General features: G+C 44.8%; 2 protein-coding genes across 7 annotated transcripts; one reads left to right on the forward strand and one right to left on the reverse strand.

The window, feature by feature from the left end:
• Nucleotides 1-1,525: 1,525 nt before the first annotated feature.
• Nucleotides 1,526-172,600, reverse strand: usp22 (ubiquitin specific peptidase 22). Of its 6 annotated transcripts, XM_038819880.1 has the most exons (16): nt 147,410-147,493; nt 143,342-143,430; nt 131,059-131,187; nt 80,743-80,875; nt 53,480-53,593; nt 48,738-48,839; nt 31,682-31,851; nt 24,800-24,947; nt 20,582-20,687; nt 19,270-19,431; nt 17,918-18,044; nt 16,961-17,052; nt 6,319-6,381; nt 5,476-5,565; nt 3,326-3,475; nt 1,526-1,755 (listed from the first exon to the last, which is right to left on the reverse strand). In XM_038819880.1, the coding sequence occupies exons 3-16, from the start codon at nt 131,161-131,163 to the stop codon at nt 1,713-1,715; spliced, it is 1,605 nt and encodes a 534-aa protein (XP_038675808.1). In that variant the 5' UTR covers nt 131,164-131,187; nt 143,342-143,430; nt 147,410-147,493; the 3' UTR covers nt 1,526-1,712. The 6 variants fall into 6 exon arrangements, with proteins under 6 accessions (XP_038675808.1, XP_038675809.1, XP_038675805.1 ...); XM_038819881.1 differs by lacking the exons at nt 131,059-131,187; nt 143,342-143,430; nt 147,410-147,493 and adding exons at nt 171,990-172,087; nt 172,428-172,600; XM_038819877.1 differs by lacking the exon at nt 143,342-143,430 and having other exon boundaries at nt 147,410-147,736.
• Nucleotides 172,601-179,399: 6,799 nt separating this feature from the next.
• Nucleotides 179,400-213,758, forward strand: atpaf2 (ATP synthase mitochondrial F1 complex assembly factor 2). The gene is made up of 8 exons (XM_038820377.1): nt 179,400-179,638; nt 181,765-181,809; nt 184,126-184,274; nt 186,640-186,737; nt 199,176-199,256; nt 199,589-199,701; nt 204,003-204,118; nt 213,535-213,758. The coding sequence occupies exons 1-8, from the start codon at nt 179,536-179,538 to the stop codon at nt 213,670-213,672; spliced, it is 843 nt and encodes a 280-aa protein (XP_038676305.1). The 5' UTR covers nt 179,400-179,535; the 3' UTR covers nt 213,673-213,758.
• The last annotated feature ends 959 nt before the right edge of the window (nt 213,759-214,717 follow it).

The following is a 214,717-nucleotide window of genomic DNA, read 5'->3' on the forward strand; positions in this document are numbered from 1 at the left end:
TAAATAACAGTTCTCTTGTTTAACATGACTGGATAGAATGGCTAGAGATTGGAATTTGAGTTCCACAGAGCCTTGCATTTCTCTACACTGCAATTTCCCGATAGCTAATAACTAGAGAGAACCCCATCACAATGCACAGAACTACAGCTTCCACAATATGGATGCAATGTGCCCCTGAAGATTTGTGTCACTGGTCATTCTTCCAATTATGGTGTTTTATGAAGATTGTAGATCATAAATAACTGCAAAAATCAATACGCAACAAGCAGCTTTCATGCACAGAGGAGGGGAAGGCAGCATTAGCTCATGTAGGCAGTGAATTAAAGCATCTCAGTGAGGGATAAGCCTCATTTCGTTTTTAAATCAACCGGGCATTAAATGTTTGGTACAATACAGGTGACAACACTATAAGGTACATTAATAGGCCAGATTTCAGGATTTCTCACTGAGAATCAACACGGCATCCAGGAAGCTCTTACAGAACTGTTCATTAAAATTCTGCTCGTTTTATGAATTCTTTAAATAAAATCTCAAATCATTTACTAATTTTTGTGTCTTCAATTGAGATCATGTGGCATTCTGAAATGAGCAGCATGAGCTGTATTAGCTAACTGTGGAATAAACTATCTAGCAGAAACTGCTCACAAACATTATCTTGCTCAAGAAAACTACACAGAATATTCAATTACTTGTAAATCATAATTTCAAAAGCAACCAATACTGCATAGAAAATCGCAGAAGTGAACAGAGTAGGCTGTGTTTCACTGGCATTCCCTCAGTTCAAGCCCCTCTGGTCTGATCACATTGTTTCATTCAACAAAGGCCACTAGGACTGCCACATGGATCCTGCTTTCTGACAAAACAGCAAAAGCTCCCAAACATTGATCTACTGATATACCCAGACTGCATAATTTAAAAATAAACCAAGGGGAAGAATCAAGAGCAGTCATTGTGGCCGCTATTCAACCTGCAAATGTGAGAGCGTGCGTGCATGTGTGTTTTTTTTAAGACATGAACACAGACTTCTCCACCGCTCAGTGATGTAAGGCCATCTCGAAACACAAGAGTTTGGACAATAAACAAATACCAAGTTCAGTTCAGTTTCATTACGGCACAGCTGCTCTGAATCTTGCTCTGACCGGGAAAAAAAAATTAGAACACAGCTAGAACGCAAACAAACCTGGGCCCGATATAGAGATCTGTTGGGTTGCATCAATTGCAGTCCTCCGGCAATGCGTACATACTGAAAACCTGTCTCAGTACTGCATTCAGTTTTAATGGCCATTTTCTGAAAATAGATGCCCACTAGTTTCATACAGTACTCAATATCTAAATCCACAGAAATGTATCTGCAAGTCAATAATACCATCCATTTGCTCTCAGACCCATCGCATAGTAATGGGTTGGTTTGTTATTGTTGTTATACACTTGGTCGGCTGGAGCTCAAGCACCATGGAAACAGAAGCTGAGATGTGCACCCTCCCTCCCCCCTCCCTCCCTCCCCCTCCCCCCCCCCCCCCCCCCCTCCCTGCGAACATGCGGGCTGTGGCTGCGAGGACGATCCATGCCTCCTCCCATCTCATTCCATCAGGTGTTCAGTCTCACTGCTTCAGACCAAAATCAGTGTCAAGTAGGTTCACTCAGTGCTGACAGTACTTAGAGTTTCAGGTAGGTTGTGTATCGTTCTGAAGGCTTCCCCCAGTCTGATAAGGCTACTCGTATTCAAGGAACTGTTTGTGATAAAACAAGAGATACCTGCAGACAAAAAAAAATCAAGTTAAAATTAGGTATCGGTCCACACTGAAATCAGTGACCAACTTGTACATTGCGATTACAGCACACCAAGACCAACAACAAAACTACTGTAGCATTTCTTGAGGGCACAGACATGAACTAGTGCATGCAGACACCATACCAGATGTGCAAATACAGTGACCATTGGCATAGCAAATACAGTTTTTAGATTTTGCACACAATCCATAAAAGGAACCAGAACTGGCAAGGAAATCAAGATGTGAATTAAAAACAAAGTGCTTTGCCAGTACTGTTTTATTTCCAATTTTCAGCATCCACAGTATTTTTGGTGTCCAATTGTGAAAGTTGGTAGAGTGTGAAACAATAATGAATAGACAAAACCAGTGGGAGGAGAGATCAGGAGAGATTGGGTTGACAAATGATTATATTTGCCCTACAGATGGGAATATCAATTAAACGACTACAGGACACTGATCAGAATATTGGATAGCTCATTGAAGCTGGATTTTGGAATGAGACCAATCACAAATGGTGGCTATGAATTTAACCGTACTATAGCAAGGCCACACCGAGAACACGGGGCTGGATTCTCTGAGTTTCTGTGCCGAAATCACGTTTGGCGCGGGGGCGGAGAATGGTCGTCAAACCTGAAATTCAGACATGCGCTGCTCCTGCGATCGCTTGGGAGTCTCTCACGCACGAACGAGGGCCATTGACGGAGACCCCCCCCCCCCCCCCACCCCACGATTCTCTGTGCGAAACTGGCCGAGTTCCCAACGCTGTGGTTCTAACCACCTATCAGCCGTCGGGAACGTAGGGTGGCGATTGCAGACTCAGTCCGTGGCCGCCTTGGTGGAGGGACTGGGGGGGGGGGGGGGGGGGGGGGGGGGGGGAAATCGCCATGGAAGGCCACGAGAGTGATCGGGTGTCACGGACCTGCGGGCGCGTACGATCGCGGGAGGCCTACATTTTTTGTGCCGCTCTGTGGTGTGAGTCTGCCATGTCCCACAGGATGCCCACTGCAGGCCGCGCCATGCGCACGTGCGACTCCCAACCAGAAATGGAGGTCCTGTATCCGCAGCCGCAAGATGCACTCCGGGGCCTTTCACTTCAGAGTGAAATGCCAGCGTTTTGAATCCAGCCCCCGATTTACAATTTTAGTTGTTGCATTAAAGCAAGAATACTTGGGCATTGGAGACAGTACAGAAAAGGTAAACCAAAAATTGATTCCAGAGGAGAGCTGAAGATCCTGCAGACTTAGGGGTGAGATTGATCAAATGTTCAATATTGTTAAAAAGAAGATGAACTGAACCCCAATTATTTCAAGATTACTACAAACTCTGAAAACAAGATAGGCTCAAGCTTGTAAAAAGGGAGGTACTTATCCATTTTAGATTTACCTCTTTTACACAGAACGGGGAAGTGTACAACGTGCTTGGGAAGGGAGTTAAAGGTAGAAAGTGTAAAAGAGTACAAGGTGAACTGGAAAGGTATCCGAGATGAAAACCATGACCAACTTGCTATAACTTTCACATCAAATCTATTACAGACATTATCCATTGGTACACACCCTTCACTGTCTAGCACATCTTTTATGCTAGCCTTGGTGATAATTGCATCATCACACTTAAACCACTGGTCCTTGTGTTGTCGAATGAAGCTGGTATAGTGCCCACTCTCCAGTGTTCCCTGATGATTGACGACTGCAAACAGCGAATACCTGTAGAGACACAACAGGGCAACATTACTGAGGCCAGTAGAACTGTGCAAGGTTCAGCAGCTTGTAGATGGGATGAGTGGCCCACTTCAATTCCACACATTTTCCTCCTGTCATAAATGGATCCTTCGCAATCTTCTTTAAACGTCTGAACAATTCTCCGTTAGTAATTTTCCACTAATCAATACTATGAATTAAGAGCTTTACCAGAGGACTGGTTTACCAGATTCACATAAAAGGTAACAAGATATTCATCTGGACATTAAAAAGATTGGTTGACCCCTTGCTGGCATCAGACTATTTAACATTTTACAGTAAATCACTGAACATGCATGAAGATGTAAACCACAGTTTGGAAGCATTCTGACAAATCGTTAGGAAGCAATCAAAGCAAAGGCTAAAGGCTACCCAATAGTTTCCCCAGACTTTCAGAAAGGACTTGTGAAGATTATTGGCTTTCAGGCAAGAGCTCACGTCATATTTGCTCCCTGGGTTGAAAACTGGCTTAACAATTTTAAAAAATGGTGAAGGCTCTGTTAAGACATTGACTAGGAGCCAATGCTGGACCCATGTGCCTATTTTTATAAATTATATGCTGGAGGATTACTTTTGGTAGTTATTCAAAATTTGTCAATTCATAGAATTGTGGGGACACCAAAGTGAGGGCCGAAGAACATTCGAAATGCAAGACATTGTACATTTACACATGAAACATGTACACACTGAATAGGCAGCCATGATAACAAGGTGTTAAATCAAGGGCAAAGTGGTCAACAAGTATTGGAAGCACTTTCTAGAAATAATTTTAGTCTACATCAAGTCATTGGTGATGTCACACGTGGAATGTTGTATGCAATTGCGGCAGTCTGACCAGCAAAGCAATCCCTGGTAGGGTTCAAGAGAAAGTAACAAAGATTCCTTTAGAGGGAGATACAATCCATATATTTAAATTAGGACATGCATAAAAGGAGGTAGAAGTAGTAAACAAGCTATTGAATTTGTACAAGTAGATGGCTGGACGGCACTCGTACAATATTCAGCAGCTTCAAGCAAGGTTACAGATTGCACGCTGCTCCTTATTCACCATCTTGAGGGAAAGAGACTCTGACTTAATTTGGGTTCAACTGACACCTTTACAAAAAGAGTTGAGCCAGAATTTAAAGCTGAAATTGCAATATTCACGACACTGCTCAATCTTTCTTCGACAGAGGGATCAAAAACTGGCATGGGTGGAATACTCATGATGGACTCTGGATGGAGCAGGACTGGAGAGCAGCGTGGATTTTGCTCCCTTTGAATTTTATGGATACAAAACCTTCAATTGAAATGCTCTTCCCGACTTGAAAACCTGAAGGAGTGGAATTCATGTGCTCACAATGCACGAATGTAGTAGATGCAAGCAGGCTGCATTTTAAACATAGGCACACAAAAAAAAAATGATCGTAGACAAGTAATATAGGACCGACTCTGTTACATTGGTTTGTGTGCATCGATACAAGAACTAAATGAATACCTGGCTAAGAATGTAATTTATGAATAAGGATAAAAGACCAATGTTCCATCTTCTGAAGATTCATAGTTCATACACTGGGACAACAAAATGTCCTTCCTGGGGTGCAACGGGTAGAAGGGAACTGTATATTGATACTGAAGATATTTTGTCTATATTTTTTCTGTGAAGTTTAACAGATTATTTATTTGAAGAAATTAATAATCTGTTAAACTTCATAGCATCATTAATTTCTTCAAATAAATAATTTAGGCAGTCAAAAAACAGGTTTGTTATGGTTAACCAATGGTCGTCTTGTTCCACGTTTTGTTCTTTCTCTCCCAACTCAATGGAATTCTATCTTGGGTACTCTGAAAAAACATCCTCACCTGCAGTTATTCAGAAATATATTACAATTTTAATGATCGTCCGGAGTGAGATGATCCTATGTGAGAACTGCTAACCAGTGAGACACTATTCTTATTGAATACGTTCGGATAACAAAAAGACTCACTTGTGATTGGGTTGCTTGCCAGTTATGAAGTCATGCCCACACATACATACAAGATGCATCTCTCTCAGCCTGTGCTGTTCACATAGGACTCTGGAATGAACAAGTGCACTCACTAAGAACAGGCCTCTCCTTCCCACAACTACACAGATTATCTCAAAGTAAGCAGCAAGGCTCATACATCAAGCCTCAGCTCCACAACTACATACGGTTATTTGTGGCAAATGTTTGTACAAAAGGACGATGTGTTTGGTGTGTAAAGCATTTATAATGGGCAGTGAACTCTTTAACTATAATTTAGAAATTAAACCAGACATCAAAAAACTGGGGGAAATCGTGAACACCAAACAACTTGAGACTGAAAATTTTAAAATTGCTTTCGCTCTCAAGTAGTTAATTTTATGGTCAGCTTAAATCAAAGGAGACTATTTTCTTACTAAAGGTACAGTCCTTAAAGCAACATTGCAGTTGATAGTTAAAAGCTCTCCGCCAAATAGAAAACCAGTTCTCAATATTGTCAAACAGCAAGTTACATATTTTGCAGCATTACCCACTTGGGTGTGATGCAAACATTTTGCCGAAATGCTGTCAATCCTATTCGTCAAGAGATATTAAACTAGGAAGAAGCCAGCTTACAGGTGGTTTCCATCATCGTGCTACCAACACAATGGAAGTTCCGAAGGATCTAAAAGCCACTGGTCAGCATTCAAAAATGCAGTTAGCTCTAAAACCATTGCCTTGTGATTGACCTCCACCACATACACTGTATTCTCCAGGCATCTGACCAACAGTACTGTTAGAGGAGCATTTCAGTGCATTTTGGAATTTAAAGCTGCTTAAACTTACTTATTGTCATTGTTTAGACTATCCACAGGCTGTTGGTACTGTCCATTCATCCTGCTCTCTTTACTACAAAAAAAAAGAAGTACACTTCAGATAAAGCACATTTTAACTCTGATCATATACATCCATTATATAATTACAGAAACACAGCTTGTGATGTCACTCTTAAATCAGGCCTAGCTAGACATAGGAAGCCTTCAACAAATAATCACTGATGCATCTTAGTAGCAACTTGTGTAGAGGGAACAGCACAAATAAGATTAGGTGTGAGCCCTCCATGGAGAAACAGTGGGACTACATCAGAGGACTGCAAGTGACCACAGGTCAGTAGCAATTCCATCATGTATAAAGTTGCAGAAGCAAATGGCAACTGCAGTGCCATGGGAACAAAAAAATATATGAACCCACCATTACATGAAGGCGTCCTGTCCTACAGTAATTTTTTTTCATTCAATCATGGACGTCGCAGGCTGGGCCTCAAGGGGGCAGCTAAAACTCTGGGTCTGGAGTCACATACAGGTCAGATCAGACAATCGGCAATGGTTTCATGGTCATCATTAGACTTTTAATTCCAAATTTTTATTGAATTCGAATTTCACCATCTGCAGTGGCAGGATTTGAACCTGGGTCCCCGGATCACTAGTCCAGTGACAATACCATTACGCCACCGCCTCCCCATGGAGTGTGCTTTAAAAAATCAATAGGTTCTCTTTGAAATACTATTAACACTGAATCATACGAGAAAGATTAGAAACCAGTTAGATTGGAATGCACCTGGAACACAAGGCTAGCGATTCAGGAAAAAAGTCTGAATAGCTTAGGGCCATCTTGGAGGCTTATTTGATCACTTGTGAAGGAAGGGCTGGAGGGGAACATTTTGGCAGGGGGCCTCTGGTTTTCCTTGCCTTCTCCAGGAGGGAAGGAAATACACAGGGGATGGGCACCGAATTTAAAAAAAAATGGAGTAACCTTCATGGGCCTGATGATTTTGCCGGATCTCATAACACCATATTTAATGGGCCATACTGACACCATCTGAGGATGAGAAGTATCAGAAGACCTGACCCATTAGCCACAAATTTTTAATCCTTTTCTCAGGGGCTTTGTTATGGACCAGGGTTTAGAAAACTCCAAAGTATATAGAACATAGAACATAGAACAGTACAGCACAGAACAGGCCCTTCGGCCCTCAATGTTGTGCCGAACAATGATCACCCTACTTTAAACCCAGGTAACCCGTATACCCGTAACCCAACAATCTCCCCATTAACCTTACACTACGGGCAATTTAGCATGGCCAATCCACCTAACCCGCACATCTTTGGACTGTGGGAGGAAACCGGAGCACCCGGAGGAAACCCACGCACACACAGGGAGGACGTGCAGACTCCACACAGACAGTGACCCAGCCGGGAATCGAACCTGGGACCCTGGAGCTGTGAAGCATTGATGCTAACCACCATGCTACCGTGAGGCCCCTAATATCATGGAGTTCACCTGACCTACAACGGTGTATAGATTTTGGTTATGAGGAGCATAAGGGCCTACCTTTCAGGCGTTATTCAACAAGGACTGAAGCACTTTAAATCAAAACGAAGTTTATTCTACAAATTCAGTTAACATTTTATAAACACACACAGTAAGCATTTTATCAACTACAAGCATAAATACCCACACAGCTACAGAACTCTATATTTAACCCTTAATAACTTCCCATTACTGTTTCAATCAAGTAACAACATCCATAAACCAAAACATCCTTTTTCACAAAATAGTAGGTTTGAATTCCTTACAGAAAACAGGTATTACTTTGAAGTTATCAAGTGATCTGGAGACACCTTTTTATCATACACAGAGAGAGAGAGACTCCAAGATCCCTGTAGTCTGAATACAGCTTCCAACTGTCTAAACCAAAAGTAAAACACAGAGCCACAAACAGCTTCCAGCTGAAAACAAAAGTAAAAACCAGAGCCATCGCCCAGCTCCACCCACAGAATGACATCACTGCAGCCATTTGAGAAGACAAACAGTTCTTAAAGGGACATTTCCATGACAACTTTAACGTTTCAAATGAGCAGAAGCTAGCAGAATGCAGGTTTAATAAACATTGGGATAACGTGGTTTCAGGATCCACTTGAATTCTGGGGAGTGTCAGAGATGCTGCCTTTTGGAATAAACATTAAACTGAGGCTTCGCCTGCCCTTTCAAGTGCTCAGCACTGTTTTGAAGCAATGAAAAGTAGAGTTCTCCCAATGTCAGGGCCATAATCAATAGTTATTCCCCCCCAAAAATTATCAGGTCATTGTTACATTGCTGTTTGTGGGATCTGGAGTACAAATTGGCTGCCATATTTCTTACATTATAACAGTGAATCCACTTCAAAAACTGTTTCATTGTCTGTAACTCTTTTGAGATGTGACATAGTGAGAAGTTTTAGAGATCACAGACCTGAAACTTGTTTCTCTCTCCACATATAATGCCTGACCTGCTAAGTATTACCAACATTTTTGTTTTCATTGCAACAAAAAACCCAGTAGTCACATCAACCCAAATGAATTTTTCAATATCCATCATGTATCAACAGTGTTCAGGACAAAGGGCAGGCTTTGAAGTACAAATAATTGCATCCAAAATGCAAACTAGATAGAGTCGGTCATCTGGAACAGTCTAAAGTGAAAATAATTTGGGTCTTCTTATTCCACCTCCTTGAGGACAACAGTCTACAGAACACAAATGCCAAAGCTCACTTTGGTACAATAAGCAGTGAAGCATTTTGATGGGCATGGGTCCCGACGTTCCCATCACTGGCAGCAGAGGTACATCAACTGCTGCTTACTCAAACTGCTCACTTATCATTTAACACTGCAGCCTTTGCCTCCCAAGTCTTAGCTCCAGCAGAGATCCAGTGATAAGTAGAGTCAGCAAGCCACGTGGTGAGTGCAAACCCAGTGAAATCAAGCCCCCTTTATCATCATAAAATGAAGATACACTCCTTAAACTCAGTCTTCAGTTCCTTGACTTGCACCATTTTAAAATGTCCTTTACCTTAAATCTATGCCCTCTACCAAGGGAAAAAAAGTTTCTTCCTGCCTACTCTAACTGTGCCCCCATAATTTTATACATCTCAATCATGCCCCCCCCCCACCACCCCCCCGCCCCCCCAAGTCTCCTCTGCTTCAAGGAAAATAACTCCAGTCTATCTAATCTCTCTTCATAGTTAAAACTCTCCAACCCAGACAACATCCTAGTAAATCTCCTCTGCACCCTTTCCAATGTTATCACATCCCTCCTATAATGTGGATTCCAGAACGACACGCAATACTCTAGCTGTGGCCTAACCAACGTTTTATACAGTTCCAGCATAACCTCTCTGTTCTTAAACTCCATGCCTCTGCTAATAAAGGCAAGTATACCAGATGCCTTCTTTTTTTAAAAATCGTTTTTATTAAAGCTTTTATCAACCGGAATTTTTACATAACACAAAAATAAATGAAAAATATTTAACCAAACTAGGTGGCTGTTATCATAATACAAAACTCAAATATACATTAAGTAGACAATTCCCCCCACCTGAACCCCCCCCCCCCCGCCCACCCCCCGCCCGCCCCCCGCCCGGATGCTGCTCCTGCTCACATTTTACCGCTCCCCTAGAAAGTCAAGGAAAGGTTGCCACCGCCTAGAGAACCCCAGCAAGGACCCTCTCAAGGCGAACTTTATTCGCTCCAGGCTGAGGAACCCAGCCATGTCACTAACCCATGCTCGGGGGTTGAGTCCCTCCACATTAACAAGATCCGTCTCCGGGCTACCAGAGAGGCAAAGGCCAACACTTCGGCCTCTTTCGCTTCCTGCACTCCCGGATCCTCCGACATGACAAAGATCGCTATTGTTGGACTTGGCTTCATCCGCGTGTCCAAAATCCTGGACATAGCCCTCGCAAAGCTCTGCCAGAATTCTTTAAGCGCCGGGCATGCCCAGAACATATGGACATGGTCCGTCAGACTCCCTGCACATCTCGCGCACCTGTCCTCCACCCCAAAGAACTTGCTCACTCCCGCCGTCGTCATGTGAGCCCGGTGCACCACGTTAAACTGAATTAAAATGAGCCTGGCACATGATGCGGACAAATTCACCCTTCCCAGGGCATCAGCCCACAGGCCCTCACCTGGCACCTCGCCTAGCTCCTCCTCCCACTTGCCCTTCAACTCCTCCACTGAGGCTTCCTCCACCTCCTGCAGCTCCTGGTATATGTCCGACACCTTCCCCATTCCTACCTAGATGCCAGACACTACCCTGTCCTGTATCCTTCGAGGGGGTAGCCGCGGAAATGTCTCCACCCGTATTTTGAGAAAGTCCCGGACCTAGAGGTATCTGAAAACATTTCCCGGGGGCAGGCCGAACTTCTCCTCCAGCGCTTTCAAGCTAGGGAACGTTCCATCTATAAACAGGTCTCCCATCCTTCTAATGCCTGTCCTATACCAGCCTTGGAACCCCCCGTCTATCTTGCCCGGAGCAAATCTATGGTTGTTCCGTATCGGGGTCCAAACTGAAGCCCCCTCCTCCTTCCTGTGCCTCTTCCACTGACCCCAGAGCCGCCGTCACTACCGGGCTTGTGGTGTATAGTGCCGGCGAGAACGGCAGTGGTGCCGTTACTAGTGCCCCTAAGCTAGTGCCTTTGCATGACGCTGCCTCTAGCCGCCCCCACTCCGCCCCCACCTCCATTACCCAGTTTCTAACCATGGATGCATTAGCCGCCCAATAGTAGCTACGGAAGTCCCCCCCCCCCCCCCCCCCCCCCCCCCCCCCGGCTACGCTCCAAAAACAGTCTTTTAACCCGCGCAGTCTTGTTTGCCCACACAAATCCCGTGATAATCCTGTTCACCTGCTTGAAGGAGGATTTGGGGATGAAAATGGGGAGGCACTGAAAGGCGAACAGGAATCTGGGAAGAACCGTCACAGTCTGCACTCTTCCCGCCAGTGACAGCAGGAGCATGTCCCACCTTTTAAAGTCTCTCTCCATCTGTTCTACAAGCCGAGATAAGTTGAGCCCGTGCAGGGCATCCCAGTTCCTAGCCACCTGTATACCTAAATAACGAAGCTCCTCTCCACCATTTTCAGCGGGAGCTCCCTCAGTCTCTCCTCCTGACCCCGAGCGTGGATTACAAACAGCTCACTTTTCCCCACGTTCAACTTGTACCCAGAGAAGCTCCAAAAGTCCCCCAGAATCTGCATGACCTCCCCATCCCCTCTCGAGGGTCCGAAATATACAATAGCAGGTCATCCGCGTAGAGGGAAACCCGGTGTTCCTCCCCCCCCCCCCCGGACCAGCCCCCTCCAGTTTCTTGAAGTCCTCAGCGCTATGGCCAAAGGCTCAATTGCCAGGGCAAATAGTAACGGGGATAGGGGGCACCCCTGCCTCGTCCCTCGGTACAGCCTAAAATATTCCGACCTCAGCCGGTTTATGGACACACTCACTACGGGTGCCTGATATAGTAGCTTGACCCACCCTATGAATCCCTCCCCGAATCCAAACCTACCTAACATTTTCCACAGGTACGCCCACTCCACCCTGTCAAAGGTCTTCTCTGCATCCGTTGCAGCCACTACTTCTGCATCCCCTCCCTCAGAGGACATCATAATAATATTCAGGAGCCTCCTCACGTTTGTATTCAGTTGCCTGCCCTTAACGAAACCAGTCTGGTCCTCCTCGATCACTCCCGGGATGCAGTCCTCTATTCTGGTAGCCAGAATTTTTGCCAACAATTTGGCATCTACATTCAGGAGTGATATCGGCCTGTAAGACCCACAATGAAGCAGATCCTTCTCCCTCTTCAAAATGAGCGAGATCAATGCCTGCAACATCATCGGGGAGAGGGTTCCTCTTTCCTTTGCCTCATTAAAGGTTCTTAGCAGGAGTGGGCTCAGTAGCTCAGAGAACTTCTTATAAAATTCTACAGGAAAGCCATCCGGACCCGGGGCCGTGCCCGGCTGCATACTTGCCAGGCCCTTAACTATCTCCTCCAACTCAATCGGGGCCCACAGTCCCTCCACCCGAACCTCGTCGACCCTTGGGAACCTCAATTGGTCCATAAATTACTTCATCCCTTCACTTCCCCTCAGGGGTTCTGACTCGTACAGCTTCCCATAAAACTCCTTGAAGACTTCATTGATCCTCTTTGGGCTTAACACCGTATTACCCTCCTTATCCCTCACTCCCCCGACCTCTCCTGCGAGGTTGGTGCGCCAGCATCCTACGTGCTTTCTCCCCATACTCATAGACTACCCCTTTCACTTTCCTCAACTGCGCCTCCGCCTTCCCTGTGGTCAGCAAATCGAACTCCGCCTGTAATCTCCGGCGCTCCTTGAGCAGCCCCCCCTGGAGGCCTCCATGTACTTCCAGTCTACCCTAAGCATCTCTCCCACCAGCCTCTCCCTCTCCGCCCTCTCCCTCTTCTCTCTGTGGGACCTAATAAAGATTAACTCCCCTCTGATGACCGCCTTCATAGCCTCCCAAACCGCTGCTACTGTTACCTCTCCTGTGTGATTCGTTATCACATAGTTCTGAATGCTCCGCCTTATCGGCCCACACACCTCTACATCCGCCAGAAGCCCCACATCCAGTCTCCAGAGAGGGTGCTGCACCCACTCCGCCCCCCATCGCAGGTCCACCCAGTGCGGGGCATGGTCTGAGACCGCAATGGCCGAATACTCAACCCCCTCCACCCTCGGGATTAACGCCCTGCTCAATACAAAAAAGTCAATCCGCAAGTAGACTTTGTGGATGTGAGAGAAGGAGAACTCCTTCGCCCTTGGCCGCGTGAGTCTCCACGGCTCCACGCCCCCCACCTGATCCATGAACTCCCACAGGGTCCTGGCCGCCGCCGGTCTCTTTCCCGACCTGGACTTAGACCGGTCCAGCACCGGATCCCAGACCGTATTAAAGTCCCCCCCCACCACCCATGATCAAGTTACTTGACTCCAAGTCTGGGATTTTTCCCAACATGAGCCTCACGAATTCCGCATCAACCCAGTTCGGGGCATATACGTTCACCAACACCACCCGGGCTTTTTGTAGCTTCCCACTCACCATCATGCACCTGCCCCCCTTGTCCGCCACAATACTCCCTGCCTCGGATGCCACCCGTTTGCTAACCAGAATTGCCACCCCTCTGGTCTTCGAGTCCAGCCCCGAGTGGAACACCTGGCTCACCCATCCCCTCCTTAACCTCGTTTGGTCAGCGAGTTTTAAGTGCGCCTCCTGTAGCATGGCCACATCCGCCTTTAATTGCTTTAAGTGCGAGAACACGCAGGACTTCTTGACCGGCCCATTTAGGCCCCTCACATTCCACGTGATCAACCTGGATGGGGGGTTGACTCACCCCCGCCCCCCCTCCCAGCCGACTAGCCAACTCCCTTTTTCAGCCAGCCACATGACCGCACCCCCCCGCTCGCTCCAGCCCTCCAGCTGGAGGCCCCCCAACCTGACTCTCCACCTATCCCCAACAGTTGGCTCCCCTTCAGTCAGAAAAGCAGTGCCCCTTCCCCCCCCGCCCCCCCAATCCCAACCCCCCATGCCAAGCACCCGCTTAGCACTTATTTCCCCCCCTTTGCGCTTCCATAAGTCAGCTGACCCATGCTGACACCGGCCGCTCCCGCCTCTATCTCCAACCTCACTATTGTCTCCTCCTTTGGGTCCCCAACTCCCCCTCCCCCGCAGGGTAAGAGGGCAAGTGCCACCCGGATCCTTTCCGTGCACCGGACAACACAACCCGGGCGTTACCCTGCCCCCTGAAACAAAAAAACAGGAAAAGGAAAGCAAACAAACTTAAATTCTACTAACAAACTTACATCAGGCCAACGCTCGGTTACACATCTCCGCCAGCGCGTTTCACTCACGTGCAGCTGCCCCTTAGTTCAAGTCCAGCTTTTCGTGCTTAATGAATGTCCACGCCTCGTCCGGCGTATCAAAATAGTGGTGCCTGTCCTTGTGAGTTACCCAAAGTCTCGCCGGCTGCAGGAGCCCGAATTTCACCCCTTTGCTGTGGAGGACCGCCTTAGCCCGGTTAAAACCCGCACGCCTCCTCGCCAGTTCAGCTCCCAAGTCCTGGTAGATGCGAATCTCGCCGTTCTCCCACTTACTGCTCCGCTCCTTCTTTGGCCAACGCAGGACCTGCTCCCTGTCTGTAAAGCGGTGGAACTATATCACCATCGCCCTTGGTGGTCCATTCGCCCTTGGTTTCCTCGCAGGGACTCTATGCGCCCCGTCCAGTCCCACGGGCCGCGGGAAGGCCCCTGCGCCCATCAGCGTCCCCAGCATTGTAGACACATACGTGCTCGCGTCCGCCCCCTCCACACCTTCAGGAAGGCCCAGGATCCGTAGATTGTGACTCCGAGACCTATATTCGAGGTCATCCAGTCTCTCCTGCCATCTCTTGTGTAGGGCCTCGTGCGCCTCCACCCTGACCACCAGGCCTAGGCCTGGCCTTCATAGGGGCCAGCATCTCAGTCTTCAGCTCTGCGAAGCAGCTCCTCAGTAACTCTTGTTGCTCTCTCGACCCTTGGGCCCATGCTTCATGGTCCGCGCCGGCCGATATTTTGTCCTCCCGGACCCACTCCGCTCTCTTCCCCGCAATCGCTCGTTTCACGGCCCCGCTCCTGGTTCCCTCCATACAGCAGTGAGGGGAACCTCTCCAGCGTCCTTTCCCACGCCGGTATTCACCTTTGAAGTGCCGATGCCGTCCAGTTTAAGGGCCTGAAATCCCGATCCCGGTGGGAGCTGCAGTGTATGCGACTTAGTCAGACATGGCCGCTACCGGAAGTCCCCACCAGATGCCTTCTTAACTACTGTATCCATCCGCGCTGCCACCTTAAGGGACCGGTGTACATGCATACAAAGGTCTCCCTGATCCACGATGCTTCCCGGGGTCCTGCTGTTATCATGTATTCCCTTGCCTTGTTTGTCCTGCCCAAGTGCACCACCTCACACTTATCCAGCTTGAATTCCATTTGCCACTGACCAACCTGTCCAAATCTCCCTGTAATCGAAGGCTATCCTCCTCACTATTTGTCACCCCTCCCAATTTTCATCTTATCTGTGAACTTACTGATTAATCCTCCTACATTCAGATCTAAATCTTTTGTATCAACCACAAACAGCTTTGTATCAACCACAAACAGCAAGGGATCCAACGCTGATCCCTGCGGTATACCACTGCACACAGACTTTCAGTCAGAAAAACACCCCTCGACTATCACCTTCTGCTTCCTGCAACTCAGCCAATTCTGGATCCAATTTGCCAAATTTCCTTGGATCCCATTGGCTCTTACCTTTGCTGTCAGTCTCCCAAGTGGGACATCATTAAGAGCCTTGCTGAAGTCCAAGTAGACTACGTTAAATGCATTCCCTCATCTACACACCTGGTCACCTCTTCGAAAAACGACCTGCCCTTAACAAAACCATGCTAACTGTTCTTGATTAATTCCTGCCTCTCCAAATGCAGATTAATTCAGTCTCTTAGAATTGCTTCCAATAGTTTCCTCACCACTGAGGTTAGACTGACTGGCCTGTAGTTTTGTGGTTTATCCCTCCCTCCCTGAATGAATAAATGGTACCACATTGGCTGTCAACCAGTCCTCTGATACCTCTTCTGGGCCAGAGAGGAATTGAAAGTTATTGCCAGCTCACTTGCTGTTTCCTCCCTTGACTCACTTGGGGAAGCATTTCCTCCGGTCCTGGAGAATTGTCTACTTTTAAGCATGCTAGACCACTCTGTACATCCTCTCTGCCTTTGTTAACCTCTTTAATTTTATCAGTCTTTCTCCCTGATTTCTGTACTTACACCGTCCCCATCACAAGTGAACGTTGAGACAAAGTATTCATTTAGAACCCTACCTATGTCCTCTGGCTCCACACACAAATTACCACTGTGGTCCTTAATGGGCCCTACTCTTTCCCTTTTTCCTAGTTATCCTTTTAGCAAGCATTCTCTGTGATCCTTTAAGTTTAACCACGGCTACAGCTTTTCTTACCTTCATTCTTCCTGCACCAAGTACACTTCATCTTTTTCCCAAATCCAAAGTGTTGGAACCATGAGCCATTACACAGATTCTCCTACTATCTCATTTATTGGAAGGCATACCTAACTTTCATCTCTTTTCCTTCTATAAATCTACAGGTTTTTACAAGTCAAATGTATTATCATCCAATCAGTATTTACTTACTAAAATACTAATTTGGCTCAGTGGTAGCCCTCATCTGCAAAAATCAAAAGGTTGACCCACCCAGGCGAACACTTCAATGTTGTATGGAGGCAGTGCTGCATTATCAAGATCTGTCTCCATTTGGCTGAAACATTAAACCAAGGTCCCAAGTGCCCTTTCAAGTAGTCAGAAAATATCCAATGGTACTTTTTCCAATCAAAGCAAGAACTTCATTGGTATTCTGGCCAATATCTACCCATTAACCAATATCATTAAAATTATTTACCTTATTTCTTTGTTGCAGCACTTTGACGTACACAAAATACTCCTTTGACTGGGAACACCCAGTGAGCACAAAAAGTGCTATATAAGATGAATATTCATTCTTTTACCTCTTCTTTTGATCTTAGTGATGATTTCATACATAATTGAACAAAAATACAAGTACCTGGAAGCCATGAATGGCGTCATATCCAGCTCCAGTGGAAAAGAGACGTATGTAGTGATCTTTCGCCGTAACTTGGCCGAGTGTTCAAAACGCTACACAAGTAGAACAAGAGTCAGTTTGGTTTGCTTGCCAGTAACTACCCCAATTTCAAACATCCTCAACTCTTACACCATAGGCAACAGATCTGGATACTATTTTCTTCTCAGGACAGAACTTGCACTCCAAACGTAGGTCATCATACTGGTCCAAAATTGTCTAAAGCACTGCTAGAACACTGTCACTTCCTTGATAATTCAGCAGGTCAATGCCTTGTCTCCTTCCACTGTGCAACACATTTGAGTACCAGCATATCCATTTAAAAACAGATTTTTAAAAAAGGTAAAAGCTAAAACTTACTTCTGGTTCTGTGCATTCCAATTCAGACTGAAAGTGCTAAGCATGTGTCCACTGTATGGAGTTTGCATGTTCTCCATGTCTGCATGAGTTTCCTCCGGGTGCTCTGGTTTCCTCCCAGTCCAAAGATGTGCAGGTTAGGTGAATTGGCCATGCCAAATTGTTATTTTAGTGACCAGGGATGCGCAGGTTAGGTTACGGGGACAAGGCAGGACAGTGGGCCTAGGTGGAGTGCTCTTTTGGAGGGTCAGTGCAGACTCAATGGATCGAATGGCCTCCTTCCGCACTGTAGGGACTCAATTACTTAATCATATATTCACTTTGAGCCACTCACTCCAAGGACACAGGTAGCTCAAATGGTTAGTGAAGGGTGTTACTACTTTGAACTAATTTCCAGTGCAGAGGAAATGTTGGTAAATTGTATTTAACAACCTTAAGTGGTAATATTTGTGGTACCAACAAGCTATTCAACTTGTGAAGCAGTTATGTTGCTCCCAACAATTCAGCTGCAGATGCTGGAATGTTGACCGTATCCAGAGAAGTCAACATAAATTCTCAACTTACTTTGAGATGAAAACAGGCCACTATGGGAAGTTTCTTCATTGTAAGCTGTTTCGTCGATTCTTGATAACTATGGCAACCACTACATTTTATTTTGGCACTGCTTCCGAGATGCTCAGGCCTTGTAAACCTGGGATATAATTAGTGAAAAACACAGATTAATATCATTTTTAAAAAATTAAAACAATAAATAAATTTAGAGTACCTAATTCTTTTTTTTCCAATTAAGGAGCAATTTAGCGTGGCCAATTCATCTATCCTGCACATCTTTTTGGGTTGTGGGGATGAGACCCACACAGACACGGGGAGAATATGCAAATTCCACACGGGCAGTGACCCTGGGCCGTGATTGAACCCGGGTCCTCGGCGCCGTGAGGCAGCAGTGCTAACCACTGCGCCACCGTGCTGTCCTACAGATTAATATCATAATACTTACTCAACTAATGCTCACTAATTCTAAGTGATGTTAGACAGAAAACTGTATTAACCAGGTCAAGGGAAAACAACCCAAATTCTCATTTTCCCACATAATAACATTTCTATGATTAAATATTAGGCGGTGAAAGCAGTTGTGGGTCTTGAGTTGGGAGAGATGAGGCGTAGGGGGCAGCATCAACTATTTGAAGAATAGTCCATTGAAATTCAACTAAGAAATGTTTAAACTAGAATCAGAAAAGGAAGATTACTGGATATGGAGCTTCAAAGATAAAAATTACAATGTAGTCAAAACTATGCTGAGCTGCAGATGGTCATGACTTTGTTTAAAAACAATTTGTTAAACGTTTTATGGATAGAGTGAGCATTGGTTGAATGTTTTCTTTCTCACATCTTTCTTTGTATAACCGTCAGCTGATGTTTATATAGAACCTTTAATGTAGAAGAATGACCCAAGGTGCTTCTATGAAGGCATAATTAGAGGAAAGCAAAGCTCGGTCAAGGACTGGGTTTAAATAAGATGACAAACATGGAGCATTATACAGCTGAAGGCATGGCCACCAATGATAGGAGACACAAAAAAGTGAGCCAGAGAGAAATTGAGAGTTCAAGGGAGTGGGCACAGTACAGTTGTAAGTGGTTTCAAGGAATGAGGCAGTGATTGGTAACAAAATCCTGAAGAGTAAGGCGAGACAGAATTGTGCCTCCATTCATTTATAAAATAATTTTTAAATGTCACGTGCTAAAGCTTATTCCATCCAGCAGTGTTCAGAATTAAAATTCTGCAATGACACAATCTCTCCACTATATAAACAGACATGATACGTATGCCACAAAAGGGATGAACTGCTGTACCTTCATTGCTGTACATATCTACACAGTTCAAATTCTGTACACTGAAAACCAGTATCAGAAGGTACCTTCGTAGACAGTCTGTAAGTGTGGTGGTTCCAGAGGACATATGGCTTTCTCCATTCACAACATTTCCATCAGAGCCTGGACTTAAGGGCCAGAATGGTGTGGAAGACCCAGGTAAGTCCAGGCTAATGTCCCAGAAAGGATCTATCGTAGTGGAGACACCACTAAAGAAAAGAAAAATCACATGGTCACAGCGGTGTGTAGTGGTCAGATGCAGTCCCATTATCAAGAAGCAACTCAATTCAACTTAGGATGTCAGTGAAGGAACACTAATCTTCTGCTACACAACACAAGAGTTGCAACAGAGTAAAAGTGGACTTTGACCCAGTTCATGTTGGTGTATTTAACCATGGAAACAATAGTCCTAATCTCATGTCCAAGGCTGAATTATAATATCGGCTATCAACACAACAGCTCTTTAGATCTACTGCAGATTTAATGGTGCATACCTGGCCAACTTGTGACTTTGCTTCCTATTTGCTGGAGAAATGCTATGAAAAAGTCCACCTTCTCGTACATTTTTAGCTCAAGCAATTGTGCCAAATTGCTGCTTTGTTTGGTTTTAGTCAGGTTTGTAACTTTGTATCAATTTCAGCATTGTTTAATTATTCTGCAACACTGTGTTTCTGTGATTAGCTACAGAAAAATTTGCAAGTGGATTCAAGCTAAAACAGCAGTGCTTCAAACAGTACATGGGAGGAAGGTGATGCGAATTCAAGATTCAGCCCATAGATAGCTGTAATACAATACAAACTGACATAGGATGCCTCTGTGCTTTCTACAGTTAAATGGTTTCAATTAAGACTTCCTATAATTTCAAAGTTGTTTATTTTGTGACAAAAAAAATGATTTTTCCAGTAATTTCAATTAGGCAGCTTAAATAAAGTAAAGTGGTACATAGTGCTAAAAGGAATTTAATTTATTCGAGGTTTCAAACTAAGTGCACTGGATGTTTAGACTGCAAGGATCATGGAGGTAGAAAATAAGTGCCGTTGAGCATTTAGAAGGACTGGAGTTACATTTTGCAACTAATTTAATATTTTTCTTAAATACAACAGAAAAGGGATGGGGTGAGGGAGAGAAAAATTATCAAGGATTCTGGCAAGGTCGATGATTTGAATGGTATTGTGTTTTTACGAAAGGATTTAGTGGAAGATACTAAAACTAGCACTTTGTCTTTACTGATGAAGATGTATTTTTCTTACCCTCTCTAGTTATAACTGAAGAGGTGAATATCAGTAAGTTTTTTCCTTCCACACTAACAGCTGGTTTAACAAGGCTTCAATTTCAAACCTACAAAAGCAATTCACTTACTGACAAACTTGGCAAGTGACGTCAGACTGCAGTCCCCCAGTGAAGATTTGGTCAATAATGCAGTTACAGTGGTTTGGATTACTGGCTTTCTTCCCATTATCATCACCTACACAAAAAGAAAAAGTCTAATAAAAACCTATTGAGAAATCTTGCATTGAGATTGAACTTCAAGGCATAACAACAGATAAAATATACAAACAATTACTGCAATCTAGTAATTTCAAATAGTATGGATAACACTTGCCAAGACTTCTGCCTGATAAGAGAATGAAGGGTAATTGTTAAATGTCTGCCCTGAAGCCAAGATAAAAGATATAAATTTTGTATGTGGACAGAAACAATGTTCCCCATAGATTCCCCTCGCTTTTTAGACAGCTGGTTGCACTACACAGTCCCTTTAAGAATGACGCATATGTGCATCTTAAGGGAACACTAGCTGCATGAGGCTTGTTTGCTCATTGCTATTCTGGATTGCTGCACATCCTAGAGGGAACGTCGGTAAGAAATGTAATTTTCCACTGGGCATTTTTTAATGCAAAATGAAGTAGTGTAACCTCACTTGGTTGAAACATCAACATTTTGGAAACAATACTTGATACCGAATGGGCGAGTTGGTCCTGCTACGTCCTCTTATAATCAAGCTGAAGCAGGATAACAGATCTCTTGGTCCCGAGATATCCCACCCATGGCATTTGGACAGGACTAAGGACCAAGCTCTATACTTGGGTGACAAACTCCATAATTTTGACAGCTCTAACAAAAACAAAAGAACTGACACTGCAAATCGAGAGGATTATTAGAAATTACTCAATTGGGAAAATGGACTAGCATAAGCATGGTGTGACAACTTGCATCTGGCATATCTATAGGCTGTACTCATGTAGCGATAGAACTAGTGGTGTAGATGGAGAGACAGAGAGAGACTAGACTCTTCCAGCAGGAAAAACATACTGTCTGTTGCCCTATTAGTGTGCATTTTGGTTTTTCATGTTTAGATTGCTCTTGTGCTATTTAACTCTAATGTGATGTTTACAGTTCAAGTGTAGACTGCTAGACTGGAAGATTAGGTTCCACAGTGCTGTATTGTTTAAAAATAGCAGGCATTTCCACCTCCTCACATAGGCAGTAGGAATGGATATAGAAACCCATTCTCAGGGTGAAATCTGCTGCTGTTACCATGTCATGTGAGAGTACCTTTAAGAAATGGGTGTTTACTACTGCAGTGATGTCAGAGAGTGGGTGGAGCTGGGCTGTCAGCTTTTTACTTTCGTATTAGGTTGTTTGCTGCAGGGTATGTTTTAGTTTCGTTTTCAGTGTGGGAGCTGAAGCCAGACAGAGCAGGTGTACTGTTGATCTCTTCGCCATAAAAAGACCATCTCTTGATCATTTGGTGAATTCAGAATTATAAAATGTTTTCAGTAATGAATTTAACCTGATGTGCTTCTGTTAAAAAGTGTTTCTTCTGTAAGTCTTCTGGATGTTAAAAGGACAACGTAAGTATTACTTAGTGTTGTATTCTTTGGGGGTTGTATATGAATTAATGGTTGCTAAGATGTTCACTGTATGTTTTAAAAAGGTTAACTTGTGTTCATAGAATAAACATTGTTTTGCTTTTAAAACGTACTTTCCATTTCTGCAGTACCATACCTGTAGAGTGGGCCGTGTGCTCCCCATACCACAATCTATTAAAAGTTGTGGGTCAGGTGAACTCCATGATACACTTTGGGGTTCTCTAAACCATGGCCCAAAATCACCCACAAGCAAGATTTATGAGGCAGCCTGATAGCTTGGCTGCAGAAAGTGAAGCTTGCACCCCACACTTCAGTTGCAAGAGTCTGTGCAGTCTTGACTATACTGATGCTGAAACAAGTTAGGGAAATAAATACCTACATGACTGCAAAAAAATTCAGCTGTTTCACAAAAGCTCTGTGTCTTTATTAGTGCCACAAGTCGGCTTACAAGTTACTGTGAAAATTCCCAAGTCGTCACATTCCGGCACCAGTTCGGGTACAGAGGGAGAATGTCCAATTCACCTAACAAGCACGTCTTTCAGGATTTGTGGGAGGAAACCGGAGCACCGGAGGAAACCCACGCAGAAACAGGGAGAACGTGCAGACTCCGCACAGGCAGTGACTCAAGCGGAAATCGAACCCGGGACCCTGGCGCTGTGAAGCAACAGTGCTAACCACTGTTCTCCCAATTAAGGGGCAATATAGCGTGGCTAATCCACCTAACCTGCACATCTTTGGGTTGTGGGGGTGAAACCCACGCAGACACAGGGAGAATGTGCAAACTCCACACAGACAGTGACCTGGTGTCGGAATCAAACCCAGGTCCTCAGCACCGTAGGCATCATTGCTAACCACTGGGCCAATGTGTCGCCCTTTGTGGCACTTTATCATATGAAGATGGGAATACAAATACATTACCTCTACCGATTCCCCTTTAGCCACCCTGGTTGTTACATCCTCAAAGGAATTCTGATAAATTAATCAAATATGACTTTCCTTGCACAAAGCCATATCAACTCTGCCAGATTGTAATATGATTTTCTAAATGTCCTGCTGCTACCTCCTTTATAACTGATTCTAGTGTTTTCCCAATGGCAGATGTTAGGCTAACTGCTCTATAGTTTCCTTCTATCTGTCTGTCTCCCTCGTTTCTTGAATAGAGATGGCAACAAACAGTAAATGAGACAGAAAACTGGGTACTTGGGAATCTATCTATTATGGAATTAGAGCAAGAAAAATTTAAAATCCCACATTTCAATAATGCACCCAATTTTCTGTCCCACTTTTCTGCACTGCAGTAAGAGGCACAGTTGAATTATGGCTGGTTTGGTTCCAGAAAGAACATGTTCCTTTTTACTTGATTCTTTAGATCATTACTGCAGAGATCTTGGAGGTGGATCTACCCACACTCCATGCTGGTTCTGGCTTTATAAAGCTGCACAAACAGCCACCACTGACTTTCAATAATAAAATCCTGTTGAGAAATAGAACTTGGCCCAAAACCAGTTCATAGTCAATGCTACACAATACTGCAGAGGCCAGACTGCCGACAGGTTCAAGCTTTTTTCCTGAAAATCCATTCACCGGTCAAGGAACACATTTGTGGTTGGGGAGGGGTGTTGTCTGATGGGGAAGGTTAATTCTTAAGGTCTCAAAATAAGATCATTCCACCATAATAAATCAATGTGCAAGGTGAACAGAATTTTTTGTAACCAGTTTCTGCCAGCATTATTCTCACATTCCACAGCTTCGTGATGGAACTCAACTTCGATCCAGTGATTTAAACCCAAGTGCCTCCTCATTCAGATACCATGCTCTAAGAGAGCATTGGCAACCAAAGATCTTGGATTGGTCCACAATTATGCTGCAAAGTACTGCAGTGGTTTGCTGCTGCCTTCTGCAGTATGGTTGCCCTGGAAACTGGTTATGACCACATTCCATGGCCATCAAGTACTGGAGTGGAAGAGTTATGCTGCAAAGTACTGCAGTGGTTTGCTGCTGCCTTTTGCAGTATGGTTGATCTGGAAACTGGTTATGACCACATTCCATGGCCATCAAACCCTGGAGTGGAACTTGAAGTCTGAGCTTCTGCCCAGGGGTAGGGATGCCAACATTATAGCAAAGACTTCCACATCCATGGGTACAGGAGTTGCAAATAGATCTAATGGTGCCATCATTTAATACAGAAAGTTGAATTTGTGAAAATGTATTGTTGTTTGCTTACATTCTGATGAAAGCAAGCAATCCCAGTGTTAAAATTCCTCTGTGGCTTCCCCTCAGCAATCTCCCGAGTCTAAAACTCTTCAAGAACTCTGTATTGCTCTAACTCTAGTCTCTTGTGCATCCTCTATTTCCTTCACTCAATCATGGACAATCATGCCCCCAGCTTTAATTCTTTCTCCAACTATTTAAACTTTCACATTGAAAATAGTATTAAACAATCTACCAAATTAAAACACTGAATGGAGAATCGAACTTAAAGAAGCCTTTGTTACAAGAACAAAGAAAACCAACACTTTGATCAGGAGCCAGGCTATTTTTATTTAAGCTCCTGGTAAAATCCACCAAGCCATCTGACTGTCCCTGAGCCTCCATAACATTTCCCACAGTTTGGGCTGGGGGAAATTATTCCCATGATTTTGAGGAAGATAAGATTTGCAGACAACAAAGACCTTGGATTTGATAAGAGCTTCTTATTGGTCCATACCTTTGCAGTGCCTATGTAGAACATCTAGTGCAGCAATCAGAAACTCATGTGCATCCTGCTGCTCGTACCCTGCTAAATGCCGTGCGTGCGTCCACACCAGATGCAATAACCTATATGGAATATGTGGAGATCGGTATCCCGAATAAAACTGTATGAAAGGAAAATAAAGATTTTTGTTCTGAGATAATGGAAATTCACTTCATCATACATACTGAAGTTTAATCAAACACTGAATATACACAAATCAGCACACTGGGACTAAACAGACTTGAATGTGCTTGTAGTTATTTGCTCCACATTTTAGCTGTAGTATGCAACATAGACATTGAAGAGAAGTTTTGAGCTAGTATAGAGAACCATCTGACAAAGAAGCCATCCCAACTAGGCATTGAAGACACACTTGGTTTCGGGAGTTGTAATATAAGTAACTAGATGGTGGCCTACATTGAGAGGAAATAAGGCTTCATTTTCATAAGATTTGGTGATCATGAACAACTGCTCTCCTGGGGAAAAGATGAAATCATGAACAGCCTCTTTGGGGCGGGGGGGGGGGGGGGGGGGGGGGGGGGAAGAGAGAGAGAGAGAGAGAGAGAGAGAGAGAGAAGTTCTGAGGCTGCAAAAGGCAAATCTCCCAGTTGAAGTAGTACAGCATTAGTTCAGTGAAAGATAGACCAGCTTTTTTTTGTAGCCTGCCTATTTGTCGGTATTATAACTTCCTTTCAAATACTTGAAGAAACAAAATGGCATCACAGTAAATAGAAAACCTTTCCGGCAAGATGGCACAGGTATGCCAAGGCCGGTACGGGAATTGAACCCGCGATGCTGGCATCGTTCTGCATTACAGGCCAGCTGTTTAACCCACTGTACTAAACCAGCCCATTTACCTTTCAAAAAAGGACTTGGGAACAAACGAAGGGAGGTTCTAAAATATAAACAGAAACTTGGGCAGCACAATCATTTTCACCATCCGTACCCCCCCCGGCATTTATCAGGAACACCTCATTTTTCCCCACATTCAATTTATATCCTGAGAAATGGCCAAACCCCCATGATCCTGATAAAACTCCCACTGGGCTGGAAATGTACAACAGGAGGTTGTCTGCACACAAGGAGACCTAGTCTTTGACACCTCCCCCGCTCAATCCGCCTCGACACCCTGAACGCGACTGCCAACAGCTGTATCGGCAGAGCAAAAAGCAGCAGGGAGAGCGGGCACCCCTGCCTCATCCCCCAGGGTCGCTCAAAGCACTTCGAACTAATCCTATTCGTCTGGACACTGACCCTTGGTACCTTACATAACAGACAAACTCAATTCATAAATCCCTGTCTGAACCCGAACCGTCCCAACACCTCCCAACAGATAACCCGGTCAAACGCCTTCTCCGCGTCAATTGCCACCACCACTTCTTGTCCATCTGAGGGCATCATAATAACGTTGAGCAGCCCTACCAACTCTTCCTCTGCCTCATCTGATCCCCCAGCTTCAGGTGCGTCTCATGAAGGAACATGACATCCACTTTTAAACTAGTGCGTGAAAACATGCGACTGTTTAACTGGCCTATTCAGCCATTCTCTGGGCCATTCCCAAGATGTCCGCCACCATCCCTCCTTAACCAATTGCTCCACACCAGCATTTCCCTGGTCAACAATCCCCTCACCCTCCCCTCACAACCAAACAAAAAAACAAAAACAATTCCACCCCTACCTTCCGACCCTCTACTTCACTCCCATTAATTAGCCAACCAAGTAGCATGATGGCCCGCACCCGGGGTCTCCATCTACCTCCTCCCCAAATCCGCCCTTCCCCCGGACCCCCACACCCCGAAACCCAAAAAAGAAATCACACTTAGGTCCCCATTCTCATTAAACTCACCAATTCACCCATTCTGTGACCCACATTTAACATCTCCACAGTTCGCACATTCCTCCCAGTCCATGGTCTATCAAAATAAAACTCCCGATTCCGATGCGTGACCCGCAGACGAGCAGGATACAGCACCCCATCTCACCATCTCCTTGCAGACAGCAGCCTTGATCCGGTTGTAGCTTGGCCAACTTCACACCCAGGTCCTGGTATATTCGCAGCTCGCTCCCCTCCCAGAAGCACCTCCTCAACTGTCTCGCTCATCTCATGATTTGTTCCATTATCGAGAAAACGAGGCAGCTTCACCATCATCTCCTTTGGCTGCTCCCTCCCCTTCGGCCTCCTCCTCAGCACCGTGCGCCTGATCCACCTTGAGGGGACAGTCAAAGACCCCCTCCTCCCATCAGCTTCTCCAGCATCTTTGTCAATCTTAGTGGCCTGTACTCCTTCGACCCACTCAGGCATCCCCATGATCCGGAGATCCTGCTTCCTGGAATGATTCAAGGTCCTTCACCTGCTCTCTCAATCTACTGTGGCTATTCGCCCCCAGCACCATCTCCGCCCTCCAGTGAGGCCAGCCAGTCCTTGTGCTCCCCCATTGACTCCTCCACCTTCTGGAGTGCCAGGCCTTGTGCCTCCAGCCGCTGCGCCACTCTCTCGACAGCCACCCTAAGCAGCTCCACCACCTTAACCAGATCCTCCGAGGCCTCTTTCCTCTGCTGCTGGAACTTGTTGTTCAAAAAGTTCACGAGTTGCTCCGTGAACAACTAGGCATGTAACGATGCACCAGCACTTTTTGCCATCTTTTTCTGTGTCACACCTCGAATATTCTCGCGATCAAGCTGCTGCCTCTTGTTTCACTCCTCGTCTGGTAAGCCATCACCTGGCCCTACCAGAGGGAGCATTGCTATTCTTCAGTGCTTATGCATCATTCACCAGCAAAACACCCCTTAAATCAGGTGGGGAAGGATCAGAAATTTCGACCTCGAGCAGGAGCCACCAAATGTGCGACCACTCACTCCATGGAGACCAGAATGTCATATTATGTTAATTGATGGTACAACGGAGTCAACTGTAGCCAAAACTGGCAGTAATTCGTTCATATTTACCAATGGTTGTATCTAAGCCAGTTATCATGTTGGGTTGCCTTCTTTGAATTGGAAATATTATGTTGTGTGCTAGAACATAGAACATTACAGCGCAGTACAGGCCATTCGGCCCTCGATGTTGCGCCGACCTGTGAAGCTCCTCTAAAGCCCATCTACACTATTCCCTTATCGTCCATATGTATATCCAATGACCATTTGAATGCCCTTAGAGTTGGCGAGTCCACTACTGTTGCAGGCAGGGCATTCCACGCCCTTACTACTCTCCGAGTAAAGAACCTAGCTCTGATATCTATCCTATATCTATCTCCCCTCAATTTAAAGCTATGTCCCCTCGTGCTTGCCATCACCATCCGAGGAAAAAGGCTCTCACTGTCCACCCTATCTAATCCTCTGATCATCTTGTATGCCTCAATTAAGTCACCTCTTAACCTTCTTCTCTCTAACAAAAACAGCCTTAAGTCCCTCAGCCTTTCCTCATAAGATCTTCCCTCCATACCAGGCAACATCCTGGTAAATCTCCTCTGAACCCTTTCCAATGCTTCCACATCCTTCCTATAATGCGGTGACCAGAACTGCACGCAATACTCCAAATGCAGCCGCACCAGAGTTTTGTACAACTGCAACATGACCTCATGTCTCCGAAACTCAATTCCTCTACCAATAAAAGCTAACACACTGTACGCCTTCTTAACAACCGTCTCAACCTGGGTGGCAACTTTCAGGGATCTATGTACATGGACACCGAGATCTCTCTGCTCATCCACACTACCAAGAATCTTACTATTAGCCCAGTACTCTGTCTTCCTGTTATTCCTTCCAAAATGAATCACCTCACACTTTTCTACATTAAACTCCATTTGCCACCTGTCAGCGCAGCTCTGCAGCTTATCTATGTCCCTCTGTAACTTGGAACATCCTTCTGCACTGTCCACAACTCCACCGACTTTAGTGGCATCTGCAAATTTACTCACCCATCCTTCTACACCCTCCTCCAGGACTTTTATAAAAATGACAAACAGCAGCGGCCCCAAAACAGATCCGTGTGGTACACCACTAGTAACTGGACTCTAGTCTGAACATTTCCCATCAACCACCACCCTTGTCTTCGTCCAGCTAGCCAATTTCTGATCCAAACTGCTAAATCACCCTGAGTCCTATGCCTCCGTATTTTCTGCAATAGCCTACCGTGTGGAACCTTATCAAACGCGTTACTGAAATCCATATACACCACATCAACTGCTTTATCCTCATCCACCTGTTTGGTCATGATTATACATCCTATCTCTTATAAACCTTTCCAAGACTTTTCCCACAACAGAAGTAAGGCTCACTGGTCTATAGTTACCGGGGTTGTCTCCACTCCCCTTCTTGAACAAGGGGACAACATGTGCTACCCTGCAGTCTTCTGGCACTATTCCTGTAGACAAAGATGACTTAAAGATCAAAGCCAAAGGCTCAGCAATCTCCTCCCTAGCTTCCCAGAGAATCCTAGGATAAATCCCATCCGGCCCAGGGGACTGATCTATTTTCACACTTTCCAGAATCGCTAACACCTCCTCCTTATGAACCTCAAGCCCTTCTAGTCTAGTAGCCTGTGTCTCAGTATTCTCCTCGACAACATTGTCTTTTTCCTGTGTGAATACAGACGAAAAATATTCATTTAGCACCTCTCCTATCTCCTCGGACTCCGCGCACAACATCCCACTACTGTCCTTGACTGGCCCTACTCTTACCCTAGTCATTCTTTTATTCCTGACATATCTATAGAAAGCTTTAGGGTTATCCTTGATCCTACCTGCCAAAGATTTCTCATGTCCCCTCCTGGCTCTTCTTAGCTCTCTCTTTAGATCCTTCCTAGCAAACTTGTAACTCTCGAGCACCCTAACTGAACTTTCACGTCTCATCTTTACATAAGCCTCCTTCTTCCTCTTGACAAGTGTTTCAACTGCTTTAGTAAACCACGGTTCCCTAGTTCGACCACTTCCTCCCTGCCTGACAGGTACATACTTATCAAGGACACGCAGTAGCTGTTCCTTGAACATGCTCCACATTTCCATTGTGCCCATCCCCTGCAGTTTTCCTCTCCATCCGATGCATCCTAAATCTTGCCTCATCGCATCGTAATTGCCTTTCCCCCAGATATGACTCTTGCCCTGCGGTATATACCTATTCCTTTCCATCGCTAAAGTAAACGTAATCGAATTGTGGTCACTATCACCAAAGTGCTCACCTACCTCCAAATCTAATACATGTCCTGGTTCATTACCCAGTAGCAAATCCAATACGGCCTCGCCTCTCGTTGGCCTATCTACGTACTGCATCAGGAAACCCTCCTGCACACATTGGACAAAAACGGACCCATCTAAAGTACTCGAACTATAGTATTTCCAGTCAATATTTGGAAAGTTAAAGTCCCCCATAACAACTACCCTGTTACTTTCGCTCCGATCCAGAATCACCTTTGCAATCCTTTCCTCTACATCTCTGGAACTTTTCGGAGGCCTATAGAAAACCCCTAACAGGGTGACCTCTCCTTTCCTGTTTCTAACCTCAGCCCATACTACCTCAGTTGACGAGTCCTCATCAAACGTCCTTTCGGCCACCGTAATACTGTCCTTGACTAACAATGCCACCCCCTCCCCCTCTCTTACCACCTTCCCTGAGCTTACTGAAATATCTAAACCCCGGCACCTGCAACAACTATTCCTCGCCCTGCTCTATCCAGGTCTCCGAAATGGCCACAACATCGAAGTCCCAGGTACCAACCAAAGCCACAAGTTCACCTACCTTATTCCAGATGCTCCTGGCATTGAAGTAGACGCACTTTAAACCACCTTCCTTCCTGCCGGTACACTCCTGCAACTTTGAAACCTTACTCATGACCTCATTACTCTCAACCTCCTGTATGCTGGAGCTACAATTCAGGTTCCCAATCCCCTGAACTAGTTTAAACCCTCCCGAAGAGCATTAGCAAATTTCCCCCCCAGGATATTAGTACCCCTCTGGTCCAGGTATAGACCATCCCGTTTGTAGAGGTCCCAACTACCCCAGAATGAGCCCCAATTATCCAGGAATCTGAAACCCTCCCTCCTGCACCATCCCTGTAGCCACGTGTTCAACTGCTCTCTCTCCCTCTTCCTCGTCTCGCTAGCACGTGGCACGGGTAACAACCCAGAGATAATAACTCTGTTTGTCCTAGATCTAAGTTTCCACCCTAGCTCCCTGAATTCCTGCCTTACATCCCTATCCCTTTTCCTACCTATGTCGTTGGTACCTATGTGGACCACGACTTGGGGCTGCTCCCCCTCCCCCTTAAGGATCCCGAAAACACGCTAGGACCGCAGTAATGATGTACACAGAATATATAATTGTTTAACTAGAAAGACGATTTATTAACAAGCACGTGGTAAGATAACTAATGAACTATAATACAGATGATGGCTTTCGGGTCACATGATATATCTCTATCACCACCAGCTGGTTGGAGGCCTCATCGCTAACTATGTACAGAACGGTGCACAGGCATATCACCACAGAAAAGTCACAGACAGAACTGCAATCCAGAGTAGGAAAATTCTAATATCAAAGAAGAGTTTCACATGTTTAATGGAATATGTTTAATTGTAAAGTTAAACAAATACCATCCCGAATACTGAGCAAACATGTCGGATTGTTGGCAAAAATTAGGTATTCACTGACATTTCCTTTTCTCCCAATTGATATTTATAATTAGAAAAAGGTGATAACTAATTAGAGCATCACCCCTCTCGCATTCAGATAAATACTCTGCATCCTTCAGAAACAGCTTCACACCTGGGGTTCAGGGACAGATTGGGATTGGGTTACTTCTCGAGACTGAATTGCTTTCAATGTTGGCTGCATGACTGCAAGGAGCTGATTACCACTCACCTCCTGAAATAGCCTAGACATTTCACAGACTAGACAGCAATTGGGACTTTGCATTTCACATTTGTGTCGGTCAGAAAGGAAAAAATCCCGGAGTAGTGGAGTGTGGGTAAGTGCCTGGACAATGCAGTTCATGAAGCAGGTGTTCCCTAGGTTTATAAGGCCTCGGAGACCTGAAATAGAGAAAAGTAAAGTCATAAAGTGAAACCATGTAGCATTTCTTTAATGTTGGGTACAATGTTAAACCTAACACGCTTTGTATGTTCCATTTAATAATGCAATTTTGCAGATTAATAAGAATAAGACTATGTACTAGTCAAGCAATGGATTTACTGATCCCACTGCATTATGATTATTTTGAGTCCTACATAGAACAGTACAGCACAGAACAGGCCCTTCGGCCCTCGATGTTGTGCCGAGCAATGATCACCCTACCCAAACCCACGTATCCACCCTATACCCGTAACCCCCCCTTAACCTTACTTTTATTTTTAGGACACTACGGGCAATTTAGCATGGCCAATCCACCTAACCCACACATCTTTGGACTGTGGGAGGAAACCGGAGCACCCGGAGGAAACCCACGCACACACGGGGAGGACGTGCAGACTCCGCACAGACAGTGACCCAGCCGGGAATCGAACCTGGGACCCTGGAGCTGTAAAGCATTTATGCTAACCACCATGCTACCGTGCTGCCCGTGCTGATTCAATAAATTTTGGAAACAATTTTGTATTAAGAATATTCCCTCAGTTTCCAAACCAGATCATTTACATACAAATAGCAAACAGCAGCAGTGCCAACATGGATCCCTAACGCCCACTTTAGTTAAGTCTGGATGAGAATTTCAGTAGCAGAAGAGGTGAGTCAAGGATGTGCTCCTATAATTCTGCCTCTTGAGCATCCCAGATTTTAAATATCAGCCAATATGTCTTGCCATCAACTGCCTGGATCCCAATCTCTGGAATTTCCTCCCTCAAGCCCACTACTCAATTGCTTATTGTTCTGAGTAACGTACACTCACCCATCCTTCGTTTCATATATCCATCATAAAGACTGTTATTCTATTTCCATCTTCTAAACATTGCCCGATTCTGCACTACCTTGCCCTCAACTCACCTGCTACTGAAATTCTAGCCCGACGTAACAATTCCAGCACACTCTTGGCTGGACACACACATTCTAATCTTCACAAATTTGAGTAATTTATAACACTGCTCTGGATGTCCTAATGTGCACAAATTCTGTTCAACCATTCCTCCACATTCGCTGACCTGCCCTAGTTCCCGGTTAAGCAACGTCTCGATTTAAAAATTCTCGTGGCTGTTTTCAAATCCGTCCTTGGCTTTGCCCCTTCAGAGCTCAGTCAGCTCCTCCAGCCCCAAACTCTGATGGTCTGTGTTCCTATAATTCTGCCTCTTGAGCATTCCAGATTTTAAATATCAACCAATATGTCATGCCTTCAACTACCTGGATCCCAATCTCTGGAATTTCATCCCTAAATCTCTCAACTTTGCTTTCGTTCTTAAGATGCTCCTTAAAATCTAAAGCTGACCAAGTAGCTGTGGTTTACACCCACAAGCCACCTCTCCATTGATGTGGCTATACTTTACAGAATTGGAATTCAAGTTATAATAGGTTGATGAGCACAAGGGCTCGAAACTCAGTTTCACTTTAAATTCAGATTTAAAACGCTGGCTGTTCACCTGGCCGGTGCAGTACTCATTAAAAAAAGATCCAACAGAAAGCTTAAAAAAATAGCATGAACTTGTTAACTCTGGTTATATGCTGGGTCCAGATTTGCTACAACAGAACTGTTGATGCAGGCAGCAAGAGTAAAATACATTTTCTGTGCTTTCTGAAAGGAATTTAGCAAACAATTCCTGGTTACTAATCTACTAGTCACAGATGCATTTACCCATGACAGTATTGATAAGAGTGACGACCAATTCTTGCAGAGTCGAAGTTCACTCTTCATACGGAAGATTCCCGTCTGTGACACTAATCCTCCCGTGGCACTAACACGGTGCTAAAATTGGGTCAATTTCAAGAACAGTTCTAATATCACAAAACTCGATATCTATCAAGGTGCTGTGGCCTCCGCACAATCTGCAACCTTGCCGTCTGGCATACCTCCACCAGAGACAGGGGTCAACCCTGGTTCAATAAAGAGAATAGAAGAACGTGCCAGCAGCAACATTGGGTATACCCAAAAATGGAGATAGAAACCTGGTGAAACTAAAATACACATGCTGCAGGTGTGTTAAACAGCATAGGCCGCAGACTGATCCAATAGCCAACATTAGATCAAAACTCTGCCATTATTACGGTCCCAGATCAGAACCCAATAGTGGCTAGGATACTGGACAGAAACCCCCAATATTTTATTTTAATTTTGCAAGAGTGATTTCACGAAAAATTGGGATACTGTAGATTAAAATAAACATTACTAACACAGTATTAAAATATCTTTAACATCGCACTGGAAAAATAACTTACAATTACTCCTTAAATCAACTCTTAACTGCTATCTTTATTTCCACTCAAACAAGTAAAATTACCTCAGCTCTCAATCCACTTTAAATACCATCAACACTCAGGAATACTCGTTTTGCAGAGATGTCTGAGGGCGTGGAAGGGACAAGTGCCACAAGATACAGACTCAGGAGTTTATAGAATCCCTATCATGCAGGAGGCCATTCGACCCATTGAGTCTGCACCAATCCTCCGAAAGACTACCCTACCTAGGCCCAATCCATTTCCCTGTACCTGTAATCCCACCGAACCGTTGGACATCAAGGGTCAATTTAGCATGGCCAATCCACCTAACCTGCACATTTATTAGCTGCCTGATGTCCTCTGCGATCACCCTTGGAACAAATACTCCATCCTCCCCTGCCACTAACTTGGCCAACACTTTCACATGTGTGTTTAGCCGTGAAATGGGCCTATATGACCCACACTCCAACAGGTCCTTCCCCTTCTTCGGGATTAGCATGATCGACACCTGGGTCAGTGTCTCCAGTAGCTCCCCCTTCTCCAGCGCCTCGCTAAACATCCCCAGCAAATGTATTAACTCTGTCACAAACTCCTTTTAGAACTCCACTGGGTAACATCAGGGCCCGGGGCCATCCCCGACTTGGATTTTATTGCCATGTGTACAGAGATACAGTGAAAAGTATTTTTCTGCGAGCAGCTCAAACAGATCATTTAGTACATGAAAGGAAGACAAAATAAAAAGAAAATACGTAATAGGGCAACACAAGGTCCACAATGTAAATACATTGACACCGGCATCGGGTGAAGCATACAGGAGTATAGTATTAATCAGGTCAGTCCATAAGAGGGTCGTTTAGGAGTCTGGTAATAGCGGGAAGCTGTTCGTGCATGTTCTCAGACTTTTATATCTCCTGCCCGATGGAAGATGTTGGAAGAATGAGTAAGCCGGGTGGGAGGGGGTCTTTGATTATGCTGCCCACTTTCCCCAGGCAGCAGGAGGTGTAGATGGAGTCAATGGATGGGAGGCAGGTTCGTGTGATGGACTGGGCTGTATTCACGACTCTCTGAAGTTTCTTGCGGACTTGGGCCGAGCAGGTGCCATACCAGGCTGCGATGCAGCCAGGTAGGATGCTTTCTATGGTGCATCTGCTTTTATACTATCCATCACCTCTCAGTCCGAGTGATTCCTCCAGCGCCTGCCTCCTCTCCTCATTCAGCCTTGGGAATTCCAGCTCATCAAAACCGCCCTGTGTCCCCTTCCTCACTACCCGGCTCAACCCTATATGACTTCTCATACTACTCCCTGAACGTCTTATTAATCTTCCTCCGCTTCAGCACTACCTCCCCTTTCCCTGTCCGTACCCTCAGAATTTCCCTGGATGTGGCCGGCCTCCATAGCTACGTGGGCCAGCATACGGCTCGCCGTTGCTCCATATTCATATTGCACCTCTCTCGCTCTCTGTAGCTGCCCCACTGCCTCCCCCGTCGTCAACCTACCAAACTGCCCTGTAACCTTTTTCGCTCCACCAACCCCTCCTTGGTGGGTGCACTCGAATACTTTCTATCCACCTCGGCTATCTCGTCCAACACATGTCCACAATCTTCCCTACCCCTCCTGTCCCTGTGCGCCTTGATCGAGGTAACCTCTCCCCGAAGCACCCCCTTCAACGCTTCCCAAAACGTGGCTACCAATACTTCCCCATTCTGATTCAACTTCCCCATTCTGATTCAATTCCGCAGATTCATCGACCACACGTTCTCACAAAATCTTTTGTCCGCCAAAAGCCTCTGTCCTCTGCTCCTGCCTCGGGCCAAGTCTAACCTCCAGCCAATCCGGCGCATGGTCTGAGATCACAATCCCATCAACATTCAGTTTTTCCCAGTTGATGGTTTCTGATAAAAGTCATTGGCCTCCTCAGGGGTTTCAAAATAGTATTCCTGGCCTTCAAATGTCACACACAGTTTCGCAAGTACAGTACCCCAAACCGGATCTGCCTTCGATATAGAACCGCTTTGGCCTTGTTAAACGCGGCATGCCACTTCGCCAGCTCCGCTCAGATATTTTGATAGATTCAAACCCTATTCCCCTGTCATTCACAGTTCTGCTTCTCCCTGACCCATCGCAGGATCTTTTCCTTCTCGACAAACTTATGGAGCCTCAATCACAGCCAGTGGTGGTTCCCCCGCTCCCGGCTTCTGCCTTATGGTCCTGTGCGCCCTGTCCACCTCTGGGACCTTGTCCAGCACCCCCTTTGCCCCAAGCATCCTTGAGACGCATCTTGTGGCACTTGTCCCATCCACAACCTCAGGCAAGCCAATCATCCGCAGGCTCTGCCTTTTGGATCTCTGTTCTCCTGCTCCTCTACCTTTGCCCGAGGCGACTCCAAAAGGTCCCCCAAGAGCCCCATTCTCCACCACTACCCAATCACTGTGATCGGACATCACTTGCTCCATCTTTCGGATCTCCGACCCCTATGCCTCCAAGCACTTCTCAACTCTCTCCATCAATCCTTCCAGGGGTGCTACCGCACCCTTAATGGCCTTTCGACCGATCCTCATGCAGCTCCTTTCCTTGCAGGCGGAACTCTTCTCTTTTCTATTATTTTTAGAGTACTCAAATCGATTGTTCCAATTAAGGGGCAATTTAGCGTGGCCAATCCATCTATCCTGCACATCTTTGGGTTGTGGGGTTGAGACCCATGCAGGCACGGGGAGAATTTTCAAACTCCACACAGACAGTGACCAGGGGCTGTGATCAAACCTGCGTCCTCGGTGCCATAAGGCAGCAGTGTGATCCCTTGTTCCGGACATCACCAACATTGGGAACATTCTTACCACATCTAGCCTGTCCAGTCCCATCAGAATGTTGTATGTTTCTATGAGATCCCCTCTCATTCTTCTAAACTCCAGTGAATATAAGCCCAGTTGATCCAGTTTTTCTTCATATGTCAGTCCTGCCATCCTGGGAATTAGTCTGGCAAACCTTCGCTGGACCCTCAATAGCAAGAATGTCCTTCCTCAAAAGGAGACCAAAACTGCTTTTAAGGATAGGGGTGAAGATGGCAAATTTGAAGGACAGGGAATTCTCGAATATTAGGTCACATGGTGGCCAGGAAGGGAAATTGACTTGTCAACTGTTTGGTAGAAGTGTCTGGAAAACAAGAGGTAGGCACTGTTGTCAAGATAAACTCAAGGAGGGAACAAGGGAGGTAGGAAACTAGAGAATAATGCAAATTCAGAACGAAGGAGGGATGGGGAGCCATAGAGGAGGTTAGGCCCAGTGGGCTAGGGAAAGAGAGGGAAGCAGCTAACCAGATAATCTCAATTTCTGTAACTAAAAAAAGTTCACAAGTTCCTCGCACTTATTCGTGGTGAGGGTGGAGAGGCAGGGAAAGATGGTTTAAAATGGTTTGTGGTGAAGAGAAGTTGGGTATCATTTTTGCCTTCCCAGGTGATCTTTAAACAATGGATAATTTTTGTGATGGACATCACTGCCCAATAAAACTAAACAGTTTAGCCAGGTCAGATGATGAGCGATTAAACTAGTTGTGCAAAGTCATTAAAGTCTGCACACCTTGGATTCACAGGAGGAGCGATGAGGAGCATACCGGGGGAATGATTTGAGTAAGAGAAATAGATCTCGTGGGGACAATGGTTTCAAAATGTGATGATGTGGGCAATTAGGGATGGGCAATAAATACTGGCCTTGTCAAAAGTACCCAAATCCCGTGAATGAAAAACCTGAACCAAATGATCAGAGCTCTGCAGTGACCTTGACAAGGAACTGTATTTCCAAGCTAAAAATCAAGAGATAGTGTCTAATTACTTGGTGAAAATAGCACAACCCTGCAGAGCATTGAGCTTCTCTGAAATCTTTCTGGTTATTCGTGTCAAACCTGCAGAAATTCTCTTTGCTTTTTCACTACTGCTCATATGCTGAGCTCAAGAGTTTTAAGATGTAACAAGGCACAAGTTATTCAAAATGTGCATTGAATTTAAAACCATATTTTGCAGCAGCGAATTCAGTTTTAAAAACATTATCCGCTGTTTCTCCTAACCTCATTATTTGAATTATTTTCAATATATACCTCTCAATTCTTTCCCCTTTCTTGCTAAACATTGGAGTTTCCACAACCAAGTCAGGACATTGATACTTTGCTTTAGTTGGGTAAGGGCAGCAAATGGGCTAGAGCTGTTGTGTTATGCTTCTTCATATAGCATAAGCTGCTTCCTTGATGTATGCTCTGACAAAGGAAGGTTCAGACTTGGAGATAGGTTTAACAGACTTATTGAACAGTTAACAATTCCCATACTGGAGTTCGACTCTCCTACTAATCTTGCTATAGTAGCTCAGTCTAACTAACCAGTCTGTTCTAAGCCACGTGGTGGGTGTGATGCTTCTGATCTGTCCCTGTCCTTCTCTCTGTGTCGCCTGTGGAAAAGAGACAGAGCATGTGTTCCCTGTCCTTATATATGGGTTGTGTAATGCCCCCTTGTGGTAGCGTCACCTCTGGGTGTCTTGACTGTCCATTGGTCGTGTCCTATTCTATGTGTTCATTAGCTGTATGTCTGCATGTCATGAGTCTCTGGTACTCCCTCTAGTGTTTACTTAGTCGTAGTGTATTTAAATTCACCCCTTGCATATTTACAGTGATGCATATCACCACATCCCCCCTTTTTTCGTGTTACATATTTTCTGTAGTGTTAAAGAAAATTGATAATAGGTAGATAAGTGATGACATGTACAAATCATGATGACAGTGATAATTGTACAATACCAAATAATAGCTATGAGTCCAAAGTTCATGAATTTACACGGTCGAGTGGCTTTCTTGTGCTGTCATTGAAGCGTCGATGTTGATGTTGTCATTCCTTGTGAACCCAGTCAGTGTCCTGTGCTCAAGGAACCAAGAAGCCATCAGGATGTGTGCAAATGGTTAAATCACTTTATTGTCTGATTTCGACTCTTTTTTTTTTTCGATGCTTGTGGTAGCAATTCTTGATGTCATCTGTCCTGTTTGAGCTGGACTGGAGCCTGTGTTTGCAGTATTGATGCTGTATGTCAGCTGCCTTGAAAGCTGGTCTGCTTGTTTGTCGTGTAGCAAATGTGAATTTGTAAGATGTGGCATCATGCCATGGTATGTCTGCACACTTACCATTGTCTTGAACTGCGCTGTCACAGTGTCCTGCATTTGCAGAGCTGTACCATGTTGTACCAGTCGTTGTTCCAGTGTTGTTGTTATTGAAGTGCTTGTTGCCTCTGGTATGCTTCTTGTTGTTGTCTTTGTTGTTGTTTTTGTAGGTTTTGCTCATGCAAGGACTGCGCTCTGGAGTGTTGCGTTGCTTCCATTGTGGTAGTGTCACCTCTGGGTGTCTTGACTGCCCATTGGTCCCGTCCTATTCTATGTGTTCATTAGCTGTATGTCTGCATGTCATGACATCTCTGGTGCTCCCTCTAGTTTACTTAGTTGTAGTGTATTCACATTAATCCCTTGTGTATTTACAGTGATGCATATCGCCACAAGAACAAAAGAGCAATTTATGTTAAGTCGGTGTATGGATAGGTGATGATACTCCTAAATGCCTCATAAGCCTTAAGTGTTTCCTCCAGGGCTTGTACTGTCTGTAAAAATGCGAGTCTCCTTCAACACTACTGTGCACTTGCAGCTTTTTTCACTTTTAGTAGTTATGTTATCTATCACGAGTCGCATTAGAGCAATGATGGCCACTACACTTTATTTTTAAACAGGTATTTTTAAAAAGAAGAATTTTGATATTTGGATCCGGTCACAAATCTATATTCCTACGATTTGGCTTAACAGGATTCAAGTTAGGTTATTATAGCCATTTTCCAGCAGACTTCAGCAACTATAAAGAAGATGCTGCCCCTCACTGGCGGTTTGGGAGGTTGCAGCAGTTGAAAGAGAGCAGCAATTCCACAAGACATCAAAGACATGTCATAATTAGAATTGGGCATCCTGCATGTTCAATGTTGACTTCTCCCCAAGCATAAAAGTAAATATATCATACTGGAATCTCAGTCACACAGAGAGGCACTCGGCCAGCCAGTTGGTTTTACTGTAATCCACTTCTAATAAAACATCAAGTTTCTCTTCACATACAAGCTATCTGCTCTCCTGATTTGTATTTGTAGCATTTTCTACTTTTATTTCAAATTTCATAGTAATTTAACTTTGCACTTGTGATTTAGTAATGTTCCATCAGCAATGTAGAATTATGGTGATTGATCAAACTTGTGCAAAAACATTAAAGTCTGCATATTTTGGATTTAAAGGAGGAGAGATGAGGAGTATACTGGAGGAATAATTATAATGAAAGAGAAAAATAGTTCTTGCGGGACAAGGGTTTCAAAATGGGGTGAAGTGGGCAGAATGTTTTGGGGAGCTGCTGTAGAGGTAATGTCACTGAACTGGTAATGTAGAGGCCCAGGCTACATGCTCTGGGGACAGGAGTTTAAATCCCACCACGGCAGCTGCTGAAATTTGAATTCAGTTAATAAAATCTGCAATATAAAACTAATCTCAGTAATGGTGACCATGAGACTATCATAAAAACCCATTTGGCTTACTGATGTCCTTCATGGGAGGAAATATCATCCTCATCTGGTCTGGCCGACATGGAACTCTAGATCCATAGCAATGTGGTTGACTCAAGTGCCTGCCGAAATGACCCGGGAGGTCACTCAGTTCAAGGGCAATTAGGGATAGGCCAAAGATTCTGGCCTTGTCAGCGACATCCATATGCAGTGGAATTTTTTTTAAAAAATTGCAATTATAGGCTCTGCACTTCCAGGCACCCGCCCATGATTGTGGCTCTCTGCTGAAATAGGACAGGATTTCTTAGTATTTTTAAGAAAAAAAAAGTACAGGGGGTGTTTGAGGGGAATGGTTTCACCCAAATCAGTTTGGTAACACGAGGGTAAATAGGACAGTGGATTGAAGCTAGCATAAGACAGGAGATGTATAAAGAAAATGGACAAATTAAACAAGTAGCGAAAAAATTAATTAGACAAAGGTTTAAAGCAAATATTTATTCTAAATAAACATCGCAAAAGGAGCACTAGAGTTAGAGATATGAAACGGAGTGGATACACCCTGCCATGCTTCTAAGATGCCAAGAGTGGGGCTGAAGGACATGACGTATTTCACTAGAATAGACCTATAAAAGCAGAATAGTTGTTTTCTTGCTGAGATATGATGCATGGTGTTTAATTACCCTGACATTATGACTTTTGTTTTCTAGAACTGGATCTACAGTGCCCCTTCCTTCTTGAACTATCGTTAATGCTCTCAAATTGAATCAGTTATGTACATGGATCTGTGTCTCAATACGTTAATGCAAATGTGTGCAACATGGGATTGTATTTCGCCAGATGCTGGTAGAAGCCTGGGTGAGGCAAAATCTAACCCTTTGAGAATATAAGGGCAGCACTGTAACACAGTGGTTAGCGCAGTTGCTTCACAGCTCCAGGGTACCAGGTTCGTTTCCTGGCTTGAGCCACTGCCTGCGTGGAGTCTGCATGTTTTCACTGTGTCTACGTGGGTTTCCTCCGGGTGCTCCGGTTTCCCCTCTCAGTCCAAAGATGTGCAGGTTAGGTGGATTGGCCATGCAAAATTGTCCTTATTGTCCAAAAAAGCTGGGTTGGGTGGGGTGCTCTTTCCAGTGCAGACTCGAATGGCCTCCTTCTGCACTGTAAATTCTGTGATTCTATGATAGTGATTACTCTTAAAAGAGTAATACGGCAAGAGTTCGTTAGTCTTCCATCTCCCAACGAAATAATTTTTAAAAATCAAAAAAGAATTAGACAGTGGGAAACATCAAGTGTCAAATGTCACAAGTTGGTATGCATGAATCATCCAAAGGTGGGCATAACTTAATTTCGCCAATTGCTTTTTGTTTGGAAGGTCAATATCACACAAACTGAAAGGCAAGGACAAGAGTCATCTAGAGACTAGAATAGTGCCAGCTAACAGAGGTCAAAAAGGATTTGGGAATGATCATTGATCATATTGAGAGTATATAGTTAGCATAAAGTGGTTACTAATACAGCAAATAAGCTACCAGCATGCAACTGAGAAAGCATCAGGTTACCAAACAGAATGCATTAGCCTGATACTATACAGATCAAATCAGCTTAAGACTGTAGTACACACGTTAAGGATCCCTACCTAAAAATGAGCATACTGATGGGTAAAATGAATTGTGGAACAATGTACAAAATTTGGGGGGGGGCGACACTGTAAAGAAAGTCTTAAGTAACCATAATTATTTACATGGGAGAAATCTGAATACCCCATCCCTGATACCATAGTGGGTACGTGGTTTGTTCTGTTCCAGTCATTGATCTGGAGTTAATTGACACTTTAAAAGGAGATGAATCAATATCTTCAGAAAATGGATTTCAGATGCCATTACATGATTTTTTTTGGGAGGGGGGTTGGAAAGAAAACAATTGTCCGTACAATTGGAGACTCACAAATAACAAAGAGTGAGCATAGTGGTTGAAACAAACCTAATTCTGATCCCTAGATAAAAGCAAATTACTGCGGCTGCTGGAATCTGAAGCGAAAGAGAAAATGCTGGAAAATCTCAGCAAGTCTGGCAGCATCTGTAGGGAGAGAAAAGAGCCAACATTTCGAGACCGATGACTCTTTGTCAAAGCTTTGACAGAGTCATTGGACTTGAAACGTTAGCTCTTTTCTCTCCCTACAGATGCTGCCAGACTTGCTGAGATTTTCCAGCATTTTCTCTTTAATTCTGATCCCCCTTTCTCTCCCACAGATGATCCCCCCCTTCTAATTCTTGTGTGACAAGGGGGAACTGAAACTTGTAATTAATTAATTAAGTATCAAAATCCATCGTCTTTGGTGTTTAATAACATTTTCACACAAGACAGACACATCCCATGGTAGTGATGGCACGGTTAAATAATTGGCAGAGGATATTAATCATTCTCATGCCACAAACTGTACTAAATCAAAATAGATTCTTCGATATCCCTTTGCAGTAAAAGTGTCATCAAACACTATTTATTTTCAGTTAATTGAAGGTTACAAGTGGTCCAACAAGAAACACCACTCACTACCCAAGTTTATTGATTTTACTGCAGAAACTGATGACTCATTGCAAAGGCCACACTGGGGAACTTTTTCTGACAGCAATGCACCATTTGCAGGGTCTAATGTGATTTACCTTCAGGTGCAACATCACTCCAGGCCACAGACAGAAGTCAAACCAAGGGCAATTCTGGGAAAACTACAGCAAAATACAATCCCAGCAATGAGTGATGCCATGAGTAGTACTTTCTCCTTCCGCCACTTTGTCCAAATCCCCCCCCCCCCCCCCCCCCCCAACCCTCAACCTCCCACAAAGCCCAAGGTTGTACATATACTTTTACTTGCTTTGACCTGCAGCCATTTTGTGACTGCTGAAACAGCAATACCCATTCAAAACCCAAAAGACATTTGCAAAATATTCAACTTGATCTTGGGGGCCTGAGTAGAAGATTAGAAAGGACCTGATATGTGAAAGAAGCACATAATTTCATATAAAAGGAGAGTAATTACAGTTCCCATTAAAGAGTAGCAAAGCAAACAACCAAAAGACAGGAACACAAAGTCAAAGATGGACATGGTGGCCAACATCTAGTGCTCAATGAGAGGAGGCCAAATGTCATCTCTCAATCTGGAGTTGGCAGTCCTCCAGTGGGTAATAACCACCCAACGTGATGCGACGAAACCTCAATTAACAACCGTAACCCCATTAGACTGGTCTATTCTTGCAGACCGTTACCCTAAGAGAGGTGAACATGAAAGGATCAGTGTGAATTCTGAAGTAGGGACAGCATTCAAGATTTAAGAGGCCTTTGTGGCAAATATATTAAGCGTCATGGTAGCACAGTAGTTAGCACTGTTGCCTCACAGCGCCAGGGACCCGGCTTCGATTCTGACCTCGGGCGACTTTGTGGAGTTTGCATGTTCTCCCAGTGTCTGTTTGGGTTTCCTCTGGATGTTCCAGTTTCGTCCTACAGTCAAAGATGTGCAGGTTTGGTAGATTGGCCATGCTAAATTTCCCCATAGCGTACAAAGGGTGAGGTTAAGGGGATAGGACGGGTGATTGGGCCCAGATGGGGTGATCTTCCGAAGCAGACTCGATGGGTCGAATGGCCTCCTTAGGCACTGTAGGGATTCTATTCCATAATAAATTCTGCATGAATTTAGAATTCATTTTCTCCTCCGGGCTAGTGTTGTTTCTGTTCACCCAGTCCTGGAATAAACCACTACACAATAGCAACCAGGGAAAGGACAGCCTCTCGCTGCCAGTGGACAACCTGTCACCCCTCAATCAAAAAAGCCACGCTTTATTTATCATGAACATCTTGAGGATGACCTACAGGGCGCAGCCTGGAGATACATTTAGGCTAAAGGATGGTGGAGTTAAGGCGGTTTAAGCTATAAACTTGGGAATTTGAAGCCAAGCGGGGATTGAATTGTAACAAGGACAAGCAAAGAAGGGCCATAGAAAATTGGAGTTAATCTAACTAGTCGGCAGGGAGCGAAGTTGGTGTGAACTCGGGGAGGAGGAGCTTCAGAACAGCAAGTATAAATAACGCACCTTGTGGATTCATGGCCTAGTCGGCAGGAAGTGTAGTTGGCGCGAACTGGGGGAGAAGGAGCTTCAGAAAAGTATAAATAATTTATCTATTGAGTATCGGGGACGGAGGAACGGGAAAGTGATGTCACAGTAAAGCAGTGACTTGATTGGCTGGTTGGGAATCTGTTCTAATTACTAGAGTAATTAACTAAGTAAAGGAGTAACTTGGAGATTACCGCATTTAATCGGAGAAATCTAGCGCAAGGGACCACATAGCTAAAGAAGTATTTATTCTACAGGTCCACAGGTCACTGAAAGGGGCAACACAGGTGGAGAAGGTAGTCAAGAAGGCATACGGCATGCTTCCCTTCATTGGCCGGGGCATTGAGTATAGAATTGGCAAGTCATATTGCAGCTGTATAGAACCTTAGTTAGGCCACACTTGGGAGTATAGTGTTCAATTCTGGTCCCCACACTACCAGAAGGATGTGGAGGCTTTTGAGAGGGTGCAGAAGCGATTTACCAGGATGTTGCCTGGTATGGAGGGCATCAGCTATGAGGAGAGGTTGAATAAACTCGGTTTGTTCTCACTGGAACAACGAAGGTTGAGGGGCGACCTGATAGAGGTCTACAAAATTATGAGGGGCATAGACAAAGTGGATAGTCAGAGGCTTTTTCCCAGGGTAGAGGGGTCAATTACAAGGGGGCATAGGTTTAGAGGAGATATACGATTTTTTTTAAAAAGAGAGGGTAGTGGGTGGCTGGAACTCGCTGCCGGAGGGGGTGGTGGAAGCAGAGACAATAGTGACATTTAAGGGGCATCTTGACAAATACATGACTAGGATGGGAATAGAGAAATACAGACCCCGGATATCATAGAATTTACAGTGCAGGAGGCCATTCGGCCCATCGAGTCTGCACCGACTCTTGGAAAGAGCACCCTACCCAAGGTCAACACCTCCACCCAATCCCCATAATCCAGTAACCCCACCCAACACTAAGGGCAATTTATCATGGCCAATCCACCTAACCTGCACATCTTTGGACTGTGGGAGGAAACCGGAGCACCCGGAGGAAACCCACGCACACACGGGGAGGATGTGCAGACTCCGCACAGACAGTGACCCAAGCCGGAATCGAACCTGGGACCCTGGAGCTGTGAAGCAATTGTGCTATCCACAATGCTACCGTGCTGCCCTTTAAAATCTTCCCGTTAAAATCTGCTGCAGAAGATTTTAGTTTATAAGGGCAGGATAGTCGGTGCCGGCTTGGAGGGCCGAAGGGCCTGTTCCTGTGCTGTACTTTTCTTTGTTAGCACAATTAATTAATTAATATGTCAGTCAGAGGGGTGTAATGCTTTAACTGAGAGATGTGGGATGTCCAGCATTCCGGATGACCAAATCTGCAGGGAGTGTACCTAATAGCAGCTCCTCACAGACCGCATGGTTCGGTTGGAGCAGGAAATGGATGCACTTAAGAGCATGCAGATGGCGGAAAGAGTCATAAACAGGCGTTATAGAGACTTGGTCACATCCAAGGTGCAGGTAGACAGATAGGTGACCACTAGAAAGGGCAAACAGATAGGTGACCACTAGAAAGGGCAAACAGCCAGTGTAGGAATCCCCTATCGATGTCCCCTTCTCTAACAAGTATACTGTTTTAGACACCGTTGCGAGGGGGTGTGCAGAGTGATGGTCTATCGGGGAAAACAACTGCAGCGGCCAGAGCAGTGGCACCATGGCTGGCTCTGTTGTTCAGCAGGGAGGGTCAAAGCGCAGAAGAGCAATTGTCACAGGGCACTCCATAGTGTGTTGCCTCCCTGGTGCCGGGGTCCAGGATGTCACTGAATGGCTGCAGAGCATCCTGAAGGGGGAAGGAGATAAGGCTGGGTCATGGTACATGCTGGCACCAATAACAGATAGAAAGAGGGATGAGGCCTTGCATCAGGATTCAGAGAGCTATGCTGTTGACTAAAAAGCAGGATCTCTCGGGTTGTAATCTCTGGATTACTCCCAGTGCCATGCATTAGAGAATATAGAAGTAGAACAGCATAAATGAATGCATGGTTTAAGAGTTGGTGCAGGAGGGAGGGTTTTAGATTCCTTGACACTGGGATTGTTTCTGGGGAAGGTGGGACATGTACAAGTGTGACTGTCTACATCGTAAGTATTCAAAGCAAAAAGCTGTAAAAGGCTGCAAAAAGTGGTAACAAAATGGTGGCAACTGCGAGATACACTGTAGGAACTCCCCATGGCTGCTAAAGCAGCACCTTCCAAACAGACTACCATCTCGAAGGTCAATGGCAGTATATACATGGGAATTCTACCTTCTAGATGTTCCCCACCCAAATCACTCGCCATCCGGACTTGGAAATGTATTGCTCTTCTTTCACTGTTGCTGGGTCAAAATCCCGGAATTCCCTCCCTAACAGCACCATGTGTGTACCTACACCACAGGAACTGCAGCGGTTCAATAAGGCATTCATCATCGCCTTCTCAAGGAAAGTTAGTGATGGGCGTAGCCAGAAATGCCCACACCCCCAAATGAATTAAAAATATTGAATTCACAGGTGATTGCTCCAGCTGACGAGCTAGAACATAGTCAAAAAGGACCACCTGTGTTGCAAATTCCATGATTCAATGGACAGTTATAGTGGCAGAGTTTGCAACCGGTATACATTTGGTTAATCAAGGTAAATTTACTCTACTTTTGTGCTTTTTATATCTGGCAAGAGACTTAGGGCAAAGAGCAGGGGAGGGAACTTTTGAAAGTTATTGGAGACAATGATGCAGGCAGAGACCATGTCAATCAGCATTTAAGGACAGGTTAGATAGGTTGAAGGAAAGAGGAGCAGAATAGAGGCACATGTGGGATTAGGACCATCTTCTTCTGGAGGATAGAAATATGGAAACAGGTAATTCAACCCATTCAGTTTCTGGTGGGTATTTTGGCCTGTTTGTGTTGTGATTTCTGTGATTTTGACAGTGATATTTCCCATGATGTGAAATTGAAACAGAAAGAGATTCCCTCCTCGGGGATTAGGTCAAGTCCAGGCTCCAGAACTGCACTACATCTGTAACACTGTCGATAAAAAGTTCAGTCAACATTAATCCAATGGCAGGATAAACTTCAAAAAGGGCTGAATGGCCTTTCTCAACCCTGATATTGTGAGCTAAACAACAGTAACTAAACAGCACTGGAATAACAAAATGATTTTGAGCCCACTTTTAAACTTGGAAATAATGTGAAGTGTTCTGACCTAAAATGCTAACTTGCCTGTTCTCTCTACCGATGTGGAGCGTTTACCAGGGTTTTTGGCCCATTTAAAATCTATTTCCCTTTAAGTTTACTTCTGCAACATCGATTACGAGGAAAAAGTAGGCTTTACAATCCTAAACTCCTGTGTCTTAGAACCACAAGTTTTCAAAATCTCAGGACTGACTGCCCAAAGATCCTAGGATTTGCTAGCTAGAGCCAGAATGGCAAGTGTTTGTATATTTTAGAATCAACTTCAATAGCAAACTAAATTGAGGCCAGTGCTTTGGCCAAAGTCTCCATTTCTGGAGAATGGTAAACCAACTTATAGTGTGATAATAATCTTACTACCCATAGTAAAAAAAATTACATCTGGAAGTTCAAACATCTGACACGGAGCAAGAATAAAGACTGTTGCTGAAAATACAAAACGTTTTCATGCAATTCTCAAGTACAGGATGGTCAGTGGGTTCACCTCATGTCTTTGTGATTGTTCAATCATAAAGATTACTCCATGCACATGCAAGACAACAAGAAATATGACAAGATTGAAAGTACACGGTGATTTGCTTCTGCCATATATTACTATGCAAAGATTTTGAACCTAACAATTTCAAATATCACCCGTGTACTAACCAAGCAATTAACGTTGCTACCTGAAGTGTCTGGTCCTTGCTTTAAATTCACTTACCAATGGTACAATTTGTAGTTATTTTCCTACGTTTGGGATTGTGCCGTAGTAATTCCAATTCTCTTTTTGTTGGTTCCCAAGTTGAATACTTTTCACCAACCCCTAACAAGATTAACAACAGAGATTTCAATTTTAATGACACATGATTCAGCTTAATGATGCACAGGTTCTTTTTAAGTGCAAAATAATTTCAAGGTGGACATACAAGTCTTCCACTAGTACACCACAGGGGATTTTTCCAAATGGACTGTAAAGTTCTCTTTCTGGGGAGCTGATATCAGACATATGGAGAACTGTGGCAAAAACAGCAGCGTTCCAAATGTTAAATCATAGAAGTTGTAACAGCAATTCCATATAACACAAGATCATTCCCTCCTCCAGCCACTGAATAGAGGTTCAGCATTTCACTGAAGCAAATAGGTGCATTTAGAGAGACCAGTAAGAAGTCTTACAACACCAGGTTAAAGTCCAACATGTTTGTTTCAAACACTAGCTTTCGGAGCACTGCTCCTTCCTCAGGTGAAAGGTGTTGGACTTTAATCTGGTGTTGTAAGACTTCTTACTGCGCTCACCTCAGTCCAACGCTGGTATCTCCATATCATTTAGAGAGAAGCTACACAAGCATATGAGAGAAACGGCAATAGTTACAATGGTAGATTTAAATGAGAAGAGGGAGGAGGCTCAAGTGAAGAATGAACACTGGCATGGACGTCCACATCCTGTGAAAGAATACATTTTAAAAAATACAAGTCTTAGCGTATGGTGAAAAGAGCAAATGTATCACAGGGAGCAGTCATTTAAATCACATACTGCAAAGCTGCAGCAATTAAAGTAGCAGAAAGGAGCAAGCCGATAGATGCAGCTTACTTGGAAGTTCCATAAGAGTTTCAATGAAACTCAGCACATAAAACTAGTAAGGGAGTTGAGTCTCAGTTTGTACTTGAAGGACTGAGAATTGGTGAAGTAAAACAAAAGTTAAAACAATTATTAAAAAAGTTTGCCTGGGGAAAAGCAAACTATTGTTTAATAATTGTTTTAACTTTTGTTTTACTTCATCAATTCTCAGTCCTTCAAGTACAAACTGAGTAACATAATGGTGTCCCACAGAGATCTGCTTTCAATATTTGTCACCGATACGAATCATGATGTTCCTAGTAATATTAAATTAGCTAATGGCCAACCCAACAACCCCCCCCCCCCCCTTAACCTTAACCCGTTGGGTTACGGGTATAGGGTGGATACATGGGTTTGGGTAGGGTGAGCATTGCTTGGCACAACATCGAGGGCCGAAGGGCCTGTTCTGTGCTGTACTGTTCTATGTTCTAATTCAGGCAAGGCATGCAGCTTGTAATGTAAATAATTGAATCATGCATAATTGAACATTTTCTTTTTTTTAATAAATTTCCAATACCCAATTCTTTCTTCCAAATTAAGGAAATTTAGTGTGGTCAATCCATCCACACTGCACATCTCTTTGGGTTGTGGGGGTGAGACCCACGCAGACATGGGGAGAATGTGCTAACTCCACATGGACAGTGACCCAGGGCTGGGGTACGAAATCAGGTCCTCGGTGCCGAGATGCAGCAGTGCTAACCACTGGGCCACCGTGCTGCCCTCATGCATAATTGAAAATAGCAGGAAATATGAAAGAATCTTATTTGTGGATGGCACCTGACTCATATGAAACACTGGCACAGCTGGAAGGGTATTGGACTGCATGTTGGAACAAGATAAGGACACTGTAAAAATCAGTGGTGCAGCTGATTAGAGTAAAGCATGCAGTTAGTTTTTGGTCATGCTAACCTTGAAAAGAACACAATAAAAGTGACTGGTATAATTCGAAGCTTTAAAATTATGAAGAAAAGCTCAAATGAATGAGCTTGTTTTTTGCTCAAGAAATCAGTGAGGGCAAACTTGACATACAAAATGAACACTCAACTTCTTCAGTTGAACAATGAGAAAAATTAAGTCAATCTTCAAACCCAGTATAAACACTGAATGCATCCTCCCCCTAGCCATCATCTCGGGTTGAACTACACTGTTTACCAACCATGACAATTTGCTCTAACCAAGCTGAACATTTCTGACCTCTGTCCTGTTTATCATAAAGATAATCTGTCTCCACTGTAAACATATCCAGCATCACCTGATCTCAAAATTGTCTGCCACTGAAATCATCACCCATGCCTTTTGTCACCTCCAGGTTTAATCAGATCTGAGGCATTCAAGTCAGACGACCCTGACCTACACAAGAAATCCAGGTACGACCTCCGCAAAGCCATCCGAGATGCCAAGACAGAATATCAAACCAAGCTAGAGTCACAGACAGACTCTCGGCGATAGTGGCAAGGACTAAACAACATAACGGGCTACAAAGCGAAGCCGAGCAGTATCTCCGGCAGCAGTGCACCCCTCCCCGATGAAGTCAATGCATTCTATGCTCGGTTCGAGCAGGTAACCAACAATCCGCTGTTGAGTGCCCCAGCAGCCCATAACTCACCCATACCCACCACCATAGCTTCCAAAGTCAGATCGGCCTTCCTGAAAGTGAACCCCCGGAAGGTGACAGTTTCGGACGGGATCCCTGGTCGTGCATTCAAGAGCCTGCGCGGACCAGCTGGCAGAGGTGTTCGCGGACATCTTTAACCTGTCCCTATTCCACTCCGAGGTCCCCACCTGCTTCAAGAAGACCACCATTATACGGGTGCCAAAGAAGAACCAGGCAATGTGCCTCAATGATTACCGTTCGGTGGTCCTAACGTCAGTCGCAATGAAGTGCTTCGAGAGGTTGATCATGAAGCGCATCACCTCCATACTCCCAGAACTCCTTGATCCACTGCAATTCGCATACCGTTGCAACCGGTCCACAGCAGACGCCATTTCCCTGGCCCTACACTCATCCCTAGAGCATCTCGACAACAAGGACTCCTACATCAGACTCCTATTTATTGACTGCAGCTCCGCCTTCAGCACCATAATCCCAGCCAACTTCATATCAAAGCTCCAAAACCTAGGACTTAGCTCCCCACTCTGAAATTGGATCCTCGATTTTCTGACCAACAGACCACAATCAGTAAGAATGAACATCTCCTCCACAATAGTCCTCAATACCGGGGCCTCACAAGGTTGCATACTTAGCCCCCTACTCTACTTCCTGTACACACAACTGCGTGGCAAAATTTAGTTCCAACTCCATCTACAAGTTTGCTGACGATACGACCATAGTGGGCCGGATCTCGAATTATGACGAGTCAGAATACAGGAGGGAGATAGAGAACTTGGTGGAGTGGTGCAGCGACAACAATCTCTCCCTCAATGCCAGCAAAACTAAAGAGTTGGTCATCGACTTCAGGAAGCAAAGTACTGTACACACCCCAGTCAGCATTAACAAAGCCGAGGTGGAGATGGTTAGCAGTTTCAAATTCCTAGGAGTGCACATCTCCAAAAATCTAGTCCACCCACGTTGACGCTACCACCAAGGAAGCACAACAGCGCCTATACTTCCTCAGGAAACTAAGGAAATTTGGCATATCCCATTAACCCGAACCAACTTTTACGGAAAGCATCCTATCTGGCTGCATAACAGCCTGGTATGGCAACTGCTTGGTCCAGGACCGCGAGAAACTTCAGAGTCGTGAACACCGCCCAGTCCATCACACGAACCTGCCTTTCATCCATTGACTCCATCTACCACCTCCCGCTGCCTGGGGAAAGCGAGCAGCATAATCAAAGACCCCTCCCACCCGGCTTACTCACTCTTCCAACTTCTTCCATCGGGCAGGAGATAGAAGTTTGAGAACACGCATGAACAGACTCAAAAACAGCTTCTTGCCCACTATTACCAGACTCCTAAATGACCCTCTTATGGACTGCCCTCATTAACACTACACCCCTGTATGCTTCATCTGATGCCGGTGCTTATGCAGTTACATTGTATACCTTGTGTTGCCCTATTATGTATTTTATTTTATTCCCTTTTCTTCCCATGTACTTAATGATCTGTTGAGCTGCTCGCAGAAAAATACTTTTCACTGTATCTCAGTACACGTGACAATAAACAAATCCAATCCAATCACACCAGTGTTCTTCTCACCAACACCTGTTTTCCAGCTTCCATAAATAGATCTTGTCTAAACTTCCACTGTTTGCATCCTCTGCCACACCAAATCCCTCTGACCTTGCTGACATTTTCTAGATACTATAACTTGAATGTTTCATAAAAGGAATGAGCTTCAATGGGCTAAATAATCTCTCATTAGTTTTCTTATGCTTAGATATCCTAATCAGAAGAGGAGCACGGTAGCACAATTGGATAGCACTGTGGCTTCACAGTGCTAGGGTCCCAGGTTCGATTCCCCGCTGGGTCACTGTCTGTGTGGAGTCTGCACGTTCTCCCAGTGTCTGCGTGGGTTTCCTCCGGGTGCTCCTGTTTCCTCCCACAGTCCAAAGACGTGCAGGTTAGGTAGATTGGCCATGCTAAATTGCCTTTAGTGTTCAAAATGGGAGGGGTTATTGGGTTATGGGGATAGGGTGGACGTGAGGGCTTAAGTGGGTCAGTGCAGACTCGATGGGCCGAATGGCATCCTTCTGCACTGTATGTTCTATATTCATAATAATTCTCATTATTTTTCTCACCAGGTTGTTGATTCTTCCTGACTGTTTCTGTAAAGTTCCACCCATTAGAAAGTATCCATTATAGCACACCTCAAAATGAACTGAAACATAAAAGCCATTCTACATACCTTGCAACTTCCATGCTTTTCTTTGTTCTTCTTTGGCAATTTGTTCCATGTCTTTATCATATATATAATCTTGACACATAAAACAATATATACCTCCATACAAGAGGTCTATGGCTGGGGAAGAGAAAGAAAACCAAGAGTAAATGCCGATACACTTTCATGAAAAAGCAATCAACAATTGTCACATTTTCACAAAGAATATTTTCCTCTCACATCAGAATAAACTCGGGAAGAAAATTTCTTAGTACAGAAAATTTTAAAAATAAATTTAGAATACCCAATTCATTTTTTCCAATTAAAGGTGCAATTTAGCACGGGCAATCCATCTAACCTTGCACATCTTTGGGTTGTGGGGCCGAACCCCACGCAGACACGGGGAGAATGTGCAAACTCTACACAGACAGTGACCCAGGACCGGGATTGAATCTGGGACCTCGGCACCGTGAGGCAGCAGTGATAACCACTGCACCACCGTGCTGCCCCTTTTAGTTTAGAACGATGAACCTCCTTCTAAACCATACTATTCACATGCTAAAATGGACTTTTCCGCTCAAGACTTTATTATGGACATTTTCCAAGTCTCATACTTTGAGACTGATATTAATTATTTTGAAATGGACAGTACCATTCATGGACTAAAAATGATATGAATGGACCATATCGACTAGGTACTTATTTCTCACCTTTTCTAGAACTAAACTCATTGTTGTCAATCTGCCCCAGTACATGCTCTTTGGGCAAATGAGCATTTCACTGAGCAGAATAAGGAATTTACAGTGCAGAAGCAGGCCATTCAACCCATTGAGTCAGCGTCAGCCCTTGGAAAGAGCACCCTACTTAAACCCATGCCTCCACCCTATGCCCATAACTCCACCTAACCTTTTGGACACTAAGGGGCAATTTAGCATGGCCAATCTACCTAATCTGCACATCTTTGGACTGTGGGAAGAAACCAGATCACCCAGAGGAAACCCATGCAGATGCAGGGAGAAAGTGCAAACTCTACACAGTCACCAGAGCCCGGAATTGAACCCGGCACCCTGGAGCTGTGAAGCAGCAGTGCTAACTACTGTGTCACTGTGCCAAGTCATAACAAAGTCGTAGGTTAGTAGGGTATTCGGTATCATTAGCAGTTAGTGGGCAATGAGAGCTCTACTGAGGAACCACCTCTGCAGTCACTATGTCTGTGATCTGAGTTTAACAATGTAAAATATCTGAAATGAAAAATGAAAATCGCTTATTGTCACGAGTAGGCTTCAATGAAGTTACTGTGAAAAGCCCCTAGTCGCCACATTCCAGCGCCTGTTCGGGGAGGCTATTACGGGAACAGGGAATCCATAATGCAGGTGCTTGACCTAGAGATTACATTTTAATTAGGCATCGAGTTAACAGGGAGGACAAAAGTCTGGTGGAAAGATTTTCAACTCTAGCTTGAATCCTACACATAAAAGATTCTCCCTGGATAGGAAGAGGAAAGCAGGGAGACCTGGAAGATATAGTCATCTGGCTGATAACAGACTATAAACCAAAAAGATTGGAAGGTAAATCAATTGCAAAAAAGATAAACTAGCAAGTTATTGTTTGGACAGTGTGTAAGAAACAATATAGCACTATTTTAATTGCTTGCGCTTGGGATAAAGCCAGCCAACTGGGTCAGAGCTGCAAGTCTCAAGCCACTTGGGTGTTTAAATGGTTTTGAAAATACACATCCTATGGAGCACCCTCACACTGTTGAAAATACAAAATGTAATCAAAGCTGTATCCCCGGGCGGCACAATGGTTAGCACTGCTGCCTCATGGCGCTGAGGACCCGGGTTCAATCCCGGCCCCAGGTCGGTGTCCGTGTGGTGTTTGCACATTCTCCCTAAGTCTGTGTGGGACTCACCCCCACAACCTAAAGATGTGTAGGGCAGGTGGATTGGCCACGCTAAATTACCCCTTAATTGGGAAAAAAAAGAATTGGGTACTCAAATTTATTTTTAAAAACTGTGCCCGCCATCCCTTTAACATAAAATTAATAAATTATTAGTTGCTGATCTGGACAACCGCACCCGTCATCCTCTCCCGGCACTGATTTCTGTTATCCTTTATAAGTTCCTCTGAAATATACATGCACTACAAAAAAATATATAATTTATTGGCTTGAAAACATGGGGCTGGATTCTCCGCCCCGCCACATTTCTGTCTCAACCCACCGGCGGGATTCTCCGCTACACCGGCCGGCCAATGGGGTTTCCCATTTTGGGGCAGCCCCACGCCGGCGGGAAACACCCGGACGCTGGTAAAACGGAGCATCCCACCGCCGGAGAATCCTGCTCATGATACTTTTTGGATCACAAATAACTTTTTTTAAACTAATACAATTGAATACATGGTGTAAACTACATCATTACATGCAATTTCCCAGTTTAATGTTTTCTTTCTCTAGCAAAGGAAGCTTCAAACTTAACTTTATAATATTCAGAATGACCATTTTGCTCAATTGAACATTACACATTTGCACAATACTTTTAAACTAAAAATGTTCAATGCATCTTTATGAAACTATTAAGATTCTTTGTAAGCTGATGGGAAAAACTAGTACAACCGATTTTTTGATAGAAATGTCTCCAGCTTATCAATTTTTGAATTTTTCCCCATTGAATTGAAAAAAGTAAATACTGCGCAGTATGTCCAGAAAAAGAAGCTTCAGTGCAAAACCTATTACAGACACAGCCACATATGTAGAACAGTTTGCGCATACTTGAAACAAATACTGAAATACAATATGTAAATGATGTGATGATTATGTTGATGAATTTCTATCGATGAGCATTATCTGGAACATTATTTGAGGCTGAAAGAATTCCCACTGACACCAGTACTTTGAAGCAAACCCTGTACCTTATCCCTGTCCAAATAAAGAGCTTGTACTGGGGCAGCAGCATAGGCCCTGTAGGCACCTGATGGAGCTGGGTGAGGGGCCCAGGGCTAGTGGGTCCCATAATGGTCAACTCCCAGCTTGTGGATCCTGGGAAAGATGACAGCACTCTCAGCAGGAATCCCCATGTGTGTTGCTCTGGGTAAGAAGCATTTCATGTGCAGGTGGCCAGAGTACACTGGGCTGGAGCTCTCCAGTCGGGGAGCTCACAACTATGGAAAGCTCGGGAAGGCAATCGAGCTTGTGTTCAGGTGGACAGTGATCACTGGAGGATGTGGTCTGAAATGCTTCATTTAATTTATGAGGTACCTAACCCCAAAATTTACAGATGAAAAGTTCAGTGGGACCAGCCAAGTTAATCCTATTTTGGCAAGATAGGCAGACTCAGAAAGTAATCTTTGACTAAGTCACCCAGTCTCAAAACGTTAGCTCCCTTCCCTCTCTACAGATGTGGTCAGACCTGCTGAGATTTCTGACTTTCAGATTCCAGTTTCTGCAGTAATTTGCTTTTATCTCAGGAAGTAATTGTTTCATTTAAAATTAAACAGCACTAATGGATGAGCTAGAAAATGGCCCAATAGAAAAGATGGGAACAGCAAAAAAAGGAGGCAGGGTGGCAGTACTGGTTACGGAGAGCATTGCAGTGCTGAAGGAGGAGGATTTCCCAGAGGGATCAAAGAGAGAATCAATTTGGATAGAGATGAGGAACAAAAAGGGTGCAATTATGTTGTTCAGTGTAGTCTACAGACTACCAACTAGTGAGAAGAATGTAGAGGAACAAACCTGCAGCAAAATTTAGATAAAATCAAACATGGTTGAAAATCTCCAGTCTTCAGGGTTCACCTTTCCCGCTGGCAATGCATTCTCGCCAGTGGGTTTCGCGGCGGCATGGAATGGTTGCAATGGGAAATCCCATTGACGAGCGGCGGGAAAATTCAATCCTGCAGCCAGCAAATGGTGCATCGCCGAGAAACATGCGGCTAAGGGACTGGAGAATCCCACCCATTATAGTGTAGTCACAATGGGGGAATTTAATTACCAAATGTAGACTGAGACACAGGTATTTATAAAGGGCAGAGAGGGGCAAGCATTGCTAGATAGTGTTCAGGAAAATTTCTGCAGTTTTATGTGAGCAGTCCAACAAGAAAGGGTGCACTGTTGGACCTGGCTCTTGGAAATCAAGTGAACTAAGCAGATCAAGTGTCAGTAGGGAACATTTTGGAGACAGTGATCATTGTATCACAAGGTTTAGGATGACACAGAAAGGATAATAGGCAATCTAGAGCAAGAACAATTAACTGGGGGGGAACCATCTTCAATGGGGGCAAGAATGGAGGTGGATCAGATAGACTGGAACCATAGCACGGTGGGAAAAACCTGTTGCTACAAAATGGACTACCTTAAAAAAAAATGTTTCAGGCACTGTCAAGATATATTCCCTCAAAAGGAAATGGTAGGGTAGAAAAAATCCAGAGCTCCCTGGATGAAAAAGGAAATAGATATTAAGATAAAGAAATATCTTATCTTTAAGGTGTCAGGTAGAAAATACAATCGAGAGAGCCAGAGGGGAGGTGAAAAAGAACATTAGAAAAACAAAGAGGGATAATAAACTGGTTGCCAAAATAAATGAAAATGCCAAAACCTTCAGGCATATAAATAGCAAAAAGGAGAAGGGCCTATTGAATTAAAACTTTGCATTTGTCTTTACCAAGGAGGCAGATGCTACCAATGCTAGCACAGTGGTTAGCACTGTTGCTTCACAGCGCCAGGGTTCCAGATTCAATTCCCGACTTGGGTCACGGAATCTGCACGTTCTCCGTGTCTGCATGGGTTTCCTCCGGGTGCTCCAGGTTCCTCCCACAAGTCCCAAATGATGCGCTGTTAGGTAATTTGGGCATTCTGAATTCTCCCTCTGTGTAACCGAACAGGCGCTGGGAATGTGGCGGCTAGGGGCTTTTCAGAGTAACTTCATTGCAGTGTTAATGTAATTATTATGCCATGCTGACAGAGAAGAAAACTCTCACTGGAGGGGTTAAAATTGATCAAGAGGTAGTGTTGGATAAACTATTGGACTCAAAAATTGACAAGGCACCAGGACTGGATTAGACGCATTTAAAGGATATTGAAGGATGTGAGAGTGGAAATTGCAGGGTCGCTAGCCACAATCTTTTAGTCTTACCGAGACTCAGCGGAGGTGACAGATAACTGAAGAATTGCAAACATTCTGCCCTTGTTCAAAAAGGGTTGCAAGGATAGCCCCAGCAATTACAGGCTAGTCAGTTTCCCTTTGGTGGTGAGGGGGGGGGGGGGGGCTTCTAGAAACAATTATTCAAGATAGAATTAATAATTACTTGGAAAAATGCGGATTGATTACAAAGAGCTAGAGCTAGCATGGATTTCTAAAGGGGAAACCATGTTTAACTAGCTTGCGGAGGTTTTTGAAGAGGTAACAGGAAGGTTAATGCTGTTGATGTAGTGTACATGGACTTTCAGAAGGGATTTGATACAGTGCCACACAACAGACTTGTGGGAAATGTTATTGCTCCCAGAATTCTCTGTGAAGCATTTATGCTAACCACCATGCTCCCAGGGTAGCATGGTGGTTAGCATAAATGCTTCACAGCTCCAGGGTCCCAGGTTCGATTCCCGGCTGGGTCACTGTCTGTGTGGAGTCTGCACGTCCTCCCCCTGTGTGCGTGGGTTTCCTCCGGGTGCTCCGGTTTCCTCCCACAGTCCAAAGATGCGCGGGTTAGGTGGATTGGCCATGCTAAATTGCCCGTAGTGTCCTAATAAATGTAAGGTTAAGGGGGGGGGGGGGGGGGGGGGGGGGGGTTGTTGGGTTACGGGTATAGGGTGGATATGTGGGTTTGAGTAGGGTGATCATGGCTCGGCACAATATTGAGGGCCGAAGGGCCTGTTCTGTGCTGTACTGTTCTAAAAAAAAATAAAAAATAAAAAAGACAGCAGCAGTGGATACAGAACTGGCTGAGTAATGGGAAGCAGTGAGTAATGGTCAATGGGTATATTTTGGACTGGTTTGTAGTGATGTTCCCCAGGGGTCGGTTATTGGACCTTTGTTTTTACCGATACATATTAACTGATCTAGACCGTGGTGTGCAAGGAATAATTTCAAAGTTTGTGGATGATGTGAAACTTGGAAGTATTGTAAACTATGAGAAGGAGAGTGCAGAACCTCAAAAGGACATAGAGAAACTGATGATGAAGTGGGCAGATTAAGATCAATGTGGAGAAGTACAAGTTGATGCATTTTGGCAGTTGGAACATCGATGGATATAAAATATGGGGTACAATTCCGAAAGGGGTGCAGAAGCAGAAGGACCTGAATTTATATATGCATTGATCATTGAAGGAGGCAGGACAGTTGGAGAAAGCAGTTAATAAAGTATACACTATCCTGGGCTTTATTAATAAAGAATACAGTATTTGGAGCTTTATTTATAGGAGCAGAGTACAAGACCAGGAGGTCATGCTGAACTTATACAAGACACTAGTTAAACCTCAGTAGGCATATTGTGTACAGTTCTGGGTGGCACACTATAGGAAAGATGCAAATGCATTGGAGTATGCAGAAAAGGTTCACAAGAATAACTAGGAGGAGTAGCCAATTCAGCCCCTCAGGCCCGCTCAGTCATTCAATATGATCGAGGCTGATCACTTACATTCCCCATAACCCTTCAATCCATTACTAATTAAAAATCTGTCTATCGCCTCCTCAAATTTACTCAAAGTCCCGGCATCCACCGCACTCTGGGATAGTCAATTCCACGGACTCATGACCCTTTGAGAGAAGTAATTTCTCCTCAGCTCGGTTTTAAATCTGCTACCCCTTATCCTGAAACTATGAACTATTCCACTCTATGTCTACTTTGTCAATACCTTTCATTTTTCATACCTCAATTAGGTCTCCTCTCATTCTTCTAAACTCGAGAGAGTATAGGCCTAAACTGTTAAATCTTTCTTCATAAGACAAACTCACCCCTCAAATCAATCTAGTGAACCTCATTTGAACTGCCTCTAATGCAACTACATCCCTCCTCAAAAAAGGGGACCAAAACACAGTACTTCAGGTACGGTCTCGCCAATGCCTTGTACAGTTGCAACAACACTTCCCTCCTTTTATACTTTATCCCTTTAGCTATCAAGGTCAAAATTCCATTTCCCTTCCTTATTATCTGATGTACGTGCATACTAGTTTGCTGAGATTCATGCATGAGGACACCCAGATCCCTCGGCATCAAAATACTCTGAAGTTTCTCTCCATTTAGATAACAAGTTGCCTTTCCACTTTTCGGACCAAAATGGAAACCTCACACTTATCGACGTTAAACTCCATCTAACTCAATCTACCAAATTTTGTCCCACTCACCGAACCCAGCTACAAATTTTGGCTACAGCGCCTTCTATCCCTGCATCCAAGTCATCAATATAGATTGTAAATAGTCCCCCCCCCCCCCACTCCCGAGGGCCAAACCTTGTGGCACCGCAATAGTTACATCTTCCCAACCAGAAAAAGACCCATTTATCCCGACTCTCTGCCTTCTGTTGGTTAGCCAGTCTTCCGCCCAAGCTAATAAATTACCCCTAAGCCCATGTGATCTTACCTTGTGTATTTAGCTTTTGTGCTGCACCTCATCAAATGTCTCTGGAAGTCCAGATTTACTACATCTACAGGATGCCCATTATCCACTTTGCTTGTTACATCTTTAAAGAGCTCTAGCAAATTAGTCAAACACAATTTACCCTTCATAAAACCATGCTGTGATGGATTGCATTTTGAATTTCCAAATGTCATGTTATTACTTCCCAGGGATCAGAAATTTCAGTTGAGAATAGATTGGAGAGGTTGGGACTATTCTCCTTGGAGAGAAGGCGGCTAAGAGGAGATTTGATACAGGTATTCAAAATCATGAGGTGGCTGGACAGAAATTGTCCCCACTTGTAAAATGATCGAGAACAAGAGGGCACAGATTTAAAGTGGTTTGTAAAAGAGGCAAATTTGTTATGAGAGAAAAATAAAAACACTTTTGTTCGGGTCTGGAATGCACGGCCTGGAAGTGTGGTGGAGGCAGGTTCAATTGAAGCATCCAAGAGGGCATTGTTTTGATTCAAGTAAGCATCCAATGTGCGAGGGTACAGAGAAAAGGAAGAGAATAGCACTAAATCATAAATGCTCATTTGTAGAGCTGTTGCAGACATAATGGACAAAAGGGCCTCCTTCTGCACCGTAACAATTCGGTGATAACAAGCCATTGTAAATTGGTACTCCGTGGCATCAATGAATTAAATCAAGCAAGTTGGGAAGCCCTTGCATAGTCTCCTCCTGGATTGACTTGATCCACTGCAGTTCGCCTACCACTGCAACAGGTTCACACCAGATGCCATCTCCCTGGCCCTGAACCCAACCCCAGAACACCTAGATAACAAAGACACCTATATCGGTCTCCTATTCATTGACTACAGCTCAGTCTTCAACACCATTATTGCAACAAAACTCATCTCCAAATCAGTGGTCTGGGTCTTGGCTCCTCCCTCTGCGACTGGATCCTGAATTTCCTAACCCAAAGGCTACACTCAGTAAGGAGAGGCAATAACAATACCTCCCCGATTATCCACAACACCGGTGCCACACAAGGCTGTGTCCTCAACCCCCATACTACTTAGACACCTGTGACTGTGGCCAAATTGCCCTCCAACTCGATTTTCAAATTTGCTGATGACACCACTGTAGTGGGTCGGATCTCAAACACTGACGAGACAGAGTACAGGAACGAGATAGGAAATCTGGTGAATTGGTGAGACGACAATAATCTCTCCCTCAATGCCAACAAAACGAAAGAGATTATCGACTTCAGCAACAGTAATGGAGGGCATGCCCCTGTCTACATCAATGGGAACAAAGTAGAAAGGGCGAGAACGCCAAGTTTTTAGTTGTCCAGATCACCAACACCTGTGCTGGTGTCCCCCCATGCCGACACCATAGTTAAGAAAGCCCATCAATTACTCTACTTTCTCAGAAGACCAAGGAAATTTGACATGCCAGCTATGACACTCACCAACTTTTATAGATGCACCATAGAAAGCATTCTTTCTGGTTGTATCACAGCTTGGTATGGATCCTGCTCTGCCCAAGACTGCAAGAAACTACGAAAGGTCGTGAATGTAGCCCAATCCATCACGTTGCCTCGGCAAGGTACCCAGCATAATTAAGGACCCCTCACACCCCGGACATACTCTCTTCCACCTTCTTCCATCAGGAAAAAGATACAAAAGATTGAGGTCACGTACCAACCGACTCAAGAACAGCTTCTTCCTTACTGCCATCAGAATGGACCTATCGCGTATTAAGTTGATCTTTTCTCTACACCTTGCTATAACTGTAACATTACATTCTGCAGTCTCTCTGTCCTTCCCTATGTACAGTATGCATTGTTTGTACAGCATGCAAGAAACAATACTTTTCACTGTATACTGATACATGTGACAATAACAAATCAAATCAAATCACACCTTTGTCCCACATTATACATTCCCGTTTCAGACTGTAAGGGACCTAACATTTGTCTTCACCAATCTTTTTCTCTTCACGCACCTACAGAAACTTTTAGTCAGTTCGAATCCAGTTGCGTACACTGTCAACCACAGCCAGGAGCTGCAAAATCTCAGTTAAGGAAAAAGATAGGCATGTCAGAAACGCCATTTTTGAAGGTGGCATCATTAGGACAGATGCGACGGAAGTGGAGAAACTGGTATGGATTCTTTATAGGAAGTAGGGGGAGAGAAGTTGTAGTCAAGGTAGCTCTGGGAGTTGGTGAACTTGTAATGAATTTTGGTGGTCAGTCCACCACTGGAACTTTTATACCATTTCTAGAAGGCACCGGTAAATTCATTCATGGTGTCATCTGTCTAGTTTATGTCTCAGCACTTTAAAAGATACATCAGAAAGGATGTAAAATAAAATGGCCAGAGCTTGCATTAATTGGATATACTGTTACAGATGTAGCCCAGACAGATTCCAATGATGACCATAAATAGAAAGATCTGGTGTGCTGAGAGATTATACTTTAGCTCTTTGTCTCCATCAGATGCATGCAAGCGGATTGTTGGTAAATTACCCTGGGGTAATTTACAGCCGAGTAAGTCATGCCTGAATGTATAAAAACAAATACTTCTTTCTAAGTAACACACCAGACAGTATACCTTTCCTTTCCATATTACATACTGTGGAATAAATGTATAAGGCATAACTGCTCATGTGGGGCTGGCACTTCCAAGTCACATAGCAATGCGCGAAACTATAGAATGTCCTCATATTTTCCCCAGTTCACATGCCAGACAAATATATAGCCTATCTATATCCAGTAAGCTCCAAAAAGCAGCTTGTAAAGTTGAATGCTTGCACTGAACTATGAAAGAGCATGTTAAAGGACATTCTGGGATAGATGTTCACAGGTCCTAACAGCAACATGGAAATTAAAATAAATGTTTGCCTGGTGCTTGTTCCCTCCCACTGCAACAGCCCTTCTTCATTCTCACAGATGGCCTGCAAAAGCAAGTCCTTTCCGGTTTGGGACGATGGCCTAGTGGAGGATCAAAGCTCATCTCTAGCTTGCAAATAAAACTCTAGACCAGAAAGTAATTGGAGCTTGGTGGCATTGGACTGAAAACAGACATCCTGTCCCAATGACCCTCAATAGAAGATCTGTGCCAATATGTCACCCTTTTTGACATGGTCACAAAAAGAGATTTGAAGGCAGATGATCTAAAGTTTGGTCAAAGAGGTAGCTTTGAAAGGAGCATCATAAAGTAAGAGAAATGTATAGGCACAGAGGTTTAGGGTGGGAATTTGACATTTGTTGCCTTGGCAGCTATCAGAGGTGGCGAGATTACTCTTTTGGATGCTCAAGGGACAGAATTAGGAGGGGCCCAGATATAGGAATTAGGAGAAGTAGGCAATTCAATCCTTTGCGCTTGCTCCGCTATTCAATCAAATCATGGTTGATCTGAAAGTCATCTCCCTACCTGTTCCCCATATCCCTTTAACCAGTATTTTAAAAAATAAATTTAGAGTATCCAATTTATTTTTTCCCAATTAAGGGGCAATTTAGCGTGGCCAATTGACCTACCCTCCACATCCTTGGGTTGTGGGGGCAAAAACCCATGCAAGCACAGGGAGAATGTACAAACGCCACACGGACAGTGGCCAAGATCTGGGATTGAACCTGGGACCTCAACGCCATGAGGCAGCAATGCCACTGTGCTGCCCAACTCGTGTTTTTTAATTCAGAAATATATCTATCTCCCATTTGAAACATTTAATGATCCGGATTCCACTCCACTATGGGGCAACATGTTTCACAAATTCATCACCCTCTGCGAGAAGTAGTGCCTCCTCATCTAAGTTTTAAATCTACCGCCTCTCAACCTATATCTGTGGCCTCTTGTTCTAGATTGCCCCACAAGGGGGAATATTTGGTCTCCATTTACTTTACCAATCCCTTTTAGTATTTAATATACCTCGATTAGAACCCTCTCATCCTTCTAAACTCCAGTGAGTATAAGCCCAAACTGTTTAATCTCTCCTCATAAACAAACGCCTTCGAACCCGGAATCAATCTGGTGTACCTTCTCTGAACTGCTTCCAATGCCACCACAACCTTCCTCAAATAAGGAGACCAAAACTGGTCACAATCAACGCCCTATACAATTGCATAATTGCAACAATACTTCTCTACTTTTATACTCCTGTCCATTTGCAATTAACGCTAACGTTCCATTTGCCTTCCTTATTACATTTTGTACCTGCTTTCCATTTAGATTATAATTTGCCTGACTATTTTTTCAGCCAAAATGGATAACCTCACACGTATCCACATTAAACTCCATCTGCCAAATTTTGTCGCAATCTCCTAGCCTATCTATATCCATCTGTAAAATCTGTATCTCCTCTTCACTGCCTGCATTCCCACCTATTTTAGTATCATCCGCAAATTTTGCTATGCTACAAACAATCTGAAAACAGGGACAGAGTGTATAGATTGTAAACAGTTGAAGTCCGAGGACTGAACCCTGCGGCACCGCAATAGTTACAGTTCACCAGCCAGAGGAAGACCCATTTAACCTGACCCTCTGCTTTCTGTCAGTCAGCCAATCCTCAATCCAATCTAGTATTTTACCCCCAACCTCTGCAATCTCACCTTCTGGATCAATCTTTTATGCGGCACCTTGTCAACCGCCTTCTTGAAGTCTAGGTTCCCCATTATGCACCTTGCTGGTTATATCCTTAAAGAACTCAAACAAGTTTGTCAAGCATAACTTTCTCTTCATAAAACCATGCTGACAATAGTGGATTAAGCTTTTGTCTTTCCAAATGTTTAGTCATCTCCTTCTTAATGATTGATTCCAGCAACTTCCCCACCACAGAGATCAATCTAACCTGTCTATAGTTTCCTACTTTTTGTTTCTCTCCCTTTTTGAATAGGGGAACAAGCCATTGTTTAACCAGAAGTCAATAATAATGAGTAAATGGAATTTAATGGAAATTAGGATGGGTAGTATTGGGGCCGACCTTTATTCAAGCCTACATTTATTTTACAGAGAAGAGGTGTCTTTTTATATGTGCTCAAGTGAAACCCTAGCCCATTGTTTGATTGACAGGTGGTGGGCATTAAATGTGGCAACAAATTTGGCAAAAGAAAATGCTGGAAATACTCAGTATCTGTGGAGGGAAAAAAATAATTAATGTCTCAAATATGAGGCCTTTCATCTGCAACCTCTGCCCCATTTTGTTTTCTTTTCTCTTTTCTTTCTTAACCCATTAACTTTACATTTGGACAGCTGCTATTCTGCCATTTACACTAACTTATGGTTTTGCACCTGTCTCATTACCACTCCCTTTGACTTTTGTACTATGAAACCTGTTTATCATTTAATCTCTCCTGCCTTCAACCCTATTACAAACCTTCCCTTTTGGTGTTCTTGCACCCTTTCACATGCACAAAATCTATTACATTTCTAATGTTCCTCGGTACTGATAATGGGTCACATACAAAATGTTAACTATTTTTATCTCCACAGAACTACAGGGTATTTCCAACATTCCCTGTTTTTATTTCAGATTTCTGGCATCTGCAGTATTTTGCTTTTGTGTTACAGTTTTGCAAACATTCAAGTTTGCATTCTCTCTTGCCAATACATTTATTGCTATTTGGTATCTGGAGTAAAGGGCACCCTAACTATTTTGCTTTAGGCCATCTTGATTTTGATTTCCTTTACAAATGTTTCCAAGGAAACAGGACTTCCACACATTACCACAGCAACAGTGCTTTTACACGTCAACATTCAAACCTATATTAGGTTCAACTCCACTGAATCCCATGTTTAAGAAAAACACATTATGCAGTTCACTTAGCAGCTGGAGAACAAATTGGCCAGTTCACGATTAAACCCACACATTGCTACAGGAACCATTTAAGAAAATTACTGACGATATAATTTACACTACAACGGACCTCATACACCATTTGCAACTGTACATATCATGTCATAAATATCTTTCTACTCCACATAATGCAAAAGATATGAAAATGGCGACAAAACATGCTGTTCTTGCACACTGTACCGGGTAGGGTTGCCATCCAAGTGGTTTGCTGTGATGCCAGAAACCATTAATACATCCTGATTTCCAGGCAAGAGTCAGATCACCACCATTTCTAGATAGGATAAGGAAATATACCACAAAAAAAAATTGAAAGGTGGAAGAATCAGACACAGAAATCTTTACGATAGGGGCAGCATGGCGGCACAGTGGTCGGCACTGTTGCTTCACGGCACTGAGGACCCGGGTTCGATCCCGGCCCCGGGTCACTGTCTGTGTGGAGTTTGCACATTCTCCCCATGTCGGCGTGGGTCTCACCCCCACAACCCAAAAATGTGCAGGGTAGGTGGATTGGCCACACTAAATTGCCCTTTAATTGGAAAAGAAAGAATTGGTTACTTTAAATTTTAAAAAAAGAAATCATTACGATGGATTCAGATGTATTTTCACACTTAATTAAAATGTCTTTTTTTAAATTAAAAAGTGCCTTTTGGGTTCCTTTCAAATCTAGTCATCAGCTTTGGCACATAGCTGAATGATTAGTCTCTTGCTGAGTCACTGAACAAAGTCCTTCCATTCCACAATACCCAGAAACATCAAAGGACTTGCATACTTTTGACACCTTGTCTTTCAGCATCTCCAAGTGATCATTAGTCACAAAACAATGAATCACTTGGAAGTGTGGTCACTGCTGCTGTCTGCAAAGACAAATATAGCAGCTGCTTTTGCACAAAGCAAGCTAATACAGACGGCAATGAGATGAATGACCAACTATTTCCAATATGAATAAACAAAAATAAATTCTATTCACATAAAAATAAGAGTCATCCTTTCTGATTATTTCTTTTGTTCCCATTTCTTTTATGTTATTTTGATGTGTGGACCCATAATCGGAATGTACCTTTAAGCGGAAGACTCAAAGTTGAAGCAGCCTGCTTGTCAGGACACTGTTCCCAGGTTTTGGTTTTGGAAAGGAGAAGTCAGGCTCCTCGGCACCGAGTGGATCTTAGAACCAGGTTTAGAGGGAATCGGATTAATTGATTGGTTACAAACCTAGTGACTGCAATTTATTCGGCTTATCCAAGCACCTTGGGTATTTTAAATAAAATCTAATTTCACCGGTGTTGTGACTCTGGGTCAAGTGGGGCTTGAAATAAAAGTGCACTAGCCCAGAGTGTCGTGGCATATTTTACTCCAGAGAGTGGAGTTCTTAATCTAGGTTGATGCCTCAGCTCAAGATTGCAGGATTGCCACATAGTCTTTCAGGTGAAAATATAAACTGAGGCTCCGCCTATACTCCGAGACAGACATAAAATATTACATGGCACTATTTAAAGACAAGCTTAGGCTGCAGGTGTCTCTATTTATCCATCAACCAAGATCACCAAAACAGATTGCCTAGTCATTATGACATTGCTATCTGTGGGATATTTCTGCACACAATGTATTTTAGTTACTTTTGTAACAGAGGAAACATGGCAGCCAATAATTATTCTTCATAGTTACTTAATTGGCACTTGGAATATTCCAGTGTCTTGAAAGGTACTAGATGGAAGGAAAGTTAGACAGGTACTCAGGAGAATGGTGGGCAGGATACCAGGTGATTATTTTCCCCCACAGCTCTTCCTGCCCTCCGAACAGCTATTAAGGGCCAGGGTTTAGAGAACCCCAAAGTGTATCATGGAGTTCACCTGACCCACAACTTTAGTAGATTGTGGTTATGGGGAGCACACAGGCCTACCTTATAGGGTGTAATTTAACAGAGATTTACAGTACTTTTAAATTAAAACAATGTTTATTTATGAAACCAGTTAACACTTTATAAACCCACAGTAAACATCTCAACAACTATCAACACCAATAAAACCCCCAAAGAAAACTCTATAAATAACTCTTAATCTTTCCTTGCAACATCCATAAGGCAAAAAAGAACCCTTTTACAGAAAGACATCAGGTTTAACTTCTCTACTGAGATACATACCACTTTGAAATCCCCAAATGAGCTGAAGTCAGTCTGCGCAGCGTGCCGATGATCGGGCGCGCATGCGCAATGCAGCCAAATTTTTTTTGCACGTTCGCGGCCATTTTAAAGGCTGCTTGCAGTTGGCGTTATTAAAAGTCGGCTGCTGCGCGGAGATTTGCGCGACCGGGAGCGCCAGGAAGGACGGCTCTGCGACCCACCTGCAGGTCGCGCCCCCGAGTTTGAAGAACACTGCCATAAAACCATAGAGAAAAAATAGATTTCCAGACTCTATCAACCCCCTGCCCCCACCCCTCACAACAATAAAAAAAATAACAGAGTCAAAACCAGGAAAAAAAGCAGACGCCCCATCCCCCACCCAAAACTTCTGATGGTGACCAACTCCCTGAAATAGGAAATTGAAGGCTGCCATCTCAAGTAGAATCCTTTACCGACCCCCTCATGATATACTTGATCTTTTCCAAATTCGATACGGTCACTCAACCGGGATGAAGGACTGGGCGGAACCAGATTCCACCACCCAAATAGGACTCACCTTTGGGTTATTAGCGAGACGAGGGCAAAAACATCCGCCTCAGCCTGTCTGCAGCTCTGGTGAGTCTGAGACCTAAAAGATAGCCACCAACAGGCAAGGCTCTAACTCAATCCCAAGAATCCCTGACAGCGCTGAAGGAGACCCAAAAGCTCGCAAGTTTAGGGAGTAGAGAAGTGGACAGACTAACATTAAGCAATGGACATCTGTTGGCTGACAGCTACCTGCTCTTAACAACCCCAGTCTGTTCCTCCAATATAACCCCTCCATTGAAATAATCACCTCTGGCTTGGGCACTGGGGTGGGGGACAGAAAGCCATTTAACAATGTCTATATGCTTGGGGGGGTTGACCCGTGGAGACTTTTTACACCAGAGGGATCGGGAGTATTCATTTTTCGGGAGTATTCGTGTACAAGGTGTTCCCAAGGATTGACCTTTTGTGGTGGGGAAGGCGCTCTTGGCTGGACTTAAGAGGGCAGAGTATTCGGCAATTGTGATCTCAGATCTGATTGCGGTGTGGGAGAAGTTTGGGATTGGCCCAAAGTTTGTGGCATGGGTGTAGTTGATGTGAATTAAAGATATTTTACATTGCAATGGGGAACGAGGCAGGGTGCCTCATGCCCCCTTCTGTTTGCTTTGGCGATAGAACCTTTGGCCATTGTGCGGAGGAGCTCGGAGTTGTGAAAGTCGGGAGGGGGGGGGGGGGGGGGGGGGATTTGTATGGGTGTGGAAGGTGGCCAGGAGAATGAATGTGGGCCTCCTGAATCTGATGTACTATTATTGGGCAGCAAATGCAGAGGTTTCAGGGAAGGAAGGAGGAGGCAGGGGCTCTATGCATAAGAATGGAGGCAGGCTCATGTAGGGAGTGAGGGTTGCAGGCGCTTCTAACGGCATCGCGCTCGATGGCCCCAGGGCAGTATTCGGTGATTCTGGTGGCGGTGGCCATGCTGAAGATTTTGGGGGGGGGGGGGGCCAGCTTCGGCAGCATTTTAGGTTGGGAATAAAGTTGGGGAGGGGGTACCAATTAGGGGAAATCACAGGTTTTGAGCTGGGGGGGGGGGGGGAATGGGTGGAAAAAGTGGGTCAGGGAGGACAGTTTGCGAGTTTGGAGGAGCTGAGTGGGAAGTTTGGGGGGGGGGGGGGGGGGGGGGGGGGTGTCCCCGGTACATGCAGGTGCGGGACTTTGCTAGGGGTTGCGGTCAGCTGGGGGAGACGGGGTCATCTTGGCAATTTGTGGGAGGATTTTGGAGGAGTGCAATGTCCATGGAGGGGGTTACGGCTAAGTGGGAGGAAGAGCTGGAGATTGCATTGGAGGGGGGATTGTGGTGTGAGGTGCAGCGGAGGACGAGTGCCTTGACTTAGCGTGTGGGGCTGATACAGCTGAAGGTGGTGTACAGGGTGCACCTGACAAAATAAAGAATGAGCTGAATGTTTGAGGGGGTGGAGGATGTTTGAGTGATGTGGGAAGGGTCCTATGAATCCTGTGCATATGTTTTGGTCCTGCCCGAACCTGGAAAGATTTTGTAGGGTGTTTTTAGCATCTTTTTGTGGGTTTTGCACGTGGATGTGGAGCCCGGTCCCCTGGAAGCTATATTTGGGGTGTCGTACTGGTTGGAGTTGCAGACGGGTGTGGGGGCAGATGTCTTGTTTTCAACTCGTTGATTGCTCGGAGGGTCTTGTTGGGGTGGAGGTCAGCTTCTCCACCCCGTGCCTTGGCATGACAGGTGAGTTCTCAGCCCTGGAGAAGGTAAAATTTGCTCTTAGTGGGGGGGCGAGTGATGGGTTCCACAAGAGTTGGGGTTGGTTTATTATGCATTTTGGCAAGTTGGTTACAGTTGACAGCTAAAGGAGTGGTGTGGGGGTGGGGGGGTTCTAATGTGTTGGGTGGGTTTGTTTTTGTTGTAAAATGTAAAAAGTTGAAAAATTGGAGTAACAAAATGTTATTCTTTCCCCCTCCCCTGCACCCAAGCCAGAGGTGATGGCATCTCTTGGCACCGAGAAAGCGTTTGACAGGGTGGAATAGGAATATTTATTTAAGATACAGGTTTGGCCATAAATTTGCTTTTTGGATCCGCTTGTTACATAATGCCTCTATGACCAACGCTCACACAAATACTTCATAGTTGGAAGTATTCCCCACGAACAGGGGCACTAGGCAGGGCTGTCCACTTTCTCCACTTTTATTCACCCTGGCAACAGAGCCACTATGTGTAGACCTGTGGGCTTCTAGTCAACAGAGAAGTATTAATAGAGATGGGGTGGAACATCAGGTATATCTCAACGCGGATGACCTACTTTGTATTACAGACCCAACTCCCTCCATCGATGGCATAATGAAAACATTTAATACCTTTGGCTCCTTCTCTGGTAAGTTAAATCTAGGCAAGTGCAAATGTTTTCCAGTCAACCCCCCCTGGAAGACGAACCATTTAGGCACATCAGTCTTCCATCCCTCCAGCACAAGTTTTTGTGGCTTGGACATACCTGATTTTGCTTAGCAATCCAACCCTGAAGGCGAAATTTGATATGCTCTTAAAGGGCATGAACCCTTTTGGAAATCCTCAGGAGCAACAGCTTCAACCAGATAGTTTAGACGTTGCATTCCAGAAACAAGACCAAAAGCGAGAATGAAACCTCGAAGGTCTGATGGAGGCACGCCACAATCTGGAGAAGGCACCACAGATGCTGTGCCATGAGATTCAGCGAAAGGAGGCCCTGATATGCTGCCTGGAGGGGCAGCGATTAGCAAAAAAAAAACAAGAAGAATTAGCCTGTGAAGTTAGGCAGCCGAATCAGGTTTTGTGACGCAGGCACAGGATTATATGCCGTGTTTTTCATAAAAGGTCAGAAAGTATTATAAGGAGCTATATCACCAGTTATACCTATATAAGAACTATATACCCGCCATCGTCTTGGTACAGAAGGGACTGGTCTCCTATGCTGTTCAAACGAGGGATGATGTAGTGTAGAGAAGACACGCTGATCAACTTTTAGCAACTAGAATTAGTTTGCCAGAGACAGTCAACCGAGAGTCCGCAACAAACTGTTGTCAAATGGAGAGCTAGACATTTGGAAAACCTGACAATACCAGAAACAACTGTGGAAGACAGTGTACCAGTTGAGGACACTTTAATACCGAGTCAATCTGCAAACAGGACATCAATTCCAGTTAAGACAACTACTGACAACATCCAAACACAACCAAAAACACCAGAGGTTACAGCCAACACGAAAAAGTAGACACCCAAGGTTTGCAGACAACCACACCAGAATCTACTGTCTCCAAAACATCCTAACTTATTGACTGTTGCTGTTAATTGTTGTATTGTAAATTTTGATTGTTAATGTTATACTATGTTTCACTGCAGGTGGTGGTTGGGAAGAAATGTTGTGTATTCACGTTTGTTCTTAGTTGGAACAAGGTCACTCGAGTTCGACCATGTGACATATTGATGACCTCATCGGCAGATTGGGCATGCTAACAGTCGGTCCAGTAGCTTGCAGGGAAGACATCTTTCCAATAAAGCCCTTGTTTGTTTGTGCCTTCGTGGTCTGCAGGTGTATCCTTTTAAAAATACCACAAGCCCAACCTTCTCAATCTTTCCTCAAGATAACCCCCCTTATTCTTCCCGAAAAATCAGCATAACGAACACTGGCTGAACCGCTGCCAATGTAACTTCAATCTTAAATAAGGAGGCAAACTCTTTACAGTACTCTAGGCGTGGTCTCAACAATGCCCTGTGTATTTGGAGTAAGACTGCCATACCTTTACACAGTGCTCCATCCTCCTTTCAATAAAGACCAACATTCCATTTGTTTTCCCAATTACCTCACCTGCATGCTAACTTTGTGATTCCCATACAAGGACATTCAGGTGCCCTTTTACTGCAGCACTCACAGTTTCTCTCAATTAAATAATATTCTGCTTTCTATTCATAATGCCTCAGCAGACAACTGCACATTTGCCCACATTACACTCAATCTGCCAAATTTTTGCCCCCTCACTTAACCCACCAATATCCTTTTGCGCACTTTGTATCCACCTCAACTTTCTTTCCTACCCATCCTTGTCGTTGGGTTAGTAAATTTGCTGATGACACCAAGATTGGTGGAGTAGTGGATAATGTGGAGGGCTGTTGTAGGCTGCAAAGAGACATTGATAGGATGCAGAGCTGGGTTGAAAAGTGGCAGATGGAGTTTAACCCTGATAAGTGTGAGGTGATTTATTTTGGTAGGACAAATTTGAATGCAGATTACATGGTTAACGGCAGGGTTCTGAAGAACCTGAAGGAGCAGAGAGATCTCGGAGTTCATGTCCATAGATCTCTGAAAGTTGCCATCCAAGTGGATAGAGCGGTGAAGAAAGCCTGCAGTGTGTTAGCATTTATTAACAGGGGAATTGAGTTTAAGAGCCGTGAGGTTATGCTGCAACTGTATAGGACCTTGGTTAGACCGCATTTGGAGTATTATGTGCAGTTCTGGTCACCTCATTATAGGAAGGATGTGGAAGCATTGGAAAGGGTGCAAAGGAGATTTACCAGGATGCTGCCTGGATTGGTGGGTGGGTCTTATGAGGAAAGATTGAGGGAGCTTGGGCTTCTCTCATTGGAGCGAAGGAGGATGAGAGGTAACTTAATTGAGGTGTCCAAGATGATGAAAGGGATAGATAGAGTGGACGTTCAGCGACTTTTTCCTCAGGTGGATGTAGCTGTTACAAGGGGGCATAACTATAAAGGTTCGGGGTGGGAGATATAGGCGGGATGTCCGAGATAGGTTCTTTACTCAGAGTGGTTAGGGTGTGGAATGGACTGCCCGCTGTGATAGTGGAGTCGGGCACTTTAGGAACTTTCAAGCAGTTATTGGATAGGCACATGGAGCACACTGGAATAACAGGGAGTGGGATAGCTTGATCTTGGCTTCAGACAAAGCTCGGCACAACATTGAGGGCCGAAGGTCCTGTTCTATGTTCATTGGTCATAATACAGTTGGTCCCTTCATCAAAGTCATCAATATAGATTTAATCGGTGAGCAGTGATCCCCATGGCATTCAACTAGTTAGTTTGCCAACCTCAAAATGATCCATTTATCCAAACTCAGATTCCTGTTACCCCCAACATCTTGACCAATAATGTTTATTTATCACCTTATCAAATGCCTTTTGAGAATGCAAATTGACTACATCTACCTGGCTCCCCTTTATCTACCCTGCTTGTTACCATTCTCAAAGGGACATTACAAATCTGACAGACAACTAAAACCATGTTGCCTCTGTTCAATGTATTATGCTTTTCAAAATGTACTCAAACCGCTTCCTTAATAGTGAATTCCAGCCTTTTGCCAATGAGATGTCAAGTTAACTGGCCCTATTGTTTCCTACTTTTTGGCTTGGTCCTTTCTTGACTGGGGTGTTAGGTTTTCTGTTTTCCAATCACTGGGGCCTTCCTAGAATCTGGAGAATTTTGGAAGATTGCAACCAACACATCCATTACCTCCGCAGCCACTTATTTTAAGGTTCTAAGATTAAGGCCATGGAGTGCGAGTGAACTTGACAGTGTTTACTCCCAGTTTTCCTAGTACGTTTTCTCCAGCAATTGTAACAAGTTTCTCCCTCCCTTTTGCCCCTTGATTCTCTTACCATTATTGGGGGTGCTGTGTGTTTTCATCATGAAGACAGATACAAAATACCTGTTCAGAGTGTCCACCATTTCCTCTTTCCCATCATTAGTTGCTCAGTTTCATCCTCAAAGGGATCAATGCTTACTTTACCTGCTCCTTTTCTATATACATAAGAAAGCTCTTACCGTCTGTTTTTACATTTCTTACTAGGTTACTCCTGTTCTAATTTTTCCTTCGCTGGTTTCTAAAACTTCCCAATTTTTGGCTTACCACTAACGTTTGCAGCATTGTACGCCTTTTATTTCAATTTGATACTTTCCTCAACTTCCTTAGTCACAGATGGTTCATCCTTCTTGCAAATTCTCCCTCGCTCTGTGGAATAGATCTTTGTTCAGTTATGAAATGGCTCCTTGAACCTCTGCCACTACTTAGCTATCATACTTTTTCACCTATTTTCCCAGTCCACTTTAGACAACTCTTGTCTACGTACCTCTGCTGCAATCACTTTTATTCAAGAGTAAGCCACTAGTTTCAGATCAGGATTCTCACCCTCAACCCAATAATGAAATTCTATCATGCTATTTGTACTCTTCCCTTTAGGAAATCATGAATTTATCCTGTCTCATTTCACAACTCGTACTTTGTTCCCTGGTTGGTTCCACAATGTATATTATAAGAAACTGTCCAAAATACACAAATGAACATGTTTATGAAAAGCCACTGATGGGGCCGGATACTCAAAAGAAACTGCTTGAAAAGAAAGATAGATAAAAATTCAAAAAAAGCCACGTCCAAACAGTGAAGGAGATGGTTGATGCACCAAGTTTACGTTTTCCAGAAATCTTTGAAAATGGTGGACAGAGAAATGAATCTCAGAAATTTACAGGCACAGGCCAAGTGGTTTGGCCATGCCAAATTGCCCCTTAGGGTGGAGTTGCGGGAATAGGGCTTCGATAGAGTGCTCTTTTTGAAGGGTCAGTGCAGACTCAATGGGCTGAATGGCCTCCTTCTGCACTGTGGGATTCTACGATTAGATCATATTTGATGATTACATATGCAATAGAATTGTTTTGAAGAAATCAAAGGATATGAAGTTACATTAGAATCATGGAAATGGCACAGTAAAAGTTAATTGAAACGATAAAGGGAACAAAACACTATAGTTATAAAGCAAGACGAAACACATTGGAATGCTTCACAACAGATGAAAGGACAGAGTTAGGATCACGACACGAAGAATGAAGTTGTTAGAATTTTCTTGCATAAAAGTCAATGGGATACAGAATATTGCACCAGAAGTGGCTACTGAGGCATAAATCAATACCAGCTGAAATGAAAAAAAGACAAAGATTTGAAGGTGACATTAAGGAAAAAAAAGCAGAGGATAAATAAGCAGGGAAGAAATCCATTAATAATACAACATATAATATCCTTCAATAATGGCTGTTTCAAAGAGCAAATGCCTTCAATTCACTATCCGTGGTATGGCTACTCTTACGATCCCACCTACAAAAATGCTGGACAAGCTGGATACTGGTTAGGATTTGGCTGGAAAAACCATAACCATTCAAAGAATGCAATGCATAGAAGATTCCTGGATGTCTAGGAATATTCAGGACTGGATAAGAAAGAGGCTTTTAGCAGGTACAGAGGGAGCAGATTAGCAGAAGCCTTAGTATCGGAAATGCAGGGGGGAAACTAGAGAGCAAAGAGGGGGCATGAAAATGCACTGGCGGGTAAGATTAGGGAGAATATTCTATAATAATAATCTTTTTGTGTCACAAGTAGGCTTACATTAACACTGCAATTAAGTTACTGTGTAAATCCCCTAGTCACCACACTCCGGCGCTGTTTGGGGACACTGAGGGGGAATTCAGAATGTCCAATTCACCTAAAGGGAAGAGGAAAACCAGGGAAAAAGTAGGTCCCATTATGGACAAAGGGGACAATCTGTGCATGAAGAAGGGGCGAGATTGGTGGGGTGTTAATTGAGTACTTCACATCTATCTTCGCTTGAGAAAAGGAAGATGTTGATACCAAATTTGGGGAGATGGACTGAGAGGTTCTTGGGACAGCCTGACATCAGAAATGAGGTGGTATTGGAGCTTTTAGCAGGTTTTAAAGTGGACAAATCCCAAGATCCAGATGAGCTGTATCTCAGACTGCTGTGGGAGGCAAGGGAGGAAATTACAAAAGCTCGGACCCAAATTATTTCCTCTCTGGCCACAGGGGAAGTGCCAGAGGATTGGAGGACAGCTAATATGTTTACACTTCAAGAAAGGTGGGAGACACAAATCGGGGAATTACAGACCAGTGAGTCTTAAATCAGTGGCAGGAACACTATTGGAGAAAATTTCAAAGGAGAGAATTAATCTCCACTTGGAGAAACAAGGTTTGATGAGGGAGAGTCAGAATGGCTTTGTCAGGAGGGAGTTCATGCCTAACCAATGTGATTGAATTTTGAGATGATGATCGGGTGTGAAGATTAGGGAAGTGCGGTTGATGTAGTTTATATGGATTTCAGCAAAGCCTTTGACAAGATCCCGCATGGGAGACTGATAAAGGAGGTAAATGACATGGGATCCAGGGTAACTTGGCTAGTTGGATTCAAAACTGGCTTTGTGATAGGAGACAGAAGAGGCAGTTTGCGTGACAGGAGGCTGGTGTCATCCAGGAAATGATTGGTAGAATGGTTAATAATGAGGAAGAAGGAAGGTCTGAGGTTGCTGGAAGATATAGATAGGTTGGTCAGATGAGTGGTGATGGAATTTAACCCTGAAAAATGAGAGGTGCTGCATTTTGAAAGGAGTAACAAGACAAGGGAGTACTCAATGAAATGCAGGGCACTAGGAAGTTCAGAGGAACAGATGGATCTAGGGATGCTTGTCCACAGATCGCTGAAGGCAGGACAGGTGAAGAGGGTAGCTAAGGCATAGGGAACACTTGCCTTTATCAGTCATGGCATAGGTTATAAGAGGAGAGAGGCGGTGTTAGAGCTGTACAAAACTTTGGTTAGGCCTCAAATGGAGTACTGTGTGCAGTTCTGGTTTCCTCACTATAGGAAGGATGTGATTGGAGAGGAGATTCACTAGGATATTGCCTGGAATGGAGCATTTGAGCTATGAAGGAGGCTGGATTGGCTGGAGTTGTTTTCTTTGGAATGGAGAAGGCTATGGGGGGGGGGGCAGGGGACTGATTGAGGTGTATAGGACTATGAGAGGGGTATGAACCGGATGAATAGGAAGCAGTGGTTCCCCTTAGTTGAAAGGTCAATAACAAGTGGGCATAATTTTCAGATGAGGGGCAGATTTAGAGGAAATTTGAGGAGAAACGTTTTCACTCAGAGGGTGGTGTAGTCTGGAATGCACTGCCTGGGAAGATAGCAAAACCCCAAACTTTATACGGTAAATGGATGAGCACTTAGAAGTGTAATTACATTCAAGGCTACAAGCCAAGTGCTGGAAAGTGGGATTAGTTTAGATTTAGTGTACTTTCATCAGGTGAAGCATAATGGGCCGAAGGGCCTCCTTTGTACTCTGACTCCAAGAACCCAGAGCAAGGAAATAAGTGGCAAGACTGTCACGATTAAATTGAAACACCAAAAGAACCTTTATCATACAAACTTGACTAAAACACACAGGAAATAATGATTAGGTAATTGAGTAAACAAAATAATGATTCTAAAAAATTAGCTTCTATCTTAAACGCAAACCATCTTAAATGCAAACAGACATAGCCCAGCTTAACTGCTCGACTGTGGTTTTCAAACCAGTCGGACGTGAAACATACACTTGTATTCTGGGAGGCGGCCCCTTTGTCTCCAGGTCTGGCTGCACAAGTCACAGCTCAGGTCTATGGTATATTCCTACTTCCTGGTCAAAGTCTTGGTAGCAATGATGGTCACATGCTATGACCCCATGACATATCTTTGGCATCTATTCCATAGCTGGACTTCTCTCTTAACAGCTACATGATCCTACCCAATTCGCTAGAACTCCTTATTTTCTCTCTAACTGTACATAATTGAATTATCTGGTTAAACACAACAGGCTAAATGTAGTCTGTAGTCTCTCGGTCAGCTTCGCTTACACATATTTTTCCTCCAAAAAAAAGACCCAACAAACCACCAGTTTTCCTTTTGGAGCATAGCGCCACCCTCAGTAATTTTCTCCAGAGCAACCTTGGGGCTTTCTTGCTTCTAAAAGCCAAAAGTTAAAACATGATTTGCAAACACACAAAGACTTACTAAAACAAACTGATTCACAAACTGAAACCAAAACTTTACATTCTTAGCCCTTAATATAATGCACAATAGATTCAGTTAGAACACTGCACATATTGGAGTGTAGAGGATACGAAAACACCGTTTTTAATACTGTGATATTCAGCCCAATTTTGTCAGTCTTCAACATTTCCAATGAAATGATAGAAGCAGAACAAAACCCTCCACCAGTATCCTTACTAATTTTCTGTTTCAATCTCACAGGCAGAGCTGGCTATAAAAACAGGTCTGGATATCAACAGCACCATGCCGGGTGGCAAGGTGTCAAAGAGTTTAGCACTGCTGCCTACGGCGCTGAGGACCCAGTTCGATCCTGGCCCCGGATCACGGTCCGTGTGGAGTTTACGCATTTTCCCAGTGTCTGCATGAGTTTCACCCCCCCTCAACCCAAAGATGTGCCGGTTAGGTGGATTGGCCAAGCTAAATTGCCCCTTAAAGTGGAAAAAATAATTGGGAACTCTAAATTTAATTTTTTTTAAATCAACAGGAGCATACTGCCGCGCCTCAATTCAACATTAGGAGATAGATCTGATAAAAGATGTGCTGCATTGTGGAGCTATTGCTATTGTTTGGTGTGCTTATAAAATGAAAGACAACATATATATATATTAACATACATTCTCAAATTCATCCTGCTTTCTTTCAATCTTTTTCGCTTGCTGTTGATTTCCTTGCCCTGTCTTTTCACTGCCTCTGGGTTCCCCAACACCGATCACTGTGAAAATGTATCTTTTATCTGGTTCAGTAGAGGCAGGAAGGATATATGGTTCGGCTGTAAGTGCAAACCACGATCTAACATTGCCTCATTCATTCAAATAGCCCATTCTATTACTTTTGGCAAGGCCTTAATTTTCTTTGCTGTATATATAAATTAACTTCCTTTATTAGAGACATATTCATATAAAGTGAAATAACTATTTCATCCTTAATATACAAATGAACTGGAACTCATCGAAACAGAAAATGCTGGACAAACTGGTAGCATCTGTGGAGAGCAAATCAGAGTTAACAATTAATTCTTCTTCCGAAGTCATATAGTACTTGAAATGCTTCTCCCTTCATAAATTCTGCACGACTTAAGTTTGTCCAACATTTTCTATTTTTATTTCCGATTTCCAGCATCTGTTATTTTATAACAAGACATTCATTAAAGACTCAAATTACAGATCAACAGAATACATTTTTTAAAAGTTGAAAAATTGTTAGTTTCCAATAGGAAGTGATCTAATTGGAGGTAACATAAAAGTTACTGCAGTGAAATGACCATTTCTGGTAAAGCTGCCTTTAGTGAAAGGCAAGGTTTGGCATGAGCTTACCTAAGTTGTGGCGCTTGGACTTTGCGTGCTCGTGTATGTGTTTCTTGGTGAAACAGCCAAAAAAGACACAATACAGGCAGGAATGGAGTCGGTTGAGGTGGGCGCCACACATGTGGCAAACGCAGGACTTTGCCTGAAAAAAGAAATACGCGTGTTAGAAAAGCACTGTTGCAACAACCACAACAGCCAGGACATGGAATTATTTCACACAAGCAATCCACAACCATTCATGTGGCCTGTATCTATTTGCATATAGGGACAGGTAGTATTTCAAAGTACAAGTAAAACTGCAATCTCCAGTAATGTGTTTTTTTCTGAAAGTATTCAACTTGTAAAATTCTGTAAAACAGCATATACATTGCATTGGGTTCAAACTACCAAATTCAGCAATAGAAGCCATGTACAAATATTCACATTAACCACAGGCCTAAAAATTAAAAACCATGTCTGACATTGTGCCCTTTGAGGACATAAATAACCAGCAGAAAATTCAGTAATAACCTGCTCACAGATGAACAGTTTAGGCTCCGCCAAGGCCACTCCGCTCCTGACCTCACTGCAGATTTGGCCCAAACATGGATAAAGAGTTGAAGGAGATGAGCTGAGCGGTTGCCATTGATGTCATGGCTGCATAAACCAATTGTGGCATCAAGGAACCCTGATAAAAAGTCAATGGGAAAACTCTCCACTAGTTGGAGTCATACCTCTGACAAAGAAAAACAGTTGGGGTTGGAGCAGGTGAATCATCTCAGCCCCAGGACATTGCTGCAGGAGGGGTTCCTCAGGGCAGCGTTCAAGGCCCAACCATCTTCAACTGCTTCAATGACCTTCCCTCCATTATAAGGTCAGTTGTAGAGATGTTCACTGGTGATTGCACCATTCGTGACTCCTCAGTTACAATTCATGTCCACATTTCAACTGGATCATATACAGCTAGACCTATAAAACATTCAGGCTTGGGCTGAAACTTGGCAAGTAACCTTCACCCCACACGGTTGCCGTTAATGACTATCACCACCAAAACAAAAAAAATTCAACTATTTCCTCTTGGCATTCAATGGCATTAGCTTCACTGAAACGCCCCCTATCAACATCCTGGAAGCTACTATGCTCCAGAAACTGAACCGAACCAGCCATATAAATACTGTGGCTACCAGAGCAGGTCAGAGGCTGAGAATTCTGCAGCAAGTAACTCACCTCCTGACTCCCCAAAGCATGTCCCCGGCACAAGTCAAGTGTGTGGTGGACTACTCTTTACTTGTCGAGATGAGTGGAGCTCCAACACCCAAGCTCAAAACCATCCAGGATAAAGCAGCCCACTAGATTGTCACCTCTACTCCTCCAACAGTGACACACAGTGGCAGCATCTGCAAGACGCACTGCATCAACTCACTAAGGCTCCTTTGACAGCACCTTCCAAACCCAGTAGCGTTACCAACTAGAAGGACAAGGGCGGCGCAGATGCAACGGAACACTACCACCGACAAGTTCCCCTCCAAGCCACACGCCATCTTGATTTGGAACTACATTGCCATTCCTTCACAGTTGCTGGGTCAAAAACAAGGAACTCTTTTCTCAAAAGCACTGTTGATGTACTTACACTTCATGGAATGCAGCAGTTGAAGGCAGCAGGTCATCACCACCTGCTCAGGGACAGTTAGGGATGGGCAATAAATGCTAGCCAGCAAGTTCTTTAAAAAAATTCATTCAGGGTACGTGGGCGTCGCAGGCTGAGCCAGCATTTATTGCCCATCCCCAATTGCCCTTGAGGGAGCAGTTAAAAGTCAACCACGTTGCTGTGGATCTGGAGTCACATGTCGGCCAGACCAGGTAAGGATGGCAGATTTCCTTCCCTGAAGGACATTACTAAATCAGTTGGCTTTTTACAACAATCGACAATGGTCATCATTAGACTTTTAATTCCAGAGTTCTATTGAATTAAAATTTCACCATCTGCAGTGGCAGGATTTGAAGTTGGGTCACTAGAGCATTACCCTGGGTCTCTGGCTTACTAGTCCAGTGACAATACCACTACGCCACCACCTCCCCAGTCACCATTACCATTCAATGCTCATCATCACCATTTTGAACTCAATGCCTTCTTCTCGGAGCCATCTTTTCTCCACTAAAAAGATTTCCTGCCACCCTTGTATGTCAAATACCTATGGGCCATGACTCCTACTAAAAAAAACTAACTTCAGGCTTTCCCTATAACTCCCTCACAGGCTAATCTCAGGAGTGATGAATCTTGACATGTTACTCGACTAAACTGTTTCGACTTTAACAACTGAACCAGTTTCCAAAAACTGTGACTGTTCGTGGCATTCCTCCATCTCTCTAGCCATAATCCACTATCATCTCTTAAATTCAAAATATTCAATCGCCTGCTCATTCTCTTTCTCACTCGAAACTAAAGTTATTCCGAAATTCATTCTCGTTGCCCTCCCTAAATCGCAACAAAACCTTGATCTATTTTGCCAAAATCTACAAGTTTCCCAAGCTTCAAAGAATTAAACAAGATTCTCAATGAAACCTTTAAATTCCATCCAAACCTCAGATCTCCTCCAGCACTACGGCCCGCCAATAACAGTCCATGTTTCCCCATTTCATTCAATGGCTACTGTGCAAGTCATCTTGCCCTATCCATTTTTCAAATTTTCCTTCGACTTTCTTCCATTTAGCTATCTTCCATTTGGCTGTCCAAAACCATGTAAAACATTCCAAGGTTTCTTTATCCAACACGTGCAATATAAATGCAAATTTTATTATAATGATTCTTCATTCTACCCTCTTCATCACCAAGATGATCACCATGGCTTGTGATCAGAATTATAGAAAATATGTCAGGCGGGGCCAGGCCTGTCCTTCATGCCACTTTATTGTTCCTTACAGCCTCTTCAATTGTCAATGAAGCTATTCCAAATTTCCACAACTCTGGGCGGGTAACAAAGAATCCACCAATCAAGTGCAAACAATCTTGGCCCATTTCATCACAAAAAAGTTCATTATAATGAATTTTTCTATCAAGTCACCCATGTTTTCATATCTTCGATGTTTCAATAAGTCGTCCTATTTTTCAAGCCTATTATCCCCAGTGTCACTAATATGTCAGTGTCCTTTCCATGTATCTAAATTCCCTATTCTTTCCCTCCAACACACCATAGCCTTTAATACTAAAAAAGACTGGCATCACTTAATCAGAATTCAAATCACCTACTTCAAGATTTTCTCCAATCTCTAGCATTTTACACAGGCGCTTTTGAATCTATTTCTTGGTAAAAGGATCAACTCAATAATCAAACTCAAATAATCTCTCCTTTAACTTTGACTAATATCCCATGATATACCCAATTGACATTCCCTCTCCCGATGTAGATTAAAGTGCATAAACCACAGCAAAGCTCTTATGAAAATGCTCCTCAAATGAATATTAATATCCAACAAAATCCTTTGAACATTCACCCATCACAGACAGGCATCCCTGTAATTTCCTTGCATACTTGTGAATATCAAGATTGTGGTTATTGGCGGCCTGGTGAAACTACCTCATGATGATTGTTATCACTAAGGAGGTAGTGATGGGCAAGCTAATGGGGCTAAAGGTGGACAAGTCTCCTGGCCCTGATGGAATGCATCCCAGAGTGCTGAAAGAGATGGCTAGGGAAATTACAAATGCACTAGTGATAATTTACAAAAATTCACTAGACTTTGGGGTGGTCCCGGCGGATTGGAAATTAGCAAACGTGACACCACTGTTTAAAAAAGGAGGTAGGCAGAAAGCGGGTAATTATAGGCCAGTGAGCTTAACTTTGGTAGTAGGGAAGATGCTGGAATCGATAAAAGAAGAAATAGCGAGGCATCTGGATGGAAATTGTCCCATTGGGCAGACGCAGAATGGGTTCATAAAGGGCAGGTCGTGCCTAACTAATTTAGTGGAATTTTTTGAGGATATTACCAGAGCGGTAGATAATGGGGAGCCAATGGATGTGGTATATCTGGATTTCCAGAAAGCCTTTGACAAGGTGCCACACAAAAGATTGATGCATAAGATAAAGATGCATGGCATTAAGGGTAAAGTAGTAGCATGGATAGAGGATTGGTTAATTAATAGAAAGCAAAGAGTGAGGATTAATAGGTGTTTCTCTGGTTGGCAATCAGTAGCTAGTGGTGTCCCTCAGGGATCAGTGTTGGTCCCATAATTGTTCACAATTTACATAGATGATTTGAAGTTGGGGACCAAGGGCAATGTGTTCAAGTTTGCAGACGACACTAAGATGAGTGGTAAAGCGAAAAGTGCAGAGGATACTGGAAGTCTGCAGAGGGATTTGGATAGGTTAAGTGAATGGGCTAGGGTCTGGTAGATGGAATACAATGTTGACAAATGTGAGGTTATCCATTTTGGTAGGAATAACAGCCAAAGGGATTATTATTTAAATGATAAAATATTAAAACATGCTGCTGTGCAGAGAGAGCTCGTGCATGAGTTGCAAAAAGTTGGTTTACAGGGCAACAGGCGGTTAAGAAAGCGAATGGAATTTTGTCCTTCATTGCTAGAGGGATGGAGTTTAAGACTAGGGCGGTTATGCTGCAATTGTATAAAGGTGTTAGTGAGGCCACACCTGGAGTATTGTGTTCAGTTTTGGTCTCCTTACCTGAGAAAGGACGTACTGGAGCTGCACGGGTGTGCAGAGGAGCTTCACTAGGTTAATCCCAGAGCTGAAGGGGTTGGATTACGAGGAGAGGTTGAGTAGACTGGGACTGTACTCGTTGGAATTTAGAAGGATGAGGGGGGGGGGGATCTTATAGAAACATACAAAATTATGAAGGGAATAGATTGGATAGATGTGGGCAGGTTGTTTCCACTGGCAGGTGAAAGCAGAACTAGGGGGCATAGCCTCAAAAAAAGGGGAAGTAGATTTAGGACTGAGATTAGGAGGAACTTCTTCACCCAAAGGGTTGTGAATCTATGGAATTCCTTGCCCAGTGAAGCAGTTGAAGCTCCTTCATTAAAGGTTTAAGATAAAGATGGATAGTCTTTTGAAGAATAAAGGGATTTTGGGTTGTGTGTTCAGGCCGGAAAGTGGAGCTGAGTCCACGAAAGATCAGCCATGATCTAATTGAATGGCGGAGCAGGCTCGAGTGGCCATATGGCCTACTCCTGCTCCTCGTTCTTATGTGTACTTCCTCAAAATGTTAACCACATGATCATCCATGTCCTTCTACCCTAGTTTTCACATTAAACTTCTGACAACTGCTGTCAATTCCTTTTGAGAGTTTCCACTAGAGACCAAATATCGGTTGATCTTCACATTTTCATTTCCTAATGGCTAATATCAGCCATTCAAGTCTCAGACATGGATAAAGGTCAATCAGACATTATATCCTAGTAAAGCTCCTTTGCCATAACCTCACAATACCATATTTATATACAAGGAATTCTGACTTCCATGCATCCATTCTGGTTCTTTTATAATCAAACTGATTGGATAGCAACTTACAAGAATCTGAACTCACGTGAAACCATAATTCTTATTGTGGCCTTTGCTGAGCCCCTTTCTTTCCCTTATCCCTTTCATATGGGAATGGCAAAACCCGTTCCTACATTTTTGTATGCAAAACTAACCAACCCTCTTATTTGACCTTATTTAGACTTTGCTGTGAGGTTATTAATAGCGGATTAGACCACTCAAGGGTTGGGGAAAATAGACCACCACTTATAAAATGGGGAAATCACAAACACCTTTCTGTTTACAGATCGGTAATAAGCGGAGAAATCAGGACTGTTTAAATTAATCCTGTCTGTAACAATACTAAGAGAAATCAGATTATAAATAGAATCACCAGATTTATTTTCTTTTTTGCTAACATGCAGCAATGACTCATTTTTGTGGCATTAGGCAGTGCTAACATGTTGTCAATGTTCAGAATCATTGGAAAAACAATCTGAGAATATTTTTTCCTTTCTGGATAAACCAAACTATTACAGGTGACAAACAGTTTTCCCAAAACATCTTATACTGTAGGCAACATTCCTTCCCCAATCCACAGATTTGAGAATTCCATATTTCAACCGCCCTTTATATGACAAAGTGCTTCTTAATTTCATTCCCGAGTGGTCTGGCTTTAATTTTCATACTGTATTCCTTGTTCTAGATTCTCCCTCTAGACGAAACAGCTTTTCCATATTGGGTCTGTCAAATCCTTATATCATATTCAAAATCTCACTCAAGCCACTGCTCAACCTTCTAAACTCAAGCAAATACAAGCTAAGATGATGCATAAGATGTAGGAAAAGTCGGCCATTCTGCCCATGGAGTCTTCACCAGCGTTCAACTTGTCCTCAATTTAATTCTTCAGCCATATAGAATGATAAGGCACAGAAGGGAACAATTTCAGCCGTTCATGCCTGTATCAAATTCATTTCACTCACTTCCCCTTAGCCTTGTACTAACCCCCACCACAAGTCTTTATCCAATTCCTTTTTGAAAATTATTTTGGAATCTGTCTTTCAGGCAGTGCATTCCAGGTCATAATAGCAAGAATAAAACTACTGAATAGCTTACAAACTATGACTTTAATTCAGTGCACCTGTCTATAATGTAATGCCTAATTAGCTACCTGTACAACAACTGGAAGTGCTGAAACCAGGGAATGCAGAGAGGAGGAAATCAAGCCTCAGGTTTAGAATGAAGGAAAGTTACATCAGTGGCAAGTCTGTAAACGAGTTTACCTTAGCCCACAAATTTAATGAATAATTTATTGCAAGCTAATACAAAATTTGAAGTAGGGAACTTCAATAGTTATGTCAAGGATTCAAGTTATTACTAAGTCAATTTTTAAGTGAAGCAAAGGGGAGGGGTTCAAAAGGCTGATGCGATCAATTAGTAAAGATTCCTGATAATATAGAATAATATATGTACAATTAGAAAACGCTTTTTTAAAAACATTGTGACTGAACACTACCTAAAGCACACAGATAATACTTACATTTCAGAAAGCTGTGTGTCGCTTAGATACAAGTTTAACACATGTGACAAGAAGGATATTACGGATTGATTCCTAAAATAATTCAGATGTTCGAGGACCAAGATTGTAAGACTGAGGCACTGTCAACAACTAGTTTGCATTGAACACAGTATGGTTCCAGGGACTGATCAAGCAGGTTATCTGAGTGCACAAAATTCACACGTCTCAAGCATATTTCGAGGTAAGCTTTGCCTTAATTGGTAGGGTTTGCATCGAGTCAGAAGGTTGTAGATTCAGGAGTTCAGCACATTACAATACAATGCAATACTGAAGGAGTGCTGCATTGTCCTTTGAAGGAGGCATGAACCCAGGTCCCAGCCAACTGTTCTCAAATTAATATTTTAAAATTTGTTGTACTAATTCCTTGTTGTTGCAGAGGTAATCAGTAACATAGTCTAACCAGAAACTCTCAATTTAGTAAGAGTACTTCTAGAGGATACACAGATAGGAACAGGTGTAGGCCATTCAGCCCTTTGAGCCTGCTCCGTCACTCAATGAGATCATAGTTGATCTGGTGGCCTATCTCCATCAACCTGGCTGTGATCCATATCCCTAATACCTTTGCTTAACAAATGTTTATCTCCCTCAGATTTAAAATTCACCAATTTTGGTCACTTGTGGAAGAGAGTTCCAACTTCACCACCCCAGGTGTAGAAGTGCAGCACAGTGGCTAGCACACTGCCTCACAACACTCGGGACCTGGGTTCAATTCCGGTCTTGGGTGGGTGACTGTGTAGAGTTTGCTGTTCTCCCAGTATCTGCATGGGTTTCCTCCCATAGTCCAAAGGTGTGCAAGTTAGATGGGGTTACAGGAATAGGGCAGGGACTGGGCCTCGGTAGGGTGATCTTTCGGAAGGTTGGTGCATACTCGATGGGCCGAATTGTTTCCTTCTGCATGGTAGGGATTCTATGATTCTCTCCAGAAACACCTGACCCTAACTTTTACGACCATGCCCTAGTTCTAGAATCTCCAACCAGTGGAAACAGTTTATTTTTAACCTACTTTGTCTTTTCCCGTTAATATCTTGAAGACATCAATCAGATCATCCCTTAACCTTCTAAATTCTAGAGAAAATAGGCCTAATTTGTATAATCTATCCTCATGACTTAACCCCTGAAGTCCAGGTATCATTCTTGTAAACCTACGTTGCACTCCCTCCAAGCCCAAAATATCCTTCCGACGGTGTGGTGCCCAGACCTTCTCTCAGTGCTCCAAGTTGTCCCTAACCGGGTTTTGCCTTATATTGGAGTCCTCTAGATATAAAGGCCAGCACTCCATTAGCTTTCTTGATTACTTTCTGCACTTGTTCATGGCACAGACCTATGCATCTGAACCCCCAAGTCTCTTTGGACAACCACTCAATTTAGCTTCATACCATCTTGAAAGTACCCCAATCTATTCTAGTTAGAATAGAGAGAAAACAAAAGCATGGGAAGGTGCTCCAAAACTGACATATATACAGTTTAATCTACTAATCAAAAAATTCAACAAGCTACTGACAAAATCTGGCATGGTGAGAAATCGCGTAACTCTGTCTTTGGTGCAACATGCATTATACTGGTAGCACAGTGTTTAGCACAGTTGCACAAGTAGGCTTACATTGCAATTAAATTACAAGGTGAAAAGCCCCTAGTCGCCACATCCCAGCGCCTGTTCGGGTACACAGAGGGAGAATTCAGAATGTCCAAATTGCCTAACAGCACGTCTTTCGGAACTAGTGGGTGAAAACCAGAGCACATGGAGGAAACCCACGCAGATACGGGGAGAATGTGCAGACTCCGCACAGACAGTGACCCAGCCAGGAATCGAACCTGGGCCCCTGGCGCTGTGAAGCCACAGTGCTAGCCACTGTGCAACCGTGCTGCCCTCTTTAAAAAAAAGAGACTTAACCGCGTCAGAAAATGCAGAACATCTTTCGCATTATTTCTTTAGAAGCTGCTCTCCGCTTGTTTCAGCTGGTTTTCTAGCCACAAAAGTTAATCGGAACAGCGGGGAAAGAGACTGCTAGTCTGTCTACAGACAGATCTTTAACTGAACTATACTGAGAGCATATGCTGGACTTCTGTTCACATCTCAATCTAAAATCTAAACTACCTCCTTTTCTGCAAAATGCCTCACTCCTGTGGGATCAACTATATCTATATGGCAAGAGGGCCGTCCAAATTGGCCACAGTCAGTCACTGTTCTCTCCATGACATCACGTCCCTGCACTCCAGGGTTTCCCTTATTCCAGGGGCCACCCAACATGGCCACCAGCTCTGTGTATTCCATGTGGGTGAGCACTTGCACTCCAAGTGGTTGCTTGTGATGCCATCTTCTTCCAAGTCGCCACCTGGGGCCTGTTGCAGCCAGCCTAATGCTCTTCCTCTTTTTGTTCCAGTGTTCCCTTTATGGTATTTTCTTTCCTACCCCCACCTTCCTTGTATCAGCCCCCCCCCCCCTTCCCTCGGTTTCTTCCTCCAGTCATTGACGTTTGTTCTCCAACCGCCCGCCCCCGCTTGCAAGAGATGCACCGCGGCCTCTTTCCTCCACGCTTCCCGGTGCTAGCTACCACGCTAGTGTGGTGGCCCCCTCCTGGGGTTAGCTGTGTATCCTCCCGTCGCCCGTTCTGAGCTCCCTACCTGCCATCCCCCTCACCCTTTCCTGCGCTCTGCTGCCCTCACTCTTTCTTTCTTCTATTTAACATCTCATTCCCAGAATGAGGCAATTCAGTCCCAGTGATAATCGAGTTGGTTCACAGTTAGCAAATAAACAAATAAAGTGTCTCCCTATGATCTCTTCACCGGTGTCCTGCTACTGTTTCTCGAGCCCGTTTTCCAGGACAAAGTTGTCCACGTCTGCAGGGGCCATGAAAAAGTGCTCCCTGCTTTGAAATGTGACCGAGTTTGGCTGGGTACAGCATCCCAAACTTTACTCAGCTCTTGTACAGGACAGCATTTGCCCTGTTGAATTCTGCCCACCACTTAGTCAGGTCAGCACCAATGTCCTGGTGGATCCTGATCCGTTGACCTTCCCATTTCCAGATCTTTGTCTGCCTCACCCAGAACAGGATTCTTTCCCGGTCTTGGTACCAGTGCATTTTGGCGATCACACCCTCCGTTGTCCCCCGGCTCTGGACGAAGCGAATGGTGGGCTCTGTCTATTTCTGGTGGGTTGAGGAAGCTATCTCTTCCCACAAAATTGCACAGCATTTGGCCGACATAGTCCATGGGGTTTCCACCTTCGATCCCCTCCAGCAGACCCACAATCCACAGGTTTTGGCATCTCAATAGATTTTCCTGGTTGTCGATTTTTCCCTTCAGACTCCGCTATGTCGCCACCAACCTTGCTACTTCTTTTTCCAGGGAGACGATCCAGTCACACTGGCCCGTTGCAGCCTTCTCCAGCTCTTTGATGGTGTTTTCCTGAGCTTCCAGTCGCCTCTCCGCCTCATCTAGGGTCACCTGCATGGTCGCCAGAACTTCTGCGACCGCACCCCTGACCACAGCTCGAATGTCGATTTTCATCTCTTCCCTGTGTTCTCTCAATTCCCTCGAGAGAAATATCCTCCATCCTGGTGTGGGAGGGCTCCTTGAGCGGCGGGTCACCCTCCTCGTTCTGGCGAAGCCAGAGTTTAGCCACCTTGTGCGACAGCCGGCTCAGCTATAGTTTCTCCAAGTTTTTTCCACTTTTAGTTTCCATTCGGCCTCTGGAGTGGCTGCGGATTGGCATTTCCCTTCGTTCTGCTGATGGTTGAGGTGTGGGGATGTTTTTCCCCTCGTATTAGCAAGTTATTTCAGGTGAAAGAGCCTATTTTCGGGTTCGGGGGAGGAGAGCCACCTGATGCGAGACTTCTCAGCACATCTCCATCACCGGAAGTCCCTCCAAATAATTTATATACTACAAACAGCAACGGTCCCAGCACTGATCCATGCGGAACCAGTAGTGTCAGCCCTCCATTCAGAAAAGCAGCCTTCCACTGCTACTCTCCGTCTATGACCGAGTCAGCTCACCACTGAACCAGTGTTACTTCACCTTCTGTACCAGTCTGCCATGAGGGACCTAGTCAAAGGCTTTACTGAAGTCCTTGTGGACAACATCCGCTGCCGTACCTTCAATCATCTTCGCAAGCTCCTCGAAAAACTGGATCAAGTTAGTGAGACATGACCTCCTCTTCACAAAACCATGCTGCCTCTCGCTATTACGTCCACTTGCTTCCAAATGAGAATAAATCCTGTCTCGAAGAATCCTCTCCACTAATTTTCCTACCACTGTTGTAAAGCTCACAGGTCTGTAATTTCCTGGATTATCCTGGCTACCCTTCTTAAACAAAGGAACAACACTAGCTATTGTCCAATTCTCTGGGACCTCACTTGTAACCAATGAGGATATAAAGATTTCTGTCAAGATCCCTTGACTCCCTTAGTATTCTGGAGTAGATGCCATCAGGCCCTGGGGGCTTATCTACCTAAAAGTTTTTCAAGACACCCAACACCTCCTTTTTGATTTCAATGTGACCCTGACTATCTACACACCCTTCCCCAAACTCATCATTCCCCACGTCCCTCTCTTCAGTGAATACTGATGCAAAGTACTCATTTAGTACCTCACCCATTTCCTCTGGTTCCACAGATTCCCTGTCCTTGAGTGTGCCAACCCTTTCCCTGGCTACCATACTGCTCTTTATATATCTGTAAAAAGCCTTGGCATTTTCCTTAATCCTGTTTGCCAATGTCTTTTTGTGATCCTTTTTAGCCCTCCCGACTCCCCATTTCCTCTGGTTCCATGCATAGATTCCCTTCTTTTCGGGACCCCTTTTAGCCCTCCTGACTCTTTGTTCAAGTTCCTTCATACTTTCCTTATATTCGTCAAGGGCTTTGTCTGTTCCTATCCTTCGAGCCCTTACAAATACTTCCTTTTTCTTTTGGACTAGGCTCACAATATCCCTCCTTATCCAAGGTTCTCAAAACTTGCCAGACTTATCTTTCTTCCTCACAGGGTCATGCCGGTCCTGAATTCCTATCAACTGTCATGTGAAAGCCTTCCACATGCCAAACGTTGATTTGCCTTCAAACATCCACTCCTAATCTAGATTCTTCAACTCCTGCCAAATATTGTTGTAATTAGCCTTCCCCCAATTCAGAACCTTCACCTGAGGACAACTCATCTTTATCCAACAGTATCGTAAATGAATGAAATGAAATGAAAATCGCTTGTCATGAGTAGGCTTCAATGAAGTTACTGTGAAAAGCCCCTAGTCGCCACATTCCGGCGCCTGTCCGGGGAGGCTGGTACGGGAATCGAACTGTGCTGCTGGCCTGCCTTGGTCTGCTTTAAAAGCCAGCGATTTAGCCCAGTGAGCTAAACCAGTCCCTGGTCCTGAATTATGGTCACTGTTCCAGAAACGCTCCCCTACTGAAACTTCGCCCCCCCCCCCCCCTGGCTGGGCTCATTCCCCAATACGACCCCTTCCCTAGTTGGACGATCTACATATGGTTTCCTTTTAATAAAGGTTTGTTCATAAAATAACCACATCCTATTTCTTATATTATCACTCCTGGAACGAATCAATCTTTCCGCACTGCATTAAAACACTTCTGGTCCAGCTTAAGCCACTGTCGACAGCTGACCAAGATTGTGTAACAATAATTGTAATCTGTTCTTTTTCAGGGTGGGGTTAAAAGTTTAATACTGTATTTAAAATAAAGTTTTCTCTTAAAAATATCCACACCCTATTTCTTCATGTAATTGCTCCCGAAACAAATCTCTTTCCGCATTCTCTTTCAAATAAACTAAAATGGTGGGATTTTGGTCCAGATTCTACCCATTGTTGGGGTCTGGTCTGGGATTGTAATAGCATTATCCTGACATGTTTATCAGCAGTGACTTTAAACGGAAGTATTGAAGGAAAAGAAATTTGACATTAGCAGACAAATCCAAAGAATGTGTGCTAATTGCTTGCAATTGTGCTTTGAAAAAGGGCTGCAGATGTGAAAATGAAATGAAAATGAAAATCGCTTATTGTCACAAGTAGGCTTCAAATGAAGTTACTTTGAAAAGCCCCTAGTTGTCACATTCTGGCACCTGTTAGGGGAGGCTGGAGGGAATTGAACCGTGCTGCTGGCCTGCCTTGGTCTGCTTTAAAAGCCAGCTCTTTAGCTCTGTGCTAAACCAGCCCCAGGTGCAAGACGTATTCTCAATAAATTACATTGTGCCAGGTAGTTACAATTTTTTTTGGAAACTAGTATAGGAGATTTACTTAGAATTATTTAGCAGAAACATCTTATTTATATAGATTGCAAGTAAAAATATTTAGCAGTAAATGCATGGTAGCAGTCTTCATTATTTGCGCTATCTTATGTAAAGAAAACATAAAACATTTAACACAAATATAGACAGTAATGGCACTACGTGACAGAATCCCCTAACAAAGTAGGAGTGAAAAAGGTGCCCCTGAAAAGCGAAAAACAATTGCCTCTGAAAATCAAAAAGTCAACTGTTCAAACGTTTTTTCCCCCCAAAGAGCAGAGTAATTACTGCTTCGGAAGCTTGAATTCTCATCTTTCCTCGACCAATTTTTTTCAATCCTATTTTCTGGGAATTTCATTGATTCAGATCAACTTTCCTTTTTAAAAGTTAATAAAACATTTGGAGGTTGCCGCTTTTAGTTTCACTGTAGAAACTAAAAACTACAATTACCGATGTGGAAGCACCAGCAGCCCAGCACAAGCAGGGATAGCAACGAATCCACGGGGTCTGGCATTACTCTAATCCTCTGTTACCTTGTTTATGCGGCACACTTAGCTAGAAATCTTCTAGGAATATACTGGCATGTGTTGGTGGCAAAATGCTGAGGAATCTCAAGTCAAATGCAACTGGAGTGGAGCAGACTTCTCAATATGGCAATCTGATTGGAATCATAGAAACCTTATGGTGCAGAAGGAGGCCATTCAGCCCATCAAGTCTGCACCAACCCTTGGAAGGTGCACCCCACCCGCCCTACCCCCGTGACCCCACCTAATCTTTCGAGACTAAGGGGCAATTTAGCATGGCCAATCCACCTAATCTGCACATCTTGATTTGATCTGATTTATTGTCACATCTACCGAAGTACAATGAAAAGTATTTTTCTGTGCCCGAGGAACGTACACAGTAGACACAAGAATAATCAACAGGGAACATTGACAAATGGTACATCGACAAAACAGTGATTGGTTACAGTGGGGAACAAGGGGCCAAACAAAGCAAATACATGAGCAAGTGCAGCATAGGCCGTCGTGAATAGCGTTCTTACAGAGAACAGATCAGTCTGCGGGGTAGTCGTTGAGGAGTCTTGTAGCTGTGGGGAAGAAGCTTTTCCTATCTCTGGATGTGCAAGGCCTCAGACTTCTGTACCTTCTGCCTGATGGAAGGGTCTGGAAGAAGGCAATGCCTGGGTGGGAGGGGTCTCTGATAATGCTGTCTGCCTTTCTGAGGCAGCGAGAGGTGTATACAGAATCAATGTGGGAGCGGTATGTTTGTGTGATGCGTGGGCTGAGTTCACCAGAGTCTGCAGTTTCTTGCGATCTTGGACTGAGCAGTTGCCATACCAAGCTATGATGCAGCCGGATAGGATGCTCTCTGCCACACATCTATAGAAGTTTGTGAGAGTCTATGCAGACATGCCAAATTTCTTCAGCTTCCGCAGGAAGTAGAGACGTTGTTCGGCTTTCTTGACTGTTACATCAATGTGAGTGGACCAGGACAGACTGTTGGTGATGGTGACCCCTAGGAGCTTAAAGCTATCGACCATCTCCACTTCGGAGCCATTGATGCAGACGGGAGTGTGTTGTGCTGCGCTTCCTGAAGTTGATGGTCAGTTCCTGGGTCTTTCTGTCATTTAGAGAGAAGTTGTTTTCAGTACACCATACAACCAATGATCTATCTCCCTCTGAAGTCTGATTCATTGTTGTTTGAGATATGACCCACCACAGTCATATCATCCGCAAACGTATAGATTGAGTTGGAGTTAAAGCTTGCGACACAGTCGTCTGTGTATAGGGAGGACAGTGGAGGACTGAGCACACATCCTTGCGGGGCCCCGGTGTTGAGGACTATTGTGGAGGAGGTGCTGTTGCCTATCCTGACAGATTGCAATCTGTTGGCGAGGAAGTCAAGGATCCAGCTGCACAGGGAGGGGTCAAGTCCAAGATTGCAGAGTTTGGTTATTAGTCTTGTTGGGATAATGGTATTGAAGGCGGAACTGTAGTCTATGAACAGCAGTCTTACATAGGTGTCCTTGTTGTCGAGGTGATCGAGTGTTGATTGCAGAGCCAGTGAGATAGCGTCTGCTGTGGACCGGTTGCGGTGATAGGCAAACCCTATCTGGCGAAAAACAGAGCACCCGGAGGAAACCCATGCAGCTGGGAAGCTGGCAGTGATCCGTCTAATGACTAGCCGCTCGAAGCATTTCATGATAACAGATGTTTGTGCCAGCGGTCGGTAGTCGTTGAGACAGGCTACCTTGTTCTTCTTTGGTACTGGTATTATGGTGGCCTTCTTGAAGGAGGTGGGGGCCTCAGAGCGGAGGAGTGAGATTTATCATAGATCATAGAATTTACAGTGCAGGAGGCCATTTGGCCCATCGAGTCTGCACCGGCTCTTTTGAAAGAGCACCCTATCCCCATAACCCAGTAACCCCACCCAACACTAAGGGCAATTTAGCATGGCCAATCCACCTAACCTTCACATCTTTGGACTGTGGGAGGAAACCGAGCACCCAGAGGAAACCCACGCACACACTGGGAGAACATGCGGACTCCGCACAGACAGTGAGCCAAGCTGGGAATCGAACTAGGGACCCTGGAGCTGTGAAGCAATTGTGCTAACCACCATGCAGCCCACGAGGTGGTGAAGGTATCTGCGAATACACTCGCCAGCTGGTCTGCGCAGGCTCCGAGTGCTCGCCCAGGGACTCCGTCGGGGCCCATCGCTTTCCGCAGTTTCACTTTCAAGAAGGCAGCTCTTACCTCGGAGGCTCTATGGATTGTTGGCGAAAAACAGAGCACCCGGAGGAAACCCATGCAGACACAGGGAGGAAGTGCAAATTCCACAGTCACCCAAGGTAGTAATCAAACCTAGGTCCCTGGCTCTGTGAGGTAGCAGTGCCAAATACTGTGCCACCGTGCTGCTGATCTTCAAGCAGATTTTTGACCCGGCGCTCTCTAGGGCATTGCAGATGATGATTGCGAACAAAATTAACATAATTGACAAAAACTCTGTTTATTAGCACAGAATAACAGTGTTCATGAGACTGAGCTGCAAAATACTAGTAAGAGACTCAATGAAACAGAGGAGAGAATCTTGAATGTCGAAACTGCAACTTCCTCAGCTAAGGCCCCGCTTCCAATTCTTGGAAAGGTGATATATTAGAAATCCTGGAGGATCTGGAGGACAAAGGTTGGAAGAACAATGTCCAGGTCATTGGTCTGCCAGAAGGAGTGGAGGGTAAGCTCCCAATTAAATATTGAGAGCTGGCTGCCATGTTTTTTCTAAAGCTGGATAGAAAGCTGGGTGTATCAAGTTGGAAAGGTCTTATCATATCCTATTTTAAGCCTAGGGACAAACAATATCCCTGGCCCGGAGTTGTTCATTTTTATAACTGCAGAGATTACCAAAAAGTATTGCAAGTGGCGAGGAGTGGTGGAACCAAGAGGGGGCGGGTGGTGGAACCAAGAGGGGGCTGGTGGTGGAACCAAGAGGGGGCTGGTGGTGGAACCAAGAGGGGGCGGGTCTCCTTCCTACAAGTTTTCTCGGTGGCGACGCAACAGAGGCATAGAGGCTTCGATGAAGTGAGAAAGTGACTCAGGCTGGAGTGAATTATACCCTGCTTTTCCCATTGATACGGAGGGTGATATTTGACAACTACGCAAAGACATTCGACTACCCAGCTAAGTAAGGCCTTGGCTCATGTAAACTCCATGGAAGGCATTAACCAGAGAACAATCTGCAACTCACTGTAAAATCCAGACTCTACCCCTGTTATAATGCTTCCTGCCTGATCTTATGTTGCTATTTATCATGTTCGCAGTGATGTGTTACCAATGAGCTTTACTATTTTGAATGTTTTACTCAAGAATCTCATGGACTTCGATTCTCATGAATGGAAAACACCCTTCAGCGTGCTCCTCCTACTTATGTAGATGGTATGGTAGTGGGGCCATGTGATAGATATCCATCTTTTTTTCTTCTTATCCATACATTTAATGATGCATTATGATCTCCTTATTAATCATGATGAGGAGTAGTAGTATCACTGCCAGGAGGTGAGGGAATGGTTTTAAGTCTTCATGTGTGGGATCAAAATGCAGGAGTAGTATGTCTCCTGAGTGTAAATGAAGCTATAGTTGTAGAGATAATCCTATAAGTCCTCGCATGCTTTGAGGAATGTCCCTTTAGAATGTGTGTTGTTGCAGATTTTTTGTACTTTTTTTCATTTTGGGATTAAAGAATTGTTAACTGGATCCTGCAATCGTACAGGTAGGTCTCCTATCCAGAAAAAAAAGCTATATTGTATTACTGGTGGTCTGGCACGACTTAACAAGAGGTATGTTTTGGTGCATGTCCGAATGTGGCACGAAAATCTCATCCCATATTTTCTCTGGCTGGCTGTGGAATGGCAATAGCTACATTAAACATTTTCCTCCTGGAATGTACGGGGAATACATCACCCTTTAAGAGGAAACAGATTCTGTCATTCCTTCAAAAAAGAGAAAGTTGATATGAACTTGTTACAGGAAACTCATTTAGAGGACAAGGAGCACTTAAGTTCAACTGGGATTGGGTGGGTCAGGTGTTTTTTTCCCTCATTCTCAAACAGTAGTCAGGGCGTAGCAGAATTAGTCAACAAAAAGAAAAAACTTTCAAAATGGAGAAGTGTGTGAAGGATAAAGGGGGTAGAAATGTTATTATCAAGGAATTCTTACATGGAGAATTTGTCTTGCTACTGAATGAGTATGGTCCACCGACTTATTCACCTGATTTTGTTACTCAAGTCTTCCTGAACTCTGCAGACTTGGCATTGGCCATTTCCTTTATTGGTGGGGACTTCAACTGTCACTTTAACCCCTTGATGGACAAACTGCCAATAACCAGAAGCCACCCCACCCAACAGGCTAGGGCACTAGCATCGGTTTGAGAAGTGGTGGTATTTGGCTGTGTGGAGAACACTACATCCATCAAGAATTTGCTTTTTTTTTCCTGCTCCTTATCAATGTCATACTAGAATTGACTATTTCTTCTCGCAGAGTGATGCATTTGGTGGCCTCCTGCTCCAGAGGTGGTATAGTGGTCTCCGACCATGCTCCTGATTTTCTGGTATTTTTAATTGAGGGACCCTCCATCCCCTGTTCTAGATCATGGCGATTTATCCAGTCTTTGTTCAGGGATAATTATTTCATCCTGCACTTCAAGATGAAATTTGACCTCCTCTCCTCAGTCAATTGCCTCTCTGATACAAGACCCTCTATTTCGTGGGAAACTTGATAGACTTATTCTCAGGAACTAGTAATTTTATACACGGCCAACAAAGGCATAAAATGCTGGAGCAGCAGCACCAGTTGGAAGCATAATAGGCTGAAGCAAAGAGGGAATATGGCAGGAGTCCGAACCACTTGTTGTTGAAAGAAATTAGTGCAACTTGTGCTGTGCTGGACTCCATGAGAGGAGTTTAAAGTTCAAGGTTATATGAATTTGGAAACAAAGAGTAGATACTTGGCTTTTACGACAAGGAAGAAGGCCGACTCTCGGGCTATTCCCTCTGCTGTATTCCAAATGTTATAGACGGATTAAAACAAGACGACATCAACAAAGCATTTAAGGGTTTTTAAATAAAGATTTATAACCAATCAGACCAGTCTAGGGATGCACTGACACTTATGGAGCGTTTCTCTTCTCTATGCTCCCAGCAATCTCCAAGGTCCTGAATGAACATAGAACATATAATGCAGAAAGAGGCCATTCAGCCCATCGAGTCTGCACCGACCCACTTAAGCCCTCACTGCCACCCTATCCCCATAACCCAATAACCCCTCCTAACCTTTTTGGTCACTAAGGGCAATCTATCATGGCCAATCCACCTAACCGCATGTCTTTGGACTGGGAGAAAACCGGAGCACCCGGGAGGAAACCCATGCAGACACAGGGAGAACGTGCAGACTCCACACAGACAGTGACCCAGCGGGGAATCTAACCTGGGATCCTGGTGCTGTGAAGCCACAGTGCTAGCCACTTGTGCTACCGTGCTGCACACAGGAATGCTCCTATCTCTAAAGGGGAACGGCTCTTGCCTTGAAGGACTTTCAATCTGCTAAGGCCCCAGAGCTGGATGGTTTAAAATAATTTTTATCCCATCCTTAAAGCTACCATGCCAATGCGCAGAGTGGACAGGGCAAACCCTTCATCCATCTCACTGCTTGCTCCAACAATCAACTTAAATTCAAATTGAAGTCAATAAATGACCTCCACAAGAGAGACTTACAAGATCCAAACGGACAAGAAAAAGGCATTGCACCGCATCTTGGGCTTGATCTGACACTTCATCTTAGCCAAAAGGCTGAGAAGCGATGTGAATTTTACCAGGAATTTACAGACTTGCTAATAGATCCGACTGGCATGTATAGTCACTCGTTTGAAGGTCAGCTACCGCAGATGCTCCAGGAAGCAGATATTTCCTCAGTTCTGAAGACAGGCTATAGTTCAGAAAAGCATGCATCCTTTGGCCAATTTCGCTCGCAAGTAGATTTTAAATTGTCTAAAGTGTTAATGTGGTGCCTGGAGGGAATTCTCCCGTTGATCATAAAAGGCGCTCAGACTGGGGGCCAGAATTCGTGTAGCAAGGTTAGATTATTAACTGTTATTCACGTCTTTCAAAAATGGGTGTTAGATGGGTTAGGTATCTCCTTAGATGCAGAAAATAGTGGAATTTGATTTTGGAATTATTTATTCTATATGCAGCAGAAGTTTGGGTTGGGAGGGGAATGGGGATATGTGCTTTATAAAAGCCCTCTGGTGGCAGTGCTTACAGATGGTTATAGGTCTGAGAACTTTTCTCCAGCGAGGGACTAGACAAGGGTGCTTGTTATCATTTGCAATAGCTAAAGAGCCCTTGGCAGAGGAATTTAGACAGGGTCCTTCGGTTTTTGGGCTACGTAGGGCGAGAAGCAGCATAAAATCACATTATATGCAGATGACGTGATGCTGTTTGTATCCAAGCCCAACATTTCTGTTCCCACTATTACTGATGTGGTGGATAGATTTAGCCTTTTTCCTCAGGCTACAAAATTAGCTTTACTAAGTCGGAGGCTTCGAGATTGGGTGGGCACAGAGGGAGACCTCCCCCCTCATAGATTAGTGATAATAGGGGCAGTATGGTGGCGTAGTGGTTAGCACTGGGCCTGCGGCACTGAGGACGTGGGTTCGAATCCCGGTCCTGGGTCACTGTCCGTGTGGAGTTTTCACTTTCTCCCAGTGTGTGCGTGGGTTGCACCCCCACAACCCAAAGACGTGCAAGGTAGGTGGATTGGCCCCTTAATTGGAAAAAAAATAATTGGGTACTCTAAATTTTTAAAAATGGATTTGCGAAAATTCTTCAATTCAGAATTGACATAAAATTATATGGAATGTATCCCTATGGAGTTCCTGCACACTCGGTTCTAAATCGGATGCATTCCGAAAAGTATGGACCCCTATCTCAATTTATAGGCTCCACTCTGTCTGACTTGCGCCTACAAGGTTTTCCATAAGTTATGTAGCACGGTCTTGAACCTGCTATATGTGATGGTGTGCACCATATTGCCCTGTTTACATGGCCTTATCCTCTTCTCCCCAATTCTCCAGTTTATCTGCTCATTGTTCTTTTTTATTGTATAGTCAGAGATATCAAGTTTAATGATTAAGCTGAACTAACTGTGTTACCGTTCTTTTTATTTATGCATGCAGAAGCATTTCTACTGTGCTGCACCAGTTTGGGGAGTTTGTGTTATCTGTAAAAATTGAAAAACTGTAATAAAAATATGTATTAAGACAAGCAGACACACAACAGGTTACATACAGGTTCTAATGAGCCTGAGCTATCCCAGTGTTGTTCTATTCCCTGCAATGCACCAGGCACTGCAGTAGCTCGGAAAATAACACAACCAACACTGCAGCAGTACACAGTCATTGAATCGACTGCCATTCCAAATACCTATTTGCCCATCTGCACTGCAGTGTTATGTCCAGCTCTATTTGATGAGTATTGATTGCAAACATAATGGACCATTTACAACGTATGGGAGGAAGTCTGTGAATGCAGCCTTCTGCTGACTGTACAAGTCAACTGAAAGTAAATATAGCATTTTGTTTGCTGTTGCGCTACTCAGCTTGAAACAAGAATGTGTGGGATATACAGTTCTCCCACAAAAACTTGCTGTTATTTAACCACCAATTTAATTTGTGCAGTGTATGTGACAGGTACAATATTCTTAGGATTGCTGTCTCTTTTCAGGTACCATGCCATAAGAGGGTGTCGGCAACCAGACACCCATGTTAATCTTGCTCTAGAGCCTGGATATTCATTGGTGATACTATGGGGATCAGGCGGATCCTGAAGGGTTGGAGGGCAGCCTCTCAACCCTGTGCCCTGGCGTAGCGGGGGGAATCTGTTGGAATTCTTGACTCTTGAGAAGGTTAAGTTTGAACTGAGGGGAAGGATGGAGGGGTTCTACAATTCATGGGCATTATTCATTATGCACTTTCAAGAACTGGGTAACATCGAACATTAGTTGGGGGGATGGGTGGGAGGATTGGGGGGAGGGAGAGGGTGGCGATGGCTGTTAATGGTGGCCATGGGTGATTCCGGATTCCTTTTTGTCAGTTTGTGAACATGTGGGCGAATGTTTTGGGTTTGGTGGGAGGATGGGATCGGTGTTATTGATATGGGGATTGACATATTTTTTACTGATTATTGTTTATTTCTGATTATTGTTTATTGTTGGTGGATGCAAATTTGGGAGAAAATGCGAAAAAGGAGAATAAAGAAATATTTTTTTTAAATTCAATTTCCCGAAGCCAGGCCCAATCCCAGGGGCACTTATACCCCTATGCATCTAAAATAGGAACTGTTAAGCCAAAATGGCAACACCCCAAATTGACCACTCTTCCCAGCGGAGTCACTGGGAAGCATTCAATTTTCTCCCAATTCAATTTATTTCCTGAAAAGTCCCCAAATTGCTTCAGCAGTGCCATGATATCACGCATTGTGGGGACCGGATCAGTTACATCTAAAAGGTCATTTACATACGAGTACACCCTATGTTCAACCCCTCCCCTGCTTACTATCCCTCACCACCTATCCGAAGCCCTTGGGGCAATGGCCAATCCACCTAACCTGCACATCTCTGGACTGAGAGCGGAAACCGGAGCACAGGAGGAAACTCACCCAGACACTGGGAGAACGCCTCAAACGCGCACCGACACCAGCCAATCACCCAACTCCATACAATCTCCCAGGAGGTCGCCTGAACTGACCAGCCAAAAGCCAACTGGCCTTCTCCCCATATTCGTACACCACCCCCTTTGAGCGCTGACACACCGTCTTATCAGTGGATAGCAGATCAAATTGCATCTGCAACTTCTTTCTGCTAGCCAGAAGCTCTGGCAGGGGTCACTTGAATATCTGCCATCCACCTCCAGGATCTGGTCTGCCAACCGCTGGCGCTCCTCTCTCATTTCCTTGTCCTTCTGTGCATTCTGTAAAATTACCTGCCCTTGCATCACCACCTTCAGGGTCTCCCGAATGTGACACTTACCCATTCTTATTGAATCTCACATATCCATAATCACCCTTGCCAACCTCTCAAAATCCCAAATCCATCAACAACCCCATATCCAAATTTGATGCTAGCTGCTGGGCTGGCCCCATCTCCAAAAGCACGTCCGCCAGGTGCAGAGCATGATCCAAGATCACGCTCAGAAATGTCCGCGTTTCTCACCCCTGGCAGCAGGGTTCTGCCCATCATGAGAATGTCGATGCACGAATATACATTATGCACCGGAACAAAAAAGGGAAATTCCCTGCCCCCAAGGTGTAAAAAACGCATGCGTTCGCTCCACCCATCTCCTTTATGAACGCAGCCAGTACCATTGCTGCCCCTGAAGGGGAGAGTGACTTTGGCTTGGACTGATCCAACTCTGGGCTCAAAACAGTTCAAATTCCACCCCCCCCCCCCCCCAAAATCAGATGGTGCGTATCCATGTCTGGTATCACAGCCAGCATCCTCTACATCATCCCAATTTGGGGCATACACGCTCACTAACACCGCCAGCTTACCCTACAACATCCTCGTAACTATGCCATACCTACCGCTCTGATCCGCTACCACATTATCCATCCAGATCCAAACTCTTATTTATTTGCCTTACCCCTTACGAAGCCTAATCTGGTCCCTCACTCACAGGTGGGTGTCCTGCGAAAGCACCACATCAGCCTTAAAACTTTTTAAAATGAGAAAACTCTTGCACATTTCACGAGCTCCCCCAAACCCCGCACATTCAATGCAACCAATCAGCCATTTCAGCCATTTCCACCGGATAAAAACAAAGTACTGCGGATGCTGGAATCTGAAACCAAAAAGAAAATGCTGGAAAACCTCAGCAGGCCTGGCAGCATCTGTAGGGAGAGAAAAGATCTAACGTTTCAAGTCCAGCTAACCTTTTGTATGCGAGGTTTACGAGACGAGAGAGAGAGAGAGATTGACAAAAGGTTATCTGGACTCTTGTCTCTTTTCTCTCCCTACAGATGCTGCCAGACCTGCTGAAATTTTCCAGCATTTCCTTTTCAGCCATTTCCACCATAGGGGCTTACCCTCTCATCCACTGTACTCCTGAAACCGAAGCCCGCCCAAGATGGCCACCTGCCTCGCCAATGAATGGGACAAAGTCTTACCCCCGGTCACCGTCAGCACTCTATCCACCTGCCTATCTCAGCAATCCCCAGCCACTTCCTCCCAAAATAACACCTCTCTTCTCCATCCCCATCCCCCCACCATTAACACCCTCTAGGTTCAACCAAACCTGCCTAAACAGGTTCGCAAGCCACAGCTCCTCTCCCATCTCGCTCCCATTCACTACCCAATCTAACTCAACTAGCAAGGTAGCCCCCCAGCCTCCGAGCCCACCATACCCAAATAACACCTTTTAATACAAAAATATAGAAAAAGGGAAAAGACACCCCCTCCTCCAAACCTAGCATAAATTTCAATTACCACCGACTCTGCACAACCGAAAGAAAAGAAATGGGGAGAGGGAACAAGGGAAACAAAAATACAAGTACATACACAATTGCTACTGCAACGTCCTGATAGAGACCCATCCCAACCACCAACCAAGTCCCATGCAAGTCCCTTCAGTCCAGTCCAAGTCATGCCGCTTTGATAAATGCCTCGGTTTTCTTCTCTGTCTCGAAAAAATGATCGTTAGCCTTGTACGTAACCCTCAGCCTCGCTGGGTACACAATGCTAAACCAAACACCACATTGCCCAGTTTAAAGGTCGCCCGCTTTCTTGCCAATTCCGCTGCAATGTCCTGATATATGTGCATATTGGTGTCTTCCCACCACACCTCCCAGTTCTCTTTGGCCCACTTTAGGACCCACTCCTTTGACCGATGGCTATGGGAACACGCCATCACCATTCGCTTTGCCTCAGGTGACCAGGGTTGCTGATCCTCTTCCCTAAACATCGACTCAAATTACTCAGTTGGCCTCAGACCCTCCAGCCCTACGGGAAGGTTCTGCCGCCTCAATCCATTTGCAAGGTCGTCGAAACTCCGGCCCTTATTTCCCTCCTCCACTCTCTGCAACTCAGCATCTAGTGAGGCCAACGTATTGCTCTGTCACAATCGCGTCTCCTCTACCCCCTTCAAAACCTCACCATGCTGCCGCACTGTCTCTGACGTCTATTCTAACATCTCCTTTATTGGCACCAGGGCATCATCCTTTTGAGAGTCTCCATCATCTCCCTCATGTCTTTCAAATTGCTTGCTGAACGATTTATCAAATTTGACAGCCATTACCTCTGCCAGTTTATCTACTATGATAGGTGTGGCTCCACCCGATGAACTTGCCTCTGTCATCTTAGATCCCCCTCGGCTCCGCAACTTGCTCAGCTCCGCCAAAGGACTGCTTCTACCTTTCTTAATTATATTCTTTGTTGCGCCTTATTACATCCCCTCACCAAAGATTCTCGAATTGGGCAAGTCTGGCAACCAATTACTCCCTGAAACCGGGTAAAAAGCAACAAAAACCGAAGACTCTGGCAGCATAATAATAATAATCTTTATTGTCACAAGTAGGCTTACATTAACACTGCAATGAAGCTACTGTGAAAAGCACCTAGTTGCCACATTCCGGCACCTGTTCGGGTACACAGAGGGAGAATTCAGAAGCTACCTTAAGTGCAACCTCCTTCTACATGTCGCCACCGGAAATCCCCAGAATGGCTGGAGTTAATTAGAAATTTGCTGATGGCACCAAATTGGTAGTAAACCTAATTATGAAAGACCAGAATATAATACACCAGCAGGCAAATTCAATTCAAATTAACATTAAGGTGTGCAAACAAACAGACTTCTTCAAAAATGGTTTGCACCATGAAAATGAAAAATGAAAAGAAAATCGCTTATTGTCACGAGTAGGCTTCAATGAAGTTACTGTGAAAAGCCCCTAGTCGCCACATTCCGGCGCCTGTCCGGGGAGGCTGGTACAGGAATCGAACCGTGCTGCTGGCCTGCTTGGTCTGCTTTAAAAGCCAGCGATTTAGCTGAGTGAGCTAAACCAGCCCCTAGTGAGCTAAACCATTGTTAGGTAAAGGCATTAGCTAGGCAAAAAGTATTTTGATACAAGTGTTACGATGAAGTGAAGTGATTTGAAATACACAGCAAGGCAGCAACAGAGAATGTACAATAATTAGAGATTAGGAAAAAATGCTACACATATTTACTAGCAAGTGCCATGCAATGATCATCGCCAACCAGAGAGAATCTAATCATCTCCCCTTGCCATTCAATGGCATTACCATCACTAAATACCCCATTAACATATTCTTGAATTTGACACTGAACCAGCCATATGCAGCAAGTCCTCACTTTAAGTTGCCCCGCTTTAATATTGTTTTGTTTTAAAGTCATTAATTCTTTTGGACATGTTTGTCCAGTTTGTACCTCCATTTTCACATTATTTACATGCGGCATCAGTGGAATTGTGCCACAATCTCAGGTCAGCATACAGTAACTGAACATAAATCCTATTGATACAAATTTAGGCAGAGAATACTAAAAACCCATCAAAATTTGATTGAAGGGCTTGGGCAGCCATCTGTGACACATAATTACGATACTACACTCCTTAAAACCTACCTGTTTAACCAAACTTTTGGCCACCTGCCCAATAATGCTTTATGTGACTCTATCTAATTTTGCTTTATAGACCCTCCTGTGAAGTGCCTCGGGTTGATTTATTATGTTAAAGGTACTCCATGAAGAAGTTATTTTAGTAATCTGGTTAAAAAAGGAAACGGTGGTTACAAGTTGCAGTCGTACGAAATGATCATACAATTCAAATCTGACGACCCTGAACTATAGAGGAAATCCAGATGCGACTTATGGAGAACCATCAGGGATGCCAAATGCCAAAAGACAATACTGCATCAAACTAGAGTCCTAGGCCAATGACACAAACCCACGACATCTATGGCAGGGCTTACACGAGATCACAGGCTAAAAAGCAAAGCCAGGTGGAATATCTGGGGCTGGAGCATCCCTCCCCACTAAACTGAACAAGTTCTATGCCCGCTTTGAACAGTCAGCCAATATATCAATGTCACCCGCCCCAACAGCTCTGGACACACCCATAGCCACTATTACAGTGTCAGAGACAAGAGCTGCCTTCTTGAAAGTGAACCTGCGGAAAGCGACGGGCCTCGACGGAGTCCCTGGGCAAGCACTCAGAGCCTGCGCAGACCAGCTGGTGAGTATATTCGCAGAGATCTTCAAGACCTCACTCCTCTGCTCCGAGGTCCCCAGCTCCTTCAAGAAGGCTACCATAATACCAGTACTAAAGAAGAACATGGTAGCCTGCCTCAACGACTACCCACCAGTGGCCCGGACGTCTGTTATCATGAAATGCTTCAAGTAGCTAGTCAGGAGACGGATCAACGCCAGCCTCCCAGACGGTCTTGATCCACTGCAGATCCCCATCACCGCAGATGCTATCTCACTGGTTCTACAATCACCACTCAAACACCTCGACAACAAGGACACCTATGTAAGACTGCTGTTCATAGACTACAGTTCCGCCTTCAACACCATTATCCCAACAAGACGAATAACCAAACTCTGCAATCTTGGACTTGACCCCTCCCTGTGCAGCAGGATCCTTGACTTCCTCTCCAACAGACCGCAATCTGTCAGGTTAGGCAACAGCACCTCCTCCAGAATAGTCCTCAACACCGGGGCCCCGCAAGGATGTGTGCTCAGTCCTCTACTGTCCTCCCTATACACAGACGACTGTGTCGCAAGCTTTAACTCCAACTCAATCTATACGAGGGTATCAAACTATTCGGAAGGACAGAGTGGAAGGTAAGGGAGGTGGTGTTGCTCTGTTATTTAAGGATGACATCCGGGCAATAGTAAGGGATGATATCGGTGCTATGGAGGATAAGGTTGAATCCATTTGGGTGGAAATCAGGAATAGTAAGGCGAAAAAGTCACTGATAGGAGTAGTCTATCGGCCACCAAATAGTAACGTTATGGTGGGGCAGGCAATAAACAAAGAAATAACTGATGCACGTGGAAATGGTACAGCAGTTATCATGGGGGATTTTAATCGACATGTCGATTGGTTTAACCAGGTCGGTCAAGGCAACCTTGAGGAGGAGTTTACAGAATGTATCCGCGATAGTTTCCTAGAACAGTATGTAATGGAACCTACGAGGGAACAAGCGGTCCTAGCTCTTGTCCTGTGTAATGACACAGGATTGATTCATGATCTCATAGTTAGGGATCCTCTCGGAAGGAGCGATCACAATATGGTGGAATTTAAAATACAGATGGAGGGTGAGAAAGTAAAATCAAATACTACTGTTTTGTGTTTAAACAAAGGAGATTACAATGGGATGAGAGAAGAACTAGCTAAGGTAGACCGGGAGCAAAGACTTTATGGTGGAACAGTTGAGGAACAGTGGAGAACCTTCCGAGTGATTTTTCACAGTGCTTGGTTTATACCAACAAAAAGGAAGGACGGTAGAAAGAGGGAAAATCGAACGTGGATATCTAAGGAAATAAGGGAGAGTATTAAATTGAAGGAAAAAGCATATAAAGTGGCAAAGATTGGTGGGAGACTAGAGGACTGGGAAATCTTTAGGGGGCAACAGAAAGCTACTAAAAAAGCTATAAAGAAGAGTAAGATAGAGTATGAGAGTAAACTTGCTCAGAATATAAAAACAGACAGTAAAAGTTTTTACAAATATATAAAACAAAAAAGAGTGGCTACGGTAAATATTGGTCCTTTAGAGGATGAGAAGGGAGTTTTAATAATGGGAGATGAGGAAATGGCTGAGGAACTGAACAGGTTTTTTTGGTCGGTCTTCATACCGACATATAACATACCAGCGACTGATAGAAATAACATACCAGCGACTGATAGAAATGAGGCTATGACAGGTGAGGACCTTGAGAGGATTGTTATCACTAAGGAGGTAGTGATGGGCAAGCTTATGGGGCTAAAGGTAGACAAGTCTCCTGGCCCTGATGGAATGCATCCCAGAGTGCTAAAAGAGATGGCTAGGGAAATTGCAGATGCACTAATGATGATTTACCAAAATTCACCAGACTCTGTGGTGGTCCCGGTGGATTGGAAATTAGCAAACGTGACACCACTGTTTAAAAAAAGGAGGTAGGCAGAGAGCGGGAAATTATAGGCCAGTGACCTTAACTTCGGTAGTAGGGAAGATGCTGGAATCTATCATCAAGGAAGAAATAGCAAGGCATCTGGATAGAAATTGTCCCATTAGGCAGACGCAGCATGGGTTCATAAAGGGCAGGTCGTGCCTAACTAATTTAGTGGAATTTTTTGAGGACATTACCAGTGCAGTAGATAACGGGGACCCAACGGATGTGGTATATCTGGATTTCCAGGAAGCCTTTGACAAGGTGCCACACAAAAGGTTGCTGCATAAGATAAAGATGCATGGCATTAAGGGTAAAGTAGTAGCATGGATAGAGGATTGGTTATTTAATAGAAAGCAAAGAGTGGGGATTAATGGGTGTTTCTCTGGTTGGCAATCAGTAGCTAGTGGTGTCCCTCAGGGATCCGTGTTGGGCCCACAATTGTTCACAATTTATATAGATGATTTGGAGTTGGGGACCAAGGGCAATGTGTCCAAGTTTGCAGATGACACCAAGATGAGTGGTAAAGTGAAAAGTGCAGAAGATACTGGAAGTCTGCAGAGGGATTTGGATAGGTTAAGTGAATGGGCTAGGGTCTGGCAGATGGAATACAATGTTGACAAATGTGAGGTTACCATTTTGGTAGGAATAACAGCAAACGGGATTATTATTTAAACGATAAAATATTAAAGCATGCCGCTGTGCAGAGACACCCGAGTGTGCTAGTGCACGAGTCACAGAAAGTTGGTTTACAGGTGCAACAGGTGATTAAGGAGGCAAATGGAATTTTGTCCTTCATTGCTAGAGGGATGGAGTTTAAGACTAGGGAGGTTATGTTGCAATTGTATAAGGTGTTAGTGAGGCCACACCTGGAGTATTGTATTCCGTTTTGGTCTCCTTACTTGAGAAAGGACGTACTGGCGCTGGAGGGTGTGCAGAGGAGATTCACTAGGTTAATCCCAGAGCTGAGGGGGTTGGATTATGAGGAGAGGTTGAGTAGACTGGGACTGTACTCGTTGGAATTTAGAAGGATGAGGGGGGGATCTTATAGAAACATTTAAAATTATGAAGGGAATAGATAGGATAGATGCGGGCAGGTTGTTTCCACTGGCGGGTGAAAGCAGAACTAGGGGACATAGCCTCAAAATAAGGGGAAGTAGATTTAGGACTGAGTTTAGGAGGAACTTCTTCACCCAAAGGGTTGTGAATCTATGGAATTCCTTGCCCAGTGAAGCAGTTGAGGCTCCTTCATTAAATGTTTTTAAGGTAAAGATAGATAGTTTTTTGAAGAATAAAAGGATTAAGGGTTATGGTGTTCGGGCCGGAAAGTGGAGCTGAGTCCACAAAAGATCAGCCATGATCTCATTGAATGGCGGAGCAGGCTCGAGGGGCCAGATGGCTTACTCCTGCTCCTAGTTCTTATGTTCTTGTGTTCTTATATGTTTGCGGATGATATGACTGTGGTGGGTCGTATCTCAAACAATAATGAATCAGACTTCAGAGGGAGATAGATCATTGGTTGTATGGTGTACTGAAAACCTCTCTCTAAATGACGGAAAGACCCAGGAACTGATCATCGACTTCAGGAAGCGCAGCACAACACACTCCCGTCTGCATCAATGGCTCCAAAGTGGAGATGGCCAATAGCTTTAAGTTCCTGGGAGTCATTATCACCAACAGTCTGCCCTGGTCCACTCACATTGATGCAAGTCAAGAAAGCCCAACAACATCTCTATTTTCTATGGAAGCTAAAGAAATTCAGGATGTCTGCATTCGACTCAAACTTCTACAGATGTTCCATAGAGGGCATCCTATCTGGCTGCATCATAGCTTGGTATGGCAACTGCTCAGTCCAAGATCGCAAGAAACTGCAGACTGTGGTGAACTCAGCCCAACGCATCACACAAACTTGCTACCCCCACATTGATTCTGTATACATCTCCTGCTGCCTCAGGAAGGCAGACAGCATTATTAGAGACCCCTCCCACCCAGGCTTTGCCTTCTTCCAGATCCTTCTATCAGGCAGAAGGTACAGAAGTCTGAAGACCCGCACATCCAGACAAAGTGTACAGCTTCTTGCCCACAGCTCCAAGACTAACGACTCTCCCTCGCACTGATCTGTTCCCTGTAAGAACGCTATTCACAATGTCCTATGCTGCACTTGCTCATGTATTTGCTTTGTTTGGCCCCTTGTTCCCCACTGTAACCAATCACTGTTTGTCGATGTACCATTTTTCAATGTACTCTATCGATTTTTCTTTTTTTGTCTACGACGTACGTACTGTGTACATTCCCTTGGCCACAGAACAATACTTTTCACTGTACTTCGGCACATGTGACAATAAATCAAATATACCAAATTAATGATTTTACACTTTGTTCAGGGGGTTATTCCTACCCATCAGCAAAGTATATCAATGAGGAATTTATCAAGAGATTTTAAAAATACTCATACAAAAAGGACAAAACTACAGATGCTGGAAATGTGAAATAAAAACAGCAAATGTTTGAAATAATCTGGAATAGGCATATTAGCATCTGCTGAGAGCATGTTTAAAGTCTTTCAAGAGAAGTGGAAAAAGCTAGAAATGTAATAGATTTTGAGAAAGTGAAATTCCTATCTCTGTGAAGAAAATTCTATGTAAACACTTCTTAAATTTCTAAACAAAATTTTTAAATTGCATGATTAGTGGAAACTATTTATGCCATTTAACGTTCCTAATTCATTAATTTTCACTAAATTTTAAAATCGAAGAATTTATGGACTTTAATTTTCTTGTACACAATTAAATTTGTGGTTTGTATGCATTTTTTACCTCTTTTTACCTCTGCTACACATTGAATGATGTGATCATTCTTAAAATCAGTTGGAGAACATAGATTTGAAATGGAACACTTGCAGTCAGTAAGAGATGTAACCTGTAACAAGTGAACTCAAGTTTGTTCCTTTGTGGCTCAACAAAGATTTTTACGACCGTGAACACTGCACCGACCATCACCCATAACCCCACTGATTTGTCTCAACTAAATCCTTTTGATAGTCAAATCCCAAGATGTACAACGATAACGGAAACACCAACGGTGTTAACCCTCAAAATAGATTAGGGTTAAATGATGGTAAAGGAAACGAGGATGGAAATTTTCAGCAAAAAATACAGAGCCGTTCTCAATTTAAATATTTTACGTAATTATGTTCATGGGAGGTTGAGTGGTGCAGTGGGTAGCACCCCACCTCTGAACCAGAAGCTCCGGATGAGTTCCATGCCAGAACACAATGGCCACAGAAGATGCATTCATGGTGTGGTTAATCAAGGTGATTGTCTACCTGGAAGTCCTTCTGATCATGCCTTTAGTCATCTACAAGAGTCGCAGAGTTGTCTGGTCAGCCAAAACAATGTGTTAGCTGCAACACAACAGTTTCCCAGCACAACAGGTTCCCATGTTAAAAGAAGCTACGCACAAGCTCTTACCATGGGCTCCACAGAAGCATCCTCCTAACTTCAGTGAACTGCTAGAGAGAAAGAGAATTATGTTCATATTGCAGTTGCTAGTTTTTTTTTAAAACCCGTCTCCGAAATCTGGTCATGGAGTTCAACAGTACACAACACACAGGTTAAAAGATAATCTGGAGGATGGAAGACAGCAAGATGCATCGAGTGATGGGTAGGGAAGCAAGGACTGGAAAGGGGAAGAGGGAAAGGGAGGATGGCAGTGGGGTAGCAATACCAATAGAGGGGAAAATAAAGGGGATGGGAAATGGTTGAGGGGACATGCCCTACCAGTTCAATAATGACACTGACAACAATAACTTGCACCTGCAACATAGTAGAATACCTCAAGACACCTCACAGGAAAATTGGCACAGAATTTGACATGGAAATAAACAAGAAGCTATTATGACAGATGACCAAATGTTTGGCTAAAGTAGTAATTTTAAGGCACATCATGATGGGAGAGAGATTGAACGGTGGAACAATTTCGGGAGGTAATTCCAGAATTTTTTTTTTTTTTAATTTAGATTACCCAATTATTTTTTCCAATTAAGGGGCAATTTAGCGTAGCCAATCCACCTACTCTGCACATTTTTAGGGTTGTGGGGGCGAAACCCACGCAGACACGGGGAGAATGTGCAAACTCCACACGGACAGTGACCCAGAGCCGGGATCGAACCTGGGACCTCAGCGCCGTGAGGCAGTTGTGCTAACCACTAGGCCACCGTGCTGCCCGTGGTAATTCCAGAATTAAGGGCTGAAACAATATTGGAGCAATTAAATTAGGGATGTACAAGACACCAGGATTGGAAAAGCACAGAGATCCAAGGATTGTTTATAGGGTTATAAGATGTTTCATAGATTTCATTGAATTTACAGTGCAGAAGGAGGCCATTCAGCCCATCGAGTCTGCACCGGCTCTTGGAAAGAGCAGCCTACCCAAGCCCATACCTCCACCCTATCCCCATGACCCAGTAACCCCACCCAACACTAAGGGCAATTTGGACCCTAAGGGCAATGGCCAATCCACCTAACCTGCACATCTTTGGACTGTGGGAGGAAACCGGAGCACCCGGAGGAAACCCACGCACACACGGGGAGAACGTGCAGACTCCACACAGACAGTGACCCAAGCTGGGAATCGAACCTGGGACCCTGGAGCTGTGAAGCATTTGTGCTAACCACTATGCTACAGGAGATGGCTATGGATGGATTTAAAAGCGAGGATGAGAATTTATTAAAAGATGGGCGAATGGAACTGTGCTAGCTGGCATAAAAGCAAAAGTTCTTTTTAATATAAATTTAGAGTACCCAATTCATTTTTTCCAATTAAGGGGCAATTTAGCATGGCCAATCCACCCACCCTGCACATCTTGGGTTGTGAAGGTGAAACCCACGCAAACACGGGGAGAATGTGCAAACTCCATGCGGACAGTGACCCAGAGCCAGGACGAACCTGGGACCTCGGCTTCGTGAGCCACTGTGTGCCCATAAAGGCAATAGTTTTGGATGATCTCAAGTTTACAGAGGGTGAAAGATGGAGATTGGAAAAAAAGTGTGCACCCTCATAGGCATCCCTGCCTGCCATACCACCACTTGGAAAAGAATGTGCCTCATGATGGTTAGGACCAAACTGAGCGGTTGGTTGTCTTACAGCAAGCAATATTATGAGATGTACTTAGATCTGGCAAATTTTGTTGCACCTAATCTATGACTGATATCTAAAGTTGGGTGTCCAGACTGCACACAATCCTCCAATTGTGGTTTAGCCAATATTGCTTCATTTATTTTTGGAAGAAGTGCTCTCTTGTAGAAAGCAAAGAATCCAATTTTGTTTATGAGTTGCAATTACTTCCTTTCTCCTTTCCAAATAGCTTTCTGCAGGCATGTATTTTCAAATCAAATGGAGGAAGATCTTGCAGAACTGCAAACTAGGGTAAAGAAGTATGCTCCAAACAATAATTCGTTGTTGTTTTTTTTTTTAAAAAGGTGCCAAAACTGCCAGAGCTTTTAAGGACTTGCCTCAGTTTGACTAATGCAAATTGCATCTTTAGATTACAGCAGTAAAATCAAATTACAGATGCAGTCGCCATTGTTAATAAAGGCAGCAAAACTTTATCTGGAAAATCAATGGCTGAGGATGTGGAATGTTCCCACATCCACAAACAAGATTATGCTGAATCATTGGTCTTCAACATCCTGAACATAATTTGAATTTATAGAGTATATCTTTTTTATAAGCATTCAAAAGTTTTTTTCCAAACAAAATACATTGATCACAGAGAAAGTCTCTGAAGAGAAACAACAGAAAATATTCTGCAGATGTCTGAAATCTGACAAAAACAGAAAATGTTAGAAACGCTCATTCTGGCAGCATCTGTAGAGTCGAGAAAACAAAGTTAATGTTTTAGGTCAATGATCTTTCATGGGTCCTGATGAAAGATCAGAATGAATAGGGACTGAAAATATTAATTCTGTTTATCTTTCCAAAGATGCTGCCAGGCCTGCCACATGTTTCCAAAATTTTAAAGAGGATTAGAAAAAGATGGGAGAAAGCAGTAGTAGCATTCAAGACAGACAGCAGGGAAAAATGGCAGCATTGCCGGGGTATACCAACAGATTGCACTAGCAGACTCTATCAAATCTGGTTTAATTCAAACTACCACTATCAAATCAGGAAGAATCACTATTTTCACAAGGATAAAGAGAATCATCTGCTGCTGTTGTCGCTACTGTTTTCTTATCGGTTATCATTTGACTAGTCAGTTAGAGGAATTGAGTAAGTCAGCAGAGCATTGTCATGAGGGACAACTGAAAATTGTGTGGTTCATTGAGAGCCTCTACTGGCAGAATCAGGTAGTATAGTTGGATTTGCACTTGATACCATGGATAGAAACATGTACAAGAGGTACAAAACTGGTAATATCCGATTCATTCATTATATGCAGCATCTAATATTTAATTCCATTGACTGCACTGGGATTGAAAATCAGGCAGAGTATAATGGGCAGTCAATCCAACATAAGCTCAAGCTGAATTCTACTCACCAAGTCATTAGTTATGAATTAACTCAAATGACAAACACCGAGTGCCAATTCAGATGCACACAAATGAGAAAAGCGCAAACTAGCAATGATTTGATTTCTAACAAACTTGTTCCTAGGCATCTGTTTTTCCCTTCACCCCATTATCACAAAATAATGGGTTTAATTGGACTTGCAATCCATTGGTACGTGATATGATGGCAGAAAGCGTGATGCCCACTTGTCAAATGGGAAGAGGAAATTAGACAAGGTGTCTAACAAGTGGCCAATCAGCTCTCACACTACTTTATCCACTGCTGAAAGGTTACAATTAGCCCTCAAGTCCTTACTGCTGGTTAGCGCTCCAACTCCAGTGAGGCAGATTTGCGGAACTTTGGATTTGTTTTTAATTTACCAAAAACAAGATGGCTACTTCAGCAAACCTGGACCTATATGTCCATCTTACAGTTGATCATTTCTGTATTCCGATGACATGCTTTGGATCCCTTGGTTTACTTGAAAAATGCTGAGTTATGATTGGAAAGAGAGGCAAATAGAAATGGCAACATGTTCTTTTAAAATAGGAAAGATGGTGATTGAACTGGGGGAAAGAGACTTCCTAGAGGTCAATGGATGCAACCACACTGGCAGCAATGCAGCAAAATCAATTTGGAAACATTGATGAAAACGTCACCAAAATCATGATAGGAAGACGTGTCTACAAGAAATGCGTGCTCCAAGCAAAATATAGATACATAGATATTTTCTGGCTAGCTGCATCGAACAAAGTGAATAGGTCAGTCAGTAGAATCCATTTCCCCCGCACTGTTAATTCAACTGTTTCCCTGCCCGTTTGTTGCTCTGTAACTACAAAGCGGAAAATAAATAATTTTTATTCAGAACTTCCACCTTACTAGGAGACTTTAGGCTAATACACATCCAACAACTTGCTGTGAGAACTCTGCTCACATTTTGACTGCTAAGACAATTCTACACAAAATAAAATTACATTCTTAAAAAGTCAATTTCCCATATCTGCCAATGCTAACATGTCTTTAAAAAATTCCAGAATCTAGATCCACATCCAAAAAGGAACCAGCTCTTCCTTGGAGCATACACAGCGTACCAAACTCATTGAAACCCATCAATGATGTATTGTTTACAAACAGGGGTGAAAATTGTTGTGCAAGAGTGTTACAGTAAGCATCTTTCTATTTAAGCATGCCCAGCAAATCTTGCAACTTTGGGTGCTTCCCCAGTTCCCTTTTGAAAGCCTGGATTGAACCGGTATCCACCACACACTCAATGGTGCATTTCAACCCTTCGCCGTTGAGAACTCATATTCAGATGGTGCAAAATTGTATTATCGACCTGACAACTATCAGGGGCACAGTCTTCAGCTTCGTTGCCCCCTCTCTAGCTCTTTCAATATCCAGGCAGCTCTGGATTTGCGTGTCCAAGCTTTTCCTGTCCTGGAAATGCATCTTGCCTGTACCGCAAAACTAATACCTCTTTAAAAAGCGGCCCATCGTTCAGTTACAGTATTGCATATATACCTTTGATTCCAGTTTACCGTGATCTGATCCATTCTTACCCCATTGAAGTTGCCATTCCACCAATTTTTTTCTTTATCTTTTTTCCATAGCTGACCTAAACCTTATGATGTTAATCATCACTGTCCCCCAATGTTCCCCTAGTGACACTGGATCCAGCTCATTTCCCAGAACCATATCCAACAATACCTCCTTCCTCATTGGATTGGAAACATGTGGATGTAGAAAATTATCCTGAACATATTCTAATGTCCCTCTCCATTATTACTATCCCAGATTAGGTTGGATAATTAAAGTCTACAATGAAGTCTAGATTAAAGCTGACATGCTCCAATTTCCAAAGAGCAACCTTAAATTCAAAAATAGATTGCTTTAGCGATATGATAAAGACCAAGATCTGCTCATCTCGCAAAGAAAAAGCAAACAATGTCCATGACCGTTAACGGTAACAACTGAAAACGGACAACATTTAAACTTGGAGATTGCAGTTATGTCATTGCAAAATATGGTTGAGGGTTTACTGTGTGGGAATGATAACAAGACGTATCCTTAAAAGCTTAGACAACTTTTTTTTGTTTAACACCACAGATTATATATTAATTGAAGATCACTCTAACTTACTTAAGAAAATAACTAAGTGTGACTGGAAGTTGCGTTAAAGTTTCCATGCCCACACCTCCCTGCCAATTGCAATGGTAAACAGCAAGAGTCAAGATGCTTTAATCAATGAGTGAAGCTACCGTACAAATTTGGTAAACAGGAAATCCTGAGTTTGCATCTTCGCAGTCCTCTGGGGACTGTGGAGGCTTAGTTATTGAGCATGTTCAAGACAGAATTGATAGATTTCTGGGTACTAATTACATCAAGCATTATGGGGTAGCATGGGAAAGTGGCATTGATATAGATGATGAGCCATGATCTAGCTGAATGGCAGAGCAGGCCTCACAGGCTACTCCTGCTCCTATCTTTCAAATAACTTCCATTTATAGTGTGGTTTTAACAAAGTAAAACTTCAAAACACTTCACTGGAGCATAAGAGAGAAAATTGCATTGATGGGAAAACAAAGTTTCTTTCAGGCCTCTTGCATATTTCCCATTTCCTTCACCTCACCATGCTTTCAACAGTCGAGATCAGTTGATCTGTCTTTGGAGGTTTTGCTTGAGGAACAAATATTGGGCACGCCACCAGAAGAGCTTTTGCTCTTGAGTAATTTCAGAGGACATTTTACATGCAACTGAACAGGTCGTCAGGGTTGCAGATGTGAATTACAACATTTCCAATAATACAGCTCTTCCTTTGATACGAGATGGACAGGTCAGTAAAACAATTTCTGCACACTTAAATTCCATATCAAGTGCTTTTTACAATGTAGAAAAGTTAGTTTATTCTTCCTCCAGAATTAAAATTGCAAGTCATATGACAAAGGCAATTAATTTCTCACTGCGATCAAACAAGAATGGTCAAGCCACCAGGGCTGAGAAAGCCAAGACATGACCTGGAGGGGTCTTCAACAGGCATTGAATATCTTAAATTTGTGCCCTTTAATCAAGCAGACAAAAATCATCCAAATAATTAAAAGGGACAGTAAAATGATGCCCTTTACATAGAGGCACCAGAAATACACCACGCTCTTTTGTTTTGGTATCTTTACATCCCCTTCAACATGCCAATAAGGCCTTGATTTAGCATCTCACTGAAAACACTGTCACTTTATTCAGTGGACCCGTAACTATGTGCGAATCATAAGCCTAGATAATATGCTCGTGTCCTGGTGAATCTTGAACCTACAGCTTTCTGACTCAGGTCAGAGTGCTGCTACCAAGACAAACTGAAGTTGAGCTTTCAAAAGGAACAATCTGACTTTGTGAAGCCCATCAGGTCTTGGCTCGTCTGTTGTGCATCAACATGGGTGGTTTATACATTTGATGTTTTGCTTTACTGTGTGCCTCTATAATTAAGCACTTAGATGCTGAATTTACAAGAAGCTCGGCTCTGACGGAATCTTAAATATATTTTTCCACTGCAATAATGGTTGCAAAGAAATAGAACTTTTCTTCTTTTTCCTTTTTAGAGTACCCAATTCATTTTTTCCAATAAAAGGGAAATTTAGCATGGCCAAGCCATCTACCCTGCACATCTTTGGGTTGTGGGGCGAAACCCATGCAAACACGGGGAGAATGTGCAAACTCCACACGGGATCGAACCTGGGACCTCGCCGCCGTGAGGCAGGAGTGCTAACCACTGTGCCACCGTGCTGCCCTATAGAATTTTTCTGAATGCAGCTGAATTATCCATGACGGACAGGATACAAGCTTGAATTGTTCAAGCTTATTTCAACAGCACCTCCCAGCCCTGCAACCTCAACCAGAGAGGAGGAGCAAGAGTAAAGTAACGCTGCCACCTCCAAGTCACACACCGCCCTAAATTGGATACATGGTATTCCTCCATTGACATTGGGGTGAAATTCTAACATACCAACCTAACACCATTTCAAGGACAGCAGCAGTTCAAAGAGAAGGCCTGATCTTCTTAAGAGCAACTGGGGGTGAACAAGAACACTGGGGCTTTAGCTGTAGTCAACATAATACAAGAATACAAAAAAATGAAATAAATCCATGCAAAATTCAGATTAACTCATCTGAACTTCAGAAATGTTGTTTAGCAATCATTTCCTGGTATATTTAGTAGGACAAGATGCTGGAAACTCTGGAGCTATTTTTGGTAGCTGCAGGTATCTTGATGGATAAACAATCAGGTATTGCTGTTCTGTCAATGTGCAATGCCCTCACTACATAATGAAATTTAACAATCGCTGCAAGATTACTGGAATTTAAATAGAGCAGGAAATTGCTCTGTGTTGCATGTAAATAAACTCAGTTCACTATCCAAGTTATTTATATCCCAAACAAATTTCCTACTAAATTCTGAAATATTGAAAATCCCCCACTCAATGTTTCAATCTCTGGCTCAATTCAAAAGTAACTTAAAATATCAGCGAATTCATTTTTAGGGAAGTGAAAGCACCACCAACTCAATGGGTTGCCTACATATATAATTATATTATAAAATTACTTCCAGCTTTCCCACTTGCAAACACATAACTGAAAGCAAGTAGTACTCAAGTATTCTATAACTGAATTTTTCCATCATACTTTCACCTTAATTTATCCCCATCTTCCTTGTCCTTCTTCAAATCCACTTTCCTGGATTTATATATTTTACCAAACATACAAGTCCCACACAAGTCTCATCATTTATGTTTTTCAAAGCAGGGGGCATGTCCCACAGGTGGGTCACAGGGCGTGTAAAATGGGTCGCCAAAAATGATCCCCAAAGATCACCTGACCACGTTTTCGCTCTGGGTATATTCTCGCGACAGTAAAGATCACGAGACTGATGTAGAAGTTGGTACCATGACTTTCTTGCCTCCCTGGGTCACTGCCACTGACACCGCCTCCAATTTCTGCAACAGCTGATCGGAACAGGTTAGTCAGCAGCTGCAACTAAAACTAAAGAGTTTAAAATAAAAATCAATTCACTTTCAAATGTATTAATGATCTTTATTATTGTCACAAGTAACTTACATTAACACTGCAATGAAGTTACTGTGAAAATCCCCTAGTCACCACACTCCGGTGCCTGTTCGGGTACACTGAGGGAGAATTTGGAATGGCCAATTCACCTAACAGGATGTCTTTCGGGACCAGAGCAACCAGAGGAAACACACGCAGACACGGGGAGAACATGCAGACTCGGCACCGATAGTGACCCAAGCCAAAAATCGAACCTGGGACCCTGGCGCTGTCGAGCGACAGTGCTAACCTTTTCTGAAGATACTCCTGCACAGAGTTAGTTTGCTCTTTTTTGCCACAGCTGTATCGTCCACCCAAATGACTGCTAATTTGAATAGGTTTCCACAAGTACCCCAGTCAGGAACTCTTAGCCAGAGCTAATTCCGATGTATCCTGGGGGAACTCTCTACCTTTCAATTGTCTATTGTTACGAAGCTGATTCATGATTGCCCCATTCTGAACTTGGCTCTGCGGGACTGGTGTGGGTTTGGGAACTCCAGCCATCACAGTCAGGGGGAAATGCATCTGTTCAGAGATTTTGTATTACAAGTTATTTAGATCTCCAGATCACAAAAACATAGAAAATAAATTTTTCTTTACATTTAATAATATAGAAGTGCCAACAATGAATGTGACATTTTAAAAAGTAACTATGGAGAATATATTGTAAACGTAGCATGGGTCCCGGAAAAAAGTTTGAAAAATACTGATCGGTCATATGCTTTAGCAAGTCTACGTTCCTTTCTTGGGCTAATTCTATAGATTAACTTACCTATAAATGATTAAATGCTTTGCAAGTGGAGCACACTTCCTAGTCACAAGCATTGCTTCCCATAATGATTTTTACATCAATATTTATACCAACATTTAAAATGGAAGTGACCTGTGTAAATATTTAGAACGGGGGGGGAGAGAGAACGACACAAAGCGGGAGGGAGGAAGGGGGGGGGGGAAAGAGAGTGAGAGAGAGAGAGAGAGAGAGAGAGAGAGAGAGAGTGTAGGTTTAGTGGCAGGAGGCAGAGGGTAATAGTTGAAGATTGTTTTTGTGACTGGAAGCCTGTGTCCAATGGTGTACAGTGAACATCTAGACAGGAATGTGGATGGTATGATCAGTAAGCTTGCAGATAACGGCCCTCTTTAAGAAAGTGGTGAAGTTCGGGGTGTTGTGTGGTGTTGGCAGGGGGGGGGGGGGGGGGGGGGGGGGGGGGGGGAGAGGAGAGAGAGAGAGAGAGAGAGAGAGAGAGAGAGAGAGAGAGAGAGAGAGAGAGAGAGAGAGAGAGAGAGGGAGAGACAGTGGGAGTCAGACTGTTTTATGCCATGGGTGGGAACTATCAAGTCAGCTCAGTCAGCAAACTCACGGAAGCACGAGGGGGGAGCAGGTGTTAAGCTGGAGCTTGAGATGGGGGGTTGGGTTTCTAGTGCTGTTACCAGAGGGGGAGGGAATTGGGGGGGGGGGGGGGGGGGGGGGGGAGGAGAAGAAAGAGTAGACCCATGGAGGTTTGTACGGCCACAGGCGAAGGAGTTTTCGTTTTTCTCCTATGTCCACAAGATATACTCGCTCATCGACATTCTTGTTCTAAGCAGGGCTCTAATACCGGGAGTGGTGGATACTGAGTTCTCGCCAATCGTAGCGCCGGATCATGCCCCACATTGGGTGGATCTACGGGTTAGTTTGGAGAGAGGACAACGACCGTTATGGAGGCTGGATGTGGGGTTGTTAGCAGACGAAGCGATCTGTGGGCGGGTGAGCAAGTCCATCCAGAACTACCTGGAAACAAATAATACGGGGGAGGTCTCTGCAGCAACGGGTTGGGAAGCTTGGAAGGCAGTGGTTAGAGGGGTATTAATCTCGATACGGGCTCACAGAGAAAAGGCAGAACGGGCTGAGGGGGATAGGGTAGTTAAGAAGATACTCCAGATGGACAGAAGATACTTGGAGGCCCGGATGCGGGGCTACTGAGGGAGCGGCGTAGGTTACAGGCATAGTTTAGGCTGTTGACTACAGGGAAAGCGGTTAAACAGCTGAGGAAGGCAAGAGGGGCAATTTATGAGTATGGGGAAAAGGCAAGCAGAATGTTGGCGCACCAGCTCGGAAAAAGTGAGGCGGCCAGGGAGATAGGGAGAGTAAACAGTAGAGGTGGGAATATGGTCCTGGACCCAGTGGGGTGAATGAGGTGTTTAAGGACTTTTACAGCAAATTATATATGAGTCGGAACCCTCGGCGGGGATGGAGGGGATGAGGCAGTTTTCGGGTCAGTTGAGGTTCCCGAGGGTGGAAGGGCTGGGAGCCCCAATTGAAATTGAAGAAATAATCGAGGGGCTGGAGGGCATGCAGTCTGGCAAGGCCCTGGGGCCAGACGGCTACCTGGTGGAATTCTATATGAAGTTTTCAGAGATATGGAGCCCACTGCCGGTGAGGATATTTAATGAAGCAAGAGAGAAGGGAGTCCCTCCCCTAACAATGTCGCAGGCCTTGTTTCATTGATTCTGAAACGGGAGAAGGATCTGGAACAATGCAGATCATACAGGCCAATTTCTCTACTGAATGTAGATGCCAAACTGCTGGCTAAGATACTGGCCACAAGGATGGAGGATTCTGTCCAGGGGGTGAAAGGGGAAGACCAGACGGGATTTGTAAAGGGCAGGCAACTCGAGGCCAATGTTCGAAGGCTTTTAAATGTTATTATGATGCCCTCAGAAGGAGAGGAAGCGGAGGTGGTGGTAACGATGGATGCGGAGAAGGCTTTTGATCGGGTGGAGTGGGATTACCTGTAGGAGGCACTGGGAAGGTTTGGGTTTGGTGAGGGCTTCATTGACTGGGTGCTCTATCAGGCACCAGTAGCGAGTGTGTACACAAACCGGCTGAGGTTGGGGTATTTTAAACTACAGCGAGGGACGAGGCAAGGGTGCCCCCTCACCCTGTTACTGTTTGCTCTGGCCATAGAGCCATGGCGTTAAGAGCTGGTTCGGGGGAGGGTGGAGCACCAGGTCTCGCTTTACACGGATGACCTGCTCTTGTATATTTCAGGTCCGTTGGATAGGATGGGGGAAGTTATGGGGAAAGCTTAAAGGATTACTTAGTGTTGTATTCTTTGGGGGTTGTATGTGAATTGATGGTTGCCAAGATGTTCACCGTATGTTTCAAAAAGGTTAACTTGAGTTCATAGATTAAACATTGTTTTGCTTTAAAAAATACTTTTCCATTTCTGCTGTCCTACACTTGTAGAGTGGGCCATGTGCTCCCCATACCGCAATCTAGTAAAAGTTCTGGGTCAGGGTGAACTCCACGATATACTTTGAGGGTCTCTAAACCCTGGCCCATAACAATCCGAAGAGGAGGCAGAGAGCAGAGTCTCACCCAATGTGGATGACCTGCACCTCTCCATCTCTGACCCGCAGAATGGCTTGAAGGTAACCATAAAGCTCCTAGAAGAGGTTGGGGTCTTTTCAGGCTCAACCTGGGCAAGAGCGAGGTTTCCGGAGAACCTGAACGGGGGAGGGTCGGAGCTGGAGGGTCTACCATTCAAACTAGCCCAAAACAGATTCCACTAACTGGGGATCCAGATAGCCCACAACTGAATACGGATCTAAAAGTGAAATCTGAGCAGTCTGGCGGAAGAAGTCAAAAATCGAGTTGGGATGCACTCCTAGATGTCAAAGAACAAAGAAAAGTACAGCACAGGAACAGGCCCTGCAGCCCTCCGATCCTGTGCCGACCATGCTGCCCGTCTAAACTAAAATCTTCTGCACTTCCAGGGTCCGTATCCCTCTATTCCCATCCTATTCATGTATTTGTCAAGATGCCCCTTAAATGTCACTATCGTCCCTACTTCCTCCACCTCCTCCGACAGTGAGTTCCAGGCACCCACTACCCTCTGTGTAACAAAACTTGTCTCATACATCTCCTCCTCTAAACCTTGCCCCTCACACCGTAAACCTATGCCGCCTAGTAATTGATCCCTCTACCCTGGGAAAAAGCTTCTGACTATCCACTCTGTCTAAGCCCCTCATAATTTTGTAGACCTCTATCAGGTCGCCCCTCAACCTCCGTCGTTCCAGTGAGAACAAACAGAGTTTATTCAACCTCTTCTCATAGCTAATGCCCTCCATACCTGGCAACATACTGGTAAATCTCTTCTGCACCCTCTCTAAAGCCTCCACAGCTTTCTGGTAGTGTGGCGACCAGAATTGAACACCATAGTCCCAAGTGTGGCCTAACTAAGGTTCTATACAGCAGCAACATGACTTGCCAATTTTTATACTCAATGACCTGGCCAATGAAGGCAAGCATGCCGTATGCCTTCTTGATGACCCTCTCCACCGGTGGTGCCCCTTTCAGTGACCTGTGGACCTACATCTCTCGGACTGTCAATACTCTTGAGGGTTCTACCATTCACTGTATATTCCCCACCTGTATTAGACCTTCCAAAATGCATGACCTCACATTTATCCGGATTAAACTCCATCAGCCACCCATCCGTCCAAGTCTCCAAACAATCTAAATCCTGCTGTATTCTTTGACAGTCCTCATCGCTATCCACAATTCCACCAACCTTTGTGTCATCCACAAACTTACTAATCAGACCAGGTGCATTTTCCTCCAAATCATTTATATATACTATGAACAGCAAAGGTCCCAGCACTGATCCCTGTGGAACACCACTAACCACAGCCCTCCAATCAGAAAAGCACCATTCCATTGCTACTCTCTACCTTCTATGACCTAGCCAGTTCTGTATCCATCTTGCCAGCTCACCTCTGATCCTGTGTGACTTCACCTTTTGTACCAGTCTACCATGAAGGACCTTGTCAAAGGCCTTACTGAAGTCCATATAGACAACATCCACTGCCCTACCTGTATCAATTACCTTTGTGACCTCTTCGAAAAACTATATCAAGTTAGTGAGACACGATCTCCCCTTCACAAAACCGTGCTGCCACTTGCTAACACGTCCATTTGCTTCCAAATGGGAGTAGATCCTGTCTCAAAGAATTCTCTCCAGTAATTTCCATACCACTGACTTAAGGTTCACCGGCCTGTAGTTCCCTGGATTATCCTTGCTACCCTTCTTAAACAAAGGAACGACATTGGATATTCTCCAGTTTTCTGGGACATCACCTGAAGACAGTGAGGATCCGAAGATTTCTGTGAAGGCCTCAGCAATTTTCTCTCTTGCCTCCTTCAGTATTCTGGAGTAGATCCCATCAGGCCCTGGGAACTTATCTACCTTAATATTTTTCAAGACACCCAACATCTCGTCTTTTTGGCTCTCAATGTGACCCAGGCTATCTACACACCCTTCTCCAGATTCAACATCCACCAATTCCTTCTCTTTGGTGAATACTGATGCAAATTATTAATTTAGTACCTTGCCCATTTCCTCTGGCTCCACACATAGATTCCCTCCTCTGTCCATGAGTAGGTCAACCCTTTCCCTGGCTATTCTCCTGCTTTTTATGTACGTGTAAAAAGCCTCGGGATTTCCTTAACCCTATGTCCACAAATTCCCATCAGTCATGCTAGACGCCACTTTTAAGAAGTGGCGACAGGGCAGGGAGACGCGAGCAGTCAGGGACTTTTACATGGGGGACAGACTCGCAACCCTAGATGAGCTAACAGAGAGACTGGAGCTGCCGAACAAACAGAAGCTCCGACATTTACAAATCAAAAACTTTCTCCGCAAGGAGACGACAAGGTACCCTAGGGCGCTGAGAGAGACATTGCTGGAGGGACTGCTGGGCATGGAAAGTATGGAGAAGGGGGACTGTGGGGATATTTACAGACAACTTTTAGAAGGGGCGAGAAAACCATTAGACAGAGCAAGACAAAATTGGGAGACCAAACTTGGGACGCAAGTAGGGCGAGGGCTCTGGAGCGAAGCACTAAATAGGGCCAACTCAACCTCCTCCTGTGCAAGAAGTTTAAAGAGGTGCACAGAGCATACCTAACCAGAACCTGAATGAACAGGTTCTTCCCAGAGGTGGAGGATAAATGTGAATGGTGCCAGGGAGGCCCCGCCAACCACGCTCACATGTTCTGGGCCTGCCCCAGACTTGTCGGGTTCTGTGGGCCTTCTTCAAGACGATGTCCAAGGTTGTGGGGGCGAGGATGGAGCCATCCCCGAGAGTGGCAGTCTACGAGGTGTCAGGTCAGCCAGAACTATGTATGGGGAAGAGGGCTGGCGCCCTCGCTTTTGCTTCTCCAATCACACACCGGAGAATCCTGCTCGGCTGGTGGTCTGCAGCATCACCCACAGCTGCAGACTAGCTTGCTGACCTGTCAGAATTTATATGTCAAATTGTTAAAATTGGAAAATTTTAATGAATTTTTAAAAAAATAAGTATACTGTTCAATTCTTGTTGCCACACTTTAAAAAGGAAGTGATTGCATTAGAACGAATACAGAGGAAATTTACCAGGATGTTGCCTGAGCTGTAGCGTTTCAGCTGTGAGTGAAAGGGACCACATTTCTAGTTTGGTGGGGAGGGCGAAAGCTGACCTGGCAAGGTGGGATGGTCTCCCCCTGTCGCTGGCGGGTCGGGTACAGGCGATTAAAATGAATGTGTTTTTGCGATTTTTGTTTGTATTTCAATGCCTGCCGATCTTCTTGCCAAAGGCATTTTTGTAGAGATTGAAGGAATGATTACCTCGTTCATATGGGGAGGGAAGGTGGCTAAAATTAGAAAGGTGCTGCTGCAGAGGGGAAGGTAATCAGGGGAGTTGGGTCTTCCGGACCTGATATATTATTACTGGACAACGAGCGTGGAGAAGGTGCGGAGCTGGGTCAGAGGGGTGGATTCCCAGTGGGTCAGAATGGAGGAGAGTTTGTGTAGGGGGTTGGGATTGAAGGCGCTAGCAACAGCACCGCTACCACTGGCCCCAGGGAATTACTCGGAGTTCGGTAATAATAGCTTCATTGAGAATTTGGAGGCAGTTTCGCCAGCACTTCAGGTTGGGGGTAAGGTCAAGGGAAATGCCGATTCTGGGAGTCACAGATTTAAGCCAGGGAAATGGGATGGGAATTTTCGGAGATGGGAGGAGAAGGGAGTTAGGGTACTAAAGGATTTGTTTCAAGGGGGTCGGTTTGAGAATCGAAGGAGCTGGGAGAAATGTTTTGATACATTCAGGTTCAAGACTTTGCCAAGAAGGAGCTATAGAGCTTCCCGGTGGAGCCTGCCGCCACATTGCTGGAGGAGGTACTGCAGACAGGGGGACTGGAGAAAAGGGGTGGTGCCAGCGGTTTACGGGGTTATTTTGGGAGAGGAGAAGGCACCGCTGGAAGGGATCAAGGCAAAGTGGGAGGAAGAGTTGGGAGAGGGTATGGAGGGGGTTGTGGTATGAGGTGCTCTGGAGAGTGAACGCCTCCACCTTATTTGCGAGGTTGGGGCTGATACAGCTGAAGGTGGTATATAGAGCACACCTCATGTAGGTGAGGATGAGCCGGCTCTTTGAAGGGGTAGAAGATGTGTGTGAACGTTGCAGGGGAGGGGCCGTGCAAACCATGTTCATATGTTTTGGTCCTGTCCAAAGTTGGAGGATTACTGGAGGGAGGTTTTTAGGGTAATCTTTAAGATGGTGCACGGGAAACTTGGCCTGGGCCCTCTGGAAGTCATATTCGAGCTGTCGGATCAGCCGGGATTGGAAGTGGGTGTGGAGGCAGATGTTGTAGCCTTCGTCTTGATGTCGTCGAGGCGGATCCTGTTGGGGTGGAGGTCAATCTCTCCACCCTGTGCCCTGGTGTGGCGGGGGGACTTGTTGGAATTCTTAACTCTTGAGAAAGTCAAATTCGAGCTGAGGGGAATAGAACATAGAACAGTACAGCACAGAACAGGCCCTTCGGCCCTCGATGTTGTGCCGAGTAATGATCACCCTACTTAAACCCACGTAACCCGTATACCCGTAACCCAACAATCCCCCCATTAACCTTACACTACGGGCAATTTAGCATGGCCAATCCACCTAACCCGCACATCTTTGGACTGTGGGAGGAAACCGGAGCACCCGGAGGAAACCCACGCACACACGGGGAGGACGTGCAGACTCCACACAGACAGTGACCCAGCCGGGAATCGAACCTGGGACCCTGGAGCTGTGAAGCATTGATGCTAACCACCATGCTACCGTGAGGTGGAGGGGTTCTACAATTCAGGGCGTTATTCATTGTGCACTTTAATGAATTGGATGACATTGAACAGTGTGTGGGGGGGAGACTTTGTATGTTGATGGCGACTATGGGTGATTCCTGATTCCCTTTTTTATTTGAGGTTTGTGTTGACATATGGGTCATTATTTGGAGGTTGGTGGGAGGGTGGGATTGTCGTTGTTGATAAGGGGGTTGACATTGCATTTGTTGCTGTTGATTATTTGTTGGTGGATGTAAATTTTGAAGAAAATGTGAAAAAGGAGAATAAAAAATATTTTTAAGAAACTATATTCATTGAATCAAATTGTGTGTATTTTAATGCTTTTAATTAAGCTTTTACTTTAAGGTACCTAAAGTCTGGCCTGGGTGTCAGCTGAATGCAGAGGCTGCAACAGCAGCATTTAGCTCATCAAGGTACATACTTCCTTTCAACATCCAGCAACTATTGTTGTTCCCAACCTGCACCTTAAAATATTAGGTAAAGACAATTTTCAAAGCTATATTCAGATAAAGTTTATTTTTGAGCTGGTGTGTATAAAAGTTCTCTGTGAATATAAATAAGTACAAGTGTGTGAGCTAAGAAACAAACATACCGTACAAAGTACCTGTTACAGCTTTTAATACCAATTTATAGATTATAAACTTCAGATCATATATTAAGCCAAGGAGGAAAGTCTTTCATCATACTGATAGATTTTTTTGGTTTTAAAGAAAAATTCTAGAAAGTTTCTAATGAACACCAATATTGTGGTTTATTATTAAATGTAAATAAGCAAATTATTAGCATCAACACAACATAATATTGCGGCCAAACCAGAGATAATCCCGCAAATGCGGTCAGATCCACCCTCGTTCACATTTGGCATAGTCTACTTTGACTTAGCAAACTTTTGATAAGGTCCAACATGGGAGACTGATACCAAATCCAAGAGCCCGTAGGATCTAAGGAAATTTGGCAAATTGGATCCAGAAATGGCTGGGTGGCAGAAAGCAGGGGGGTGTTTTTCTGACTGGAAGCCCGTGTCCAATAGGTTTTTTCAGGGATCAGTGTTGGGGCCCTTACTGTTTGTGGTTTATATAAATGATTTAGACAAAAATTGGTGTGGTGATACAGTGAGGAGGACAGCCTTCGATCACAGGAGGAAATGGATGGGCTGGTCAGATGGGCTAATCAGTGGCAAATGGAATTCAATCCCGTTAAGTGCGAGGTGATGCACTTGGGCAGGACAAAGAACATAGAATATATAGTGCAGAAAGAGGCCATTTGGCCCATCGAGTCTGCACCGACCCACTTCTGCCCTCACTTCCACCCTACCCCCGTAACCCAATAACCCCTCCTAACCTTTTTGGACACGAAGGGCAATTTAGCATGGCCAATCCACCTAAGAAGGCACAGATGCAATGGGATGAAGTGCCTTTTCTGTGCTACAGACCTCTATGACTCTGATCCTGCCCCTCAGTGCTGCAAAACACCAGGAAAATACTTATGTCAAATCTCAAATTCTGTCACATCTTCTCCAGAGTGATGCCAGACTAAATGACCCCCATTACTACAAACATATAGTACCTTCCTCAGGAGTACAAGCTCCAAGATCTTCACCGACTGCTGGCAAATCCCCTTACTAGTATTTCTAAACACAGGATAGCTAATCACATCTGATACATCTTCCATATCGTGTTGCTGTGTATTTTCAGCCTTAAAACAGAAGAAATTTTAAAAATGAATACATAAGCAATAGAAATGAAGAAAAAAAGAATAGAAATGAAGAAAAAGAGAAAATTCATGGTCGTCATAGAATGGATTAAAAAACTCAATTTAATTCCCTAAGCAAGAGGCAGCAGTAAAAATTCCAGAATACCGTTTTATTAAAAATGGAATTTGACATTCAGTTAATGCTGGTTGGCAGCCCTGATGTTAACTCCTAAATGGGATATACACCTTTGTCATTATAAAATAGTATATCCTCTGACTGCCAGAGAGCTACCATATCCTATTATAGCAGCTGCTACCTTTATATTCCTAATGTCAGTGACAAAAGTTCAGTCACTCATCACACGGTCTGGTTTAAATGATTATAAAAAACGGACTCCTTGGGATAGTTCAGGGGTGGGCAAACTTTTCCATGCAAGGGCCACATTCAGAAATTCACAATTCACAAAGGGCCGCATAGTATATTAAGTAAAATAATTACTTCACCCGGTTATGATTCTGGCCGCCTCATATAGAACATAGAACAGTACAGCACAGAACAGGCCCTTCGGCCCTCGATGTTGTGCCGAGAAATGATCACCCTACTCAAGTCAACGTATCCACCCTATACCAGTAAGTAACCCAACAGCCCACCCCCCATTAACCTTAAAAAAAAATTATTAAAAAAAAAAAAAAAAATTTTTTTTAAATTTTTTTTTTAAATGACTTGGTGGGCCGCAGAAATACCTTTGGCGGGCCGCATGCGGCCCGCGGGCCGTAGTTTGCCCACCCCTGGGATAGTTCATCCAACAAGTAATAGAAGACAACTGTTGATCCAGGAATTGAAAAGAACATCAGCAAGATCAGGAAGATGGAATGAAAACTAACTAAAGACTGCTAATTACATTACCATGCATTCTTAATAAAATTCACATTCAATTAATTTACAACAGCAATTCGACTGGGCTTAAAAATAACATGTAGGTGAAACATTTGAGCATCCCAAGAGACTTAACAAGGTTCACAGCCTCAGTTGAGGACAATAAATGCTAGCAACACGGAGGTGCCATCAAGGAATTTGGCCATTCGATCTAGCTCACCCAACAGAGCAACCAGCTCACACCATTTCTGACCTCCCTCCCATCTCACCTCACAGCCAGACAGCACAACTCTTCCTTTCTTCCCCAATTAACTTGCTGTAGAAAATGATAATACCCATGGAATTCTGCAATCATCACTCACTACATGACTTTGTCTTACCTTCAAATTTAAACACCCTACCTTTTCATGTCAACAGGATATTCAATTTATTATTGGAAATCACAAAGATCAAGTGCTGATCCATCAGGAACACCCTGCTCTCAACTGTAAACTACCCTTAGTACAAGTTATTTAGGAAATTTTAATTCTCCTCTTTACCCCAAAGTGGATCACTTGTGACAACTTGACTGCTTGCTCTCATAGTCTAATACAACATAGTTCTATTACTCGTCACTGTAATCCAGTAAAACACACTTGTGTATAGCTGTGATTCATCGTTAGGGCAAGTCATCAAGAAACTTAATACAAGTTTTGCAACTAAATCTGGCAGCAATGTATTTGCAGTAATTTTTGAATAAAACCTGAAGGATGATACCAAGGACATAAATTTATAGCTCCTGCAATAAAACAGGCAGAATTGCAATCTCAAAATATAGGCCATTATAAAAATCCACAATCTGACAACAGAAATGGAATTTGACGTATTTGATCCTTATAAGCTGCCAAGTTGGACCATTAATAAAAAGGTCAGCAAACACAATGTAGTGATTGGTTGCTTTTTGTTTTATCAGTTTTAAAAGCATTACAAACACTTTAAAGTTATAGTTTTTAAATGCACCAAGCTAGCAACTTCTCCCAACATCTGTAATGCACACATTTAAATAGGATACTATTAAGTGCATACTTCTAAACAAGCTACTATTATAGGGTTTATCATCAGATCCATACTGATGGGAATTTAGTATCCTCTCAATTGCAGTTCTTTTGTTGATGGCTCATCCTTTGACTCTTCTTCCACTTGACCGTCTCCAAATTTAAGAACGACATGAGGTCCATATGACCATAAGACATAGCAGCAGAATTAGGCATCGTGGCTCATCGAGTCTGCTCCGCCATTCAATCATGGCTGATATTTTTCTCATCGCCATTCTCCTGCCTTCTCCCCATAACCCCGATCCCCTTATCAATCAAGAACCTATCTATCTCTGTCTTAAAGACACTCAGTGATTTGACCTCCACAGCCTTCTGCAGCAAAGAGTTCCACAGATTCCCCACCCTCTGACTGAATACATTGCTACTCATCTCTGTTTTAAAGGATGGTCCCTTTAGTCTGAGATTGTGCGCTCTGGTTCTAGTTTTTCCTACAAGTGGAAACATCCTCTCCACGTTGACTCTATCCAGGCCTCGCAGTATCCTGTATGTTTCAATAAAATCCCCCCTCATCCTTTTAAACTCCAACGAGTACAGACCCACAGTCCTCAATCATTCCTCATAAAACAAGCTCCTTTATTCCAGGACTCATTCTTGTGAACCTCCTCTGGACCCTTTCCAAGGCCAGCACATTTTTCCTTAGACATGGGGCCCAAAACTGCTCACGATACTCCAAATGGGGTCTGACCAGAGCCTTACTCGGTCTCAAAAGTACATCCCTGCTCTTAGCGCTGACACTGCATTTGCCTTCCTAACTGCCGATTGATCCTGCATGTTAACCTTAAAAGAATCTTGAACAAGGACTCCAAAGTCCCTTTGTGCTTCTTATTTCCGAAACATTTCCCCATTTAGAACATAGTCTGTGCCTCCATTCCTCCTTCCAAAGTGCATACCCTTACACTTTTCCACAATGTTTTCAATCTGCCACTTCTTTGCCCACTCTCCTAGCCTGCCCAAGTCCTTCTGCAGCCCCTCTGCTTCCTTAATACTACCTGTCCCTCTACAGATCTTTGCATCATCTGTAAACACAGCAACAGTGCCTTCAGTTTCTTCAATATTATAAAAAGTTGTGGCCCCAGCATCGACCCACGAGGCACACCACTAGTTACCAGCTGCCATCCTGAAACAGACCCCATTATCCCCACTCTCTGCTTTCTGCCAGTCAGTCAATCCTCTATCCGTGCTAGGATCTTACCCTGAACACCATGGGCTCTTATTTAACAGTCTCCTATGCAGCACCTTGTCAAAGGCCTTCTGGAAATCTAACTTACTTGTTACCTCAAAGAACTCAAACAGATTTGTCAGACATGACCTCCCCTTGACGAAGCCATGCTTACTCAGTCCTATTTTATCATGCATTTCCAAGTACCCAGTGATCTCATCTTTAATAATGGACTCTAAAATGTTGCCAATGACCATCAGGCTAACCGGCCTATACTTCCCAGTCTTCTGCCTGCCTCCCTTCTTAAACAGCAGTGTTACATTAGTTGATTTCCAATCTTCTGGGACCCTTCATGACTCCAATAATTCCTGAAAGATCACTACCAATGCCTCCACAATCTCCTCAGCTATCTCCTTCAGAACCTTGGGGTGTAGTCCATCTGGTCCAGGTGATTTATCCAACTTCAGACCTTTCCGTTTCCCCAGAACCTTCTCCTTAGTGATGGTCACTGCACTCACCTCTGCCCCCTGGTTCTCTTGGAGCTCTGGCATCCTACTTGGTGTCTTCCATCGTGAAGACTGATGCAAAGTAACTATTCAGTTCCTCTGCCATTTCTTAGCTAACTTACACTCATATTTCATCTTCTCCCCCCTTATTGCTTTTTTAGTTGTCCTCTGCTCACTTTTAAAGGCTTTCCAATTCTCTGACTTCCCAATAATCTTCGCCACTTTGTATGCTTTTTCTTTTGCTTTTATGCTGTCTTTGACTTCCCTCGTCAGCCATGGATGCCTCGTCCTCCCCTTAGCAGGTTTCCCCTTCCTTGGGACGAATTTCTGTTGTGCCTCCCGAATAACCCCCAAGAACTCCTGTTCCACTGTCTTCCCTGCTCGGCTCCCTTCCAATCAATTCTGGCCAGCTCCTCCCTCATGCCTTTGTGGTTACCCTTATTTAATGGTAATACTGTTACATCTGATTGCAGCTTTTCCCTCTCAAACTGCAGGGTAAATTCTATCATATTGTGGTCACTGCTCCCGAAGGGTTCCTTCATCTTCAGTTCCCTAATCAAGTCTCTGCGATGCCCACAATATCATACCCGCCAAATTCAATGTGCGCAACAAGCTCATTCACCTTGTTCCGTATACTGCACGCATTTAGGTACAACACCCTCAGCCCTGCATTGGCCACTTCCCTTCTCATACTTGCCACCTTTTTGCTCTGCCCGAGGTTAGATTCAGCCACCTTCTATACTCTCTGTTCTATTACGTGGTCTGAAACTTTACTAACGTCTCCCGATCCCTCGGCTCCTTTAACTTGCTGAAAGGTTACCCAACCAAGCCAAGGCACTTGGCAGAATAGGAGACCTCCACCCAAGAAGAACTCATCTCTGAGCTATTAACAAGGCAAAGGTGAGGACATCTGCCAGAGTTGTTGGCAACCAGGAAAAAGCTGCAGACTCAATTTGAACTATCGTTAACGGATAGGGTAGTGGGCCTATTGCAATGCTCGAAGGGTATGGCTCGAAACTGGTGGCTTTCTGGGAGATCGAACAGATATGTGACTCGTGGTAGCCTGGTTTCCGCCCCGCCTTGGATCAATGTGGACTTTGAAACATTCAGGGCGAGACTTTTGCCCGTCTGTAGGGTGGGCTCGGTCCAACTCAGGAGGATATGTGAATCCACCATCTGCCGAAAATCTCCGCAAAGTACTATGTGGGATTTGGGCCTTCCATCCCCTCCGGCAGCCCCAGAATTTTGGTATTTTGCTCCTGGAGCAACTCCCCTCACCTTGGCCTTCAGCAGTTTATTTGCTTCGGCCACCAGAGATATCTCCGCTTCCAGAGAGGCAATCTGGTCACTATGCCTCGAAATCGCCACCTCCATGCCTTTTATCGTGGCTCAATGGGCCGTACCATTTTGTCAGTCCTCTCCAAAGCCATTCGGATGGGAGCCAAAGCAGCGTTTGTCAAATTATGCCACCAAAAGCTAAGGTCAAAGAGCTGGAAAATTAGGCTGAGGAGGCTGAACCTCAGAATCGTGGGGTTGCCCGAGGGGATGGAGTGTCCGAGGCCGACTGAATATTTTGAGGTAATGTTTGTTGGTTATGGCGGGGGTGGTGGAGAAAGAGAAGGAGGATTACGCCCCCCTCCCACCCCCCATTGAGCTTGTTCGGGCCCACCGGCCACTCCGGACAAATGAGCCACAATGAGAGGTGATGGCACATTTTCATAGCTATCGGACAAAGGAAAGGGTCCTGAAGTGGGCCAGGGAGTCGGGAGGTTCAGTAGGAAGGCAACAGTATTCAAATATACCAAGATGTCGCAGTGCAATTGGCAAGGACTGGGAAAATCAGATAGGCAAGGGTAGCCTAAGTGAGGAGTTCATAGAATGTTTTCAGGATAGTTTCTTAGAACAACATATACTGGCGCCAATAAGGGAGCAGGCAGGGTGGCGCAGTGCTCAGCACTGTTGCCTCACAGTGCCGAGGACCTGGGTTCGATCCCGGCCCCGGGTCTTACAAACTCGTGGAATTTGCACATTCTCCCTGTGTCTGCGTGGGTCTCACCCCCACAACCCAAAGATGTGCAAGGTAGGTGGATTGGCCACGCTAAATTGCCCCTTAATTGGAAAAAAAAGAATTGGGTACTCGGGAGCAGGCTATATTTAACCAGCTATTGTGCAACACTATTAGTGACCTCATAATGAAGGCACCCGTAGATAACATCGATCATAATATGATTGAAGTTTACATTCAGTTGGAGGGAGAGGAGTGGGTCAATAATACTTTAATCTTAAATAAGGACAATTGTGAGGGCAAGAAAGCAGTGTCAGCTGAAGAAAACTGGCAAATTAGGCTAAAGAATAAATCCAAAGAGATGTAAATGGCAGACATTTAAGGGGATATTTCAAAATACATAGAATAGATGTATTCCGGAGAAATAAATATTTTGGGGGGGGGGGGGGGGGGGGGGAAACCTGCCATCAGTGGTTAACTAAAAAAGTTAAAGATCAACCTTAAAAAAGAGGCTTATAATTGCACAAAGCTGGGTGACAGGTAAGAAGATTGGACCGAATTTTTAAAAACAACAAAGAATTACTAAAAGATTGATAAGGAAGGAAAATTAGAAAGCGAGAGAAAGCTAGCTAGAAATAAAGACAGATGGGCAGCACAGTGGTTGGCATTGCTGTCTCACGGCATCAAGGTCCCAGCTTTGATTCCGGCTCTGGGTCACTGTCCGGGTGGAGTTTGCACATTATCCCAGTGTTTGAGTGGGTTTCGCCCCAACAACCCAAGGATGCGCAGCTAGGTGAATTGGCCACGCTAAATTGCCCCTTAATTGGAAAAAATGAATTGAGTACTCTAAAATTTATATTTAAAAAAAAAGACAGACAGCAAGAGTTTTTTTTCAATATCTAAAAGAAATTAACAAAGTGGACGCTGGTCCTAAGAAAATAAGGAAACGACAGATGAATTGAACAGGTATTTTCCATTGGAGTTCAAGTAGAGGATACACGCAACACCCCAGTCTGCATGGATTTCCTCCGGGTGTTCCGGTTTCCTCCCACAAATCCCAAAAGACGTGCTTGTTAGGTGAATTGGACACACGAGGAAGCAGCAGTGCTCCGAAAGCTAGTGTTTGAAACAAACATGTTGGACTTTAACCTGGTGTTGTAAGACTTCTTACTATAGGCCAAGTTAGCATAACATCTGTCAAAGGAAAAATGTTAGAAGTGATGATTAAAGGCATTATAATAGGGAACTTAGAACAAGTCAGGCAGTCAACATGGTTCAGTGAAAGGAAAATTATGTATTATCAATTTATTGGAGCTCTTTGAACAAGTAACATGTGCTGTGGATAAAGAGGCACTAGTGGATGTACTGTTCTTAAACTTCAAGAAAGCATTTGATAAGGTGCCACAAAGGCGATGAAAGATAAAAGCTCATGGTGTAAGGGTCAACAAAATGGCATGGTTAGAAGATTGTCTCGCTAACAGGAAACAGTAGGCATAAACAGGTCTTTTTCTGGTTGGCAAGGGGTAACTAGTGTGCCACAGGATCAGTGCTGGGGGCTCAACTATTTACAGTTTATATAAATGATATGGATGAAGGGTCCGACGGCATGGGTGCCAAATATGATGACACAAAGACAGGTCGTAAAGTAACGTGTGAAGGGGAAATAAGGAGGCTACAAAGGTATATAAATAGGTCAAGATCGAAGAAATGGAGAATGTGTAAAACGGTGAAATTGTCCATTTTGACAGGGAAAACAAAAAAGCATCTATCTAAATGGAGATTGCAGAACTCAGATGCAGAGGGATCTAGGTGTCTTTGACATGAACCGCAAATGTATAGTGCACCGGCACAGCAAGTAATTAGAAAAGCAAATAGAATGTTATCATTTGTTGCATGGGGAATTGAATCCAAAAGTAGGGAGGTTATGCTTCAGTTCTATAATGTGGAGATGCCGGCGTTGGACTGGGGTGAGCACAGTAAGAAGTCTTACAACACCAGGTTAAAGTCCAACAGGTTTGTTTCAAACACGAGCTTTCGGAGCACGGCTCCTTCTTCAGGTGAATGAAGAAGGAGCCGTGCTCCGAAAGCTCGTGTTTGAAACAAACCTGTTGGACTTTAACCTGGTTCAGTTCTATAGGCATTGGTAAGACCACTTCCGGAGTACTGTGTGCAGTATTGGTCTCCTTATAATTCAAAGAAGGCTTACTAGCCTAAGACCTGGAATGGGCAGGTGTCTTGTGCAGAAAGGTTAAACAGACTAGGCTTATATCTGCTGGAGTTTAGAACAGCAAGAGGTGACTTGATTCAAGCATACAAGATCGCGCAGGGGTCTTGACAAAGTGGATGTGAAGAGTAGGTTTGCTTTCATGGAAGAATCTAGAACTAGGGGCCACTGTTTAAAAATAAAAGTGTCACCATTTAAGATTGAGATGGGGAGAAATTTTCTCTGAGGGTCACGAGTCTTTGGAACTCTTCCTCAAAAGACAGTAGAAGCAGTGTCTTTGAATATTTCTTCGATAGATTCTTGATAAACAAGGAGGTAAAAAGTGATGGGGTAGGTGGGAATTTGGAGTTGAGGTTACATTAAGATCAGTCAATATCTTATTAAATGTCAGATCAGGCTCACGGATCTGAGTGGCCTACTCCTGCTCTTAATTTGTATGTTCATACAGAGGAGAAACAATTGTCGCTTCAAAATCTAGTCAGCAAGGCTAGAAAAGGAAATCAGACACTTACAGCTAATACTTGAAGCTAAGTAGTGAAAGGTTTATAAAAAAAATTAGAGAATGCAGATATACTGTTCAGGTTCAGAACAAAATGAAACAAAATGATTTTGGTCTTCTCTGAACATGGAGACTGCTCTAAGACCCCCATCAGACCTGTAATCAGAAACTAGAAATCCAAACTTTTTCTAAACAGTTCTAAATTATTGCAATTCTTTTTCAGGTTACCAAGAACATGGCGAGTACAAAATAGGTCTAATTAAAGTATCTAAATGTAATATGTTACAGATCAGCAATAAATCAGGAACATATTTATTTATTTCTATTCATCCTCCGAATACAATAGGTACAGATGCTTGCAAATCTTGTTCATATGCCGGCTGTTTAAAAAGACTGTACAAAAGAATGTGACAGAATAATACCAAACTAAGCAGTTAGAGGGGGAAAATCAGTTTGCAAATCAATGACTTGTCAAAAATAACAGTGATAAAGCATAAAACTCAAGATATAAAAGGGTACTTGTGAAAATAAGAGTCACCCAAATCATGAGACAGCAACTTCAAATTTCCCTCTCCTCGTACTTCTCACATTGTTACAATAGACCACCTTGTTGCATTCCTGATAAATTATCCTTCCCCAATGTCATCTCAATAACATTTTAGTCTTCACATCAAGAGTTATGTTCAGTGTTTTACGAACTATATTCCATTAAATTTTAAATAAAAGCAAAAAACAGTGGAGCTGGAAATCTATAATAAAAACAAAAGTGCTGGAAAGGTACAGCAGGTCTGGCAGCATCTGTATGGAGAAACACTGCTGATGTTTGAAGAAGAGCCATACGGACTCAAAAAGTTGACTCTATTTCCCTTTTCACAGATGTTGACAGGCCCACTGAGTCTTCCCATTATTCTGTTCTTATTCCATTCAACTTCCTAAAATAGACCTTATTCTGTGGACTGGCAAATATACGCTGTGGACTGGCAAATTTACCTGTTGACAAAGCTCATTTCAGATACAATTCAATACAGGCCTTCCATAAAATTGCAGCTTCAGTATTATAAAATACAGGAAGGTTTCACATTTCGATAATGTATTGGTTGGTCTCCTGAACATCACGAGTGTGCAGCTTTCTAATTAGCCTTGCATACATGCAATACCAGAAGTTCAAAATTTTATCCAACATTGATAGATAACTGCTCAGCACATCTGTGCGCTGTATTATGAAACTCACAACTTCACCATTGTGAAGAGGGTAGGAACCAAGCTCAGCCCAGTGCATCTCACCCCAAAGGGAAGTTTTACGGCCCTGTCAGAGTGGAGGCGGGGCCAGAAAATGCAGCAAGCCATTCAACTTGACTTCTGCAGCACCACAAGATCTCCGCCGGTGGAAGCGGCCAGAAGATTCTGTCCATTGCAGACAAACTGGCATGGAAAGACACTCCTAGTAGCTTGCGGTTGGGGGTCAGGGAGCATGAAAAAGGAGGAAGGAAGGATGCCACACTATTCCATCTTGTGGTAACCAATGGATCAACAATAACAGCAGAGGACAAAATTCAGGTAAACACTCATGACCAGGGAGTGATCAACAATGCTATCATCCGGTAGAGTGTCTTAGGGGTGGTGGCGGCGAGGGAAGTGAAATTAGCAAGATCACTTTAGGTCACAACAGGTCAAAATATTACAACCATAGATATAAACTCAAGCTGAGACAGGTTGGTCTATATTTCCCCAAAGATAATTGGTCCCACTAACTGGAATCTGGTCACTGATGGGTTCTCCCTGCTCAGATCCAGGTAACTCTGAAGGCTAGTTCCCAAATGAGACAGCATTGTAGGCGTTTGCAACAGGATCAGCAAACAGCATAGTTTTAGCTGGTATTCCAGCAGTACCCCTGCATTACATTGAAGGAATAGGAGACAGAGACAAAAGGAGATTCTTGTCTCACCAGAATACATTCCCACAGCAACATCGTCCTCGTTCTGAGATTTTACCTTCCAGCAGTAATGCATCAAACCAGTTTATACATTTTTTTCAAAAACAGACAAATAAATATTAAAAGCTTCTTATAAATCAACACATTTCCAGTAAAACACAAATTTCCAGTAAAACACAAACCAACCTTAGAAAACGTCTCATCTCAATCAGCGTGATTTCACAGTTGTCTTTACATGGAGAAAGAGAAACGGCTACTTTTAAAGTGGAGGTTACGGAGCACCATGGTGAACAACCTATGCTATGTGAAACTGTAGGATGTACAAGCGTCCAGTAGCTCACAGCCTTCGGCCTCAATCAAGAAAGTGCAGAACAGAGGCATGGCACTTAAATGTTTAAAATAACACTTCCGGGCCATTTTTGCACACCTCCCCATACCTGGCTCATGAGAACATAGGCAGAGACCAGTGTCCATAAGATGATTTCAAGAGACAAAAATGGGGGTGGGGGGGCTGAAAGGTTACACCACAAGTCGGAAAAACCTCAGATCCAAAAACTTGAGGCATCATTAGATCACCTGCAATTAAAGGAACACTGCAAACGTAAACATCATATAGTCAGCAGGCATGTACAAGATAATGGGAGTCGGTAGACAGTTGTCTGGACGGTCGGTTCGTGATGTGGAGCGATGCCAACAAGTGTGGGTTCAATTCCCGTACCAGCCAACCTGGCCATTCCCCAAGCATCTAGATTGTACATTTTCTTTTGAAAAGCACAAAAGAGGAAACGTACACAGCATAAGGACACCATAATCTCCAAATGTACAGAAGTAGTCACTGATTAAGCATTTGCTTTGGAGATTTAGCAGCAATAATATCTATATCCAAGACCCCAATACCCATGTAAAAAAAGAGACCCAGGATTGATCTAGCAACAGCTGTTGCCTTTCATTTTTCAGCATGGGCATTACTGGCAAAATCAGCATTTACTGTCCATCCCAAGTTGCCTTGTGAAGGTGGTGGCTGGCCCCCCTCAAACTGCTGCTGCCCATGTGATATAGCTACTCACTCAATGCTGTCAGAGAGCTTCTGGATTTTGACCAACAATGAAGGAACAATGATAAATGTCCAAGTCGGGATTGTGAGTGATTTGGAGTTGGTGGTATTTTATTGCATCAACTGCCCTTTTAAGTGGTGTTTGGAGTTACTGCCAAAGATGCTTTGGTGCAATTATATCTATCCTATACTGAAGCCACGGTATTGTGGTGTTGGCCATGCACTTTCAAATCTTAAGATTCCAGGTTTAAGTCTCACTCCAGACCTTGAACGCAACAATCAAGGCCAACATTTCACTGCAGTGCTATTCAATGAGATAATGGCTGATCTGTGAGCCAACTCTTTGCCCCACATTCCTGAACTTCGGGTTACAAAAATGCATCAATCTCAGTTTTCAAATTAACTGATGAAGCATCAATTGTAGTCTGAAGAAGCTTTCAAACTTCTACGTGCAGATCCATTTCCTAACTTTGCTCCCAAAAGGCCTGGCTCTAGCCAATAGGACTCTCAAAGCAGCAGAAATAATTTTCTCCAAGCCATTAAATTTTGATTAAATTACTACTTTACCTTCTAACACCCAGTGAATACACCCCTACTTTATGTAATTTTCCCTTGTAGCTTAAACCTAGGAGTTGAGGTATCATTCTGGTAAACATGGGCTGAGCTCACTCCTATGTCAATACATCCTTCTTACAGTCATCTGGATCTAACCAGGGCTTTGTACAGCTATCATGTGAATTCTACCATTGTTTTTTTATTCATCTAGCTATAAAAGGCCAGTTAATCCTTTTTATTATTTTCCATACCCGTTCATGTCATTTTAATGCCCTCGTATTTGGAAACCAAGTCTCTTCGAACCTTCACGGTTTGTAATTTTCCAGCATGCAGGAAGCATCTAAGTGGATGATATCACATCAAAATTCATTTGTCACAGTTTTGCAGATTCACTTAGTCTATCAATACTTCAGTAATTTTATGCTTCCATCTAAAATACTTACAATGCCATCTATCTTTGTGTCATCAGCAAATTTGGTTCTGTAGTTCTCCATGTTGGTAATGAATACGGTGAATAATTGAGGCCCGAACACAGATCCTTGTGGGACACCACTATTCACATACTGTCAATTAGAATATATGCGCATATCCAAACTCTGTCTCCTACCACGCAATCAGATTCCTGGCCAGATCAATAATTTGCCTTTAAGTTTAGCCAACAGGGATTTTATCAAATCCCTTCTGGAGGTCCATATAAATAACATTCATTGGCATTTCCCTGTTGAATACTTAAATATTTAATCAGCTTCATCAAGCATGACCTGCCCCTTATAAATCCATGAAGCTCTATGGTCAGCTTAAAACATGCATTGTCTCTAACCTTGCTGGTTGTCCTTCCTTGGCAAGCACATCTTGAAGTATAAACTGGTTCGACAATCACAATTCATTCAAAAACACCTCCCACCAATTTGTAACTTTGTCTACAGATTTGTCCAGTTTACCGTGGACAGTTTCTGTCTGCATAGAAATCAGTCCTATCTAAACCTACAATCTTCAGCCATTTTGTGTTTCTCTCTTTCAAACACTTCATTGAGCTCCATCATATTATGATCGCTGTTAGATAAACGTTTATCCAGCTCTGAGTCATTAAATTAACATGGCTTGTCCCCTTGTTGGTTCTAGGAAATATTACTGCAGAAAACTATTCCAGGCGCACAAAACAAACGCACTGTGATGTGTGTGCTGGTTTGCCATCCCAATCTACATCAAGTTAAAATTCCCCATTAAAACCACTCTACTTTTGCTGCATGCTTTTCAAATCACTGCATTTCTCGAATCTACCACTTCACACCAGCTCTAAGGAGGCCTATACACAATTCCCACTTAGTCTTAAATCTTTCCCAATTTCTTAACTCCACCTATGAAGCACCCACTGCCCACTTGCCTTTCCCTTCTCTCCTTTCACCACTAAGGCACCTCCTCCTGCTACCATTTTCCCCAACTTTCCTGTATAATCTAGTATATTTACATCCCAGTCCTGACAGCCTTATGTCTCAGTAATGTCAATCATGCTACATCCAACAAGTTGAATGTGTGCTGGCAATTCATTAATTTTTCCCCCTCACGTTCAGTTTGTTTGCATCATCCCTGCTTAACAATGTATGAAATGGCCAGTGACACCAAGAATGGGAGCCCCAAGGGAAAACAACCACCACTGCATGAACGAGAATTTTTCCATTTACCAACCAATCTAACAAAGTGAATGAACATGTCTAATCAACAGTTCCATATTGAAGATCAACATCCACTGGAAGCTCAGATGAAACCACCCAAGCTCAATTTAAACAAATCTTTAGCATCTAGCAGAATGAGGTGGCTTTTTGCATGCTTTTGGTTCGATACTAAGCTCCTAACAAATTACACTTTCATCATTTGTATGAGTATACTTGATTGTTTAGAAGAGCACAAAGACGAGATGATTAAATTAACGACATACAAACAGAGCCTTGGACATGGCTTGAGAAATTCTTGAAACGTCCTACATTTCACAGGGCCAAAGTTCCTGATTTAGCAAGAATTGTCTAAATATTAGAGAGGTACTGTCCCAAAGATGCCTTTCCCAGAAAGAAAAAGCAGATTGTGAAATTTTGTCAGTGAGGAAATACCAGCATTGTGTTCCAGACAAGCCACCTTTTAAAATGGTCAATAAATGCATGGAATTGCTAATACCTAAAAGAAAATGCCAGCTTCAATGGAATCATGTTCAAAAACACCAGAAGTAAATGTCCCCATGGCACACACATGGGCCACCCACTTTTCACTGTCACAAAGAACCAGTAAACTGGTTGCTATATGAGAAGCATACTGGGAGGGGTTATACAAATGTAAATGACATTCTCATACTTTATAATATAAAAGGAGAAGCGCCTCTTTCTCAATAGATACAAAAACATGACATGATAAGCAATGCATAATCCAAGATACGCCATTAAGACTGACTTGTAAATGAGTGTAGGAAGAAACTACACAAGTGTAGCATACAGGTTACAGAGTCTCTTTATTCATGGGGTGGGCAGGGAAATATATAAAGCATTCCCTTAGCAGGTCCACATTCACATCCATGAGTGAAGTGGGAAAGAGACATCGAGTATGCATAGAAAGAAGGGCTCATGATACATGGTGGGTGGGGAGATATGGGGTAAATGAGAAAGAGCAAAGCAAATATGATGGAGCACTCCATTATACCAGGATGCAATGAATATTTATTCAAAATTAGTACGGTTCCCTGTTTTGAGCTGCATACTCCAAAGGGGAGTATAGATAAAAGCAATCACCACACTGCAATTAATTTATATATGTACAAAATCTCATGTTACTGGAAGTTTACAGTTATGTGTATCTAGAAAGTTCTAAAAACTCTAATATATTTTTCCCTTTTGGTGCATTCTTGGAATAGATCCGTTTAGATTACAGTTCAGCTTCCTGGTAATGTTGCACTACCTAATATCAACAGTTTCTACTATAAGTATACCCATCTCCAAGCTATGGGCAATAATTTATTTGTAATGTACACGTATGGTGTGACCACAAGATACTTTCTTGGAATTATCAACCTGCATACACATGGATAATTACACATCATATCTCTTGCATATTCACTGCCTTATTCTTTTTAGAAGGTCATGGGATCTAATAGTGCAGGCATTCCTTGCCTTATTGTGCAATGCACAAATTCTGTAATCACATGCAACCCCTCCCGAAGAATCCTGTATGCTAGCACAACCCAGTTAGATCATAAGCTCTCTTCACCTTAACTGTACTGCTGTGAGCAGATCCCTACAGTACAGGCATTCTGGAACATCATATAATGGATAAATACACTATTTACTGCATTACTGCTGCAAGTTTGCCCATTGAAGGGCATTGCCCTCATTGCACCTTACTACACTATCAAGTGTACAAAAAGGTCACTATTTGTGTCCCAACCTAACCTTTTATCAGTACCTATCCTGGTCATTAATCAATTTCAAATAGTGTACAAAAAGGTCACAGAAAGAGCTTCCCGGTAACATAGGAATTCTGTCCTTTGTCTTGCCCAATGTACATACATTCCAACTTACCAACCCATGTTATTCTGAAAAAAATATCCCTATAAAGCCTAATGTCAGTTAGTTGTGCTGGGTTGATGCACACCAATCCACAGGGCAGAGTATAAAATTGCCTTGTTGTGTTGGGCATAAGTCAACACAATAACGTTCGCCTGACTATAATAGTGCTAATAGCCACCAATTATGTCCCTTGTCTGGCAGGATATAGAGCATTGCCAGTCACAAAATACAAACAAGGGCAGCCATGTGTCACACCTAGATCATCCTCCTGAAGGTGCCCAATCTTGAAAGACTCCTTTGCACCACAGCAGGTTTTGACCATTCCAGGGATCAATCACCAAGCACAAAAAAAACTTCCTGGCATGTGTCCCAACCTAACCTTTTATCAGTTTCGATCCTGGTCATTAATCAATTTCAAATAGAGATGCAGATCAACCTTCTACATTTTATTATTTGCTGCTATCCCCTCTCATTCGTCACCTTTAATATTTTAACCTCCCCTCTTACATGATTCAGCTCTCTTAAGTGTCAGCAAGACCCCACCTGCATCTTTGCCCATCACCGTTCAAGTGACGGACTCCACCTCTGTTCCTCCCCTTATAACTCTGCCCCTCACAGTTCCAGTGAGAGCCTCCCCCGTCTCTGTCCATTAAGGTGCCAGTGTCAGAGGCTCTTCCCTGTCCCAACTGAAAGGCTCCCCCCTCCTCGGAGGCTGCCGTGGAGAGTCCCTGCCGGTACCGAGCACAACTCCTGCCCCAGCCCGGCCCTTACCTTCCTTTTCCTGCTCTCCGCAGTCCCGCTCCACACAAAGCACTGGTAAATCACTCGCAGGCTCTGCTTCCAATTGTCCGCCTTAAAACTGTTCACATGGGAGCACCCGGCCGGACTCATGACAGGAGCCGCACCACAAGCACTGCCGCCACCGCGCAATCTCGGGCCGCAAGCTGTCCCCGCGCCTCCTCCTCCGCCGCCGCTTTCCGCCCCCAAAGCGCCGCCCGCCGCCGTCGCGGCTGCGATTATTGATATGAAGAAAAGCCCATAGTGTCGGCAAAGGATGATGGTCGTCAGGCGATAGCGCTGCGGGGGAGGGAAGCAAACTCGCCGCACTGGAGGAAGTTCCGCCCACTCACAATCCCCTCATTGGTCAATCACCAGTTCTCTTTGCCTAGGTAGTTCTCCGATTGGTCGGCTCATCTGTCAATCACCGATTGGTACCTGTATTGCTTGGCCAGCGGGGGGAGGGCATCAAACTCGCCGCACTCGCGGATGTACCGCCCACACACAGTGCTGATTGGTGAAGCGCCGGCCTTTTGATCCGGACGCTTTCCCGATTGGCTATCTAGCTGTCCATCACCAGTCGATGCCGGTACATGGGACGGGCCGTTAAACTATTTGAATGGCACGACCGCGCTATTTCCGGTTCCTGTTGCCAAGGTTTCCTGTAGGTGGTTGGGCTGAGCCCGAAGGCTTTAGTAGCAGAGCTGTGGCCTCAGAATTTTGGGCCCTCCCTAAGTTATACCTATATTGTATCCAAAGCCTTATAGCTACCTTGAAGCCGAAGTGAACTAATCGACATCTAATTTCCTCTCCCTGCATTATGGCTGATTGTTGTGCTTTGCGCAATGGTCTCTCGGGCCGGCACCACCGGATCCTTTTTATTGTCCCATAGCAGCTCCCTTGGCCCCCACCCTGTAGGCCTCAGTGTAACTGAGCACCTCACTGCCTCGATCTCCAGGTACTTCCTGAACAGTAATGTCCCGTTGGTTGCCCTGAGCCTGATGTAGAGGCCAACATCTGAAATTTGGTCACCAGTGTGCCCCTTACACCTTTTTAATTCTTTATCTTATTGTATTTCCTCTCTGATCTGCATTGGTGTTTCAAGTAATTTAGGGATTGTTTTTATCTGAAACAATGAAAAAGGCATATACTTTTCCTAATCGCATGGTGTCCTTTTGCACTTTACAGCCAGTGAATCAATTTATGCAGAGGAAACTCCCACATACAGCAATGAGATAATGACCAAACAGATTGTGTTTAGACTGAGGAGTAATCATTAGCCAGAACACCAGGGAAAATATTCCTACTATTTGAATAGCATTGTATAATCTTTTATTCTGAGGACAGGCAGGACCTCAGTTTAACATCTCATCCAAAAGCTGACCACAAATAGTTCACCTGAGGAAAGAGCAGTGCTCCGAAAGCTAGTGATTTGAAACAAACCTGTTGGGACTTTAACCTGGTATTGTAAGACTTGTTACTGTGCTCACCCCAGTCCAATGCTGGCATCTCCACATCACAAATAGTTCAGCAACTCCAGCAGTGCACTGGGAGTGCCTGCCTTCTGGGAATGAAAGAGGTTACATTCTGCTTTTGCCTGTATGGGTGTGTGAGACATTGAGCTGGATTATGTATTCAATTCTCTAGCGAAAAAGGCTTGAACTCCCAATCTTTTGACTGAGACAATATTACCGATTGTGCCCTGGATCATCTTATAATGCATATTTCTTCTCGAGTATAGTGCTCTTAAAACACGTATGGCCACATGCCACTATGAAATACCAGATGTGGAAACAGAAGATACAGCAAATGTTTAATTGGCCAAGTAGCATCTATGAAGAGAAACAATGTTTCAGGTCTGACCTTTCATAAGAATTGAGAAAAAATAGAAATGTATTATTCTCCAACTTGCCCCTCTGTCCTAAGTAAAGGTCTCAGCTTTGTCTCTTTACTTAAATGAATTTTGAGCTTGACATGTCGCTTTTGTTAATTACGTCTCTGTACCCATTTTTTTGGCCAGGAATAGCTGCTACCCTTAGTTGGCCCCATCATACACACCTAGCCATTTATTCCAGGACCGACACTGACCTCATCTCCTCTGGAAATCTTCCCTCCACAGCCACCAAATGCATAGTTGCAACTCACTTTACCTCCTTTCCATGACCCACAACAGGGATGTCATGGTAGGCCTATTTTAGTCTATTCCTGCTCCAAGGAACAGCTTTTTTCCTATCTGCTTTTACTCCCTTGTCCAGTTTTTTCCCACCTACGTGAATGCCCTCCATCTTTAACTGTTTCCTGGCTCTAACCACTTTCTTTTCCACCATGAATGTCCAATCCCTCTGCACCTCCATCTCCTAGCAGGAGGCTTTGAGAGTTCCCTGCTTCTTTCTTGAATGTAGGCCCAAACAGCCCTAATCTACCACCTGCCTGACCGGACTTGTCCTTACCTTGAACAACTTCTCCTTCAACTTCACTCACTTCCTTCAAATAAAATATGTTGTTATGGGTACCTGCATTGTTCCTGGCATACCTTCCTTTCTTCGAATACGTTGAACATTCCTTGTTGCAGTCCGATTCAGGTTCCCTATTTCAGCTCTTTTTCCGATCCGTAGATGACGGCATCAGTACCATTTCACGTTCTCGCTCTGAACTGGAAAATTTCAGAAACATTCCTTCCAATTGCGATCCTTCTCTTGCAATCATACTGTCTATCTCTAACTCTTCCTTTCCCTTCCGTGACTTCTCACCTCCATTTTTGGGGATATGCTAAAAATTATTCACTATAGGCCCACTTACTCCCATGTCTAACCCAACTAGACTTCTTTACATCCTACTTCCTGTAAAAACTCTTAATTAATTCGACCAGTTTCTCTGTCTCTCATGAAGATAATAATCTTTATTGTCACAAGTAGGCTTACATTAACACTGCAATTAAGTTACTGTGACAAGCCCCGGTCGCCACATTCCGGCATTTGTTCGGGTACACAACCATCAGATGCAACCATCTATACTAATATTTCCAATATATGTCTCGCACGATGGTTCAGAGATCCCTCAGCTATGTCCGTTCCATTTCACACATTTCTGCTTTCACCCCTTCCCCTCTCTGCCAGAACCTTGATATGGTTCCCTTTGTCCTCACCTTCCCCCTCACCAATCTTCATATTCAATGGATCATCTATTGCCATTTCATAGAAACATAGAAAATAGGAGCAGGAGGAGGCCATTCGGTCCTTCAAACCTGCTCCGCCATTCATTATAATCATGGCTGATCATTGAACTCAATAGCCTTATCATGCTTTTCCACTGTGTCCAGTGTGATGCTATCACCAAAAACAGCTTCCCTCCCCTTTCAGCATTCAGAAAGTCCGTGGTGCCCTGGTCCACTCTGCTGTCACCTCCAATAACACCCCTCCACCTTTCAGTGCTGCTCTTTTGCCTCCACCCTTCTCACCATTCAAACTCCAAGCACTCCTCGGTGAAACAGCAATTTACCTGTACATTCAAAATATAATACATGCACTACTCATAATGCAGTCTCCACTATGCTGGGGGGACTAAGTGCAGACTAAGCGGTGGCTTTATAGAACACTGCCATTTAATCTGCAACCATGACTCTGAGCTCCAGTCGCCTGTCATTTTAATTCTCCAACTTGCTGCCACTCTGTCCTTGGGCTCCTGCACTGTCCCATCAAAGCTCGGTGCCAGCTTGAGGAACAAAACCTCATCGTTCCTCTGGGAACTTTGCATCCTACCTGACACAACATTGAATTCAGCAATTTTATATTGTAATCTCTCCTCCCATTTTGTTCCCTTTGCTGTTTTGGTTTTTCTCTTGTTTCTTTTCCTTTTGGACCGCAGCTATTTAGGATTCTGCCATTCACATCCCCTCAAGATATACCTTTTGTTCCTATACTTGACCTTGCACCATGAGCCCTTTTGTCATTTAATCATTCCTGTCCTCCACCCTATTCAAGACCTCCCCGTTTGTTCCTTTTCCTACAGTCCCTTATTTCACTTGTTCACCTATTAGCCTGGCTTTTACCTGGATCCACTGACTGTGTGAAGAAATACAATCCTACCTTGGCTGTAGGCTGCAGCAGGAACCTGCACTCCATCTGCAGAATGGGTCCAATGGTGAGGCTGGTGCAGAGACACACCAGCCTCCTCGAACAGGCGCCGGAGTGTGGTGACTAGAGGCTTTTCACAATAACTTCATTTGAAGCCTACTTGTGACAATAAGCGATTTTCATTTCATTTTATTTCATTTCAGTAGCATGGTGTATTGCAGGTAAAGTCATGTCCCCTTTTGATGTCAGGATTTGACGACACGCTCCTTGAGGTCTGTGTTCAGCCCAATGGCAAGTAACTCTTGTCATCGACTTTTGACTGTGAAATGTTTTATTTGAAAAGGCAATGTAACTGTGTACAAGTTGTAGTCACATTTCCACTTTCAGTAACCCCCACATATTTCCACCTCAAAAAGCTCACCCAGGTCCTGACCCAGGTCACCATCCAACCCCCTTCCACCCTCCATACTCTTGACTCCCTAGCTCCCCATCCCCAGAACTTCAGGGTCTGCGTTAACAAGCAGAAACCCTCAGAAAATTTAAAATATATAAAATGTAATTCACTGCTGGGCAGTCATCCCTTGTTTCCAAATGACAGGTCCCAAAAGAACCATCAGCATGGGAGCTTCCAGAGCCTGTTCAGGCGGACCTTCTGGATCTTAATGTAAGTTTCTCAATGTTCACTGCTATTGGGACCACAGGATCTGGGCCATAGAATTAGAGCTTTTCCAGGTTCTGATGAAAGATCACAGACCTCAAATGTTAACACTGTTTCTCTCTCCACAGATGCTGCCAGACCTGCTGAGTATTTCCAGTACTTTTTTTATTTCAGATTTCCAGCATTCAGAGTATTTGCTTTTGTTGAAAGGCCATGAGGTGGTCAATTAATTTCACAGAGAGCTAGCTATTCAAGGGAAGAGATATGGGGTGCAATTTTCCCACCACGTTGCACCGTTCCCTGTTGCGCCGGGTGCATTGCGGGAGAGGCCCAAAACAGGTTTTGTGCCAGTCATCCTGCCGATCGCAAGTCACCCGACCCGCTATGCTCTGCTCATCTAAATATACTTAATAGGCACATCTAAATATGCATGGACAGTTTGAGACCGCATTCTCTCGGCTCCCAGGAGTCACCACTTGCACCAGCGAGGCCTCATTCAGATGTGGATTAGTACTGGTCTCCACAAACGGGGACCAGGTATGACAGCCACACCGGGGTGGATCAGAGACAGGGCACTGCCCTGGCACTGCCAACCTGGCACCCATGCAGTGCCAACCTGGCACTGCCAGGGTGCCGGGGCAGTGCTCTGGTGCCAGGTTGGGTGCCTGGGTGCCAGGCTGGCACTGCCAAGGGGCAGAGCTGAAGGGACCTGCCCATGAAAGGGGGTTATGAAGGAAGGGGTTGTGGAGGGAGTCCTGAAAAGGTGGTCTGAAAGGGGGGCCCAAAAGGTGGGAGGAGGCCTCAGCGACCCCATGGCGGGGTATGCTCACTTGGGGGATTGGAGTGATGCCCCAATGCCCACAAGGATGGATATGTGTGGGGCAGGGTCACCCTCATGCCTGCGTGGGTGGGTGAGGGGCTCATGTCAACTTTCAGTGATGGGGGGAAGTTGTCCCTCAGGGGTCAAGGACTGGGAGTTTTGCCGATGTGTGCGGGGGTTCACATTGTTCATGGGTCGGAGGTCTGGGGGACTCTCAGCCTTACCTTGAGATCGAGGCACCTTTTACCCTTTCAAAACGGCATCCTGATGTGTGAGGAGCCAGTCTGTCCAGCAGGTTTAGTTCCCAAAGACAGAAAAAAATTCTAAGTGTTGGATTTACTGGTGAGAAACCCCCGAAGCTCCAAAATAAATACCGGTCTGGATCTCAGAAAAAAATCCAGCGCAAACCATCCTACCAAACCTGCCCAAAATGGCATTTAGTCATTCCTTGAGTGAACTGCACTATTGAATTTAAATTAAATGACAGAACAATACCCAGGGATTGACCCCCTATCAAAGTTTTTTTTTAAAAATAATTTTTATTGAAAAATTTTGTATTTATATGACAACAACGAACCGTAATAAAATACCAACAATAACAATAATGATAGCAATCATAAACATTCGCCCATCCTCAATGAACAACAAAACATATTTACAACAGCTTAAATTAACACAGTGTTAAGTTACATAACCATAGAAAAAAATAGAAACAATAATAAGGAAACCCCCCCCCCCCCCCCCCCCCCCCCCGGGTGGCTGCTGCTATTGACCAAGATACCTATCTTTGAGCCAGGAAGTCCAGAAAAGGCTGCCACCGTTTATAGAACCCTTGAACCCTTGTATTGATCCTCTCAGGGCAAATTTGATCCTCTCCAATTTTATAAATCCCGCCATATCACTGATCCAGGTCTCCACACTTGGGGGCCTCGCATCTTTCCACTGCATCAAGATCCTCCGCCGGGCTACTAGGGACGCAAAGGCCAGGACACCGGCCTCTTTCGCCTCCTGCACTCCCGGCTCCACCGCAACTCCAAATATCGCGAGTCCCCACCCTGGTTTGACCCTGGATCCAACCACCTTCGACACCGTCCCCGCCACCCCCTTCCAGAATTCTTCCAGTGCCGGGCATGCACAGAACATATGCGCATGATTCGCCGGACTCCCCGAACACCCGGTGCACCTGTCCTCACCCCCAAAGAACCTACTCATCCTAGTCCCGGACATGTGGGCCTGGTGCAGCACCTTGAATTGGATGAGACTAAGCCTCGCACATGAAGAGGAAGAGTTGACTCTCTCCAAGGCATCCGCCCAAGTCCCGTCCTCTATCTGCTCCCCAAGTTCCCCCTCCCATTTAGCCTTCAGCTCCTCCACTGACGACTCCTCCACCTCCTGCAATACCTTATAAATGTCAGACATCTTCCCCTCTCTGACCCACACCTCCGAAAGCACTCTGTCCATCGCCCCCCACGAGGGCAGCAAAGGGAACTCCTCTACCTGTCGCCTAGCAAACGCCTTTACCTGCAAGTATCTGAACATGTTCCCTTGGGAGAGCCCAAATTTATCTTCCAGTTCCCCCAGGCCCGCAAACCTCCCGCCAATAAACAGGTCCCTCAGTTTACTGATGCCTACCCTATGCCACCCCCTAAATCCCCCATCAGTGTTCCCCGGGATGAACCGATGATTTCCACCTAATGGAGCCTCCATCGAGCCCCCTGTTTCCCCCCTATGCCGTCTCCACTGTCCCCAGATTCTTAGGGTCGCCGCTCGTGGTATACCTCTTAGGAGAAAGCGGCAACGGCGCCATTACCAAGGCACCCAGGCTCGTACCTCTGCAAGACGCCATCTCCATCCTTTTCCACGCCGCGCCCCCCCCCCCCCCCCCCCCAACCTCCATCACCCATTTACGCACCATTGACATATTGGCCGCCCAATAGTACCCCAAAAGGTTGGGAAGCGCCAGCCCGCCTCTATCCCTCCCTCGCTCCAGGAAATCCCTCTTCACTCTCGGAGTCCCGTGTGCCCACACAAAGTTCAAAATACTGCTAGTCGCCCTCCTAAAGAAGGCCCTGGGGATGAAGATGGGCAGGCACTGAAATAGGAACAAGAACCTCGGAAGCACCGTCATTTTGACGAACTGCACCCTCCCCGCCAACGACAATGGCAGCATGTCCCACCTCTTGAACTCCTCCATCTGATCCACAAGCCTGGTGAAATTATGCTTGTGAAAACTCTGCCCTGCCCTCCTAAGCGGGAGCCTACCAATTCCTTCCTCCTGGTCCCCAGGGCGCACCACAAACACCTCACTCTTGCCTAGATTTAGTTTATAGCCTGAAAAGGTCCCAAACTCAGCTAGCAGCTCCATCACCCACCGGGTCCGCCACATACAGTAGCAGGTCATCGGCATACAACAACACCCTATGTTCCTCCCCACACCGCACCAAACCCCTCCACCTCCCTGAATCCCTCAACGCCATCGCCAACGGCTCGATTGCCAATGCAAACAACAAGGGGGACAGGGGGCAACCCTGCCTGGTCCCTCGGTAAAGCCGGAAGTACTCCAACCTCTTCCCATTCGTGGCCACACACGCCATCGGGGCCTCATATAGCAGCCTCACCCATCTAATAAACCCTTCACCAAATCCAAACCTCCCCAACACCTCCCATAAGTACCCCCACTCCACTCTATCGAAGGCCTTCTCCGCATCCAGCGCCACCACTATCTAAGCCTCCCCCTCAATCGCCGGCATCATGGTGACTTTCAACAACCTCCGCACATTCTTGTTCAGCTGCCTTCCCTTAACAAAACCTGTCTGGTCCTCGTGTACAACCCCTGGCACACAGTCCTCTATCCTGGTGGCCAGGATTTTTGCCAGCACCTTGGCATCCACATTAAGGAGAGATATGGGCCTGTATGAACCACACTGCTGGGGGTCCTTGTTCCTCTTTAAGATTAAAGAAATCAGCGCCCGCGACATCGTCGGGGGAAAAGTCCCCCCTTCCCACGCCTCATTAAGTGTCCGCACCAGCAAGGGGCCCACTAGGTCCACAAACCTTTTATAAAACTCCACCGGGAACCCATCCGGCCCCGGCGCCTTCCCTGACTGCATCTGCCCGATCCCCTTAACCAGCTCCTCCAGCTCAATCGGCGCCCCCAACCCCTCCACCTGCTCCTCCTGCACCTTCGGGAAAGATAGCCCGTCGAGAAACCTCTCCATTCCCCTCCTCTCCACCGTTGGCTCCGACCGGTACAGTTCCCCGTAAAAGTCCTTGAAGACCTCATTCATCTCTACCCCCTTCCGCACCACATTCCCACTCTTGTCTCTCACTCCAGCAATTTCCCTACTCGCATCCCGCTTGCGGAGCTGATGAGCCAGCATCCTACTTGCCTTTTCACCATGTTCATATACTGCCCCTTGTGCCTTCCTCCACTGTGCCTCCGCCTTTCTAGTGGTCAGCAAATCAAATTTAGCCTGTAGGCTGCACCTCTCCCCCAACAGTCCCTCCTCTGGTGCCTCTGCGTACCTCCTATCTACCGCCAGCATCTTCCCCACCAGTCTATCCCTCTCACTCCTCTTGCTCCTCTCCCTGTGTGCCCGGATGGATATCAGCTCCCCAAGAATCACTGCCTTCAGGGCTTCCCAGACCATCCCCACCTGGACCTCCCCCGTATCATTCACCTCGAGGTACCCCTCAATACTTGCCCGGACCCTCCTGCACACCTCCTCCTCCGCCAACAACCCCACATCCAACCGCCACAACGGGCGCTGGTCCCGCACCTCCCCCATCTCCAACTCCATCCAATGCGGAGCGTGGTCGGAGATTGCAATGGCCGAATATTCGGCCTCCTCCACTCTCGGAATACCCCTATCAAAGTTAAAGCTTTATTTGATTAAAAGCATTATCATATCAATGGATACCAGTAACTTTTTAAAATAAATCTGAAAGCCCAGTTAGCAGCTGAAAGAATTAAGGTAGAAGAATTCACATTTTAAAAACTTTACTTAACAATCATTTTTGTGAACACTTATATTTTAAACTTGAAAATCTCAATAAGATACTTCCCATTCTATTCATATTTTCACATAAGAGTCCTCCACACTTTATAAAATCTTGAGGGTTCATTTACTTCTCCGGGGATTAAATCAAAGTGTGCCACAGCTTTTTGGAAATCAGTTTGGACACAATCTACCCAAATGGAAACAGAGTCCCAAAGCATGCACAATTATGTGGCATTTCCCTGCGCACGGAGTGCCAAGAAACACCACGCCATCGAATGCCCATTCGGGTAGACCGGGGCCCTCAGCGTGGAATGCACAGCCAAGGCTGCACTTAGTCCCATTTTCTGCACTGAGGAGCTCTGCTCGGCAGAATTCCTGGGAGAGAAAAATGGTATCCCAATCTCTCGACACCCAAATGCTACTCCCACAATTTCCCAAAAGCCCCAACTCACCTATAAGGGCGTCCTCCACCAGCCTCCCCCCCCCCCCCCCCACAACTGTACACGGCACCCCCGGGCCCCACCCCCATTGCGGGAAGAATGCCAGCCTGGCACCTTGGCAGTGCCAGTCTAGCACCAAGTGGAACTGCCAGAATGCCAGGCTTGCAGTGCCAGGGTCCCAGGTGGCACCAACAATGCCAGCTTCCCATCCTCCCCAGACGTCAAGCACCTGGGGGCTTCCGATCCTCTGGGATACCCCCACGAGTGCCGTTTCATCAAGTCCCTGTTTGTCGAGACTAGCACTAAACGGCGCTCGCCTGAGATCTCCAAGCTCAGGTCCCACGCCTTGGTTAGATCGTGGGAGTGAATGTTAAGAGTGAGACTAGATGTGTCACTCTAATATGCAAATTTGCCAGAAAGTGATACTGCTCATAATGGGCAGGATTCACATTGCAATGTCTTGCGAGATCACGTTAGATCTCGCAAGGCGTGGTGAGCCAGGTAGATCCAGAAGGAGCAATCTACCAGCTGCCCACTCAGCGTTTCGGGGGGCAAGGCAGCCAGTAGATCCCGCCCTTTATTTCTCTTCAGTGTTCCTGCTATTCTCCAAGGTATGAGATTTCCTCAGGCTTTTCCACGAACGACCGTTTGATTCTCCTCAAGCACCTCATAATTGTGGACACCCCAGTTCAAGAATGGGCCTGACTACATTCTTGCTTCATGATTCCATATCAGAAAACACCCTTGGCTTCTGATAACCCTTTGCTGCTGGTCTGCAGCTTCTTTACAGCCCCTGGGCCAGTCTTCAACAACAACTGTCAGCAGCTTTCTCTCTCTGCCTGTTTCCAGGAGCTAACTGCACCTTTCCATGAGAAATAAAACCCCAAACCAAATGCAGCCTCCCTGCAATCTACTCCACAGCAATGTGGACACCTGGAATGTCCCAGATAGAGGCCCAAATTAATTTGATTTCAAAACATTCCTTTGATTCTGGGGCCCACAATAATAATTTATAGCTCTCATGGGGACAACTGCAACCGTACCAAATTCACTGTCTCCATTATGAAGCTAAGAGAGGACCACTTATTGTCTTTTGTTTTCACATCTCCAACTCTAACCTTTCTTACATTTAGAAGTTAAATTCCCAGAACAAAAAGCCTTGCCATGAAAACATAAGAATCATAAAAAATAAATATTTGTAATAAGCTGTCTCTAGTTTCAAGTTTGCATTTGTTCTTTATGTAAAAACTCCTATTAATTCTGTCCACTGCAAGTTATCTGTAAATGTCTTTACATCTCGGAATTGGAGAGAACTGGTTCATGTTGAGTGCTTACCACTAAACCAAGTTCTTTCTTAATCAGAAAGAATTACAGAATAATCCTGCATCTCCTGCTGGTTCAATTTAAGTAAGGATGTAAACTTTGAAGAAAGCACAAGAAAGTGGGAACTTAAAGTGAATGCCTGTACGAACTGCGATATGACTGGCAGAAGAATTAAACGACAAATTCACAGGATTGAATGGTGCTTCAAAAGTCTTTCCTTGCCACTACTTCAAGCAGAGATTTTTGGCACATCAGATGCAAATTGGGCATACGTTCAGTTTGTGATTAATGCCTATTCCAGAAAAGACCTGATTCTAAAACAGGGTAATTTAGAAATAATGAATAGAAATAAGAAATGTTCCTTTTGTATACTACCTTGTAACACCTCAGGGATATTTTCAGGTGTTTCACATACAATTAATAACTTTCACAAACAATGGTTGTTGTCACATGGCAAATTAAGATACCAAATATGAAGAACAGCCATGTAGCAATCAAAGATTGTTACTCACCAGTTACTAATTTGTGAACAAGGTTACACAATCCTTCACAAGCGAGCATGGTGTTTGGCAGCTTCATTAGCACTATTCCACAATGTATTTCTGGGACTTTTGTGCTATAAGAATGAAGTAGCAGTTTCACCTTGGTACAGTGATTTTTTTTTGTGTGGCTTCTTTAGAGGCAGTCACAGCAAGCGGGTGGTTGCCATGGCTACAGCTACCACTCATTGACCATGAAAGTGCACATGACTGCTTCAGATGTTTTTCAAAAAACTGCTTTATGTAGAAGAAAGTAATCCCAGTTTCTTTAGTATCATGTTGACAAAACAATCTCTAACCTCCACAGATGTAATAAGATGGGTGCAGTAAATAATAAACATTGTATAAAAAGTGTAGTCAATCTTAGAAATTCTGCCTTTTCCTTGAACAGTTTCGTGGTGGGATGCCTGGTTGAGTCTCACAGGAAGCATTCAGATCCTTGCGAGTCATGCAGAGAAAGGCCACAAGGCTGATGATCCTTAGTCTCAGACGCTGAGTTGTCCAGATAGGTTAGATGAACCTGACATTCTTCAACCTTGAAAGGAGTTCTCTGAGGGGGCATCTTATAGAAATGTATAACATACCAAATAGAATCTAAAAGGTTATTCCAAAGTGCTGCTTCAGATTAAGCCGTGACAGTAGGAACATAAAATAAATAACTTGGATTTGTATAGCACCATTCACAACTTAAGGAAGTATCAAAGTGCTTTACAGTCAAGTTTTTACATAGTTTTTACATAGAATTTACAGTGCAGAAGGAGGCCATTCAGCCCATCGAGTCTGCACCGGCTCTTGGAAAGAGCACCCTACCCAAGATCAACACCTCCACCCTATCCCCATAACCCAGTAACCCCACCCAACACTAAGGGCAATTTTGGACACTAAGGGCAATTTATCATGGCCAATCCACCTAACCTGCACATCTTTGGACTGTGGGAGGAAACTGGAGCACCCAGAGGAAACCCACGCACACACGGGGAGGATGCAGACTCCACACAGACAGTGACCCAAGCCGGAATCGAACCTGGGACCCTGGAGCTGTGAAGCGATTGTGCTATCCACAATGCTACCGTGCTGCCCCAAGTAAGTACTTTTGAAGTGTACTCACAGTTGAAAAGTAGGAAAGGTGACAATCAATTCACACACAGTACGGTCCAACAAACAGCAATGTGCTAATGTGCTTTTTAGTGATATTGGTTTCAGGATAAATAATGGCTGGGACACAGGGATAATTCTTTAATTAACAAAAGCAAAATATTGCAGATGCTGAAGATGATGCTGGAAAAACTCAGCAAATCTAGCAGCATCTGTGGAGAAAGAAACAGAGTCAATGTTTCGAATCCAGCATGACTCTTCTTTAGAACTGAGGAGAGGCTCTCGTCAATTCCGAACAAAACCATTTTGTTTTTTTAAAGAGTATGTTTATTTAAAAAGTTTCATAATAGTCAACACAAACCAGAACAAGCAGAAAGGAGAAAGAAAAAGGTAAATCATCACGATCAAAAAAGAAGAGTAATAAAACAACACCAAATTAACTAAGCTAAACCCCCTAACAACAGACGCTGACTAACTCCTTAAAAAAAGAAATAAACGGTTGCCATCTTAGATAGAACAGCTCCATCCACCCCATAATGATGAACTTGACTTTCTCCAAATGCAAAAATTACATTGTCACCCAGCCAAGCTGAGGCACCAAGCGGAGTGGGAGACCTCCAACCAAGCAATAGTCGCCTCTGGACTATCAATGAGACAAAAGCGAGGACATCAGCCTCTACCCCCAACTAAATCACCAGCGAATCCGACACCCCAAATATGCCCACAAGCAGATACGGATCCAAATCTACTTGGGAGTATCACCCACATGGTATTGAGGAATGAAGCCCAGAAGCCTATAAGTTTGGGACAAGTTCAAAACATGCATACGGTTAGCTGACCCAAGAGGATAATGATTACATGTCAATTCAAAACCAGTGGGTAGAAAAAGGTGATTATTACAAATCGGGGCTAGTAAGGACAGAGAAAGGAGCTTGAAATGCTGTCTAAACTGTTTGCAAATCCTAAGGGAGAGGACCACCACTGGTTTTGAGGAAAATCTAACAGGGGAAAAGGGCAATGGTGCAGTAACTATTGCTAGAAGTAGTGCAGGAATGAGCTTCCATTTTCCCCAAATTGGATTTGTTCATAAGTTCATAAGATATAGGAGCAGAATTAGGCCATTTAGGGTGGCATGGTGGTGCAGTGATTAACACTACTGCCTACGGCATTGAGGACCCTGATTCGATCCCGGCTCCGAGTCACTGTCCCTGTGGAGTTTGTACATTCTCCCTGTGTCTGTCCCCCACAACCCTAAGATGTGCAGGGTAGGTGGATTGGCCACGCAAAATTGCCCCTTAATTGTAAAAAATAATTGGTACTCTAAATTTATTTTAAAAAAATAATTAGGCCATTTGGCCCATCGAGTCTGATCTGCCATTCGATTGTGGCTGATCTCATCCTGGCCTTAACTCCCAGTCCTGCCCATTCTCCCTTACCTTTCAACCCATTACCAATTAAAACTCTGTCTAGATTTTATATAGTCCTCTATGGCAGTGAGCATATGCTCACAATATTGTATCTAATCTGTAGGGTGGATGTTGGGTGTGGCCAGACTCTCGCGACAAATTAATAAAGTGCGGGGTATGATCCAAAATAACAATTGCTGAGTACTCAGCCGCCATTGTTGAAGGGAGGAAGGCCCAATGCAAAACAAAACAAAAATATGCAAATATGCTTGGTGGACGTGTGAAAAAAACAAAATGTTTTTATTGTTTGGGTGCAAAATGTGCCAAGGGTCTACCGCTCCCCTGCCCTCCCAACCTGTGTCATGAAAGACGATAAAGCCCTGGCCATCCTCAATGGAGTTAAACTTGGAACGGTCCAATCTAGGATCCAATGAGTTAATAATATCCACATGAAAATGAAAATCGCTTATTGTCACAAGTAGACTTCAAATGAAGTTACTGTGAAAAGCCCCTAGTTGCCCATTCCGGCGCCTGTTCGGGCAGGCCGGTACGGGAATTGAACCTGCCCTGCTATAGGGCCAGCTATTTAGCCCTGTGCTAAACCAGCCCTCATAGTAGTTGGTGGGGGTAAATGTTGGGGTGCTCACCATGGAACCACAGACAATAACATATTGACTGTTGGGATCGGCTAAAACCTTAAGAGGTGGAAAACTGGACCCTTTTATTAATTAGAATCGGCCTACCGTCAAAACTAGAATGAACACGGCAGCACGGTGGCGCAGTGGGTTGGCCCTGCTGCCTCACGGCGCCGAGGTCCCAGGTTCGATCCCGGATCTGGGTCACTGTCCGTGTGGAGTTTGCACATTCTCCCCGTGTTTGCGTGGGTTTCACCACCACAACCCAAAGATGTGCAGGTTAGGTAGATTGGCCATGCTAAATTGCCCATTAATTGGAAAAAAAATGAATTGGGTACTCTAAATTTAAAAAAAAAACTAGAATGAACAACCTACTCTAACCATCCCTTGCACAGCCGAGTTTGATCTCTGACCTGCAAATGAGTCTCTTGCAAAAACACTACATCAGAGTTTAAACTCTTAAGATGGGCAAATGCCTTGGACCTTTTCACTGGGCACTTCAAACCCCTAATATTCCAGGTGACCTAAAGAATTGGAGTCTCCCACCTTCCATCAATCCAGAGTCAGCCATTTTCAGTAGCAGAAATTAACCAAGGAACACTGACAAGGTAAAGCAAAAAGATCCGCTCAAGGTGGTCACTAATCCAAGTCAAAAGACTGGACAAAGGAAAATCAATAGACACGGTCAGCAAATGACCTCCCCCCTTCCCCCACCCAACAACACCACACCGTTGAAAGCAACCACGCCCAAATACAAATTAGAGTGAGGCAAACAAAAACTTACCCTAATACTAAAACTATGTTTAATAAACCCAAACAAAACAAGAACATAAGCTCATTATCTATAAAAAAACTACGATAATGAGTTGCAGTGAACCCTCCAAAACCACTCGTGTTAACTAACTCCTTAGCAGGAAAACTCCTAACTAGATATAAATAACAAAATACCCAAACCTCATTTAACTTGTGCGCTAAAACAAAGCTATTTAATTAATACAAAGAACAGAACCCCACAGAGTGTAAAACCTGAATTTTAAAAATATATTTTTATTAAAGTTTGACATTTTATGCACTATACACTCGTTAAAGTTAGATGCAATGGTTACAGTTTACATGTTGTTCTTTTCAGTACCACCTTCCCCCATGCTCCCCCCTCCCCCCTACCTCACTTCTTTTGCTGATTCAGGGTCCTTGGCCCTTTACTTCATCATCGGTCGTTGTTTGGTGTTTATATGTGGGCAGTGCCCTCCCTCTCCCTTCCTCCTCCCTCCCTTAGCCTGTCACTTGGCCTCCACTCCCTTCTTCTCCCCTCTTCCCCTCATGTTGTCGGCCTGCTTTTGAGGGTTCTCTTTCGTGTGGACTTGTGTTGTGCTCTCTGGTCTCTCTTTTGGACCCTTTCTGGTCTCCCTCTTGTTAGATCCTCTGGTCGCCCCACCCCCCGGATTTCCCCACCTCCCATTTCTGTCTGCTCCCTGTGGCTCTATTGGCTCCCGTGCACCAACCCCCTGCTCAATTGGTTGTTGGCTTTGAACAGGTCTTGGAACAAGTTGGTGAATAGCCCCATGCTTTGTGGAAGCCATTCTCTGACCCTCGGATGGTGAACTTAATCTTCTCTTCACCACTCACATTTATCCTCCAATGTAAAACCTCATTTCTAATTAAGAACTATAAGAACTTAACTCCAACAACAAGAAAAGAATGAGAACAAACATGTAACTCCAACAATATAACAATACATGCCTGTCGACAGAACCATAAACCAAATTACAATATGTCCAACTTATATTTTATAACAAAAGAGTCCACCTCATAACTGTGAACAGTGCCAAGGAAGCCCGGCCAACCACACCCACATGTTTTGGTCATGCCCCAGACTTATCTGGTTCTGGACAACCTTCTTCGAGGCAATGTCCAAGGTTGTTGGGATGAGGTTGGAGCCATGCCTGAAAGTGACAGTCTTCGAAGTATCGAAACAGCCAGTACTCTTTATGAGGAGGAGGGCGGACGCCCTAACCTTTGCCTCCTTAATTGCCCTCCAAAGAATCCTGCTGGCTGGCGATTCACCCAAAGCTGCAGACTGGCTGCCCGGCCTTTCGGAATTTCTCCAAATGGAGAAAATCAAATTCACGATCTGTGGGTCGGAAGAGGGCTTCCACAAGACGTGGAGGCCTTTCACCAACCTTTTCCAAGACCTGCTTGTAGCCAGCAGCCAATAAGCCAGGTGGAGGGGGGATCCGCAGAACCACAGGCACAAACGGAAAGAGGATGTGGGGATGGGGGGGGAGAGAGGGGGGAGAGAGGGGGGTAGGTGGGATGGAACAAAGAGGCACAGAGCCCGACCATACCCCACGTGAGCCACCTAACTTGAAGCAGCATACGTAGCACTATGCTACCCCAATAGGTCCAGGTTTGATGAACCAACGAACAAAGAAGACACGCCAGATGACAAGAAGGGGAGGGGGATTTGGAGGCCAAGTCAAAGCTGGGCACATGTAAAAAATGTGAATTGTAACCAATGTATACAGTTTCTAAGTTCGCTTTCATCTTTGTTTTGCATAAAATGAAAAACCCTAATAAAAACATTTTAAAAAGAGTCCGGTGTATCAAAGAAGTAGTCTTTTCCCTCAAAAGTTACTCTGAGATAAGCTGGGCAGACCAACCCAAACTGGACTCCACTCTTGTACCTTGGGTGGCCTTGACTCCATTGAACGTGCCTCGTACCTTTGCTTTTGAATCAAGCCCATTATCTCTGTTTTTTCTTCACAGATGCTTCCTGACCTGCTGGGCATTTTCAGTACTTTCAGTTTTAATATCAGGTTTCCAGTATTCACTGTATTTTGTTCATACATTAAATAATTTTGAAGGAAATCCATTTTTAGGTGAAAAATCGACCAAACTGTCTAAGAACAATATTTGTAGAGGGTACTAATATCTTCATCTCAAATCCTTATGCCTTTAAAACAGAGGCTGTACTTTTCTCTAGCTTACAAATCCATGAGCATCAATGTTTTTCTTAAGTGTTGTCTGGGGTGGGAAAGCAGAGGGCAGCCCGCCAGCTGCCTTGCTAGGATTTCCCACTATATTTTTAAACACTTGGAGGAAAAAAAGGAAGGAAAGATCCATCAGAATGAGCGGCTCTGTTAACACCCTCAGCTCAGGGCTCCCTTTCGGTCTGAAAGAAATAGAAGCAGAAATACCCCCACAGAATCCCCCCCCCCCTCCCTCCCAAACATGGAACCCAGCACCCCCACCCCCACAGAACACCATCCTCCCACGGACACGGGAACCCCCAACTCCCACCCATGGACACGGGATCCATCCGGGGGCACTGGTAGGGTACTGCCTGGGCATACCATCTTCCACCTGGGAACTGTACTTATCTGTGCGCCCCGTGCGGGTTCTGTTCAGCAGGTCTCTTTTTGAAAAGACCTGTTGTAAACCCAGCTGTTATGCCAGTGGGGGAGGGGAATTCATGACACGGCGAGATGATACAGCGGGGAGGCCTGTTAAATGGATGCTAATGTATGCCATTAAAGGTCAGGAACCCCATTACATCATTGGTAGGCAGCAGGAACAATCTCAATGGAAAATCCTGGTGGCGTAAAAGCCATTTTGGGAATCCCGTTGGAGTCTCCTCCTCCCCCTCCGGCCTTCCAGCCTGCCAAAAATGGGGGTGAAAAGTGTGACCCCCCCCCCCCCCCCCCCCCCCCCCCCCCCCGCCGCCATGTCTTATTTAATTTCTCGTTTCATATTGTATGCTTCTGCTGAGGGTAATTATTGAGCTGTCAGCTTCTGGTGATTTTATGGAATCACAGAATGCAATCGTGGAATGGCCACAGCACAGAAAGATGCTATTCAGCTTGTTGTGCCTGTGCCAGCTCTCTAAAATCAAGAACATTTCAGCTATCCCACTTCCACACCTTTTCCCCGTAGCCCTGCAAATTGTTTCTCTTCAGGTACTTATCCAGTTCCCTCAGTGAATCTGCCTCCAACGCACTCTCAAGTGATGCTTTCTAGATCCTAACAACTTGTTGCCTAGTAGCATAGAACATACAGTGCGGAAGGAGGCCATTCGGCCCATCGAGTCTGCACCGACCCACTTGAGCCCTCACTTCCACCCTATCCCCGTAACCTAATAACCCCTCCTAACCTTTTTGGACACCAAGGGGAATTTAGCGTGGCCAATCCACCGAACGTGCACGTCTTTGGACTGTGGGAGGAAACCGGAGCACCCGGAGGAAACCCACACAGACACGGGGAGAACGTGCAGACTCCACACAGATAGTGACCCAGCAGGGAATCGAACCTGTGACCCTGGCGCTGTGAAGCCACAGTGCTAACCACTGTGCTACTGTGCTGCCCTCGACATTTTCCTCATCTCCCTATTTTTTTCTTTTCCACTTTAGAATATTGTCCTCTGGTTCTCTACCTTCCATGTGTAGACCCCTCATGATTTTGAGTACCGTTATCAAATCGCCTCTCAACCTTTTCTTCTCAAAGCAGGAGAACAACACTAGCTTTTCCAGCCTATCTTCTTCATTAAAATTCTTCATCCCTGGAATCATTCTTGTAAATCTTTTCTGCACATCCTTTCTAAAGTGTGGTGCCCAGAATTATATGCAATGCTTCAGTTGAGGCCAGTCTAGTATTTTATAAATACTCACCTTAATTTCCACGGCAATTACGTATCATGTAGCAAACATGATTACTTTGAACACCTTTAATAAATTATAGAAGATAACTCTGATATTAAGCTTAAAGTAACCCTTTAAAAAATAAACCTGCAGCAGTACTCATTTCCTGCGAATGGCGCTGTTGAGCTACTCACTACAGATCAATGATACAAGAGTGCCACTTTCAGACACTCAGTGGTATTGCATGTTTGATATTACCCACATGATAGCAAAATGATTCACCACAAGTAAGGTCAATTGGTCAACCTTAATTCATCAATTTAAAAATACACCAAAGTCCTTCTATTAAATTATCCAATTGTTTCATAAATTGATTCCAAGGTTTTCACCTTCACTAGTCTGTCTGGAAGGAGGTATATTCCAAATGTTGGTTATCTAAGACTCGAACAAGTGACAGTGTCAGCCTGAAGCTGCAGCAGCCTCAGGAATCTATAAACTCAGGAATCCATAAATGGGAAAGAGCGAGTGTTTGCAATTCAGGCACGGTGGCAGGAAATTAGACTGAGGGTGTTACCTTCTAAGGTGGTGGGGAGGAGCTTTAGGTATCTGGGGATCCAGGTGGCTAAGGATTGGGGACAGCTTCTCAAGTTAAATCTGGGCAAAATGGGAGGCATGGTAGTGTAAGACAAGGACATGGAACTTAGTACATGGGTAATTAGGAAATAGGGCGGGAGTAGTAGGGGACGTTGTTTTTAGTTTTTTTGCATGCGCCGGCCCGCGCGGTTGTTTTAGGAATGTTAAAGTGTTAAACTGTAAAAATTACAAATGCTTCAATAAAATATTTTCTAAGAAAAAAAGGAATCCATAAACTCTCGTAAAGTGCTGATAAACCATGTCAGCCTTTTTATTTAATTTTAATATCTTGTAATTGAAACGGCCTTTTATACTTTTACTAAATCTTCCATTTGACAGGGAAAGCAATAAAAACAGAAAATTCTGGAAATACTCAGCAGGCCTGGCAGCATCTTTGAAGATAAATATTTAATGTTTCAAGTCAATGACTTTACATCAGAACTGCTGAAGGTTACCGACTTGAAATATTTGGTGCGATTAAACGGAAATGTTTCGAAATGTCATTTCAGGCTGGTTTGGCTGGAAGTTTTCATCAGCTCTGTTGGCGAGTTCCCCATCGCTATCTAACAACACTTAGTCACTTTTTCAGGCCCTGGGGAATTTTTCCCCAGGCTAGCCCACACAGAATTTTTTCCATCACTGGGGGGGCTGAACTCGCTCACCAGACTGGCTCATCAGAGATCAGTCCGCCGTTTTGAAAGGGTGCGCCAATCTCCAAGTGTGCTTGAGGGTACCCCAGACAAGTCACAAGCAGTTCTGTGGATTCCTTGCTGGACATGGAACACCGAACACAACATGGTACCAGAGTGCTGAAGATTTGAAGGTGAAAAACGGCAGTGACGAAGTTAAAATTTGGTGGAAGAACTGACCTGGCGAACTGTGACCATTGGCGACTTGTGCAATAGGAGGATGGAGCTAGAGATGGAAGGTATAAAGGGACTCCACCAGCTTTAATTCATGGGTAACGTAGAAAAAAGTTGGCGTGCTTTTAAGCAGCAATTCAGATTCTATATTGTAGCCCTTGGCCTGCAGGCACAGCCTGATGAAAGGCTCATTGCATTGCTGTTCGCGGCAGCAGGTCCTCAAGCAACAGAACCATATACTTTTGCCTGTGGCAGCGAAGAGCAGAACAAGAGCGACAATGAAGCATTAAAGTACTTTGCTCGGTATTGCTCTATGAAAAATAATGAAGCATGTGTACGTGACATAGTTAGTACGCGTACCCAGAAAGAGCTTCAACCAGAAAGCCATATTAAGATGTGTCATGCGAGTAAGATGGCTGCACAGCAAAACAGCGCACACAGCTTGAAGGATTTTGGTGGCAACATTGAGGAAGACGCCACGCCATTAGTGCTGTGATGCACGTCATGAAGAAACATGGTCTCAGTGCGGGCGCCATTTTAAGCAGCCAACACTAGCCACCAACTTGTGCTAGAAATGTGGCAATCGACATAGCCCACGGCAATGTCCGGCCTATGAAAGAGTTTGTTTCAAGTGGGCCGTGTTGGTCATTTTGGGAAACAATTTTTTGTACGTCCGATAGTGGGCCAAAGTAGATCAGTCGAGCAGATAGAGTCGATAAATGCAGTTCAGAAGATGGACCATTCCAGTGATGCTGAACAACATGATGATAAAGTGCAAACCTCACACGGAAGCGAAGGCAAACCTCCTCAGTTTGGGTGAGCTGCACTGCTTGCGGGTGACACCGAAAGTCGTAACCCTGCCAATGACGCTGGTCGACTACAGTGGAAATGAGTTTGAGACATTGGGGAAAGTGTCTTCGAAGCTTGGGTGCGCAATAAAAGACATATTGTGCCGTTCTCCATTGTGAACACGAAACGTGAGTCCACCCTAGGAGCAGATGTGTGGGAGGCCGTGAACATAGCTGAGCGACTGTTTGTCCCAGAAGACGGGTGGCCAGCTGAATGCCACGGATCCATAGAATAGAAGATATCATAGTGTACACATTTGATGAGGATTCAGAAAAAATCCAGGCGGATGACGACAAATCCGACAAGAGACGGAAGGGCCAGCAAGCATTCTGCAATTTTGGTTAACAGTCTTCAAGAAGGTGCATGTGCTCAGTGGCATGATACAGAAGCATGATGACCCCACATTAAAGCATCTACAGGATGTGAATGTTAAATGTTCAGAACATGAGAAGCCAAGGAGCTTCACTTTGGAGTTTAAGTTTAAGCCCAATGAATATTTCACAAACAAGGTGATTATGAAAGCATACCAGATTGATTCACGGCCTGACAAGCTTGAATCTTCATTCTTTGATCAGCCTGAAATCATGGGGGTGCACAGGCTGTAAGATCGACTGGAGGGAGGGCAAAAATGTCACAGTGAAAACAATTAATACTAAATCGAAGCACAAAGGTCGAAGCACTCACAGGACAGTTACAATAACTGTACCAAATGAATAATCCTTTAATTTCTTCAGTTCTGAAGATCCACAGCATGGAATGTGAAGCAAAAGTTCGACATCAAAACTCAATGCTGACTTTGAACTTGGCTGCCTCCTGCGCGAACCAATAATTCCGCGTGCAATGTTGTATTTTACAGGAAAAATTATTGCAAACTATGCTGAATCCGACGATGAGCACTACGAATATATATATGGTGACTTTGATGGAGAAAGTAATGGAGTGGAAGGTAAGCCAGATGAAGATCAATATGAAATACTCATAAATCTCTTTCACAGGAGCAAGAATGGACTTAATGAAGTGGCCTAAGAAGCCCTACTCCGGTAGTTTGGAAGGAATGACGAGGTGGTCACGGGGTCGCCTAGACCGCACTGGACACTGAGAAGGTCAGGAACTCTGAGGTGGCACACTCCAAAATGAAAACGGAGATCGCAGTGGCTGATACCTCGAAGGACCAGCTACTGAACAAGTTAGAAACAGACGACATTGTGCCTATCTTAGAGACACGAGCACCAGAGGAACTTGGTGAATCGTTTCAGGTCTCTGAAATGGTTCCCGTACTCGACTCCCTGATCCTTGAGGATACTGAGAATGAGTGGGAAGATATTGATGATGAATACGATAGCATTGATATTGATGAAGATGAGTGGAAAGACATTGATGATGAACACGATGAGACCAGCTCTGATGTTGAAATGGTGACTCTGGGTATGAGTCAGCGAAGGAACGGATGACTATCTCACTGTGTAGCTCGATGGATCAAACACATCGACTCGAGCAAGATCAGACTCAACGCCTGGATCATCACGATCAGAGAGTATCTGCACCTTTATTTCCAGTGATGAGTAGCTATTGAGCATTGCTCCAGCCAGCCAAGAAGGAACAGCACCTGTTGTCGTAGATCCAACCTCCACCCAGGCACCAGAAAGCAAGATGCTCCAACATCAAGTTGAGGCTGCAGAATTGGGCATGGTCACACAAGCCAGTGATGGCACGTCGGTACCTCAGGCTACACCTGAGCATCCGCATACTTCCAAGCACAGGGTGCAGACCAGCACCGAACCAGGGGCTGCCAAGTCCAAACATAACAAGAAACGAATTTGCCACCTAATTGTTAAAACAAGAAGATAGAAGAGGAGAAGGCTGGGAGAGCTAGCTCATCTCACTGTCAAAAGTAAAAGAGAAGAAGGTGAGGTCATGATTGGCACGTTTGAGACAGAAAGCATATAGAGAAGCAGCAAAGAGCGCCGTGGTAAGAAATGAAAAAGAAATACGTTGGTGACGCATGTGTGGCAATCACAGGTGCATGCCTTCCAAAGCCACAGAGTAAAGAGATTACGAAGCAAGAGACCGGCACGTAAACGAGTCTTCGAAAAGGCTGACAATAACCCAAATTATGACAGGGGTGATTCCGTGAGGGAGGCACAATGACTTGTGCGAAAGGGACCGACGCTGACCAGGCATATCATGTTTATGGACAGCCTAGATAAACCTGTTATGATGCACGTTTCTCTCCAACCCAGAGCTGATATCCTGAACCCTGGCACCAAGCAGGCAATTCAGAGACCCTACTCCCACTTTTGGCTGCAGAGAACTGTGTTTATCCCTCTCACTATACTGTCTCCTGCTAAAACTACATTATTGTTAGCTCACCATGGTTGTATAGCTTCTTGCACCATGGTGCCATGATCAGTTTGCTTATCCATCCCCTAATCCCTACTCTCATCCATACAGGTGGCAAGAACCTCAACCTTATTTTGATGTAAATGACTTTGGGACAAGCTGGGGTTGTAAAAAACATTGCATAAATTAATCTTTTTTCTAATCATAACACAATCACCAGATGTGAAGTATTCACCCATTGACAGTTTGATGTGGAATTCCTTACCTGTCCTCTTTGCTCAGTATGCTGAATGAAGAAAGGCACCATTGTGGTTATCTTCCTTGCCAATCCTGAGGGAATTGAACTCACTCATTTTCATCCCTCTGAAGAAAAGTGCACCAAATTAATAATGATAATCTTTATTATTGTCACAAGTACAATTAACACTGCAATGAAGTTACTGTGAAAAGTCCCTAGTCGCCACACTCCGGCACCTGTTCAGGTACACAGAGGGAGAATTCAGAATGTCCAATTCACCGAACAGAACGTGTTTCGGGACTTGTGGGAGGAAACCAGTGCACCCGGAGGCAACCCGCGCAGACACGGGGAGAACGTGCAGACTCCGCACAGACAGCGACCCAGGCTGGGAATCGAACCTGGGACCCTGGTGCTGTGAAGCAACAGTGCTACCTACTGTGTTACCATGCTGCCCAGATTGCTTACCTTCATAGAAAATGTACAACAATCAGAAATGGTAACCAGTTGCATCTGCCATCTTGCCTGTTCTGTTCCTACATGAAAAAAACATAACTGAGTTGCTGAGTCTGAACCATAAATATCACAGATAGAGAGAGAGGCAGAGCAAGATTTGGGTCACAAAAATAAACAAGCCAAATTTAAAAGGAGAAGCAAAGTAGCTAAAATAAATGATGCAAAAAATAAGATTGATACAAATTTATTCCGAACAAGATAAATATTAATTACCTACAGAACTATTTAATATAAATTAAAGTTATTGCAACACAAAATGACTCAAAACATTGACGGCTTAAATTTTGATTTGATTTTTAAAGAAGGTGATATATATTTTGAAAGACACAGCCATAATTAGCCACGAGAATTCTTCCAATGTCATCAGAGCAAAATGTTTTCGCTGCTATATAAAGTGAGTTTATGACCTGCAGTTTGTGACTAAGTGCACTTTCAAGTAACAAGATATGAGAGGAAACCTTAAAAGCAACACACATATTCAATCAGCCAGCACTCAGCTAATGGGCTGCTGATAAATTAGAGACGAGGGAGTGGAATTGATTTAGATGGGCATTATTTAATTTATTATTTAGATGGGTATTATTTAAGGCACTGAAACAGAAGTACCAGACATGATTTATTTTGACAATTACTGAGTGACTGTATTATTTTCTACCTCTTCACTGCATGGATCTGCCACTACAGAGGAAGGGGTGGGGAATCAGTACAATGCCTCAGCTGATCTCATGTCATACAGCAGTCACCTCATTTTACCAAAGCTTCAGACTCCAAACCCACATCCAATAATACATGCAAAACTCAAAACACTGGGTGCGATTCTCCGGAAAGATTTCGAAGCGTTGTAGCGAGCGAGAATTGCCACAAGCTTCTTGGTGCGAGGCCCAGCGAGGCCGGCAATGCTATTCAGCATTAATTGGTCCACTTAACGAGACCTCACGGGCTTCTCCCTGCAAATGAAGGTTCGCCAGACGATTCACCGGCACCGCGCTCGCCAGTACTTAATCAGCACTTGCTCAACGAACCTCATCCAGCTTGCAAAAATGGAGGAGACCAGCCCCAAGATTCAGCGACGCTGACCTGGGGAGGCTTCTCGACACCGCGGAGGCCAGGAGGGATGTTCTGTTCCCCCGGGGGTCCCGGAGGGTTAGCCATAGGGCAGCCAGTGCTGCCTGAGACGAGGTGGCGACAGCTGTGAGCTCGGGGAGTGTGACCAGGAGGACTGGCATTCAGTGTAGGCAGAAGGCCAATGACCTACACCGGGCAGCATGAATCTGTAGATACCAATGCCCAGAGGAGAGCTCCGAGGATGCCACCGTAATAGTCGCGGCACAGCTGTCATCCCCACCCTCCACCAGTGCAGATACACACACCTCGGTGCGACATGTTCGTGGTCAGGCTTCTGGGGCACAATCTGGTGAGCACCAGACTGCTGCTGATGTACATCAGGTGGAGGCAGGAACCCCCAGGCGAGACAACAATTGGAGGACAGCTAAATCCCAGGACACAGCTGGGTTCCAGCCTGATGCTGAGCCTGTGGAATAGGGTTACCCGGAGCTGATGGAGACGTTAGGGAGTAGCCTGGACATTCAGAGGGAGATGTCAGCGATACTCCAGCAGATCCATAGCCGCTTGGAGGAGTCCTAGAGGTTACAGGTGCAGGAGATGTCGCCAGCAATGAGTGACATTGAGGCCAACACTTATAGGTAGCGACCGAAGTTGAGCCTGGTGCACGATGTCGGCACCATTAGTGAAGGTGTCCAAGGTGTTGTGCAGTCGGTGACGGCCATGGCTGGGTGTCTCAACAGAATGTCTGCCTCGCTGGGGGATGTCACCCAGTACCACGCTGACCTTGATGAGGTTCTACAGGACATCTGCTGCTCTTGAATGGGAATGGCCAAGACACTGCGGAGCTTGTCCCAGTTACTGAGGAGCATTGCCAAAGGCATCGACGTGATGGTGCGGACCATGGGGAACTGCCAGGGCTTGCAGAGCCGTTTGATGCAGGGGCAGCTGGGGTTCGAACCAGCTGCTCCTCTGTCCCAAGGTAAACCCCAGGGCCCTATGGACACCAACCGGGAGTATGGTGCGCTCAGTGCCAACCCAGAACCATCTCATGGAGTGGCGACGGTGGCCATCAGCTCCCCCGAATTCCACCCCTCTAATGAGGCCACATCTCACAATCAGGACACAGGACAGGGCAGCATGGCTGTGTATGTGCCGGCCCCAGAATCCCTAGAGGACGCCCGCCAGGAGCACCTGAGGCCATGGGACGAGGTAAGCAGCTGGATGCCTCCACCTCAGATGTGCATCCTGGGGAGACATCTAGACATAATGGTAGAGCTCGGAAGGCCAAGCACATCGACAATCACTGAGGGCCCCAGCCGACACAATCCCAGCAATCTGTGAGGGTGGGAAATGAGAGTGGGAGTGATGGACCAGGCCACATCCTAAGTGAATCGGGTGAGTATGAGGGCTTCCCCCGTCCTCCGGGCTAGCCGGACCCTCATTGCTGCTGCCTGTCCTGCAACCTCTGCCTGGTCCACAGGTTCCTCCCCAAAGTCGTCCTCCAGCACCTGCTGGTCCGGCGCTGCCTCATCATCCTTATCCTCCTCTTCCCCTCCTCGGTGGCTACATGTTCCTAATCACCAACCTCCAGCATGTCAGCCTACTACTGTGTGAGGTTGTGGAGGGCACAGCAAACCACCATAAAGCGGGCGACCCTCCGGGGACTGTACTACAGTGCACCACCGGAGCGGTCGAGGCATCGGAACCGCGTCTTGAGCAATCCAATGCACCGCTCAATGACAGCCCAAGTGGCAACATGGGCCTCATTGTACCAGGTCTCCACTTCGGTGACTGGTCTCCGTACTGGCCTCATTGGCCAGGTCCTCAGCGGGTTCCCCTTATCTTCAAGAGCCAGCCAGCCATCCTGGGGGGGTCCTCAAAGAGGTCGGGGATGACCAACTGTCCCAGGCTGTAGTTGTCATGGACACTCCCCCGGAAGTGGACACACACGTTTATTATCTTCATCTGGAGGTCCCACACGAGCTGTATGTTGAGGGAATGGGACCCTTTTTGGTTACTTGGACACCCCCAGATGGCCCGATGAGTGCAAGGCAACATGCATGGCATCTATTACGCTCTGGATCTGGGGCATCCCGGCAATGGCGGAGAAACCTGCTGCCGGGGCTTGGTCCATGTTAAAGTTTTCCGCTCAGGCATACAGAGCATCTGTGACCTGTCGAATGCACCTGTGGGCTGTGGCCTGCGAGATATCACACAGGTCCCCCCTCGAGCCCTGGAATGCTCCCGGGGCGCAAACGTTCAGGGTTGCTGTGACCTTGATGGCCACCGGGAGCAGGTGTCTTCCTCCTCCGTGTGGTGCCAATTCCACAAGGACATGGCACAGATGCTGCACCGTCTCCTTGTTGAGGCGGAGCCTCCTGCGGCACAAGTTGTCCATCACCTGTTCAAATGACCAGCAACACCTGTACACCCTGGGTCGTTGTGGGGCTCCCCCTCTGGGTCCCTCCCTGGACTGTTGGGCGGCCAGGTCCTTAGGGTGTGGGGTGGGATCCGGCACATGGGCCATCGCCTTGAGCAGACGCTGCTGCTGCCGTCGTCTCAGGCGTCTGGCCACCCGGCCTAGCAGCAGCACCACAAGGGCAACTTCCGTGTCCAATACCCCTGCCATAACGTTCAATATCTGTAAGGAATTGGGAGAGGGTATTAGAGTGACAAACAGCAATGGCTCCCACCCTGGGACCCTCCAATCTCCCATTGATCCTCCCTGCCCCCACCCAGAACGCCCTGTCCTCGCACACCTAGCCGCAGCGGTCCCCCTCACCGGACCCCTGCACCCTGTACCCTGGACACCCGCTGGTAACATCACCTGGACCGGGTGATGGTCCCATTCCCGTGGTACTCACCCACTCTCCAGCCGTGGACATGTCCTCCTTGCAGCTGGCTGTTCAGATGTTGGCTGCTGCGCTTGTGGTGTTGCCTCCCACAGTGTTCATTCTCAGTGTCCAGAGATCGCGATCTGATTGGGATGCTAGGTTATAATTCTCACATGTCACATGGCCCGCCCACCCACGGGGATCCACTTGGTTTGTGTGCTTACTTATAAACGACTGCCAATTTCTTATTAGCAATAGCCTTCAGCCAAACGGCCAGAGACCTCGGCAGTCAGTGGGGGTTATGGGTGGTCATTGGGGCAGACGGGCAGGGACAAGGGTTGTCCCTGGAATGGGTACACACAATCCAGGGGTTGGCATGTTGGTGCTGCAAGGGGTTGCCCCCCAGCGTCTCCCACCCCCCACCCTCCCATAGCGGCCCATTCCTGCAAAGGGTTCACCATCCCCAGCCAAGGGTCCTCCATCCACAGCCGAGGGTCCCTGCTTCAGCGAGAGCCTAGTGAGGCCGGAGAATCGTGTCCAATGTTCGAAGCAATTCTACAATTGGACAACATTTCCTAAACAATCCTCAGAGAGCTAAAAATTACTCCAACAACCAATTTAAGATTATCAACCAGGTTCATAATATAGCACAAGATACTTGCTAGCAGCCATATAAAGGAATGCACCGAGCCCTGTTCTTTTCATGCAGAAAGAACATGTGCACACATTGCACCTTTTCAACTGAACAAAATAGGTGACAGCTATTCTCTGGTTCCCCCAGGGTAATAGCTTGACCAATCAGAGTCAACCTGCCTGGTTTGAATTTAAACAAAGCTTTGCTGTTAACTGTCAGTCATCAGTTAACTGGTGTATTCTCCATGGCAACATCTCAAGCAATCAGAGTCTACTTGCCAACCAATCAGCCCTCTCTTCTCATGAAGTATAAATTGTTGTTCCCTTTACATTTGGTATTCTTGCAAAGGTTTTGATGAGTGGAAGACAAAAACCTTTGACTTTTTCAGTGATACTCCAGTTCTGTGCTATCAAACAACTGTCTATGTCATATTGCTTTACAACGTAAGCTAACAGCATTGTCAGTTTAGTTCAACGTCACAGAGGAAACTTGCCAAGCTGTCTCCCAACTTTTCAAATGTTTTAACAGGGCACTTTGCACTAAAGCTAGAGTTAGAAAATAATAATTTGCGGAATATGGTGTCAGTGGGAATGCCAGCATAATAATAATATTTTATTGTCACAAGTATGAAGTTAGTGAAAAGCCCCTAGTCGTCACATTCCGGCGCCTGTTTAGGTAAGCCGGTACGGTGTTGCTCATTCTACTGTTAGTGTGATTAACACGCCTCCATTTAAAGGACATGTGCTTAACACTGGTTTGGCTCTGTATCTGTATCTATGCTCAGGAGTCGCCAGGTGCCGTCAGAGACACCGCCACAAGTTATCAAGGTCAAGTTCAAAGCAATAAGTCTTAACACCGATCAGTAAGTCTAAACAATTAGTGTTTATTATAACAGATATAATAAATACTCATTCACACGCTAAAAGACTAATACTTATTTCTACTATTAAACGACTAAATACTTATCTAAGTAGGAACCAGCAAGGTCAGGGGACAAGGCCTTTGTTCCTTTCTGGACTGCACCTTCTGTTCACTAATAGTCGGCAAGAGTATAAGCAATGCCCGGGTCACGTAGCGATCGTTGTTTGGCACTTACTGAAAGATGGCTGATGCTCAACGGCCGGTGATGAAAGACAGGATCTGGAGGCTGGGGTCGGAGTCAGGATGCAACAGATCTGGGCCGGAATCTGGAAGCAACAGACCGAATCATGTGCTTGACCTCCTTTTTATAAGTCCTAGAGGTCCGTGCCCCCTGGGGCGGGCTCTTTCACCTGCTAAGTATCGATTGGGTCTTTCCCAATCGATATCATTCGAATTCCCCTATCCTGGAGTCGTTCCTCGATGGCGGGGGCGGTTCCTAGGGGTCATTGACCTGGGTTCTCTGGCGCCATTCTGGCTGGGTAGCTATAGAAAGTATCAATCGATACTTAAAATGTTTCTATTGTATCTGGGACTGGGCCGGTATCATCTCATTAGTATGCAGATCGCTTTCCTATTTGCACCTTTGGCTGAGTTTCTGCAACTGCCTTAAAAACCGGTTTTGTACGTGCAAAGTGCTACTGCAAGCTGTGTGTCTTTACTATGGCTGTTTTTCCCTGCAGTCACAATTTTGCAGTTCTCCATTTTGTAGACTGGTGTCCATTTTAGAGGGCTACAACGGGAATTGAACCCGTGCTGCTGGCCGTGTTCTGCCTGGGCTTGCGAAATCCTACCAACTGTCCTGGCTTGAGACAATTCACACCTCTTTAACCTGGGATTACCCCTCTCTCTGGATCTGTAAAGACTTAATTATCTGCAAATGCTCGCATTCAAAGTATCGTCTTGCATCTTTGACTTTGTCTATATATATATATATATATATATATGTTTCGGGAACCTACCTCTTCATTCACCTGAGGAAGGAGCAGTGCTCCAAAAGCTAGTGATTTGAAACAAACCTGTTGGACTTTAACCTGGTGTTGTTAGACTTCTTACTGTGATCAATTTAATTCACCTGAAGAAGGAGCCGTGCTCCGAAAGCTCGTGTTTGAAACAAACCTGTTGGACTTTAACCTGGTGTTGTAAGACTTCTTACTGTGCTCACCCCAGTCCAACGCCGGCATCTCCACATCATCAATTTAATTGGCTGAGACAATGAAATACAGTATGCAATGCACATTTTTTCTTAATTTAACAATAATTTGTAGCACTATACAGAAGCTAAACTGTAGCCCGAAAGGCAAGGACAGCATGAGGAGCAGAACAGTCTCCTTTGTTGGAAAGCTTGACCAATACAGAATCACGTGCTGCAGTAGCAGGTCAGACTGGGGAAGGCCCCGCCTTCCAGCAGCTTGATTGACAGGCACGTACCGTGTGATTGGAGAGAGAAACAACGTCAGTGGGTGTGGTTTGCGGGGGGTGAAAGGTCAGGAAGATGGCGGCGCCCTGAGGGAGAGACAAGTTGATTGTGAGAGCCGGTGGCCAGAGAGCGACAGCAGCATTGCCGGTGTGATTCTACCCTCGAGATCGTGGGACGAATAGCGGGAGGATGTTGGGTCGCTTCTGGGCCCGGCTGCCCGCTCTGTCCAGGCCAGTGCTTGGTTCCCAGGCGACGGGAAGGATGGAGTGGAGACGGCGGTACCCTGGAGCAGGTGGGCGCCTAGAGCAGTGCAAACCCAATATGTACTAACATTGAGATTGGAGACGGGGAAATTGAATACAAGGTGTCAGTGGGGATTGAGTGGGAAGCACTCTGCCTGAGTCACAAGATTGTAGAGTCCCGTAAGGTAGCCTGTTTAAGTCTATGGAGGGCTCCCCATTATTCCATTACTGAGGGAGTTCCATCTTTCAGATGAGGCATTAAACTGAGGACCCCTCTGCCCTCTCAGGTGAACGTAAAAGAACCAATGACACTATTTAAAGACGAACTATTTAAAGTTCTTGCTAATATTTATCCCTCAACCAGCATCATTAAAACACCTGGTCATGATCCCATTGAGAGCAGATTAATTGACACATTACAGTAGGGACTACACTTACAGGGAACTTCATTGGCTGTGAAGTACTCTCAGATGTCCATAGGTGACATAAATGATTCTATAGAAAGTGGCATTAAGGGCAGCACGGTGGCACAGTGAGTTAGCCCTGCTGCCTCACGGCTCCGAGGTCCCAGGTTCGATCCCGGCTGTGGGTCACTGTTCGTGTGGAGTTTGCACATTCTCCCCATGTTTGCGTGGGTTTCGCCCCCACAACCCAAAGATGTGCAGGATAGGTGGATTGAACACGCTAAATTGACCCTTAATTGGAAAAAAATTAATTGGGTACACTAAATTTATTAAAAAAAAGAAAGTGGCTTTAATTCAATGGTGTCAACATGCCCTCAGGAGCAGCGATTCTGCCCCCTATAGGGGGCCAGCATGGCACTGGAGCGACCCACGCTGCTCCAGCTGCCGGTGCCGCGGGTCTGCGCATGCGCAGTGGCTCCCTTCTCGGTGCTGGCCCCGACGCAACATGTCGCAGTGCTGCAGGGGCTGGCACGAAGCAAAAGAGGCCCCCAGCTCGAGAGGCCGGCCCACCGATTGGTGGGCCCCGATCACGGGCCAGGCCCCAGCGGAGCCAACCAACCTCTGTTGGGATGGCTGAGAGTACACAATTCCCCCCCCCCCCCCCCCCCCAAACCAGGCCGCGTGCATGCCGAGCCCTCGGTCCCGCTGGGTAAGAGCACACGTGGACGGCGCCAGCGGGACTTGGATTTTTTGCACGCCCATCTTGGGTGGAGAATAGCCGGGGGAGGGGCCGTGTAGGACGGCGACAATTCTCCGCCCACCAGAGAATCGGCGGACCGATGTCGGGGCGTCGTCACGCGTTCTGCGCCCATCCCGGCGATTCTCCGGCCCGGCCTGGGCTGAGAGAATCCCACCCCATATTTCACAGTTTCTGTTGTAATCTGCGCCACGGGTAGAAATAATGTTAGCTGGGGAGAAATCTGTACCTACCTGGCTTATTTTTCATTCTTCGGATGTGGGTGTCACTAGCTGAACCAGCATTTCTTGCCCATCCCCAATTTCCCTTGAACTGAGTGGCTTACTAGGTAATTTCAGTGGGAACAGTTAAGAGTCAACCACATGGCTGTGTGGGTCTGGAGTCACACTTAGGTCAGACCCGGTATGGGTAAAGATGGTGGAATTCCTTCCCTGAAGGACACCAGTGAACCAGATGGGTTTGTTTGACGATGGTTTCATGATCATCATTAGACTTCTAATTCCAGATTTTGATTGAATTCAAATTTTACCATCTGCCACAGTGGGGTTCAAACCTGGCTTCCCAGAGTACCACTCTTGGTCTCTGGATTACTAGTCCAGTGACAATACCAGTACACCACCACCTTGGCTGTCCAAACATTAATCATTTTAACTTATCTGAGACTGATCATTTTAACTTATCTGAGACTTAAGATTCCTGTAAACTTTGCTGACATGCAACCTGGTTGAATGCAGTACTGATTCTGTGCACTCCAGGGCCATTCTCCATTGGTCTCAGTAACTGTGATAATCACAGTGATGATAATTTAGAAAACTGTTTCTCTGAGGGTCTCTGGAGAAGTCCCAGGAAGTTATGTTTGACTCATACCATAATCATCTGTAATATCTGCAACACAATACGAGTGCAAGTTGTAGATATGCTGTTGCTATGACACAAGGCTTCAGCAGATTCAGGTTCTTATGTTTGATGAATAAGAGTTGTCTGACAACCCTTTAAATTTTGTCTTCTTTTCTAGAGCGGAAGAAATTTTATCAGAATGTTAGCATTTCTCAAGGGGAAGGTAAGATTTGTACTCTCCTATCTGTTTATGAGTTTAAACTTTTTTAAAATCAGTGTTGAATCTCAGTTGCATAACGGAATGACCACAATCCCCATTGGAACTAAATCCTAGGAAACAATGCTATATTGTAAGGTCGGCACGGGGCGCTGAGGACCCAGGTTCGAATCCTGGCCCTGGGTCACTGTCCATGTGGAGTTTGCATTTTCTCCCCGTGTCTGCGTGGGTTTCACCCCCACAACCCAAAGCTGCGCAGGGTAGGTGAATTGGCCACACTAAATTGCCCCTTAATTGGAAAACAATTATTGGGTACTCTAAATTTATTTTAACAAGAAAATAAAAGTGCTATATATATATTTTTAAATTTAGAGTACCCAATTTTTTTTTTCCAATTAAGGGGCTATTTAGCATGGCCAATCCACCCAACCTGCACATCTTTTGGTTGTGGGGGTGAAACCCACACAGACATGGGGAGAATGACAATGCTATATTGTTGGACACAGGAACAGGAGAAGGTTATCAGCTCCTCACGTTATTCCTCCATATGATTTAATTGTGACGAATCGGTGCTCAGCTTTATTTTTTCTCATTCTTAGGATTTGGCCTTCACAGGCAAGGTCAACATTTATATGCCTGTCCCTAATTGCCTTTGAGAAAGTATTGATGAGCTGCCACCTTGAGCCATAATAATAATCTTTATTATTGTCACAAGTTGGCTTACATTATCACAGCAATGAAGTGGTATGGGTACACTCATGGTGCTGTTAGGTTGAGAGTTTCAAGGTTTTGACTCGGTAATGATGAAGGAAAGGATTGTGTGTAATTGATTTTCATCAAAGCTGAGGCTTTGGAGAAATTTCAGAGAACACAGAAACATCATATGAGGCTATCTGGGGGGTTGGTTCTTGCTGGAGATGGGATGGTCATTACATGGCAGTTGTGTGACACAAACGTTACTTTGCACTCAACCACTCTTTGATTCTCGATATCTGCACGTAATAAAACATCTGTTGTTCTCTATCTGAAAAATTTCAATTGATTCCCCAGTCTCCGCAACGTCGTGTCTCACTTTCCACTCCTCTGTAAACTGAGGGAATACAGTAATATTATTTAATGGGTAACATGTCAAAACTGCCCATGGGCACTGAAGATTGATTGTTGCCATACCAACATTCTTTCCTTGACACCGTCAAAAATAGACCACCTGGACCATTTGTTTCAGCGCTGTTTCAAGGACTTTGCAGGGTGCAGGTTGGCATTGTGTTTAGCATGCATAACTTGCACTTTAGGAAGATTTTTGGGACATTTCTAAGATGCGATGGTGTGCTGTGTAAATGCTCTATGTTATCTAGCTACGCAGGAGTGTGACTAACTTACTATAAAAATGTTGGCAAAAGTAATCAAAAACCCATACCATATTGCCAGTTAAATTTTGATCTGCCACAGAACCAAAACAGTTCTCATCAAAATCACAAATGTCTTCCTCGGTATCATCTTTTTTTGTCCCCACCATAAAATCCATTTCCTAGTCACTGACTCCATCCCTCTCCCTGGCAGTTGCCTGAGGCGGATAGACTATTCACAAACTTGGTGTCATTTCTGACACTGCGATGAACTGCCAATTACATATCTGCACCATCATTAAGACTGCCTATTTCACCTCTGCAACATCACACGCTCCACTCCTGCATCAGCTCATCTACTGAAACCCACATTTATGCCGTTGCTACTTCTAGACTTGTCTATTCCAGCACATTCTTGTCTGGACTTCCAGTTTCATCCAAAACTGAATCCTAACTGACACCTATTTCTGTTCATCTATCATCCCTATCCTCACTGTCCCCCATTGGTTCTCAGTTAAGCACTCCTTGATTTTAAAGTTCTCATCCTTGTTTTCAATTCCCTCCATGACTTGGCTCTTTCCCCATCCTTTTCAGTAATCTCTGGCCTTGTAACCCTCATGAGATATCTGTGCTCATCCATCAGCCTTTAGACTACCATTGGTGCCTCCTGAAGCTCTAAGCTCTGCCACAATGCTCTGTTGCAGCTCTAACTACTGCAGAAACATTTTCCACTTTGATGTAAACCTAGGCACTGGGGACATGCCCAGAAAAAAAATGTTAATTGAAGCCTTCAATAGAATGGTTGTCTCTAGCTATTCACAGTATTCACAGTTTTAAAGTTAAACCAGACCAAAGTAACTTATTGCAGTCAATCGTAATATAGGTTGCATAGTCCTGCGGGAAGTCTGAACCCACCACTCCATGTTTGACAGCCAGCCCTCTGACTTTGTACATGTCTGTTTCTTTGCTTGTGCAGGAGGAGCATTTGAGATAAACCTGGACCGTCGGAAACTGAAGACGCCTCAGGGAAATTTGTTCACAGTCCCCAACGAAGCTCTGGCAATCGCTGTTGCCACTGAATGGGACTCTCAGCGAGACACGTTGCAGTTCTTCACCATGCATCTGGTAGAGTCTTGTTTTAATTGTGCTTTTTATAAACGTTTAAAACTTGGCAACATAAACAAGTATACCATTTGGAATTAACACTTTGGAAGTAAACCCTTTGGAATTAGCATTTCCGGCAGCATTATCTGGGAGGGAAACAGTGTTAACCTTTCAGATCAATGATCACTCAGCAGAGCTGGAAGAAGTGAGAAACATAACAGGTTTAAAGCAAGTGCAAAGGCAGGGAAAAGAAATGGGAGGGAAAAGACAAAGAGAACGTCTGTGATAGGGTGTACGGTAGGTGTGATTAAACGACAAACAAATGATGGTACAAGGCAAATAGGGGTGGTAATGAACAAGTAGAGCTATAAATGGCAACAGTGGACCATTACCAAGGCTTACCATCCGAAGCAATGGGAGAAGAGGGGTCAGTGCCGTAGTAGCACTGAATTAGTACTCTAGGTGTCTAGGCTAGTACCGTGGGGACAGAAGTTGAAATTCCACCATGGCAGCTGGTGGAATTTAAATTCAATCAATTAATCTGAAATTGAAACCTAGTCTCAGTATTGTGGCCATGAGGCTATCATCGATTGTCATAAAACCCCATCTGGTCCATTAATGTTCTTCAGCAAAGGAAATCTGCTGCCCTTGCCTTATCTGGCTTACAGGTGACTCCAGACCCACTGCGATGTGGTTAACTCTTAGCTACCCTCTGAAATCACCCAGCAAACCACTCTGTTCAAGAGGTCGGCTCATCATCAGTTTTCCAAGGAAAATTAAGGATGGAGAACAAATGCTGGTCTTGCCAGCATGTCCACATCCCATGAAAGGGGGCTAGTTTAGCAAGGACTAAATAGCTGGCTTTTAAGGCAGGTCAGCAGTGCGGGTTCAATTCCTGTACCAGCCTCCCCGAACAGGCGCCGGAATGTGGCGACTAGGGGCTTTTCACAGTAACTTCATTTGAAGCCTACTTGTGATAATAAGCGATTTTCATTTCATTTAATTTTCATTTCATTTCAATGGATTTTAAAAATTGCATTGATCTGAAATTGTTGAAATCAGTGACTGGTGTGGCATATATTCTGTAATGGGTGAGCAGATTGCATTAGGGCAATAGTGGGCCCATTATAAATAATAAAAACAGACAATGCTGGAAATACTCAGCCGGTCACACAGCATCTATGGAGAGAGAAACAGACTTAATGTTTCAGGTTAACCCTAACCCTTCGTCCAAAAGGTTCTGAGTGTTTCCAGCACTTTTGTTTTTACTTCAGATTTCCAGCATCTGCAGTATTTGGTTTTGGATTTGTGGGCACATTACAACTGTCTGCAGTGTCCACACCTGGAGAAAGAAACTTGCTAGGTGGTCTGCAGGAAGGTAAGTGTAAATTGATAGTAAACCAGGACAGGATCAGGGTTGCAGGAAGTTCTTGTACCTTTCCAGTCAAATAACCTGTCACAAGTGTAAGATAGCTTCTGAAACTTGTGGAGGTGACATAGTGTAATCAGCAAAGGTGCAGAAAAGAATCAGGTTCTGCTATCAGAAGATTATTCTTGCTTATATAAAAAGAAGCCAGTTATCATAACCTTTTGTTGGGAGGTTCACAATGTAAATCTGAATCTTGAAGTGAGTTATGAACTGTTGGGGTGGGGTGAACCTTATTGAGATGTATTTCTCTTATTCATATGAAAAGCTTAATTCTAGCATGTGTTTATGTCTACGACACCTTGGCTGTCACACATGCAAATTTTCTGTATCACACTTTATATAAGAGCACATAAAGTCTGACTGATGCCTCCCAGTGTACACTGAATATGATGAATAGTGATTAGACATCATGCGCATCATGGTTTAATAGTTCTGTCTGTATGAAAGCATGTGTTATCCAAATTACTGTGTTTGTAACCCCCACTCCTGATATAATTTATGCCACTGTTGGTAGTGGCAGAATGAATGGCAGGTAAATGGGGACTACAAATTAATTTGGTGCATTACTGAGGAAATGCTGCGTTGTCACAGTCTTTCAGTTCCAGTGTCAGGTGAACATAAAAGATTCCACAACACGATTGGAAGAAGAGCAGGGTATTTCGGGCCAATATTTACTAAATATCATCACTAAAATAGATCATTTGGCCATTATCATGTTGTTTATGGAATCTTTTTATGTGCTGTGTTTCCTATATTGCAAAAGGGACTACACTTCAAAAAATTACTGAATGGATATAAAACACTTTAAGACGTCTTGATTAATGAAAGACATATTGAAATTCTGTTTCCTCACCACATCAGAATATCTCAAAGAGCTTCACATTATGAACTTTGAAGTTCCACATCCATTATGTAGGAAAGTTGTGATTACCTAAAGTTAAACTTTTCTTTGATTAGACAACTTTATGCAACACCGCACTGGATAATCCCACACAACGAACAAAAGAACAGTTGATTAGGGCAGCTCTCAAATACCTGGACACAGATACTGTCTGGTAAGTCATACCTGCTGTGGGTGAGATTGTCATATTTCTGCACACATTTATGAACTATATGCATAAATTCTCTGGACTTAAAAAAAATTAATTCTTAAGGGTCACCTGCATCGTGTGAATCTGGAGTCACATGTAGGCCAGGCTGGGTTAGGACTGCAGATTTCCTTCCCTAATGGACATTAGTGAGCCAGCTAGGTTTTTACAACAATCGACAATGCTTTCATGGTCATTAGACTTTTAATTCCGGTTCTGTGGTAGGATTCGAATCTGAGAGCCCAGCGTATTATGCTGTGTCTGGATTACTGGTCCAAGCGATAATACCACTATGCTACCATCTCCCCTTGAGAACTGAATGAATACTATTCAAATGTTCTTCTTGACGCTAATTCTTTTTCAGGGGCTGCTGACTAATTGTGTCAAAACTGTGGAAAAACTAGAGGGGTATACAGATAGAGTAGTAGGGTGGGCAGATACATGGCCAGTGCAGTTCAATGAAGAAAAACGTGAAGGAATTAATTTGGAAAGAAAAACTTTAGACGTGAAATTGATAGGTACAAAAGTAAGCCATTTGATACCTAGAGCCTATTCCGCCAATCAGTTTGATGGTACCCAGCTCCATTTACTGGTCTTTGCTCTACACCTCTTAATATCTTTACATAACAACAAAATATACAGATCATTAAAAGTGTCAACTTCAAATAGATAAGGTAATTAAAAAATATGTTTAGTTTTGCATCTGCGGCACAGAATATAAAACGGTAATGATGTACTTATATAAGACTGAATTAGGCGATATTTCCAATTATGTCTGCAGTTTTAGGCACTCCATCATAGATTATCGTAGAATTTACAGTGCAGGAGGCCATTCGGCCCATCGAGTCTGCACCGGCTCTTGGAAAGAGCATCCTACCCAAGATCAACACATCCACCATAACCCAGTAACCCCACCCAACACTAAGGGCAATGTTGGACACTAAGGGCAATTTATCATGGCCAATCCACCTAACCCGGAGGACACCCACGCACACACGGGGAGGTTGTGCAGACTCCGCACAGACAGTGACCCAAGCTGGAATTGAACCTGGGACCCTGGAGCTGTGAAGCAATTGTGCTATCCACAATGCTACCGTGCTGCCCTTCAAAAACCATAGAATTCCTACAGTGCAGAAGGGGGCTGTTTGGCCCATTGAGTCAGCACCAACCCTCTTGAAAGAGCATCCTATCTAGCCCAATCCCCGTAACCCCATCTAACCTGCAGATCTTTGGACTGTGGAAGAAAACTGGAAGAAACCTACGCAGGCACGGGGAGAAAGATCAAACGCCACACAGTCGCCCAAGGCCGGAATTGAACCAGGGTCCCTGGCGCTGTGAGACAGCTGTGCTAACCATTGTGCCACTGTCGTCCTGATAGGAAAGTGATAGAAAGGTTAATGTATAGATTCTTTTTGACATTGCCAAGGATGCAGAGTTACAGCTATCGAAGAAAGATGTGAGAAATTTGGACTTTTCTGCTCTGGACGTCAGAAGGTTAAGGGGTGATCTGATAGAAGTCTTCAAGATTCAGATGAGTTTTAACAAAGTAAACGGCAATAGATTATTTCCACTATTAATGAAACGATAGCAAGCGGGCAGTATTCGAAATAGGTCAGTGAGCTGACGGCACAAATAGAGACAAATGGGTATGATTTAGTGGGGAGTACTGAAACATGGGGCTCGATTCAACTAAATAGGAACAAAGTCCCATAACGAGTGTGTTTGGCCGTGTGTTTCAGGGCGCTTGCAGCGCCGACAAACACATAGCTATTCAACGCAACTCATTTTGTACAAGCAGGGAATGCGCAGCCAAGGCCGCACATAGCCCTGTTTTGGACACTGGAGAGCTCCACTCATTGGGACTCACCAGTGTAGCGAGAGATTGAGACCCCGTTTTCAAATGGCATCCAGATCTTTGAGACCCCAAAGCAATCCCTGACCCTTCCCCCAACCCAAACGAACTGTGGGAGGTTCCGCAGCCTTTGGGATGAATCCCAAAACCTCAGGTACCTTGGGAATCTGCACACTAGAGTGAGACTCACTGTCTCGCTCTAATATGCAGCTTTTCCAAAGTGTGATCCTGCCAACAACAGACGAGCTATACATCTCAACGTCTCGCTACATCTCGTTGGATCCCGTGAGGCATTGCAAGCCACATAGACCCCTGGAGTAGGGTGTTGCGGCTTTTATCAGCCATGCTGCGCTGCAGCGAGCTGTTTTTCGGGTGCAGCGTGACCGTTGGATCGCATCCATGGTTGCAGGAGGACTGGGAGTTGCTTGTCCAAGAATGCTCAGTATTCAGAAAGGATAGACAGGATGGAAAAGGAGGTGGAATTGCTTTATTGGTTAAAGATGGCATCAAAGCTGTGTTAAGAAATGATATTGGCACTAAAGGCCAAAATGTTGAATCGACCTGGGTGGAAATGAAAAGAAACACGGGAAAAATCCTTGGTAGGAGTAATTTACAAGCACCAATACTTCCAAAGTGGGGCACAGTATAAAGCCAAGAAATAATGAGGGCTTGTGAGAAGGTAATCATGGGTGATTTTAAAATGCATATTGACTGGATTAATCAAATTGGCAAGGGGAGCCTTGAGGGTGATTTCTTAGAGTGTATGAGGGATTGTTTCTTAGAGCAATATGTTATGAAGCCAAGCAGGGAACAGGCTATTTTAGATTTAGTATTCTGTAATGAAGAAGGGTTGATAAATACTCTTGTCGTTAAGGATCCTCTTGGAAGGAGTGATCACAGCATGCTAGAATTTCAAATCAGATTGAGTGAGAGAGGACAAAGTGCCATTCCAGAATTTTAGTGTTGGGCTGAGGTAATTATACAGGCCTGAGGAAAGAGTTAGCCCAAGTAGACTGGTCACAAATAATTGAGGGTAGGACAGTTGAGGAACAATGGCGGATGTTCAGGGAGATATTAAATACCCCTCAATTAAAGCATATTCCTGAGAGGAAGAAGAATTGGAAAAGTTTCATGGCTAACAAAGGAAGTAAAGGGGACATAAAGACAAAAACTAGGGCATGCCATACTGCAAAAGCTAGTGGTAAACTGGAAGATTGGGAGAACTTTAAGTTTCAGCAAAAGGCTACTAAAAATAATATCAAAAGAACTAAGATGAACTACGAAAGGAAACTAGCAGAAAATATATAAACACTGATACCATGGGCGTGATTCTCCGCAACCACGATGGGTGGGAGAATAGCGGGAGGTCCGTTCCTACACCTCCCGCTATTCTCCCAATCCCCCCAAAATGGCATGTCCGGTTTTGTGACACGCCGCTCGGAGAAACGCGGGCCGCCATTTTTCACAACGGCCTGCGATTCTCCAGCCCGGATGGGCCGAGCGGCCTGCCATTCCCGACCTGTTCACGACGGCGGCAACCACACCTGGTCGCTGCCGTCGTGAACATGGCGCGCCAGGTAAGTGTGGGGCCTGTGGGGGGCGGATCGGGGATCGAGCACCACACCGTGCTCGGGAGGGGACGGGCCCACGATTGGTGCCCACCGATCATCGGGCTGGCATCTCAAGGGGATGCGCTCTTTCCCCTCCGCCGCCCCGCAAGATCAAGCCGCCACGTTTTGCGGGGCGGCTGAGGAGAAAGACAGCAACCGCGCATGCGCGGGTTTGAGCTGTCCAACCCGCGCATGCGCGGCTGACGTCATTAGGCGCCGCCGCGGCATCATTCTTGGCGCGCCGGGCCTTGAAGCCAGGGACAAGGCCCGGCGGCCGAGTTTCCCGGTACGGCCCTCCTATCCCCCCGGATTTCCTCTCCGGGTTTCACAACGGCGCCGGGCCTTGCGGAGAATTCCACCCCATATACTGATAAATATATAAAGAGGAAGAGAAAAGTTAAAGAATGTTGTCCCTTTAGTGGACAATGCTGGTGAGGTAATAGAGGGGAACACCGAGATGGCGGAGGCACTGAACCAATATTTTGCCTCTGTCTTCACTGAAGAGGATAATAAACATTTCCAAAAACTGCAGTTTTAGTGTATCCAATTCTTTTTTTCGGGGCAATTTAGTGTGGCCATTTCACCTACCCTGCACATCTTTTGGTTTGTGATGGTGAGACCCACGCAGACATGGGGAGAATGTCTAAACTCCATACAGACAGTAACCTGGGGACAGGATCGAACCCAGGTCCTCGCCACCGTGAGGCAGCAGTGCTAACCAAAAACTGCAGTTAATGCAGAGGAACTTGGTGCAATAACTGGGGAAAAGGTATTGAATAAACTAATGGGATTAAAGGCAGATAAGTCTCAGGGACATGATGGCCTGTACCTTTAGGGTATTAAAGAGGTGGCAGCAGAGATCGTGGATGCATTGGTTATGATATTTTAAAATTCCCTTGATTCCCATGCTAATATGACGCCCCTATTCATAAAGGGACAGAGGCAAAAAGTGGGAAACTATAGACCTGTTAGCTTAACCTCTGTGGTGGAATCCATCATTAAGGAGGAGATGACTGACCTTTTGGAAAGACAAAGCTCAATCCACCATTGTCAGCACGGTTTTATGAAGGGTAAGTCATACTTGACAAACGTGCTTGAGTTCTTTGAGCAGGTAACCAGCAAGGTTTATAATGGAGAACTTGTGGATGTGATATATCTAGACTTCCAGAAGGTGTTTGACAAGGTGCCACATAAAAGACTGATCCAGAAGGTGATATCGCAAGAGATTATGGGTAGAGTACTAGATTGAATTGAGGATTTGCTGACTGACAGAAAGCAGAGGGTGGATGGGGATATATACAAGTGGTTGAGGAAGCAGGGAGGCGAGTGGGTAGTGAAAATCAAGGAGAAATGGTAAGCGGAGTTGGGAGGGGACATCAATTGGAGAGTATGGAGTGAGGCACTGCGTAGGGTAAATGGGACCGCCTCTTGTGCAAAGATGAGCCTGATACAGTTTAAGACGGTGCACAGGGTGCATATGACTCGGGTGAGAATGAGTGGGTTCTTTCAGAGGGTAGCAGATGAGTGTGAGAGGTTGTGGGCGAGGGCCAGCGAATCAGGCGCACATGTTTTGGGGTTGGGAAAATTTGGGAAGATTCTGGGCGGGAGTGTTCACTGACAGGATAATGGAGGAGGAGGTGGACCTGGACCCTCTGGTGTCGATATTTGGGGTTTCAGAGAAGCCGGCGCTCATGGAGAGGAGGAAGGCCGATATCTTGGCCTTCGCCTCTCTGATTGAACAGCGGCGAATTTTCCTGGAGTGGCGGTCGGCATCGCCACTGGGGGTAGCGGCTTGGTTGGGAGACCTGTACGACTTCCTGCAATTAGAGAAGATAAAATATGAGTTAAAGGGCTCTTCAGGGTATTTAAGGAAAGGTGGAGGATGTTTGTGACTGTGTTTGAGGGGCTGCTCATTGTGGGGTGGTGGAGGGGGTGGGTTCTGTACAGACTGTATAGTTAATTGTTGGGAAGTATGTTTCCCGGGGGTGTTTATTCGCTGCAACCTGTTTTGATACATGTTTGTAATCAAATACATTTTTTTTAAAAAGCAGAGATAAATGGGTCCTTCTCTGACTAATGAACTACTAGCAGGGTGCCCCAGTCCCTGGGCCTTAACTGTTTACAATCTATATAAATGATCTGCAAGCAAGGACAGAGTGTAACGTAAAAGAAATTGCGGAAGATACTAAAATAGGTGGGAAAGCAGTCAGTGAAGAGGACAAACGGACATAGATAGACTAGAAGACTGGCCAAGATTTGGCAGAAGTAGTTTAATGTGGATAAGTGTGAGATTATCCATTTTAGCCCAAAAAATAGAAAGGCAGATTATTATCTAAATGGAAAGCAGATTCAAAATGCACCTGGGCAGAGAGATCTGACTGTCTTTGTTCATGAATCGCAGAAAGTCGGTATGCAGGTATAGCATGTAATTAAAAAGGCAAATGGAATTTTAGGTTTATTGCAAAAGGACTGGAGTATAAAAATAGAGAAGTGTTGTTGCAGTTGTATAGGGTGTTGGTGAAACCACATCTGGAGTATTGTGTCCAGTTTTGGTCCCCTTATTTGAGGAAGGATGTGGTGGCATTGGAGGCAGTTCAGAGGAGGTTCACTAGATTCTTACCGGGATGAAAGGGTTGACGTTTGAGGAGAAATTGAACAGTTTAGGCTTATGCTTGCTGGAGTTTAGAAGAATGAAAGGTGTATGTAAAATACTAAATAAAGTAAAATGAGACCAAATGTTCTCCCTTATGGGGAAATCTAGAACGAGAGGTCACAGATATAGGTTGAGAGGCGATAGATTTAAAACTGAGATGGGGAGGAACTACTTCTCGCAGAGGGTGGTGAATTTGTGGAACTGACTGCCCCACAGTGCGATGGAGTCTGAATCATTAAATGGTTTCAAGAAGAAGATAGATATATTTCTGATTTTAAAAAACAGGTTAACGGGATATGGGGAATAAGCAGGGAGGTGGATTTGAGACCTGGAAAAAATCAGCCAAGAGCTGATTAAATGGCAGAACAGGCTCGAAGGGCTGAATTGCCTGCTTCTGCTCCTAATTCCTATGTTCCTATCAATCTAAGAAGCTCAGGGAGATAAATATTGGCACAGACTTGATCCGGATGACTCGTTTCTGAGCAGTAACATTTCATGATTCCTCATTACAGCTTATAGTCAGGTAATTGCCAAATATTTGTTCTAAGTTTCAAAGTTTCCGCATTGAATTTGGAGGTTGGTGCACAGTTGCTGATTTCTGCCCTGCCATTGTGCTGAATGGAGTGGGTGAGCAGTTGGGAAGGAGGGTGACATTTAATCAACGTTCTGTACGGTATCAGTGAAGTTGTTTATTGATCAGGAATCCTCATTCTGGCTTTCAAATGGCACGTTTGAATATTTTCCTGATAACAGTAATAATGAATCAAGACTCCAGCTGGCAGCAGTGAATATCATCACTGGGAACACATATGTGAAATTCAGGCCAATTCGGGGATATTTCTGAGTAGCCAACACCTGATTTTTTTTTAATGAAAGCAAAATTCTGAAAATGCTGAAAATCTGAAATGAAAATAGAAAATGCTGGAAAAACTCAGCAGGCCTGGCAGCATCTGTGGAGAGGGAAACAGTTAACGTTTTGAGTCCGTATGTCTTCTTTAGAGTCACGCTGAAGAAGTCATACGGACTTGTAACATGAATTTTTAATGTGCTGTCTCGCCAGTCAGGCGTCCTATGAAAATGTGGATTACATCTGCCAATCTGTGATTGTGCAGTCTCTATCAAGCAAATAGAAAGTTAGTAACTTGGCTTGAGGATCGCTTTGGTGCATTTAAGCTACAGCCTTTGGCAATTGCTGGCAGAAGACTGTCTCACTGCCCTCAGCATTTCATAAGTCGATGATTCTGAGCCAGGAGACGGGCATCTGATTTTAATTTTTAATAAATTTAGAGTATCTAATTATTTTTTACAATTAAGGTCCAATTTAGCGTGGCCAATCCACCTACCCTGCACATCAGGGGCTTTTCACAGTAACTTCATTTTTTTTTTAAACGGACCATTTTATTGAGGTATTTTTGGCATTGTGAACAGTAACAATATACATTAGTGTGCAGATACCAATTACAAAAAACATAGTGCAAATAACTACCACTCTCGCAAATAGATCCCCCTATTCTTCCCCCCATACTCTATACTATTCTACCCCCCCCACCCCCGCTGACGATTAGTTCCCCGCGAACAAGTCGATGAATGGTTGCCACGTCCGGGCGAAATCCGATAGTGATCCTCGTAAGGCGAACTTGATTTTTTCCAATCCGAGAAAGCTTGCCATGACCGACAGCCATGCTTCGGTCTTTGGGGGCTTTGAGTCCCTCCAGGCCAACAGTATTCGTCGCCGGGCTATCAGGGAAGCAAAGGCCACAACGTTGGCCTCTATCCCCTCCTGGACTCCCGGGTCTTCCGACACCCCAAAAATCGCCACCTCTGGACTCATCGCCACCCTTGTTTTTAGTACCCGGGATATGACGTCCGCAAATCCCTGCCAGTATCCCCTGAGTTTTGGACACGCCCAGAACATGTGGACATGGTTCTCTGGTCCTCCCCCACATCTAGCACACTTGTCCTCCAGCCCAAAGAATTTGTCATCCGGGTCACCGTCATGTGGGCCCGGTGAACCACCTTGAACTGAATCAGGCCGAGCCTGGCACATGTTGCGGTTACATTTACCCTCCTCAGAGCGTCTGCCCATACGCCTCCCTCCAACTCCCCACCAAGCTCCTCCTCCCACTTGAGTTTCAGTTCCTCGGTCCCTGTGTCCTCTGCTCCTTATAAATATCTGAGACTCTCCCCTCTCCTACCTCACCCTTGGAAATTACCCTGTCCTGGATCCCCCTTGGTGGAAGGCGTGGAAAGGATGGGACCTGTCTACATATGAAATGCCGCACCTGCAAGTACCGAAAGTCATTCCCCCTCACCAGCCCGAACTTCTCCTCCAGCGCCCTCATGTTCGCGAAGCTCCCTTCCAGGAACAAGTCGCCCATCCTTCCCACCTCTGCCACGATCGAAACCCGCCATCCATCTTCCCCGGGACAAATCGGTTGTCACATATTGGGGACCAGACCGCCGCTCCTTCTTCCCCCGCATGCTTCCTCCATTGGTCCCAAATCTGCAAAGTCGCCACCACTATAGGGCTGGTGGAGTACCTGGCCGGCGGGAGCGGCAGGGGAGCCGTGACCAGGGCCACCAAGCTGGTGCCCCTGCACGAAGCAGCCTCCACCCGCTCCCAAACCGACCCCGTACCCACCATCCATTTCCTTATCATGGCTATGTTAGCCGCCCAGTAGTAGTTACTGAGGTTCGGCAACGCCAGTCCCCCCTCGCTACGGTTCCGTTCCAGCATTCCCCTCTTTACCCGCGGGGACTTCCCTGCCCAAACAAATCCCAGGATGATTTTATTGATTCTTTTAAAGAAGGACCGCGGAATGAAAATAGGGAGACACTGAAAAGGCGTAGAGCAAGACCTTGTGTTCTATTCCCCCACCCTGACCATTCCCTTCCATCCCCTTGCCGTTGGCCAGCGGTTCTATGGCCAACACAAACAGCAGTGGAGAGAGGGGGCATCCCTGTCTTGTCCCTGGGTGTAGTCTAAAATACTCAGATGTTGTCCTGTTTGTCCTTGCACTAGCCTACTGATATAGCAGTTTAACCCAGTCCACAAAGCCTTCTCCAAACCCAAACCGTCCCAGCACCTCCCATAAATAGTCCCACTCCACCCGGTCAAAAACCTTTTCGGCATCCATTGCCACCACTACCTCCACCTCTCTGCCCTCTGGGGGCATCATAATCACATTGAGTAGCCTTCTTAGATTGGCTACCAGCTGCCTGCCCTTAACAAACCCCGTTTGGTCCTCCACAATCACGTCTGGTACGAAGTCTTCGATTCTGGATGCCAGGATCTTGGCCAACAGTTTAGTGTCTACATTAATTAGGGGGAGATTGGCCTATAGGACCCACAGACCTCCGGATCCTTATCCCGTTTTAATATCAGCGAGATGGTATCTTGCGACATCGTTGGGGGTAGCACCCCATTGTCCCTCGCCTCGTTAAACACCCTAACCAGCACTGGCCCCAGTATACCCGCAAACTTTTTGTAGAACTCCACTGGATACCCGTCCAGCCCCGGGGCTTTACCCGACTGCATGGCCTTCAGGCCGCCCATTACTTCTTCAGCTCTAATCGGGGCCCCCAGCCCCTCTACCATCCCCCTGCCCACCTTTGGGAAGGTCAGCCCATCAAAGAAGCGCCTCATCCCCTCCAGCCCCGTGGGGGGGTTCCGAGGTATACAGCTTACTGTAAAAGTCCCTGAATACCCTGTTCAATCCTGCCGGGTCTCCCACCCAGTTCCCTGCCCCCTCCACTACCGTCCCTATCTCCCTGGCTGCCTCCCTCTTCCTAAGTTGCTGTGCAAGCATTCTGCTGGCTTTCTCCCCATACTCGGACACCGCGCCCCTGGCCTTTCTGAGCTGCTCTACGGCCTTCCCAGTGGATAGCGCTCCCAGCTCCGCCTGCAGCCTCCGTCGTTCCCTAAGTAGCTCTGCCCTCGGGGAGTCTGCATATTCCCTATCCGTCCGTGTCATCTCCTGCACCAGTCTGTCCATCACTGCCCTATCCGTTCTGTCCCTATGGGCTCGGATTGAGATCAGTTCCCCTCTCACCACCGCCTTCAGCGCCTCCCAGAGCACCGCTGCTGAGACTTCCCCTGTATCGTTGACTTGCAGGTAGTCCTGCATTCATTTCCCCACTCGCACACACCCTCTCCTCTGCCAACAATCCCACCTCTAACCTCCATTGTGGGCGCTGGTAACTTTCTTTGCAGACCAACAGGTCGACCCAATGTGGAGCATGGTCCGAAATAGTGATCGCCGAGTATTCTGTATCCCTCACCCCCTCCAAAAAGTCCCTACTCATAATAAAGAAGTAAATACGAGAATAAACCTTGTGAACGTGTGAATAGAACGAGAACTCCTTCCCCGTCGGCCGGCTGATTCTCCAGGGTTCTAACCCCCCCATTTCTTCCATGAACCCTCTCAGTTCTCTTTCCATTGCCGGGGCCCTGCCCATTCTGGAGCACGACCGGTCGGGGTCGAGGACTGTATTAAAGTCCCCACCCATAATCAACTTGTGCAAATCCAAGTCACCTTTTGATGAAATCTACATCATCCCAGTTTGGAGCGTAAACATTCACTAGGACCACCTTCACCCCCTCAAGCTTGCCCCGGACAATGATAAATCTACCACCCCCATCCGCAACTGTGCTGTCCGCCTCAAATTTAAGCCGTTTGTTAATCATGATCGCGACCCCTCTGGTCTTAGCGTCAAGTCCCGAATGGAAGACCTGGCTAACCCAGCCCTTCCGTAATCTAATCTGGTCCGCCACTTTCAAATGCGTCTCCTGCAGCAACATTACATCCACCTTCAGAGCCCGCAAGTGCGCGAACACACGTGCCCTCTTGACCGGCCCGTTTAATCCTCTAACATTCCAGGTGATCAGCCTGGTTGGAGGGCACCCTGCCCCCCCCCTCCCCCCACGCCGATCAGCCATCCCCCTTCTTGGGCCCACCCCCTGCCCATGTACCATGCCTCCCCTGGTCCGCCTCTTGGCAGCTTCCACCCCCGACCCTTTCCCTGTTATCTGGTTCAGTTCCCTCCCTCGTCAGCAGATCATTCCCCCCCCCCCCCCCCCCCCCGCAACAACCCCTTGTAACCTAACCCCTGCCATATACTGGCTGTATACACACCCCCCACCTCGCTCCCGTTGACTAGCTCAAAGCAGCTAGCCTGGTGGCTCTCAACTCCGGAGACCATGTCTCCCACCTATTGTCTCCTCCCCAGAACAGCCCTGTTCGAGCAATCGCTCTGGGACCGAAACAGAGAAAAAACAAACAAAGAATAAAGCTCACCCCCACCAACGTGCAATTCAAACTGTGTAATGAGGTGGGCGCTACCACCCACCCCCCCTCCCAACATTCCCAGAAGAAGAAAAAAGCAAAGAGCCCCCCAGCACCCAATTTTAAGTGAAAGAGCATGCCGAACGACATCGCTAACACGAAGGGCAATCTGCGAACAAATGCAGACATCCTTTAATACACTCTAACTTGAGTGCATGGGTCCTCAGTTCGGCACCAGTCCGTGCCCCTTAGCGAAGTCCATCGCTTCCTCCGGGTCCTCAAAATATTGTTGCTGTTTCCGGTATGTGACTTAAGGTCTTAAAGTCTGAAAGTCTTAAAGCGAGAGCCACCAAATGCGCGGCCTACTCCCTCATAGCCACCACCGGAAGTCACAGTAACTTAATTTGAAGCCTACTTGTGACAATAATCGAGTTTCATTTTATTTTTTTCATTTCATCTTTGGTTTTTGTCAGGTGAGACCCACCCAGACACGGGGAGAATGTGCAAACTCCACACGGACAGGGAGCCGGGATCGAACCTGGGTCCTTGGCTCCGTGAGGCAGCAGTGCTAACCACTCAGTGCCACGTGCCCCCCTGACAGGCATCTGATTTACTGGTGTAAACAGCAGCATCCAACTCATGGGAACTAGTTGACCAGAGTCCAGCCTAAAAAATTCCATGATAAGTGGCTGACTTGAAAGGTCATCGGTTTGAACTGTGGTCAAGGTTGACCCCTACAAATCCTGTAGGGAGAATGGTTAAGGATGAACAGAGGAACATGCTGACACAAGATTAAGAGGAGCAAAAAGACTTTGGTGAGGAAAATATGTAACAATCACTTGTTTCAGTACTTGGATTGTAAGAGTTCCATGAGAACTAGAAAAATGTGCAAAGTGAGGTGAAAACAGTTGAATGCAACAAAGAGGTGATTTCAGGGCCTTTCTTAAATCGATGAGCTTAAACTGGACTTTCCTCACCCACACGTATTGTGTTTTTGATGTGCAGTTACAGAGTGGAGGAGCCACCTGGTTTAGTGGAGCTCCAGAGAAATGAATGGGATCCAGTCATCAAATGGATAGAAAACAGGTGAGTGGGAACGGTTACCCTGGATGCTTGATGGTAGACATGGGGTTCAATAATCACACCTCGCCTGTGACAAAATAATTGAGTCTGCCTTGTCTGGTGAAGGGGAGAATGCAATGGATCATGAAATTAGCGTATTAGTTAAGAGTCTTTCTGGGGAATTGCTTCAGCTGGTGGGCGGCGATACAGAGACAGATATATTGCGATAGCTTTCGGCCACTTTAGTTGGACAGAGACACAGGGAATCACCCACTATAATATGCCCACAATGTTAATGCTCTGCAAACTCACTGATTTGTTTTGTTTAATACTGATCTATGTTTTCTTTCAAACAGATATAATATTGAGATTGGCACCTCAACAAATATCTTGGGACCAAGCATTCCAAAGGAGTCTAAGCAGATATTTGAGCAGCATCTCTCCTCATATAATTTCTGGGCACTAGTAGGTGCGTGATCACTTAAGTCTTTAGTGGGTGGACCAAAAGCTAACACTTAAAACAATGTTTCCTTTTCCCTTGCAAGGGAAAGAAAAGAAAACACAAAGGCCTAGTTGTAGGTATATCTTGGGAAACAATAACAACAACTTGCATTTCTAAAGTGTTTCAACTATAAAAGACAGATTCAAGTATATTGCCTTGTGGAGTAGAAATGCCAGGTGGCTAACAAAAGGGGAAATTGTGAGGATTATAAACATATTGGCACTGACAGACAGGAAGACCCTCTTGTTCATTCAGCCTGGTTTATGAAACCTTCTGTTACATAATATATACAATTTCCACCCCAAAATAGATTTTAATAGGCTGGTGATATGATAATGTTTATTAGTGTCACAAGTAGGCTTACTGCAATGAAGTTACTGTGAAAATCCCCTAGTTGCCACACTCTGGCCCCTGTTCCGATACACTGAGGGAAAATTCCGAATGTCCAATTCACCTAACAAGCACGTCTTTCGGGACTTGTGGGAGGAAACCGTAGCGCCTAGAGGAAACCCATGCAGACTCTGCACAGACAGTGATTCAAGCCAGGAATCGAACCCGGGTACCTGGCGCTGTGAAGCAACAGTGCTAACCACTATGCTACCGCGTTGTTCAGAGGGTTTTGAAAGGAAGGACACGGTCAGAAGATGGGCAAGAATGCAATGACTAAATGAGTGGCTGCCAAGAGAGGGGTAGAGAGTGTAAGTTGTCAGCCACTGGCTGAGGAATTGAGGTCATTACAGATACTCTGGGTAGGTAGGTAGTCCTGCCTGGTGTGGAACATCTTTTAACATGGGTAAATCCTTTGCACATCAGATACACAGGGTAGGTTCAGTTCCAATGGCAAGGGAACCTCAACTGGGGACTGGGGATCTCCCTACTGCTGCAGCCTTCATCTACCATCACAGCTGTTGATCCCATATGAGTGTCTCCCACGTATTCCAGATACATGGGCTGGCAGAAACCACAAAATTTGGAATGGGCTTACTGTTTTCAAATCTTAACGTTATTTTTTTTAAAAAATGTTTTTATTAAAGTTTTTCAATTTTACAAAATCTTACAAAACATATTTTTATAAAGCCGCTGAAACAGCCAACATTGTTGCTTCACAGTGCTCTTTCAGGGGCTGGTGTGGACTCAATGGGCTGAATGGCCTCCTTCTGCACTGCATATTCTATGATTTTATGAAAAAATACGAATGAAAACACGATCCCACACCACCCCTAAACCCCCCCCCCCCCCCCGCCCCACTCCCAATCCTCGCTCGCCCTCTAGCAACTGATTGTCTTTAGTTCCCTGAAGTGAGTAACAAAGGACCACCACCTCCAGTAGAACCCCTCGACCGATCTCCCCACAGTGTACTTAACGTTTAGGTACCAAAAGTCCATTAGAGCCCCAAACCATGCCGGGGCACTTGGTGGGGTTGAAGACTTCCACCCCAGCAAGACTCGTCTCCAGGCAATCAATGAGGCATAGGCAAGGACATCTGCCTCCGCCCCCATCTGTAGCCCGGCACGAACGACACCCCATATATGGCAAACAAAGGACAGGCCTCCAGTCCAATATTGAGAATCGGCAACATGGTGCTAAAGAAGAAGACTCAGAAACTCACAAGCTTGGGACAGGATCAGAACATTTGTGTGTGTTCGGCCGGGCCCCCAGAACACCGCTCACACCTATTGTCCACCTCCAGGAAAAAACTGCTCATCCTCTTCTTGGTTAGGTGTGCCTTGAACACTACCTTAAGTTGGACCAAGCCCAGCCTCACACATGAGGATATGGAGTTCATCGTGCAAAGGGCCTCTCTCCATCCTCCATTAAGGGTCCTAGCTCCCCCTCCCACTTCACTTTCACTCCATCCACTGAGCCTACTTCTACTGAAATGATCCACCCATAGATTCCCAACACGTTCCCCCCCTCCGACCCCGCAAGTAAAAGAATCTTTTCCATGAGAGATGTTGACAACACCATTGGAAAAGTTGGGAGAGTCTTCTGTACCGAATTCCGAACCTGGAGATATCAAAATTAGTTTGACCCCGGGAGCCAATTCTCCACCGTTAGTGGCTCTAAGCTGGCAAATCGTTCCTCCAAAAACAAGTCTCCTACTCGCTCTAACCCGTTCCTTCCCCACACCCCAAACATGCCGTCCAGTCTCACCGGCTCAAACAGGTGGTTAGTACAAATGGGGGCCAACTTCGACAAAGACCCCAGCCTAAAATGCTGCCTGAACTGCCTCCATATCCTTAAAGTGGACACGACCACTGGACACACAGAATATTTTGTCGGCAAAAACGGGAGCGGAGCTGTCACCAGCGTGCCCACCTAGACCTCAACGCTACCTGTACCCAAGCGGTCTCTGGGTCGCTGCACCACCCCAGCACCTTTTCTATGTTGGCTGCCCAGTAATAAAAAAGCAAATTAACAGCGCAAGGCCGTCAGTCCATCTGTAAAACTGTCCTACAAATTCTTGGAGCCTTGCCTGCCCAAATAAAATATGTTAGCAACCTGTTTACCCTCCCAAAAAAGGATTTAGGGAGGAAGACATTGGAAAAAACCCCGAAACCATGGCAGAATATTCACTTTGATAAACTGGATCCTGCCCACCAAGGACAAAGGCAGGTTATCCCACCTTTCCAGATCCCTTTTTTTAAATTTAGAGTACCCAATTTTTTTTTTCCAATTAAGGGACAGTTTAGCGTGGCCAATCCACTAACCTGCACATCTTTGGGTTGTGGGGGTGAAACCCATGAAGGCATGGGGAGAATATGCAAATTCCACACGGACAGTGACCCAAGGCCGGGATTCGAAGCCAGGTCCTCAGCGCCGCAGTCCCGGTGCTAACCACCTTTACATATCCGATATGACCATACTCATCAAACTGGAGTAATTCAATTTACAGAGCTGTGCCCAGTTCCGGGTGGCTCATACACCCAAATATTTGAAGTTTGATCTGGCAAGACGAAAGATAAGCCCCCTGGGTTGGCTTCCCTCCCCCGTGGGATCCACCGGAAAATACTCCTCTTACCCAGATTCAATTTGTATCCCGAAAAAGAGCTAAAGCTCTTCAGAAGCTCCTTAATATCCCCCATCATGGAGACTAGGTCTGCCACATTAAGCAGCAAGTCTTTGATGTCTAGGGACACCCTATGTACCACCCCGCCCCTAATTATCCCCTTCCATTTTCTTGAAGCCCTTAAAGCCATAGCCAAGGGCTCGCTTGCCAATACAAATAGGAGGGGCGACATCGGACATCCCTGTCTTGTTCCTCTACCCAATTGAAAGGACCCCAAGCTCAAATTGTTGGTATGAAATGAAAAAATGAAAACGAAAATCGTTTATTGTCACGAGTAGGCTTCAATGAAGTTACTGTGAAAAGCCCCTAGTCGCCACATTCCGGCGCCTGTCCGGGGAGGCTGGTACGGGAATCGAACCGTACTGCTGGCCTGCTTGGTCTGCTTTAAAAGCCAGCGATTTAGCCCAGTGAGCTAAATCAGCCCCTAGTATGTACACTAGCCGACAGAGCCTTATACAATAGACGTCTCCACAAGACAAACTTTGGTCCAAGCCCAAACTTCTCCAAAACTGTAAACAGGTCTTTCTGTTCCACCCTGTCAAATGCCTTTCCCGGCATCGAAAGACTCCATCACCTCGGGTTCAGGCCCTTCTTGCGGGGAGAGAACTACATTTCACAGTCATTGGACATTAGACAACAGTTTCCAGCCCTTAACAAACCCGATCCAATCTCTTATCACCCAGGAAGACTTTCACACTATTTTTGAGAGGAAGTGAGTGAAGGAAAGGGAAAGGATTCTCGTGTTATGAACACTCTATCCATGGTCTTAGACGCCTTTATTTTTTATTAATAAATTTAGAGTACCCAATTATTTTTTCAATTAAGGGGCAATTTAACGTGGCCAATCCACCTAACCTACACATGTTTTGGGGGAATGAAACGCACGCAAATACAGGGAGCATGCTTAAATGTCTTAAAGTGTGTTAGTCCTATATAGAAAGAGGCTTGTATGGATTTCCACAACCTATATAATGAGGGCCTTGCCCTTCACTACTACAGTCAAAAATCTTCTATACCAGAGACACTCTTCTAAAGAGATGCGAGACAGTTAAGAGAGTACTTTGAGTGCAAAGTACTCACTCCTTATTTTCAGATACACATTGGAAATTCAAAGGTAGAATTGTTGCCAATTCGGAGAAATCCTTGTTCAATCACTGCCCTATTTGCTTCTCCCTTTATGATAGCTTTGTTTTTCTAGGTCTGGAGTATGTCATCCATCAGCTGAAATCAGTGGTTCTTTCGTTAAATCTGGTCGACCGAAACTTGAATGTAGAGAAGGCCGTGCTGCTATCTCGACTCGAGGAACAATATCAGGTACGGGATAGGCTACGGACTGAATGCGGCTTATTCCCTTCTCCAATCCTCAGGCCTCTTGCTACTAACTAACGTTGGTTTTGCTTCACTCACGTCCTCTCAAAAATAGTGTTAAAGTCTTTATGGATGATAGGTAACATTCCAGATTGTCTAGAAATTTGGAATATGTTCACCAGCGCGTCCAACTTCTCCATAGCTAGCTCTTTTTAACACTCTTTGGTGTAGAATATCAGTGGCCAAGGAACTAACAACCTTCAGGACCATAAACATCTCCAATTCAACCTTCTTATTGATACTAATTTCTTTCAATTCCTCATTCTCCCTTGGATCTCTAATTCTGGGGAGATTTCTAGTATCTTTCTCAGCAAAGACAGCCACAAAGTAACTATTGAGCTTCTTTGCCATTTCTCTATATCCCATTAAAAATTCTATTGACTGTACCTGTAATGCACACCAGATAAAAACAGAAAATGCTGGAAAACAGCCGGTTTGGCAGCTTCTGTGGAAACAAACAATGTTAACATTTTGAGTCATATGGACTTGAAATGTTAACTCTGTTTCTCGCTCCACTGATGCTGCCAGACATACTGAATCTTTCCAGCATTTTCTGTTTCTACTTCAGATTTCCAACATCCACAGTATTATGCTTCTATTGTAATGGACCCACATTTGCCTTAGCCAAACATTTCCTATTAGTATACCTATCAAAGTTAGTCTGTCTTTATGTTTCTGGCCAGTTTACATTCATATTCTATTCTCCGGGCGAAATTCTCCCAACGGGAGACAAAGTGCCGACGCCGGAGTGAAAACCATAGTGTTTCACTCCGGTGTCGGAGGCCGCTTCTTGCCCCCTATTCTCCCACCCCCAGGGGGCTAGGAGCAGCGCCGCATCAATTTTGCGCGCCGGGCCTTGGCGCCGCGTCAAAGCGGCGCCGCGTAAATGACACGGCCAGCGGCACTTAAATGACATCACCCGCGCATGCGCGGTTGCCGTCCTCCCCACGGGCAAGACATGTCGGAATGATCTTGCGGGCCAGCGGAGGAAAAAGAGTGCGTCCTTTAGAGACGCCGGCCCGCTGATCGGTGGGCACCGATCGTGGGCCAGACCCCTACTGAGCACCCCCCGGTGCTCGATCCTCCCTCTCACCCCTTCCCCCCCCCCCCCCCCCACAGGCCGCACACGCAGCGTTCGCGCGCTGTTCACGCCGGCAGTGACCAGGTGTGGTTGGCGCCGGCGTGAACCCGTCGGATTGGGCAGGCCGCTCGGCCCATCCAGGCCGGAGAATCGGCGCTCGACCGTTAGAAACGGCGAGCGGCGATTCTCTGAGTGGCCTGTTGTGAAACGCAGCACGCCGTTTTGGGGGGATGGGAGAATCGTGTGCGGGTGCCAGGGTGGCGTGGCAGGAATCGCCCGGCACTCCTGCGATTCTCCCACCCGGCGTGGGGGTCGGAGAATCGCGCCCCCCCCTTTCTTCATCAGTTTCTTGGCCCTCCTTTGTTGCATTCTAAAATGCTCCCAGTCCTCAGATTTACTACTACTTATGGCAACTTTATAGGCTTTTTCTTCCAATCTTATACAATCCGTAACTTCCTCTGTTAGCCATGGTTGACTGACTTTTCTTTTTGTTTTTCATGCCTATAATCTCTGTAAACTATGTAATAATTCTTTAAACAATATACAGTGCCTTTGTACCATCATACATTTTAATGTATTTTCCCAATCCACCTCATGGTAGCACAGTGGGTAGCACTGTTGCTTCACAGCTCCAGTGTCCCAGGTTCGATTCCCGGCTTGGGTTGCTATCTGTGCGGAGTCTGCACGTTCTCCCTGTGTCTGCGTGGGTTTCCGCCAGGTGCTCCGGTTTCCTCCCACAAGTCCCGAAAGACGTGCTGTTAGGTAATTTGGATATTTGAATTTGCCCTCTGTACCCGAACAAGTGCCAGAAAGTGGCAACTATGGGCCTTTCACGGTAACTTCATTGCAGTGTTAATGTAAGCCTACTTATGACAATAAAGATTATTATTAAAGGTTATTATTATTAAAGACAATTTGGCCCTCATACCTTCATAATTCCCTTTGCTCAAATTTAACACCCTGGCTTCGGATTTAATTACCCAGTTATGACCAGTGTATATTGCCCATTTCTTGTCCACAACATCACAGAATCTTCATAGTGCTGAAGATGGCCAATCAGCCCATCGTATCTGCACCTCTGAGCAATTTCTCTACTGCCATTCTCCTGCCTTCTCCCTGTAACGCTTCACATTCTTCTTTTTCAGATAATGTTCTAATTCCCATTGGAATGATTCAGTTGAACCTGCCCCCATCATACTTTCAGGCACTGCATTCCAGACCGTAACCACTTGCTACCTGTAAAAGTGTTTTTCTCCTGATGCTTTTGCTTCTTTTTGCCAATTACTTTAAATTTGTTTCCCCTTGTTTCTGGTCTTTTCATGGGCACAAATAGTTTCTTCCTGTCTTCTCTGTTCAAAATTCTCATGATTATTATACCTCCTCTCGGCTTTCTTTTCTTTGTGGAAAGCAGTCCTAACACCATAACCTATCTTCATAACTGAATTCCTCACCACTGAAACTGTTGTTGTGAATCCTTTCTGCACTCTCTCCAGTGTCTTCACGTCCTTCCTAAAGTGAAGGCATTGGATCAATACTACAGCTGAGCCAAACTGGTGTTTATACAAGTTCAACATGACCTTCTTGACCTTGCACTTTGTGTCTCTTTTAATAAAGCATAAGACACTGCATGCTTTTATAATCACTCTCTCAACCTATCCTGCCATCTCCAGTGACTTGCGTGCATATACACCCAGATCCCTCTGCTCCTACACCCCCTTCTAATTGTACCCTTTATTTTATATTGTTTCTCCATGTTCTCCCTACCAAAATGAATCACTTTACATTTCTCTGCATTGAATGTCATCTGCCACCTGTGCACCCATACTGACCCCTGGATAACTCCACTACAAATACTCCCCCAGCGTAAAAAACATCCATTAACCACTATTCTGTTGCCTGTCACTCGGCCAATTTCGTATCCAAGTTGCTACTGTCCCTTTTATTCCATGAGCTGTAGCTTTGCTCACAAGTCTTGTATGGGACTATATTAAACATCTTTTGGAAGTCCATGTACACCACATCAACAGCATTGCACTCATCAACCTCTTTGTTATCTCTTCAAAGCAACTCCAGCAAGTTAGTTCAATTTATTTTCCTGTAAGAAATCTTTGCTGGCTTCCCTTAATTGACATGCATTTGGCCATGTGATTATTAAATTTTCCCCAGATTATTGTTTCCAGAGATTTCCCCACCGCCAAAATTAAATTGACTGACTTGTAGTTGCTGAGTTTATCTTTAATTTTTGTTAAACAAGGGTGTCCTTTGATAAGGTGTTGATGGGCCTTCATCTTGACCCACTGCAGTCTATGAGGTGAAGGTATTTCCTCAGTGCACCTCGGGAGGGAGCTCTAGGATTTTGATCCAGCAATGATGAAGTAACGGTGATATATTTCCAAGTTGAGAGAGTGTCTTTTTTCCCTTATTCTTTCATAGGATGTGGGCATCCTTTGTTGCCCATCCCTAATTGTCCTTGAGAAGTTGGTGGTGAGCCGTCTTCTTGAATCACTGCAATCCATCTGGTGTAGGGAGTGTATTCTAGGATTTTGATCCAGCGCCAGTGAAGGAATAGCGATAAAGTTCCATGTCAGAATGGTGCGTTGCTTGCAGGCATTCCCATGCGCCTACTGTCCTTGTCCTTCTAGGTTGTAGCGGTCGCAGGTTTGAAAGGTCAAATTTGCTTTGGTGGGTTACTGCTGTACATCTCTGATATTGTACACACTACTGCCACTATGCATTGGCGATGGGGAAAGTGAATGTTTAAATTAGTGGATAGAGTGACGGTAAAGTGAGCTGCTTTGTCCTAGATGGTGTTAAGCTTCTTGAGTGTTGTTGGAGCCGCACTCATCCACACAAGTGGAGAGTATTTTATCACATTCCTGACTTTGTGCCTTGTAGATGGTGTGCAGTCTTTGGGGAGCCAGAGAATGAATCATTAACTTCAGAATTCCCAGTCTCCCACTTGCTCTGGTAGCCACAGTATTTATATGGCTGGTCCAGTTCAACTTCTGGTCAATCGTAACTTCCAGGAAGTTGATAGTGGGAGATTCAGCAATGGTAATGCCATTGAATATCATGGGGAGATGGTTATATTCTCTCTTGTTGGAAATTGTCATTGGCTGACACTTGTATGGCACAAATGTTACTTGCCACGTATCAGCCTGTGCCTGAGTGTTGTCCAGGTCCAGCTACATATGGACATGGACTACTTTAGTATCTGAGGAGTCGTGAATGCTACTGAATATTGTACAATCAACAGTGAACATCCCCACTTTTGACTGATAGGGAAGGTCATTGATAAAAGGCCTCGGGCACTCCCCAGAGGAACTCCTTCAGTGATGTTTGGGGGTTGAAATGATTGGCCCCCAACACCCACAACTGTCTTCCTTTGTGCTAGGTCTGCCTCCAGACAGTGGGAAATTTTCCCACTGTTTCCCATTGACTTCAATTTTGCCAGGGCTTTATGATGCCATACTCTCTCAAATACTGCCTTGATGTCAAGGGCAGTCAATCTCATCTCGCCTATGGAATTCAGTTCTTTTGTCCATGTTTGGCTAAGGCTGTAATGGGCCCAGGAGCTGAGTATGTCTTTTAGGTTATTGCTCATTAAGTGCCACTTGATAGCTCTGTCGATGACATCTTCCGTCACTTCACTGCTGGGTGACAGTAGAGTGCTGGGACAGCAATTACCCCAATTGGATTTGTCCTGCTTTTTTTGGACAAGACATACATGAGCAATTTTCTACATTGTCTGGTAAATGCCAATGTTTTAGCTGTCCTGGAACAGCTTGCCTAGTGGCGTGGATAGTTCTGAAGCACAGGTCTTCAGTGCTATTGCCACAATGTTGTCAGGGCCCATGGTCTTTGCTGTATCTAGTGCCTTCAGCAATTTCTTGATATCACATGGAGTGAATTGAATTGACCAAAGAATAGCATCTATGATCAGGAGACCTCAGGAGGAGGCCAAGATGGATCATACAATCGGCATTTTTGGCTGACGTTTTTGCAAATACTTCGACTTGCCTTTTGCACTGATGTGTTGGGCTCCCCCATAATTGAGGAGGGGGATATTGGTGTAACTTACTCATTGTTAGCTATTTAATTGTACTCTGCCATTCATGACTGGATGTGGCAAGAATTCAGAGCTTTGATCTGATTGGTTCTTTGTGGGATTGCTTAGCTGTATCATATGCTGATTCTTCTGCTTGGTATGCAAGTAGTCCTATGCTACAGTTTCGCAAAGATAACTTGTCTTTTTAGTTAAGACTGGTGCTGCTCCTGGATGTCCTCCTGCACTCTTCAATGAACCCGGGTTGATATCTTTGCTTGGTGGTAAAGATAAAGTGAGGGGTCAGTCCTACCAGTGTAACAGGACATAGAACATAGAACATTACAGCGCAATACAGGCCCTTTGGCCCTCGATGTTGCGCCGTCCTGGAAACCCCTCTAAAGTCCCTCTGCACTATTCCCTTATCGTCCATATGTCTATCCAATGACCATTTGAATGCGTTTAGTGTTGGCGAGTCCACTACTGTTGCAGGAAGGGCATTCCACGCCCTTCCTATTCTCTGAGTAAAGAACCTAGCTCTGACATCTGTCCTATATCTATCTCCCCTCAATTTAAAGCTATGTCCCCTCATGCTTGCCATCACCATCCGAGGAAAAAGGCTCTCAGTGTCCACACTATCTAACCCTCTGATCATCTTGTATGCCTCAATTAAGTCACCTCTTAACCTTCTTCTCTCCAACGAAAACAGCCTCAAGTCCTTCAGCCTTTCCTCATATGATCTTCCCTCCATACCAGGCAACATCCTTGTAAATCTCCTCTGTACCCTTTCCAATGCTTCCACATCCTTCCTATAATGTGGCGACCAGAACTACACGCAATACTCCAAATGCAGCCGCACCAGAGTTTTGTACAACTGCAACATGACCTCGTGGCTCCGAAACTCAATTCCTCTACCAATAAAAGCTAACACACCGTACGCCTTCTTAACAACTCTCTCAACCTGGGTGGCAACTTTCAGGGATCTATGGACAGGGACACTGAGATCTCTCTGCTCGTCCACACTACCAAGAATCTTACCATTAGCCCAGTACTCTGTCTTCCTGTTATTCCTTCCAAGATGAATCACCTCACACTTTTCTGCATTAAACTCCATTTGCCACCTGTCAGCCCAGCTCTGCAGCTTATCTATATCCCTCTGTAACTTGTAACATCCTTCTGCACTGTCCACAACTCCACCGACTTTAGTGACATCTGTAAATTTACTCGCCCATCCTTCTACGCCCTCCTCCAGGTCATTTATAAAAATGACAAACAGCAGCGGCCCAAAAACAGATCCTTGTGGTACACCACTAGTAACTGGACACCAGTCAGAACATTTCCCATCAACCACCACCCTTTGTCTTTATCAGCTAGCCAATTTCTGATCCAAACTGCTAAATCACCCTGAATCCCATGCCTCTGTATTTTCTGCAATAGCTTACCGTGGGGAGCCTTATCAAACACTTTACTGAAATCCATATACACCACATCAACTGTTTGGTCACCTTCTCGAAGAACTCAATGAGGTTTGTGAGGCACGACCTACCCTTCACAAAACCATGTTGACTCTAATCAAATTATTCCTTTCCAGATGATTATACATCCTATCTCTTATAAACCTTTCCAAGACTTTTCCCACAACAGAAGTAAGGCTCACTGGTCTATAGTTACCAGGGTTATCTCTACTCCCTTTCTTGAAAAAGGGGACAACATTTGCTATCCTCCAGTCTTCTGGCACTATTCCTGTAGACAAAGATGACTTGAAGATCAAAGCCAAAGGCTCAGCAATCTCCTCCCTAGCTTCCCAGAGAATCCTAGGATAAATCCCATCCGGCCCAGGGGACTTATCTATTTTCACACTTTCCAGAATCGCTAACACCTCCTCCTTATGAACCTCAAGCCCTTCTAGTCTAGGAGCCTATATCTCAGTATTCTCCTCGACAACTTTGTCTTTTTCCTGTGTGAATACAGACAAAAAATACTCATTTAGCACCTCTCCTATCTCCTCGGACTCCACGCACAACTTCCCACTACTGTCCTTGACTGGCCCTACTCTTACCCTAGCCATTCTTTTATTCCTGACATATCTATAGAAAGCTTTAGGGTTATCCTTGATCCTACCTGCCAAAGACTTCTCATATCCTCGCTTGGCTCTTCTTAGCTCTCTCTTTAGATCCTTCCTAGCAAACTTGTAACTCTCAAGCGCCCTAACTGAACCATCACGTCTCATCTTTACATAAGCCTCCTTCTTCCTCTTGACAAGTGTTTCAACTGCTTTAGTAACCCATGGTTCCCTCGCTCGACCACTTCCTCCCTGCCTAACAGGTACATGCTTATCAAGGACACGCAGTAGCTGTTCCTTGAATATGCTCCACATTTCCATTGTGTCCATCCCCTGCAGTTTTCTTCTCCAGCCGATGCATCCTAAGTCTTGCCTCATCGCATCATAATTGCCTTTCCCCCAGCTATACCTCTTGCCCTGTGGTGTATACCTATCCCTTTCCATCGCTAAAGTAAACGTAATCGAATTGTGGTCACTATCACCAAAGTGCTCACCTACCTCCAAATCTAACACCTGTCCTGGTTCATTACCCAGTACCAAATCCAATACGGCCTCGCCTCTTGTTGGCCTATCTACATACTGCATCAGGAAACCCTCCTGCACACATTGGACAAAAACAGACCCATCTAAAGTACTCGAATTATAGTGTTTCCAGTCAATATTTGGAACGTTAAAGTCCCCCATAACAACTACCCTGTTACTTTCGCTCCTATCCAGAATCATTTTTGCAATCCTTTCCTCTACATCTCTGGAACTTTTCGGAGGCCTATAGAAAAGCCCTAACAGGGTGACCTCTCCTTTCCCGTTTCTTAACTCAGCCCATACTACCTCAGTATTTGAGTCCTCATCAAATGTCCTCTCAGCCACCGTAATACTGTCCTTGACTAACAATGCCACACCTCCCCCTCTCTTACCACCTTCCCTGAGCTTACTGAAATATCTAAACCCCGGCACCTGCAACAACCATTCCTCGCCCTGCTCTATCCAAGTCTCCGAAATGGCCACAACATCGAAGTCCCAGGTACTAACCCATGCCGCAAGCTCACCCACCTTATTCCGGATGCTCCTGGCATTGAAGTAGACGCACTTTAAACCACCTTCCTTCCTGCCGGTACACTCCTGCAACTTTGAAACCTTACTCATGACCTCACTACTCTCACCTTCTTGTGTACTGGAGCTACAATTCAGGTTCCCAATCCCCTGCTGAACTAGTTTAAACCCTCCCGAAGAGCATTAGCAAATTTCCCCCCCAGGATATTAGTACCCCTCTGGTCCAGGTGTAGACCATCCTGTTTGAAGAGGTGCCACCTACCCCAGAATGAGCCCCAATTGTCCAGGAATCTGAAACCCTCATTCCTGCACCATCCCTGCAGCCACGTGTTCAACTGCTCTCTCTCCCTATTCCTCGACTCGCTAGCACGTGGCACAGGTAACAACCCAGAGATAATAACTCTGTTTGTCCTGGATCTATGTTTCCACCCTAGCTCCCTAAATTCCTGCCTTACATCCCTATCCCTTTTCCTACCTATGTCGTTGGTACCTATGTGGACCACGACTTGGGGCTGCTCACCTTCCCCCTTAAGGATCCCGAAAACACAATCTGAGACATCACGGACCCTGATACCTGGGGGGCAACACACCAACCGCGAGTCTCTCTCGTTCCCACAGAATCTCCTATCTATCCCCCTAACTATGGAGTCTCCACACCCAGGGATGGTGATGGTGTGATTCCTTGAATATGACTATATCAGGCTGTTGCTTGATGAGTCTATGGGACAGCTCTCCCAATCATGGCACAAACCCCCAGGTCTAAGTTAGGAGGACTGAGACCTAGGGATAGCAATTTGATAAAAAGTTATCGATCAGTTTGTATTGTGTAAACCTTGAGAGTTGAATTTCAAATGTCAATTCTAACAGTGTAATCTTGTTAGATTGTTGCTTCTTTAGGGCATATGTGTAGGGATAATCTTGGGCTTCAACCCAGAAAGATCCCATGACTTGTTTGTGAATTTTACCCTTGGTGGTAAACCGTAAACATACCCAGCCGACAAGCAAATAAATGCACGTATTTGCTAATGTCCTTTATCTCAAATAAAGTAATCTTTCACACTGATTGTGATTGGAAGGGATGTTATAAGCATAGAGGTGACTTTTTTTCACTGTTTTCTCTCCAGATTGAGTTTTGGGGAAACGTTGAATGGGCACATGACTATGAACTATATGAGCTTCGATCCCGCACGGCTGCTGGCACCTTATTCGTCCATCTGTGCTCAGAGAGTTCCACTGTCAAACACAAGCTGCTGCAGGACTAAAATGACTGATCATCTGTTCTTTAACTGCAGAATTATTTTCCCTGTGGTTACATGATAATCTGTAATTAAAAATAATATAACAAAAATGTGTTCTGCCTTTTGAAATAGTCTTGTTCATTAAGAGATTTTCAAAATTCACCGAAGGGGTGAGTTGATGCCCCCCCTTTTTAAGCAGAAAGCGCCTGTAAATGTTTAATCCATTAACCAATTTAATGAAAATGTAGAGATGATTGAATCCTAAGGTAACAACAATATTCCTGTTCATGTGAACATTAATTTTAAAATAGTTTTGCGTAGAAATAAAGGATAAATGATTTTTCATGTTCCCCTCCACATTCTTTGTCCCAAGAGGATAACCTCAGCTTCTCCAGCTCAACTGGTTCAAAAATTCCAGCTACACCGCAACCATTTTAGCCGCATAGGCTGATGATACATTTTGTGCGGCACACTCCTCCCATTTGAAGATGATCACTGAGCCATCAGGGCAGATCTTCACTCCAGACAACTTCCACCCACATTAACACTTCCTCTACAAATTGACTTTGGTTAAATACATATTCACATAGTTAGGTATCTTCTACATCTAATGTTTAGAACAGTTGTGTTTACTTCAAAGAACCATTAAAGATGGCTAAAAGGACACTGTCCCTAAGACAGAGCTGTGATGATTTGAGTAGCATCATCTTTGGTCCTGGCCACTATACTATGTCCCCCACAATGACATCACAGAGTAACCCACTCAAACGGTGCGTCCACACTGTTGGCAGAAAATGCAGCCTTATACTTTATATTTATTTTAATTAGCTCCATGCCTAAATTGTCTGGAGACTGATTTCTATGATGCTCCAGGCTTTAGGGGGAGGCCAAGGTGGTTTATCCATTAAGCCCACTGGCTGAAAATTTTGCAAATGCTTCATTCTTGTCTTCTGTAGTGATGTGTTGGGCACCTCCATCATTGAGGATGGAGATAGTATGGAGCTGCCTCCACCAGTTTGGTGTTCAATTGTGGCAGGACTGCAAAGCCTTGATCTGTTGGTTGTGGGAT

This window comes from Scyliorhinus canicula, chromosome 15 (genome assembly GCF_902713615.1).
Source record: "Scyliorhinus canicula chromosome 15, sScyCan1.1, whole genome shotgun sequence".
Taxonomy (NCBI): Eukaryota; Metazoa; Chordata; class Chondrichthyes; order Carcharhiniformes; family Scyliorhinidae; genus Scyliorhinus; species Scyliorhinus canicula.

Excerpts from the sequence above, each read along its gene's own strand:
- usp22 (XM_038819877.1), bottom strand. The coding sequence starts at position 147,529 with ATGAGTCCGGCCGGGTGCTCCCATGTGAACAGTTTTAAGGCGGACAAT. Across the intron at positions 80,876-131,058 it reads AGCTTGTACTCCTGAGGAAG|GCAAAGTCCTGCGTTTGCCA; the intron begins GTACTATATGTT and ends TTCTTTTTTCAG. Across the intron at positions 18,045-19,269 it reads CTTACAGACTGTCTACGAAG|GTTTACAAGGCCTGAGCATC; the intron begins GTACCTTCTGAT and ends ATTATATCCCAG.
- atpaf2 (XM_038820377.1), top strand. The coding sequence starts at position 179,536 with ATGTTGGGTCGCTTCTGGGCCCGGCTGCCCGCTCTGTCCAGGCCAGTG. Across the intron at positions 179,639-181,764 it reads ACGGCGGTACCCTGGAGCAG|AGCGGAAGAAATTTTATCAG; the intron begins GTGGGCGCCTAG and ends CTTCTTTTCTAG. Across the intron at positions 204,119-213,534 it reads GACTCGAGGAACAATATCAG|ATTGAGTTTTGGGGAAACGT; the intron begins GTACGGGATAGG and ends TTTTCTCTCCAG.